Source organism: Barbus barbus (genome assembly GCF_936440315.1).
Source record: "Barbus barbus genome assembly, chromosome: 47".
NCBI lineage: Eukaryota > Metazoa > Chordata > Actinopteri > Cypriniformes > Cyprinidae > Barbus > Barbus barbus.
The window spans coordinates 2,338,660-2,626,804 of NC_136725.1; the positions used below are offsets into that span (position 1 = coordinate 2,338,660).

The 288,145-nt window shown below is 38.4% G+C and overlaps 6 protein-coding genes across 20 annotated transcripts; 1 reads left to right on the forward strand and 5 right to left on the reverse strand.

Moving 5' to 3' along the window:
- Positions 1–6,027: 6,027 nt before the first annotated feature.
- Positions 6,028–20,204, forward strand: LOC306865549 (carbonic anhydrase 14-like). The gene is made up of 11 exons (XM_079410236.1): positions 6,028–6,228; positions 9,396–9,428; positions 10,508–10,678; positions 11,663–11,805; positions 11,958–12,050; positions 12,172–12,238; positions 12,914–13,071; positions 13,152–13,278; positions 17,280–17,336; positions 17,678–17,771; positions 17,911–20,204. Exons 1-11 carry the CDS (start codon positions 6,120–6,122, stop codon positions 17,996–17,998), a joined length of 1,140 nt encoding a protein of 379 aa, XP_079266362.1. The 5' UTR covers positions 6,028–6,119; the 3' UTR covers positions 17,999–20,204.
- A 1,022-nt stretch (positions 20,205–21,226) lies between these two features.
- LOC306865550 (gamma-secretase subunit Aph-1b-like) lies at positions 21,227–30,700 on the reverse strand. Its single transcript, XM_079410237.1, has 7 exons — positions 30,256–30,700; positions 29,314–29,484; positions 28,413–28,486; positions 28,188–28,310; positions 26,575–26,702; positions 24,893–25,016; positions 21,227–23,040 (listed from the first exon to the last, which is right to left on the reverse strand). The coding sequence occupies exons 1-7, from the start codon at positions 30,366–30,368 to the stop codon at positions 23,012–23,014; spliced, it is 762 nt and encodes a 253-aa protein (XP_079266363.1). The 5' UTR covers positions 30,369–30,700; the 3' UTR covers positions 21,227–23,011.
- A 2,197-nt stretch (positions 30,701–32,897) lies between these two features.
- On the reverse strand, positions 32,898–58,992 carry LOC306866028 (tropomyosin alpha-4 chain-like). Of its 8 annotated transcripts, none has more exons than XM_079410979.1 (9): positions 58,694–58,965; positions 56,794–56,919; positions 47,474–47,607; positions 47,034–47,151; positions 46,322–46,392; positions 45,010–45,085; positions 44,487–44,549; positions 43,070–43,139; positions 32,898–33,297 (listed from the first exon to the last, which is right to left on the reverse strand). In XM_079410979.1, the coding sequence occupies exons 1-9, from the start codon at positions 58,805–58,807 to the stop codon at positions 33,215–33,217; spliced, it is 855 nt and encodes a 284-aa protein (XP_079267105.1). In that variant the 5' UTR covers positions 58,808–58,965; the 3' UTR covers positions 32,898–33,214. The 8 variants fall into 8 exon arrangements, with proteins under 8 accessions (XP_079267105.1, XP_079267102.1, XP_079267106.1 ...); XM_079410976.1 differs by lacking the exon at positions 45,010–45,085 and adding an exon at positions 45,669–45,744; XM_079410978.1 differs by lacking the exon at positions 32,898–33,297 and adding an exon at positions 41,756–42,495 and having other exon boundaries at positions 58,694–58,992.
- A 5,793-nt stretch (positions 58,993–64,785) lies between these two features.
- Positions 64,786–149,046, reverse strand: LOC306866156 (talin-1). The gene is made up of 56 exons (XM_079411217.1): positions 148,860–149,046; positions 122,843–123,005; positions 115,015–115,112; positions 114,382–114,511; positions 113,807–113,959; positions 113,311–113,453; positions 112,742–112,869; positions 111,976–112,036; positions 111,779–111,883; positions 111,535–111,690; positions 109,900–110,001; positions 108,389–108,465; positions 108,055–108,235; positions 107,781–107,894; positions 106,618–106,726; positions 106,285–106,493; positions 105,457–105,555; positions 102,354–102,521; positions 101,974–102,268; positions 100,964–101,130; positions 100,752–100,880; positions 99,048–99,161; positions 98,137–98,250; positions 97,916–98,050; positions 97,130–97,258; positions 95,753–95,855; positions 95,307–95,515; positions 94,944–95,063; positions 93,416–93,613; positions 93,025–93,164; positions 91,324–91,417; positions 90,136–90,225; positions 89,922–90,044; positions 87,961–88,104; positions 86,958–87,119; positions 86,724–86,864; positions 85,697–85,878; positions 84,704–84,836; positions 84,500–84,601; positions 84,253–84,423; positions 83,166–83,414; positions 82,033–82,152; positions 81,145–81,291; positions 80,886–81,052; positions 79,656–79,839; positions 78,744–78,869; positions 77,544–77,660; positions 77,203–77,388; positions 76,788–76,895; positions 72,802–72,907; positions 70,349–70,473; positions 69,852–69,977; positions 69,687–69,749; positions 69,074–69,256; positions 66,040–66,165; positions 64,786–65,882 (listed from the first exon to the last, which is right to left on the reverse strand). Exons 2-56 carry the CDS (start codon positions 122,970–122,972, stop codon positions 65,748–65,750), a joined length of 7,626 nt encoding a protein of 2,541 aa, XP_079267343.1. The 5' UTR covers positions 122,973–123,005; positions 148,860–149,046; the 3' UTR covers positions 64,786–65,747.
- Positions 149,047–152,917: 3,871 nt separating this feature from the next.
- Positions 152,918–163,769, reverse strand: LOC306865829 (hydroxymethylglutaryl-CoA synthase, cytoplasmic-like). 6 transcript variants are annotated; one of them, XR_013783900.1, is made up of 11 exons: positions 163,640–163,678; positions 160,442–160,899; positions 159,263–159,388; positions 158,893–159,057; positions 157,806–157,974; positions 157,435–157,605; positions 157,208–157,314; positions 155,869–155,994; positions 155,613–155,770; positions 154,689–155,122; positions 152,934–154,515 (listed from the first exon to the last, which is right to left on the reverse strand). XR_013783900.1 is itself a non-coding variant. In XM_079410657.1 (10 exons), exons 2-10 carry the CDS (start codon positions 160,887–160,889, stop codon positions 155,036–155,038), a joined length of 1,557 nt encoding a protein of 518 aa, XP_079266783.1. In that variant the 5' UTR covers positions 160,890–160,899; positions 163,640–163,769; the 3' UTR covers positions 152,918–155,035. The 6 variants fall into 6 exon arrangements, 2 of the variants coding, with proteins under 2 accessions (XP_079266783.1, XP_079266782.1); XR_013783901.1 differs by lacking the exon at positions 163,640–163,678 and adding an exon at positions 162,555–162,695 and having other exon boundaries at positions 152,934–153,684; positions 154,923–155,122; XR_013783902.1 differs by lacking the exon at positions 163,640–163,678 and adding an exon at positions 162,555–162,695.
- Positions 163,770–166,173: 2,404 nt separating this feature from the next.
- LOC306865772 (mitogen-activated protein kinase kinase kinase 1-like) lies at positions 166,174–225,755 on the reverse strand. Of its 3 annotated transcripts, none has more exons than XM_079410570.1 (20): positions 225,536–225,755; positions 196,247–196,397; positions 195,492–195,683; positions 195,015–195,209; positions 193,956–194,072; positions 193,720–193,868; positions 192,205–192,326; positions 190,889–190,970; positions 188,929–189,121; positions 187,563–187,817; positions 182,830–182,951; positions 182,139–182,230; positions 181,489–181,681; positions 178,826–180,083; positions 177,518–177,670; positions 175,899–176,061; positions 175,397–175,528; positions 174,808–174,950; positions 173,227–173,358; positions 166,174–168,042 (listed from the first exon to the last, which is right to left on the reverse strand). In XM_079410570.1, the coding sequence occupies exons 1-20, from the start codon at positions 225,601–225,603 to the stop codon at positions 167,893–167,895; spliced, it is 4,062 nt and encodes a 1,353-aa protein (XP_079266696.1). In that variant the 5' UTR covers positions 225,604–225,755; the 3' UTR covers positions 166,174–167,892. The 3 variants fall into 3 exon arrangements, with proteins under 3 accessions (XP_079266696.1, XP_079266697.1, XP_079266695.1); XM_079410571.1 differs by lacking the exon at positions 225,536–225,755 and adding an exon at positions 197,504–197,626 and having other exon boundaries at positions 178,832–180,083; XM_079410569.1 differs by lacking the exon at positions 225,536–225,755 and adding an exon at positions 197,504–197,626.
- Between the last annotated feature and the right edge of the window lie 62,390 nt (positions 225,756–288,145).

A 288,145-nucleotide genomic window follows, 5' to 3' on the forward strand; every position in this document is an offset into this window, starting at 1 on the left:
CAGAAGAAACAGCAAACTTATGACCAGCAGATATCATCTGGAGAAAAGGTCTAAATGAAAAGTGTGCAAGATAAAGTCCATTCAGAAGTGCTATTGTCTTGCAATATTCTATCCCTTGGCAGAAGCCTATTTGAAATTGAAAGCCTATTTGCCTATACAGGAATTTTATTTTCCAACAGGAACACTAGATGCATGAGACCATCTCCAAATCTACATTTTTCAGCAGATGTGGGACACGAATCTCACCAGCATTATTGTAAGCACGCGTAATGTCTTTCTCTGTCCAGTGAAGTAAGGTCTTCCATAACATCTCTTTTGCCTTAAAAAAAGCCTAGGATTCTGCTGCCTTTGCTATTGCATCACTGACTATGCACGAGACTCTGACTATGCACTGTATCATGAAAACGTGGGGTACTGTAGATTTGCGAACGGTTTGTGAACAGTCTATGAGTTTCTTTTGGAGAATGAATGAATGGACAGCATCTGTGACAGATTAATGATGAATCATTAACATTTCAAATTGTCCTAGGAGTTGTTTTACTGTACTGTAATTTTAGTGTGCCACATCAGAAAATACTCTTTCATAAGTGTGTGATCATTGGATCATGTGGTGTTGAACACTACTGGAGAACTGCAGCTCTGCTAATAAATATGAGGACTCCATGAAAAGATGGAATCGTGGAATAATCCTGCAGTCAGTTCCTGTTTTGTTTATTCACAGCTGAACTTTATCTGGGAATGTTCCGATATAATGCTATTGACAAGATAAGAATTGAGTGTTTGACACGATCTGTATTGTTAAAAGCGCTATATAAATAAAGGTGACCCGACTTGACTTGACATTCCAGCTCATTGGACAGAACTGTTTTCTCAGCTGGATTCCTGCACAATTTAATTTGTAATTGACATGACAGAAGTTACTCATTAAAATTTCTCTCAGAAGAGCTTTTATATAATGAGGATTACAAGGCAGGCCGTGCTTTGTATTAGTTTCAAATTCACTTGAAAGAATATTATTTTGCTTCATATGTTGCACTTAATGGCAAGTAAATGGGTCACGCTGTAAAGACAGAAAGCTTTTCAGCCCAAATACTTTAACAACAGTTCTTTTCAGTATTATGTAATGTATTTCTGCTGAACATGAGCATTATGGGCTGAAGTGTGGTAATTGAGTTCTCAGAAATATCCATGCAGGATTCATCCACTCAGGGGTTCCCAAACATGTTCCTGGAGCGCCCCCCAACACTGCACATGTTCATCTCTCCTTTGACACCCATTTCAGGTCTTGGAGTCTGTAAGAATGAGCTGATGAGCTGAATCAGATGTGTTTGGGATACAGGAACACTGCACATTTTCCAGTTTAAGAAACCTTTTGAGTCTCAAATACTAAAACAAGCTATTTTCTTGAAACTACATAAAAACCCTTGTCAGACCAACAAAAATACCCCAATAATGTTGTCCCTGAATCCTATAACAGTAACTGCATGAATAAATTCTACAGTTACTGTTATAGGATTATTGTTTTGCTGTTTGCTGAGTTCCGTTAAACTTTTTTGTTGTAGCTTTATCATTATTGTTAGTTATTTGTTGTGTTGGAAAGAGCTCATCTTTTTAACATTTGTTGATTGCCACCGTTCTTGAGGTTTGTGTGTCTAGTTTTTAGGCCTAGAGCATGTTCATCTGTGTATATCTGCTTTCTGGATATCTTAATATTATAAGTTATTTTACAAACAAAGACAATATCGTCTATGTATTAGACTAAGGTATCCATTAAGGTTTGTCATTTGTAAACAAACATGAATTTTACACATACATTTTTTTCTTCCAGGAAACAGAATAAAATAAATGACGTCAATGACAGTACTTGTTGCTTCAGGTGCTGTCACAAGAATGTTTCTACTGTCAAACTAAGACAAACAGCATTGCATGAACAAACACATTTACACTGGCTAAGAACTAAAAAACTATTGTTGAGAGAACTCAGAAATCTTACTGCATCAAGATACCTTTTTTTAACGTTTTCTCAACTATTTGTTTTTTACGGTGAATGTGGTTGGAAACCCCTGCTCTAGGTGCTTGTCCGGTGTATGGTCGCAGGGATAATGGAGCTGATCCCAGCATTTACCTGATATAAGGCAGTGTTGACGATAGTGCAGGGGTGTCTGCTCCTGCTTCTGGAGGGCCAGAGTCCTGCAGAGCTCGGCCTGGAAGTGATCCTAAATGCCTTGATTAGCTGGTTCAGGTGTGTTTAACTGGGGTTGGAGCTCAACTCTGCAAGACAGTGGACCTCCAGGACCAGGAGTAGACACCCCAGCAGCAACAGTGTGATTCTGGACCGGAGTAGCCCATCCCTGATCTGGATTGACTTCCACTTTTAGTGGACCCTGATTAAAATCCTGTCATGACCCCAGTGCTGTTTCTTCTGACTCTTATTCCTATAAGTTGATCGTAGCTGCATTGGTTTCAGTGGGTCTTCAGTGTACTTGAGCTTACGATGCTTTTGGGAAACGCAGCCCTGGCTGATGGGGTTCCTCTCTCAGGAGTATTATTAGCCTGATTACACTTCATCTGTGGCACCTGTTCTCTGTTGCTTTGAATTTGATTCTTGCCTATTTTTTACGCTTCTGTTTGCTGTCTTGTGTGGAGTGATATATCTCAACTTTGTCTTTCTTTTGTCCTGTCTGTGTTCTGCTCGGTCCAGAGTTTGTGCCAAGGCTCTGAAGATGTGTTCAACCTTTTGGACTCTGGTTTGTTCACAATTCAGCCTGACGCCTGAGGTTACGACATTTACTGTAGGAACATCCCATGATGGACTTGACTGTTAATCCCAGTAAAAGCTGGGAGTGAGTTCTCTGTAAGACTGATGCTATTTGTCTTTGCCACAGTCTGAAAAGACACAGAACCCTGACTCACAAGCCTAACATCTTCAAGACAACACACCCAACTGAGAAAGACAAAAGTTTCACACCTTATGTATGAGTCTCCACATCCTCTTCCTTTACTCGCTCTCCCTCTCTCTCCTCTCATTTCCATCTAAACACAGGACACTGCGGAGATCACACTTTTCTTAATCAGAGTTCATAACAATGCAACTGTTCTTGTTTGAGAGGTCTCTGTGTGTCTGGTAGAAAATTGCTGTAGAGGGTGTCATTTCCCAGTGTCTTTCATGCAAATGACCTTCTGTCCCAAAAGGTCTCAACCCTACTTGATCAATGCAAATTCTAATGGTTGGTTCCTGTCTCCATTTCTGGGGGTGCTTGTCTTTGTCTGAGCACTTAAGGAAATCTTGCAAGAAGATCAGGGCAATCTGCAGCCAGAATGAGTCCATATATGAAATGTGTTCACATACTTCATACTATTTTTCTGAAGTCAGGTATTCATCTTACTCTTAGATTCATCTTTGAGAATGTCTTGTATTGAGTTGATATATTTGAATTGGCTATGTAATTGGCATAATACATATTTACCTGACTGCTAATAAATTGTTACATTTCATATTATTCTGACTTATTCTGAAATTATTTTCTCAAGTCTGCGTCCAGGGTTAAGTACATACTAGATCTCAGGTTAGATGAAGCATGGGGCACATCAGATGAGAATTTAGATTTCTGGATCAAACTGCTTGAATTTAGTTAAGTTGTTATGCAGTTGCACTATGGGGGGCTACTACAGTACTAGCACGGTTTGGGCATGCTTCATAGTACTAGCATAACGGCTGATTATTGTCTCAGTTAAATTGCATGTAGTTATATAACCATATGCAAATATGCTAGATAAATAGTACTAGCATAACCTCTGTTTATTGTTTGAGCTTTAACTAAGTTGTTGCATGGGTGACTGCAGGGGGCTAAACAGAGCCACTGTTTAAAGAATGACAAGCATGAGGTGGTCTATTAAATAGTTAATCATAACCTCTGACTAACGATCAGACTGGCGAGTTTGTGATCGTGGGGTACACATACATCGGCCGGCGTGATACACCCTGAGGTCATAATAAAATGGAGTCAGATTAGAATTAAACAAATTAAATAACTGTGTGCACTGAAAAGACTCAACATGCAAGACACCATTGGATACCTCCAAGTTAGGGAAGCTTTTACCCTTAGTTCACGAGCACTTCAAGCATTCTCTGCTTATAATGTGTATGTGAATACCACAAATGATCTCAGATGAGGACGTGAACTGTACTCAGACCACCTCAGAACGTTTCCCATGTACAGTTTCTTCGTGGCTCCTTTTGTGGTTTGATTGATCAGTATAACGTGAAGGTGAAAACATGTGGTATGGCAGATGCACCTTGAGGCTTACCATTGAGCTTCCAGCTTCTGTCACTAATAAAAACAAAACTTTTCGCATGCCTCACTCTGATCCTGCACCTATTGATATCTGGAGAGAGAATTGCATTAAATATCCTCAACAAGTTTTTCCTTTCTCAAAAATTGAAGGGTAGGGAGAATTGAAGTCCCCCTTTCAGTCCACTTATAACATTGGTCACATATATGTAGTTCTCTTTCTGGTTCACTTCAACCGTGGGTTTGGTTCATTGAAAGTGTATGTGGTACCCCAGTAGAGCTTGAGTAAGGGATGCTGATGCATTACATTGACTGTCTGGAGTCATGACAAATTTGGACTCCTTTATTTGCTTTTGGATTGCAGTGTTTCCCAGTCTTAGTCCTAATCAAACACACCTGATTCAACTCATCAGCTCGGGTGTGTGAGGATGACGGGGCATTTTAAAGTCACTCATCTCTGTTCACCAAATAGATGAACGTTACTCACGCTTTTGAAGACACTAGATCTTTTAACAGGGTGAAAATCATTGAAGTGATGACTGATAAGAACCTCTCTGTGAATGACAGAGTAGCCCTCTGGTCCAGTTTACTTGGTACAGATACTGCTAAAGAAATGCCAGTCTTTACTAAAACATTTCATTTTAGACATCCATATATTGTACTTACAGCCAAACCCACTCAACGTTTACAATTACAACACAAACTTATTAGTATTTTTAATTTTCAACAAGATCTGTCTATGATATACTCTTAACACTGGTGGATAATTCTAAATGCTTTCTATAATTTCTTTCATTTTCTTACTTTACAAACTCAGTAAATAATATTAACGTGTATTAAAATAAGAGGTCCATTGAAGTGACAAGAAAAAGGTTTTAAAGCACTCCTTTGGGCAAGTTCTCTTCCTTTTTCTTCTTTCGTCTCCCATTAGAGGTCGCCACAACAGATCATGTTTATTTGACACTGGTTTACACCGGATGAACACCAGTGAAATACTTGGATAAGGATTCAGATATTGTTTATTAAATCTGGTTATTGTAAAAATGCAATGTTTCATTTTTTTCTTTTGTATGTTGGGCTTTATGCAAAAAAGAATGAATGAAAAAGAAGGAGTTCTAGTTTCTTTGACAAACAAACAAATAAAAGAAAAACTTGGTACTATCTGCATGTTGTAAGACATCTGTGTAAACAGTTTGAAAAAATAGTATTGAGAAAAGCACATTACTAACTTTAGAAAAAACAATACATTTGGATGTTACTTTTTTCTAATTTAAACATTCATTAATGACACTCAGACTAATTTTAGACTATTAAATATGGAAAAAGAGTCACTTCTTCACTGTAATAACTCCAAAGTTGAGAAAACTTCAAAGTAATCAGCCTCAGGAGATTTTTGAGTTTTTTCAACTTCTTGTTTTTAGTTAATGCAACCAAAAGTTGAGAAAACTCAAATATCTCCTGAAGCTGGTTGCCTTAAACTTTTAAGTTTCTCAACTTTTGATTTTTTACAGTGTTTGCTTTAACAGAATTAGTTTGTAGCTTATTCCCACTGAACTTTGATCAAGGAAGGAGGGAGGCGTGTAGTTTATGAGAGAGAGAGAGATTTGGTTACACTCTAACTCTAAGAAATGGAGAGAGAGAGAGAGAGAGAGAGAGAGAGAGAGGGATGTCCTGGAACCTTGAGCAGCTTGAGCATTGTGATTGGTTTATTCTGTGAAGCCCGGCCCCCCGAGTCACTAAGAGGCTGAGATGCTGTGAGGGAATGAGAAACAAGAGCCTAACAGCACCAAGTTACCTGTGGAAAACTCTAGCGCTGCAGAGGTCAGCATGCTGCTGGATATACTCCTCGTCCTTCATCTCCAGGTGCTAGTCATAGCATCTTCATCCTCCGCTGAGGAAGATGAGAGCAGTGAGAGGGATGCCCAACACAGTAAAGGTGAGCAGATCTGTCAAATCAGAGCATCCTTCAGTGTAACTGTGTGTAAAACTCTGCTGATTCAAATGGAAGTGCTAAACATGCATTTTATATTTAAATAATGAAAAGGTTAGTCAAATTCATAGACAGATTAAACACAGACAAGATCATACAAATGAATACTTGTTTAGTTAAAAAAAACAAATCTGTAAATTATGAAAGTGCGATTAAAGATTGCTTTCTCCTGACTGTTTCAGCAGAGTTATGACTGTTGACTTTAGGTGCTTACTGGCTTTTATCCATATGTGCTGCTCTTGATTTTAACACAACAGGTGCATTCCATTTATATGATGATATCCATATAATCTGCACGAGTAATTATCGCCTCAACAACAGCATGAGCATATAATCTCTTACATGCTGTAAAATATCTTCTTTACAAGATTTGATGTGATTTGTATCTGGAGATCTTTAAACCTGCCGATGATCAAGGCATGCATTTACTATGGTATGTTGCAGTAGTTAATGTTTGATTGGCTTATTTTGAAATAGCTCATAAAACAAGATATTACTGATGAGTGAATGGAAATAAAAGGAAATATCAAAGCGGAAAGTCCTTCTTTCAGGATCACTTAAATAGTGCAAAAAAAACAAACAAATATGAAATTCCTCCATAAAAACAGAGAGAGAATGGAGAGATGACCTCCAGGAGAGTAACGTCTCTGCTGTGAGTCAATGTGACACGTTGATCAAATATTCCTGGCCGGCGGTACCCATGTGGTTTTCTGAGATTGGAGAGCGTTTAGTCTACGTGCCGCTCAGAGTGTACCAGCATCTCCAGCTCACATGATTCACTGGTTCCCATACACACACACACACACACACATCCTGATTCTGAAGAAAACCTCATCAATTACAGAAATCAAAAATAAGCTGGATATTTTTGTGTTTTACCCTACGTAATACTGCAAGAGGTGTCAAATGAGGCTAATACGGTGTGGCTCGCTGTTCTGAACTGCTGGATGATCTCTATGTGTAATTATGCGTAAATATGAGCATGAGAAAGAGTGCCCAGTCACATGAATGAAATCTCCTCCGTCTTACCTCTGCATCAGGAATGAAGTCATTAGTAGGAATAATGGATAAAACAGAAAATACAAATCAAACAGAAATGCCACATGGAAGTAATTAACTTTTAATGTAATGTAATAAATGAACAATCACAAATACAACTTGCCACAACAACTAGCTATAGAGGAAAACTAGTCAGTGTCTGACTAAATGACAGCAGATTGCAGATATGGGAAATTAAGAGGTTTCATGCGATGTGAGAGTGCTGTAGTTCTGAATATCAGCAATGATGCATGAGCATGGAGTCAGAGTTATTTTCCTTGGCGTTGTCCATTTAAATCATTTAAATCATGGATTAGTTCTTACTTAATGCTCACTGTTGTCTTCAGGAGTTCTACATGTTGCGATAAAAGTCTGATGAACTATCTTTCATATTGATTCATATTATGACCTCAAGCAGTTAAATGTGGACAGGAGTGACTCCAGAACTGAAAAAAGAACGTTTTCACTCAGAAATACAAAGAAACAGCAACACATTGAATTAAACATGAAATTCTGAAGTAGAAAGACTGAAATCGTTTTTTCTTGTAAAATGTACTTCATTAATCATTGCTTTTCTTGCAACTTTGAAAAAAATGTTTTTACAGTGCTGACACCTCTGTATTTGCTCTGATTTGGAAATCTCAGCCGTATGGTCTTTTCTTGCAGTGGCCTGAGCTTTGGATTCTTCTGTTTGAAGCGTAGCAGCTCGAGTTTAGTCTGCACTGCACATAATGCTCACATTCACAGAGCTCGATGAAGGAGGGATTGTGTGAGTGTGCTGATGTGTGTGAATAAGGAAAAGATACTGTTCTTACTGTCTCACAATGACCAAACCTGTTCTCACTGTTCCTTCATCTACCTGTGCCTGGTGTGCTTTTGTGTTTGTCCCTTAACTGTAACAGATCATTATAGCAGCATATTACAGTAATATCTGATATTATATTTATGGTATTATACTAAAAAGTTTGTTGAAGTTCACCTCACTAGATATCCAAGCAGCAAAAGTTTCTTAGTAAGATCCTGCCTTGACTCATGATTAATAACTGACCATAAAGTCTTTAAACATATTTATGGGTATTCCGATGATCTCTAATTAAAACAAGTTCTAACCACTTTAACTCTAACACTACCATTTGATCAAGGAAGTCGAAATTGAGCATTTATGTATGTTTTACATGTTTGATAAACACATGCAGGGTGTCTAGTATGCTGTCTACAAGCTGTATAATGACTGACTTTAGGTGTTTTGTACGTAGACTCTGCTGTGGTTTGGACTATTTTATTAATATGTTGTGTGGTTGTGCTGCCTGTATATGATTTCTTCCCTCAGATTTACTGCTTCTGCTGGTATTGTTTTCATTCGAAAGACGCTTTGGATATAAACATCTGCTAAATGAATAAATGTATATGTACTAGGCTATAATATTAGCACTGTTAGTGTTATTTGAAATGTTTTATAATTACACGTTTATATTGCTTGTGTAGTCATGTTGGGTTGACCCTAAAGGTCCTTGCACACTGACTCCGAATTTTCATCCTTTCCTATCAAAATGCTTGCTACGGATGCAAAAACACAGAAAATCGAACCTGATCTGAATTTTTTATGACGCACGAAAGTTTTGAAGGCAGTGTGTAAACATGATTGACACAAGATGAGGTCGTATTTATTTAATAACGTGCGAACATTTCGGACTCAGTGTGCAATGGCCTTACCACCATAACTCCTCCATGAACTATTTTCAACAATGACAAATAGGAGATTTGAAGATATTTTATGCATTTCCTACCATAAATATATTAAAACTTAATTTTTGATTAGTAATATGCATTGCTCAGAACTTCATTTGGACAACTTTAAAGGCAAATATGTTGATTTTTTTGCACCCTCAGATTCCAGATTATCAAATAGTTGTATCTAGACAAATATTGTCCTATCATAACAAACCATACACCAATGGAAATATTAATTATTCATAAATCTCAATTTCAAAAACTCTTATGACTGGTTTTGTATAACCCAAAGTCGAGTTTTGATTCCTTTCTTCCCTGACACAATGTCTTTCCATTTCTTATAGGTTCTTCTCATCAGCACCACTGGGGTTACCATGGTAATACATATACTGTAACGACCCTCAATGACTCAGAGTTTTACATACGGTTTTGTATCTAACTCACACTTATTACTGGATCATAGCAGACATTTCCAGCACAGTCTAAGTTACTTTCATCACCTAGTAATACTGCAATATAATACTGTGAGTGAAGGGAAACATAATGTATATGATTTGTAGCACTTATTTCATTAGATAAGAAAGTAGAGTAAATTCTTTGTATATTTAATAATAATAATGCAATCAGATTCACAGATTAAGGTATTAATGCTACTAATAAGTGACATTAACATGTGCTTAATGAAACAGTGTTACAACATACTGATCTAGAAAGTGAAACATGGTACAATAAACAAGATTAAAACCGTTTATTGCATTATTGCGTCAGTATCTTGAAACACGATAAGCCTTGTGTCCTTTGACAGTCTGTGTTTCCATCATGAACACCTCAAAGACTCAATCACTTATTTGTATCGTGAGTATTTAACCGAGGTGTGGAACTTGCAAGTTCTTTGCAATAGTAATATTTTACTGTTTGCTGCTTGCTATAAACAGATGACCATTTGCTCAAAAAAGTTGCCAATAGTCTTAGCAATTCATGCAATGAAACAATGTCCTGAAGCTTTATCGGAAACACTTTATAATAATGGCAAATTAACAATATTAATACCTAAATTAAACATTGGTTTAATAATAACTAACGATGAGTTAAGGCAGGTACTAATCATCAACTAACCTTAACTACAAGTCATGTGTGAAAAACAACAACTTTAGCTACATGTTTGTTAGTTAATGCATTAATTAACACTTTGAGGTACATTGACATGAATTAACATGCATTAGTAAATGATTATTCATGTACTGTTCTTGTAAAGTGTTTCTACTTTATCTATTACTATATAGTGCTTTTTTATGTTATTATAATGCTTTGTTATCAGGCTCTGAAAAATGGCCTTGGATTTTAGAAAGGCACTATACAAATAAAACCTGTTGCGTAAAAATGTCATCAGTTAACTTTGAACTAAAATGATATTGTTGAGGCTGTTGCATGTTAATGATTTCTTTGTCTCGTTCAGATCAGGACGCGTGGTTATCTGCGTTTGAACACTGTAGTGGAAAATCTCAGTCTCCAGTCAACATAGACACTCATAGGGTTTTCTATGAGCCCAAACTGCCTCCCATTAAACTGGAGGGATATGATCTCACCGGCTCTCCCGCTCTTACCCTCATCAACAACGGTCACACACGTGAGTCGAGACCCTTTCACACCAAACACGAGATCTTACACACAATCAAAGGACTTCACATCAGCACATCAAATTACTCCAGTTCGACTGTCAGTATATCAGTGACATGTTATATATTTGTGAAATAAAAACCCAAGGACGATTCCAGGTTTGTGTATTCTGACGTTTAAAGGGGAGACTAGGTCTTCTTTTTTGTTAAATATCTTCTGTGTAACAAATATTAAGATAATGAAACTATAATTAATACTTTAAGTAACACTTTAATTTAAGGATCAGTTCTCACTATTAACTAGTTGCTGATTAGCATGCATATTACTAGCAGATTGGCAGTTTATAGTACTTATGAAGCACATTAATGCCATATTTTAGGATCCCTTATTTCAACCCATACCTACTTAACAACTAACTATTAATAAACAGCAAATTAGGAGTTTTTTGAGACAAAGGTTAATATGAGAATTGGTCCCCAAACTAAAGTATGACCTTCTTTCATGCTGTTGCTTTTCAACAAACAAGACGGTAAAATTGAGTAATTAAAATTTTAAACACAATATTGCCAGCTATTTTGTGTATTTTTGCTTCACCAAAAATAATTGTTAAAAATGAAGTCAAAACAGAATCAATCATTGTATCTTTGAGCAATAGCAGTGTTTTATTTCTTAATGAATGTGGTTTTTGAACGAATCAGTTGAGTCAGTGATTCAATGTTTCATTCTTGTGGGAATGAGTGTATTTCATCAAGTTTATTGAGTAAATGTATATATATATGAATGCATGCAGAAAGCCAGTTTTATACTTTAACTAATAAAATGACCAAAAATTTACCGTTTTAAAGAGTGGCTTTAAACAATGCTTAAAATACAGTTTATGGACTTTATTTACCATTTTGTTTTTGTTGCTGGCTTAAATGACATAATTACATTACTTTACTCTAATTTAAGGTCATTCGGAAATGAAAAGATGTTGTTTCTGTTGTTGTGTCAGTGCAGCTGAGTCTGCCGAGCAGCATGCGTATCATGAGGGGATTCGATCATGTTTATATCGCAGCCCAGCTTCACTTCCACTGGGGAACTACAGAGGTCCCTGGTTCAGAGCACACCATCGATCATGTTCATTTCCCTGCTGAGGTAACACACGGCTTAATGGTCTCTCTGAATACAGCCAAGCGTTTAGAGATCATGTTGTTGGCCCAGTCTTTCTGGAACATTAGTGATTATAAAAATTGCATAATGTGTGACATTGCATAAACACATGCTACCGCAATTTCCTCATTCCTCAGATCCACGTGGTTCATTATAACTCCAAATATGAAAATCTCACTGAGGCTGCTAGTAAAGCGGATGGATTGGCAGTGTTAGGAGGATTCTTAGGTGTAAGTTTTTCAACTACAAACTTTTATGACTGCAGTAAAGTTTTCCAAGTAAAAGAATGCGGTTTGATCACTTCCAATAAAGTCATTTGTTAGTATTTCCTTTTGACTTTTTCCTCAACAGATTGGCCTTCATGACAATGACAACTATGAGAAGATCCTGTCTGCGTTAACAGACATCAGCATAGAGAGTAAGCAACTAATAATGGTCAACAAAGAAAACATAAAGAAAATGTAAAGCATCATGTACCTGGACCACAAAACCAGTCATAAGGGTCCATTTTTTAAAACTGAGATTTATGCATCATCTGAAAGCTGAACAAATGAGCTTTCCATTTTGTTAGGATCGGACAATATTTGGCTGAGATACAACTATTTGAAAATCTGGAATCAGAGGATGCAAAAAAATCTAAATATTGAGAAAATCTCCTTTAAAGTTGTCCAAATGAAGTTCTTATAAATGCATATTACTAATCAAAAATGAAGTTTTGATATATTTACAGTAGGACATTTACTAAATATCTTCATGGAACATGATCTTTACTTAATATCCTGATGATTTTTGGCATAAAAGAAACATGGATCATTTTGCCCCATACAGTGTATTGTTGGCTATTGCTACAAATATAACTGGTTTTGTGGTCCAGGGTCATGTTTATGAAAATGTCTGAATATCTTTTTACTAGAAACACAAAAAAAGTTACATTGCTGTTTTTTATTTTATTTTGATTGCTTCCGGTGTCCTCCATTGTAAGTGGCTTTGGATAAATGCGTCTGCTAAATGACTGAATGTAAATGTAATGTAAACGTCAAGCATAAAGCACTGATGATTATCATCCAGCTTGATCCGATGGTGTTTTTTTCAGAGTCAAACACTGAGATTCCTGGTTTTAATGTGCGCCATCTTCTGCCGGACAGCCTGGACAGGTTTTATAGGTACAACGGGTCCCTCACAACCCCTCCGTGCTTTCAGACGGTCAGCTGGACTTTGTTCAACCACTCAATCAGAGTCTCGAGGAGACAGGTTAGACTATTCTCACAAGAGAGCATCATGTCATTTATAGCACTTGCTGATCTAAATCAGTCTTGTTTTTCTTTTATTAGCTAGCAGCCTTGGAGGACACATTGAAAACTGAACACAACAAGCTTTTGTCCAAAAACTTCAGAGCTCCACAACTTCTGCATGGGAGAAAAGTGCTGGCATCTTTCCACACAGGATCCACTACAAGAAGTATGTACAGTCTATATTCAGTCTTTTATACCTGATTGTGTTGCAGTTTACAGTGGTTGAAAATGTCTGAATATCTTTTTACAAGAAACACAAAAAAGCTACATTATAAAATTAGGCATATGTGATGTACATACACATTGATCTACAACAATCTTGGCGGATGTGTACACTGTACAAGGGAGATTTTTTTGTTTCTAAACTCTGATTCAAAGTTCATTTTGTACATAATTGACACACACTCTATAATTATGCATTGGTTTGTATAACTCAGGGTTATTTTCCTGTATCTTTATCCTTTTATTATTATAAAGGCTCAATATTTTAACCTTTATTTAACCAGGCAAGTCAATTAAGAACAGGTTATTATTTTTAATAACAGCCGGGCAGGAGAATTAATATCCCCTGAGACACATACAAACATTTTACAATACATAAACAGATTAAGCAAGGCGGATTGGGGTTTTAAGTTTGGCGAGTTGTGTGATTATTTTGAAATGGCATGCAAGTACTTTAAAAATCATCAGTGCAATGTAACGTAGGCTATACAATCAGTATGTAAGTAGTTAAAGGCATTTGATATAAAGTGGCTTCATATCTACTGCTTGATTTTTTTGAATCCAACAAACATCTAAATGTCACTTGGTTTAATATTTTGCATTTAAAACAATGCCAATTACTTCAAGTTAATATTCAGTCATCAGTTTAACTGCACTGACACACTCAGATTTAAACTGAATAGAAGCAGATAATGATACAAACTTTGAAACACAGAGACTGAATGAAATCAACACTGAATGAACTTGAGCTGAGTAAAGACACCATTGTCTTCTGCAGGGCTGGACTGGGACAAAAAATCGGCCCGGGCATTTTGACTAGAGACCGGCCCACTAGGTATTATTGGCAAAGCCATAAAGCCTTTGAATGAAAACAAACACTGTTCTGACAGTGATGTACACGGTCCTGTTGGTATATATGTATCAACCTAATAAACTTAAACCTACACCATCCTCCCTATTCTGGTATTCTAAACAGTACTTAGTGGAAAACAAAAGACTGCTTGGTCGAGTTAACCTCCTGAACTATCTACAACACATGGTGGAAACCTGAAATTAAGACAGAGAAGACTAGAGGTGAGACATGATCATTAATGAGTATTAAAATTAATAAATTACAGATTTAGTGATATTTTCATAAACTATTTATTTACCACATCAACAAACAGCATGGCAGCACAAAATATTTTGTTAAACATGGCAACCTTTAAAAAGTGAAAGGAGACAGAGAAAGAAAGTTGAGAAAGAATAACACTTAATTGAATTTTTGATGCCATTTTACACACAGTACTGGTACAGTATCTAGAAAATGTTGGAAAATACTGACATCATATACAGTACTTACTTCTTCAGAAATTATGATGGGACCCTGAAAAACAGGACACAAGTGAAAGGACAGAGAAGGGTGAGAAAGAATGGCATTTGTTGGACTTGCTCATATGATCACAGTACTTGTATCTTTATTCCACAAAAATAGCTGAATCATATACAGTAGTACTTACGTAGGAACTTAAACAGTTGCATGGTCTAGAGAACCCCTTAAAGGATGATTAGACCCTGAAAAACAGGACAGAAAGGAACAACGATTAGATAAATAAGAAAATCTATTAAGGATAGATTGTGATTGAATTGTATCACCAAAGACTATTTACTCACTGCATCAATAAAAAGTCACCCACAACACTTCCACAGCAGCAACACTGAACATATCTTAACATATGGTAACCTTTAAGAAGTGAAAGGACAGACAGCGAAGGGTGAGAAAGACTTGCACTTAATGGATTTTTTCAGACGATGACAGTACTGGTATGTTTACTCTAGAGAAATGGTTGAATCATATTCTATATAGTACTTACTTAAAATGAACCCACTTCAGGCTTCCAAAATTGACTGACAGTCTGAAATGAAACAAAGACAGATTAAGGCTGTAAGAAAACATGTTTATAAATGCCTAATACCCCAATCTCATATTTATTCTATCTACTGTCTTATGCATTAAAACCTATTAAGATGGACACATTCTAAGCATTTTCTGAGCATGTGACATGTTTGAAGTGAAGATAGATACTAAACCTATTCATTTACTTTTAGGCAATAACAATAAAGTTGAATTTAATCTTAACTGATACATAATTAGGAATGTTTTGATAATTTTATTTCACCTAACCAGGTTACAAAAGCAGCTTTCTCAGCAGGTCACTCTTCTCAGCTACCCTGTCAATGACCATGTCGGAGTCCAATGACATGAGAATGTCCTTTTCAGTGGCCATCAGCATAAACATCTCCAGCCTGTTTCCAGACAGGCTGCTTCAGAGTCTGCTTTTAATGAACTTGAGTGTAGAGAATGTTCTCTCACAGGCAACCTGAGTGAGAGAGAGGGTCAGCAGGTACTTGTATGCCAGCCGAAGGAGATGGTAGGCATCAGACAGCATGTTGAACCGCCTGAGAATTTGATAGCAGCACAGTGGGCAATTTTTGCAAGAATCACAGATTTTGGTCACAATTTCACTTCCTTCGTCCCATTCTTCAGTTCTGTCCTCTGCTGTTCTGGTCCTGTAGTCATCTACATGTGATGTCTTAAGCCTTTCCCACTGTCCAGCAAAACTTTTCAGTTCTGACTGAAGGTTATTTACTGTAGCCATGCTGTCAAATTTGAGGAGACATGTGCTTAGGTTTTGAAGTGCATTACTAGGAAGAGAAACTGTTCTGACTTGGCTAAACTTCCTGGGGTCCAACCATGCCAAATCTGCAACAAGAGGGCCATTTGTGACAAATCGTCTGTGGATTGTCACCTAAAACATAAACCTGTTTCTCCATCACCTGTTCAACTCTGATGATTCAATAAGGACATCTCCTGGTTTCACCTTTATGTTTCTCTCTCACATATCCAAACCAATCATGACTAGCAGCTTTTATGGCTGTGGCTCCAGCAAACAGCTGATAAACCGATCAGCTGATCAACAGGAGAAGGAGGGGGAGAGAATGAGAGAAGCCGAGGCAGCTGCGCAGCGTAAAGACACAGGATAACTCCAGCTTTGTGTTTTTTTTTTTTTTTTTCATTCTAGCTGAAATACAGGACAAATCGCGTTCCTTTTCACCTCAATACGTAACGCGTAATATTTTCTCTGAATACGGGACGATTACGTTTTTTACGTTTGGCAACCCATACTAACTAACCTTATCAATAATTCACTCTCAGTAACATCATAGCATCAGCATAGAAACTCTGTCATCATGCTAACTAGTACACAGTAGGAGTTATTGTAACTGACTGTAAAAAGTTAGCAAGCACAACGAAAATAAGCTACACCTACTTGGTTTATAAGTTTTTTTATGGTTTTACTTACCTCAAGTTCAGTTCTGCCACTTGGACCGGCGGCCGCCTCGGGTCTCTCCTCCTCCTGCCTCCCCTTTCCCTCTTCAACCTGCGGCTGCTGGCCTCTATCACTTGCTAATTTTACTGAAGTGGAAGCTCCACTATAGCCACCAAACAACTGTGATATTTTAGCACATTTGGCAGCATCTGCCTGAAGGGCTAGTTTCTTTTTGGCCCTAATTTTTTCGGCTCCTGCTCCTGCGTTTTTTGTTCTCCATTTTTGTTCAGCAATGATATATGATTGCTGAGCCGTTGCAAGGGGGAGGGTGCATCTGACCTCCTCGGCTGTAATTGGTCCAGCCCAGAGTCGATCATGACCAATTGGCCAATCTGCCACCTTTAATAGTTTATAACGTTACAAAAAAAAAAAAAAAAACATCGCCGGCCGGCCGGCCCGCAAAAGACGAAAATCACCATCGGCCCACCGGGCAAATGCCCGGTATGCCCTATGGCCAGTCCAGCCATGGTCTTCTGTAGAGCTGTTTTACAGCAGAAAGTTCATTTGTTGTTTCTTATTTATTTCCTGTTGAAACAGGAATTAGTGTATGTGTATTTTGTGTTGTGTTTTACAGTAGCCAGTGAAGCTCTACCATCTGAAACACAAGACACCAATATAATGGAATCTAACGGTAAGAATGTGTCATTGCTGTATTTCTACAGCAGGATATAAAAGCAGTTTATTTCAGAGGACTTGGTCTTGTGTTGATGGTATCTGTTTCATAGTGCTAACATGGTTTCATTTTCAGGAGAAAAAGTAAACGTTACAATAAAAATAATATTGCTGAATTACTATTTAAGCCTAAAATGGTCACATACAATATATAAAAAACTTTCAGGATACATTTAGCAATCAATCCTTACATTTAGCGTGACATTATATGGACTTCTGAAATGTTCTGAATGAAGCTCTCTGTGTGTGACAGTAATATGAACACAATATAAACACGTTTAAAGGTTGTTATTTCCACAGGACACGTTCTGGCGATTATCTTCGGGGTTCTGTTTGCTGTCACGTTGCTGGTCTTCTCCATCTACACATATCAACAGAGGAAAAAGTACTCAAAGTACGTTCATATCCATTTCTGATTCATCACTTCATTTGACTGAAGCCAGTATTTGTTTGCAAACTTTTAATACTCTCTGCTTTTTTTTAAAAGTACAACAGACTAAACATGTTTCTCTTTTGTCTCTTTTTCTCTACAGGTTTAAAAAAGACTGCAAGCAAAATGTTATTTATAAACCAGCTGCCGTTGAAAAAGACATAGATCAAACCTCTGTTACTGTATCATAAACCACATATTTATTCAGAAACTTTTGTCTTGTTTGTCTTCAGAGTGAGACTTTGGAATAAACTGTTTGCAAATGACTAGAAATTGCTGCATACAGTAATGTAATATGTCATTACATACCTGGGGAAAAAAGACCAAGCCCAAAATGACTAAACACTAAGCTTTTAATTGTCTTAACCACAAATTATTGGTCAGGAAATAAGCACAATTTAAGCAAATAAATGCACTGCTTAAAAACCGACTGCCATCTCAGAAAAACATCAAAGACAGAAATACGTTTTTGTCCGAATATGGGACGTTTGATTCAGAGCGGAGCAGAGTAGTGTGGAGTGATGGATCACCATAAAACATGAGTTGTGTTGTGAAATATAATGATGAAATATAATGCATCTCTAGCACAGTGAAGCATGGAGGAAGCTGATCTCTGAGAAAACTCAATTAATGTTTGGAGTATCAGAGAATATTGCAGAATGGCTTGCTTTCCACAATTAAAAAAAAGTTATTATATATAAACTTATTGTATTCATATCTAAATTCTAGACTATTTTCTGTATAAAATGTAAAAAAAAATGTTTAATTAATGCAGTATTTAAGTTAAAATAGAGCAAAAGTATTTTAAATCCATTGAACTGAGGCAGATTGGGTCCACCTTGTGGAAAAAATAAAGAAAATCATCTGTAATACCATAGTATAGCCATTAGATGCCAGTGTAGCCATATATATTCAGTGCTGTGCATTCCTTAGTTACTGAGCAGTGTTTTCAGGCATAATTGTTTAAAGTGCCCCTATTATGGGTGAAGAAAGGTTCATATTTTGGTTTTGGGAGTCTCCAACAACAGGTTGACATCCATGCAAGATCAAAAAACACTTTCTTTTTCTTATAATATGCATTTATTTTTACTTTATTTTCTCAATGACTCCCAAACGATTCGCTCTTGGTTGATTTCATTTAAAGCAGTGTTTGTGAGCTTTTACTGCTCCAGAAGTGGCATCTAATGGCAAAGAATGAATTTGCATTTTCATTCAGACCAATGTGAAAAGACCAATATGCTAACGTTTCATGTTGACGTCAGCATGCTCGGGATTCGTTTTAAAAACGACTCATTTCAATGATTCAGAGTCCACTCTTTCTTTTGAGAGACAATAACTTTATACACGGTGCACTTTCAGATTTAAAACTTTGCAGGATGTTTTCGTTCGCTGTGTTACACACTGCATGAAAGCTCATCTTCAAAAATCCATTATAGGGGCACTTTAAGTTTTGTCACCCCTTTGCATTGTGGCTGATTTGTAGATTGTACACATCAAAACATCTCTGTATTTGCGTATTTTTGTCTATTTCCCATTCATTTCAGACGGTGGTCATTTTTGACTGCAAACAACACAAGTGTGAGTATTTTTTTTACGACCATTTAGCTTTTTCCAATCATGTCCACAGTTTTGTTTTGTTTTTTCACATAGGGACTGGCATAAAGGTCACCAAGGTTTGTACCATTCTGATAAAGTAGCGATTTTTTTAAAATTTCCCCCCAAATATTTTTCGGTCTAAAATGACCGAAAACACATCAGGTTTAAAGAAACCAAAAGTGGAAGGTGATTCTGTCCTAAGTTACTTTATCTACAGTATGTGTGCAGTTCTTGCAAATTTTCTGACCAGTGATTTGTGATTAAAATGGTAAAAAATCCACTAAAATTGAGTAATGTTTGGTTTGGCCCACTTTTTCTTTTTTGCCCTGGAGTATGTGTCTGGAGTTTTATGTACATAAATGTGTCAACAAATTCTTTTTTTTCTTCATTTTGCTGTTTCTTATGTTTCTTTGCTGTTTCCATTGTATTTAGGAAATTAATCATAACATATTATTCATCCACCTATAAAATGTACAATGGTACTCTTAACAGTATCTGAGTGAGCAGAACCTAGTTTACATATAGATAAACCGTCAAACCACAGCCATTCATTTATATATTACCCAGATACTGACCACTGCCTCTGTCTCTCCAGTCATCTTACACTAGACTTCAAAAAACTATATTTTAGTCTTGACATACAATTTCAAGATTGTAAGTGTATAAGGACTTTGTGAAGCCGTGTTGTGTCTCTCAGAACGGACTGTTCTCTGCTGCATTTATGTATCAAACACGGTCCAGGACACTAAACATTCACACGAGGATGTGTGAATGTTTAAGACGATTAAACTTTGATTCTGGAAAATCCATGAGTTAACTTGTGTTATATATATAAGATGTCATGACAGGTCATGTAGAGGAGTGCATTTCAACACAATTCTGTCGAAGACTGACTGTGAAGCATGCAATCCAATGCATTTGGCAGGTCAGGGGGTCAGTTCTCACATTTCAGTAAGATATTTACAAAGGGCAGAGGTCACATGACTCCAAGAGCCTAAAAGCCACAAATACTTTATACATTAATATGAGTTAATACAATAGCTAACTGCTGAAACAGTCATTTTACAGCATTTATTTGGTTAATGTCAATTACCAATTTTTTTATGAACATTAAAGGGATAGTTCTCCTACAAATGCAGTTCTGTCATCCCTCATGTTGTTCTAAACCTCTATGAGTTTCTGGTAACGCTTTAGGAACCAATTCTCAATATTAACGAGTTGCTTATTAGCCTATTGCCTATTATTAACATGTTGGCTGTTTATTAGTGCATATAAAGCACATATTCTGCATGACCTTATTCTACATCCATAATCCTACCCAATACCTCAACTTACCAACTACCTTACTATTAATAAGCAGCAAATTAGGAGTTTATTAAGGTAAAAGCCGTAGTTAATGGCGAGAATTGAACCTTAAAAGTTTAATTCTTCTGCTGTACACAGTAGTAGATATTTTGGAGAATGTTGGTAACCAAATTGTTTTTTTCCCACACTATGAATGTCAGTCGAACCAGCAACTTTGCTTACCCACATGCTTCAAAATATTTATTACGTTCAACATAACAGGTTTGGAACAACTTGATGGTAAATGACAGAATTGTCATTTTTGGGTGAACTATCCCTTTAATCTGCTGTCCATATGATGATACCCAAGGCATTTACTAATGTTATTGGACAGTATTGTGCAATGCTACCCAAATATCCTAACCATATGAAAAAAATCTACTTATGCATTCAAATCTAGATTTATGATTCACATGTGTACCATATCTTCTAAACATTTGTAAATATTTTGCTTCTCCCCCAATAACTCCACGAAAAGTCCATGAACTGATTAACAGGGTATTTTTAATCTTTTTGTCAAATCAATTTTTTTTGCATATGAACAGCAATCTGATTCCCTGTTTGGCATGTCATATTCTTAGAAACTTTATAAAGCAGCATTAAAACGTTACATAATTACAAGAAGTCCTTTTGTAATTGAAATTCAGTAAAGCACCGAGTTATTGTGTCCAATTACAGACCATGACGAGAGCTCCATCTGCACAGGTTTAACACTGGATGACAAACAGACCAGAAACAACTCGCATACAGACAGAGGATGAGTACAGAATGTAATACAGCAACACAGAACGCTAGCGGTTACTGAGGAGCTGCCAACATCCAGAGAAGCAAACCTGAACGTTGCATCAACACAGAACCGCTGTGACTTGCCTGTGGTCTGAGATGTACCGTAACGAGCATGTGCTGGATGCGTTTTAAGGCTAACAGACTGGAAAACAGGTAATGTGTAAGTAAATGCAGTGATGTTAGTGTGCTGGGTTAGGAATTAAAGCTGTTAGTGTAACTCAGTGAGAAGATAAGTGTGGATCTACATACAGCAGCATAGAGCAAGTGTCAGATAACTACAGCTGTGATGACCACACGGCCGACAGGCCCAGCACCAGGTCTGAAGCACATGTGTGACCCTGGACCACAAAACCAGTCACAAAGATCCATTTTTTTGAAATTGAGATTTATACATCACCTGAAAGCTGAATAAATAATCTTTCCATTGATGTATGGTTTGTTATGATAGGACAATATTTGTCTGAGATACAACTATTTGAAAATCTGGAATCTGAGGGTGCAAAAAAATCTAAATATTGAGAAAATCTCCTTTAAAGTTGTTCAAATGAAGTTCTTAGCAAAGCATATTACTAATCAAAAATGAAGTTTTGATATATTTACGGTAGGAAATTTACTAAATATCTTCATGGAACATGATCTTTACTTAATAAAAGACATAAAAGGCAAAATCTATCATTTTGGCCCATATGATATATTGTTGGCTATTGCACCCGTGCTACTTTTGACTGCTTTTGTGCTCCAGGGTCACATATTAACAGGAACAGAAGATTCTGTTAGATATGTAAAGGTTGCATTCAATTGTCAGAAATATATTGAAAATGGAGTTTTTCAGTTGCTTTGTGATTCCTGTTCTCTACTGATCAAATGAGCTGCAAACAAATGACTGTGTTAATGAATAATGATCACCAAGCATCAATCCGTCCTGCATAATTACACAGAAACGGTTAAGACATATGTTCTGTTTGAGAAAGTGAAATGTTTTCCTTGTCACAACACAAATAATGTGTTTCAAAATGTAAATGATGAAAACTCTTCAGGGTTATAATGGCAGTAAATGGAAATGCTCTGGACTCTGCACATGTATGCGTGTAATAATAATGATAACATGAGTAAAAGAGGGAGAAACTGGTGCTCTGTTTGATCGCTCGTCCCCTTAAAGCGGCTTCATTCAGAACGTACAGCACATCAGCAAATAAAAATCAAAACCACAAACATTCACAAGAAGAGCTGGACAATGATGCTTTTAAAACCAAATAATATTAGAGATCTGTCTTGTTGATTTGCATTCAGATCAAGCTATTTACAGTGTTTCTGTGACAGTCTCATGGCCGTTGACCCCACTGAGATGGCTGATGCTGGAGGGATCCCCAGGGTTTGAGCTGGTGAATGTGCTCTTTCACAAAGCGCTGTCATTCATTCGAGCAGCAGACTCAGCCCATCTGTTGTCCCAGATCTCGCTAGGTATGACAAAACCCATCTTATGAAGATTCCCCCTCAGCTTTCCTGCCTGCAGAAACAACCAAGAGCAGACAATCAGACAGACAAAAGCTTTTCAAGGGCCTGGGACTGTGTGGTACAGCACTGTACTGATCTGTGGGATCACTAGACTCAGACACCTTCCAAAGACAGTCTTTAAAAAAAGGACAAGGGCTGGATTCATGAAACATTCTTGAGAATTAAATTCTTCAGAACACTTTAGTAAAAGGGACCCATTCTCAGTATAAACTAGTTGATTATTAGCATGCCCATTAATAACATATTGGCTGTTTATTAGTGCTTATAAAGCACATATTCTGCATCCGTAGTCCTACCCAATACCTAAACTTAACAACTACCTTACTAACTATTAATAAGCAGCAAATTAGGAGTTTATTGAAATAAATAAAGGTTTGATATTAGCGAGAATTGGACCTTAAAATTAAGATTTTATTTGTTAACATTAGTTAACTACATTAGTAAACATGAACAAACAATACATATACATCATTTATTAATATTAGTCAATGTTAACTTCATAATTTACTAATGCATTTTTTTTTTGTCAATGTTATTATATTTTTACTGACAAAAAAATGCTTTAAAATGCATTGCTCATTGCTAGTTTATGTTAGCTAATGCATTAACAAAATAGGGCCTTAATGTAAAGTGATGCCAACATTTCACAAGAACTTTATTTTAAGGTCCAATTCTTGCTATTAATAAACCATTAATACGACTTGATTAATAACAATATACTCCCAATTAGCTGCTTATTAACAGTTAGTGTGGTAGTTGTTAAGTTTAGGTACTGAGTAGGATTAGGATGTAGAATATGTGCTTTATAAACACTAATATATTAATAACAGGCTTGCTAATAAGCAAGTTAATAGTGAGATTTGGTTGAAGTGTTACCGAAAATTATCTTTTTGATAATGATCATTATCATTATCTTCAAAAGAAACTTGAATTTCTCAAAATAATTTTCTTACAAATCAGTGTAAATAAGCTTCTAAAGACTTTTTACAAGTTCTAAAAACTCAACTCTGGAGCATATTTTTAATTTTACAATTAAAAAAATTTTTAGCTGGAAAGATAAAACTCAGACGGATACAGGACACATTCAAAATTGAGGAAGCGCAATAAAGACTGTGCAAATCAATGCAACAGATCGCATTGTTTACTAACTAATAACTATTTAAACTAAACGGCGTATTAAAAATGCAAGAGTGTGTCCTATGAAAATAGTGTGCATGCTTATTATGATTATTACAGAATTATTATTTCTGCAGCTGATCTGAGCCTATGGCAAGAACTGCAGTATAATCAGATAACACCATAACCTGTCACTTTATTTCTAAGACAAAATAATTATGTTCTTAGAGTTCTTAAATAATTTAAGAAGCTTGTAAGAATGTTCCTATGTACAGTTCTTGGAAAACAAAAACAAAAATCTTAAGACATTTCTTAACTTGAGAACATTTCTGTGAATCCAGCTTCAGAGGAAACAAATATAATGGATGAAGTTAAAGTGTTGTTTTACGTCTAAATGACGAGAACCATTTCTTCCCCCAGAATGTACAATATTATACTTTGGGATGCAGTGGAATAAGCGTTTGAGATACTTGACAAATACTTTGTTACTATCCACAACTGTGGAAATATGGGGGCCTGCTGAAGTGAGATTCAAGTGGACTATAATGAGAGCGATGATGAACATCTGGAAGCACATGACTGTAAAGCAGTGTCCTCCAAACCTGGTGCTCGAACCCAGGGCTCAGAAACACTGCTACAGAGCTCACACTTCAGATTGGATTACTGTTTAGACACTCTCAGGCATCACTGAAATAAAGCATGTAAAGCGTGTGAGTGTCATGTCTTACGTGTGCAGAATGCATTGAGGCTGTGTAGTGATCCTCCAGATGAGAAGAACGCCCAGACGCCCATCAGCAGCGTAATGACGTACACAGGAGGCAGACTGCCCTCATACAGCGGATTCAGCAGCGACTGACACATGGGGAGAGAGAACATCTCTTTTAGACTAGCAGCAGAGTAAGGGATGTATACCTTAATAAAACTGCAGACCCAACTGGATCTAGACTGGGCACATTTAATATTTCATTTGCATGGTGATATAAGAGAAAAACAGGGCCAAAGTCTGCTGAGCTATTAAAAAAAAAGCAATCTCTGAGCAATAACATTTCCTGGGGAAAGTTTATAGACACAAATAACCCAAGCTGTGCGTATGAAACCGAAACACAGTCCTGTAACATCATGCTCTGGTAATGTGAAGCTCTCCTGCTGCATCCAGAGGAAACATTAGACACCTGAGCAAGCCTGTCTAAAACAGCGTTACCATGTAATAACAGAGTACGTATCCAATGTCTGGTGTAACTTTACACCATCACAAGCTATATATCAAGCTATGAGAATCTCTAAGGACAGAATTAATTTACCAAGCCTACGCACAATAGTTCAAAAGTGTGGGATCTAGAAGATTTTCGTAACGTTTTTGAAGGAATCTCTTCTGCTCACAAAGGCTGCATTTGTTTGATCAAACTTACTGTAAAAACAGTAATATTCTAAACATTACAATTTAAAATAGCTGTATTCTATGTGATTATATAGTAACATTTATTGCTGATCAAAGCTGAATTTTTTGCAACATTACTCCCCTTTTCTGATTAATATTATTATTAATGTTGAAAATAGTTGTTAACAAAAAGTAAAAAAAACAGCATTTATTTGAAATATTTTTTTGCAAAAATTTAAAATTCTTTACTGCCACTTTTGATCAATTTAATGCATCCTTGCTGATTATAAGTATTCATTTATTAAAAAAATAAATAAATCTCACTAATCTCAAACTTCAAAAAGTAGTTTTATGTGTAGTGACGAAAGAGATCTGAGATTCTCGTATCTCTCGCCATCAGTGAGCTGGTAAATGAGTTAGTTGAGCCACAGTTAAATTGCAAATAAAGTGACTTGACAGACTCAAAGAATTTTACCTCGAGTTTCAATTAGAGACACGATTAATTAAAATCTAAAGGTCTACAAGAAATATTGTGTCACCACTGATATAAAATAATCTTTAGTGCAAGCCATTGTTTTGTTTTTTTTGATGTGCAAGATCATACAGGCATTTGCTACTGTATTGCACAGCAGTTCAGAATCATGGAAGTTCAGCAGGAGGAAAAATAAATCTTTGCTAAAACGGTTACCAATGCATTTACTATGGTGACAATCAAGAGGCAACAAAAAAGCATGCCTAGAAGTTTTTCAATGTTCTTTTTTTATAGGTGAACGGATAAAGTAATCATTTGAAAGCATATGATATTAAAGCAAAAAAAGTCAAGTAAAATCTCATACTTTCTTTGCTATAAGTATAACCCCCATGCATAATGAAAAACACACATAAAATCAACTGTACTGTGAGTGGATTTATAAAACGAACCTGGACCTGAAATGAAGGTCCAAGTCTTTCAATGTCAGTTCACATCAGAGACTCGTTGACATGTGCAGGATGTATGTGGACAGTGAAAGTGTGTGTTTGTGCAAAGCTCACCAGGCCAGCGACTAACAAGTGTAGAGAGACGACTGCAGCGATGACCCACCAGTGGCTCTTCTCACAGCCCTCGAAGAACACCACCCCCCAAAACGTGTGCAGCAGCGTCAGTGCCAGCGTCATCAGCGCTGCAGACATCAAACACACAACCCTCAACATCTTCATCACTCCACAACAACATTCCCACAAGACCCCAGACCCCACCTATCATCTCAGGAATTCATATACAGAAAATTGTACATTCATTATGAATATGTCCATGGAGTTATAAGATTCCACCCCTCCAGAAATCACACTTTAAAATAAAAAAAATTGAAGTTATCCCAGTTGAGAACACTGCCTTGAAAAAAGATGCGTTTCCAATACTGTAAGCATTTCTTGTATCTTTTTTTGTGGAAATTCCATCCAGGTTTGGAATAACATGTAAATGATGACCATTTTTAATGATAATTTGTATCCCTTTAATAAATAGAAGGTTTTAAACCTTCTGGAATAATGAATTTTTCATGACTTTCCCAGTCTCACTAAAGGACTTTTACATTATTATTATATAATTTATTAATTTATTTTTCCCCAAAAGGATTGCACTCTCAAAGAGCCATTTCTAGTCAGTATTTCAGCAATGAGCATATCTAGAACAATTCCTATGACTTTTCCAGGCCTGGAAACCACAACTTTAAAATTTCCTGATATTTCCAGGCTTTTCATAACTGTGGTTACCCTGTTATTATTTGTGACCCTGGAGCACTAAACCAGTCTTAAGTCTCTGGGGTATATGTGTAGCAATAGCCAAAAATACACTGTATGGGTCAAAATTATTGATTTTTCTTTTATGCCAAAAATCATTAGGATATTAAGTAAAGATCATGTTCCATGAAGATATTTTGTACATTTCCTACCGTAAATATATCAAAACGTAATTTCTGATTAGTAATATGCATTGCTAAGAACTTCATTTGAACAACTTTAAAGGAGATTTTATCAATAATTAGATTTTTTTGCACCCTCAGATTCCAGATTTTCAGATAGTTGTATCTCAGTTGTATCCAATCCTAACAAACCATACACCAAAATGGAAAGATTATTTATTCAGCTCTCAGATGATGTATAAAAACAATTGACCCTTATGACTTGTTTTGTGGTACAAAAAAATAATTATGTTCTTTTGTATCATTGAGAAATTTTAAATCAGGTTCTTACATGAGCATTATAAACATAATATTTAAAAATGGAACCAATCAAGAACAAAGCATAATAAGAGACTGATCATGTAATATGCAGGTGTCTCCTGTAAAAGTACAATCTAACAACATGACCTTTACTCTGTCTTACAAAAAAACAGATGTCATGTGTTTGCCAGCTTCCATATTTCATGCCAAATCCAGATTAAAATATAAAAGTAGTGTGTTTTTCACAAAAAATAGTTTTTGAATGACCTATGTGACACTTGGTCCCAGTGATTATTATATAAAATATACATCTTTCCCCAACAGCAGGACTGGTTTGTGTCATTTGCCAAGTGCTTTGTCATATGTTGACATATAAACAGCACATCTGAAAGCTGTTGGAAACAGTTGATTACTCATGACCCATGAGGCTTTGCAGGAGCTCACCTGCTGTAATGAAGTAGTACTGTGAGTCTCCAAAGATGCCCACCGTCCCGGGACCCACAGAGTCAGAGAGGATGTTGATCATTGAGAACGCACCACTCATGATCCCAAAGCCCAGTCCAGCCACTGCACACACACACACACACACACACACACACACACACACGCTGATAAAATCTGACAAACAAAGTGCAACATGAAACACAATAACAGCTGAGCACAGTTTACCGTAAGCCATCTGCCGGACCGAAATAGTTGAACTGTCATCATCAGTAATGGCTGCCAGACCCTCGTTGGCCTTCCTGATGAATCAACACAAGAGTTAAAAATGAATCACCGTTTCAAAGAACCAAGTTCATTAGAATCAGCTGACAGCAGCTCGAGTTTGCAATTCACAACTGAAAACCTTGCACAACAAACACAGCATAAACTGGAAGAAGCCATTATTATTCCTGATAACCGAATTAACTCCAACATCATGGCATCTATTCTGTTAATAATTTAAGGCAAGAAAGTACCGGAAATATAATTTTTAATGCAATGGTCAATTTTGAGTTTTTTTTTTAGTCTACTTTGCTTCCATAACATGACTAGTGAAAAGAAAACATACAAAATACACATTTAATTAAGTCATTTGCATCTGTAGATTTCAATTACAATACATGTTTTTAAAGCCGGTTTTCTCAAAATTAGTTTTTTTATTTCTTTTACAGAGGCTGAAATCTCCACTTCACAGCTCTTACATACATCAAACATTACTGTTTTATTCCCATTAATATTCTGCAGGTTTTTACAGCGGGGTTTGTTAACATATCATTCATCGGTTACACCATTTCATTCCTAAAAACATGGTGAAAATGTATTGACAGCATTTTCTGACTGTTTCTCAGTATTTTTAACTTTAATATGTCAAAAAAAACAAGAATTTTGAACTTGATTGTATCCAATCGTCATATTTCTGTTCTGGAAAAGTATGAAAATAAGTGCACATTTAATTAGAAATGTGCATATATAAACATTACTGCCTCATTTGCATATATAATCTGTGCAGAAAACTTTCTAATAGAAACTAAACTGAAGATCTGTGGACCTGGGTTTCTTATGTATGGCACACAATGAGGAGTCTCACCTGAGCAGTCTGTAGTAGGCAAAGCGAAAGACCTCCTGGAGCAGGACTGAGAAGAAGACCCCAAAAATCAGCAAACCCCTCTGAAGACTGAGATCCTGCGAGTTACTGGCCTTTATAGCGATGAACCACACCAGAGAGGACAGGAGCAGAGACAGCAGCCAAAAAAACGCCCTGAAACAAACACGGGCTGTGTTTGAAATGCCACACTATCATACTACTCTTACTATTTCTGCAGTATGTTTTCTTTATGCATGGAATACCCAGATGAGTACACTGAAATTAGTACAGAAACTGTGTTAGGAATGGCATGCTACCATACAACTCCTACTATATTGCAGTACGCTATACTGTGAATAGTATGTGAATTTTCTGCATGCATAATTTTCTAATAAAATGTATGTTAATTTGCACTCACTGCATACTGTTTTATAATGTACTATAATGTCACCTAACTATATTTACACACCGGTTGCTAAAAAAAATTCTGCTACTTTTGTATAAACAGAATTTATCATTATGTGCACTTAATATATCGCCTTTTCCACTGCAAAAAATATCCTTGTTCAGTTAAAGACAGCTGAAACGTGTTGCTTACTGTATACTGTTTCACACACTACTCTTTAAAGCCAATAGTAGGCAGTATGCACATGACATTTGGAACACAGCCATGCACTTCCAAGGGCCTGTTAAATGCCATGAACACTTTACAACTTCATTAATGAACACTCAAACAGAAAGGTCATGGAAATCAGGCTTATTTTAAAATATTTGAATGCTCTAATCATTATAAAGAAAGATAACGTGTCCAGTATCTGGCCGTCTCTTACAAAACAGTCTAGTGGAGCCAGCATGGTAATACTATAGTACTGAGGTATGTTCCACTGTTAAGGGTTTGCTAACAGCATTATGAGGACGTGAGAGAGACTGGGTCACATGACTCACCCTGCGATCAGAATGATGACTCTTAATGGGTCTTTGGCGATGGTGAAGACAAACAAGGCGAAAGAAGGACCAAACGCTATGAAAGCACAGCCAAAAAACACTGCCAGAGTCATCCTGATGAACAGCTTTCTCTGATCAGATGATGGAAAACGCGAACAATGCTAGCAGCTTCTCTTAATTCTCCATAAAATAGAGTTTAAACCTGATTTCTCATCTGCAGCCGCACATCACAGTATTCTCATCAACAGACAGATAAAGAACAGCTAATAAATACGATTATATTCGCGCGGTTTATATCGTTCTTCAGTGAGCGCTTTGTTCAGTAACATTTTCAAACTTAATCTTCAGCTTCTCTTCATCCGAGGGCTTTTGTTTGGTGTAAAGATCGGCTTGCGTTTCCGGGTTTACGTCCGTGTCTGAACAGCGCACTTCCGCCGCCGTGATCGCAGCAGTGTTGCCAGGTCCGCGGGTTTCCGGCTGTATTGTGCTACTTTAACACTGTTACCGCGGGTTGTTTTTCATGTCCGCGGGACGCGAGTTGAAGTAACCCCAATAACGTGATATTTATTTTACCGGAGGAACCCCGCCGAAAAACGCGTATTTTACTCCCCCGGGAACCCCCTCGAAACGCGAGATTGGGGATAGTTTCGAGTAGCAGTAGGGAGGGTTTTGTTGCGAGAACCTGGCAACCCTCACAGCAGACTGTCGCTAGTGAACAGGAAGCGGCTAATGCAGTTGCAGCTGTACATAAAGCAGCATGCTTTTATTCCTGTCTGATCATGTAAACAAACGATGCCTGTTGTAATTATTGACTAATTATCGAGGTGGTTAGTAACACTGTTGTAATACAAGCTGATGCACTGATGATGGGGCAGTCTGCCACCACTGATAAGAGCATAAAGTAAAGCTTCTAAACTGTTACATATGCAAACATAAAAATATGAGAAAGTAAACAGAATAAAAATGGTAAATGTAGACCTAATATCTTGTTTAGTACAATACAAATGAATGTGTCGACCACACCAGGCATGAGGGCAGCTCCTTTCGCCATTAATTGTGAAAAATAATGAAATATTAAGGGTTATTCATTAGCTTGATAGACAGATAAAGTCTATTAGCCCAATCTACCCTAAATCTAGAGCAGTGAGTGGAATTATAATTTGAATTGCAGTGCAGGCCAAATATAAGACCTGGAGAGTTGGATGTTGGTGCTATTGCTTGCTAATTAGACACAAAGACTCACCTTAAATGGCCAATAGGAGGTGCTACAATAAAGGTAAACACATTTAGGGTCTCAACCATACATTATGTGGTGAATCCTACTTTGGCAAACTAGTCCAAAGCTGCTCTGCTGGTCAGAACAAAATAGTTCAGAAAGATTCTCTGGAGTCTGTTATCAATAATACAACAGCAGAGCATGGCCTTGATTGACAGGGAATGCACGAACTGATCAAATCTAGACTCTGAATGCAATACAAGTCACCTTGGATAATTAGAAAGTGCATTCAGAAAGTACTGAGACCAAATTATTTTTTGTTTCATGTATTTTATGTTGCAGTCTTATGCTAATTTTCCATACCCCATTATCACAGAAACACACATTGTCCTAAGTTTAATTTATTAAAAAGGAAAAACTGAAATGAATGGCATTTTAAAGGGGTTTCTTACACCAAAATGACTAATAAATAAAGCAGCAGAAGCACAACGGACTTTTTCTCACTAAAGCATAAACCTTTACTCTGGCAAGAGACAAATACACATTCACAGCGTAAAGTCACTTGATATACTGTTAAAATTCAGTCTTTTAATCTGACGCCACTCTTAACAGTTATTGTCAAACTTCTTAAGAAGATGATTTTTCAATAAAAAGGCAAAATTCTGTTTTCAATATTTTAATAATTTTAATGAAATAGCTCAAACAACTGCATAGGATACATAAACAGGTGATGCATAAAAATTGCAGGAATTATTTAAAATTTTGTGCAAGAATGATCTAAATGTTATCCCTTTTATATACCAAGTTTGTTTCTAGGATTTACTAGTGATTTGCATTAGAGGGAGTTAGACAGTTTTAAACAATGTAAAAAATATTTTCCCTAATTAATCAAATCCACTGCATTCCTTCACATATATAACACAGAAATAATAACAGATTCAGCAATCTCATCCAACCCCATAATTAGTATCATTATTATTATCATCATCACCTTGAGTACGTTATTCTTCACAGATTTGGTCAGATCTGTCAAATAGACAGAAGAAATGATTGCAAGCATTTGCAGGAGTTATCAAAAGCATAAGCCATGTCTTACAGGTCCAATTTTATATAATTATCACAGATGTTTTAGTGTTGCCTACTGTTTCCATTTCACAACATTTTAATCAGCACAAATTCATTTGGACCCTCTTGCTTGTGAGCAGGACATGAGATCCGCATGTTGCATTCGGAGCAGCGAATTTCATGGAAAGGCCACAAGTTTGCAGCACTGCATACGGAAACATTCATATTACAATTTTGCAGGTGATATTAGTTACAATCACAGCTGTGCATTTTGGTACAAGTCAATGAAAATACTTTAAAACAATAGTAACCTCAAAAGTGATTTCATTGTACAAAATCTTGCCTTTAAATTGTTAGTATATGGATTAAATCCAAAATTGAGAATTACAGGATTTTTTATTTTTTTTCAGTTGAGGTCAAAAAACTACATTTGTAGTAAACATGACATTTAGAATAAATCAAATTAGAAGGTCACAATGGATTTCTTACAAATACTACAAATCCAGGTTGATCATTTGTTTAACATTCTGCTGGCTTCCCTATTATTGCAAGACAATGTTTGCATCGGGCTGTTTGGAAAGAAAATGGCAAGTGTGTGACTCTAAGACATTCACTTATCAAAGCAAAGAGCAGCGTCAGGCCCTGCAGGAAAGCTTAGTGTGTTGTGAGACTCCGTCTTTATAAATTGTTGAGCTCCAGAAGGGTCTGGTCAAGCACTTGGTGCATGTTCAGATTCTCCTCTTTGGCTTGGGCCAGTTTCTCTGGTGATGTGAGAACAAGAAGAGATTTGGTGAGACAGCCATACTTTACAACTTTTAAAAAAATCAAGCAGCACATAAAAAGAGCAGGCAAACATATCTTGACAATCATAATATTAAAAACTATGAAAATGATGGGAATGATTGTTATCAGATTCTTTCAAATATTGTATGTAGAAAATAAATTAGCATAAGAACAACAGATTGTTTTTCTATTGATGCAGTCTTGGTAGATTTGTATTTATGCTTCTTTTTGACAGCATTTTTAGGAGATTTTGGTACAGTGCCGAGTCTGCCAGTGGGAAAAGTGCAAGCCTTGTTTTGGGAAGGCCACTCGTGTCAGGTTTGATTACACAGAGTGTTGGGGAAAGTTACTTTTAAAAGAAAAGTAATGCATTACAATATTGCGTTACTCCATGAAAAACTAACTAATTGCATTACTTAGTTACTTTTTATGGAAAGTAATGCATTATGCTACTTTTGCATTGTTTTTGTCACCTGGGCTGAGCTTGCTTGTTTGTTTATTAATAACAAAAACCCAAAAGTTATATTTTTGTCAGCTGTGAGGGCCCTTTTAAACCTAAAGTGAAATGAATAAACCTCAGGCTGAAGGAAGTGCACTCGATTTCGCTCAACACAGGGACAGGAGAGTCAATAAATGGGAAAACAAAGTAACTGGCGTTACTTCTATGAAAAAGGTAACTCAGGCAATTCATTCTAAATTTAAAAGTAATGCATTACACTTTAGTAGTTACTTAAAAAAAGTTCTGATTATACAACTTGCGTTACTTGTAATGTGTTACTCCTTCAATGTCAATGTTTCCATATTCCATTTATCAGCACCTTTTATGAGTTTATCAAGGTTTTGTTCTTCTGTCAAACCAGCTATCAACAAGAAGCTATGTTTTTTAACCATCTGCAGTTTGTGGAAGCATTCAATATTTAATAAAGCCAGAGCATATTAAAGAAGCTGTCAACAACACAAGCAACTCAAAGTTACAAATTTATGTGACAGGAGAAAAAAAAAACAAAACAGGAATCTTGCAACAGTACAACAAAATAGTTTCTGCTGGGGTAATGATGCAAAATAGAAACAGCAGTCGTTTCAGACCAAGAACACGACTGTGAGCTCGTCTATGAACTTATTCTGTAAATATATATATATTTCAGAATTTATGAATATTCAGCAACAACAAAATAAAAACCTCAAGCAAGTTTTTTTATGCACATTTTGAAAATGTTGTTCACATCTTGATGCTTTCATCCAGCATTTGTATGCAATATTTGGATAAAAATACAGAAGTTGAAGCAATGAATGAGTTGAAGCTGAATAAATAATCTTTCCATTGATGTATGGTTTGTTATGATAGGACGATATTTGGCTGAGATACAACTATTTGAAAATCTGGAATTTGAGGGTGCAAAAAAATCTAAATATTGAGAAAATCTCCTTTAAAGTTGTTCAAATGAAGTTCTTAGCAATGCTTATTACTAACCAACATTTAAGTTTAGATATATTTACGGTAGGAAATTTACAAAATATCTTTATGGAACATGATCCTTACTTAATAGCCTAATGATTTTTGACATAAAAGAAAAATTTATAATTTTAACCCATACAATGTATTGTTGGCTATTGCTACAAATATACCTGTGCTACTCATGACTGCTTTTGTGCTGCAGGGACACAAATATAGAATAGAGATTCCAAGAACAGCCAATTACTAAATCTGGGGTTTTGATGCAGGGGTCACTCCTGATTAGGATTATGATGACAGTACAACAAAATAGTTTCTGTAAAATAATAAATAATAACTATAGCATCATTTAGAAGTTGTAGCCAAGAAACATGAATGCTAAAATTTTCATAACAGGAGACGTAAAAACATTTATCAATTTGCAGCTACTTTAATGTAGCAACTGCGGCTGAAAAAAAAACATCTGATACTTTTTCAACAAGAATTATAAACCAGTCCTGTGCTCACAAAGATTTTTAGTTTAATCATTTTGCTTTTTATTTTCTGATAAGGTGAGCAGAGTTTATTTTTTTGTTATAGGACACGTTATAACTGTGCACATTATAGTTATAAAACACATTATAGTTGCATTTTTTAGTATAATAATTTCATATTATATAGGATTGCTGCATGTCACAATGTTAATATCATACGTAATCTGTGCTGTCACATACAAATACTTCTGATGCGGAGACGTTTACCTGAAATAAACAAACCCTCTGGAACAGGTTAGGTTTCACAGAGTAAGTTGCTATAATTACTAACATACAGTACCCACAAAATGACCTTGGTTTTTGGAACCAGCAGTTAACAGCTTACTCAGAGTTAACTTACTCGGGTTAGTTAAACCTGCTTTCTGGAACACCTCCAGTTGTGTATATTTTTACAGTTTGTTTTTACTTCAATTCAGTCTTAATCTCTAAACTGTGAGCAATTGTCAAAGCGGTTTGCTGAAACATGAGAGCCCTATCGCATGTCTACAAAAGGTAGAAACTCACCCAAAACATTTTATTCATGCTTCAAAACCTAGTTATTGTGTCAGTGACTTGGTCAATGCCACCACAATAAAAAGTGTTTTTGTCATCATGTGAACCACACTGGTCAAAATGTTTAGATGTTTTTTTTTTCAGCATGGAAATATTATATGCAATTTCATTTCATATTTGTTATATGCATTTTTTTCTACTCTTTTGACAGACCTTTTTGTTGACAGATTTCTATAATATACAAGAATGTCAGTTTTGTATTTGTATTGGGAAAAATCAACACTGTAGTACACAAAAAGAAAAAGAAAATTTTTATTTATACAGCACATTTACTTTTGTAGAAATGTGTTACATGTAAACTGAAATTTGACTATTGCTTATTCATTTTTGTACACTGCTGTCTTCCCCTTACACCACACATTCTTACGCATCCTCCTATTGCTCTTCCACATCAAGCAACTGTGAATGTTCAGTTTACACGCAGCATTTCTACAGATAAATGAACAAACTATATATATATATATATATATATATATATATATATATATATATATATATACACACACTGTATATGCTTCCAAACTTGGTTGAATGGCAAGATTCCCCATTCAACTCCCACTCCCAAACAAGATAGTTTAGGATTACATACAAAATAACATAAAACTGATTATGTAAACACTCAAATCTTAAATAACAATATTGATACATTTCCAAATTATATTTGTATATAGGTTATATATACACAGTATATATTTCTTATAGTATGAGATTCAGCACATTGTGAGTTCCACAAATCTGAACGCATTATTTGTAAATTGACTGTTAAGATAAACATTTTGCACAATTTATTATCTGTAATACCATTATAGCCACTGGATAGCTATATGTAACAATCCCTAGTTGCTAAGAAATTGTCATCACACAAATTAATTATTACATTTGGATTTGTTTAGATATTATCATTGGCTACTTTTTGTCTTTATCTGTTTTTTGTCCAGTTGTTTTGTTGTTGTTATTTCAGTTATTGCATTATTATTTCAGTAAAATAATAAACCTATAAAACCCCGTTACCCCAAACTACATATAAAAGCCTGATCAGTGGCATAAAAGTAATCAGAATGCCTCTACTTGTTCCTTTATTACTCATTGAACTATCCCTTTAAATAACGTGATGCCCTCTGCCCTCTTATGTGTATGACGCTGCTCCCAATAAACTCTGTTGGAAGCAAATGAATTGATTCAGCATTTCGACACTTCCGTAAGGATGCATTAAATTCGACAAAGCGGTTGTATAAAGGATGTATTGATCTTGTGAATTAGCAAATTTTACAACAATATTTTTTAATTGCCTGTTAAAGTTTTATATGGGAATATTATGCAACACACTGATCCTTTAACAATGCATTGGTGCAAAAACACACCTTTTGGACCAATTTCACAACATGATTTCTCGACTGCCACAAATACTGATTTCGTACACTTTTTACTGTACCAATATTTTAAACTGGACTTTGAACTTAGCTTGATTGCATGGCAAAAAAAAAAAAAAAAAAGAAGAGCCTTACCTTGCCAAATCACTGACAGAACCCATTGATCTAATGGCATTGTTGAGCGCTCCAAATGCAAATTTTGCATGAAACAATCAGAGGCAGCAACTGACAGTGCTCTGGTCCAATGGCATACAGGCATAGTCAGAATGACAGCACTCTAGCCCAATGATGTTGGGGAACCAGTGAGGGCGGCAATCATATTTCAGGGTGGACATGCCTCTCTTTATCACAACCCTGCTAAAATGTAGCACCAGTATGTGCTCTCACTGGCACCCCCTTCAGCTGGTGGCGCCCTAGGCAACCGCCTAGCTTGCACACTATAGAGACTGTGTCTGTTCTCCGAACTAGAAAATACAGAAAACGTCCAAACCAAATTAAGAGTAACAATTTAATTGATGTTCAACAAATAAACAATGTTTACAATACAGAGAAACAATTGATAAAACTTGGCTTACTGAATATCAGGTCCCTTTCTACAAAAGCACTTTTTGTAAATGATTTGATCAATGATCATAACCTAGATTTGCTCTGTTTGACAGAAACATGGCTAAAACCAGATGAATACATTACTTTAAATGAGTCCACCCCCCAAGATTACTGCTATAAAAATGAGCCACGTCCAAAAGGTAAAGGGGGAGGTGTTGCTACAATTTATAGCAATATTCTCAGTATTTCCCGGAGGGCAGGCTTTAAGTATAACTCGTTTGAAGTTATGGTGCTGCGTATAACATTATCTAGAGAAACACGTGTTAGTGATAAATCCCCTGTGATGTTTGAACTGGCTACTGTATACAGGCCACCAGGGCACCACACAGACTTTATTAAAGAATTTGCTGATTTTCTATCTGAGTTAGTACTGGCTGCAGATAAAGTCTTAATTGTTGGCAATTTTAATATCCATGTCGATAATGAAAAAGATGCATTAGGATCAGCATTCATAGACATTCTGAACCCTATTAGGGTTAGACAACACGTTTCCGGACCTACTCATTGTCGAAATCATACTCTAGATGTAATACTGTCACATGGAATTGATGTTAGTGGTGTTGAAATTCTGCAGCAAAGCGATGATATCTCAGATCATTATCTAGTCTTGTGTAAACTCCATATAGCTAAAACTGTAAATTCTACTCCTTGTTACAAGTATGGTAGAACCATCACTTCTACCACAAAAGACTGCTTTGTAAGTAATCTTCCTGATTTCTCAATTCCTCAGAATATCCAACAGCGCAGAAAAACATGATGATGTAACAGAAACTATGGACTCTCTCTTTTCTAGCACTTTGGATACAGTTGCTCCTTTACGCTTAAAGAAGATCAAAGAAAACAGTCTGACCGGTTCTGTTAACACTGCATTGGCTCCCTATCAAACATCGTATAGATCTTTAAATCTTGTTAATTACTTATAAAGCCCTGAATGGCTTAGGTCCTCAGTACTTGAGCGAGCTCTTATCACATTATAGTCCTCCACGTCAGCTGCGTTCTCAAAACTCTGGCCGTTTGATAATACCTAGAATATCAAAATCGACTGCGGGCGGCAGATCCTTTTCCTATTTAGCACCCAAACTCTGGAACAATCTACCTAACACTGTTCGGGAGGCAGACACACTCTGTCAGTTTAAATCTAGATTAAAGACACATTTCTTTAACCTGGTTTACACATAACACACTAATACACTTCTATTATTCAAATCCGTTAAAGGATTGTTTGGCTGCATTAATTAGATCAACCGGAACCGGGAACACTCCCCATAACACATGATGTACTCGTTACATCGTAAGAAGAATGGCATCTACGCTAATATTTGTCTGTTTCTATTCTGTTTCTCAGTCCGTGTCCGGATCAGATGGTGGATCAGTGCCGGGAGATGATGTATGTGTCCCTGATCGTCGGCGGAGGACACCTGGATGAGCCCCGGAGACAGATCCCCAGTGAAGACCTCGACTTAAATACAATAAAACTAAAAATAAAACAAAATATAATAAAATACCTAACTACATAATACTATTTTTGTTAGAAATTGCAACAATATAAAAAATTATTAAAACAATAATTAAACAATAATATCCTGGCCAGAGGAGAACTGCCCCCCGACTGAGTCTGGTTTCTCCCAAGGTTTTTTTCTCCATTCTGTCACCGATGGAGTTTTGGTTCCTTGCTGCTGTCGCCTCTGGCTTGCTCAGGTGGGGACACTTCATTTCTAGTGATTATCATCAATTTGATTTCGCAGATACCATTTAAACTAAACTGAGCTAGACAATGACATCTCTGAATTCAATAATTAATTATTATTTCTATAATAATTATAATTAATTCCTTTAACTGAAAATTGAGTGTTTAATCTTATTATACATTACTGACACTATCAAGTCAAGTCACCTTTATTTATATAGCGCTTTTTACAATGTAAATTGTGTCAAAGCAACTGCACAATATCAAAAGAGGAAAATAGTGTGTCAATAATGTAAATGAAAAGATTAAAAAAAAGATTTACAGTTAAAGGCATTTCATTATTGAATTCAGTGATGTCATCATCCAGCTCAGTTCAGTTTAAATAGTGTCTTTGCAATCAGGTCGACGATATCGCTGGAAATGAAGTGTCCTCCAATTTGATACTGTTAAGCAGTGTTGGGGGTAACGCATTACAAGTAACGCGAGTTACGTAATAATATTTATTTATATAATAATAATAATATTTATATTTATAATATTTTTTCAAGTAACTAGCAAAGGAACGCATAACTTTTTCATTTACAAGAAAATATCTGAGTTACGTTTTCAAAAAAGTTACGCCAGTTACTTTTTTTCCCATTTATTGACTGACAGTGTGCTGTGTGAACATGTTACTGTAGATCTAGACTAAATGTGAATGTGCATTAATTCATCCCACTCGCAGAAAACAGATTTATTATTCATCAAAATTAATTAAATGAATGCAAACTCAGAATATGACGCAAACCTGCAATAATTAGATATGTTAAACAACACAGATGTATCTAATCCCATTTTACTAACCAATGTCTTTGCTGCTGACCTTTGATGATCCAGTTCAACCATACTAATAAGCAAAAATGACTTTAACAATTGTGCTTCATTGTTTTTTTATTGCCGAAGAGTGTTGAACCTTCTTCTCCTGCGCTCTACTGTACAGACGTGAATTTACTCTTCCTTCAGCCTGAGGTTTATTCATGACACTTTTTGGTGTGAAAGGGCTTTTACATTTGCTATAATTAGAACTTTTTGTATTAAAAACAATCAAGCCCTGCTCATATTTAAAAAGTAACGCAAAAGTAACGTAACGCATTACTTTCCATAAAAAGTAGCTAAGTAACGTAATTAGTTACTTTTTCAGGGAGTAACGCAATATTGTAATGCATTACTTTTAAAAGTAACTTTCCCAACACTACTGTTAAGTGCTTTGACACAATCTGTATTGTTAAAAGCGCTATATAAATAAAGGTGACTTGACTTGACCTATGTCTAGAAACGGTACTGATGGCAAGTAGGGTTGAAACGGGGCAGAAATCTTCCAGGGAATTTCTGGAAACTTTTTTTTTCCCGAAAAGTTTACAAAAAAAGTGAACAAAATTTTCCATTTCAGGAAACTTTGTGCCCCTTTGCAAACTTAGCAGACATTACAACCATCCCATGTCTGATATTTATGGAATTTACACACTTTTATAGATAGATTTGATAGGTCTGATAGATTTTGATAAATGAATGGATCATTTTGGCTCACATGATGGAAGAATGCTTAAAAGTCGTGAAGAGTTTGACAATTTCACTGAGAATCAACTCATCAGTTTTCATCAACAAGCCATTTGCATTTAGTTACTACTGTGCAAATTTTACACAATTGCACTTACTTATTTGCACATGTGCCAAAACACATGCAATTTGCTTAAATCAATAGGAAATTCAAATCTGATGTGAATAAAAAAAAAAACTAATTGTCCAGACATCTGAACTTATGAAAAAAATTATTGTTTGAAAAATCATTTCAATATTCTAGGTTTGAAACTGAAGTTGAAATCACAGAAAGCTACTTTGGTCCACAAAATCTCACCGAGCAAGTCAGTTTAAGTTTAATGGCACCCATATTTGACAGTAACTCTATTGCTGCATTAAAGTATTGAGGTTTGTCACCATCAGAGCAATGCTAGAGAATGAACGTAAGTATGTTGAAGGAGATCCGTTGATCAAGCTTTCACATCTGAATTGACAAAGTATTTTCTGACTTTAGCATTCATTGTAATTAATATGAAAAACTGGCTTTGATCAATCGCTGCACTGCCTGATATAGGAGTGCACAACACAGTGGAGAATTCAGAAACACTTGTTCATAGTCTGTTGGAAAAAATATTGTGAGAGAGATTTTCCTAATAACAAACAACCCTTGAAATGTAACAATTTAAAAATGCTCTTTTACTGATATTATTATATAAGTACGGTTTAAAAAAAAAAAAACTACTTTTTTTCCCAATAGGGGTGTGGAATAGATTGTCAATCTCTAGTCTCATGTGAGTGATATATTTCTTTGATTACATGCAACCTCCCTGAAACAATGGTAGCTCTGCCTGCTGTTCACAGGGTCTGTTCTTGTGCGCTTATGCATTAGTTTGCACAAAGATTGGATTCAGACTGATTCACTCAACATCTATTCTTCACAACCTGAATGATTCACAGCATAAAATGGATGACAAATCTGTGATAATGCAAAATAAATACAGAAATCAAGAAACAGAAGGAAGACATTTTTACATTTATTACAGCAGCAGGATAAAGTAAAGTAGCGGCGAGCACGTATGACACAGATGCTGCAGTGGAAGCGTCAACATTATGGAAGTCACTCAGCTAAACATCGGCTTATCAAGAACCTCAGAATGGACAGAACAACACACAATGCTGACCGTTCCATTACAGATCACAAAGACACGACACAAAACTGGAGCCGCAGCCATCAAATCAGACTGAACAACAATGCCTGATGTCCGATTCACAGTCACATGGAGAAAAACAGACAGAACACGGAAGAGAAGGATGAGGAGGAGACTGAGAGAGCGTTTACAGGGTTGTCATGTCGTTTAGAGCCAGATCCAGCTCCTCGCTGAGGGCTTTACCCTTCAGTTTCTGAGCGTACACCTCATCTGTACGTCGTCCCAGAGGAGAACACAGACACACACGAGATGGACAGAACGAAACAAGCAGCAGAAAGAGACAAAATAATACCATGAGATGGAGGACCAATTTCAACTATCACAGTTGTTTCACTGCAATGTCTGAACAACAAGCAATCTTGGTTAGAAAACCGTAGCTCAAGCATATTTTTCAAGCTCACTCAAAGATCAGTCTCTCTGAAATGAAACCCATGATACATGCTCTCACGTGTCGTCTACTTATTCCCTCAACATCTAAGGTGTCAGAGTCACCTCACCAAAAACAGATGACATGCAGTTTCAGTCCATCAAAACACACAAGATCCATCTGTAGGAAACGCACACAGCACCTACGACGCTTCAAGCAACATTAGTATATGACATCCGCCTCTATCTGATCATGCAAAACGCTTTTCTATGAATCATTTTGGTTTACAAAACATGGGAGAGGTTATAATTAGAACGAGTGAGGCAGCAGAACTGGTAACACACAAGTAGATTCCTGTTATTTTGTCATTAGTGCAGTCACTCTTTACAGGCAACAGAACAAATCCTGAAGATGTACCTTCTAAATCATCAATGGTCTTCTCAAGCTTCGCCACTGACCTCTCAGCAAACTCAGCACGTGTTTCAGCCTGGAGAAAAGAAAAACAACATTTTCTCAAAATGAATACTTCAGAAATATTACATGAACAACTGCGCTATTATACTTAGTCACATGCGTAATGACGATCAATGAGCTGATCAAATGGTTGGCAAAATGGCCTGAATTGTTTTGTTAATCAGTCTGAATTATTTATTTTTACACACTGAATTGTTTGAAGGGGTTTCTCACTCAATGAAACAAAGGGAAACTTTAGAAGACAGAGAACATAAAGAGCGCTGGATGAAGTGACTGAACCTACAATCAAGTGAAACTAAACATGCAAATGCATCCTATCTTTGGCCAGAGATAAAGATCTTTTTTTTTTTATCACTGAGATAAAGTTCAACATTTCACGGATATATATATATATATATATATATATAATAAATAAAGTGTATATATATAATAATAAAAAAAATAAATAAATAAATATATATATATATAAAAAAAAAAATTATATATATATATATATATATATATATATATATATATAATAAATAAAGTGTGTAATATATATATATATATATATATATATATATATATATAATAAAAAAATATATATATATAAAATAAATAAAGTATATATATATATATATATATAATAAATAAAGTGTATATATATAATAAAACAAAATATATATATATATATAAAATAAATAAAGTATATATATATATATATATATATATATATATATATATATATAGTGAAATAAATATATATATAAAAAAATATATATATAAAAATAAATTAAATATATTAGATAAATATATATACACACACACACCCATACATATACATACATCCATATATGGTTTTTTAGTATTTAATTAAACATAATCTGTGACAATATTATCAAAACTGAACTGTCGTGTTCACTCAACAACCAGACTAACAACCCCAGTCATAAAACTGTATCCATATATAAAACCTCTAGCAATCAATAACCTACCAAATCAGTTCTGGTTACACAAATGATAAGACTTCAGTCTGTAACTGAACATGTGCCATTGAAACCCATGATAAGAAAACAGTGTTTGCCCGTGTTCGATAACAAAAAATAAAACTCTTAGTTATTAGCATTATTTCTGTAAGGGTAGCGCTGTGTGGACTGAAAAGCTTGTAGGCTATTTATGCACGATCATCTTTTACAGTTTACCACATTACTTCAGTTTCTATGGTCAAAGCTGTTTAATCTGGATTCTGTTAGCTTTAACATGGAGCTATTAAGGCTCCCATAACAGTGTATAATAATGCAGTTTCAATTTTAATGAGTCAAATGGCTTGAGTTTATAGCTGACAGAGAGAAGCAGTTGTGCTGCATTTTCATAAACTCACCTCTTTGAGCTTGTCAGTGAGTACTCGGATTTCCTCTTCATATTTGTCTTCCTTTGTGGAGTACTGGGGAATAAATCAAAAATGAATCATTGATGCCACAGCTATCATTGTGTGAAGACAAACTGAAATTGAAACTGAATCTGTGCAATAATTATGCCTTTGAACATAAAAGAAAGGTTTTATTTACATACCATTTAGTATTTAAGAACTCTTTACAGGCTAAAAAGACTCACTGAAGAATACTAAAATGTACTGAAATACTGAAAATGTATTTTAAAATGCATATGAAGAAGACGATTGCATAGTACTGGCAGAAGAGAGATGGCAGTGAAGTCTATGGAGACTGGGAGTATGAGAAAGCTATTTTACTCAACCAAGGGAATAATTGACTTGATTGGCTAATCTCCCCCTATATACAACACTGCTTTAAGGGGAATCGCATTTTTAAGTTTCAGTCTGACTTGAAAATGAATAGCAGGGCATTTGGACTTTTCACTGCAACAAACACCAGGGCTCTGCCTACCTTCTCAGCCTGTGCCTCAAGGGACTTCAAATTGTTGGTGACATTTTTCAATTCTTCCTCTAGGTCACCAGATTTGCTGTACCACAGCAAGCGATGCAGGAAAAGAAAGGGCAAAGGAGAGGAGAGAGACAGCACTTTGAGAAGATAGGAAAGGCAGCGGTTTAAGCTAAAGAGACCCCAACCTAAATGAAACAATGAGGTCATTCCCCTTAATTTTGGCTGAATGTTAGAGCCATTCAAAGTTTCAAGCACATCAGGCACTTTAAATACCTTTACATGTTATTCACGAAACAATTTCTTAAGAAAAGCAATGCAAAATATAACGGCACCTGAGGACTGGCTACTTTAATAATAAACTAATAATTAATAATAAAAAAATAATAATACAAATAAACTGAATAATAATAGTATTAAAAAATAATAATAAATAAAATAACTAAAACCAAATATTTTCCAAGGTGCTTGTTAAGTAACAGCAGTATTAAAGTGTGGTATTCCCCAAGGTTCTAGTTGAGGTCTCTTTTTCTTTTGCAAAAGATGCGTTTATCTGCACAGGGAGAGAGCCGAGAAGAGCAGCACAGGAGGACACAGATCTCCGAAAGAGAGGACAGGTCAAGAGACGCCGGAGTTAACGTGCGACATCAGTCTCTCGGCAGTACCTTTTCCTCTCCGGCCATCATGGATTTCAAATTCTGGTCCATGAGTTTAAGTTCCTCCTCCAGCTGCCTGACTCGACTGGGTTAGTCCAAAACGGGCCAGTGGGGGAAGGGGGAGGTAATGGGGGAGTCACAGGATAAGGAGCAAAGGATCATGCATTTTGAACACAAGGAGAATGGACAATCAGAAACCTTGCTGTTGTTAAATAATCCTGAGAACTCTACTGTTATTTTACTAAAATAAAAAGCATTTGCAGCAGAAAGAATCCTGGAAATAAGTTTGCTGAATGTAGCTTTGTAATTTGTTTTAGGTAACACAGACATGCATATTAAACACAGTTATTCATGCAAACATAACGCACTTTTTTTACCATCGCGTATACATATTCCACCCATCGTTTCTGAGTCAATTAATACAATCAACACATTTGTGGCAAGGAATTGGGATTAAGCTCGTTCATGTTTACATGATGTTAGTGCTAGCCTACACTTTTAGCATCCAGGAATATGCTCCGTTATTACTGAAATTAAAGTATGAGTATCAAATATCAATGACTACAGAATCCCCCGTTAACACACAAGGTTACTGATGTTATTATTCATTTATGAGTTCAGTCTCAACTAAACAGTTTTTAATGTGCATTATATGTACTTACGCCTCAGCCACTTCAGCTCGCTCCTCAGAGCGCTCGAGCTCACTCTCAAGAATCACCAGTTTACGCGCCACCTGCAGTCAGTCACACACAAATAGACCCAATTACAGTCAAATAACAAATATCACAGATCTGTAAAGCCAAATTATGAAGGAGGAAGTTAATCCCCAATAAACAATAATGCAGGAAAATTCAGGATTAGGTATGGTGACATCTTCCACACAAAAAAACAACAAACAAAAAAAATATAATAACTCTGTGACCATTTGATCAAGGAAGCAGCATGTTTGTTCTTCAGTAGAAGTGCTTGCATATCCTCTGATTTCAATCAGACAGATTGACAGAAATTGCAGCTGGATATGAAACTTGGAATATACATGCAGGGTGTCTATGATACTATCTATCAAACTGCAAGAAATGGCTACAAGTCAATGCTATGTATAAACATATCTTTTAAATGAATAAATATGAAATATAAGAAATGATTTCTTCGTTATTCTCAGCAAGTTTATGGGCTTACTTGGCTTTTTCTTTTGTCTGAATCCTGAGTCTTTCTGAATCTAGAAATAATAATGTTTTCCATGTCTTCCATTCTACCATTGTGAACGTTTCTGGAACTTTTATGCATGGCCATAACTCCATCTACTTATAAGAAGCCTGATTCAAATTAATTCCAGTCATTTAATAATGTGAGGCTGGCTGCTGACATGCACACCTCCTCATATTTGCGGTCAGCCTCCTCAGCGATGTGTTTGGCCTCCTTCAGCTGCATCTCCTGGATCTCCATCTTCTCCTCATCTTTTGTTGCTCTGTTCTCTATCACCTTCATTCCTCTGTTTGGAGAGACCACACGGTCAGGATTACATTCAGAAATGCCATGAACAGACAAACTCAGCAAGTCTTAACACAACAGGTTTAAGGTATTTACTCATGAAACTCTGGACGGATGGCTGATCCTTTACAGTGTGGAAAGTTTGTCTTTTGAATGACAAAAAACTATTTGAAACTACCTAAAACAGGTATGAAAAAATACATTTCATGGTTTTTTTTCTGATTACAAAAAACTAAAGGGATGTGTGTCAAATAAATAAAAAAACCGCCCCGTGAACAAAGCCCAGGTGTGTAGTTTAAGTGTTAAAGATGCTGTGGTCACACCTCTCGCTCTCATCCGCAGCTTTCTCTGCCTCCTCCAGCTTCTGTAGCGCGGTGGCGAGCCTCTCCTGGGCACGATCCAACTCCTCCTCTACCAGCTGGATACGTCTGTTCAGGGACGCCACCTCAGCCTCGGCCTGCCATCACAGGAGAATCAGTCAATGCACACCATGCCATGGAGGACAAATGTGATTAGGACCTTGAACATGTTGGATAATGTGATGGCAACATGCAATGTGAAAATCTTGAGATTAATGTCCAATTAAAGGTCACTGCACACTGAGTCCGAAATTTTCGCACGTTAAAAAATAAATACGACCTCACGTTGTGTCAATCACGTTAGCACACTGTCTCCGAAACCTTCGTCTGTCAAAAAAAATTCAGATCAGGTGCGATTTTCTGCATTTTTGCATCAGTAGCATGCATTTAGATAGGAATACGATAGGAAAGGATGAGGAATACGAAAAAACGGAGAAACGCATGCAAAAATGTCAGAATCAGTGTGCAATGGCCTTTAGTGCAAAATTACATGTAGAACATCCAGATAAAGAACTTTTGACTCCAACCACAAATATTGTCATGCTTCCTCAAAAGTAGGTATTTTGAAAAAAAAAAAAAAAAGGTAGACTTTTGTTGCAATCAGTACAACTCAAATAATTTTTATTTTCTGTATTTTATTGACAAAAGTTGTTCTCATATCCTACCCAGTGTTCTCCTCAGAACAATGTGCAAATTGAAGGCTATAAAATTAATATGAAATGCATGCTATGCAGAAAATGTAACATTAGTATTTTTAAGCTAATATTATATAACACTGGTAATAATGCCATTTATTTTCTAATATTATACAGAAGCCTATATTACGATATAACCAGCAGAAATACAATGATTTTCAATTAAATGGAAACATTCAACAATTGTTCCCACTCACTCTAGTATCTAGTAATAGACAACTCTCTTCTGTTAATTTAAGTGTGTTTTAAGACTTTAACAATGTATTTAAAGATGTTAAATCTTTTTTAATATCCATTGTACGGCAAAAATATCCATCATGCAGACAGAACACTGTACTAAAACACTCTACAAGAACTATTGATGGAACAGTTAAGCAACCACAATTGTTACATTTATCCAAAGCAACTTGATTTCCATTTAAGCTATACATTTTATTAGTTCATGCATTCACTAGCAATTATAAAGCAGAAGTTCCCATCGGACACATTCTCTCTGAATGCATTGCTGGCTTTAAAGTTAAACTTTAAAAATGCAAAGTTCACTAGGGTTGAGCTCACTATCAACTGTTTGTCCAATGCTTTAATAGTTAACTACACGCTAGCAATGCTATCACTACGTTAACCCTTTAAATGTGGGAGCATTTAATCATGTCACCAAACAGCACACAATGAACATGAATAAACATCTGTTTATCATTTTAAAGAATTGCCCCAAAACAACATGTCTGTAGCTATTAGACAATATTCAAAAATCAGCCATTCTAATATCGTTATGTTAACAGAACAGAAGTTCTTCGTGATAATAGAGTAAAACGACACTGCTCAGTACAAAGGTGGCCTAATTTGTTTGTGGGTTAAAGCTATGCCAGCTTCTAGAGCTATTTTCATTGCAAGGTTAAAATATGAAAATAGCCTGAACAACTGAAAACCTCATATAAGGTCATTTATTATAAATCTAAAACCAAATCTGGATTCAGAATTAAAGTCTTCACTAGAAATATAACATTTAAATAAAGTGTTGGCCAGAGAGAGAGCTCTGGCATAAAGCATATAGAGGGGTTTCTTTGCCTGGTGGCAAACAAATAAATGACTTCATACATAGAAATAAAATGTAAAAAAGTCATCTGAACAAGTAACATATCTGCCACTTTTGTTCTGACCTACTGTATATGTTTTAAAGTAAACCACATTAATTACCTTTTTGTGATTGCTCAGATAAAGTCACATGCTGAAAACTATAATTAAACTTGGGTTCAGAAATCATAAATGGTTCAGCAATCTCCGACTACTTTCAGATTACTCATCACTCAAGAAAAATGTTATTAATGAAAGAGTGCAGGAAAAAAATCATGTTCCAAACCATGTCTACTTTCACTTTGATAAAGCTAGAAAAATTATTTATATTGTAGAGCTATCAGAACAGATTTTGCAGGAAATTGCATACAGAAGTCATTTGCACATTCGTGTCGCATGCATGGTTTTTAATTTTCACAACTTTCAAAACTGTTTTGGTCTAATGAAAGGTTTTTTTTTTTTTTAGAAAGATGTTTTGTCAGCTGAACAATGCTATGTTGTTGTCAATCAACAGTACAATTCATGATGTAAAACTGACATTTCCCATGAAATCTGACCTGACAGCTTAAATTATTGATCATTATTATAAGCTTACTATTGTGAACTGGGGTACAGCAAGGAAACTGCTTTGAACATTTATGAATGTTCTTGTTCAATTATTGATTTTTGTTCATTTTACTCAAAAATCTCCTAGTGCAGTGCTAATGTGTACTATGGGAGTTCAAATAAGACTGTTTAAATGAACTTGAGGGGATGGACAACACATTAAACTTTTCTCCAATCCTATGTTTATCTTCATGTAAACTACCAACACATCTACAGGAGGACAAGGACACAAAACGATTAACTCAGTCTGGGCCCGTGGGCTGATGGACTCAAGTGTCTGCATTCAGGTGGACTACAACCGCATGATCACCTGTTTATTTAACCACTCGCATCACATATTCACAGGTCCATGTCACAGAAAGAGCTTGATTTTAAAGTGAGAGATGCTTTAAGCCGTCAACATCACCCGTCCTCAATATAAACCCTAATCCTCGTCTCACGTCCAGCGCATTAGCTCAAGTTCATCTGACAGGACAGGAGCTCTCGCTCGCTGCTGTGCTCCAGACCATACCTCAATAATGTCTAATTCTGCACTGTTTCACCTTAAACTGATACTGATATTTGGATAATGTGTTTTTGAAGTGAACTTAATGTTTGATTTAATGAAAACAGACCATCTCAAAGTCAGAGCGCTCACTACAACACTTTTACAGATGCCTACCATGAGGAACATTAGTTTTACATGTGTGACCCCGGACCACAAAACCAGTCAAAGGGTCATTTTAATAAGTAAGCTTTCCATTGATGTATGGTTTGTTAGGATCGCACAATATTTGGAAAAAAAAATCTAATTATTTAGAAAATCACCTTTTAAATTGTCTAAATGAAGTTCTTAGCAATGCATATTACTAATCAAAAATTAAGTTTTGATATATTTACAGTAGGACATTTATTAAATATCTTTATGGAACATGATCTTTACTTAATATCCTAATGATTTTTGGCATCAATAATTTTGACCCATACAGTGTTGGCTATTGCTAAAAAATATACCTGTGCTACTTATGACTGGTTTTGTGCTCCAGGGACACATTTGCCTTCCCATCTAATAGATATATGACCCATTAAAAAAGATACTGTAGTCATCCAGGACATTACATACGGCCTACAATAGGCCCCTTTTCTACAAACAACTGACTGCCTGGTTTGTGTGGAATAAAGGGACACTGATATTGCAGGGAATAGGATGTCTTTAAGGTTAACAAGAAGTGAACAGCGTAAATAAAGAGATAAAACATCACTGTAGCAGTTGCTGAGGCCAGAATCCGCGTCCAGGCTGAATACGAGCCTCAAATCCACTTTATGAATGTTTGTGTGGTCACTCACTCTCTCCCTGGCCTGCCGCTCCAGGTCCACCTCCCTCTGTAGCACTTCTGCTCGGTCCTCCGCGTCGTCCGCCTGCTGCTGCAGGCTCTGGATCTTCCTCTTCACCGCTTCTATGGACGTTACCGAGGCCATTGCCTCTAAATCCCGAGTCCGGTATTAATAGTGATAAACGCCACACGGCAGGGCAGCAGCGATATCGCTATATCCCAGTGATCTTGCCTTTATCAGACACCGTTCAGGTCAAACACCTTAGTTTCTTCGTCTAAAGTAGGATTCTCCCGGGAAAGTGTAGCGTGGACGGCCGGCGAACGCTCTGTTCGCACCGCGAGGGAAGCACGCATCCGTGGGGCTGAGCTGGAGCTACAGACGGCGCACGCGCAGCGCACCTGTCAGGTGATACCGGTATGGAGCGAATTTTGTGCCAATATTCATCAAACAAATGCAGTGTTTTGCAAATAAACTAAATCTATTTTGCAAAGAAAAACTCGACTTTCAAACAAACGCAAAGTGATTTGCAAATACAAAACTCTATTTGAGAGAAGATGCAGAGGTATGGACAAATATATGTATTGTGTGTTACAACTGTGAGACTCATTTGCCTTTTTATGAGGAAACTTGGCTTGATTTTCTCACAAATGCGTGCAGGCTGATTTTCTTACAAATGCGTGCGGGCTGATTTTCTCACAAATGCGTGCGGACTGATTTTCTCACAAATGCGTGCGGACTGATTTTCTCACAAATGCGTGCGGACTGATTTTCTCACAAATGCGTGCAGGCTGATTTTCTCACAAATGCGTGCAGGCTGATTTTCTCACAAATGCGTGCAGGCTGATTTTCTCACAAATGCGTGCGGACTGATTCTCTCACAAATGCGTGCGGACTGATTTTCTCACAAATGCGTGCGGACTGATTTTCTCACAAATGCGTGCGGACTGATTTTCTCACAAATGCGTGCGGACCGATTTTCTCACAAATGCGTGCGGACTGATTTTCTCACACGTGCAATTGAGCAACTTTCTTTTCCAAAAACAGCAGATGGGGCTGTCGGTCAATTTACGCTAGTCTCCCGAGACATTTGCAAAGCAAATGTATAATGGATAGCAACAATATTGTGTACCAAAAATGAAAGCTTAGACTATTTAATTTAGTATCAGATATAGTAAAATCACCCAAGAGGTCATTAATTATTAATAAAAAAATGAAAACAAATCACATTATTTAGTGCAATATCTAAAACTTTATTTTTTTTTAATTATGTAACTGTGCAATCATTTGTCTAAAATAATTACGTATTTTTTAGCTAAGCAAAATGATGAATATTTATCTTCTGGTGTCACTCTTTTCATGTCAATTGGGGAGAAGGATCAAGTTCACGCTGATATAATACTAAATTCATCATTTTAATAAGCAGTGGTTTAATAAACAGCGTGCTACACGGGTGAAGACACACTCTGGACAGCGAGGACTCTTCTAGGAGTGACTCAGATGACCAACGTTTGCATTTTAAAGAGCCACTAATATAATTCCTGACGGTAGCCTTTTATTCTTAACTTCACGAGTTAAAATGTTGCTCAGCCATATTTCAAAATCTACATAATTTTAGTTGGATTTTTCCAAACAGGCTATTGTCAGACTAAAATCTGCTGGTATATTGCTTGAAATAGGAAATATCTCCTTACAGGCCACTTTCAGTTTTAAATGTTGTACAAGGCATGTATATTACTATACTATATATAAACATAAATATGATAATAAACTATGATATCCCTCATGAAAATTAAAGTTGGTTTTACTATAGTAAATGTGTGGTAACCATGTTTTTTTGCAGGTTACCATTTCAATATGCCATTTCAAGGCAGCTTTACTACAAATACCATGGTATTTATTTAGTAAAACCACGCATACATTCAAAGTTTTAGTTGCCTTTTTGATACAGGAGGTAGATAAAGATTTAATATAGATTTTCATATCTTCTCGAAAGTAAGAAAAGTGGAGGTAACTTTCATAACCTTGCATTTGCACTTTCTTTTGTTTCTGTGCAATTTGCACAGTCTTTGCACTTGACCACTTGACTACTAATATGACATATTTCCTGTATTTGGCCCAAGTGTCCAAGTGAGTGTGAAGACCACAAGTGTGTGTCGAACGCTTCATTACCTGATGGGACACACTTATACCCCCCGGTTTCACAGACAAGGCTTAAGCCTAGTCCTAGACTAAAATGTAACTGTTTCAGCTGAAAGAAACTTGCACTGACTGATCTTAAAACATGTCAGTGCCTTTGTAATTTTTTAATTTTGTAATTTGTATTTTTTCTAAAGCATGTTTATGAAAATTACTTAAATGTCCTAATTGAACTATGGCCTAATCCTGTCTTAGGCTAAGCCCTGTCTATGAAAATAAATGTTGTAAAGAATTCAAGTGTTTACATAGCTTGATTTTTATTTTAAAGACTTTGCATTTTAAAATCACCTTCTAAATGTCTGTTCAGTAGTCCCTGTAACATGACACGATTTAATTTGTGCTTCTAATTAAGTGATAAAAAGCAATTGCAAATGTTGTACAAAATATTGTACAAATAACCACTACTCATCTTAATACGTTGCACCAATAAACCGTGCAACACAATTATATGTAATATCTAACTATTATATTAATATTTAACTTACAAGGGAAAGGTTTCCATGACCTCTCACGAGATCTCTGCAAAAAGTCTCACAATTTATTTCCAGAACGTGATGCATGATGGGATACCCTAAGACTGGAATAGTGCTCCAGAGCAGTTTTGGAGAGAGTGTGGATTTAGTGTGCATTAAGGGCACTGTGCTTTGGTGTTTTTAAGATCTGGGACAGTCTTGCGCACTTACTTCCTGTCGTGTATGCTCTCTCAAGTGGCCAAGACCGCAAGTGTGGGTGTTTGGACAAGGCAAAAGTCCACCACCCAGGTTAAAAACAGCACACTTCCATAATGTATTTAAAGTGCTCTATTATCACACACTAATTTTGTACTTAACACACTAAAATTTATTTGTTAGTACTTCTTAAGATAAACTTAAGCACATCTAAGTGTACTCTGTGCTATTTTGGGACACCATGATTATGAAGTAAAATGCACTTTTAACATACTATCTCTGTATTTAAAAACATGTATTTAGTCACCATGAAAGATGGGTTCAAGTGGTAAATAAATATCGATAACCAAGTAAACCTAAGTTGTTTCAGTCTAGTAAGTGTTCATCTTGAAATATTAATAATAATACAAAAATAATTTTTTACGTTTACTTTATAAAAATCAGTAAAAAAAACAAGCTGAAGGTGGATGTTTGTGCAATTATACTGAAAGACCTTTTCCTTGTTAAAAAAGTCTAAACCAGCCCTAGGCAAAGGTTTTTAAGAGGTTTTGTTAGAAAATAGTAAAATGATGACATACAGCAACATGGCTTATAAATATACAGATTTAAATTTCCTTGCAGCCCATTGAATTCTTGGTCACCTATCTGTCAAGATCATTTGTACCCAAATTGTGCATTTGATCTCAATGAATTTCAAACAAATTGCAATCATAAAACAGGATGTTTCAAACGTTTGCTCAGGCCCGTCTGAGTTTACTGTCCTTAGCCCAATCCATTCGATCAAACTCTGAGCAGAAGCTCTGGAAATCCTGACATCACCTCACTGTAAACAAATGACTGCATTCCTCTGATGTTTTTCCTTTTTTGGCCACGTATTAATGGTGCAAATACAGAACACACGCAGCGAGTGAAGCACGCAGTCAAGAGCCTCGTCTCTCAGAGTAAGAACTGGAAGCAAAGCAACTACAGAAGTTTCCTGATTAAACATTTCTACTGTGGCGGAATTGTTTTTCACTTGTAACTAGTTGATATTAGCATATGTACATTTATTGTAACGCCAGAGGAGGACGGGCTAAAGGTTTCTCCTCCACGTCCCAAACACATGATCTTATGGAGATTTTGTATTGCCAGTCACATCATTGGGTTGGACTGATCTTCTGTAAAGCTGATTGGGGAAAAGTGCTGTACAGATGCAAATTAAACAGCAGTCCTTTCAAAATCAAACACACTAATCTACACTTTTAAACAACCTAGAAAGAAATACCTCTATAATAATTAATAGTGTGCATTTTTTATTAATTATAATATTATTGAATATATATTTTTTAATGAATATGTTTTTGATAAATATGTAACTGGTGTATTTTCAAGAGTCGTCTAATGTTTGAACCATCCATAGACTAGATCTCAATTGCACAATTATTAATATTTAACCCTGCAGACCTTACAGTACTGCTCTCAATACATTTATGAAAAGGTATTAGATAATATGTGGTAAAGTATACCGTGGTACTACCATGGTATAAAAAATAATATTAAGACCATGGAAGTACCATTTTTTGTATCTTTTGTACTTATATTGTATTGTAGATAAAGTATATCATGCTTGTATTTTGGTCATCGGGGAAGAGTACTGGATATTGAGATTTATATGAATTGACAGTGTGAGTGTGGAAAGGTCAAAGGTCATGTTAAACCCTGGAAACATGGCAGATACTGTAAGAAACAGACAGAATCAAGTAGAAAATGCAGGGTTTTTGATGAAGTGGTGGGACGCTGTGAGGTGCTGACAGTGTTTATGAAGTGTTTACAGAACCTGATACTGTGGGTGGGTTTGGCACCCGAGCAACAGAGCAGCTGTCGACAGGACAGGCCCAGTCAGCGATTAACGGCCTGATCTCTCCACCGCTTCACATCTCATACTGACCGCGGCCACAGGAGGACGCATGCTCACTGTGCAGATCGTTCCTGCTCCTGAACATGTCTGACTTCTGCCTGTCATTTCTAGATGTTATGTTTGAACACATTCCTCACTCCCAATTCTCAGTTCTAATGTGAAACATTGTGTGTGTGTATGCATGTATGTGTTATTATTATTAACATGGATATCAGATCTGGTAGTGATGGTCCTAAAATAGGCCTCATTTTCAAATAAATATATTTTTTCTTTTAATTACGGTGTGAAAGATGACTCAAATATGACTTTTTGAGATTCATGCAAAATATTTAAACTTCAAATGAGGCGCCGGTGGTTTTATATTGTGTTGTATTCATATTTTTTTGGGGTGAATCATATTTGAGTTGGGTGAATCAAATATTTTTACAATTTAAAGTAACTGTTTTCTATGTGAATATTGTAAAATGTTATTTATTTCTGTGATCAAAGCTGTATTTTCAGCATCATTACTCCAGTCTTCAGTGTCACATGATCCTTCAGAAATCATTTTTATATGCTGATTTGCTGCTCAAGAAACAATTCTGATTATTATCAATGTTGAAAAGAGTTGTGCTGCAGAAAAAAAAGTTCAAAAGGACAGCATTTATTTGAAATAGAAATCTTTTATAATGTCTTTACTATCACTTTTGATGAATTAATGCATCCTTGCTGAAGTATTCGTCTTTCAACTGACCCCAGAATTTTGTACTGTAGTGTATAATTGTGCATACATAAGATATCAAACAAGGTGTGACTGAGAGATGTGTTGAATGTTTAATGATCTGTGTCACTCACGTCTGTGGCCTTCTTCTCGGCCTGCTCGAGTTTCTCCTGAGCATCCTTCAGTGATTCAGAGTATTTGTCCAGCTCGTCCTCCACACCCTTCAGCTTCTTCTGCAGGCCCAAGAGCTCCTCTTCCAGCTACACACACAAACACACACATTAAGCACTGAAAATACAGTCAAATGATGCCATAAAGGAAACAGTTTTGACTAGTTTTATTCAAAAGGATTTATTTGAGCAGGTTCTCCATGCTTGATTTGAATGCTACTACAGAAGACCGACTGAAGGACAACGTCAGGGTAGAAATTCTTTTAGAAACTTTAGTTTCTCCATATTTTGGAAGATCATTACTTGTCAAGTAATGTGTCCATCATTCCTATGCTGATGATAAATGATGATGTGTAAATCCTGGCTCATAACTGACTGTCTCATTTAGGTGGGCTGTTTGGGGAGGGCATTGGGAGACGGCAAAGTTGTGTTAAAGCATAGAGTTGCAGCAGCTGCTGGTTACCCCCCACCCATACGTGTAACACACGACAAATAAACCACCACCCATTAACCACACATAGCTTAGTGTCATAAACCAGCCTCTATTTATTGTGAGCCAGCGGGACAGTCGGCTGCTGCATATGGAAATGAGATAATGCCGGCTGCAAAAATAGAGCCCACTTTGGTCAGCTCATAAATTGAGAAGTGTAAAATAACGACAGTGAATGACGGAACAAGTGAACAGTTTCAAAGCAATGCACACATGACAGATGCCTTCCCTTTATTCTGTTTGACGGACCGGGACAGTTATGAGAAGCATCGCAGCTTTGGCGTCAAACGCAGCCCGGTGGCTCCAGATGGTACAAAGCCTTGATCCTATTATATTGAACAATTCCATGAAGGTGGAGCGGGACAAAAAAAGATCAAGGACAGCATGTGTGGTGACCAACAGGGGTGCAGTAACAAAGGCCTCGGGACAAGAATAGATGGAGTTGGGCCATCAGAACAGGCTTTCAAGAAATAACGTGATTTAATCTTTGTTAAAAACCAAAAGTGCATTAAATCAGTTCCAGAAGCATATAAACTTGGAGAAAGGAACCAGTGCAATTCTAATACATGAGATTTACAGAGATTCAAAATTAAATGGAATTAATGTCTACAAACTATATTCCACACGCTCTGACAAAATTGTTTCCCAAAGGAAAGCCAGCTGCACTTCCATTATGAAGTGTCCTCAATGAAGAAGCCTTTGTTAAGATGGCTTTTAGTGAAACGGAGAACTGTTAGAACTGACATTGCCTATTAATGTTTGAGGACGACAAGAGTGACAAAGAAAGATCAACAGGAATAATTCATTCATCACGGTCAACAAATAAATCTAAAGTGATTTTGTGCTGTTATTTGTGTCACATTTAATCAAACGGTGGAAAATGTTGTTCCTGTCAGCCTGGACCTCTTAATCAAATGGCTGTAATTGAGTATACCTACTTAAATATACTAATATATTTACACCACTATATTTGGCATTGGACACTTCAGTTAGTCCTGACTGACGGGTCTTAAGGAACAAGACTAAAAATAGTTCAACCCATCAGAGATGCTGGACCATAAACTGGGATTAATCATCAGTTTTTGGAGTTGATGACACTTACCAGATGATTACTGATGATTCATACACACTACATATGCAGGAAAGGTCAAATGATACAATTTCTGTACTTAGTACTCAGGGGAAAAAAACACCAAAAAGGTTTACTTATATTTATATCACAAGTTTCCTCATATTTTTTTATAGTCGGTTTTTCCCAGTTTAACAGAGAGTTCAATTAGACACAGTTGCAAAACAACAGAAACATGGATGGACCTACAGAAAAAGGTCTAGTCTGATAACCTGTTTTCACTTCACCAAATTCAATCCATTTACCTGTTTGCATTTGTCCTCAGCACCTTTCTTGTCTATCTCTGCCTGTTCTGCGCGATCTATGGCATTCTCCTTGTCTAGCTTCAGCATCTGCATTTTCTTCTTGATGGCCTCCATTGTTGAATTGTGGGGTTTTCTGCTAGCAGCCGAGGAGAAAGAGGAGAACTTGTTCAGAGAGTGGAGGCAGAGACGGACAAAGCTGAGTGCACAGCAGAGAGGCGACTGGAATCCTCTCCAGAGAAACGCTGGTCTTTTTTGGAAACTTCTCTAAAGTCTCTGGGAGAGAGACGTCCCCCTGCTCTGATTCGTTCTGCTGAACGGGCTCAGCATTTGACCCTGTGATTTTGCCCATGTTTGGGAGGCTCTGAATCCTCATTCTCCAGTTATACTTAAAAAGATCTGAGGTCAGGATTATTCAAGCACCCTGGAAAAAAAACAACTACTGGTGTAATCGTACATTAAACACTCTGTCTATAGAGTATCTTTAACTTAAATTTCATCATGATTTTTATGAGCAGCATCTCTACGATATGCTATATGACTTATGACTTAAAAGTAATGTTCTCAAAAACCAGTTTCACTGCCTGGACAATGATTTCCTCTTCCCAGTGATTTCAGTCATATAATTTGCCTACTGTGTTCAATCGTGAGTTATATTGACATTGTGATGGATTTGGAATGCTACTGTAGTACCTTCTTTAGAAACACATGGCATAAAATGCTCAATTTGTATTTGCAGTTTTTGAAAGAACAAAAAATGTCAAGGCAGATGAGAAATACTGTATGCTATGGGCATGTTCCAAGGACTTTCAAGCTTGCAGTTATTAAACGGCTTATAAAGAATGCACAACTTTGAGTCATCTCAAAACTTTATGTCAAAAACACAATTGTCAAATTGTCAAACATAACATATAGTATATGTATAACATAAGTATATGGGGTACCACAAGGCTCAGTTTTAGGTCCTCTTGTATTGATTGTTTATGCTCCCTTTACGCAATGTTATCATGAAACAAGGCTTTCATTTTTATGCTGATGACAGTTAGCTTGAATTTTTTTTGTTTGTTTATTTGTGTATAAGTGCTTTCCAATAAAAACAACATTTAGATAAACAAGATGACAAAAAAACAACAACAACATTTAACATGAAAATATTTAAAACTCAAGACAACCAAAATATTCAACAACAAGCTCAACCAAATGCTTGGGCAAGTAGTTGCCCTTTTAAACAAGATTTAAAATGAACCAGTGTCATACAGCATCTGATCTCTAGGGGCAGGTTATTCTAAAGATGGCGTGCCGCAACAGAAAAAGCACAGTTAGACTTTAGACCCTTTAGACTTTAGCAAGATTTAGGGACCTTTAACAGTAATTTTTATGAAGACCTTAATGGCTGAGTCGTAGAGTGAAATTGAATCCTATCTGAAATGTATTCAGGTCCTAGGCCATGCAAAGCTTTAAAAACATACAATAAAACCTTTAACTGGACTCTAAAGTTGACTGTTAGCCACTGCAGTGAGGCCGGCATAGGGCCTACATAAACACTGACCTGATTCTTAGTCTCTTAGATATCCAATAATATATTTTTGACAGATGGAACCAAACGGAAGCATGTATAAAGAAAATAGGATGGGCCCCAAAATGGATCCCTGGGGAACCCCACAAAAACAAACAGCAGAATCAGAGAATTAATTTCCCAACTGAATTACAGAACTTCTGTCCTTTAAATAAGAACAGAACCATTTAAGAACATTTCCCTGAATGTCTGCCCATTGTCTTAATCATGTTAAAAGTATATAGTGATCAATTGTGTCAAATGCTGCCGTAAGATCAAGAAGACTCAAAATGGCACCAAGCAGCAAGCATCAAGTCATTCTTTACTTTTAAAAGGGTAGTCTCAGTATTGTATTTTGACCTAAATCCAGACTGGAATTGATCAATAAACTAATTTTTATTTAAAAAAAAGATCAGCTGATTATAAACAGCCTTCTCTAATATTTTTGATAAAAAAAGGAAGCTTAGAAATCAGACGATATTTAGGTTCACCGAGAAGAGTGTGTATTACAGCAAGCATTAGGCAGGATGGAACTATACCATTGGCTAGACTACTATTTATAATTCATACAATCGTTGGGCCAACGACATCTAGAACTTGTAAAAGAGGATGAGATGGAATGACATCTAAGGGAGAGTTTGTAAGTTTTAAATCATGAACTTTACTCAGTTTGAAAGTGAGAGAAGATACTACATGCAGCATCCTCAAGATAAAATATAATTGTTCAAATTTGTTGCAAAAAAAGAGGAATAATTAATGGCGCAAAAAATATAAACATAAGATGTAATCTATGATAAAATGATTGCCGTTACCTTCTCTACCATGTCATACCTGGCAGCAAATTGTTTTTTTAAAACCACTTTTCCAATTTGGTAGAAAGCATTCCATTACTGAAATATTTCTATGTTACTGTTTCTATGTCCCTCATAGAGAAAGCTAGTTCATAGTTCATATGTTATCACTGGAAGACTGGATTTTTGTAATGTACAGTGCAGGCTGGATGTCCCACAGTCTTCATAAACAAGCTGCATGTGGTTCAAATGCAGCAGTTCTTATTCTTATTTAAAATGAAAATGAAAAGACTTTCAAATCACATGAGCCAATATTTTATTCACAATAGAACATAGAGAACATAATAATTGTTTAAATGGAGAATTTTTACAATTTTATCCACTAAATGAGCTCATTTCAAATTTGATGCCTGTTACAGGTCTCAAAAAAGTTGGGTCTGGGGCAACAAAGGGCTGAAAAAGCAAGACATTTTTAAAACATTCAGCTGGGAGAACATCTAGCAACTAATTAAGTTAATTGACATCAGGTCTGTAACATGATTAGCTATAAAAAGCATGTCTTAGAGAGGCAGAGTCTCTCCAATCTGTGAAAGAGTGCGTAAAAAGACTGTGGAATACTTTAAAAACAACGTTCCTCAGCGTCAAATTGCAAAAGCTTTGCAAATCTCATCATCTACAGTGCATAACATCATCAAAAGTTTCAGAGAAACTGGAGATATCTCTGTGCGTAAGGGACAAGGCCAAAGACCTTTGTTGGATGCCCGTGGTCTTCAGGCCCTCAGACGATACCGCATCACTCATCGGCATGACATTGACATTACTAAATGGGCCCAGGAATACTTCCAGAAACCACTGTCGGTAAACACAATCCACTGTGCCATCTACAGATGCCAACTAAAGCTCTATCATGCAAAAAGTAAGACATATGTGAACATGGTCCAGAAGCGCCGTCGTGTCCTGTGGGCCAAGGCTCATTTAAAATGGACTGTTTCAAAGTGTTCTATGGTCAGATGAGTCCAAATTTGGCCCAGTGAAACACACCAAATTGAGAAACTAACGGAATGCATAGTCGATATAAAAAACTGGATGACGAGTAACTTCTTACTGCTAAATTCTGAAAAAACAGAGGTGTTAATTATCAGACCTAAAAACCCCACATGTAATAACCTAGAACACTATCTAACACTTGACGGCTGCTCTGTCAATTCTTCTTCATCAGTTAGGAACCTAGGTGTGCTGTTTGATAGCATTTATTTGAAAGCCATGTTTCTAGCATCTGTAAAACTGCGTTTTTCCATCTCAAAAACATATCTAAATTAGGACCTATGATCTCAACGTCAAATGCAGAAATACTAATTCATGCGTCTATGACCTCAAGGTTAGACTATTGTAATGCTTTATTGGGTGGTTGTTCTGCACGCTTGATCAACAAACTACAGTTGGTCCAAAATGCAGCAGCTAGAGTCTTTACTAGAACCAGGAAGTATGACCATATTAGCCCGGTTCTGTCAACACTGCATTGGCTCCCCATCAAACATCATATAGATTTTAAAATCTTGTTAATTACTTATAAAGCCCTGAATGGCTTAGCTCCTCAGTACTTGAGCGAGCTCTTATCACATAATAGTCCTCCACGTCTGCTGTGTTCTCAAAACTCTGGCCATTTAATAATACCTAGAATATCAAAATCGACTGCGGGCGGCAGATCCTTTTCCTATTTAGCACCCAAACTCTGGAACAATCTACCTAACGCTGTTCAGGAGGCAGACACACTCTGTCAGTTTAAATCTAGATTAAAGACACATTTCTTTAACCTGGTTTACACATAACACACTAATACACTTCTATTATTCAAATCCGTTAAAGGATTGTTAGGCTGCATTAATTAGATCAACCGGAACCGAGGACACTCCCCATACCACACGATGTACTCATTACATCATAAGAAGAATGGCATCTACGCTAATATTTGTCTGTTTCTATTCTGTTTCTCAGTCCGTGTCCGGATCAGATGGTGGATCGGCGCCGGGAGATGATGTATGTGTCCCTGATCGTCAGTGGAGGCCGGACACCTGGATGAGCCCCGGGGACATATCCCCAGTCACCGTATGCACTCGATCCGGTCCGTATCCAGCCCAGATGGTCACTGCAGTCACCAGATCCAGTCCGTATCCAGATCAGATGGTCACTGCAGTCACCAGATCCAGTCTGTATCCAGATCAGATGGTGGATCAGCACCCAGAGATTACCTCTACAGCCCTGAACGTCAGCGGAGACCAGGACACAGAGATGAGCGCCAGAGACAGATCCCCAGGCAGGACCCCGCCACTTAGACAGCCATCGGGAAAGACCACTGGAACCAGTTCAGCCCTTACAAGCTGACTTTGCTGCAGTTGGAATTGAACTGCTGGTTCGTCTGGCCCCCCGACTGAGTCTGGTTTCTCCCAAGGTTTTTTTCTCCATTCTGTCACCGATGGAGTTTTGGTTCCTTGCCGCTGTCGTAACTGGTTTGCTTAGTTGGGGACACTTCATTTCCAGCGATATCGTCGACCTGATTGCAAAGACACTATTTAAACTGAACTGAGCTGGATGATGACATCACTGAATTCAATAATGAAATGCCTTTAACTGAAAATCTTTTTTTAATCTTTTCATTTTACATTATTGACACACTATTTTCCTTTTTTGATATTGTGCAGTTGCTTTGACACAATTTACTTTGTTAAAAGCGCTATATAAATAAAGGTGACTTGACCTTCCAGCGTGTTATCAGCGTTCAGTTCAAAAGCCAGCATCTCTGAAGATATGGGGTGCATAAGTGCATACGGTATGGGCAGCTTGCATGTTTCGGTAGGCACTATGAATGCTGAAAGGTATATAAAGGTTTTAGAGCAACATATGCTCCCCTCCAGATGACGTCTATTTCAGGGAAGGCCTTGTGTATTTCAGCAGGACAATATAAATCCACATACTGCAGCTATTACAACAGCATGGCTTCGTAGTAGAAGAGCCCAGGTGCTGAATTGGCCTGCCTGCTGTCCAGATCTTTCATCTATAGAGAACATTTGGAGAAAATACGTCAAAGATGACCACAAAGTCTTCAGCAGCTGGAAACCTATATCAGGCAAGAATGGGACCAAATTCCAACACTAAAACTCCAGAAACTCTTGAAATGAAGAGAAGATGCTGCACCATGGTAAACATGCCCCCGTCCCAACTATTTTGAGACCTGTAGCAGGCATCAAATATGAAATGAGCTCATTTTCTGCATAAAATTGTAAAATTTCTCAGTTTAAACATTTGTTACATTATCTATGTTATATTGTGAATAAAATATTGGCTTGTGATTTGAAATTCTTTTGGTTTTCATTTTCAAAATTAAAAAAAAAAATGTCCCAACATTTCCAGAATTCGGGTTGTAGAAATTCTGATCATATCAGTTGAATTTTAGAACAGCACCACAGAAGGCCATAGAGACATTCATATATGGCTCCTAAACTTTGGAATAGCTTTCCTGGCAATGTTTGGAACTCAGATACACACTCAGTTTATGTCTAGATTAAATACAAATCTCTGTAGCTAAACAATTAATTATTCACCTTGATATTTGAATGCACATGAAGTACAGATATTGTATGACAAAATATTCCTAAATTAATCATGTCATTAGTGTTACCGGCCTATGCAATTAAGCGCTAAGCCCTCCAACACCTGCATCTTTATAAAAAAAAACCACACAAAAGCAATAGGAGATATTTGTAAAACAGTGAATTTATGAGTTTTTAGTTAAACACATTGACTAAGTGCGTTTGCTTATTTTAGGTGAGAAACTGTTAACAGATAAATACACAATTATAAAATATAAAAGGCAGGCAAGATTCAGAATATACTGAATGTAACAGGAAAGGCAATAATGGTGAAAACTTAAACTGTTTATGTATTTGATAATTTCATCATATTAATAACAGTCTTTCTTAAAAACAGTTCTTTATAATAACTCTGATTACTATTTGATAAACAACCATTGTAATTAACCAATTCTTGTTACACATCTTTTTAATCTAATATGGTCTTGTCTACATCTGTATGGGCATTACATCAGTAAATTACAACAGTAAATAGCAAGAAAAGAACAACAACAACAAAAAACATTATAAAAGCAAAAATGGAAATATGGCTTTTATGCTTTATAAAATATATAATTTTGATAGAAATGCTAGTTGTCACAAAAGCAAACATTGACACTGCAAAAACATTAACAGGAGATACTATTTGTAACATTTCAAAGCTTTATTATTCTTTTATTTAGAAAATGATATGTTTTCTCTCTGAATTGTTTCAACGCAGTTAATCATTGCACCACTGGTCCAAATTGCCACAAAACAAAACAGAAAAAAGGAAGCTTACAAACACTGTTTGGCCCCTGCCATGATCACGAGCTTTCAAAACACTCACTGCTCATCTAATCCATCTAGTACTGAAAAAAAAATATTATAGATCTATTAGAAGAAATTAAAAAGGATTTGTATATGCTGCACATTATCCAAATACAACAAAACAATAAAGCTGGCATGGCAATTCTCAAAGTGACAGAAATAAACAAAACACTTTTAAAATAGACATCCTGATACATAGTTCACTTTTTACTCATTGCATATCATTAATTACTTTTCTCAAACTCTCAATGTCATTGATTAGTCTCTGATGCGGCTCACTGATCCTGTCCATCCTCTCTGAGCTCTGATGGCAGGAACTTGTACTGTTGCTGTCGGATCATGGCCAGCTTCCTCCTGGCTTCCTCCAGCTCTCTCTCCTTCCTGAGCATCTCCTCCTGAGCAGCGATGATCTGAGGGCACACACACACACCGATGAAAATACACAATGCATGCAAGATCTAGATGTAAAAGCTCTACAGCTACACTTCTGCTGGACATGCTCTAACAAAACAGTTAATATGCATCTAAATGTGCTAGTGTTTGACTTGTAACAGATATTCTCTTTACCTGAGCGATACCGCCCACCATCTTGCTCTTCACCATCACAGCCTGATCATCTTGAGCTTCAAACGCAGCCTTCTGTGCCGCCTTCACCAGGTTATCTGATGCCCTCTTGACGGCATTACCTGCGGCCTAAAAAAAAAAAAAAAAAAAAAAAACACATGTCAGAGTACTTTAGCATGTCAACAAAACTTAATCAAACACACATTCTGCTCACAAGTACAAATTCTCTGTTTTAAGAAGGTTGAGACTGAATCTGAGACTAGCAGATAGAAGTACAACTACAACTACTTTATTTTGTGGCTACAAGTACATTTACAAGTCAATGGAAACATTGGATCATCCTTGATTACAACTGGCAATATATTATGAATGAGTCTTATTAAAACATAGATGTAAACACTTATAAAGAACATGGACATTGTCAAAAGATGAATCATGACAGCTATGTGTGAACCCAGTGAAGTAAACTTTAACAAGCAGAGGTTTGAAGTCAGACTCCACATCTGCCTGATCTGATGTTTGTAGGAAGATTCTGCATGTGTCTGGACTCTAGGCATGGCTTTATAAGGAAATGCAGCTGTGGAGAGAGCAGCCAGAACCAAACACATCTCCGGCGATCCTTTGGCAAACGTTCCAGGAATATGTTTTTTCTTTTTTATGCCTTTTGAGGCATTGTGCACGGCTGAAGGTGTGATTTAGGGTTGAGTGTGTTCAGCTGTCAAGAGTCTGATTTATTTCTGCAAGAGGAAGGACTGGCCTGCAATTTATACACAAACTAGCATAGCCAAGAGATTCTGCACTGCTGCCACAGAAGGCATTTTACATTACCGTGCACAGCTCTACTGAAACAATTCGGTTCACATCTTGTAACCAAATACTGCTGGTGCTACACGTTAAATTGTTATTATCAGAAGACTTTTCTCATGGACAGGCTGATAACAGCAGACGTGGGATGATGCAGAAGGGGAAGTATATCACAGGTAAAAACAGACGTGCTATATCTGGAAAAACTGACCAACTATGAATTTATTTTACAGAGAAAGGCAGACAGTTTGATCATATAACTCATATCAAAAGATCAGTCAAAATACTGTCATCTGCTGCTCTGATTGTAAAACAAAATGTGATTGGTTTGAAGTCAGCACTACGTTATAACTGGAGTAATGTAGGCGGTAGCAAAGGAATACATACTAATGATTTTAAAATAACTATGACACAATCTGTATTGGTTAATGACAGCATTCTATATCTTACAAATTTCTCGATCCATTCATCACTAGTTATAATCTATAATTATTCATTTGCATTCATATTTAAAGGAGTGTGTTCAACAGTAAATTAGTGTTTCTAACAGAACGTGACAAATTATCCAACTATGTTCAATATCTTGCTTTGTTTTTAATGTCCCAAAGCTTAATAAACAGAAACGTACATTGTATTTTTTTAGATCTGTAAATTGATATAATAAATCTAATTCATGTACTGCTTTCCTGAGACTGAGGACCATTTCTATAAAATGCAGAAGCCTCTCAGCAGCGCCTCATCAGCACTGCTGTTATCACAAGCACTCATCAGTGCACATTACACATCAGACAGCTGGAGTGTGTAAGACAAGATGATGGAACTGCATCTATTCCTGCTCCAGCATTACATTCATCTCACTGCTGCAAGGCTAAAACACAGCTAAACGAAACATGGAGCTTTACCAGAGATTCCTCTAGGAGAGAGCACAGGAGACTGCAAAATGGAAAACGGCATCACAGACCGTAGATATACATATACTGTCAATGTCAATGCGTGACAAAATAGCATGCAGCATCAGCTAACTAATCATTTTACTGATTTGCTCAGAACTGCTTTGCTTTGGTGATCTGAGGGTTATTAGGTTTTAAATTTAAACCTCAGCCTTCACCCTGTGCAGGGCGACAGCTGTCTGACTGCAGGCAGGAGGGGTGCAGTGGGTTTCACTGTGTCACTGATATTTAAAGGTTTTATTGAGAGGCGGACACACTACAAACTAACTCCTCATTGTTTATTTGTGTCAGACCACTGCAGGAGGAAAATACGGGTTTTTAAAAACACTCATGTTAGGATGCAGGTCAATTTGACCCATTTCTAGTTGTCTGAAATACTGGGTAAGCTATGATATTCTCCTTAAATAATTATAAAAATATATGAATTTAGTGCCTTTTTCATTTAGGACATTTCTATTATGATGTTTGGGAGTCAACCGTTTATGCATTTGGCAGATATTTTTTATCTTATATATATATATTAGTGGTGTCAAACAATTAATCACGATTGATCGCATTCAAAACTATTTGTTTTGTACATAATACATGCATGTGTACTGTGTATATTTATTATGTATATATAAATACACACACACACACACATGTATATATTTCAGAAAAATATGTTATGCTTATATTAAATATGTTTATGTATAATATAAATTATATTAATATAAATACAGACATTTAAATACATGTAAATATTTTCAAAATATATACTGTATGTGTGTGTATTTAATATTCATGATAAATGTACATAGAACACAAACATATTTAAAAGGAGCAATTCTAATAGGGTCCTCACACCATCGGTGCTCAGGCCCTAATTATGCAAACAAAAACTTTTATTTTGTATGCGATTAATCGTTTGACAGCTGTAATATATCGCCATGTGAAAACAGAAAAAACAAATGCTTTTCCACACTTCTTATGTTTAAAATGTTTTCTGTGTTAACCAAAAATGGTTTTAAAATATGTGTTTTCATGTTTAATTTTTTATGTGTTTAATTTTAATATGTGTTTTCATGTTTAATATTTGACATGCGAGTATTAATATTAAAAGACTACTGTTTTTATCTGATTCTTTTTTCACAGACAAATTTTTGGTGAATTGTATTGAATCCAATTAGGATCAATATGACTTCCACTATTATACAGATGTTTGTAACCTAATACAAGGGTCTTTCAAAACATGCAACTGAAAAACTACTTCATGTAAGTCACACACACACACACTCGCTGACCTGCAGTCTCTTCATGGTCTGGGAGTCCTGGTCAGCCTTGACCTTACAGGCCACCAGCAGCTGAGCGGTGGATGCTGCCACCTGTTTGGCTGAAGAAATGAGTTTCTCCTCGCTGGCGTGACCCTGAACGGCAGAGTTAGCCGCTTCACACAGGTTGTTAGTAGCTGCCGCCACCATACGGGCCTAGAGTCGATGAATTCATGGACAAAATATGTTAAACATCCACCTCATCAAAAACTACTTCATGTAGGTATAGGCATCTCTGCATCTAAATATATTTTAGAAGAAACTGAGAAAGTTAATGTGCTAGTTCACATTCTGTCATCATCTACTCTCCTCACATGGTTACAAACCTGTAGGAGTGACTTTTTTTGTGCAGAACATGAAAAAATATTCTAAAAAAACACCTCAGAGCTTTCATGTCCACATATGAAAGTCCATGGAGACCAAAGATGTTTTGGACTTCACTGACTTTGGACAAAAATTATTTAAACATTCTTCAAAATACCTTCATTTGTGTTTGATATGAGGGTATGATATGAGTTTTTACATTTGAGTGAACTACCCATTAAGCTCAAAAGCTCTCCTAGCTCTACTTGTGACAGTGACGTACAGCTGAAATGAGACCCTGTGACCACTGTCCATCATCCACTGCGTTCGCTGGGATCGCCCCGACCTGACAGAGAGAGAGAAACGCATTACTGACTGAGCAAAGCTGAACAAAGCACATGATTTCCAGGTATTCTGGATGAGGTTTCCTTCAACAGCACGTTCATACCTTCCCTTGAGCCACCAGCTCTCTCTGAGCGGCAGACGCAGCTTTGACCAGAGCGCTGGTGGCCGCAGCGATGGATTTGGCTGCTTCCAGAATCTGTTCCTCGAAGTTTAGACTCTCATCAGCTTCCTGTTGATCAGAACAGAGCAAACATTCATTTTCATCACTGTCTGAACATTGTGACTGATCTTAAAGGTTTTTCACATGGGTATAAACGCATCATCACAATGATTTTTCATTCCAGTATAGATGATGATGATGATGATGACGGGGGTCAATTCATGCTGCATTCATAATTTATATGATTTGTGTTACCTTAAATCCAAATCCAAACTGGGCAATGCAAACAGAAACAGTTACACAAATGTGACACACTAATCAGGAACTTTAGCTTCAGAATAGCACTGAGTGGGATTTTCCAAGCTGAATGTAAAATGTCAAGCAGTATATAGCGTGTCAGTTAAGCTGCTCCTGAGGGATGTGGGCAAACGTTTCCTCACCTTGGGTTTGGCTCGGGGTTTGAGCTGCTCTAGTTTCTTGGCGGCAGCTTCAATGGCAGCTGCAGCTCCCAGCAGCTCATTTTCGGCGATGACAGTCGGGTCCTCAGGATCCACCCACTCTGTACCTAAAGAAAGTACCACAACCAATCAAACTTGTGTAAGATTGTGCTGTGTACCTGTAATAAAAACTACTGCTATATCTTAGCCTTCCTTCATTCTTCTCCTCTGATTTAAACACTTTCTACAATTTTTGGATTTTCGATCATCTGTGGTTCTTTTTATAAATCCTGAGGTTCTGATTGGTGTGTGAATAATTTTACAACAGATTCTAAAATATTTTGTAAAAAAGTTTTTATTTCCTTTTTGAAATCAAAAATAGGGTTGATTTAATTATTGAAGTATCAGAATGCAAAATGCCCTCTTTGCTTATTTAAGGAAAATACTCAACAACAACAAAAAAGTTATTGAGAATTATTAATAATTATTAGAAAGAATATACTGTACACTACAGTTCAAGAGTTTGGGGTCAGTAAGATTATTTTAGTGTTTTTGAAAGAAGTCTCTTATGCTCACAAGACTGTATTTATTTGACCAAAAACAATAATTTTGTGAAATGGTATTACAATTATAGCTGGTGAATTTTATTGAATTTCAAATTAATTTTTAGCATCATTATTCCAGTCTTTAGTGTCACATGAAAAGGAAACCATTTATTTAAAACAGAAATGTTCTGTAACATTTTACATGTTTTACAGTCACTTTTGATCAATTTCATGCATCCTTGCCGAATAAAAAAAAAAAAAAAAAAAAAAAAATAATATATATATATATCAATCACACTGACTCCAAACTTTTGAATGGTAGTATAAATTCATAAAGGAACATATTTTCCTTCATGTGCAATAAAACTGAAGGACAAAGACAACAGAAGAAAGTGTATCTCATTATATTAAAGGGGTCATATGATGCGATTTCAAGTTTTTCTTTCTCTTTGAGTGTTACAAGCTGTTTGTGCATAGATAAGATCCCTGAAGTTGCAAAGACTAAAGTCTCAAAACCAAAGAGATATTCTTTATAAAAGTTAAGACTCGACCACGCCCTCCTAAAACGGCTCATTTAAACACGCCCCCACATGTCTACATCAACTGTGTGGGGAGATTTGCAAAACACCACCCAAATGTTTACGCAAAGAAAGGAGGAGGAACTATTATTCTCGCTGTAGTATCATGTCCTGGAGACGCTGTGAAAGATTTCATTGTGAAAGAGAAACTACTTCTAAAAGAGGACAGAGCTAGAAATCAGTGGTTCAGTTGTATTTACAACACTGTTCCAGAACAGTTCAACCCAAATATTAGAGTGTGTGCAGCGTATTTTACGGAGGACTATTTCCTGAACCTGGGAGTAGCCTGTCAGCTGTGCTCAAAGACTGTTTCTATAAAGTGGGGCAATTCCAACTTTGCAAGGACAGTCTGGTGCTTCTGACTCACAGCCTGTAAGTATGATTCTGCTACTGACGATTCAAACGCAAGTTTTGAGCAGTGTAGAGTAGTGCTTGTTGTTTGGCGTTTCTCCGATCACAACGTGACGCGTAAAAACACAGTACAAGTCATTATAATCAGTAATTATGTCACCACTGGATGCAACACATGCCTCGTTTATAAATGGGTTTTATTGTTTTTGTGCCATCACGCCGGGACATGACATCACAATACGATAAAGGGCATAACATTTCCATCTCACGCTTGAGGTATTCAGCCAATCACAAGGCACTGGATAGCTGGCCAATCAGAGCATGCCTCAGAACGATGAGCTTTGTAAAAATCGATGCGTTTCAGAAAGGCGGGGCATAGAGGAGCAACAATAATGTACAGTATGTGGAAAATGTGTTTTTTGAAGCTTAAACCACATAAACGCATTGCATTACACCAAATACACAAAATAATGTTCTTTTTAACCATAGCAACGTATGACCGTATGAGCATATGACCCCTTTAAATATATTTTTGTACTCATATAAACACTAGAAAGACCTTTATTTTATATTATTTTAATTTTTACACAAATTGGCACCTACAGTATGAATCATCTATTTTCTTTAACTCCTCTCTCTCTTTCACACACACACACACACACACACACACACTCTCTGAGATTCTCCTTGTCTCTCATCATGTGTTAAATGAGGGTCTGGGTATTATCCCCTCGAGCTCTCAGATCACTTTCAGTGATGGGTTGCAGGGATTATCATGATAAATCCTGCTTGGATTCCCTGCTCATGATGCAGAACTAGAAGCGGATACTTGACCTGAGCTGATGGAGAGGACAAGAGGGCAAGAAGTACAAGAGAAGCCCTAGATCTAGAGCCCTGCAGCCAGAAGATAATCCACTGAGTGCTGGATGATGAGAGCAGAGTGTGTACTGAGAAACATGACACACACAGAGCGCTGTCGTACCTTTCATGGCCTCCGCAGCCTGTATGAGCTCCGTCACTGAACCAGCCACACGTTTGGAGTAGTTTGCCAGCTGCTGTTTAAGGTCATGACTTGGTTTCTGAATGATCTGTGGGTAGAGATCACTTGACTTCAATCAGATGAATGCATTAAATCATCCTAAATAAGGGATTGTTAAATCAATCTGATGACATATTCAACTCCTCACAAACCGTTCATTGCTGTTAGACACTCATGCGGTCAACTAGAAGACACCAATCTAGTGATTTCTGAGGAGTGTGTGTGTGTGTGTGTGTGTGTGTGTGTGTCCTCGGCGTGTCCTCCAGGGTGGTGCTGGTGACAGTGGAACAGGTGTGTGGCATTAGCAGAGCTGTTCGTTTGGAACAGACAGCTAAGAAAAGACTTGGCCATGAGCAGGAATGCTGGGAATGACACAGACAATACCAGAAACGCACACACCCACAGACAAACATATGCTGTAGGTCTATACAAACCCTACAAAAGCACGAAAGCCAGTCTGTCTCTCTGTTCAGAGTTTGCATGTTTTAACCAATGGATTTCACCAACTGTTCCAGTCGTTCATGATTTGCGTTTTGAGATTTTGCATTCCTCTTTAAATGTCAGGTGACTAGCCTATATTTGGAATCAATGGAATACTAATGTGACCAATATGACACTCAACCAACAGACTAGTGTTTCATAGGGGTGTTATTCCACTCAAACGTTCAAAAAAAATTAAAATTAAGTGGCGAGTAAAGCTAGAAAAAAAAAAAAAAAATTACTAGGGAAGTTTATAGATCTTGCCCAAGCCTGGAAAATCATACAGTACAAAATTCCCAGATTATGTTCAGGCTCAACTATGAAGAATCAACACAACTGTGTTGTTCGTTATCTTCTTTATGTTATTCATTTATGATCATTTAATCGTATTCATCTAATTAGTTATTTACATAATTGTTTCATTTTATTTTATATACTTTTTAAACTTTTTTCCCTTGCTCTTGTAGTGCTTCTTATTGTAGTTTACTCTTATGATTTTGTGGTTTGAAGGGATATTTGTTTTCACAAGTAAAGAAAAGAAAAGAGAAAGTGTCCATTTCAATGATTTTGACATTTTTAATTAACATTTTTGCCGCACTTGGCAGGATGTTGGCAGTTTAACAACGTGACTATGTGAGCCCTGTCTCTTTCTGAATATTACAAAAAAACTGACTGACACACACACAGCCCTCCATAAGTATGGGAACAGTAAAGACAAAATTGCTCTGTTGGCTGTGGAGTCAAGACATTTACAAATATGATTAAAAGATGAATATGAGACAAAACTACAGAATGTCATGTTTTATTTTTGGGTGATTCAACACAGAGATGTTTTACCAGCTAAGAAGTTCAGCACTTTTATAGTTTCATCCCTCTATCTGAAGAGCATAAGTATTGGAGCAGTTGCCTCACAGGTCTTTCTAAGTGATCAGCTGTGTCCTGTTGCATTAATTCTTCAGATATTAAAAGCAGGGAATGTGTCGTATCAGTTATATCCATTACTTCTGTATTCTGATGACACACACAAACCAGGATGAAGATGAGGGAGCTGACTTTGAGAGAAAAGCAAGCAATTTGGATGCTAAAAGAAAAGAGGAAGTCAGTTAGAGCTCTAGCAAAAACAAAGGGCATGGAGAAATCAAGAGTTTGGAAACCACCAGCGACACCAGCAACCAACAACTACCTGATCAGCTGAGAAAACAACAGTAGTTGATGACAGACAAATCATAAAAGCTGTGAAAATGAACCCTAAAAGACGTGTCTGTAAAATCGCCAACAACTTCCAGAAAGCTGGGGTGATGCTCTGACAATCTACTGTCCTCAGGAGACTTTGACACAGAATTACAGATGCTACACAGCAAGATGCAAACCTCTATCCAGCACCAAACATAGAAAGACAAGATTAGAGTTTGCAAAAAAGCACAAAGGTGAGCCAGAAGAGTTTTGGAACTGTGTTTATGGACCGATGAGACAAAGATGAACCTTTATCTAAGTGATGGGAAAGCACTAATGTGGAGAAAAAAGGGAACTGCAATGATCCCAAGCATACATCCTCATCTGTAAAGCATGGTGGAGGTGGTGTCATGGCATGGGCATGCATGGCTGTCTCTGGAACAGGCCCTCTCAACTTTACTGATGACTTAATGTATGATGACAGTAGCAGAATGAATTTGGAAGGGTACAAAACCATCTTGCCTACAATATTCAAGAAAATGCCACCAGATTCATTGGGAAGTGCTTCATATTGCATCAGAACAATGACCCAAAACACCCTGCCAGTTCAGTCAAGGAGTTTATAAGAGCAAAGAAATGGGAAGTGTTAGATTGCCCAAGTCAATCTCCAGATTTAAATCTGATTGAACATGAATTTCAGCAGCTGAAGAGGAGAGTAAAGGCAGAAACTCCCCAAAACAAGCAACAATTGGGATTGGCTGCATTAAAGGCTGGGAAAAGTATTTCAAAGGATGAGAGCAAGAGTCTGGTGATGTCTATGGGTCACAGACTCACTGCTGTGATTGTGTGCAAGGGATCTGCAACTAAATAATAGCTTTTAATCTTTTATATCTGCCTTATGTTCAACTGTCCCAATACTTATGCTCACATCAATGAGTGGGATGAACTCTAAAAGTGCTGTTCTTTTTATTTGGTAAAACATGGATGTGTTGAAACGGCTAATAATAAAATGTGACATTCTGTAGTTTTGTCTCATATTCATCTTTTAATCATATTTGCAAATGTCTTGACTCCACAGCCAACAGAGCAATTTTGTCTTTACTGCTCCAATACTTATGGAGGGCACTGTATATACACACACACTCAGCACAATCCAAAGGAAAATACTCATACGTGATCACAATGAAGTCTAAAATGTGGCAAATGGCAAAATGTTAAATGCTTCTGCAAACCATTCAATGACATTTCATTCAGTATATCTGAAAACTTTAACAAATTAACCTGTAAACAAAGCATTTAGACTAATCAAGATGCTATTAATATAGGTCTCAGAATGCATCCAAATGTCATTTTCACGAAAACGAGCATGATAATCAAATCACACCAGTTACTACATTAATAGATTTTACCAGTGGTTTTACTTCAAGACAACAAACTAATGATTTTCAAAAATAACAATTTATCAGGATTCATGTCAAATTTCCTTTTCCTCAATCAAATGGTTGCAGAGTTAGTTTTTTTGTAATGCTTTTTCTTCTTATTTTGTACCAAGCTTTGTTGGCTGGTGGATTTTTAGAAGATTTGACAATTAGATAAACTGGCTAATATCTGTAAAATGATCTGAAAAATATGAACTCTTTGAAACATTTTTTTTTGTTATGAGAGTCTACAGATTATACATGACAAAATTTATATGAAACATTCAAAACAGAAGTTTAAAAACCATAGGTCAAATTGGTGGAGAAAAAATAAAATCATAAAAAGATGGAAATGGAAATAAATATAGATCTGCAACCCACCGGTTGAGAAGCAGTGCAGCACACATTATTTTATGTAATTTTTGATGTTAAGAGGTTGTGCAGTTGAGCACACACATGCACAATCAGTCACCTTTAACTCACCGGCTATCACAGCGAACCCACACATACACATCAGAGAAAACAGAAAACACATGAAGGTAAACTATAAAATTAATTTCTCAGACAACTTTACCTCATTACAATCTCAACATCCCACATTCAACAACTCAAATGTACTTTACAAATAAAAAATATACAACTACCTCTATTTCATCTTATTTTAACAACCCTTTAATAAATATTTCAGTCACAGACCCACTGACTGACAAACATACTATGAATTTGTGAAATATGTGACATTTTAGCGTGCCCCTAAAATAACAGGCCAAAGGCTGCGGAGGTTATTTCCCACAGCTTTAACCCTAATGACCCCCTAAAGGAGCTGTAAAGGAGAGTGTGTGTGTGTGTGTAACTCACCACTAGCACATGCTCCAGCAGGCCCAGGTATCCTACGGCGCACTCCGAGCCAAAGCGCAGCGCTCGAGCCTGGACGTCTCGCTTCACCTCCGGGTGGAACGCCGCTTGCTGAACAGCAGAAAAATCATTTACACTTTAGCTTAACAGAAACTCATATACACTAGAAGTCAAAGTTTGAGCACACTTTCCAATCTTTTAAATACATTTAGCCATTTAGCAGACGATAATAATAATAATAAATAAATATGAATATATATTAAATATAAATAATTAATAATAAATAAATAATATTAAACTGACTAAATAAATGATATGGAAATTATTTTTAGATGCTTTTCTAAAATTGTAAAGGATTAAGGAAAATTAGTTTTCATATGAAGTGCATCTGCAGTCATTAATATCTCCGTGGTCTCACCTTGCAGGAGTGCAGCATGTCAGCGATGGCTCGTCTGCTCAGGTTAGCGGTGGCGATCACATCCTCTTGACGGCAGGAGTTCCCAGCAGCCACTGCTTTCGCCGTGGCCAGCGTGATGCCTTTGGTCGTGCGGATGAACTCCTCTGGAGTGGCGGTCTTTGGAGGAGGATCTGGATTGCTGAACACCTGCAAAACATATAATGTTTTTTGTCAAGGTTTCACTTGCTCTTCTTCAACTCAGTGGACTTTATATCTAATAATATACTTTTTTCCAGTGTAATGTATTGATTTAAATGGCTGTGCATATTTTCAACAGAGTTCAGTGGGAGCATGTCTCTTACAGTCAGCTCTTGTTTGATGTGCTCTATGGTGGCCTCTAGTGCCCGTGTGCCTTTAGTGGCCTCGTCCTCCACGGCCTTCACCGTCTTCAGTAGAGACGTCACATTTGTCACCATCACCTGATCCCACAGAAACATCGCACATCAGTACTCTTGACACACTTACAGTATGCATTATGACTTTATTATGTTATGTCATTGAAGACAGTGCTTAAAATACTCAATCCAAGGAGAAAAACATATGAATGCAACAATACAGAAATGCTGATAATATTTAAGGTTAGCCAGTATTATAAATTGATATAGCTTGGCACAGAAAAATTGTTTCCTGGTAAGCCAAATCAGACTAATTAATTAAAAAGAAACAAGTAATTATTCAAATAATGAGCAAAACTGGTCATGAGCATACTGTGCATCATTATTAGGAATATGGGATATATAAATGATAAGCAATAAAATAATACATCATAATAACCTAGAAACTTTTAAAAACACATAACCTTACTGACAGTCTCTTTAGGAAACATACTAGCAAAATAAAAAGCACAATGGAATCTCAATGGAAAATTACCAGAAAAATAACCATGAATTTATTGTGAAAATATATCCCATATGCTTCAAATATAATTATAAAAATATCATTTAACTTGTGGTAATGAATATCCTATATGAAATGCACTATTTCTCTAGTTTGTGTGTTAAGTATTTTAAGTAAGCATTATTTTAGTTTTTTTTAATACTATTATAGTATTTATTAATATTTTGAGTTAATTAATATTTCAGTTAGTTTAAGTTTTAGTAATTCTGTTATATGATTTTATCATTTTTATTAGTACTTAAAATGAGAAATGTTGCCTTAGCATCCAAGTGAAAGTTTTTAAGTTTAAGTTTTTAATCTAATATTAAATTTTTTTTTCTATTTTATTTCTATTACTGAAAACATTTAAAATATTTATTTTAAATATTTTTTGTGCGGTTTTAGCTTTAGTTTTAGTTAACAATAACACCACCAATCTGAGTGTAAATCATTCTCAGTTCTTCACTTTGTAGGTCATACAAAGTGATTTCAGGTCACCTAATATTATCTGGCAGCCCATAATAATCAGGACTGTCATTTTGATTGAGATCAGTTATTAAAGGCCTCAGGCAGAAACGGACTGGATGTGTGGATGAATGAGATGATCCTGCTCTGTGTGTCTTTACCTTAGCAGAGCTCTTGAGCTGTAACATGGCGGGATCGTCGTGAGGTTTGCCGGCCGCAGCCTTCGTGGCACTGATCAGGTCACCCAGAGCTTTAGCCACATCCTTCACCGCATTGATCAGAACCACCTGCGACACGACAACAAACACATGATCTCAGACGGCAGCGGCAACATATGCATCAGCATCATGACCGCCTACATAGACAGATGCATCACTGAACCACATAACATACAAGAACTGCACTATAAAAGTAAATGAAGAAGTCTCACAGCAAATATAAAGTTATATAACACAACTGAAAGCTGTTATGGAAATATTAACGCTGGATAATAAAGTATCAGTCACATAACAGCATATTATCCTGACTAGCAATAAGTACAAAAATGACTAGAAAAACTGCAGTATGGAAACAAAGACCTCACTAAAATCCACTCAAAAACAGCTGCTGCATGTGGAAAGTGAAAATACAGATCTTACATATACAGCAGGTTTGAAGATAACGCTTTTATTATGTTCATGAACTTGAAAGGAGATAGAAGTGTAATTAAACCTGGCCTTGATGGCTGAATTTCCTTGAACAATACAGCTATAACAAGCTTTGAGAATATGCCATGAATTATTAAGTGTTGCCATAGGAACAGCAGAAACCCAAGAATTGTTGCCAAGCACACTCTCACACACACACACACACACACACACACTCTCACACACACACACACTCTCTCACACACACACACTCTCTCACACACACACACACACACACACACACACACACTCACACACTGCCGCACTCACACACACAAACACACTACTGCACAAACACATGTTCTGACAGCAGGTCAGCTGTGTTTGGTGTGAAGAGTTGCTGTTTCCTGTTTGAAAGTGAGCAGGACAGGAAGCGAGTGTCAGTACCTGTGTCTCAGGGTCTTCAGCGCCCAGACTGGCTGCTCCCAGTTTGACAACATCAGCCAGTTTAGTGATGGTGTTAACAGACGACTGCGCAGCCTGAGCCAGTTTCTCCTGACTCGCTCCTGCTCCAGACACCAGCAGCTTCGTGTCCTCCACCAGAACTTTAGCCGTCTTCAGGATGTGCTCTCTGACAAACCACAGGAAACACAAAACTATTAATATCACAGTACGCTAATGATGAAACATTAACACTAACACATACAGGGGGCGACAAAGGTTATCCTAAAGCAGGAGTGTCAAACTCAGTTCCTGGAGGGCCACAACCCTGCAGAGTTTAGTTCCAACCCTGCTCCAACTCACATACCATGTAGTTTTCAAATAAGCCTTAATGACTCGATTAGCTGGATCAGGTGTGTTTAATTAGGGTTGCATCTAAACTGTGCAGAGCTGTGGCCCTCCAGGAACTGAGTTTGACACCCCTGTCCTAAAGGAAAGACACTTTTCTGTTACTAAAATTGTTTGTAATTTGTTAAGTGCATCATGTTGTTAGATTACTTCTAAATAATGAGTGAAGTCTTTTTTTTAAACTTAAACTGACAATGTGGTAAAACATGTTAGCAAAGGGCTAAAACATACTAGAAACATGCTAGATTTTTTGCTAAAACTATCTAGCAATGCCTAGATGAGTGGTCTGATTTAGTCTTTGTGGTCTTTTGAGGTTTAATTGGGTCTGAAAAGGTTTACTGGGGACTGAAGGGGTTTGAAGTGGTCTAATATGGTCTATTTGACATTATTTTAGTTTTCCGGTCTTCATCTGACTGTCTATCAATCTGAAAATCTTCAAACCTCAAGCTTTTAAAACAGTTTAACACTTTCAGGCCAAGCTTTTTCAAGTTAACTTCAACGTTTGTCTTCAAACTTTATCTGTCTACTTCAACTTGACGTTATAAGAGTTTCATTCTGTGATTTCTAAAATGTGATCAGATCTGCTGAAGCTGACAGCGTAAATGTCACATATAGGGACTGGAATCATTAGGAACTGAATGATTCTGGTTCTTTAATGGTTTCATTAACAAAACGTCCCTGGCATCTGGGCTGATCTGCAAACAGTTGTGTTCCTGTAGCTTAATAAACAGCAGAGCAAGGTGTTTGGTGTGAGCAAGCGGTGATACAGTAGGTCACTCAGATGTCCACTGGGCAGTTTGGGCACTCTAGTTTTGGCGGAGGGAGTACCTGTGGTCTGCAAACGTCTCTGCGTTCTCTCGGTTGAGAGTGCCTGCGGTGGCAAACATGATGGTGGTGTCCAGATCAGCGATGATGCCAGAAACAGCACTGGCAGCAGTAATGCAGGCCTGAGTGCCACGATTGCCCGCCTGAAGAGCCGCCAACACGTGAGACACCTGAGAGACAGAGAGTAAAGACATCAGGAGTCTGATGAAGACTGAAATGACACCCATACAGTATATCCAATAAGAGAACAACTACTGTGAACCTTCTCGGAGACTTTGCGAGCGCTGTCGATGAGCTCTTTCTTGGTGTAGGAGTCGTTTGGACTGCACTGCAGCGCTCCTGCTTTACTGACCAGACCAGTGCAGCTGTTGCCCAGCTCTGTCACCTGCTTCCTGATGTGAGAGCCGATCTGAAGAACAAAACACTTAACTGTTAACTTAATCTAGTTTGGATTTCAATCAAAGAAACAGCTTAACTATGCAAAGTATTTCAGTTTACTTCAGTAATGTGACATATTTCAAAGTGCAACAGAATATTCAACAAGAAATGTAGAGTGGGATTTGACTATATTTATTGGGAATTGACTGGATGATCAAAAGTGGTCTCTATTTGACAGCTGATTGGGGGAGGAGTTAAAAAATAAAGAGGGCTTGGTGAGTTGAAAAGTAAAAGAAAATGCAATACTGTTCAAAATTTTGGGGTCATTGAAATTTTGGTTTAATAGTGCGAATTGGTCCCTATACTAAAGTGTTAATGATTTTTTTTATTCAGCAAGGATTAATTTAATGTAAATATATATCACATTACAAAACATTTTCAACTTTCTATTCATCAAATAAATATGAAAATAAAAAAGTTTCCATAAAAATATGAAGCAGCACATTTTCAACATTGATAACAATCAGAAATGTTTCTTGAACAGCAAATTAGCATATTAGAATGATTTCTGAAGGATCAATATTTCCCAATATTATTGGTAAAAAAAAAAAACTTTTTATGGTTAATGTTTCTTTACTAAGAATACAAAGATTCAGAATAAGTTCTCAATAAGACATGCAGAAACAGTAAACGGAGTCACTTTCATATAAATTATAATATTATGTGGAAAGCCCATAAATTCTACAGAAAAGGAAAGCATATGTCACAATACCTCGTCATTCTCGGCTGTCATGGCTGCACATCTGGCCTCAGACGCCAGGTCCCCGAACTCTGTGGTCAGCTGATTGGCCAAGCCGCCCAGCTCATCAGGGTTGGTGTTGGATTTGGTAACCTGGCAACACAGCATTTTAAAAACACACCGTCAGACTCTACTTCTCTATAAATACTGCAGAAATCTCCCTTCTGGAACTATTTTAAACCATAACATCGAAAACAAAAAGAAATTAAAAATATATTCAAGGCAAGCATTTGTAAGTGAAAATGCCTAGGTGTGACTGTGGAAACATTTATATTCATTTATATGATACCACCAGAATAAAAATGCACTCTCTGGTGCAGATGTTTTATTATGCAATTGGCTGCTTGTCCTTCTCTTCTACTGACATCAATAGAAAAATGTATATATAAAATCTATTATAGTTTCTACAATTGATTCTGCTTTTCCTTTTTATCTCTGTGAAGCTGCTTTGACCCAATCTGTGACCCAAAGGTAACTTGACAAAACTTGACACAGGGTCTGAAATGAACTTTTCCTACAGGGTATCTGCTCTTCTACTGACTACTCGACAGAAAAAAACATGAATAAGTTTGCTGCTGTGTAACAGAATGAAGGCATGACTATTAATTGTCTGCTAATTTTTGGCAGTGTCCAATCAGGAGCCAAGCTGGTTACAACCCACCTCTGTCTTTCAGCAAATTCATGAGCCAAACATAATGAACAATTCATGAGAACATTACTGGCTTTAATTAACTGGCTTTTCATGAATATCATTAAAGATTGATTGATATATTTTCATGTTTGTTCATATCTGAACACTCAAAAAATAGTTGATTGTTAAACACTGCATAATGTTTGTTAATAAGTTTTGATAATATTTGTTACAATATAGTTCACCAGATGTCCTTATTCAGGGATGCTTGTCAGGTTAACTATAACGCATTATTTACACACTTTTTAGTTCCTTCGTCACAAGTCAAGTGTATTTCTGAATTCTGTACTAAACCCAAATTTTGTTTTCATTGCATGTTTGTGCATATGTATATTGTATTTTACCCATCAGCCACAGTGGCTTTTTCAATTTTTCCCACAGTTCTTAATTCTACTGTTCCAGCTCTAGTTTTTACCATCTCCTGAACGGTGACAGCGATAGCTTTGGCCGTCTTCACCATCGTGGTCTGATAATCCACAAACGTTCCTTCAGGTTCGATTCCAGGCCCGTCTTCCATCTTATTGATGGCTTGAGAGATGGAGTTGACCATGCCGCCCACTGCTCCTGCAGCGCTGGCCGCCTCTGCTAGAGTTGCAGCCAGATCATCCACCGCCTCCTTCATCATCTGAACCGACTCCTCCAGAGCCTCCTGTGTGTGAGCCGCCTGAGGACACACACACGCACGCACATGCACACGCACACACAGAGAGAGTACTGTGAGACTGAGCACTACAGCAGATCTCCAACAGATACACAACCGTTCAAAAGTTTGGGATCAGTAAAATTTTTAATGGAGTCTCTTATGCTCATCAAGGCTACATTTATTTGAACAAAAATACAGAAAAAACAGTAATATTATTGCAATTTATAATATTGGTCTCCTATTTTAATATATTTTAAAATATAATTTATTTCTGTGACGCAGCGCTGAATTTTCAGCATCATTACTCTGGTCTTCAGCGTCACATGATCCTTCAGAAATCACTCTAATATACTGATTTATTATCAGTGTTGAAACTTGTGCTGCTGAATATTATTTTGGAACATGTGATACTTTTTTCTTTGATTCTTTGATGAATAAAAAGTTAAAAAGTACAGCATTTATTCAAAATAGAAATCTTTTCTAACAATACACAAGTTTTTACTATCACTTTTAATCCATTTAACACATCCTTGCTGAATAAAACTATTAATATCTTTTTTTTTTTTTTTTGTTTTTTTAAAGGAAAGAAAAACTGTACTGACCCCCAAAACATTTGAATAGTAGTATATGTTATGACACAAAATTTCTATTTTAAATAAACACTGTTCTTTTTAACTTTTTATTTATCAGTGAATCTTGAAAAAATATCACAGGTCCCAAAAAATATTCAACAGCACATCTGTGTCCAACATTGATTATAAATCACATATTAGGATGATTTCTGAACGATCATGTGACACTGAAGACTGGAGTAATGCTGTGATGCTGATGCTGCTGTGTTTGACTGGTGGCGTCTTACCTTGTGGTTTCCTCCAGCTTCTTTGGCCGTGTAGAGCATCTGTAGAGCAGACTCAGCTAGAGTCTTGGTTTGATCCAGCACGCTCATCTGCTGCTGGCTGTTCAGGATCTTAGACGCTGTACCGATGGCAGCCATGATGAGCGGCTCAAAGTAACTGACCATCTGAGACACCTGTGAGATGACGGCACACATTTAGCTTCCAGTAAACACTGAGACTCGCGTAACCACGTTTAGAAATGATTCAGACCTTGTGACCCAGCTGAGAGGCGTCAGAGTGGGCTGCGATGGCCACCGGCTCAATCAGGTTACTGATCTCATGCACAGACGCCGCCATCTGCTCGTGAAGGGCCTGCAACACAATATTACAATAGCATTAATGATGAACATGACAGCTGCACCCTCAGCTCTGAGGATACTGCCGTAGTTTATCATGACGGCTGTAAAGCCTCACCTCATGGGAGATGTCGTCTCTAGGCGTGAGCTGCTGGCTGATGGCTGCCAGAGACGCCTTGTCCACCTCACGGATGCAGTTATTAAGAGCCTCAATGGCGTCGTCACACTCCCTCTGACCTGGAGCCTTTTCCCTGAAACCATTTACAAGTATGATATCATTCACAACTGATTCACATCTTGTAATACTGACACTGAATCAACACTGAACTGACTCAAGTTGCAGAACCAACATTGCTGACTGATTTTAGCTGGATTAAACTTGTTTCAGATTGATAAAACTTCACACTGTTATTGATCTAAACTACACCAACCCTGAACTGGCTAATGACACTACTGTCTTTTAGAGCCGCTTTACAGCTGAGTTTCCATAACTGTTTCTGCTTTTCCTTTTTATCTCTGTGAAGCTGCTTTGACACAATTTGCTTTGTATAAAACACTATAGAAATAAAGGTGACTTGACATAACGTGACAACAGGGTCTGAAATGAACTTTTCTATTAATTAATTTCTATTTACCATTTTTGGAGGATTGTTTTCTAAAGTAAAATATTTGAACGTAATCAATTAATTCAATAAAACTATAGTCTGTTGTCAACAAAATTTTATCAACAAAAGTCGCCTTTCATGACTTCTCACATGGCATACATGTATTTCTACAACTACTGCATAATGATATGAGATTAAGGTCATTTTAAATAGCCTACGTAAAGTGAATATAAATTATATATTCCACTATAAATTATAATTCATTCATAATTCAAGGTAGGGCTGCAATATAAAAATATCATTCTTGTCAATTATTGCCCTTGATATTGTAATGAGTAATAATGATGATTAACGGAATACATTACAAACGTGTTTGTGTGTGGAGAAAAGGCACATCATATTCTTGTAGGCTACACAGACGAAACATGCTGAGAACCACTTAGGGACATGGTTTCACAGATATTTTTAGTTGATTGTTGAATAAAGGCTATAGGTTCTGTGAATACCTCATGTTGGTGATGAGTTTCTTGATGGAGTCGGACACTGTTCTGGAGTGTCCGGCCAGCACAGACCATTTGGGCGGGTCTTTGGGGTTGACGGCTAGCGAGCGGGCCATCTGGATCAGGCCTGTAGAGCTGTCTAGCATGGTCTTAGCGGCCGCTATGATAGGCTCCATCGCTGCCAGACCCTGCAATCAGACACAACAGAACTTGTAACTTCCAGCATGGTCTAAACAGGGTTTTCTATTTCTGCCTGGAGTCTGGTCCCCACTCCTGAGCCATGCACAACCCTGTCAATTCTGAACTAATCTATTCAATTTGTATATAGACAGAAAAAATGGAAGCATGACCTTTTGGCTTCTAAAGTCTGAAAGAAATTAACATGCTCTAATATGTATCCACAACAAATATAACAAGGCAGAAAACTGTTTGTCATAAATGGTCTTTTGTTTTTGCAACATATAATGACACTCTTTGTGTTTGGTTTGTTATGGGGAGTAATCTTATCATTTTTTCAAATTTGTTAATTTAAATACAAAGTTTTTTTTTAAGTTACAAGATTATTATACATACCTACTTGGACATGTAAAATATAAAATATTTGGAAGTTGAATTTCCAGCAAAAATGACTATTGTGTGATATACACTACAGTTCACAAATATGGGATAGGCAAGACTGAAATGTTTTCGAAAGAAGCCTCTTCTGTTCTCCTAGCTGCAATTATTTGATCAAAAAATTCAGTAAAAACACTAATATTGGGAAATATTATTACAATTTAAAATAGCTGTTTTCTATGTGCATACAAGGTAAAATGTAATTTATTCCTGTGATCAAAGCTGAATTTTCAGCATCATTACTCCAGTCTTCAGCGTCACATGATCCTTCAGAAATCATTCTAATATACTGATTATAAATGCCTTTCCTGTCACTTTTGATCACTTTAATGCATCCCTTCTGAATAAAAGCATCAATTTCTTTAAAAACTGGCCCAAACAACTGAATGTTAGTATATTCTGTGATATAATGTGGTACCTCAGGGCTGATCTGTGCAGGTACGCTAGCAAACTCTGGGTTTGAAGCGAAGGCAGTCAGGTTATCCACAGCCTCGATGAGCGGCCCAGTGGCTTCCTTACACTTCTGTCTGTTCTCCTGGTTAAAGGCCCCATCAAGAGCCTGACGTTACAGCACAAACACAGAGTTACATTCACCATAATAATACCAACACTGCTGATCAGAAACAGCCTGATCTGTGAGTCTCAAACTCACTTTGATGGACTTGACGAGGTTGGCGGTGCTGTTGGCCACCTCTTTGGCGCTCTGGACAAACTGTCTCTTAGCAACTGGGTTGGAAGTTTTGGAGGAGGCAAGTCGGCAGGCATTGCACAAGGCCGAAGTATGTTTGGCAACAATTGTGGCAGCAGAGAGGACCTTGGGAAAAGACGGTGCATAAAACACGGGAGTTATTTTGTCAGGTACTTAAAAACTAGGTCAATGCGTTCCTTTAAGAATTAACTTCCTATTTTGAGCTGTGAGTTCAAAGGAAATATCTAGATGTGAAATATAATAATTTGTGAAAGTTGTAAGCAAAAAAGGTCCTATCTATCGTTGGTCTATCGGACCAACAGTCACTTTCAAACAGGGCAGCTTTCTATTGGTCAACACAAGCAAAATCTGTGTAAGGGAATTGCCCTGACACAAAACTCACAAAAAGTGTAGATTGAAATAACTGGATTTTGCCAGCAAAAAACCATCAAACAACTATAGTAGTTAATAACACAGATTTGAATGCCATGTTAGCATCTGAGGCTATCTTCGTGGCAAAAACCGAGTTACAAATGACAAGAGTTACAGAAATACAATAACAACGAAAACCCAACAAAAAGAAAGAGAGAACATTTAAAGTAATACAAGATGTTTAACATTTACGTATGATAAAAAGTCTACATTTTCTGCTAAAATCTAACAAGTCCTTAAGCGAGCTTACTATTTAAAAGAGTTGTCAACTTGCATTAAAGGTGGGAAAGTCTTTCAAAATCATCAAACAACTGTAAATGCGATCACAACTTTAGTTCTCCCTCGTGTTCCAACATCTCCAAGCAGTCACACATTTTTTTAAATATTCCGTAAAAAGTTGATACCTTATCAGTAATCTACTACTAACAATGCACTCTCAATGCTAATATCTAATATCTTGGCCAAAGTAAACCAGACCTTAGGTATGCGTTTGCTCCTATCAGACCATTTCTATCTAGGAGAGTCATGCTGTTACCTGGGACTGGGTGCAGGCCGGATCCACTAGGTTCTGACAGGCCATCTGGATCGACTGTTTGGCTCTGGCGAACTGTGAGGGGTCCACAAGCCCCTTCTGCCCCGCGTGACTGTTCGGGTCAGACACACCCACCAGATACGCCCCCTGTGAGGACACACAGAACACCCGTCACTGCTGTTCTACACTAAACAATTCAGACACTCATCATTCAGCTCAGCAACAACAACAACAACAACCCTCCACACACACACGCACGCTCACACATGCACGCACACACGCACGCACGCACACGCACACGCACACGCACACACACACACACACACACACACACACACACACACGTTGGTTTTTGTGGTTTATGGGGACTCTCCATAGGCGTAATGGTTTTTATACTGAACAAACTGTGTGCCCTACACCAACCCTACACCTAAACTTAGCCCTCACAGGAGACTTTGTGCATTTTTAGATTTTCAAAAAAACACCATTAAGTATGTTTTTTAAGCCTTTTGAATTACGGGGACATAGGCAGTGTCCTCATAAACCACCTTCATATTGTAATACCTCTGTCATACCCATGTCATTATACAAATTTGTGTCCTCATAAACCACATAAACATGCACACACACACACACACACACACACACACACACACACACACACACACACACAAGCAGTTAATTTAGATAATGAGGACATTCCATAGATTCTAATGTTTTTATATAAAACTAATTACAATTACATTTAGTTGTTTAGCAGACTCTTTTATCCAAAGCCCCAAATGAGGACAATAGAAGCAATCAAAACCAACAAAAGAGCAATAATAGTGAGTGCTGTGACAAGTCAGCCTAACACAGCACATGTAGCAAGGGTTTTTATATAATAACTAAAAAGAATAGAAGTCAAAAGAATAGAAAAAGCACAGAGAATGCTAGTGTTAGGCTGTTAGAGGATCATTTTTACAATAATTAAAAAGAAAACAAGTAGAAAAAGTATAAGGGATGCTTGTGTTAGTGTTTTTGTTTGATATGATTTTTAATTATAATATTTAATTTTTTTAAATGAAATATTAGGGCAATTGGGTGCAAAAAACAAGATTAAAATGACAGAAAATAGCAATATTTACAGTATTATAGACAAATAGCTTCTGTAGAGGTTCTTTACAGCTAAATGAATTTTGATTCATTGACAGTTATTGAATTAAACCTAACAGAGCTGAATAATGACACTATTGTCTTGTTAGAGCTGCAGAATTTGGATTTGCCTCATTTCTGAACTTTGCATCATTGCTTCTGTTATTTGTGTTCATTACTGTTAAGCTGCTTTGAAACAATCTGTATTGTATAAAGCGCTACACAAATAAAGGTGTCTTGACTTGACAATATAAGGAACAGTTTTCAGCTTGTATTGTTGATGTACACATCAACAAGTCCTACATAAACAATGTGGTATACCCCACACAATATAAATATTTTCATCTAAATTCGACTAGCCTATTAAAAATGAAAAATTCTGATTACATCTTTAAGGGAACAATCGACAGTTATGATTTTTATCAAACTCGAGCAGCCTTAGTAGAGAAAAACTGAGTCAAGCACACACACAAATGAAATGAAGCACTTCTGAATCAAATGGCAGCTGATTGTTCATGAAACCGCTTTTAGGACGACACACAGGAAGCAGTTAAATAACTCACTGCCCATCAAACCTATACTGAATTCTATTTGCACAAGTGTGTAAGAGTGTGTTCTTGTGTCTGTAAATAATAAAAGCGTGACGGTGTGTGTGACAGCACATGCAGCAAAGGAGAGACCAGGAAGGCAAATGTGTTTGTTCATTTAATGCGCTCCTGTAACTCCAGATGTTTGATGCATCATAGCCCTGGATAGCCCTGGTACATTTTATCACGCACCGCCTCTTTAGGTTGACTAATTTAGCGTGCACACACACACACAGTTCTTACCTGAGCAGCTGCCTCGGTGAGACCACACAGCGCTTTAGATGCTGAACTGACCGAGTCTCCAAATTCTGGCAAGTTACTGTTCTTGGCATTATGGGAAATGCCAGCCATGGCCTCACCCAAAATCTGCACACAACATCAACGTTTACATCAACGGCGACTGGGTGAATATATGGCTATATATGGCTTTTCATTGTGAAGCTGATCTGTGTGGCACCTTTGAGTTCTCCATCACACTGTCAATGCAGTCAAAGTAGCCCAAATCATTGACCGCTTCTGTGGGATTCTCCAGCATTCCTCCGACCGTCTGCAGACACACACACACAACACAACAACAGGTTTTAGGATTTAGTTCTACATAAAATCACATTCTAGAGAAAACAAATGCTTTCTTGTGCAAATGTTTTGCTATTAAACATTCAGTGCTGTTTAGGTTTATTGTAAGATGTGAACAAATAAAATGAACAACGTATGGCCACACTAGAACAAAGATCTTTAATGTTCAGATTATATTTCTTAAAAAAAGTTAATTACAAAAAAAAAATCGGAGTCAGTAAGATTAAAAAATAATAATCCCTTATTTAGCAAGGATGCATTAAACTGATCAAAAGTGACAAAAAACATTTATGTTACAAAATATTTAATTTTCAAATAAATGCTATTGATTTGAACTTTCTATTAATAAAAGAATACTGAAAAAAGTACCACAATTTCCACAAAAATATGAAACAGCACAACTGTTTTCAACATTGATAATAATCAGAAATGTTTCTTGAGCAGTAATGATGCAGAAAATTCAGCTTTGATCACAGGAATAAATTACACTTTACAAAATACTCACAGAGAAAACAGTTCTTTTAAATTGCATTTTACAATATTACTTTTACTGTACTTTTGATCAAATAAATGCAGCTGTTGTGAGCAGAAGAGACTTCTTTAAAAACATTAAAGCATCTTACTGACTCCAGACTTTTGAACATCTAACTTGAATGGATTCTGTATGTTTTAGCTGAGAAGAAAAATCTAAACAACGCTGCCTTGAAAATGTGTTCTGTTGCTTTGCTGACATTTCCAATATCATCCAAAAACAGCACAACAAATAACTGCAGCTCAATATCAAACAGGATTTTAAGTCATGCAACATGTGTGTACGGAAGAACATGTATATACAAAACAAATACATGTTTTTGAAGCATTTTATTACATTATTCTAATAAATAATGTAATAAAACAAAAGGGACAACTCGTGGCACAAAAGGTGTCATCTCTCCTCATAAAACACTGTAGCGTTCAGACTGAGATCAAATCTGAATATGAGAGAATTCGATCGCTGCATGAGAGTGAGCCACTCACACAAACTGATGAACATACAGAAGATGAGAAGTAAACGAGAGAGTAGAAGCACCTCAAGCTCACGGAGAGCGTTGTCACACTCCTTCTGTCCCGGAGCCTGCTGGGTACACATGCTGATCAGCTGATTAATGCTGTCTGTCACCGCGCTATCGAGAGAGACAGAGAGAGAGACATTAGAGTTTGCAAGGAAGGGAAGGAATAGTGTGAGAGATCTGTGAGGAACAATCCACCCACATGCGTTACCACACACAGACTCTCTCTCTGATGCTCTGTGAGGGAGTGATGGGAGTTTTTGGATTGCGAGCGCTGTAAAGCCATTAGCTGCTGTTGTTTCATCCTGTCTTCCTCTTCCCCTCACACACACATCAGAGAGCAGCAGCGATACAAACAGGTTTGCTTTTGCAGATGCCCATCACATAATTGTGCTCATTCCAACTCAAATGTGTAGAAAAGCGAGCATGCCACTTATATAATGTATGTCAATAGAGGAGCTGTGTGTATGTGTGTGTGTGTTTCTTACTATCACAGGCACTGTTTGGCTAGCATGCCATCACACAGCACAACATCTTACTCGATCCTCTAAAGAAAGAGAGCAGGGCTCTGTTCTGAATCACAGCGAGCTGCATTTGAGATGCTTTCAAATAGTAATTGGATAACTATAACGACCTACTTTTGGCCAAATTCTAAAGATGCTCACATTTACCACTGCTTTGTGAAATTATGTGTGTGATTCCAATAGGCCACATGGATTCCTGTGTGTAACCAAACAAAAACAGCTTGGTTTGAAAGTGTGAGCTTTGCCGTTATACATCTCTATGCTACAGATGATGGAGATTTTTTTTGTTTGCTAAATTTTGCTGCAGTTTTGCTAATGTGACTGCACTTTAAAACAGCATCACATTCCCAATCCCAAAATACTTTGCTACATGCTAGGGGTGTCGCAATAATAACCACAATATTAAAAAAATTAAATACTCTTATTATGTAAATACTGCACATGATAATATTGTAAATAATCCAGCACCAATAACCTGGTAAATGAAATGATCTCGCTGGAAATCGCAGGTCATCCAGGGACTTTTAGCCAACTGTTTTACATTACATACTGCTTTACAATATAGTAGAGAAGTATGTGATTGCGGATGCAGTCAGTGTGTAGATACTACTGCTGCATAAAATTATGTTGTCAGAGATAACAGGCAAAAGCGAGACACTAATAACTGCACCTGAGACAATTTAGTTTGGGAGTTTTTTTGGACTGGGTAAAAAAGATGGGAGGTTAGACACCCAGGAAGTGCTGATCAACAATAAGTTTGTTTTTACACTCTCTCCATTACCCTACATTTGTGTTTTGTGTGATTCATCTGCCAAAAAAGAGAAAAGATAAACTAGATTTTCACTGATTATTATTATATAGCATTACATTTTCCAAAAATCTCTAAGATATTGCAATAATAGCTTTATTGTGAATATTAAGGCCACAATAATCATGTAGTTAAAATCTGATATCATGACAGCCCTAAAACTTTGCTAACAGCCTTTGCTCACTTTTGTACAAATTTACATTCCTATTCATGCAATGCCATTCTAGGGTGCAAAAACCCTTCTTCTAATTTTATGTTTTAAACAGAACGTTAGCCAGACCTTAAAATCACAGTTTTTTTGCTTAATGTTATATTTTTGCTTATAACCTTCTACGCTGATACTTGATGACAAAGAATGAATTGAACAGCAGAAGACAGCTGATTCTAACCGAGCGGCAGCAGCGAGCTGGTTTTTCAGGTTGGGTGAGTTGGGGTCTGTGGACAGAGCTTTAGCAGCCAGCAGGAGTTTGCTGGAGGACATGGAGATGGTCTTCAGGTTGGTGACCACTTGAGTCTGGTCCTCTTTAGACTACAGGAAAAGACCAGAGGAGAAAACATCGTTCAGCTATCCACTCATTCATTCATCTATCAATCAAGTGTCAAATGACTCTCTCAGGATCTTGTGCTAATGAAAAACTAGCATATTTTTTAAAATTTGTCACTTGTATCAGTAACATATAATATCACACATCAAATGATTCTATAGCTAGAATAATTCAGAAGTAGGCTATGAGTGTAAGTGCTTCAGCGTCTTGATAAAATGAATTTGACTCTCAACACCTGGGATTGTCCAGCCATGTCCACTCCAGCCTGCAGGAAGTGATTGAAGTCTTGTCCGAACTTCCCGGAGGCTTTGGACAGGTCCTGGGTGGTGCCGCGTGACGCCTGCACCAGCTCATTGGCTGACTGGTTCAGTCCGGCCGCTGCCTCGTTCAGATTCACCTGAGCCTCCTGGAAACTCTTCCCGTTCACTGGGAACTGAAGATCAGATAGGAACAGTAACTGTGACACAGCTCAGTGTAGTATTTAACAGAAACAGGAAACACAAAGTAAACAATACAAGTAAAACTACACAAAAAACAAAACATTTCTAGACAGACTTGGTTGTTGGCTTGAGAAACCTTGGCTAGAAAGTTTGAAGTATTTCAAGTTTAAAGTTTTGAATGTTTAAAGGCCATGGATAGAAGGATGGACGTTTGGTTAATGATGGATGGAATAATTTTAAAGCCAGATAGATGGATAGATGGATGGAACAACTGAAAGATGCATCACAAGAATGAAGTTGCGTAGCATCTCATGTAATGAGCGTCAAGTGATTTAAGATTTTTAACCAAAAGTTATTTTTTGCAATTAATCACACTAAATTAAAACATCAAATTGACAATCCTAATCAAAACACACTTGAACTGTTTGTGAGTTTTTAGTTTCTCTTAGTTGACGGACACTGGATTTGACTAAGACTTTTAAATTTGGGCCACATATTTTCAGATTTTCAACATGATTTTTCTGCCAATTCTTCTTTGGCAGTCTGAACAGAGATTCAATTTCAATTTACTTTGGTGTTTGTCTAAACACAGTATGTAATTTTACTGGAAAGTGGCAAAAAAAACCCCCATATTTGGAATAAAAATGCAAATCCATTCTCTGAAAGTAGGTGGTGCTTATGGAACAACAGAAATGCAGAGGTTGACAAGGTTTAAAGGTTGTAATTGATGTAATTGATATAAGCTGTGCAACTTTACATTTCTGACACCAACAAAGAAAGTCGAATAGTAGTAGCCTATTTTTTAAAACAGCTGTTTTGATTTTTGCATTTGCTATTGTGTTTATCAACCGGATTGTTCTTTTGCTTTTTACTTTTCTTTAGCAAAACAGTCGGTTTGTGAGCACCACCGAGCCTATCAAGCAACAATTAGCGTTTCCCTATAAGCTTGAGTCTCGTTGGTTGGCTAGTTTTCTTCAAAGAACGATGCAAAAAGAGATTAGGACGGCTCTCCATAAATAATTATGTCACACTGACAGCATGCAAATGTTTTTTCGGTCTGAACAGACACATTTACAGCTGTCCATTCAAATTAAGATGTTTGTCGCACCACGTTTTGGCAACAAACATGTGTCTTGATGTGAACAGGTCTTTAACGCTAGACAGTTTTTGTGTAACCAGCAAAGTGTGTATGACCAGCCAACATCAATTACATTATATAAGGCACTTTAGATAAAAGTCACAGGACCATCCAGGTGACAACAATATTGCAAATTGCATTCTGGGAAATACTTTGTGTAATGTCTTTATGGCCAGGGGGCTCACTTTATCAGACAGGAGTTTCTTGCTGGCTTCTCCTACAGTTCTGATGGCATTATCCACATCTCTCTGCCCCGGCAGACAGTTCACAGAGCGGTTCAGAGCCTGAGACACAGCCTTAGCTACCTGCAAACACACATACACACACACACACACACACTCCAGTTGATGACAGAACATTTAAGATGATTCTTCAGTTATGCTAATCATAGACACACACCAGGCAATTTTCTTCTCAAAATAATGGGCACTTCACCCTACAGCAGACCAAATCTCCCATCAGCAATTAAAAGGGAGGTTTCGTTACTGAATTTAAACCCACTCTATTGAGCTATTCTCATAAGTATTCAAGCTGAGGTCGGGTTTAACCTGGGCCAGTCTCTGCTGGCTGTCAGGGTCTCCCGGTTTGGCAATGGCTCTCTTGGTCTCCTCGATCAGGCTGGCGGATTTGTCCATAACAGCCGCGGAGCAGTCCAGCATGGCGTTACGAGCATGAGGGTCCTCGGTGTTGGCGGCCACTCCACGTGCAGCCGAAGCCAGCGAACGCAGAGCCTGAGCCACGTCACGAGCAGCCATACCTGCAAAACACAGGTAAACAATCCAGAAACAGACATTAAGAGAGATTGAGGGTGCCCATGATGAACACATAACTAACCCTTGTGGGTTTCAAAACTGCAAGATATGGGTTGAGTTACGAGAAGGAGCTTTAACCACTGTGTCTGTGTTTGCTACAGCAGCGACAGATTAATAATATATTACACAGACTGCATAACATTGGAAAAATAGCTAGTGGTATGTGAGGTTGATGGGGTTACCTGTGTAGTTCTCATTGCCTTGAGTGGCTTCACTGAGGAGCTGAGCAATAGCAGAGCTCACGGCTTTAGTGATGGAGCCCAGATCCTGAGAACACTTCTCCAGCTACACACACACACACACACACAACACATACATCACAAAAACTGTGTTAAAGGAATCATATTTTTATATTTCAGAAAGCATGCTCAAACTATAGATATGAATGATACAAACTCAAGGTACACTGTGATTTTCATTCACAAAGCACATTTTTAGACTTTTTAAAAATAAAACCGTATTCAGTAAAATTTCATTGGGTGTAAAACTATAGTAAACAAAATGAGGACGGCAGATTTCAGTTTTTCATCAGTGGTTCTCAACACTTTTGACTGCAAGGCATTTTGTATACCACAATATCATTTCTACAATATTCTATAATACTGAACCTATAGAAATCCCAACAATCTTTTAAATTCAATTGCAGTATTTTTAAGAGCTGAATGTTCTTCTGGATTCCCACTCTTGTTAACCATTAATTTGCATGTCTTTTCCAGTTGTTCATGATTTACTGGATTAAGGATAATGATTTTAAGAATATTTTACATAACTGTTTTACATAACCACAAAAATGTATACATTACGAAAATGGAGTTTTAAAATTATTATTTATTATTTTACATGACTATTTCAGATCTAGAAATAGGTAGTGCTGTGATTATTATTCAGATTTTTCTAGATTATTTTAATTACTGCTTTGTCTTATTTAAAATTATCTTAAGGCCCACTGGTTGAAATCTACCTCCTAAAAAGATCAAAAGAACAACACATATCTATAAGATCTATGCTGCTGCTCTAAACTTGTTACTGATGCCTTGAAAAGGAAAAATACAAAATAGTTCTGTCAACAGCTTATACAAGAAACAGAATGTTTCTTAGCTAAAATGTGCTTGAAAGGACAAATAAATACCAGTGTAGTGGCTTCTAGCTGTGACATGAAGCCTATGACTTGTGGGTATATGTGTGAAAACTGACACAGATGAAATCACGCTTGCACAAACATACACTAGCAGTCAAACGTTGACACACAAATACTCATTCTTCATTATATAAAATTTTTTCACATTTAGAATAATGATAAAGTCGATGCGAAAACAATTAAGCAACACAAAGGGAAGTTTTGAAATTACATAGTGATGAAAACACTAGTTTCCAGCTATGCTCACTCTGGGCATTTTCTCAACTAACTTTTTCAGGTGTGTCCTGGCATGCTTTTTGAACAGTACTGAATGAGTCTGCATGCATGCTGGACACTTACTGGCTGCAGGGATGTTCAGTGTTGGACTGGTAGTGTACAAACAAATGCATGTAGAGCACATTCTGTGCACTGATACACTCACCGTTTCTCCAGGCAGGGGTCTGAGTTTGCCTTCAGCAGCTGAAGCTTTGGCCTCCTGCATGTCCCTCTCCAGCCCCCGTACCATTGTGAGCGCGTTATCAATCTCCAGAGGACCACACGCCTCCTGAGCCTGAGACAGACAGACAACCGTATGAAATTCACTGCAAAAGAGCTACATATGTTCACCAGGCCTGTGTCATGTTCATTTATTTTATATACATGCACATATCACAGTTCTAGCAGTACTGTTGCAGAAACGGACCCTACTGACTTTCTAAATAACAAGTCCTCAATCATCCTGTGGATGATTCATCTGCGGATATAACAGGCTTCATTATCTTTCATCAAAATGTAATAACTTGCCCTGCCTCTGAAATGACTTTCCTAGTCAGTGGATGACACCAAGCTCTTATATTTCACAACATCTCCCTTCCAACCACATGTCAAATATAGATCATTCAAAAAAAGGTTTCCTATATTTTTTTAGCTGAATATTCTGGTGCTTCACAGAAGTAAAGTTGAGTTGCAAATGCAAGTGTGTCATTATCAGGGCACTGGTTGAGAATATGTACCTAGAAAATAATCATTAATAATAATAATTTTACAGAACAACAGTAAAATTACAATACACAACCGTCTTAATTTCTTTCTTTTTAAACATTCAACCATAAAGCTTTTTTTTTTCGGTGGAAAACCAAAACTTCATTTCTTGCATGAAAACAAAACCTAACACTTCTCCCCAACCTAAATGATCTGTCAGACTGAATGTAAATCTCTGCTGTGGTACCTTCTGGGCAGCGGTGCGCAGCTCAGCGAGAGCGCTGGCCAGGTTTTTGGAGCACTGACTGAGCTGCATGGCAGACGCCTGGTCACTGATGGTGGGAACTGTAGCTTTGGCTGCCGTCACCATTTTCGCTCCGGGCTGATGAAGAGAGCAGATATCATGAGCTCAAATAATGCAGATGTGCACGTTATAACAGGAAGTGAATGTCAGAGGAGTGAAAGGACCTGCATGAAGTTCTGACTGGCTCCGATCAGGGCGAGCTGGGCGCTGGGGCTGTCGGGCTGCGCCTGACTCCCTCTCACACCCTGAACCAGCTGAGGGATCTGCTCCGCCACCAACTGCAAACAAACCAGCACGGTGGTCATGTTCAGTTACTCCTTTAGCTCGTTAGCAAAGGGCTTATGTGATTATCTAGGCCTTGCAGTCAAACCAAAAATTATTCAGACACCAGATATAATTTTTTTATATTTTTTTAGTAGTGAGTGCAGGGCACTATAGTTCATAAATGTAAGCGATGAAAGCAAAATAAATTAAACTGTGACATATTATACCCAAAAATTCTTCATACAATGGACTACCAGTAAAATTTATAAAAATTTGGGAGCAAAAATTATTCAGACACTTTGACCTGACCATGTTTTGCTTAAGTGTTTTTTAATTGATTGCTAATGCGTCTTTTTTACACCACAGACTGAACAAAATTAAGCATTGCTTGGTAATTGTTTGAGCTAAATTGGTATTATCTGATTGTGTAAAATTTCACAGCTGAATCGTTTTTGGTTGATTGTAATCCATAACATACCTTTTCATCAAAGTTTTCTGACATTATCAAGATGAATTTGTTCTGACAGTTTAACTCTGAGTTCTTGTCATATTTTATTACCATTTTCTAAACTATAGCAAATAAACCGATAATGTGAGAAACATTGAAGGTGTCTGAATAAATGTTGGTTTGCCTGTATATCAAACAAACTGCAAGCAGGAAAACTGTAGTGATTTATCAAAAATGAGTGTTAAGCACAGAATTATGCTTTACGTTTCACGTCTGTTCACATCAGCCAGTCACAAACACAGTGCCGATGTGAACTAGTTTTAACCCGAGAGGAACAGGAAGTGGGTGCTGAGAGACACACACCTTGCAGCTCTGCACGAGTTGCTGCTGGGCCGCAGGGTTCTTGTTGGAGGAGGCGGCGTTCTGCGCAGCAGCGATGGTCTGAGTGGCAGCCGCTGCCGCCTGTTTGGCTGCATTCTGACCAACAGATATGACACAAATATATTTATTATAAAACCACACATATAGCTGCCATATAGACCAACTTCTATCTACCTGAATGACAAAATTCTGAAATCTCAAAAACTGCTTGGTAAACTCACATTTAAACTATTTCAAATCAGCAATAAAATCTGACATTAACTAACCCATTAATGTGGTTTCTTACCCTCAAATTGGTGATTGGCTCTTTTATTCAGAAAGCAGGACTTATTCTGCTATATTGTGCATTGCATTTTCTCCCATTCATAGTAAAATGAGTGAACAGTCTCTGTATACATACATTACAGGTCAAAGGTTTGGAATAAATACAACTTTTAATGTTTTTTAAGTCTCTTTTGCTCTCCAAGTCGAAACTACTATGTACTTACATTTAAAATAATTATTTGATACAATGCACTTATTGTGTACATACATGTTTTTACATTGTACTTCTATTTTTAAAAAATACCAGCATGTAATTACATCTGTAATTAATTTCTATAATTGCATTCATAATTACACTGTTGACCCATCCCTTACACCTTAACCCACCCTTAAACCTACCCATACCACCAAACCTGTCCCTAACATCACCCCTATCCCACCTCATTAGCAGCAAATGTGATTTACAATACAATATGAACACAATAAGTACATTGTACTTATTTTTTGATGTAAGTACAAAGTAGTAAGTACAAAGGCCATTTAATATAAAGAGGGACCGAAACTTATTACTTTTTAAAATAATGGTTTTCTTTCAATATTTTTTACATTTTAAAAGGATCACATGACACTGAAGACTGGAGAAATGGCTACTGAAAATTTATAACAGCAATAAATTACATTTTAAAATAAATTCAAACATTCTTTTTTAATGAAATAAACATCCTTGGTGAGCACAAGAGACAGACAGACAGGTCTAGTTGCTTTTTAGGGTATTTTGCCTGCTTACTAGGTGTTGCTATGTAGTTCTGATATTTTGGTTGGTTAATAGACGTGATTAAGTTTCTATTTAGTAGTTGCTAGGCATTGTTAGAGCTAGGCTGTTCTAGCTGGCTGCTAGGGCTACTTGGGTCATCTGGCAAGTTACTGGAGTCTTTTGGCTGGCTGCTGGAGAGCTCTGGCAGGAGGTTGATAGGACAGGCAGCCAGTTAGATAGAGACAAACGGACAGATATCACAAAGAATTAAGCCACACACTCTGTTCATTTCACTGCAGATAATAAGCAACAGTATAAAACAGAGAAACAGGTCTGTGGAGTTTGCGAAACCTAATAGTTCTTCTTTCTCACAAGTTGCAACAAGTTACTTGTGAAACTGCACCAGTGAGCTATACATACTGCAGTCTTTTAAAAACACAATAAATCTTTTTCACTGTAGCCTTTGGCAAGATTTGACTCCATGAGCTATAAAAGATCATATAACTTTATCCAAATAGGGCAGCAAAGAGATGTTATAATTGGCAATGCTTCTAGAATTCATCTCGGTACAGGCTATTATTTTCAAAAGAGAATGTGACCTCAAAAAAAAAAATGTCATCACATCTTTGAGTTCTTGGAGGTTTGGATTTGTGCGCTTCAGTCCTCACCTCCAGTTTGTTGACCAGCCTCTTTTTAATGGCATTCTGTGCCGCAGCGTTGGTGGCCATGCGCAGACCCTCCGCAGCTTCACGCAGCTTCTGCTGCTGCTCCTCGCTGTCCGGGTTAGCAGCCGCACCCTGCCGGCACACACAACAACACTCAGCTCCGAATGCACAGCTATCCAGTCTAAAAGCACACACTGAGGCGTCTTCTGTCCCACCTTCGCAGCTTCCACCATCTTGGCCGTGGCATCAGCCAGGAGTTTGGCAGCAGACAGGAGTTTGCGGGAGTTCTCCAGGTCAGTCTCGCCCTCCGCGTCGGCCTTGATAGCATTGACTAAATCTGAGGTGGCCTGAGCAAGGATCCGAGCCTGTCTCACCATCTCCCCTGAACACACAGAGGAACGCGCCTGTGCGTGAGCTCCATTCATGATATGCATATCAACAAGTCTCTGCACATCAGTCCAAACTATATTAAATACAGACTACTACATGTTCCTGTTTTGATTTGTTTTTGTTTTTTTTAGGACCCGGGATAACGTGCTAGTAACTGCTGACATCATACAAAAGATGCGTCATTCTTAAGAATGTGGCGTTCCAAAACAGTGAATCTAATCACCATTCACACAAATGTTTGCCTTAATAATGACCACACTGGTGACATGATCTTATCGTTAGCAGCAGATTCTGAGCACACGCGAGTTACTCGTCTTCCGCAAAGCATTTCAGCATCATTTTTCATATCTTGCCGATGCCGATGTTTACATTTTAAGCCATTATTGGCCGATTCTGACATCTTTCTGATAATATCCTGCATCCGTATTTAATAGTTTAAATCATTTTATTAAAATTAATTATTAAGTATATAACTATAATTTATAGTTATATTGTTGTATAATTAATTATGTTTATTTGTAAGTTTAAATGCATAATGCTTAGGTAATCAATGTGCTTCTACTTTTGAAGTGAATTTTATTTATCAGTCTCGTCATCTTTATTTTAATTTAGTCAAATGTGGAATCCTCTTATTTTTATAATAATGTTTTTTTTGTATGGTAAATACAATAGTCTAAGAGTATAAATATATGACTATGTGTATATGTGTACGCAACTGGAAATTTTTGGAATGGATTTTTTTTTTTTTTTTTACCAGCATATAATCTATTCATACCTTACAATACATTGCCACTTCAAATATAGTCAAGATAAGGTTTAAACATGTCCCTAGTACCTGCGTCTCCCATGGAGCTGAAGATGTTATCCGTCACATCCAGGATGCGGTCAGTGGCCTCTCCGTGCCGCCCGATTGGCTGCCCTCCGCTGGCGTACTGTCTGATATGCTGCAGCAGCTCGTTAAGAGCCTGAGTGACACCTGTGGCAGCCACGCCCACCTGTTTGAGCAGTTGCTCGTCATTGGTCGCCCCCTGTGATGACTCTACACAGCCCTCCACAGACTTAGCCACCAGCTTCCCGGCCTCGATGAGCTGCTCCTGACACACGGGTGAGCTGATGGTGGGAGCCACCACCTGAAACACAGATAAAACACACACACATGAGCATCAGCTGAGGTCAGCGAGTCCGTCTGTGGATGAGTCAGGTGTGAACGCTCACTCGTGTGCAGGCCACTAGCTGGGACGTGGACAGGGCGCACTGGGTGGCGGCAGTAATCACTCTGTTCTGTTGAGCTGAATCTTCTGATTTCTGAGCCACATTCTTGGCCTTTAACACCAGAGCCGCTGCTGCATTAGCCACAGCCTTCGCCAAATGCATCAACATGTCCTGCACACACACAAACACACACACACACACACACACAAATAAATAAGATATTTGACGTAATCAGACAGACATAGTAGCATAAATCATGGACATTTTTGCATTTTTCTAATTAAACAAATCTGTATTGCAAATGATACAAATGATCCATTTTATCAATAAAAAAGATTAAAAAGTTGAATTGGACAATGAATATCAGAATTTCTTTCCATTTAGTATGTGCCCTTGTAATGGCAGCTTGCACTCGAGCCAGCATAGGTCAAATCAGGTTCATGTTATGGGGGTTAAGAGCACAGTGATTTCTGCTGGACAGCTGTTCAAAAGAGTAATCATTTTATTATGCTACTTGTTGTGAAAAGGCAATTTCATATGAATTTTATAATGATTTCCAAAACATTCTAATCTAATGTCACATGAAGGTTTGCTCTAATTTTCCAATGTTAAAGAAATCGCAAACACTTCACAATTTCAAGTCCACAGTTTGCTCCATTCATAATATAGCTCACATAATGTGAGACTGCACTAAACATCTGGCTTGCAAAGCCCACTTTCTATGATCTAATCAATTCCCAGAGGACAAAATCATATTTCTTCTTATCCGAGAAGCTATTTCACCTCACTTTGTTGGAAAATTTGTTTGCAATTTCTATTTCACACTGACTTTTGACATTTTACGTTTGTGAATATTTTAAAATGCATTCTTGTGTATACTGAATTTAGCTGATTTTGAAATTCAAAAGTATTTGTACTGTTTTTACGTCTCAGAAGTGTAACCAGAAGAGTCACTAGTGTAATACGGCAACGACAGAAATACATCTACTAACCCACACTATATTAACATGCTCTAGATCATTTACATGCAGGATAAGGGTCATTCTCAAAATATTGTTACAGACGTCCCTTGAGTTTATGAAAATGATTTGAAATAAAAAGACATGATTCATCATGTAATTTTTGGGTTAATTGAAGAGAAGTTTATAATGCACTGATTTGAGTCTGATCAGTGTTTTGAGACAAAACTAAAGCAAAGAAGTTGTCAATACTTTTAATTTACTGTTTACCACATCAGCAGAGAAACATTTGAGAATGACCCAGATACAAGCACTACAACACACTATACAGAGAGCTGTAAAGCTGTCAGATACAGCACTGGAATCACTATAAACGCTTGTTCAAAGAGCAGGAATAAAGAACAAGCAGCGTTGTACAAAAACAGAGGGCAGGGCAGCACTAGAAATGTCCTGTTCAGTATGATTTCCGTTAAACTTCATGTTACCAAATGTATTAAACATGTTCTGATAAGCGTACTGTCCAAATAAGGACATTCACGACTGTAGCACACAACTTCCCCTTCAGTTCGGCTGTGTGAGGAGTGATAAGACATTTTCAACCACGCACAGGGGGTTTCTTTCGAATATTATCACATTAGAGCTGACAAAAGACTTCAGGACATTCAGAACCATTTCAGCTGTTACAACTTTAAGATCCATGAGCCCAAACCACACATATGGAATACAAACATCATGAAAACGAAATCATGTCATTCTAAACATTGACAAAATCAGCTTATAGAAGATGCATTTAAAATGAAAAAGGTGTCTCTTTCTAGGAATACAGACCCGGAAACTCCAAATGCTCAGGAGAAATGCTTTCTAGAACAAGAAGGTTCCCCTAATTCACCTGCCTCTGAATAAATATGCATCCCGCCAGTGTGAATTAAAGCGCACACCACTGTTATAGGATGCTGCAGAGCACATCATTTGCACAAACAGGCTTGCCTTGATATCACATCACACAACACAACATGTATCTGACCTATTTCAATGCTACACAGGATATTCTGTTTTAAAGCGCTATGGAGGAGATCAAACATCTCAAACGGCTGGACAGCCTTGACATTATAACAACACTGACACACCAGTTCCATGGACCAACATAAATGACACACATAAATTACACGTCAGAACTTTTGCAGCATATATCAAACTAAAAACGATATAGTGATATGGCTTAGTGCTATTATCAAATTCCAAAGGTTTATTAAATCTAGGGGAACAGCCAAATGTGTCTCAAATCACTCAACCCTTAAAAGAATGCTTTTATTCTGGTCTATGCAGACGCACTCAACCCAAAAATCCCCCCAATACTTCTAGAATGATTGATTATTTCCAAATATAGCTAGTACTCTATGATCTATTAGTAATCTAAAATTCCTGTATTTTTTCATATTGCAATATATAGCAGAAAAACAAAGTATTATAATGTCAGTTTTTTCCAATATAGTGCAGCCCTAATGATTACTAAAACAATTATTAAAAATGATCACTGTTTTACTGTAGTTAGAGTAACTGGTAATTATTAGAAAAATGTTACAGCTCTAAAATCAGGCTTTACTAACTAAATGCTTTTAGATATTAAAAAAGGTATGAGCTCTTTGATATGTTTTAAGTTACACAGAAACTCCACCAGTTCATTACTGATAGTTACAGGTCTGTATACACAAAAAGTTCAGAATTTGGAGAATTATGATATAATTAAATAATGAAATCTATCATGCAGAGAAACAGCGTGGATAATGAAATGATTGATTTCCTGTGGATGTGGATGAGAATACAGAGTCCCGTCACCACACCGTGATCTTAGGTACTACTATTATGACAGAATGGCACAAATGACAGGCTCAGTGTGACTATATGATTTCCATTACAATCCTGATCAACCTGTGATCATTGAATGACTGATTTAATAATGATCACTGTTTCATTAGTATGATTGGCTGGTGAATATGAATTGTTCTTTCTATGTGTTGTTACCAGCATTTGACTATAGCATGTCCGTCTGGAGTGTGTGAACGCTGCTGTACCTACAGACTGATGAGAACACAGGTTAATGCATTACAGTCACAGTGTGTGTGTGTGTGTGTGTGTGTCAGTCACACCTGGAAGTGCTGATCGGCATCGGACTCTCCGATCTGCTGCAGGAGTTCACCGCTGGCCTGACCCACATTACCCGCTGCTTGCAGGAGGTTCTGTCGTGGCTGAAGACACACACAGTTATATTAACATATCATAACAGCAAAGTCAACATTAAAGCAGTATTTGCTCATAACATCTAGATTTACAGAGCTATTAGCATCTTCTAAAGGACACAGCAGTGCTTGCAAGGCAGCAAAAAAAATAGTGTTAAAGTTTTAGCTACACTACTGTTCAAAAGTTTGGGTTCTGCAAGATTTTATTGCAAGCAATTTATTAATTTATTCGGCAAGGATTCATTAAAGTGATCAAAAGAGAGAGTGACATTTATGTTACAAAATATTAATATTTTTAAATAAATGCTTTTCTTTTAAACTTTTTATTCATCAAAAAATCCTGAAATAAAATGAATCGTGGTTTCAACAAAAACATTAAGCAGCAAAAATGTTTTCAACTGATAATAATGATTCTTGAGCAGCAAATCAGTATATTAGAATGATTTCTGAAGGATCATGTGACGCTGAAGACTGGAGTAATGATGCTGAATGCATTACAGGAATAAATTACACTTCAAAATATACTCAAATAGAAAACAGTTATTTTCAATTGTAATGATATTTCACAATATTACTGCTTTTACCTTGTTTCAGATTAAATAAATGCGGGCTTGTTGAGCCTAAGACATGTCTTTCAAAAACATACAAAAATAAAATCTTATCATATTGACCCCAAACATTTGAATGGAAGCGTTTGTTTAGGTTTTAAGCTTTACGTTGAAGTTTTTAAGGTAATACCTCAGTACTGGTGGGCTGAGCGGTCTTGAGCATGTCAGACACAGCACACGCCAGGTTCTTGGCAGCACCCAGAAGCTGTTGGCCATTCCCTCCCTCGTCCTCCATCAGCGCCGCCAGCAGTTTGACACCTTTAGACATCTCGGTCAGGTTGGAGGAGATGGTGGTGACAGCACAGCCCACAGCGGTGTAATCCGTCTCTGCTGGGTCACCTGACACACACGTTCAGTGAGAAACTTTTACCACATGACCAAACTATGTGGGAAGGATGACTTTTCATATATCTGGCATCCCACATGTTTTAGTATGTTTTTAGTTTTGATAAAGCGTCGTCACCTGCAGTCAGATTGACCATGGAGGCAGTTCCCGCAGTGATGGCGTCCACCTGAGAGTGAATCTCGTGTTTGGACTCATCCATTTTGTTCTTCCTCCATGCTTGAGAGGCCTAAACATCAGAGAGAGAGGACGTTCAATACTGTACTGAGCACATGATACACATTCCTCACTACAGCAGATTACAGCAATGCCAGAAATGCTTCTTTCCACACATTATGTGCAGTATATTGTCTTCTAGACTGGATTGGCTAAATCAGTCCCACACCATATAATCAGAATCACTTTTAAATATCATTTCTGAACCCTATCAAATCCTTTTAAGCTGAAATGTCAATATCACTGGCACATATTTCCGTAACACTTTAGATTAGGGAACACATATTCACTATTAACTAAGAGTTTTCCCTCAATAAACTCCTAATTTGCTGCTTAATGATAGTAAGGTAGTTGTTACGTTAGGTATTGGGTAGGTTTAAGAGATCTATAATATGGACATGCAGAATAAGACATTATCGTGTACTAATAAACAGCCAATATGCTAGTAATATGCATGCTAATAAGCAACTAGTTAATAGTGAATAGTGTGCCTGATCTAAAATGTTACTGCTGTGTCAGTCCCATATAAAAAAATACAAAATATTTTTACCTCCAGGCAAAGAAAGAAATAAAACAAGAGAAAACTTTAAAGATGACATTTTAACTGATTAAAAAAATGCACCTGTATGCTTCGTTCAAAAAAGACTAGACTTCAATTAAAATAAATAAATAAATACAGCACTATCCTATTAATTTTGTACATGAAATTTAGTATATGCTAATTTAGATATTCTCAATCCTATGGTTTGAGAAATGGTCAAAATGATACAAATGCCAATTGAAAAACAATTGCTGGGAGAAGCAAGTAGTGAGTGTTTGAAAAATATGCTGCTTGTGTTTCTGCTGGATCGTTTTTATAATTCCATAAATATACACAAAATTATATAATATATATATTTTTGGAACAATGTTGCAGGGAAACCAAAGGCATTTTGGAAAAAAAATATTTTATTTTTCACCCGTGTCAAAAATGACCCAAACAGAACACTGGGGTAAATAAAATACTTCATATTTGAAAAGTGACTGAGACAATTAAAATATATATTTATATGAATAATGCATCTCACCGCATCAGTGCCTAGTGGAGGCAGGGCGTCGAACTCATCGAGAGAGGCCTGAACTGCCTGTACCGCCTGCATACTGGAGTTAATGGTGCCGGTCAAAGCCTGCTGAGCTGATGTCTGCAAGATACAGAGACCACCGACAGCTCACTGTACAGCCCAAACAAACAGCGCTGACAGCTGGAGTGACAGTCACATAGACATCTCATATTCATATCAAGACCAGAACCCATCCTGTAGTTTCAGAGGTATATTTGCACGTGTGTATACAGTATCTGACCAGAGGGGGCATGTGTCCTCTGTGCATCTGCCCGCTGGTGATGTGCTGTTTGGCCTGTGGCATAGAGCCCATCTGGAAGTTCTCCGGACCTCCGGCACCAGAGCGGATGATGGCCGGCAGAGCGACGGAGCCCGTCTCCACCTTCCCAACCTTATTAAACTGCTGCTGGAGAACTGTTGACCTGGAGCATAATACGTCACAGGTTCCCATTAGATCCAATGCCATAACTCAGATTTATAACAGGAAACGATGTGTGACATATGGAAGCACTTGGAGTAACACCATACTACATTCAAACACACTAGTACACAATGAACTATGAAAAGACGCTCACTTTTTGGGAGATACCGAGTCCTCCAACATGGTTGATTCCTCATCGCCTTCCAGGCCGAAGTGATCTTTGCTCTTTTTCTGCAGATAAAGAGGTTTTCAGACACAAAGATACTTGAGAGCAGGACCTGAATGAAGCACTTTGTTGCCAGAGCAGACTGTCTTACTCTAGACTGGTCAAACATGAAGGTTTGTTGAGGAATTCCTAACACCGCAGAGAACCTGCAGCAGCAATTTCACAAAGACCCATTACACAACCATTAAAAATTAGACTGATATGATAAGAAAAAGATCTGCTTAATAACTGAACTCCATCAATCCTTCAACAAAGTTGCAACTCTGACCTCTCTAGGTCATGGGGTTATTGTGAAACTAGGAGCGTGGTGGTTGTGAAGTGTGCTCATGTCAGGGAGTGCTGGGCATTGCAAAATCCCTGTGTTTTCAAAAGAGCCATTGAATGCCTGCAGTAGCAGATTATGTGTGATCAGCATATGACTTGCAGAGCCAAACCTTTGTAACGGCATAAAGTCTGGTCCACATTACAATTCATTCTGTCTAGGAAATGCCCACTTAGACAGGTAGAGACATGTAATACACACACTCACATTAAGTAGTATGTATTAGCAAATGTCAGCTGCTTGATTGCTACATCACTGAAAAATGTAAACTGTATCATCACCCAGCAGAACGGGACTTCATAATGCGTTTCACGAATAATTTTATCCCCACCGGGTCTGGGGTGTGGGGGGTGTGATCAAATCACACCCTGTATATATATGTTTTTTATACATATATATATATATATATATATATATCCCGTAGGCCAATATATATACTGTTATCTCTATATAAACTAATAATTTCTAAACATTGATTGCCTCTATGATCGCATTTATCTACATTACATAACCCTAATCTGCTAAGATGCTATAAATATTAACGTCATGAATAAGGTATTGTGAAAAGCACTAGACAAATACATTTGACTTGAATAAACCCTTAGAAGTAATTAAAAGATTTATTAAAGAGTTTGTTGCATAACTAAAATAGTTAATTGCACAATAATAGTCCATCATGGAAAAAAAAAATATTAAAATGATGCATCAGTCTCCGCAAATGGTTGTATAAAAACACACAAATAAAAATTGAGGAAAATGTGTAGACTTTCTGCATACACAAAATGAACAGTCTGAACATATTTCAAAGATTTAATGCACCAAACATGGATAACTTTATCAAATCCAGTTAATATTTTTTTCCTTAAAAGCACTCTTTGTATTAATCTGATATTGTGTCAACTAGTGCAAAAACCTATGTACCCATATTCCTAAAATCTGCCTAATGACAGCTAGTTTCCAGTTTTATATGTAAATATATGATCTGTAACCTGAGTGCATGCCTTTCTGAGGGTGAGGCTAGTCTTGTGAGTCCAAAAATATGGGAAATTAAAAATAAGTCGTCAGGCTTCACATGATTTATAAAATTTTAACAATGAGATTGGTCATGACATGTTACCTTTTTGAGAATGATGTCGATGTAACCAGCTATGAGTTGCGCAATCTGCTCTCCTTCAGTGGTCTGAACTGAGTAGTATCCATCCTGATAGTCTCCAAAGTCCTGAAGAAGAAAGATTAAACATAAGACATGACACTTATAGGGCAACAAAAATAACAACTGTGTAAATAATACAGCAAACTATAAAAAACTAGATAGTAAAACAATAGTTTGGATGATTAATTGTTATTGAACAGTGAATTGTGCATTCATACAATCATGCATTCATACATGAGCAAATATTGTCTTAGGTTTAGAAAAAAAAATTACATTTTTAATATTCACGGTGAAATTACAAAGCAGGCATGGAACAGGTCCACCCTAATTCACAATGTTTGAGAATTCTGTGCAGCAAGAAAAAAAGCTAAATGTATTGAGTGTGTAGTAACAGAGCTGGAGGACGGAAATAATTAATTTAATGTGATCAATAAGTCTGCAGTCAGAGTCTAAATACTGAATTACTGCTGTGCTTTGTGATGCATAAACATGTGATGCTCTTCCTGGACTCAAGTGTTCAGCAGTGATCACTGTTTCAGTCTATTACAAGAAACAGGAACTGATTAAAGGTCTGTCGCAGCTTTAACATCCCTGCATATGTCTGAAAACATTATCGGGCATTATTAGTTCCCAAACTGGGATTTGTGAGGGAACTGAAAGTGGTTTGTCAGTTAATGAAAAGCTAATACTGAATTAAATCATAAAAATGTACAATTAAAATAAATACATTTAAAATAAAAATACTTCACTTAGTAAAAACACAAAATATTGTGTTTACCTCTATATATATATATCTTGTGCCCATTAACGCAGAGAACCATAAACATGTAAATGTGGTGTTAGATTATTGAAATATTAACTGTAAATCTCAAAAGATATTTAAAAGTAAATATTTTAGTTCAGAGAGGCTCAGCTGAAAAAAGATTGGGAATATGTTGTTACAAGGAGGAGATAAAAAATTAAATTATTACTGTTAGAAACAGCCAGTTTAACCTACGTCAGGCGAACCTCATGAATCACATAATATATAGTGATTGTGTATAATTGTGCGCTTGATGTCAGAACTAAAAATATTATGTGAATCAAACTTCCTGTGGACACTAATCTGAATCATAAGGTAAAAATGAAGTAACAAAGTCATCGTAATAGTAATAAACTCACTGCCAAAGGAACATCATAAAACTATTAGAGGACAGCACGCTCTGCACAAAGGCTGGCTTGAAAAACAAACATGTGTACTGCAGTCATTCCAAAGACTTTAGCTCATCTTCACAACAGTTTTTATGACTTCTTTTTGTACTTTTTTGATACATTAAACATTTTGGTTGTGTGGATTTTCAAAGGATGGACATAAATGATAAAATTTTATGAAAAATATGACAGAATGTTAATTTTAGGGTGAACCGTTTAAATATTTAGTGATTATATTATTAACCTAAACAATCCTAATTTTCCCCCAAATTTACCAAATCAAACCGAAACGGTGACCACAGAGCTGACCACACACCCTTCCACCCTTAGTCCACATCATATCCACAGTGTTGAAGTGTGAGTTATTATCAGAACACAGTGTGTGTATTTAGAGGAGTGTGTTGGTACCAGGGTGAAGCTCTTGGGAGAAGCCGCCCAGCGTTTGATGTTGGTCAGACTCCATTCCTGTATCACCTCTTTGGTCTTCTCATCCACTCTCATCACACACTCTTTAGTGATGCCCAACAAACGTGGAACAAGCTTATTCTTTCCTTTCATTTTTTCCTGTAAAGAGAATAAACATTACCATTAACACAAGAAAGCAGGAGCCATTTATTAATATTAGAGCTCAGATAAGGCGCGAGATCTTTACCTTGACTAAGAAGAAGGACACTCCATAGGTTTTCAGAGATCTGGCCAGTTTGACGTAGCTGACTTTGGCCTCAATCTCTGTCATGTTTTGGCAGTTTTTGTGTGCCTTAAAGAGACAAGTTTATCATTAAATTTACATTCATATAGTGCATATTTTGTCAACGTGGATATGAAACATAATTCCACGCATAACCTCACCTGGAAGATTTTCTTCTCGCCCTTGTTCTTGATGTACTCTTTGGGCAAGAATTCTTTCAAACTGGGCGAGACAGACAGGAAGCAAGAATTAATGGTCATATTTTAATGAATATTTTGAGAATGAATGCAATCTGGACTGGTGAATTTAGCAGTAGCTTGTGCAGGGATCTGATTTTACAACTCGGGCCATTAAAAGTGATGGCTGATTATCAGTAGTGCTGGAAGTTTAACAATGTTTTCTGTTCGGACTATGTAATTTAATCAAAAACCCGACGTGAAATATCATGCACACATGAAACATGGTTATTATTCATAGAAACAGAGGTAATCTCATCAACTCTGTTCCTGATGAAACTGTTAACAAAGACAAGACATAACTATTATTACTACTGTTTATGAAAATATAATTGGGAAAAGTAAAAAAATAGAAAGATTTTATGCAAATAAATCAATATTTTGAGAGTTGATCGATCGAGCCGAAAGAGTAAACTACCTGTACTTTTCACTTACTTGAACCTAACAATAAATTTAACAATGAATGTAAATGCAAACAAATGTTATTATTATAAGTTTGACTTCAGTGTTCATTTCTGTTTTCATGCAGATTGAGAAATGAAGAATCAGTTGGTTTTGAAGGCTCTGATGGCATTAACTACCACATACTTATGTGATTAAACATTTTAATACCTTAATAACCCAAATAAAAAAAGCAGTACTCTCACAGATACAGGTAAGGTAAGGATAAATAGAAATGTGTTGAGCTCACTCAAGGAATCCAGGTTTGTGTTTCAACTCATTGTGGTCTCCGAACTGGATCTGGCACTGGTATCCGGCAAACTCACAGGCCTTATCAAAGGAGACAGGGTGGGAGCCGTTCAGGATGTCATCACGGGCCTGGAATACAACATACAATACATTAATGCAATTGAATATGAACAAAATTAGCAACAACCAGATATAACTAAGCAGACACTGCATGATACATTTCTAGTAATAACATGTCTACACTAAAAGTGAAACGATGCACAAAGCTTCACAATTACAGCCAATCAGACCATTATTGATGTTTAACATACAGTTATGTAGACTGTGATTTTAGACCGATGAGATTTCGAAGTGAGTGTATAGTAGCTTTCCCCATATAAATGCCACAGAAGTACCCAACAGAATGCTTTGTCACTAAGGACAAAAACTCAAATTTACATGAAAAAGACTTTGATCCAAAGAGAAACAAGCTCTCTAATTTTCCTCTAATGTTGTGCAGAGATATCATTCAGATTAAAAATGACATTAGGACATGATTATGATGTAAAGGTGATGTTCTGTGGTGTTTACCTGCACATAGAGCAGGTTGAGCTGTACTGGGTCCCTGGAATCCACATTCTGGTCCGAGTAGAAGAACTTTCTTCTGAGAAGCAGCATCTCAGAATCCTCGACACCCTGCTCTCGCAGCGTTCGCCCATGATCCAACCAATTCACTGTTGAAATACAGCTCTGACATCAGTAAATTCAACTAGATTACAAAATATCATCCACATGTAAATGCTTGGATACACTTGACTGAATTTTCGTTTCTCATTACCTTAAAAACCTTTGAATTTCTTTTCAAATGCAAAAATGTAATTTTTAATGGATTAGCCAGAGCACAGAGTAAAGAAATTCAGTCAACAAGAATCTAGAATACATGAGAATGTGCATTTTGTCACTATGAAATTCTCTTACAGTGAACAGGTTGAGAATATACTGTATGCATTGTTTTGAAATCCTGCTAAAATAGCAAACAACATGCATCCATATTTATTTTATTCATTGTAAGCAGGAAGCGACATACACTCATCATCTGTGTGAAGTTTCTGTTTGAGTTTCTCCATTTTTTTGTCATCCCTCAGGAGGGTCTTGTCTCTTTTCAGTGTCCCCATGGTCTCTTCCTTCTTTTCCTCTCCCACGTCTCGCACCAGCGAGTACTCGTCATAGTTTGTGATGCCTGAGAAACCAGAAGTGTTTTACTCTCTCTTTGCAAACTGCTCCTCAAGGGACATAATAGTTCAATTAAACCTCTAAATATGATTTTTACAAACCTCCATTAAGTATTGTTGCAGACCTCCATTCATAATCTTAAGTGCTACTGACTACATCCAAATGTAGCTTTAGTAATCTGATCACAAAATGTTTTAGACCCTGTTTCCAGCTATATTTAGCACTAACCACTTCTTAGATAGAGAAAAACAGCGGTCCCATCACTGAACCCTGTGGTACCCCAATTCTGAGAGCACTCAGTGAGCTAATCCAACTGACTTGGTAAGACCTGTTATCCATGTATAATATAAAACAAGAGAGATCTGGCCTAGAAATTACTAAAAAGCAGGCAAAATGGAGTTCTCGCTCCTCATATGGACACTAACTTACCTATTCTGGCACAGATGGTCATTAGCATGTCAGTGACGATTTTTGAGTCATCCACCATGACCGTTTTAACAGTTCCATCCAACATGCGGATCTTCAGGGGTCTCTGTTTCTTTTTGTACTCCAGAGTGTCCTAAAAAGTGCATGTTCTTGTGAAAACTCCTATATAAATCCCAGCAAATTATGTTCACTAGTGTTATCTGCTGTATCTTAAATAAGTATCAGTTTTTAAGGACTGAGTCTGACTATCACGTTTATATAATTTTAATATAACACTGATTTTACAAATAATGTTGGCATTTATATTTTTTCAGTCAGTACACTGGCAATCAACACTTGAACCTGGGTTTTCTAGATCCTTGCTTTACCAGTAACAGATGCTTAAAAGTGCATGGATTGATTTCAAATACTTCAAACACATTTAAAATGTATTTTTCCTCAAGACAATCCCAGTGAAAATATAGAAACAATGGGCATGAACTCCACACCTTTGAATTTTTATGATTTTCCACTCATTTGTGATTACTAGAGAAGTAAACATTTTATAGAGATTGCACTCACAATGAACATTATTCTATTTAATATTTTAATTGAATTACTTCACTTGATGTTTTATTTGAAATATTCTAGACTCACCCCATTTCTCAGCATGTAGTAGTCCAGGGCTTTGCCTGCTTCCAGCCAAATACCTTTCTTTGGGTCCTCATCTGATAGGAAGAGGCCATAGTCACTGGCTGCAAGAAGACAGAAGTGTTAGTGGGTGGTCAGATTGCATTTTACAACCTGATAAGACTGTCAAAATCAGAAGGTGCATTGACTGAACATTTCCCATCATATCCTGAATTTTAAAAATACATGATTCCAGAATGCTTATCATTTTGATAGAAGAAAATAATGCAAGATACACACCAGAAATAATGTAGTTTATGTGCATCTTATTGTTTTAGGGGCCATTCACATGGAGCACATTTTTGCATTTAAATCAGTGTAATGAAAAAAAAAATCCCGCTGTGTCTAGAGATGTTTTTTTAAAGAGATGAATTACTTTTAATTTGGAGCGACACATTTTTGTGACACATCATTGTGTCAAGCGCTGCTAAACAACCAAGATGCAAGTGCAATGGACGAAAATTTCTGTCTAGTGCATGTTTAGATAGAAAATGGAAAAGCAGCACATTCTGTATGAATGTCCGCTTATGTTTTTTTCTTTTTTGCCCTTTGTGGAAGTTGGCAATATAAGTTACCATCCACTTCTATTGTGAATGAGTAGATTTTAAATTTTCCTTGTTTTTAAAAAAGAAATTAAAACAGCCTTGGAATTACGTGAGGGTGACAAACAAAATTGTTAGCTTTAACTTAGAACTCAATTTAGTATTCGCCCGCTGTCTGATAGGCAGTTTTTCACCCCAAATCTTTATTTTATTTGCATCTTTGTTTTACTGTATTAATTTTAGCTACTTACTTACTTTTTAGAGTTACTTTCATGAAACTATTATTTGTTCATATTACTGTTTACTTATCATTAATAATGTTTGAACCAGTAGTTATTGCTGTGGTATGTAAAATGTAAAATTTCCCAGGTATCTAAAGTTTTAGTCATAACAACGTACCAGGTTACGTATGTAACCCAGGTTCCCAGAAGGGAACGAGAGCTACGTCCGAAGACGCTATGGGAACGCCATCAGCGTAACCGGCGCTCTGAATATTTTATACAACAGTCTAATGGATGGGCGAGGCGTCACGGGCGGGGTGACGTCACGACCAGGAAGTTATATAAGCACGTGCGGCGGAGCCGGCATCAGCTTCAAGTCATGAAGCAAGCGCTGGCAGGGACGCCGGAAGTGTGGCTCGGGACGTAGCTCTCGTTCCCTTCAGGGAACCTGGGTTACATACGTAACCTGGTACGTTCCCTTCCAGGAACTTCGAGCTACGTCCGAAGACGCTATGGGAACGCAATACCAACGCCGCCAGACTGACAAGTCCCTGCCTGGTGTCAGGCTGAAAGGGCGGAAGAGCCTGGAGTGGCTCTGATGTCGAGGTTATAGAACCTGGCGAATGTCAGGGCGTGGACCACCCAGCAGCGTTGCAGATGTCTTGCATGGAGACACCTGCCCAGAAGGCCTTGGAGGCCGCCACACCTCGCGTTGAGTGCGCTCTGACTCCCGACAGCGGGGGACGCTCAGAGGCCTCGTACGCCAGTTTGATGGCATCCACCATCCACCTACTAAGAGTGGGCTTCGTAACAGGAAGACCCCCCTTAGGCAGACCAAAGCACTCGAGCAGCTGGTCCGTCTTTCTCCACAGCCATTCTGTGGATGTATGCGTCCAGTGCTCGCAGTTGTGCCTTTCCTGGTCGGGCTCCCTGAAGGGAGGAGGACAGAAGGCCTGGAGTACGACCGGCTGTGGTACGACCGTCAGAACCTTCGGTATGTACCCCGCACGGGGGTAGAGGAAGACTTTCGCCGAACCGGGCGCAAAGTCGATGTGCGAAGGGCCACAGATAGGGCCTGAAGGTCACTCACCCTCCTCAGAGAGGTGATAGCCAGTAGAGAGACGGTCTTGATCGTGAGGAGTCTATCAGTTATCTCCCCGAGAGGCTCGAAGGGTGCTCTGCCCAGAGCCTCTAGTACCACAGCCAGGTCCCACGTGGGGACACGGGGTCGTACAGGCGGCCTCAGCCTCAGCGCACCGCGGAGGAAACGTGTAACCAGGGGGTGTCTGCCCACTGACTGGCCACCGATAAGGGCGTGGTACGACGAGATAGCTGCCACGTAGACCTTAATAGTGGAGTGGGTTAACCCTGCGGAGAAGCGGGCCTGCAGGAACTCCAGAACTGCGCGGATCGGGCAGTTGACTGGGTCGAGCTGGCGGTCCCCGCACCATGAAGTGAAGAGTTTCCACTTCAAGGCGTACAGTTTCCTCGTAGAGGGAGCTCTGGATTGGAGGATAGTCTCGACAACCTCGGTTGACAGACCGGAAGCTATAAGTTGTGCCCCCTCAGGGACCACACCCACAGCCTCCAGCACTCCGGGCGGGGGTGCACAAGGGTGCCCCCGGCCTGTGAGAGGAGATCGCTCCTGATCGGCACCGGCCACGGGGCGCCGTCGAGGAACGAAATCAGGTCCGAGACCCATACTCGGCCCGGCCAGAACGGCGCTACTAACAGTAGGCTTACCGCGTCCCGGCGCACTCTCGCCAAAACTCCCGGGAGCAGGGCGATCGGGGGGAAGGCGTACAGATGGAGCCTCGGCCACGTCTGTACCATAGCGTCCAGTCCCGGAGGAGCTGGATGAACCAGAGGGGACATTGCGCTGACTCTCGAGTGGCGAAGAGGTCCACCTGTGCCTGGCCAAAAACCTTCCACATCTGCTTCACCCCTCGGGGTGAAGCATCCATTCCCCGGGCCTCGGCCCCTGTCTCGACAGGACGCCTGCTCCCATATAAAGATGCCCAGGAATGTGCACAGCTCTCAGTGACAGGAGCTTGCCCTGGGACCACACAAGGATCTGGTGTGCCAGCTTCTACAAGGGGCGCGACCGCAGACCTCCTTGGTGGTTGATGTAAGAGACCACTGCCGTGCTGTCGGTGCGGACCAGCACGTGGTGATCTCCCAGGTCCGGGAGGAAGTGCTTGAGCGCATGGAACACAGCTAGGATCGCTAGCTGGTTGATATGCCACATCAGGTGGCGACCACTCCACAGACCGCGGGCAGGGTGGCCACTCATGACCGCACCCCAACCGGTGAGGGAAGCGTCTGTCGCTAGCGAGACACGGCGACAAGGAGCTCCCAGCACCGGGCCCTGAGACAAGAACCAAGGTTTCCTCCACATGTCTAAGGCACGGACAACGGCGTGACACTTTGACAGCGTGGAGCGAGTTTTCCCTCAAGAAAACCCCCTTGGTCTTGAGCCACCACTGTAGGGGCCTCATGTACAGCAGGCCAGAAGGTATCACGCTGGACGCAGCTGCCATGAGCCCGAGCAGTCTCTGAAACTGCTTGACAGTGAATGGCTGGCCCTCTCGCACTCTCTGACTGTCGTGGGGATCGACTCGTCGAAACCCACACCACGCCTAGATAAGTGGTTCTCTGAGCCGGAGAAAGCACACTTTTCCTGGCGTTTAGTCTTAACCCCAAGTCTTTCATGTGGGCGAGAGCGACATCTCAATGCCGAATCGCCAAGCGCTCCGATCGAGCGAGCGGGGTGAGGGTGCTAGGCCGAAGGGAAGAACCCGATACTGGTACGCTTTGCCCCCGAAAGCGAACCTCAGGAACTTCCTGTGAGCAGAAAGGATGGACACATGGAAATAGGCGTCCTTGAGGTCTATCGTGACAAACCAGTCCTCGGACCTGATTTGAGACGCGATCTGATTGACCGTCAACACCTTGAACTTCAGCGAACTGACTGAGCGGTTCAGGAGACGCGAATCCAGTATGGGCCTCAGCCCACCATCCTTCTTTGGAACAATGAAGTACCGGCTGTAGAAGCCGGTGTGGACTTCGTGAGGTGGAACCAACTCGATGGCTTCCTTTCTCAGCAAAGTACCGACTTCCTGTTCCAAGACCAGAGCCTGCTCGGGGCGGACCATAGTCACGCAAACCCCGTTGAACAGCGGAGGTGGCCCATCGAACTGGATGGAATAGCCAGCCTCTACCGTCCGCAGGACCCAAAGAGACACATTCGGCAGCCGCTGCCAAGCTGCCAAAACGATCTACTAAGGGAATCAGTCTCTCGAGACTGACCTCTGGTGTCAGAGAAGCGGCCAGACCGCTGCCTCGCTGCGGCGCACCGGCAGGAGACGCATGATCTGGCGGCTGAGGCGAGTTCCTCAGGCCCGCTGAAATCACAGGCGGAAGAACCTGAGAGTACCATTCGCTGGGACCTGCTGTGCCCTGGAACTGCAGGGTTGACAGACAAATCCCCGGAGGGCACCGAGGGGAGACGGTCACCGTGTGCCGCGGTGTAAGCCGCTCCACCCCAGTAGGGGCCGCCCTCCGAAGTCCTGGGGCTCGCCCATCAGGACTTCTTCGTCGAGGACCTCTTGGCCGACAAGACATCCCTCAGGTCTGCCTTCGGCCTCTGGGGCGAAGGAGGCGGCGAAACCTCGTGAACGCTTGTCACATCAACCTCCTAGGAGGAAGAAAGACGCAGCGTCAAGCCCTCGTCTCGAGGGAAGAGACCGCTTCCAAACCGAGAGACAGGGCGCCAGATCTGGCGGATATGGGAGGAGATGTCCGTCTCGCTCTCACCAGCCAGATCAGCCTGCGAGCCCCACGAGCGCAGCCGCCGCTCTGCCTCGGCAGGTTTTTCTTCTCGCGGCAGCCGCTCGTAATGCGGGCAGCCGGCTCCCTCGAGAGCCGATTTCGCATGCTCCGCCCCCAGCGAAGCCTCGTTAACGCTCGTCACATCAACCTCCTCGGAGGAAGAGACGAAGCGTTGAGATCTGCGAGCCCCACGAGTGCAGCCGCCGCTCTGCCTCGGCAGAAGCGGGACCGAAACCGCGCGGAGAGCTCGAGAGCGAACGAGGCGGCGAAACCTCGCCAACGCTCGTCACGTCAACCTCCTCGGAGGAAGAGAGACGAAGCGTTGAGCCCTCGTCTCAGGGGGGAAGAGTACCGCTTCCAAACCGAGAGACGGGGCGTCAGATCTGGCGGATACGGGAGGAGATAGGGACGTGCCCGTCTGACTCTCGCCAGCCAGATCAGCCTTTTCTTTTTTTCTTTTTTTTTTGCGAGCCCCGCGAGCGCAGCCGCCGCTCTGCCTCAGCAGAGCGGGACCGGCTTTATTTGTGCTTGTGCAAACACTGGAGCTTACAAAGCTCATGGACATCTTTCACATCCACCTCGGAGGAGGAAGACAAGCGGGGCGTCGAGCCCTCTCTCTGGGGAAGAGAACCGCTTCCGAGCACAGAGAGCGGGCGCTGGATCTGATGATCCATATGCGAGCCCCACGAGCGCAGCCACCGCTCTGCCTCGGCAAAAACGGGACCGACACCGCGTGGAGAGCTCGCTTTCTTTACTGGGGCGACAGAGGCGGCGAAACCTCCTAAACGCTCGTCACATCAACCTCCTCGGAGGAAGAGAGACGAAGCGTCGAGCCCTCGTCTCCGGGGGAAGAGACCGCTTCCGCACCGAGAGACGGGGCGCCAGATCTGGCGGATGCGGGAGGAGATAGGGACATGCCCGTCTCGCTCTCGCCAGCCAGATCAGCCTGCGAGCCCCAAGAGTGCAGCCGCCGCTCTGCCTCGGCAAAAACGGGACCAGCACCCAGGCAGACCACGCAGCGATTGTGTGTGTGTCCCCACTCGTAATGTAGGGACTAACACACAACCTGAGACGCGATCTGAAATCGCCCACTGTCTCAGCCTTAGATTTAGGCATCTCCTTATTTTTTTGGACAGACAACACTAAATAAGACTCACAAGACAGAAATCAGACTGACAACACACAGAGCGCTTGCTGAATGACAGAAAGCTGATGCCGGCTCCGCCGCACGTGCTTATATAACTTCCTGGTCGTGACGTCACCCCGCCCGTGACGCCTCGCCCATCCATTAGACTGTTGTATAAAATATTCAGAGCGCCGGTTACGCTGATGGCGTTCCCATAGCGTCTTCGGACGTAGCTCGAAGTTCCTGGAAGGGAACCTTATTTATTAGAAAACAAGGTTACAAAACAATGAAAACAATTGCTTATTTTTATTCTGTGGCAGAGTCACTGTTCCAACTGGACTCGTAGAAAAAAAAAAATCCTTATTGCTGAGCCCTACATAAATGACATGTTTTGGATTAAAAAAACAGCTACTGTCGCCAGTTTTCAAGCACTGGAGACACTATTTGGTTTCCAAAAACTTTGATTTTCTTCCTTAAGTGATCAGGTCAAGTTAGAAAATACGAATTGTTTTACTTAAAATTGGGCCCAGATTACTGCTCAGTTTATGTAAAGACTTTGACTATAATTTTCATTGGTGATGCCAGGAAAGAATTTGAGCTTTTTCGTCGGAGGGATTAGATAGTGTCCTCCAAATGTAATAGGGCAACACTGACAGAAGAGCTATTTAAAGACCACTACACATTCTACACATAAGCTGTTGAGTTTGGACGAAAGCAGCCTGTCAAACAGATGAATGACTCACAGGTTAAGACAAGTATGTAGAGCGGTACTGAGGGCTATTACATAACAGCTGGGACCCAGCCGCACCCTGATACAGGCCCATTATAGCGCCGCAGCACAAACTAGATTTACACTTGATTTCTGTGGTATGTTTTGGCTTCTCTGGTATTTTCTTCTCTTTTCACTCTTTGGAAGGAAGAGAATTTGGGTGGAGCAAATGCTAAAAAGGGAAACCAAAATCAGAGATATTATGCTGGGATTTTAGCCAAATATGGATCATTTGACTAGGGTTGCTGCCCATGACATGTATTAAGTTTTTATGAAATGTGGGAGTTATTAAATGTGGGATAGAGGAAGACTAACAGTGACTGACAAACTGATTTTTTACTGATCTGATTTAAAGTCGGTTAAAAAAAAGATGTACAATTTAACTAAAACCAAAAAACTTCTATGGATCTCAGATGTGACGTGAGTCCACACCACAACTATAACGATAAAGGCACAAAGAAACAATATCGTTGGAATCATTTCCAGAACAATTTTTTTTCAGCTGATGAACGATAAAAACACTGACAGCCAATCAGAATCCATCCTGCTATAATGTGCCCGAGCATTTAAAGCGGCAGACGCACGTGCGTTTAGAATAAACAGCCGATATCGTTCGCTGGTGTGGACGCTAATATCGTTATCTTTATAGTTATCGTTTTTGGTGTGAACGGGGCTTAATAGCCATGATGAAAGAGACAATGGACAATTTATATGGTTGTGGATAATTTATTTTTAAGTGCTAGGATTTTAGCCCAATATGGATAATTTGACTAGGGTTGGTGCCCATGACAGCTGCTGGCTTTGTATTGAGAAGTTTTTATGAAATGTGGGAGAAGTTATTAAATGTGGGATAGTGGAAGATTAACAGTGAATGACAAATTGATTTCTTACGGATCTGATTTGAAGCCCAGATTTACGTGCAATAAAACTAACAAAATTCTACGAGTATCACATTATCTAGTGTAACATCAGATGTGACGTGATGGCACAGCATGTGATGAAAATCATCTTTTCCCAGTTAATCAGTTTTTGTCCTAACGTGCCACGATGGTGATATGTGACGAGCGACGGTGGATTCAGACCAAATACTTCCTCAGGTACTCGTGTGCTCTGTACAATAATAATATTGTTAAATTTGAGATTGAATATCATTTTTGATATTCGTTACACTTTAAATTTTACAGTTGATCAATCTGACATGAGCTGTGAATATTTCAGCCATCAAATGCTTAAAAACACTTTCATTCACATGAGAACTTCCAATGCTTTTTGTCTGAATTTGGCACTTTTCAGGTGTCGGACTCACGCTGGCCGAGCTGTGCCTCTGGAACTCTCTCCCTGATGATGCGACAGGCGTCGTACACCACAGTGGAGGGCTCGAACTGCATGGTCTTCACCACATTCCCCACCCCGATCTTCAGCGACAGCGCCACCATGACTGACACTACGGGACTGTGCCACTGCTACTCCTGAAAAACAAACACCACACAAACTCTCAACACTCTTTTCAGGATAACATTATTGATGATTTAGACTATCTAACGTTCGCTTCTTGACTAAAGCATCACAGAAAACTGAAATATGAAACAGTTTAGTTTATTAGTTATAGTTTATTCTGCTTTTTTATAGTTATTTTATGGGTTTTTCTATGCCTTTTTATTGAGACAGGACAGTAGAGAGACGACAGGAAATTACTGGGAGGAGAGAGGTGAGCGGGATCGGCAAAGGACCTCGAACTCGGGTCACCGTGAGCACAGTTGCGCTTAATCATGACCACGAGGCTATTGGTGCCGTCTATCCTGCTGTGTTTAGTAACTAAATACTTAAATACTTTTTTTTTACAAGTTTAATACATTGCTATGTAAAATATATATTTTCTCACACTTTTCTGCTGTTGATGCAATTATGCGTGAGAAAACGACACAGAGAGGCTGAACTTCCCTGTAAGAGGGGGATTCAGGCTGAGATTTTACCAGAAACAAGGAACAAAGTAAGTCCTTTTTCACTTTTATTTAAAGATCTATTTTAAATGCCAGTCAAGTAAGGCAAAAGCACACCTTCACACGATAACTCCTACATGAAAGTCCACTAATAGTACTTTAAATTACTCTGCTCTGTTTGCAAGAAAACAAGTCTGTACGTCAAGAGCAAAACAAGATGCAATCACATAAATGAGAATCCAAATCAGAAAGAACATCAGAGAGAGAAAACAAGAGTGAAGTCAATGTCAAGTATAAGACAAACACTATATATTAAAGAAATAAGAAAAATATTCAAAAAGCCAAACTGTTCACTCAGAAGTTGTTGGTGTGTTTATCTTTTCCATATCCTTTCTTGTACATCCCCAAGAAAAAATCCCCAGCTTTGGGAAAACACCTCAGTGAAGCAGAGGAATGCTGGCAAAGACTAAACAACAGCAATATGGGATAGGAGCTATAATGCATCACATTCGATGGAAAATGTGAACTATGACGAGATGAAGATGAAAATATAAAGGAGTAGATGCAAGAAGAAACAGAAACTACTGTTATAGCAAAGAAGGAACGAGACAAATATAGTACTCCTGCACATCCACATCTCACAGAATCTATAAAAAACACGAACCAATCACTGGTCAGAGACAAAAATAAAGAATTCTAGGAGCAAAAGATGAAATTATACCTATATTCATCATTCATAACTGAATTTTTCATGACCATGATTTAGTATTTGTATTAGCAAGACTGCGTGTTAAATATCTTCAGCAAAATTAAAAAACGTTGACAAATGTGAAATTTAAACATTTATATAAAGATTAGTTTTAATTAGAATTTTGAGTGGATTCTTAAAGGGGTCCTATTATGCTCTTTTACAAAGTCTTGATTTTGTTTTGGGGGTGTACTAGAACATGCTCTCATGCTTGGTGGTTAAAAAAATGCATTATTTTTCACATAATTTATATTATTACAATACCTTTCTTCCCAGCCTGGCACAAACGGCTCGATTAGTTCCGGGTTTGATGAAGGCCCGCCCTCCGAAAAACTAAATGCGTTGTGATTGGCGAGCAGCTTAGACGGTGTTTCAGTATTGCCCCGCCCCTTGCCAAAACAGCAAGTTCATCAATATTGCCATATCAATTCAGACCTCGAGAATATTGAACCAGAGGATCAGATTTTTTTTTGGCTAAATCACGTTTTAGATAGCATGTCAACAACAGCTTAAAAATAACTGCATTTACTATGTACAGATAAGTGCAACGGTAATATGTATTATTTTTATTGTTCTTTAATTTAATGACTGTTGCTTTATTTGTATTTATTTACAGAAATTATGTTTTGACTATGGTTTTGATTATTGAGCTGCAGGTTTAGGTTCACTTTAAGTGACTGCATTGTTTTTTTTTCATTTATAAAGGATTTTTTTTTTTTTTTTACAGAAAATAATTTATTTATTTTCTGATTATTGTTGAGCTGCAGGTTTAGGCTCACGTAAGTGACTACACTTAATTTAATTAAGAAGAATTCAATTATTATTTTTTTTTAATTATTTAGCTTGACATGTTTACTGTTCCAAAATGTTGTATATGTTTCTTAAAAAAATTTATATACTGTTCAGTGGGAAAAAGTTATATTTTACCAAGACATTTAAAAATAACATATTTCAGAGCTGTAATCGCGATACTGCGAAACCGTGATATTTTTATCTAAGGTCATCATACCGTGAGAATCTCATACCGACCCATGACTAGTCTCGACTCCACAGGCAACAGAGCAATTTTGTCTTTACTGTTCCAATACTTTTGGAGGCCACTGTATATGCAAATTAATTCTCTGCCAACAGGAGGCGCTGTTGGAGCGGGAGAGCTCAAGGTTTCCCAGGTAACGCTGTACACAAAGCAGAGCTCCACTCACAAATGCTGTTTTATCAGGCATTATATTCAAGATGAAATGAAAATGACATCCAAAATTTCCTGAAAACAGTCGGTTTCCATCAGAAATACAGTGATATAAAAACACCCGCACCGGGTTTTGATTTTGAAACGTGCAGTGCTCAACCAAGCGTTCTCCCCACCCCCCAACCATTCTAATTTCCGTAGGCGGGATTTATTTTAATGATATTCTAATGGACCGCTTTGTGACATCACAAATACAGGAAAACAACTTTGTAGTCCAAACGAGCCGTCCGTTGTAGTTCTTGAATATCTCCCTTTGGAGTGGACTTTGAGATTTGTAACTTTGTAGATCTTTTTATGCGCAAACATACACACTACAAACTAACTAAAATTCAAAAATTGAAAAAGCATAATAGGACCCCTTTACATAAATTTGATTGACTGATTCATTATTAAATAAAGGTTTTTTTCTTTTTCAGTTTTTGGATAAATGAAAAATATAAATTTAGGTTTCTATTAAAAAAAAAATAAAGTGCATCACCTATAAATTATATTTGTAGATTTTTATATTTTGTTGACTATTTGTGGATTTTCACTGCAAAGATGACACAAATGTATTTATTTTTTATTAATTATTTAAAGCTACTGTAAATGTTGTCATTTTGAGCCTTAATAATGAGAAGTCCAATTAATTCTGATTGTGAATGCCACAGTACATCACATAATACAAACTGTTTTATTTATTGATTGATTGATTCACTTTTATATTGCTTGATATGAGCCCTTTAAATCTTTATCAGATGCTCATTTTCTATAAGGTTAACCTAAGAACACGGTCACACATCTAGTGTGAATGGCAGTGTTGAGGTCAGCTGTGTAGAGAATGGACACACATTCCTGAGGAGTGTGTGTGTGTGTGTGTGTGTGTGTGCGCTCTCATTGGGAGATCAGTAGTCTTCTCTATGGGGAAGCATTCCAGCTGCCCGATCCGAACCGTGTGTCAGTGTTTTGGGGGAGGAGCTGTTCTCCACATACTTCCAGCATTCCCTTCATAGTCCAGTGTAACACTCCCACCAAACCAAAACAAGTGAAGGAAGAAAACAATGCAATTCTGATAGAACAACATACTCCTAGCATAAAGACACTACGGGCGAGTAAAACACAGCTACTTGACTAGTCTGTGTTAAAGCTGATGTGCATAATTTCCATGCCACTAGAGTCACTTAAAGGAATTGCAAAATTGAACATTTTTCAAAAAGTTTCTCAAACACTCCTCCATATGCTATTCATGGGACAACCACATTATTCCTGTCCAAAACTCACTCGACTGAGTTGCTTTTTTGTTGAGAAAGTTGGAATACTCAAATGAACACAGCAATGATTTGAAAGTGTGTCAAAGTCACAGTTATTACACTTTTGGTGAACAATTTTAGTTATATAAAACAGTTTGTTCAAATTTGATTGGTATATGCTAAACCTCATTTAAATGAGGTTTAATGAGAGTTAAGTTTTTGTCACGATTTCTGAACAAGCTTATGATTAGCCGTTACTCAAGAATGTTATGTTATATTGCAAGGTTTTATTTTGGCTGAAAACATGTGTACAACAAAACAACAACAAAATATACATTAAAAAAAGCATTCAAGATCAAGCAGAGCAAACGCAAAAATCAAGCACACTGTTCCAATTACTGTACAGAATGTAGGCTACATATACTCGAGTCAGCCTATATTGATTGTGTTTAAATTGTTTCACGTATTAATTCTGAGAGAAACAATAATATTCACATGCTAGGGTGAAAGTTTGTTCCTCAGTCTGATAACAATAAGAACGCGCTGACAAAGATAACGTGTGCCAACAGTTTCTTAGCGCTTTAAAACCACTCTCCCTCGAGAAAACTTTATATATGTCTGAAGATAATTTCACTATCAGATAAACACTCTTCTCGGCTCAATCAGAGAACAGCCGCGCTCACCGGCAGTCATGGGCAGCTGTCTTTGTTTCACTAATTCTGTGATCAAATACTATCCACTTAACACGCTCCACAGCTCCACCAAGTGCATGTAGTTATAACTGCTTAGGATTTATCATGGATTCCCTGCATCAACGGCCAGCAAATTAACATAGTAAAATTCGAATATTGTTTTTATTGTTCGAATAATAATTACAGACTGAATGTTCGACTATTCGTGCACACTTCTAGTAGTAGGCAGCACAGACAAAGAAAAGGGAAGTAGCCGGTCATACAGCACGTGTTGAAAAGTTGTCTTTCTGCATGCGCATATAAACCAACAATTAAAAAGATAGCACAAAAGGAATGCAAAACAGTGTCCTTTGGATGGTCCTGGTCTGCTTCAGTTAAACTGGTGAGCTTGATTGATGTTTGACTGATTGCTGATTCATGTTCATGATATGGAAACAAATCAAATTATATATTGATCACTCTTTAGAATATAAATCATGTGCTTTTATCTCCCACAGTAATGTCTTCCAATTATCTTTATTTAGAGGCTTTTTTCAACAAATGTGAATACGAGTTGAAATTAAATGAATTCATTTGAATAATCTGCATATCATGTAGGCCTAATGAATTATATAATTATAAAAAAGTATGGTCACAGTTTATGGTGCAATTATGCTATTAACAAACCATTAACTATGACTTTTGTTTCAATACATTTGCTGCTTATTAATAGTTAGTAAGGTAGTTGTTAAGTTTAGGTATTGGGTAGGATTATGGATGCAGAATATGCGCTTTAAGCACAAATAAACAGCCAATATGTTAATAATAGGCATGCTAATAAGCAACTAGTTCATAGAGAGAATTGGTCCCTGTACTGAAGTCTTACCAAAAGTATCTATTGACAAATACTAAAACAAGTCTGACAGTTTTCCTAATAATATCAGCATCTTCACATGAGTTTTGACAGATTGGTTTAATTATACAGTTCAAAAACATTTTTTGTGAGGTTACAGCTCAATTTCAGGAACAACGTGCGTGTCTGGACCGAAGGAAACGAAACAGCTGAACAAGGAAATCTATTAATGAAGAGCCCTCTGGGTGTGTTAGTGATGGCTGAGCAATAGACCTGCTATTTACGTTCGGTTATATTGATTCTATTTGTGTCCCTGGAGCACAAAAGCAGTCATCAGTAGCACATGTATATTTGTAGCAATAGCCAACAATACATTGTATGGATCAAAATTATACATTTTTCTTTTATGCCAAAAATCAGGATATTAAGTAAGGATCATGTTCTATGAAGATATTTTGTGAATTTCCTACCGTAAATATATCAAAACTTCATTTTTGATTAGTAATATGCTTTGCAAAAAACTTAATTTGGACAACTTTTCTCAATATTTAGATTTTTTTCACCCTCAGATTCCAGATTTTCAAATAGTTTTTTTGTCCTAACAAACCATGCATCAATTAAGAAAGAGCAGTAACTTCCTCTGTAAGCAATTTTAAAATCTAAGTCAGTACCCAGATTTGAAGACAACATTAAGATTTCACTTCTACTGTTAATACAATTTTGGTAGGCTACTATGAGATGGATACCCTAAATGTTACATAATTCAGATGGGCTATACCTGTTATTTTTATGGTATATCAAAAAGTATATATTTTTAAATGTGATTGTTGGTACATTTTTACCAGTATTTACCATACTTTCAAAACAAAAATGAAAATAGGAAAAATATGCAATATGAAAATAATTTAAGAAAAAAGTACTTTTTTTTCTCCATAAAACACAGGATTTGGTTTTCAAAAAGCCTTTTTCCAAAAGGTACATCTGTAAAAATGGGGGTCGTCTTATATTCGGGTCAATACAGTAATAAGCTAATAATGCAGTGTATTTAAATCCGCTATCACTAGAGGGAGAAAAAAGCAAGTGGACAAAAACCCTGGCCCAAAATCAACATAAGTCTATTTTACTGCCACAGAGAGAATCCTGTACTTAAGGCAGTGACCTTGTCCCCACTGAAGAACGCAAGAGTCCCACACACTCAGCACCCGCTGAGCTAAAGTTACACACGTCTACATCAGTCATTATACTGATGTTTCCACACACGTGAAAGTGCAACGACCTCTGCGGCGACAGATGTGTGAAACACCAGCGCACAACTACATATGCTGCAAGAGTCAGAGCAGAAACAAGGCATGAGAAATATGCAATGCAACAGGAAACAAACTGAAAAAAGTGTTATGCGTATACACTATACTTACTGCATTAGAGAAAAGATTCACTTACATAAGCCAGCTTCAACGCTGCATAAAGTCAAAGGCAATGCAAAGTACATCAGCAGCAAGAAGACAAACTCTGGTTGTGAAGTTTTTTTTATTGCTTCATATACAAACTCTGTCTAAGCCTCTTTTAATAGCATCACATGTATGAAGCTGGCACGATTATGATATTTTAACTTTTTTGATGAACACCAGACTTGAAACAGCATTTATTTGAAAGAAACATTTTGTGGCATAACTGCCATTCTTGATCAAGCCTTGCTGAATAAAAGTATAAATTGCTTTATATTCAATATTATGCAATAGGAGTATTTCTGTCATATATTACACAGTATCTTAAAGCTATCAGAGCTATAAACCTTTATTTCGCATAAAGACCTACAAGTTTCTGTGTCTTTTTATAATTTATTCTTCATTCTGTCATCTCCATAGAAACAGCCTAAGCGGGTCTTCACCTCCCCTTAAATTAAAGTGAAGCAGAAGCACTTAGCACTCACTACACACATTTATCCTTTTATTAAAAGAAGCACTCAATGCAATAAAGCAGAAATCACTGTATGTTGTGTACGGAGCTGCACAGTGTGAGCCTGTCGCTCCGCTCACACAGACAATGTAAGACACACAGCAAGCATACAGTACATTCTAGTAGGCAACTAACAATGCTGTATTAAATGGCCCAAAATTATTCCTACTGCAGAGTCCTCTGGCAATCAACATACCAATTTAAAGCCAGTGATGTCATAAAACAGCAAGGATTATGAATATTAATTATGCACATACAATATTGAAATCCTTGAACAAAGGATCGTCCTGCAATTTTGTTTAGTCTTTTACTGTTCTACTAAATGAATAAATAGTCTCAGAGATGTGTTTATCCGGAGGTCAGTAGTGAAGTATTTGCTCATGTCAAACAGAAACAGCTGTGGAAAAGCGATAGATTGATGTGTGCGAGGAACATATTACCGCAGTCACTCTCTCTGCAACTGATAACAGCCACAACGAGCTCTCAGAATAACACATTCCAACACTGGACTGCTACACATTTAACAATTACAGCTAATTTACCAGCCACTATTTACATGATCTAAAATAACTCAAGCCTGTGGTGGATTGAACAACTGTCCCGGATGTTTCCCCGCCTATGGCCTGAGATGCCGGGATAGACTCCAGCACCCGTGACCCTACACGGGATGGATGGATAAATAACTCATTATGTATATGAAATTAAACAAATAGACCTTAGTGAGTGAAATATACACAGATTAGAATGATGCTGTGAAGGGCAGATTTAATCTGCCGCTCATACAAAAATTATAACTAAGTACATTAGGGGTGTAACGATATTCAAACCAAACCGAGAAACCGCGATACACCACCCATACTGTAAATGTCAGACGTCTGTTGTGTGTGTCTTGTGTTTCCACGTGCTCCCTGTGTTTCCATGCCCATATTTGGTTTGTTTATTCTGTTCCAGGTGTGTGTTTCGTTAATTATCCTGGTATTTAAGTCCTGTCTGTGTTGTGAGATGTCGTCTGGTCTACTCGTTACCCCTGGTGTTTGATGTCTGTGAGTTTGCCTTGTCCTGCCCTGCCTCCAGTAAAGTTGGTTATTTTGAGTTACATCCTCGTCTGCGTGTTCCTTGTTCCTCCCTGCTGTGTGCACCGTGACAGTAAAATGGGTAAAATGTAAATTTTACAAGAACTTACCGTTAACCATTTAACAGGTTTTTACTGTAGCATTTTCACAGTTTTTGTTACCTTTAAAGTCACTGTAGTTTTTTACAGTGCACGATGCGTAACCGCGCTGCGCTTGGCCTACCCCGCCCCCAGCTGAGACTAGGGCTGTATACCTTGGAGAACCTGGCGATACGATACATACCTCGATACACAGGTCACGATTCGATACGTACCTCGATACAGAGCTGTCTCGATACGATTTGATACAATGTGACACGATTCGATACGATTCAATAAAAATACATGGGCCAGAGCCAATTAGTTAATGCTGAACACATTTACTCAACAAACAGAACTCTGCATTTTTCTTCAATTTATTGAAGACAAAAGTGCATTATAACAAAGTGCATTTTGCTTAAATATTTGCAACTTTAAGTGCTCTGATTAATTGTACACAAATTGTATTAATCTGGAAATTACCACAAGTCAACATTTAACTTTCCAAGCGTACAGTCTGAGCTCACACAAGCACAAAATCTTCTTCTTATTATTCTTAACTTCTTATTAAATCTTCTTATAATTCTTTTTTGTGACACCATGTACTGCCATAACATATTTCACTATGAATTTAATATTAAATGCTACATCTTGTTTTAACATTTTCCATGAGTTTTTTTTAAACTCGCGGGCGCCGCTGCGCCCCCTAATGGCTGGGCGGAGTATCGATACTAAGGGCTAGAATATCGATACTGTATCTTTTTTTATTATATCGGTATGTATCTAAGAATCGATATTTTGAGCACACCCCTAGCTGAGACACTTCAAAAACACGTACGACCATAACGACGATGGTCAAATTGCTTGAATTCCTGCAAACATTAATGCTTTAGCATGTAGGTTGAATCCAAATTATCAGAGCAGATCAGTCATTTTAAAACCTTCTGTGAGGCGGAATTTCACAAACAGTGTGAGCGATTGGGATTGAGTGAGTTTGCAACGAAACTCTGAACTTGAACTCTGCAAGCAAACTGCATGCTGCAGACAAGCACACGTTTCAGAAAGTTGACGGGATTGTCACTTTAATTCATGCCAATTTAAACATTCAAGCTATTAACCCATAAAGTACTGGTGCACTCTGAGAGACGGTCTCAGCCAAAGTGCGCACAGCTGCCTCTCAAACAGATTGACATTACATATTTGATTAAAATCATTTTCTATATTATCTGGCTATTCCATTTTATTTATGGCAATTGCATTTTAAGTAATGTCCAATGACATGTTTGCATTATTTAGGCATTGTTTCATTTTATTTTAATTTAAGGCAAGATCTTTTGGTAACACTTTACAAAGCAACAATTTTAAAGTCTCACTTGTTAATGCATTATTTAAAATAAACTAAAGGAACAATTATTATTATTATTAAGTTAAAAGTGAATCTAGTGTTAGCATTGCTGGTGCCATGCCATGAACCCCTACACCCCCACAGCAAACCAAACCAAACCAAACCATTGGTGTATCGTTACACCCCTAAAGTACATAAAACAATAATTACATTAACATCTACAGCAACTGCTGAGCAGGTTCTGTTTATTCGAAATGCACACTGCATTTGCCGTCTGCTGCTTTATATGCTCAAGCTCTTCAAAGTCACATGGATTCTGATTGGCTGTCAATTATTTTAATCGATTATCAGCAGGAAAAAACTTGCATAAAATATTTGTGTTGTTTACGTTACAGCTGTCGTGTGGACTTTCCTATTATTATTAGAGTTAGAGCAAATGTTTAAAATGCTTACTGTACTTGTTGTGAATGGACTTTTACAGCTCCTAGCTCACATAAAATATACATTTAAAAACTGTTTCATAGAGTTTCTACCAAAAGTGTTTTTGGAAAAATGTTTTGTCAGCTGAACAACTGGGTTGTTGTTAAAAAAAAACAAAAAAAAACTGTAAAACTGTAAAAAATAAATAAAGAAATAACTGTGCTACCCTGAATAACATCCAAACCAAGCTTTTAAGATCTTTTCAAACTTTAGTTCTCTTTTTTTATATATATAAAAAAACAACTCAGACATATTCAAGTTCACTTTGACACTTTGATGTCTTTCTTTTTTTGAAGAAGAAGAAAAAGAAGAGGGGACGACAAAATTCTGAACATTGAGATATACATATACCAAACCACTCAAAGACACCAGAAACAAAATGTGAAAACGCCTCGCATGCACATGCCCTATAATAATAGTTTTGTGGGTGTACATTTAGCAGAACGTTACTGAACAGATGCATGCTTTAGAAACTTTTCTTTAGTCTGTTCTTCAAGCTGCTGTGTCCATGCTACGAAAGCGCCATTGCAAATATTTGGTGCATTTGGTTGGTGCTGGGTGTTAACTTCCCATTTCTCATGCAGAAAAAAATAATTCTGATCTGATGCATACAGACTCAAAAACACTGTTTGACAAAACAAGCAGTTTAACCCAAGTCTTGTGAAGAGATACAATCAGTTTATAAAAATCTAAACAATGATCAACACACGTAGATCACATCAAATATGGTTAATACAGAAGCTCAAATGTGTGCGTGTCACACACTATAACAAACCTCATTGGCTCTCTCCCATTATCAGCTTTTTGATTCTTCTACGTTTTAAATGTGCCGTCGACTTTCAATGGAGGGGCAGAAATCTCTCAGGTTTCATTAAAACATTTCCTTATTTGTCTTTTGAAGATCAACCAAAGTCTTATGGGTTTGGAATGATGCGAGGGTGAGTAAACTATGACAAAAGGGTCATTTTTTGGGCAGCTCTTGTCTGGAGAAGGACCCAATAATCCTAAATGTGTCTATGCTAGACTTGATCATACACTAGAAGTGCTTTTCTACAAGAATGTGTGATGACGAAAAAGAGGGTCTCTTTCAGACACACAAAAGCTAGGAAGGCATGTTATCTACCCCTCAGGACACCTAACACGAATAATACACTGTGTGTCTTGAGGGGACGAGACGAGTTCTCACCTGTCTGAAGTGACACGCCGAGGCCTTGAGGCTCACTTCAGTGCCTGACGAGATAATCGAGTGCTGACAGATCGAGCCACATTCACACCAGCTCACATGAACCAATAAGTGGGCCAACTGCCCATTGGCTATTTAGAGAAAGTAATGCTGACTCAAACCAATCGTAAAGTCACAGACAGAGGAACAGTAGCGGTGTCATTAGTCACCAGCTCAGATCTTCAACCATTACAGCACAGCATACTGGTGCAATGCAACTGATAACTTCAGAAAATTAGACTAAAATAGAAAAAGCAATAACATTTAGGGCACAATGTGGAAACACTGGCAGAATTGCAGAATCCTGTAAAACAAATAGCATTTACTGAATAACACGAATGTCACAAAATTTGGCAAACGGCTGTATGTTCAATCAAACTGTGATATGGACTAGTGTATGTAATATTAAAATGCACAATGACTGCTATTAAAATTTTTTCTGGGTGTAAATAAGCAGCAGTTTTATCTACTACACATACTCTAGCATCAACACACATAGAAACTCAAAGGTCTTCACTACAATCAGCAAAATTAAAGTGCCCCTATTGTGGCCTATTTGATATTATATATAAGCTGCAAAAATATGAAAAAAGAAACACACAAAAAACATCATGATACTTACTGTAGACCTATGAGGAAACATACTACAGAGATTGTTGTTCATTACATGAACAGCTGTGTGTATTTAATCATTACTGACCATATGTTTATCAGTCAATATTTGATTTATTATCTTTCGTAATTTTATTGTTCCTTAACTTAACAGATTCCAACAACTTGAATTACGTACTGTGGTTAGAAGTGCAACTCTGCATTGTTTTTTAATTTTTTTATTTAACATCCTGTTCCCCTCGAAAATTAGTCACATTACAGAAGTAGTGGAGGTTTTGTCATGCTGACTTTATCACCCCTTTCATTGAATGTTTAACACAATTAGTGGCACTGGAGAACTAGAGTCATGCTGCGATGTTTCTGTGGTGATGAATACTATCAACAGCTCATTTCCTAAATGCACCCAACACTCATGAGCGGCTGTGAATCTGACCGTCTGTCTGTTGACTCGTGTGAGTAACGGCCCCCAGACATCAGCAGAGCCGTGTGTCCCTCAGACAAAACACACACAAATGCTCCTGAAGAACGACAAACTCGTCCCACGCTCGATCTGACCACAGCGCGGCTCATTCTTCACCAGTTTCCATTCCAAGCACAGATCTCACTGGAATCGATCCCCATCTGCTCTGGAGCCCAGCGTGTGGCGTCTCTTGGTATAGAATGCAGTGCAGTAGTAGCAGCTCCCGCTCTAGCCCAGCATGCAGTGATGTCATTTCCTGTTTGAAAGGCTCTTCACTGCCATAAAAGGGAATTTCGGCTATCTGCAGGCGCAGAGGAGCATGTGCTCACACACACACATCCTGTGCAATTACAGCTGAGCTCAGGAAGGGAGGGACTGTTTAGCTCATGGAAAAGCAGCGAATACAAATCACAAGTAAACGTGGATGAGTCCAGCTCAGATACTTACGTAAAGAAAACAAATGTATGGACTTATCAATCTATACATATCTTCATAACTCAGAGGTAACAGAGTAAAGGACATTTACAAGATGTCTATTTCTATAGTTCAACCAAATTCAGACAACTTATATAGTTCTAGCGCAGGTCAGAGAACCCTCCCAGTTTAGACAGGCCCAGATGAGGAAGTTCCTGACCTTAGCTGCAATTACAACTTCACTTCCGCTACTGAGAAGCAAAGCCGGCAACAGTTTAAATAAACACTCATATCTGATATTAAGAGCCATAACTAATCTCCTAATCAACATCTAGTTCTACCATTCATTTTAATTACACAAACTCACGTCAAGTTCTCACAAAATCCCTTCAGTAACGCAGCACACACTGATCGCGGAGAGTCTAATTTAAAAATCTTATAATAGGGCTACACGTTATGGAGAAAAAAAACAAATTGCAATTTATTTATTTTTTTTGGGATAAACACTGTGATTGAAATTTGTGATTGTAAATATCACTACACAATAAGAAAAAATAAATTAATAATAATAATAATAATATTATTTATGAAATTATTATGCTCAATCCATTTTTTATATTACAGTGAAATATTACAAAAGTAATTATTATTATTATTAATACTATATTTTATTATATTTTAATAAATTATTTTTAAATTGTATACGTTTTGACTTAAATTAATTAGACATGTTTTATGATTACTAAAATTAAATTTACCCATTAAATGGAGGCCAGAAAAATTACTACAGAAAAAAATTGGAATCCAGAAAAAGTTAAACAGAAAATAACAAAAATTAATTAATTAATTAATTAATTAATAATAAAAAACTGAATTTGGGAAAAACAAACAGATTTCATAGATTTCCCAGATGGTTGTTCCAACATTAATGCAGACATGGAGTTTGCGTGAAGCAACATTTACTGCAAATCGAGCTGTTCTGAGACACTGCAAACACCGGAGTAAAAACACAGTAAATGAACACAGTGAATAATTATGCTATTGTCACAGAGGATGCATATCACACTCCTCTATCTGACAAAATGAAGCACATCAAAATATACAGAACACGCTAACAGGAAAACATCAAAACAGAAAGTCTGGGCCATACAACAACTGATGATTTTTATGTTATCAAGGGCAACTGAATATTATAACATATACTGTACAGTAGAAAAGGACTGGTATTGAAAGAGAGTTTACCGTCTGCTTCCAATATCAGGCTGATGCCAAATATAATGGTGACCAGCATAATGTGCATCATCATTGGGGTTACATTTCTGATCACACTAGTGATGTGCAGCACTAGTGTAAAACACATTCATACAGCCGTTGTGATGTGATATTTCTCACGCTCCAGAATGCATAAGTGGGTTTTGTGGTATGTTACTACTGAGACATACTTTTGGTTTCGCTAAACTACTCCAAGTTACTGCTGATGCGGCAATGTGGTTCAACAAACTAAATCCCAGACCTCACAAACACATCAGAAATCTCAGTCCTTTGATGTCACAGCAGACAATGCAGGCACCAGATCATGATCAGAGTCAGAGCTCCCGTAATTCAATCTGTCTGACTGCCTTAGTGAACAAGACCTCTCAGCCAGCCATACACACACACACACATGCTTCCCGCAGGTCCAGAACTGTAATTGAGCAAGTGCAGAGAACGGAAAGAGCTTGAGGAAGGTCAGAGATTGTTCTCACTGTGGTCTGCTCATGGACATATGTGTTGATGACACAGACACACATATGAATATATATGCAATTTATTCTGCAGCAGACACAATTGTGTGGCTATCAGCGGACAAGACCGCTTTACATTATATCAAGTCAATTTCAATTCACAATGCACATTGCTTCAAAGCAACTTCTCAGAAATTTATAATATTAATGTTCAGAATATAGTAATGCCTCATAGTCCACATTTAGCAGTTTAGTTTAGAAAGTTTACATTTGAAGACAGAATAATCAATTTGAGATTTGTTATTAGCATTTTATGTGATTATAAGTATGTGCATATAGCACCAGCTAATTGAAGTTAGTAATTTATTTTTAAGAATTATAAAGACAATTACATAGTCATGACTTGCTGTGAAGTAGGGCTGTGTATTGGCAAGAATCTGGCGATACATTACGTATAACGATACAGGGGTTGTGATACAATCTTCAAGCAACAACTGAAAACTCATCTCTTTCGGTAGTACATGACTTTGATTGATTTTGCAGGCTATTGTCCTTGCAGTTAGGCCTAAACTGTGGAATCGCCCTGCTGTACAAATAAAATTGACTTGACTGGATTTCTTCATGTAACTGGAATGTTCTCTCAATGTGTGCTTCACAAAACACATGCGAGGTGCGATCTGTCAGCAATGCTCTGTGAAAACAGCTCTATGTGAGCGCTGTTAACATGCACGGCCGACTCAATTCCTGCATCCAAAGACTTTAAAACAACGCTTTAACCATGTAGAGTTCAGTGTGTCCATGACACCCTTTCTATCTTTGCTGGCAGGCTGCAGCGTCTCGGATCTGAGTGACATGTCGGTTTACTACAGGATGGAGTCAGCTGTCATGATAACTTTGTATGTATTACCAGCATGTATGTGGGGCAGAGTCTGATGGGCTGTTAGGCATGAAGTATGCTGTGTGAGCGTCACACAGCGGTCACACACACACACCCAGTCAAGTCATGTGGAAAATCAGCATGCATTTACACAGCACACAAGCCCTGTGTTGCAGATTTGATTTATTCTACATTTGAAACAATACATCCTTGAAGTCTTCTGAATTATTCAAAAAAGTTGAGTTCCAAACAATTGACAGCAGCCACTGACTTCCATGGTATTGATTTCCGTACTAGTTTCCATGAAATAACTGTAAAGCACACCATGCATGCAGCTCAGTATTTACATTACACTTACATTTAGCAGACGCTTTTATCCAAAGCGACTTACAAATGAGGACAATAGAAGCAATCAAAACCAACAAAAGATCAATGATATGTAAGTGCTATGACAAGTCTCATTTAAATGCAATTCTTTTTTTTTTTACTTAAAAAATTATAAATTATCAGTGGAGGGCACTGTGCCACACCAAACTGACATCAAAACCTAGGGGCAAAGAAACTGATGCATCTGAGCCAAAAGGATGCATTTAAATATACCACAGAGACTACAGCCAATAGCCAACTAGCACGTCCTTTCTGCTTCTGCGTGAGAGGAAATAACTCTCCATACCAGCAGATGCCAACAGTCTGTGTTTGTCATTCAAAAAACGGAAGAGCTGGGACTGCGGATATACAGGCCGACAACTAGGTCAACAGGCTCTCGACGATGGCCTGATATTGGCCGATGGTCAGTGTGACGGCCTTAAGCCACCGCAGTGCCATCAAACTGTGAATTCCCACAGCAGTGTGTGAGGTCTGAACATCTGATGACTTCTGCAGGAATGCTGAACATCTGCTGGCATGTAATCTGCAGGACAAATCCAGCCGCTTTAATCTTACTGCACACATTAGCAGAGAATAGCTTCCTCTAAAGCCAGATCAGCACCACACAGCCATATCAGCACCATGATAAAAGCCAGTCAGACTTCAAAAAGCCTCAACACGTGGCCCTGTCTGAAAACCCAGCGAAAGTCTTTTTTTTTGGTGATTTACTGTTTTCTATATAAAATCATCCTTCATAAGGTAAAGAACATTCTGTGAAAATGTATCAACTGATATCTTTATTACGGAGTAAAGCCATGTCTCAAACCAGATTGAAATCATAGTGAATTTAATTAAACTCTGATGCTTGTTATCTCATAATTAGATTGAGACTTTAGCCTGGATTTGACAAATGTGAGCGCAAATACTGAGGATTTCTGTTCCTCTTCCTCTTACACTTTAAAAGTAAGCATACACTGAAACACTGGCCACCGAAAATAGGCCCAAAATGTGAACACACAAAATAACCTAAGTAGACGTGTGTGTGTGTGTGTGTGTAAACTGATCCTGGTATAATCATATTTAGTGTAAACACCATCTGATGATGATATCTTGCATAAAAGATCTGGCATTTACAAATGATGAGAGGCGTATCCGCTCTGATGTGTGACTAATGTGTGTTCAAATGTTACTGCTAAGGTATAGTGTACGTTTAGTGCTACAATAACCTGGACTTGGGAAAACAGACAGCAGATTACAAAATGTGTTTTAATTGTTATCTTAGTTTCATAGGCAGAAGGTGAGCCATTTCCAGGGGAAACTGGTCTTTTTAGGCAAGTAACAGATATGGGTGTCATGTTATAAAATATTTTAAACTGGATAATGATGTTGTTTTATCGATTACTATAATAGGAATAAGACTGGTCAAAACAAAGATTAATAATAATTAAGATTTTTAAATGTTATAAATGTTATCATAACAAGGACAAAGCACCGACAGCGAGAGACCGCTTAGCGCTGCATCTCATGTCTCCGATGAGAAAAGGACAGGGTGGTTGTTGCTGGTTACTTTATGATGATTGAAATCACGAAATGGCCTGAAACGATTAGTAAATAAACTGCAGAACATTATGTTTTCTAATACACACACTTATTCAAACAGCGCTGCTCGAGCTCGCGGCGCCAGGGTTCAAAGTCCAAATTGTGAGGAAAATCTGCGCTAAAACACTGTTACTCATCAGTTGCTCAGTCACATTTTTATGAATTGTTTTTAAAGGCATGTGATAATGCGATATGTGCAACAAACATCAATAAATCTGCTATTGTCGACAAAAAAAAGGCACTGAGGTCTTCCTGTGGGTTTCTGCCAAAATAAAAGCTGAGAAAAAGCAATAACTCTATCAACATTCATAAATGATAGTATTGTAATTTTACTGTTGTTCTATAAAATAAAATAAGACAATAATAATGAAAATAATATTTACATCTGAATCGATACCCAGCCCTAATTCTAATGTTTTAAAAGAAGTCTCTTCTGCTCAGCGAGGCTGCATTTATTTGTACAGTAACAATACATGCCTGATTCAAGAAGGGGGTCTCAAAAATGGACAAAAAATATTATTTTACTTATTATTATTAATAATATTTAACATGCATTTTAAGTTAAATTGTGATTTGTTGGTATAATATCTGCTAGAAATGTTAAAAAATGTTCAGTGTTGTTAAGTACATATTTTTAAATTGTTGTTTTGTAATTGATTTTTTTTTGGAAAGCTAACCGCATAAAGCACATTTTAGCTATTTAATTTATGCAATGGTAAACAAAAATTGGCAAAATACACGGGGGAAAAAAACGTGTTCGGTATTCGGCCTTCAGCCAAGTTTCGGCCAAGAATTTTCATTTCGGTGCATCCCAACAGGCAGGTGTGTGTTTGGTCAGCTTGTCACCTTGCAGGGCTCGCAAACTCGCTAGCCCGACGTCCTGGGGCTATTGTGTTTTCCAGTCGGGCTACCAAAATGTATCACTGTCCTGCCTGACGGGCTACCTTAAATACAGGGCTCCCACACAATGTTCCCTCTAAGCTGAGTGCGCGCGCTAGGGCTGGGCGATATGGCTGAAAACTGTATCACGATATCAGTGTTTCATATCGGTCGATATCGATAATTATTGATATTGCTTTTAAGGTGGTACATCAAGTTCGTGGTATTACCAGTCTTGGCGGGGACGACGGTCTTGCATAATTTGCAGACGACATTTGGTCTGACTACGGTCAGACTTATAATATCCAAAAAACTTCCATACTGGCGAGCTGACTTTCTCTTTTATTTATAATTTCCTCGCTCGCTGCGGCACTCATTTTCTGCTTATGAAGAGGAATCCAGCAGACCAGCCAATAGGGTGAGGGTCTGGCTGCAGACGTGCACTCTCAGCCGCGCGTGCGCACTTAGACACGAGACAACGATATGGCGCAACCAAACTTGATACTGTTACATGATTGGCTGTTAGCGTGTCACTCCCTACGTTGCTAAGGTTACCAGAGAGCAAGTGCCTTTGTTAATGCAACCAAACTTGCTTCGCAACCTTTGTTTTCTTCCGACGAAGAATAAAAAATATCGAACGTTTTATCGAACACATTTTTTATTGATATCGTTCACGTGTCTATCGCGATACATATCGTTATCGTTTTATCGCCCAGCCCTAGCGCGCGCGACCACGCTCTTCTTCCGCCGCGGCCTCGCAGAAGAAATAATGTGCCATGCACACACAAAAAATAGAGAGTAAAAGAGAAAGAATAGCAATGCTCGGGCAAACCTCTATAGAGCTGATGTCATGACAGAGTTAGAACCGGTGAATGCGGTTTATAGGTTTCATAGAAAGAGAACGATGTGCACCAAATGAGTCGCTGTAGAAACTGAATACTTCAATGGTTGCGGTGCGCTCAACACGAGAGACATGTGAAATAAAACGTCCTCATGTATTAAAGAAGAGTGGCTTGATTAAGTGCTGGAAATAGCGGAGGATGGGCAAAGAACGGTAACAAAACTCTGAAACCTGTACAGTCACACACAAGTGTATTGTACAAACTGTACTTCATAACCATGTTTAGACAGATATAGAAGAATTCATATGTTCACGTTTTTTTATATTTAACTTACAGATCTCAGCTCAAGTTTTGCTTCAGTTTGTATTCTATTCTATTCTATCAATTTAAATAGTTTGTTTTGATAATATATTATGTTACGGCTATATATCTTTGATTAATAAAAAGTTTAAAAGAACAGCATTTATTCAAAATAGAAATATTTTCTAACAAGTCTTTACTATCAATTGTATCTATTTAACATATCCTTGCTGAATAAAGTTGAACTTCCTTTTAAGTATTCCTTTAAGTATCTTTAAAAATGAAAGAAAGCACTAAACACTGTTCTTTTTAACTTTTTATTTTTTTTAAATACCACTGGTCCCCAAAAATACAGCATATAAAAAATAAAATAAACTAAAAAAGCAGTACAACTGTTTCCAACATTGATTAAAAATCAGCATATTAGAATGACTTCTAAAGGATCATGTGACACTGAAAATACTGCTTTGCTTCACAGGAATTAATTACATTTTAAAGTATATTAAAATAGAAAACATTTATTTAAAATTGCAATAATATTTCACAATATTATTTAGTGAAATAATATTCAGTATTTTTTATCAAATAGATACAGCCTTGATGAGCATAAGAAACTTTATTGATCCAAACTGTTGAACTGCAGTGTATTGTTCAGTAAACATGTTTTCTCAGGTAACCTAAAATCTGCATCATTTAGTTACATCAAGGGTCAAATCAAATATAAATAGCACATTAATGTTAAAAGTTACACACTTTCTTGTGTGCATGCTGTACAGGTCTGGTATAAAGAATGCTTTTGCTCAGGTGACCGAAATGTCCGCCCAATAGAGAAAAGTTTTGCTCAGCAAGAAAAAAAATTAGAGGGAACATTGCTCCCACGGGTCCTTAAATTTTTAAGGCCTTAGACAGCATTAAATACGTTAAATGATATAAGAAATAATTTTTCAAATTGCCTTAGATTTTTAAGAATTCTGCAGATACCTTGTAAATAGTAAAATAAAACTCTTTCCTTGATATTCGTTGATATTTGTGTATTGAAAATGTTTTTGATTGACATTTATGGTCTTTATTTTATCTGGGCTAGTTAAATTAATTTTCGGGCTACCAAAATCTGAAGAGTACCTGCCCGAAGGGCTACCAGGTATTTTGAAATTTTGCGAGCCCTGCCTTGATATAAGCTTAATATGCTTAATGTGAACAAACTTTAGAACTGTAAATAGAATAGCACAGGAAATACGATCTCTTGTGGATAAAACATTTGAACGCCGTCCGTCTTTTGTTTGGAGGAAACATTTGGCCATCATCCCAATAACGGTGGCTTACACATTATATCAGAACAATATAGTGCTACTTTCACTTTAAAAATACACAAACCAATGACCAAAGTGAAGAAACTGCCTTTAAAAAAATAAACAATACACAAAACATACTGCAATTTGCCTTTCAATCAAAAACAATGCAAGTCAGGAATATCATGGAGTTTAGAACTGGACTCCAAATCTCTACTGAAACTAGAGCTTGTACTGATCTGTATCCTCAGATGTGTCTGTAGTGAGGTGACATCTCATGGATCATGGTAAGATATGCCCAGTGATATGAAACCACATTCCTCTGGTCACTTTCCCACACAAACAGGAAGTCTTCAGTCACTCTTCCGACTTCTATGCGGCTATCTAAGAAACGCAGCTGTTGACTCTCCCTAACACACAAAAACCATCTGCTACAGCACAGAGCTCCTCTCCTAACACTGAGAGCCAAACGTTATGTCACAGCTTCTAGCTAATATTACCGGAGCAGATATGAAAGTCTCTATATCACACATTTACATGTGCGCATAAAGGCTCCATTTCAAAAGCTTAGTAAGATGTCTACATAGGTGGTTTATGAGGACATGCCTTTTAAGATGCATTGCATTTCATACCAAACGAATACCAGAAAACTATTCAACAAGATTAGTGAAAATACAATGCTCTACTTATAATTCAATAACAAAATGTATTGATAAAAAGTAATGCGCAATATATGTTGTATTGGTGCAAGCACTTTTTGAACAGAACATTTTCCCCTCCAAACTTAACAGTTTCTCCACTCACACTTTAATAATCCTGTGCTCACACTGCAATCGTGACATGTTTGGTCATCCCAAATATCTCACACCTCTCCTGATCCAGACACTCAACGCTGCTCTGTACACTGTTAATGCCACTTTGTGGAAAGCAGTCTACCAACACATGAGAACATCTCCAGCAGCCACTGCAGCATCATCAACATCCATCCATGCAGTGTGTCACGAACTCCAGATATAGCAGGTCGTGGATCTTTTGAGTCGTTTCTTCAAGCATGACTGCAATGAACAATTACGTATTTTGAGAGTCGACTGATCTAATCATTATTACAATGACAAATTGACAATTAATTCAGCCTTTTTCCTCAGTTAAAAAGAGGTTGTATTAGGCTATTAGGTTGGACATACTGTTTGTTTAGGACTGAAACTAATTATTATTTTGATAATTGATTAATCTAATGGTTATTTTATTAAAAATAATAAGTTTAGTTTCAAAATAAATAAATTTTAATCCATAATTCACTAAACTGTTATTCCACATCTTTCCCAAACAATGTGCAATTTGAAGGCAACGAAAACAAATAGTGACTATAACTATGTAGGCTATGATAATAACAAATGATAATAAAGAAAAACAACAGCACAGACAAAATGTTAGCTGATAAAGAGGAGGAACAAACATTCACTAATCTAAATGTACACTATAAACATTTTACATTTATTCAACAACAAAAAAACACTTCAGCATCAATAATGTTGATGAATAATTATTCAGATCCAGTTGTGATGTTATGAGGTAAGTTGCCTATTAAAACTCTACGCACGAGTAGATTAGATAGTATGTGTGTTCCAGCCGATTGTTCACGGTCCTGTCAAATGGGGTTAATTGATATTATAAGACATCATAGTTTCCTGTAATGGACTGAATACACTGTCACTATTTTAGAGGCTGAGGCAATAGAATTGGCCTCCAAAGATTTCCCTTGCCACTGGAATAACAGACCAAGTTACTCTGACCAAATATGGCTGCTTCCAAATATTGGCAAGAGAAACAAACCAGCAGTGCAGATCTCCTAAACGGGAGCGAGTGTAGGCCACCACGCGCACGCCGAGACATAAATCTAACACCTGTCCCCTATTCAAACCGACATACTGCGGGAATCATAAACGAGTGCTATGGATTTCATTGACGATTAGCAGACATTAAACATCTGACTGACAGATCAAATCTGTTAAAAGCACTTGAATATAAATCTATAAACACATGCTCCACATTTAATGCAGAATTGTCATTTTGTCCCAGCAGTAAAAGCTCCTATTGTGTGTGTTGATCTGAGCGTTATAGCGCAGCTCTTCCCCCGGGAAGTGACAGAGCACATCCTGTTCCTTCTTCCTTCAGAAGAATTCAGCACCACCACCAAGACATTTATACAATTCAACTCTTTCACTTCTTAAGCCACATTAATTACTACAGGGTTTATCTTTGATTTTCTTAAGGACAAAGCAGCACAAACCAAACCGACTATCCTTTAACCATGAACTATCCTGGTTAAAGGATACTTCATCCAAATATGAAAATCATGTCATCCATTACTCACACTGCTGTCCCAAACTGGCACCACTTTTTTTTGTTCCATGAAATACAAAAGGAGAAATTTTAAAGAATGTATTGACGACTCATTTGTATATACTGGAAGTGAAACAACGCTTCAAAATGACAAAAAAAATGATTGTTAAAGAAGTATAATAAAAATACTCTGAAAGTCTTTGCTTGCTGAACAGACTGAAATGTGCTTTTCTCTCATTGCATTCATTTCCTTCCAAATATGGTGCATTTAAACGCTTGACATCAAGACATCAATGCAATGACACAACACGGCAAGTCTGAGTGTGCAACAGTGATGGTGGCAGGAAAGACCATAAGTTCAACTAAAAAGACTTTTGTTCATCTTTAAAACACAAATGAAGATATTTTAATGAAACCTTGTGATTTCTGTCCCTCCAATGAAAGATCAATTCCACCAAAACTTCGACACCACAAACATTTCCTAATGATCCAAGTAATCCAAATGCTTCTTCTGAAGAGTCATGATCATTTTATGTAATGAACAGATTTCATTAAGGCTTTTATTCACATATAAACATTGACTGATCCACATATATGGTGAAGAGAAGATCAGATGTGCTTGCTTGACATGAAGGACTGAGTTAGCTGGATGAACAGGTCATCATCCGCTCCGTCTCTACACCCTCTCAGACCCCTGAACACAAAGGGGCCCTTCATGTCTCTGAAGCCCACCACAATTCTGCCCAGTGTCCCTTCAATGGCAGGCTTGTTACGCACTGGAGTGTGAGCAGAGAAACACGCTGCTGGCCGCATTGAGCCTATCTGCAGCATCATTCACACTGCACTGGACTCGTGTGTGTGTGTGTGTGTGTGTGTGTGTGTGTCCTCGCTTTTAATAAAGAAGAACACTACAGACATGTCTTGGGATTTCTTGAGGACAACACCAGGAAACATATGGGCAGACATCTTCTCCAGAAAACCATGAGAAACACCATGACATTTTTGATGTGTCATAACATGATATTGTTAACCATAAAAAACATACTGTATCGTATTTGATATATTTATTTCTAAGGTGTCTAACTTAACAACATGATAAAAAAATGTTTTTAATTTCTTCAGCAAATTACTGTTGAATAAAAAAGTAACCTTATAATTTTTGAGCAAATAAGAAGTACAATATTTGGTATAATTTATGCCTTTAGGTCTCGTAACGTCTTTTTTGTGAAATCTTTAATGATTTTTAAAGTAAATGTAAGGACAACTTTTATATTGTTATTAATATTTCAAGATGCACATTTATGTTAAACATGAATGATCATCAGACATTTTGAGGAATGTTCATTTGTTGATCTCTCAAACATCACCGCATTGCACTGCATCATATGTTTAAGCCCTGACAAATAAAACTGCAGAGCATTGATCATAAAACTAAGCATTAAAATATATATATTTTTTATTAATAATACTCTAATATTATTGGGAGAGTGGCTGGCAACTGATACTCCTATGTATTTTATGTAAGCAATCATAAAGATCTTATTGATTCACATTACAAGCTATCAGAACTTCTTATACTTTTTGCTCTGAATTAAAATTATGTGCTTTTTAAGCTTCATATTTTCTCTACATCAACCTACATGGAAGCCTGATGTATCAAATATGACATAAAACACATTCACACTTTTTGTATATTTTGTCTAAAGGTTCAGTAAACTTTTATATGACATATTTTCTCACTATTATTACATATGCGATGCATTACAGTGTTAAAACAGTGTTTAGCATGGTGTGGGATCCTTTAACCCGTTTACTACTTCAGAAATGAATGGGATGTCCAGATAAGAGCCTCTTGAACTGAATGCTTTTTCAAGCAGCAACACACTGCTGCTCAGAGCAGAAGCCACAACAGCTCACAGAAACCAGTGCAACATCTCTGAATAGAGGAGGACAGTTAGGTTCAACCCTGGATTAAATGAATAACAGCTTCAATAATGTCATGCAACGGTTTCTTCCTGCAAGTTTCACGTCTCTCACCACACCCGATCTGAGCTCAGTTATGTCAGCCCTGAGGGCGCATATTCCTCTGTCAAAGCACTCTGTACTTCAAACACATTGCAAAAGAAAAGCCAAATGATTCAAACCAACACAGACACATTCTTTGCCAACATATTTCTACAAGCCACACTTGTGAACTGTCTCAACTTCGCAGTGAATATATAAACATATGGAATAATCTGACATCCGTTTCGACATATTAGGACCGTCTGTGTGTTTCTGCATGATTCACAGCAAAACCATGACAGGAATAACATCCATCTGCATTAATACCAGTCGCTTTAGGCCTCAGGTTTTTACAGTTACAGTATCTCAAGACTTCATTGCTTCCGTAACGTGTGACTGCTACACTTCAGAGTTTACAAAGCTGTAGGCCATCATAATAAACCACTTTATGATGAGAACAACTGACAAACATGTTTTTAAAATGTACTACTTTAAAAGCGCGTTTAACCGTTAAACGCCGTTTCTTCCGTTATAAACTGTGCGGCATATTTGCCTGAGGAGGAAAAAAAGTGAACTTTTATGAGCTCAAATCTCCTCTAAAGCCTTATTCACAGCTTAATCGCCAAACCAGGGCGTTTTCTTGAAATCCCAAACCTCCTATTAACACAGATTCAATGTCGTTTTGTTGAGTTTTTAAGATAAGAAAAACTTCCCACCCTTGAAAAAGTTTAGCAGCTTTAGCTCAAGTGTGTCGAATTAGTTTTTAGTTCTTACCTCAGCTTTCTTTGATCACTAGTTGTCCACCCTCGGACAATAACCAGTATATTATCAATCCCTGTCCCCCAGCAGAAAGTTTGAGTAAATGCTGGTATGTAATGTCAGAACAGAAGTGATTTCTGCACCGTTGCTTTGAGGCGCTGTGTTAAACTCCACCCTGCAGGGAGCGCGCACGCACGCACGCACGCGCACGCACCGCTGAGACTCGCTCAAATTATTTACTCGCATTTAGTAATTAGTAATTACCTTGTAATTACTTTACTACGGTCGGAAAACTACACTATATAAGAATGTAGGAAACGGTTTACACTTTTTAGTTTATGTTAGGACATTAAAATATACTTTTCGACAGGTTTGAATTATTTAGAGGCTTAAAGAGTTAGAGACTCCGCATTATTTTATGTTTTACTTTATTAATTTAGCTTTAAATGTTGGGAGCGGAACATGCATCATGATTATAGCACCATCTTGTGTTGAATATATAACTTCTCAGTACTGTTCTTGTTAGACCAGATCTCTTAAATAACACTAACAGCAGTGTTGGAGAGTAACAGATACATATAACAGAATTACGTGATTTAATTACAAAATAAATGTAACTGTAATCTGTTACAGTTAATGTGAAAAATGTGCAATTAAATTACAGTTATTTATGAACAAGTTAACAATTAAAAAGGGTGTTGCATCTGAATATTTTCACACACATGGAGATTATATGGATTTCCTTCCCAAATTGCATTGACTGCTCTGAAATATGAGACACCAATGTTTTAGGAATATGAATATGGTTTAAGATTAACTGTTGTTTTCCAAGGCATTGTTAGATGCCATAACTATGCAAACATTTGATTTCAACCTACCTATTAACTATATCTTGTTAAATCTGTATTTAACCTCACAACATCTCAAAGTAAAAAAAAGCTGCTAAAGTCTGATTTTGTGGTGATTGTGCTATAAAATTAAAATGTTCTAATCTTAATTCAAGTGATGGAGGATTTTGACAGTAATCAGCATTTCAAAATGATTAACCGTTGAAAACATACACTAGAAATTACGAAAAGTAATGAAAATCAAAATCAAATGTAATCAGTTACATTACTTTAAAAAAGTAACTGAAATAGTTACACTACTTATTACATTTTAAACAGGGTAACTAACTTGTAATCAGTGACTTATTACATTTCCAAAGTAACTTTCCCAACACTGACAAACAGATACAACTTTTTATTAAAAAAAATGTGTTGAAATTAACATTTAATTCAGATGAACTAAGATGATAAATGCTTTAGTATTTTTCATTATTAATAACACTAATGTATTGTTAAACAGAATCTTGTTTTATAGTGTACTGTTTTCAATGCTTGCTGAACTGTGAACTGGCCTTTTGGTCTCACACCTTTAAGCTTGTGTTGTTTAAAGATGCTGGGAACTTCTTCTTTGTGAAAGGAATGTCCCTTTCTATGCCAAACATCATCCTTTCTCGATATCAAAGACTCCTCATTCTGGACTTCACCTGCTTCAGCGGCTGTGCAAACTGGTAGGGTATTTTCACCAGCTGGGAACACAAGGTGAACTTATTTTCTTTGAAAAATCTCCAGCACTACTTTGGCACTTGTCACTGAGCATTTATAGGCAGACAGAAGCACTCGGAGTAACTCCACCACTCTTGATGTTGCAGCTCCCACATCCAAGTCTTCCTTTTAAAGGGCTCCTTTCACTTTCCTTTCAAGGATGACATGAGTCATTTCCAAATAAAGCGGTAATTCAAATTTATTGAATGCAGAAGTATGGAACCCCCACCAATTCCATGATGACTTGAAAAGCATCATGTTTTCAATTACTTCTGCTATTTACAACCTCAATTCCCAAAAGTTGGGACATTCTGTAAAATGCAGTGAAGTCAAGAATGTGTAATTTGTTCATTCTCTTTAACCTTTATTTAACTGACAAAAGTACAAAGAAAAGATTTCCAATGTTTTCACTGACCGGCTTAATTGTGTTTTGCACATTTTGATGCTGATGGCTGCGACACACTCAGAAAAAGTTGGAGCAGAGGAAACATAAAAGTGAAAAGGTTATAGAATAACTGTTTTGCATCAGTCCACTGTAAGCAGGTGAATTGGTAATAGATGAGGGAATCGTGTTTGGGTATAAAAGAGCATCTCAGTCTTTGCCAGCAACGCCAAATTTCATGAAAGAAGTGTCAAAGAAATCAAAAATCACATTTCTCAATGCTAAATAGCAAAGAATGGTCTTTCACCAAGTACCATACATAGTATTGTGAACAGATTCAGGGAATCTAGAGAAAGAGCAAGGCAGGAAACCTGATGTGAATGTTGCATAAGAAACCGTCATGCTGCGGTGTGAAAGATAACCACATGTGCTCAGGAATACTTCAGAAAACCTGTCATTGAGCTCATCTCAGATGACTCCATGGTTCAGCTTGTTTCTGGGAAAAATGGACGTCGAGTTCTCAGTTCCACAGACCAGGGACTTTTATCAGCGACACTGGAATACGTGTGAGGGCTCCATTGACATGGAGGCATATATTGGGATTGTTCAGAGACATCTACATCAAGATGACATCTTTCATGGGAAGTCCACTTGCCAGGTCTCGTTCTTTAATAATAGGTATCCTCAATTCCCAAACAATTAAACATTGTACTTAAAAGGACAATTGATAAACATGCCTATATGTTTTTGCAACATTTTTAGAGCGTGTTGCAGCCATCAAAATCAAGATTTGTTACAATGTATGTACAAAAGACAATTAAGTTGGTCAGTGAAAACATTGGAAATCTTTTCTTTATACTTTTGTCAATTAAATACAGGTTAAAGAGAGTGAACAAATCACAGATTCCTGATTTGTATTGCATTTTACAAAATGTCCCAACTTTTTGGAATTGCATGGGGACGTATGGCGGAAATATGCTGTTGGAATAGCAAAATGCTACAATGTGACTATTATAATGCAACAGTCAATCACTGGTTATGGATAAATAAATGAGAAGTGCCATAAACTAACAGTTACAGTTGCAAAATTATAATAAAAGAGTAATATTTTCAATGTAAACTCTAAATAAAGCTCACTCCAACCTAAATATTTAATGGAAAGCCTGAGGATGTGTTCAAATGAACTACATGGAATAAAAGCTAAATGTATTACTCAACACATTGGGAAACTGAACTTTGACCTCGACGGCTTTTGTATTTTCAAAAACATAGAGACAAAAAGCAAAACAAGTATTTATAACATAGCATAGTTAGATTTTTTTTTGTTTACCCCAGAAAACAAAATGATTAAAAAATAATTATAATAATAAACGAAGGGGATAAGGGTTTTTCAGCCACTTGACTTGTTTAAAAAAAAAAAAAGGAATATAATATACAGTCAAAAAAGTGTATTAATATAAATTAATAAACTTATGTTATAAACGTATGACTTTTACATAGAGCTTCTTGACTCTTTTAATTATTCCAGTCATTGGACAGGTTTGTCACCATATTTTGAGAGTGAGCATGACATTTAGCTCCCTGGATTCTGGCTTGCCACAGCATATGCAGAAATGGAAAATGACCTTGTGTCCTGGAGCACTGAGTGATTCAGAGAACACAGAGTGGGTGTCGTTCATGAACGGGCAGACAGGAAGTCAAAACTGTGAATGGTGCAATCCTGGAGTGTCCTAAAGCCTTTCTGTGGGGTAAAGAGATAATGCTTGTGTACATAACCCGCCAGCTGTCTGGCAGCCCATTTCCAACTCGCTGATGGAAAAATTATTCAATCACAAAGAATTTTTTTGTTCTTTAAAATATATTTTTTTTATTTAAAACTAGATTTATTCACAATTTGATCAAACGTAATAGATATTCTAGGGGCATTTATTAATTGATATCACCCAGCTTTGTATACAAGCCACACTCGCCGTCTGAAACCGCTGACAAAGGCAAGTGCTCATCTCTATGTTAAATATGTAAATATTTGTGATAAAAGTTACTGTAGCTCTGCAGTAATTCAGTGGATACAAAGCAATAAAATCCAAACCTCCAGAGACAAAGAATAAACAGAGACTTCAGCAAATCAACATTTAATCCTCAGTTCATATATTATCAGATTTCCACATACACATGTCTATACAGCTTGTTTTCTGCAAGTTACACCTGATCGCAAACCAGTTTTTGTCCATCTACAAATATAAGTTAGTGCTGTACATTACTTTCCAATTATTGGTATGAACTGATCTGAGGGAGACGTCTTGTAAACATTGGCTGCTTCAAGTTATAACTCTATACAGTCAACATGTCCTGGCAGCAGAATGAAAAAGAAAAATATCTCTATAGAGTTTCCAGAATATATCTGTGAGTTCTGTACATGCTCAGAATAAGGCTTCTCAAAGTTAATGGATAAGCAGTCGGAGCAGAAGAGCTCGTTTTTCAGATGTTAACATGGACCCATGGATTGATGAATGTCCCGAAAGGAAATACCATCAGTGTTTATGCAATCACGCACAATCTCTTTTTTTGCTTTTAGCTTAGTATATCTGCCATAAACCACTACGCATCAAGGTGTTAAGGTGCTCAGATTTACAATACCGTAGTATTAATAATATTGCTTCTCTCCTACTATAAATCTGAAATCAATCTCTAAATAAGTGCTCTGTAGTTTGGAACAATCACAGGTCAAACATTTGATCACAGAAGCTCTTCAGATCGCAATTTCTCAACAGATCGAGGAATATTAGAGTTAGTTGTGATCTACAAATAGTTGATAAAGAGTGAGTTGAAGGCACAGTTCACCCAAAAATGAAAAGTCTGTCATCATTCACTCACTCTCATGTTCTTCCAAACCTGAAGAACTGATTTTCTTCTGTGCATCTTGAAAGATATTATGAAGAATAACCAAACAGTTTCAGTTTTATTTATTGTCCATACATTGAAAGTCAATGGGAAGCTGGACTGTTTAGTTGCCAACATTTCTCAAAATATTGTCTTTTATTGTTGCACAGAAGATAGTCAGTCCAAAAACCACAAAAGCTTTCACTTGGGTGGAAACTTTCCAAAAAAAAAAAAAGGTACTTTTTAGGTATATGTACACTTTGGGTACTTATATGTACCTTTATGGTACCAATATGGACTCTTAAGGTACTCTTGAAGTAGTATGGTCCCTTTTTTTCTCTGAGAGTGTATGGGTTTGTAGCGAAACGAGGGTGAGCGAATGATGACAGTTTTTATTTTTAAGTGGACAGCTGACGATCAGATTGTGCTCTTTCTTACTTTCATCATCAAAATGTCCCAAATTGTTTTTACCAGTTTAACTGATTATTATATTATTTAACACATTGCCACTAAGTTATCATCACGTTTTCATCTTCTATACAATTGTCATGACTTTATTTCCTCGTCTGAGTTCATATAAATGAACACCATCTACTTTGGCTAGAATGAAAATCAAATAAACGATTCTCGTTTCCAAGCACATAAATGCTAACAGAAGTTTAGCAGCGACTAAACTATTATTACTGTACAGGGTGAATGTAATTAAAACTTGTAAAGTTTATGGCTCATTAATATGTGATCCAAGCACATTTCCCTGACATGGCCATGGTGATAAGACTGACTAGAAAGGAGTTTTATAAAAGCAAAAACAAGACCAACCCTGTTCCTGGCAATCGACTGTCCTGCAAAGTTTAGCTCCAACTCTAATCAAACACACCTGAAACAACTAATTAAGGTCTTCAGGATCGTGTGAAAGTTAAAGGCAGGTGTGTTTGATTAGAGCTGGAGCTAAACTTTGCAGGACAGTCGATTGCTAGGAACAGGGTTGGGCACCCCTGCTTTAGATCAATTAAAAACAACAAGGGACGCTCTTCAAGACATCCATGTTTTCCCCTAAACGTCTGTTTTAAATGACGGGGGTTAGTTTAATGCTTAAAAAAACCCAGCATGGAGCTTGTGAAATGCCAACAGGTAGATATTTGGACTTAAAAGAATGAAACAACTGAGGATTTCTGCATAGAGCCGAGTCTGTTCTGGAACATTAAAAAGCTTTGAATTTCATTTCACTCATTGATACGTGATCTGGCTGCAGAAGTCCTTGGGCCCTTTTTAGCATGTTGTTTTTTCAGATCAGTGTCCTCAGTGTGATCTGCCATTGTGTGCACCTCACAGAGGTAAACTTAATGGTCCCCGTTACTAATGAGCACCTCGGGGCCAGCTGTGGCAGTTGGGATGCGGGGCATCTTCTTGAGCGGACTGGGAATATGCTGAGAAAGACAGAAAAACACAATCAGAAAGTGCTATAGGTACTTTCATCCCCATTTCAGAATCTTCAAAATGTTAATTATTTTATATTTTAGGACTCATGAACAACTATCACTAAACAAACAAAACACAGCTTTGAATCGTTCAGGTAACAGCACAGTATTAAGAATCAAGGGGATGTAAACTTTTGAACGGGGTCATTTTTATTAATTCAACTATTATTTTCTCTTGTGGACTGCATGTAAACATCTTTTATGTGAAATATCTTATTCAGCTCAGTACTAAATAAACAATAACATGCATTTTGTACAATCCCTCATATTTTGTTAAAATAATTAACATTCTGCAGATTCTGAAAGGGGGATGTAAACTTTTGACCTCAACTGTAACTAGAACAACAACAAAATGTAATAAATTATAAAACGATTTGCTTTTATTATTATGACACTACATTAAAATCATATAAAACAAATACCAGTCTGAAAAACATACCTCAGCTGCAATGTTGGAACTGACCAGTCCAGCCTCCAGCGGTCTGTCATCGTTCATCGAGCGCATGGCGTACTGCCTGCGATGCTTCTCGTCCACATGAGTGAGGTACCATGTTCCTGGGAAGAGTTCGTCTACCGAGCCCTGAGGGATGTAGTTTGCTGTGGAAATGTGAGGAACATCACAACGTCAAGCGGATCCAAGATTTGAATGGAGACAAAATGATTGAGAGAAGGACAGAATGCAAACGCTCGATTACCTAAATGGTGGGTTTCTTCTCTGAGCTTCATGTTCTGAGCAAAAACATCCGGTGAAACCTTCTTTCTAGAGTCCAGTCTGGCCTGCAAGTCACACAGGCTGGAGACCAACTTATCCAGAGCAGATCCTTATAATAATAATAATAGAGATGAGTTATTAATGACTGTAATTCTGGACGGGCAGGATGACTAGCTTATATAACTGTAGGCAGCTTTGTTGATTATCATGGGAGAGATTAATTTTGCTAGCTGTTTTTGTGATGTCGTTTGTTGGTAAATATTAATTCTATATTAAGATGAAGTACCTTTCATTTACCAAAACACATCAAAATGTACACTGCCGTTCAAACGTTTGTCATCAGTAAGATGTTTAATGCAGTATCTTATGCTCATGAAGGCTGTATTTATTTGATAAAGAATACAGAAAAAAACAGTAATATTGTAAAATATTATTGCAATTTCTAATATTGATTTCCTATTTTAATACACTTTAAACTGTAATTTATTTCTGTGATCTGCAGCTGTATTTTCAGCATCATTACTCCAGTCTTCAGTGTCACATGATCTTCAGAAATCATTTTAATATGCTGATTTATTATGAGTGTTGAAACTGTTGTGCTGCTTCATATTGTTTTTTGGAACATGTGATACTTTTTTCTTTGATTCTTTGAATAAAAAGTTAAAAAGAACAGCATTTATTTCAAATAGACATCTTTTCTAACAATCTTTACTATCACTTTTTATCCATTTAACACATCCTTGCTGAATAAAAGCATCAATTTCTAAAAAAAGAAAAGAAAACATTTACTGACCCTAAACTTTTGAATAGTAGTGCATATTTTAACACAATTTCTATTTTGAATAAACGCTGTTGTTTTTACATTTTTATTTAGCGAGTCCTGAATAAAGTATCACAGGTCCCAAAAATATGAAGCAGCACAACAGTTTCAACACTCATAATAAATCAGCATATTAAAGTGATTTCTGAAGGATCATGTGACACTGAAGTATTGATGCTGAAAATACAGCTTTGATCACAGGAATAAATTATATTATATAAAGTATATTAAAATAGAGAAAATAGATGGACCAAATAGATCCAGCCTTGACGAGCATAAGAAACTTCTTTAAAAAACATTAAAACTTTTGAATGACAGTGTATTTTATAATGTTAACTTACAATACATCTAAAACATTTTGGGGTTGACTTAACAGAAAAAAAAAACTGTGTAAAATTTCTTACACCATAACTGCGAGATTGGTCACACTGCTCACGCTAGTTTAGAGTAATGACACTCTAATAAAGTCAGCTTCTGTGTGTGTGTGTGTGTGTCTATGTACCAGGTGTAGCATCTTGTGTGACTTTGATGGAGTAGAGCGTAGCAGCAAAGCCTGAGCCGTATGAAAACACACCGATTCTCTGTCCTGCCAACTGCTGCAGTGTATGTCTGTAGAGATTTAAAAAAAGAAAGAAATCACTAGTGCATCACATTTATAGAGGCTCTGAAGAAGCACAAAGGCTGTAATCTACACTCATGAATGTAAGATGAGACACGAGGAGCACTTACTGTGCGAGAACCGAAGCCAAGCAGCCGTACACTGATGGTGTGTACATGTTACCATTCTGGTTTGATATAAGGAGAGACGCCTTTGTCTTATTCTCAAACACTTCTGAACTGGCCTTCATAAAGGCCTTCTCCACATCTCTGTCGAAATAAGTGTCCTCAATCTTCACATCTCTGCAAAAAAAAAAAGACATTTAAAATGTTTGGTTTCTACAAGATGAGCTGCTGTTGAATGGAAAACAGCTGTGAGAAGAATCTACAAATCCAAATTTAAATAATTATTCAATAAATGTGGCCGCTGTGTAAGCTGTTATGTCACTGTCTGTTGGGTGACACTCATTTGGTGGGACCTTTCTTAAAGACGAATCACCAACCTGAACGCTTCCAGTCCACTGAAGGGCCCGCTCTCTGTGTTTGGACTGGGATGACAGAGGAAATCGTTGAGCATTAGTCGAGCCAAAGACTTCTGCACCAGTTTACAGTAAGGAGAGTGGAACACCATGAAGCCGAAGTCTTCAAGACTGCAACGCTTGTCAAGACCCTCTGAAACACAAGCAACAGAAGGCCTTAAACAACACAAACTGATTCTATCAGACACTATGACAGAGTTTACACACAGAGTTCACTGCTGGAATGTGTATTCATGGACCCTGAAGAAATGAAAGGTGGAACCTAAACTTCAGTTTGTTCCTCATTTACTGTAGCTTCAGAAGATTTAGAATATAGTGCATGAAGCATGTTTATTGGAGATGCATCGATTGTTTGGCCACTGAAAATTGAAAGAGAACATTTTGGCCGATACTGTGAACACAAACCATTGTACTACTAACATTCAGTAACATGTGCATGATGAATGATCATGGTTTAGTTGGGTATAACACAGCATGTAATGCATTAAAGGAGAATTGCTTCTTATGAGAAAAGCCTCCTTTATACCAACTAGTTGACTAATGTTTGATCAAAATCGAAAAATATAGCATTGACAATTTTTGTTAACACTTTATTTAAAGCCTTTATGTATAATGCATTATAAAGGGTTATTAAAGAGTAAAATGCATTATAATTATTCATAATGTGTGTTGTAATACATTATATCTTGTTGTAAATAATTATAACCAAATTTAAAATGCATAGTGTAACAATACATTTATAAGTGTTATAATGTATTAACTGTGGTTACAATTATTCATGAGATCATATAATGTGTTATACGGTGCATGAAGCATAATTTATGAATTATAACTACTTTTATAATGCATTATACATAAAGGTGTTATCAATTATTTTATTTTTTCATCCCAATGTGTTTTTTTTATTTTTAATGATGCCTTTTGACCTTTTTTCTGTTTGGCAAAATATTTGTCAATACTGACAATTTTCATATTCAATAAACAAATAAACGCTAGACAATCTGAATTATGGGATTTTATAGTTTGAGAATATGTAGATGTATTTGCTCACCTCTCTGCCACTGGGCATGGATCTTGTTCCTGTAGACGGAGTAGCAGCGATCTAAAGCGCTGAGGTAACACTGGATGGAAAGCTTGCCGTCCACCACTGGATATTCAGACACCATATCTGGCTTATAAAAATCATACGCATGTTGCATGTGTGTCCCACGAAGCCCTGTTAAAATAAGTGATTACATTTGAATTACTTTGTAAAATAAAAAATATAAAATGTGGTAAATAAAGTTATGTAAATATACTGGGAAATAAAAGTGTTGACTTGAACCTTGTTATCACAAAGATAACAAAACCTGTTTTGTTGTGTCTCTCTAGGTTATTGTGACATAGGTCATGAATGCTGCTGGTTACTGCAGGCCTCATACCTCTCTCGAAGGCCAGAGGGGCGTTGGGTCCGACCAGCATGGCCACGGCTCCGGCTCCCCCTGTCGGCCTGGCGCTGCCCGTGGCATAAACAGCAATGTCACCCGCAACCACCAGAGCATAACGGCCTGTCACATCAGATCGTATTAGCTCCACAGGCAAACACTTCAACATCAAGCAGCAATATTCGACACAGAGTCTTTTTAGTGCATGAATTCCATGTTCACAATTCACCAAATAATAAGAGCTTCAATAAAAACCAAAGCCAAATAATATTTTGCATATAAGATAATGAAGCTTGCTTTGGGACCATTATGATTTTTTGCATTGTAATATTACTGACACAATAATTAAAGATATTTTCCACCCAAGTTCTTAAAAAAAAAAAACAACAACATTGTAATAATAAAAAAAAAATTATATTATATTATATATATATATATAGTTATTATAAGTGCTGTCAACTGATTAATCGCATGCAAAATAAAAGTGTTTGTTTACATAATATGTGTACTGTGTATATTTATTGTGTAAATATAAATACACACATATACAGTATATATTTTGAAAATATTTACATGTTTATACATTTATATATTAATTTTCTTATATTTTATATTATATATAATATATAAACATACATATTTTTCTTAAATATATACATGAATGTGTGTGTATTTATATATACATAATAAATATACACAGTACACACTCATATATTATGTAAACAAAAACTTTTATTTTGGATGCAATTAATCGTGATTAATCGTTTGACAGCACTAATATATATATGCATGTATGTATGTATATGTATATATAAATTCAGATGCAAAAGCCTCGAAATGCCATCTGAATTTTTTTTCTAAAATGAGCATTTTAAATGAAAACTTCAGATGGCACTTAGAGGCTTTTGCATCTCAACTCTTCATATACTCTTCATATTTTTTACTGTAAATAAAAAATGAATTAATAACTGTATTCCAAAAACTTTAACAGCTTACTTGATTTGATAATAAGCTGTTAACGTTAAAGGATTACAGTCATTTTTGTGGGAAAAAAAATTAAAAGAGACTTCACAATCCTTAAGCAAAATGATTTTTCTTTTGATTTTGTGGTGAAATGTGAGCTGTTTTGTTTTAATGAATGATGATTTGTGGGTAAAGTGTGAGTGAGAAGCGCACCGTCCCAGGAGCTGGACTCCACCCAGTTGACGGCGTTGAAGAGCGCGGCGGTTCCTCCGTAGCAGGCGTTAGTGGTGTCCACTCCCTCCACGTCAGTGTTGCCCGACTCCTCGAACAGCTGCATCAGGACGGTCTTGGTGGACTTGGACTTGTCGATGATGGTTTCGGTGCCCACCTCCAGCCGGCCCACGCTCTGGTAGGACAGACCGCTGCGCTCCATCAGCCGCTGCACCACCGTCAGGCACAGAGAGCTGATGTCCTCGCGGTCCGAGCAGAAGCCCATGCGCGCCTGGCCCAGCCCCACGGTGTACTTCCCCGCTCCGACCCCATCGAACTCTTCCAGCTCCGCTTGCTCCACGTACTGAGACGGCACATACACCTCCATGGCCATGATTCCCACATCCTTGGGCCACGCGGCCTCACAAACAGCAGGGAGTGATCCAGGCATCCTGAACGGACTGAGACAAGAACATGCAAGCTTTAAAACAGACGTCTGATCATTTAGCCCACACAGGTTTATCACTGTTTCAGCCCTATATGGTTGACCCATATGCTTTTTTCAACAGACAAGACTGATATTAAAAAAACAGGTTCCCTGCTTACAGATTTAATGCAGATATTATTCACAAGTGTGGAAGAAATATGATTTATGTTTTTGAAAGATGTCTCTGTATCATTGTGAAATATTATTACAATTGAAAATAATACTTTAAAATTGTATTTATTTATTTGTTTTTAAATATATATATTTTGTGATGCGCAGCTGTATTTTCAACATCATTACTCCAGTCTTCAGTGTCACATGATCCTTCAGAAATCATTTTAATATACTGATTGCTGCTCAATATCATCATGATTTGATGAAAAGACAGTTCAGACAACAGCATTTATTCAAAATAGAAAACTCAAATACCATTACAAATGTCTCTTTACCCTTCCATTTGATCAATTTAATATGCCCTTGCTGAATAAAACTATTTTTTACCCCATACTTTTGAATAGTAGTAGTATATCATTACTTCTACAAAAATATTAAGCACAATTATTTTCAACATTGATAATAATCAGAAATGTTTGTTGAGCAGTAAATCAGTGTATTAGAATGATTTCTGAAGATCATGTGACGCTGAAGACTGGAGTAATGATGCTGAAAATACAGCTAAAAATATATTATTTTTAAAAAATATTTTCAAATAGAAAACAATTATATATCTCAAATAAATGCAGCCTTGGTGAGCATAGAAAAACATAAAATCAGAAACAAAAAATCTTAATTAGTGCAAACTTGTGACTGGTGGTGTATAATAAACACCACAGCAAATGAGACACAAAACTATTTTATCTGTTAATCGAGCAAGCAGATATTCAACACAAACCTATCTGTGCAACATCATAAAGACCAAATATGAGGAAGAGTGCAGTCACAGCCATTATGAAGTGATAGAGGCACATGGCAAAGCTCTGCTCTCCTCTAATAAGATTAACCCTTCAGCTGGAGAAGGACATGACCTTTAACCCACATAGATATGGCTCCACAGAGCAGTAAACATACTTGACCACTCGATGTGGAACAAAACAAGTAAACACTACTGGTAGGCGCTTATTTACACACAGAACATGCAGAAAAAAGAAACAAACGCATTTTTCGGCATCATGTGATCTTTAAAGAGGCTTACAGACATAGCATGCAGGCTAACAGCTAATCTCATGTTCCTGCTCGACTTCAGTCAATATGAATCACACTAATAGAAACGGCTGTTCTTGTTTGACAAGGATGATCTAATTATTCCTCTGTAATAATATTTGCCTCTTAATCATCCCATAATAGCATAATTACACTGATTATATGCGTTTACGAATATAACGTGCTATAAATGAATCGTTCTGGTTAGTCGTGTTGCTAACAGCTGATGGAAACAGCTTTCGTTGCTCTCTAATGGCTCGCTTGATAATAATAATGCCTTTTTAGTTCATTAATAACTAACAAACGGAAAAATTTGTAATTATGTGATAGGTTGTAGTGATTGTGGAGAGGAGCTGAGTGACTGAAGACCACATGTGTCTCTATCAGACCGCTAGCACCGACATATACAGCAGTCCCTCTCCTTCTTACCTTACAATCATATATGAGTTCCTGTAACAGGGCTGTCAGAATCGGAGAGCTGTGCTGTCCGGAGATCTCATAAGGTCAGATGTTTAGTAAGTGTGCAGTCGAGCAGTGAACGTCAACGGACCTTCCGCCTTACGCACGAGCGCGTCACAACTCACGCACGCCTACTGCGTACTTCATACTCCGTGCATCTAAGTATGTAGTAAGCACGAACTTTTTAATGCAGAGTGCACTATTTCTAATCCTAATATTCGGGACGCGTTAATACTAATCTGAATAATGTATGACTAAAGCGTTTTAACCAATTTTGTGTTACCTTGGTTTAACTTTTGTGACCCTGGAGCACTAAACCAGTCTTAAATCGCTGGGGTATATTTATAGCAATAAACCAACAATACACTGTATGGGTCAAAATTATTGATTTTTCTTTTATGCCAAAAATCATTAGGATATTAAGTAAAGATCATGTTCCATGAAGATATTTAGTAAATATCCTACTGTAAATATATCAAAACTTAATTTTTGGTTAGTAATATGCATTGCTAAGAACTTAATTTGAACAATTTTAAAGGAGATTTTCTTTGCTTCCTCAGATTAATTTTTTTTGCTTCCTCAGATTAAATGCGAATATTTTTTTTAGATGATGTGGAGAAATGAATAATAACATGATATGTATGTTTACCATATAAATGTACAAATCGGTGCTCAGTTTTATGTCAAATATATTCAAGTAACGTGTTTTTACCACTTTATTAGGCTGTTTAACAGTCTGACAGTAGAATAATGAGACTGGAGGATCAGTCTGCTGCAGGGACAGATATTAGCTGCACAATCAAATTATTTATTTTATTTTTTTCTGACAATTTAATCCTAATATTTAATATTTCATATTAAATTGAAGGTGATTTTATTACTGTTGCACGAATATTTTAACTAAAATAATACTAATAATTATTATTATTAATAATAAATATACATGAGATGAAGTCTACTGAGATCAATCATTCAAGCATTAAACATATTGAAAGAGGAAACTTTTCTTATAGTAGTAATTTAGATTTAATAAACTCGTGTTAGACTGGGCTTACCTGTACAGCTGAGTTCAGGTCTTTAGGTGACAGTCGCTTGTTGAACGCGGTATTAAAGACACTATTTATACCCGATAAGCGGACCATACCTGTGCAGTGCGCGCTTCTGATTCCTGAGCCCTTTCCACGCAGCCAATCAAAACACAGATGCTGTTCTGAAGGTCTTGTATTCCCGCCCCTTTAAGTCCTCAGCCAATAAGCGGCCGAGAAAGGAGGGAGGCGCGCATAGTGGTTCAATGGTGTGAGTGAGTGACGGTGTATGGTGAGAGAGCGGCAGCCAATCACAGTGCGCGTCTGATTTACTCGCCATTTCTGCGCGAATCACCAGGGAAGCATAACATCGTTTCCATGACTACAGAGACTGACCGATGAAGAACATCACATCGGAGCATCAGCACAATAGCAGACTATCTATCTATCTATCTATCTATCTATCTATCTATCTATCTATCTATCTATCTATCTATCTATCTATCTATCTATCTATCTATCTATCTATCTATTGTATATCTATCTGTCTGTCGTTTCAAATAAATAGCAGTGTTAATGAAAGTGAATAATGCAAATACTTTTAATAGCTTTTATTTTCATATTTCTAGTGTAATCACCACACATTCAATCATAACCATTCTTATTGATAACTACTGTGTATCTGCGTTGCATGGAGTCAACCAACTTCTGGCACCTAGAAACAGGATGAACTACAGTTCCTGGGAATTTTTGGGTTTTGCTTCAGAAAGTGCATTTTTAAGAAGTGTCCAACTGCTTTTATTTCTAGCAAACTGTAACATAAAAACATAAAAAGTTCAATATGCTCACTGAGACAAACTGAGCAGGTTTCTGAGCTCTGTTTCCCTGAACAAAGGTGAATAATGTCAAAAGAGGCAGCGAGTGTGTTGTGTGTCCAGCAGCTGCTGTAAGTATAAAGTGCATCTCATCCTTACAGAACACCACCCACTTTTCAGCAGCATTTCCCCTTCATTTTCTCCAAAAAAAAGAAAGAAAAGTGAAGTTTCTTTTTGTAGCACAGAAAAGCACCTCACATATAATAAACTAATAAACTTGTGAATGCTTTACATGTGTTTTATGATGCAATGAACTACACAGCATTAAGGCTGATGTTATAACCCCCCCCCCCCCCCCCCCGACTGATTTATGTTGATTGATTATGAGTATAAAAAAAAATATTTTGCATTCAGATAAATACAAATATATAAAAAGCTTGAGCTTGTAAGAAGACTCGCCCGATGTCTAGATGTCTTCTGATTAAATTTTTAACATTCAGTCAATCTGATTGCAATCAAAACAATGGTGCAAACAGATTTGAGGAGCGCAACTAAACCAATACAAACTCAACTGCACTCTTATATACGAATTAAATAATCCTCATTTTTGGGATGTACTTTTTTAAATTTCTAAAATAGTAGGACATTAAGAATGCATTCAGAGTTTTACAGCACGGTCAGTTAGTTTAAACCTGGTAAGAACTGCACTGATGTCCATCTTTATAGTAACAGACACTTGACAGATAACCTACTCAAGGTCATGTTCTGTTCTGATATCAGATATCACAGCACAACCAGCTCAACGAAGGCACCATCTTATACACACACTGATAAAAATGATTTTGTGTTGAAGGAAATACTACAGAAAAACAAATGTCATTTCTACATTAAATAATTTAGTTCAGGCAAGAATTAAAAGAGTAAATTCTATAGTAGAACTCAATTTCAGCTTGTAGAATTGAAAGTTTGAACATAAGTATATTTTACGTGAATTGTTTGTTATCTTTACTGTTTGAGTAATTACCAACGTCATGATCCTGTTGTTCCCATCATGCACTTGGGCATGAGTGATTAAGGCTGTTGTATGGTTGCTTTTGTTGTTAGGTTAACTTGCCATTTTGTGACATCTGGAGTTAATTTTTACTCAAAAGGACCCATTCATACTCACACTATTCATTGATCGTCATTGTGTATCATGTGCCAAGTATTCAGGTCTCGGTGTTCATCCAGTTAATAACTATAATGAGTCAACATATTACCTTAAAAAGACTAACGAGCTGTTTGCTTGCTTCCATACATGATTGTAATTTAACCTCATGCTTTATAGGCTTTTTTTCTCAGTGCTATGTTGTTTGAGTAAAGTTTATAAACCGAGTGAAATGTACTTGAGTATTGCAGGGTAAACTTAAAATAATTAAGTAGAAATTACTCATCAAGCTCTATTTACTTATTTGCTTTGCTAATTTTAGACAACTTAGTTAAGTAGATTTTACTTAGTTCCGCATTTACATTTTACTTAAAAATATGCGTGCAAAATAAAAGTCAAATGTTTCAGTGCAATAAATCTGAGTGAAGTTACATCAATAGGCATGCTACGCTGTCATTACAAAGTTACACTGATCTGACCAGATGTAATCAGCACATCTTTTACCTGTTGTCAAAAAAAAGATCAACATGTGAAACAAAGAGGCAGAGAGAAAGAGATTTTCCTATACGTTTTATTTGCTATAAAGACCAAAATAGGTAGATTTCATTATAAAATGTTTCAATTGGGGTAAAAACCTAATAATTAAAACATTTTTGACAAAAGCTACACAAGATTAAAAGATACAGCTTCAGCCAATTCAATTTTCTTTCGCTGAACCCAGAGATGTATTTGCACAATAAAAGGAGCTAATATAAGTTAGCCCTTAAGCCCTGGAGATCTTTGAGGAAAAAAAGAGAGAGAGATATAAAATTATAATAAAAGAATATATATTTATATATATATATATATATATTGAGAAAGTGAACTTTGGTAGAAGAAAACTCTAGAGGCCACCTGAGGTAGAAAAGACTGGAATAAAACAGCAATAGACAATCTTCACATAAAAAGTACCACCAAGTGACAAGAAACAGCATCCTTTCATACAGGTCAGCTCAGCCCCGATCAAAAAAAACCCATGAAATAACAGAACAATAACATACAGTGAGCAACAAGCTGCTTGAGATGATCGAACTGCAAAGAAATGACAGAAGATGTGGAAAAACTCAAGTAATACTGATTCGATTTTATGAAGCTGACTGAAACGGACACCTTTCCAGTATATAAACAGACAAGAGTGCATAACTTTAAAGCTTTTATGAACGCACCGAAAAAGAAAAAACACCCAAATGCAGGAACAAAATAAGTATTTACGATGAAAAGTGTGGTTTCCAAAAAAAATAAAAATATCAGGAGTCAAGTAAAATACATTTAGCTACCAAAATTCATATTTACATCTGAACTCTTCAAGCTTGATCAGCCTTTAGCATTAAATAACTTTACTTTTAAAAATAGTTTTGAAATGGTCACGTTTAAAACTCTGAGATTTGCGTGAAGGGAGTCCAAATACGGTCATCGATAGTCTTTGAAAACAACAACACTTGAAGAGCTACAGTTCATACACCTGACATGTCTTCAGAACATGCATTATGGCAACTGTTTTTGGGAAAACAATGTTTATGATCATGAGCTAAATATGATCCCTCCACCGAAATGTTCAACCGCATGAAACGAAGTAAATGACACGTCAGGTACAGGTGCCGAATACTCCTTGAGGAAGCTTAAGTCGGATTTTCGTGAACACAACAGCACCAAAAACTGAAATTACAACTGAATCGGGAGTCAAATCACAACATTAAAACCGAAATGGAGTTGGAGATCAGAAATGATGTTCCAGTGAGACTTTCCAACAAGTCAAATCAGTTACAGACACACATCACAGTCTAAAATTGGGTGATAGCTTTGAAAAGGTTCCCGATTACACCCAAACAAGTAAAAGCAGACATTTATACATAAGATCTCCACTTAGAAGTGAAAAGCCAACCATACCGGCATCATAAGCATTCACATTCAGCGGTGTGCTAGCTCAACTAGCAAAGATTTGTCTTTCACCAAAACATATTCGTGGTGTAAAACAAATCATGAGGCGCAACACAAACACACTAAAACCAGAAGTGTTCAAATGTGAGGAGGTTTAAAAGATGAACTGATCTCGGCCTCTCTGCTACTAAAGACGACCAGACTTCTCAGAAGGTAAGCAGAGATCTGAACTTAAAAACAGACATGGCACTTTCATACAGACACTCAACATGTGCTAGCGGGTTTTTGCATCAGGTACCAAGGCTACAGCATTTAGGGCCCTCTTCAGTGACTGCGGCTAGAGAAAGACAGAAGAGCATGACAGCAGGATGAGCTTCAGTAGTCTGAGGTCCCGCGGCGCGGCTCTACCAGCTGTGGCGGAAGACGGGGTGCTTCAGCAGCTCTCTGGAGGGCGGGCGGTCGGAGGGCTGGAGCTCCAGGCAGCGCAGGGTGACGTCCCGCAGGCCTGGAGTCACGTGGGGCGGGATCGTGGGCGCTGTGGTAGCGCTGGCGATCTGGGACAGGAGAGAGGTGGGTCAGTAGAGTGGATTAGTTAGCTGCCAGTAAGACAGGAGTTCAAATACACACACACAAATCTATACATGTCAGAGCTGGGAAAAATGCGGTAACACTTTATTTTAAGCTACACGTTATATGTACTATTATAATAGCAATTAATTATGCATAATTACATGCAAGTAACCCTAAGTCAAATCCTAATGCTACACTCTAAAAAATGCTGGGTTCAGCTTGTTGGGTTGTTTTTAATATTTTTTTTTCTACCCAACTGCTGGATTAAGGCCGTCTCTGACGAAACAACCCTGTTGTTGAGTTACAGTCAGAGCACGGGCTTTTTGAGTCCTCTAAAGGAGAGAGTGGTTCTCAGCGCCGCTGATTTGGTGCACTTCTTCAGCGAAATAAAGGTTTGTATACATTTTATTTCATTTATAAAGTTTTACTGTGCTGTAAATTATAATATTTTACACAACGCAACATAAGGACGATAAATGCATCAGCAGCGGTCATTTCACATGATGAAAACACCTTTTGCCTTGCATTACAAACTGATTTTATTTCTTATATATTGAATTGAATTTGATGTTCTCTAATCTCAGTTCTGTTTGTTTGTGGGCAGGTTATGGAGTCAGTCACAGCATCTTTCAGCTACGAGTGAAACGCGAGGCGGTGGTCTAAAGTCCGCAGTTCCCCCGGCGAACAGCAGCCCATCACCGGCTCAGATTTTGGCGACACACCGGCACGAGAATTAGCACTATTTTGGTGAAAAGTGATTACAGAGTTAATCAAATTAAAATGCTACTTTTAAATGTTACATGTCTAAAACGCTTGTTAAACGAGTTTAAAAGCATTTTAATATTGTAAACTGTTGTATTTACCCAAATAAATTCAATTTGTCCATGGGTGTTCTTGCTTAACATTTATCTTTTAATTATTGCTGTTGCCTCTAGTTCATTATCTGTGTGTGATTTTTCATTTCAAGCCCATTTTAAGCCAGCAATTTAATAATTTTTAAACAATAGTTGTCTTAAATAAAATAAGCCAGCGTGTGTTCTGTCCAATATTTCTCAGCGCTGGGTTGCCAAATAACCCGAGTTGGGTCATATTTAACCCAGAATTGTTTAGTGTAACCCTAATCATATAGTAAGTACAAGTACATAACTACACTGTAACAAGGACACCTTAAAATAAAGTGCAACCAAAAATGCTTTCCTTTCTGATAAATAGCATGTTTTAAAAACAAATTAATACAGCATTCATTTCATGTGAGGATAGGAGTATTGATACCAAATGTTTTTAATTAGTGAATTCATTATTTAAATTGATATAAATTAAAACATTTTGGAAAATGCAAATAATTAATTTTAAAATATATATATATATTTTTTTACATTTTATTAATTAAAATGCATCTTATTTAGCATGAAAATTAATGTGCAAAACACAATTTGAAGTTCCAAAAAAACTAAACTAAACACCTGAAGACAGATGCTTATTCATAGTAATGTATTACACGGGGTTAGGGCTGGGTACCGATACCGATACCGGTTCCTGAACGATACTTTTCTTCGATACCAATCTTATGAAATCAGTTTGAACAAGATTACATTATCTCAAAAAACATTTTTCAGCTTGTTGACATGTATACAGACTCAAAGCCTCATTTCCTGAGCCACTGCACAAAGGAACAAAATATATCCAACACAATAAATCAGTGCAATAAATAGTTTTCAGTTTACACTAGTGCGTGCTCGTTTTAAAACGCATAGCTTAGATTCATAATTTCTATTCATTTATTCTAGGTTGTTAAAGACTAGAAATTTAAAATCTTTATCCACTTTCATAAGTGGATGTTTTATTTTCTTTCACCATATGTTTTATTGTTATTAAATTCTATGATGTAATATGTCTAATTATTTGAATGCATAAAAACAACTTAGTTTATTCAGATTTATTCTTAAAATAGCCTTATGAAATGTTTTCTTTTTCCTCAGAAATTCTGTGTTCTGTATCTGGTTTTCAAATGAAGGCATAAAACATTAATTTCATTTATCTTTAAATTATAGAAAATCAAAATGTATTTATTTATTTTGGCAAAAAAGGGGGTTTACTATTAAAATTAAAACATGGAAGAAATGTTGTGTGATCATTACTAAAAAAAATAAGTTTTAATAATTTAATAGTAGCCTAGTAGTAGCAGTATGTACATTCTGCTGAACAATATTAATTTATTTCTGCCGCAGTGTCTTCCAAATTAAACCAAACTTTTATTTTGACGGGTTGTTGTGAATAACTTTACAGTTCTGTGTGTATATGATATGATGCTAGTTTTACTCAAATCAAACAGTAAAATGCTCATGAAGTGACTCTCAGAGCAGTTCTGGAGATGTTGTTCATGTGTTTATGTCCTCATTTAGTGAGACGGCAGACGCTGAAATGACCGCGAGCGTCACGTGAGCTTCAGTCTGTGTGTGTAGCAAACGAAACCGCGGGATATAGAGAGCAGACTGCTCCGTACGCTTTCGAATCGCTCTCGCGGATGTCAAACACTGTTTTTGCAATCAATCTGCGCCGCGTCGCTTCTAGTCGAACACACCTAGTGCTGCAGGCTTATTGGCTCACTGACAGTGATGAGATTAACCCCTTAGGTATCGAAATTTGGTACCGAACGACAAGACGTTTTTCGATACTCGGTGGTATCGAGGCAATTCGGTCGGTGCCTAAAAAGTATCGAACTTGATACCCAGCCCTACACAGGGTATCTGCGGAGAGATCTCAAAATAATTCATTTCAGATTATTTTACTTAATTAAATACATATTTAACTAAAAAATGGTTTTGCAAGTTTAAAATACTCAAGATTGTTTTATTCAATATATACATATGTACTGAAGTTTGCTCATGTACTAATACCAGTACATACAAATTAGAGGTTAATACTGGATTTTGCTGACACAGTAATACTGTGTTTAAAGAAAAGCAATAAACTGATTATTGTGGCAATACTTGTAAAATCTACAAACTGAATGTATTACTTACAAACAGCCCAGAGAGAAACTTCAAGAGTTCAAAATGAATTAAATTCCAGATACGGTATACTGTGTAACTAAAACACCAATAACCACCATAAAAAAAAATAAAAGATTATGCATATTTCAGAACTTTTAACAGAACAAGCAGAAATACATGGGGACTCTTATTGTGAAATGCATATGCTTAACTACTTCAGCTGCTCATTTGAAAAGATGGAGATAAAATATGCAATTTTACAAGAATTTGTAACATATTACAATAAAAAAAGCATAAAGTAAATGTACTAATTCATCAATACTAGTATATCAACAATCGCTTGGCATAAATGGATGGTATGCATGGATTCTGAAACCGCAAGCATGTAGAACACGCAAAGGAAACCGCATTTTGACTTTTAACACACAGTGCTCTCATTTATTTAATTGAATCAGTCTTCTGAATTGTAATAATTACATCAGGTAGTAAGTTGATTCCTGTTTTTCAGTCCCTAAATTAAGATCTCTTAATTAAGACTTTATACTTTATAAGATATTTAAGACTTTTTATGGCCTTAGAGGGATAGCTCACACAAAAATGAAAATTTTCTGTCAACTTGCCTCAGCCTCAGGCCATCCAAGACTTGAAAAAAAGGACTTTTTTCTTCAGTAGAACAGTTGACTGAGTAACTTGTAGATCTGTGCTGCTCGAGCCGTGAACCGTTTCAGATGGTTCAGTCTGATTTGGTGAACTGGTTCAACTAGTTCACTAAAAAGAACCGGTTCAAAAGAATGATTCATTCATCACTCCAGACCGTTTGCCTGAGGCTCTGGATTACAGGTAATAATGCTGTAAATAATATTCAGTTTCTTGCACAGACCGATCATTTCACTTCAAAAGACCTCAATATATCACCAGGCCACTGGTATATCATTTTGTGTTCCTTGATATAGTTTTTTTGACTCTCAAAAATGATGGAAGCTAAAAATCTTCTTTACTGTTCTACTGAAGAAAAAAACTCAGTTTTTGGGTGAATTATCCCTTTCAATTTGATCAAGCAAATTTAAGACTTAAGTAGCTGCAGTGACCCTGGTTATATGGGCTGAATTTTTAGCAAACATAACTGAGGGTTCCTACACATTTTCCATTTCAAACTTCCATACTTTTCCAGACTCAAATTTCCAAACCTCTCAATAGATTTTCAGACCATATTTAACATAAATGGTTCTTAGAGCATTATTTTCACCTTTATATTTAGTATCTGTAAATATTTTTTATTTTCATTGATTTTCTCAAAGTGACATGTTGGCAAAGCCCCTAAAATAAAATAAATAGTAAAAAATACAGACTTTTACATGCACACAAGAAACTTTTTTGTGCCCTAGAGAAATTATTCAAATGTGCATGGGAATTTTGTGCATGCTTACACATTACAATTTCTAGTTTTATATAACCTATTTCCTTTGTGCATCACTGCCACTGCATAGTGCTTACTATGAATAAAAGGAAGCATTTTGGCTTTTCGTATTGTAGTAGTAGCTCTAATATCAAGACCTAATGTCCAATTTAGCACATCCTCTCAGCAGATAAACCCATGAAATGGGCTGATGGCATAAAATTAGCCAAGGGTCTATTAAAAAAGACTGGTACTGTAAAAAAAAAAAAAAAGTGTTTAAAATGTGGCTTTAGTTAGGGCAGTATGCCAAATTCCATGGCCTTAGATCTATTTTAATGCATACTTTGTAGAAATGGGCTGATGACACAATAGGAGGCTCAGTGAGGCTCATGGTTTCTCATGTGCACATAAAAGTCTGTATATTTCTTATTTTTGCAAAGGTCCTTGAGGGTAGTAATACGGTGCTAAGAATATCATGAGAAGAAACCCAAAAGCCTGCATTTTGCATAATGAAAAAGTGCACCTTGAATTCATTCAGACGTGTTTGACAATCACTAAAGAATCACTAAACAGCTGCCATGAACACACTTCTTGTACGATAAATGTATTTTCATTAAATTCTTAATTTATTATAAAAAACTAAATGGGGGCAAGAGTCTGGAAACACATATTTTCCATACTCTGCTTTCTTTTTTCCATAATTTTCCAAAACCCGTAGGAGCCCTGATAACTAAACAGTTTTTTGATCTTAAGACATGTGCAGACAGTTCCATTCTCACCTTGAAAATGAGTGCCAGGTGGTTGGAGTGTTTCTCCGCATTCCAGGGCGGCTTCGCACAGGACATCTCGATAATAGCACAGCCCACACTCCAGACGTCACAGCTGCGACCGTACTGCTGCCCTCTCAGCACCTGCAGGCACAGAAATGACAATCACAATCCCTCATATGACACTTGAGACGCACAGACCATTTAATATAGCTGCAAGAAAAACACATAAGAAAATGAAATATAAAAATCTAACACAACTGCCATTAACTGACAAGCAGCAGGTGCATGCACATGCACACCCCTGATCTGTCCTCTTCACAGAACTTGGAGAACGGGGGGAGATTCTGTCATCTCTCATCAATAAGCGACTGATTTACTCCTCGCAGCACGAGTCACAGACGAGAAAGGGCTTGACAGCCCAACACTCGCTCAGTCCTCTGCTCTAAGAATATCCAAAATAAAAGCCCCTCAGAATCACTGCAACTCGCCACAGTATCTCGTTTCAAATGAGCCCCAGTACACTTGCCGATAATTCTCTGACATTTCAGAGTTATTAGTTACGGATGGCCAAACAGGACAAAACTGTGTTACAAAGTTTTAATCAGAAATCCTGTACAAAAAAGCATCAAGAGGTCCACTTCTACATTGTCAGTTTGAATGATACTGCATGAATTAAAAGTTCTCTGCTTCATTTTTAAAAAACGTTGGCAGATTTTTATAAGTGCAGGCATGTAGTAGAGAACTACACATTGTATTCTATAATGTTGTTTCTGTTGCTTTAATTGATTTTGTGAGTTAACCAGCTAAAAGAATTGACTTACTGACTAACAGTACATTTAAATTAATAGGCTCAAACAAAAATTAAAAGATGACATCAGCCAGCCATTCAAGTGTTTTATTTCTCCACACCATGCATTGTGAAGTGAGGGCACAATGGTGCACAACTTTCCTTGCCCTCTAAACTCTGGACATAAAAACCGTGGTCAAATCTGGTGACCTCTCTGTGTGGTGTTCATGGTTACGTGGCCAGTCAGGAAAAAAGGACAAAGAGGATTTAGATCTCAGAGTAACTTGAAATGAAAGTAAATTGCAGTTCTTGTGAGGCAGCAACAATTTGGCTGACCGCTTAATTCCTTCTTGTTATTGTGTGCCCAAACTCTGATTAATTAGGAAGCAGTTCAGCTGGCCCTGCCTCCACCGGCAGCGTATTCATTACTGAAACCTCTTCAAACTGAACAAGCTTTCTTTTATCTGGGAAGGTCTCTCTTTCTCTCAGTCTCTTATTTTCCAACCAAACCACCAGAGCTGAGCAGGATAACTTCTTTAAGTAGTTGAATTAAATAGACCCAAGCAAAGTGACTATTGTGCGCCTCAGTTTATACCAGATGGATGTCTCAGCTGCACTGACATATCAATAAATATTGCAAACAAAAGAAACATTGCCACTGAAACATACTGTCCAATTTGAATGCAAGTAGATTTAATATTGTGTGTGAGATTTGCTATAACACTAAACCACACATGCAACATGTTTAAACCCTTTACTGTAGTGAAGAGACAGGCATTGCATTTTTAGATTCACATGTTTACCTCGGGAGCCATGAAGGCAATGGTTCCCAGGAGCTGACCCTGAAACTCCCCCGCACCGGTGCCTTTTGAAGCCAGACGTGCCGCTGCCCCAAAATCAGCTATCCGTAACCTCTGGCCTGTGCTGTCTATTAGTAGATTGGCACCTGCAATGATCATAAGACTGTGAGTATAGAGACATGCAATAAAGCTCTGCTCTGCTACTGCCTATGTAGAGAGCTGCTCTCAAATGTAGCAGAATTTTCTTGACTTGTTCATCTTAGAATAACTGAGCTTGTTTGAAATGCATTGGGATTGCCCCATACTGTGAAAGACACAATGCCACCTTACAATTTGGCCAAAAACCTGCAAAGGTAGAGTATTTTTGCTGACAAGCTTTTGGAGTAGCTTTTGAGTAGGGAGTGCATCTACTGTATGATGCTGTCCCAGTAGGCAATAAAGGTACCTGATTTGGTTGGGAACAGAGCTTAAAACACACCCAAAAAAGTGTCTGCTTTCTAAATCTATCAACACAAGAGGACACAAAGTAGGAAGGAAACCATTCCTCCTAGTACAGAGACAGTAGTGCTGTAGCCAAGCTTCGGTAGCTTACCTTTGATGTCGCGGTGGATGATCTGGTTCTCGTGGAGGTAAGAGAGACCTCGTAGGAGCTGCTCGGTGTAGTTGATGATCACACCCTCCTTAAAGGCACCGTACTTATTTAAGAGATGAGACACAGAGCCACCTAAGAAAACAGAGGAGTCAAAGTATTACATTTATGGAATAGGGCAAAATCGGGCAAAACTGCAACTCTGAAAAGTGTTGCTTATAAAGAGGAAAGTAGGCAAAAGGATCTCAACACGGTACGGTCACATTTGCCATTGTTCTGTCATTTTTGTGGGGGAAATCCATCAAATTCAATAAGAAAGAATCCACGCAATTGGGAATTTGTGTGAGGATAGATTTCGGAATAGCTTTAAGTTAGTCATGCGGATGCACCACCATGACCAAGAAAAAACTACTTGGTTTGAAACTGATAAATGGAGCAGTTTTGCCCACAAAATTTCGCTTGTGTGACCGCACCTTTACTCTCTGCGTGATTGTGGACAACCAACCTGCCATCCACTCCACAAACAGGTTGTAGTTGTTCTTCTCACAGGTTGCCCCAAGCATCCGGATGATGTTGGGGTGGTTGAGGAGACCCATCATGCGGATCTCCTCTCGTAGCGTCTCCACCACCTCTTCCTGCTCAGAGGACGTGTTCCTCACATACGTCACCTGAGGAATAAAAATCACAGGTAAGTCTAAATATGGTATGTTCTGTCATTGCTTCCAAAAACAACACACACTCAGCCCTGTTTGTGTCCATATTTAGTGCCTTTGTATGTCAGGGGTCTGCAGCTCCTAAAGGACTACGGCCGTTTCTCAATATGCGTACTTGTCTGTACTTGTGTTCTTGTGGACTTGTGAAACGTCATCAGTCGCTGCCCAAGTACTGTTCCAATTCAAAGTTCACATCTAGCCAAGTCCAGTTCAAATCCCTGGATGTGTTCTTGATCCGCCCCTTTTACAGAGGATGCATCGAGAGGTGACTTGTGCGGACTTGATACGGTAACCCAGAATTCAGTTCGTCCTCCCGTCCTCGAGAGTTCGTTCTTCTGAGTCGAACTTGGCAAGTCCAAACTCGAAAGGACGGAAGTCCAGACTCTGCGAACTTGGTATTGAGAAACGGCCTACCACTCTGCAGAGCCCAGCTCCAACCCTAATCATACACACCTGGAGCGGCTAATCAAGGTGTTTAGGATTACTGGAGCAGGGTTGGAAGTGAAGACTGCAGGAAGGTAATCGTCCACCTTTTTCCTAATGAGCCTACTGCGTTTTAAATTATGGGAGGCACTTCCGGTTTGGGGAAGTTCTGCTTAAAAAGACTGCAACAAATCATTTCAGATCATAAGATAGCACTACAAATAACCCTTATCTGTCATTTTGATTGAATATGGGCTGTACATTTTCACTAATTTTCTACTTTCAGAAGACAGGAGAATAAATGTTAAGTTTGGTATATATATATATATATATATATAATATAACGATATCTATAGCTCTTTTCAGCCCGTTGCATTATTTTCCTTCTGATTATTTTCATGTTTGCTTTGTATTCCGCTGTAAGTAAATGAAAAAGACAACATATAGCCTACTGTGCATTTATGTTTGCTCTCCCGATTTAATTTACGATATAAACCATGATTAATTCCCTGGAATGCACTAAGAATCGTTCATTTTTCTCTCCAAATCCTCACATCTCTTTCCAGGTTTGTTTTCACAAGGATGCTGTAAAATGTAATTGTTATGAAATATAGACATATATTACTATAATGATATTTAACACATCCGTAATACTGCTGCGGACAGAAGGAGGATCTTTAGGAGTTATTCATGTTGTGTTGAAAGTAACTTGTTAATGCTTTTACACTTTTAAATTTCCTTTTAATGATCGATAGTTAAAGGGAGAGTAAAATAACGTCACCTCATTGCACACAGTTTTTGCACAGATCCTCCATAAACGTGTTAGAAAAGAGCAAAGGCTTGTCTGAGAACATGGTAGACATCAAAATTTGCTAAGGTAGGACTGATCGGTAACGTTTTCAAAGGTGAGGCTTGCAACCTGAAGATCACAAATTCATGGTGATAATCTCATATGAAGTGCTGTGTGGTGTGAGACAGATATTCTCACCTGTTTGACAGCCATCAGAGTGCCAGTGCCCACATCCTGAGCCTGGTAACATGACGAGAAGGCACCCAGGCCAATCTGCTGACCTTTTAGCCATTCCATGCCCTCCCGGTATGGCTGCTTTGCTTTGGTATGACCAGGCAGAGTCTCTGGCGTCTGACCATGAAAAGCAAAATGGGGGAAAAATGAAGCCAAATACACCGTTTGATCGTAAAATTATACACAATATGATATATTGCAGTGAAATATCTCTAACTTTAAGGGGTACAACAGCTTGTCACTGGGACAGTACCCTGAAAGGAACATCTTTGTACCTTATTTACTGCTAAAAGGTTCATTGTAGCACCTTATGAGGGTATATTATTACTTTTAATCGCGAATAGTTAAATGAAGTTATACAAAGGCCATGTTTAGTAAACCATACTCGTAATTTGTCCTCTGCACTTCACCCATCCAAGCACTGTTCATTAACTTCCCCTACTGGTACTGACACTTGAACCTGCGACCTTCACAGTTCACAAGTTTATAAGTCTGAGTCTTTAACCATTAGGCCACAACTGTCCCTATAATAGTAGATAAGGTACAAAGTTGTCCTTTTAAGGGTACTGCTCCAGTGACATGTTCTTGTAGCCTTAAAGGTACAGTGGCCAAAATCATTAGAACGATAGTATTTTCAGCAGCTAAAAATGGTTTTAAGTCAGTTATTTCTATCTTTTGTTGTATTGTGTCAGTAGGAAATATCAGTTTACATTTCCAAACATTCATTTTGCCATTAATTGTAATAATCCAGTGAGATTTTTGTTTTCTCCACACAGAGATCTGATCATCATCCAGTCTGTCTGGATTGACATGAAGAAACAGAACTGAGACAGACTAAATCCAGAAGAACTGTGTCTCCAAGACGCTTCAAGAAACCTCCTGCAAAGCTCCTGAGAAACTCTGCTCAAGTGCACCGAGGACAAAAGCTGCTTTAAACACAAAGGATGTGCACACCAAATGTTGATTTAATTTAGTTAATAGAAGTTAATTGATAAAGAAAATCTATTTATGCCATTATTTTTGACAGCATCCTCATTTTACAACAGTTTTTCAAGTGCCTAAAACTTTTAACAGCACTGTAGCTTTGCAGGAGGTTTCTTGAAGCGTCTTGGAGACACAGTTCTTCTGGATTTAGTCTGTCTCAGTTTGTTCTGTTTCTTCGTGTCATTCCAGACAGACTGGATGATGATCAGATCAGATCTCTGTGTGATCACAGTGTACAAACAATTCACCCTCATTTTTGGGCAAAGTTTACTAAGATCATGCTCTTACATTCACCTGAATAATGATCACGTCCTCTCCTTTCTCCACTTGTAACTGTGGGATAACAGGCAAGGCGTCTTGCGACTCAGACATGGCCATGACCACCGCCAGCGCCTCCTCTTCCTCAGCTTCCATCTTCTCCTTGCACTTCTGGTTCTGGGTCACGTCTTCGCTGTACGTGTCGTCGCTCATGTTCGTCTGCTCCGGTGACAGCACCGCCACTTCGGACTGGAAGGTGACCGTGCTGTCTGCCGCGGGGATGGAGGGCTCCAACAGGTCCTCCATGCTGGAGCTGAGATCGGCCGAGGCGTCCAGACCGTGGAACTTCTCCTCCACTGGAGTGAAGACCGAGTTCTCACTGGGGATTAGAGCGGATCCACCGCTGCAAACCACGTCGTCTCTGGACCTGGCCTCCTGAAGGTCCAGCTTCATGCTGCTCTTCGTTCCTGGGATTAAAGCTTTAGCTCCTTCGGATGAGGCAGAGGGACAGGGGCGAGAGGGTTTGGGCCAGTGGATCTGACTCAGTGGTCGAGCTTGGGTAAACACGGGCGAAGGCAGCTTCTCCGGCTCCTTACAGACGCCTCCGTTGAGTCCCTTCTGCAGAGGCAACTTGCGCTGGGTATTGAGTGAGGACTGGGTGAGTTTGTTGGGCACAAAACTCTGCGGCAGGGCTTTGGGGTTTTCTGGAGGGAAGGCAGAGGCGTTGGCCATGGACAGAGAAGGAAGGTTTGGAGGTTGACCGGATGATGGGGAGTTCAAACACTGACTCACAGATCTGTTTCGGGCTTGAACGGGGGGCTTTGGAAACTCAGCAGGGCTTGTGACGACGTTTGAGAGTCTCTCTGTTATATCGTCCACAGGAGCTGAACTGGCTTGACCTGAAAGCGCCACCTTGGTGTTGGGCTGCTGTAGATCAGGGGTGGGAGAGTTTCTTTCGGTGGCGCATGGGGAGTTATGGGGGGCTGAGGGTTCGAGGAAAGCGCTGGTGTGTGAACTGTGCCCGGTCTGTAGGTCGTCTAGTCCCAGATGGATGGCGTCTAGGATCTCCATCTCCTCTGCGATGGCCAGGAGACGCCGGCGCATGCGGGCGTAGTGAGTGGAGCTGGTGACGTTGAGCATGTCCAGGAGCTTAACGAAGACATGAGGCACACGCGCTACCATACGGGCGGCGCTCAGGAAGACGCGGCGAGAGAGTTTACCCACCATGGAGTGAGAGTTATCGATGGACTGCAGCGCGAAACTCAGAAGAGGCAGCAGCTTATGATACCTACAAAGACAAAATAAATGCAATAAAATAATACAGTAAAGCAAATTGCATAAAGAGGGTGCAAACCAGTTTCCCTTTACTTTTTAATTCAAAAACTGAATCTTAATTTATGACTGTCATATATTCAGAGTTAAGTAATCAGATTACTTATTTCAAGTAACTAGTAAAGTAATGCATTACTTTTAAATTTACAACAAAATGTGTTACTTTTTCAAGTTTTTTCAAACCTTTTCGTTTTCCAATTTATTCACTGACATGACTGTATTGAGAGAAATTGGGAGTAAGAGCAGAAGCAGGCACACTTCCTTCAGTCGGAGGCTTATTAATCTCACTTTTGGTGTGAAAGGGTAAAATATATAGAAAAACATTTTTTGTTATTAAAAAACAAATAAGCAATCACAGCCCAGGTGACAAAAAGTAACGTAATGCATTACTTTCCATAAAAAGTAACTAAGTAACATTATATAAAGTAATATTATTTCTGGAATAATATAATAGTAAAATATTGTAATGCGTTACTTTTAAAAGTAACTTTCCCCAGCACTGCCTACATTTTGTTTACAACCCTGTTAAAGCATGATGATTATTAACACTAAATACAAAAGAAAACGCAAACAGACACCAATCTAGCAAGTCCTAATGAGTGATGGGTATCACAACATATTTCCTAATTTGATCTGATTGCGATTCATAAGCTCTCGATTCATTTTGACTCGACTGAGATACAATGTTCATTTTGCTTACATAAAGAAATTATCTTGGGATAAATTAGTCCCAGTCTCAGACGTCACGCTTATAGACCGTTGGCTGATTGTCTGAATGCTATAGGTTTTTCGGTAGACGTGTGTGTCACTCTCTTTCACACATCTGGAAACAAATCTGTCATGAAGCCAAACCGCCTCATGGAAGACGAAAGCCACCATTTTTTAAAACTATGACAATGATTCTTTACTAGGATAAACTAAACACTGGATTTCCAAACTATGTGAAGTTTACAGCATAGACCGAAGACGATGTTCTTCAATGAATGATCTATTGGTTGCATGCCAGTCTGTTATTATATGAACATCGACTTTGATTGGCTGCTTTACATGTCGGTCAGACGGCCTTAGCCAATCAAAGCTGCTATGGAGTCCAGACCTCCTGTTGTCTGAAGGTCTGGCTATGTGAGACTAAGGTTAAATCTACAATCCTGGTACTTGTTCTGGAACACATTTTTTAAAAACTGTATACATTTTATTTCCCTTTTATGCTTATTTAAATTTTATCAGTTGAAAATAATGAAATCACACAAACACTTCCCAAAAAAAGTGTTAACAGGGTTGCAAAAATGATTAACCTTTATAATAGTTTATATGTAATAAATTAAGAACAGAAGCACAGTAAGATTTGGATGCATCTGTACCTCTCCACAATGTTTTGGGCCTGGCTGCAGTCTCCACCAGACACAATATGAGGGTAGAATTCAGCAGGAAACTCCAGTAAGAGCCTGTCGATCAGACACAGCCGACCCAGCAGTGCTTGCCAGTTATTAGACTCTGTTTTAGAGCCCAAGATACAGTTCAGGACATAGTCAACTCCACCAATACCAATAGAGCCTGGTGGACAATCAGAGATGAAAACATCTTTATTAAAAATCAAACAAATATTACAGAGAGAAAGAGAAGAAAAGAATGTCTGCAAAAAGGAACAGTTCATCAAAAACTCAAGTTCTGTCATTACTCATTCCAAACCTGTGCTTTAAAGTATACAAGGCATTTATAATCGCTTTATGAGAGGTATACTTGTTATTCACTAAAACTCTTCCCTTCCACCATGTCTCATGTCTGTGACAGGTCTTGGCATGCAAACTTTGAATATGCACATACACAAGTAAGATTTTGAGAGCTGGACTGTTAGTTTATCAGTCAATAATAAATGTAAGTTTCCAGTTTCTCACACAAAGCTAATGTATATGTGCATCACAATTTGCATACTTATGCACTATTCAAAATTGCTAAAATAAAAAGTGTGGCATGTGGGACACTCATACACTATTACAGCTATGATTTGTACCTGCTTTGAGGATTTCCCTTCCCACAGCGAGCTCCCCCATCTGCCCTTTGCACAGCTCCAGCAGAGTGGAGACGGACAGCTGACTGGTGCGACTACAAGCACAAAAAAAATAAAAATAAACACTCAGCTAACTCACTACAAGAGCATTTAAAGTCAACAACAATGTGAGGCATTTTTCTGAACTGATATAGGGTGAATGCATTTTCTGAACAAAAATAATATTCCAAAAAAGGGTGATACTTGCTCATGCATCAAGTACTAATTGGATAATAAAAAAGGCAGAATTGAAAAATATTAGGGTGTGGTGATTCCCACAACAAAGAAAGATTATAAAGACGGCCATTATTAACTTTAGAATAACATGCACCCCTAAATAATTTACAATAAGAGCAGGAGGGTGTGGTGGAGCAAACAGGGTCATTTTGATTTCATACTGAACATAACATTTTTTATCAGCACTTCAGCAAACACTAAAATGCATAATTCATCTGTTTGTTACAGCGCCTGACCACTGGGTGGTGATAGCTTCTTAACTTCAGACCAGAGCCTACAGGACAGCCTGAGATATGATTTGATGTACAGCAGATCTTCTGATTGTTCACCTCAGGGCAAATCACCATTAATGAACTCCTTTCTCCACTGTGTATTAAAAACAGGCCCCAGTCAGAGACGTTCTCAAGCGAGTGAGTACCTGTTAGCGTCTGCACACTTGACCAGGATGGTCTCCACCACGGGCCACAGCAGCTGCTGTAATCGCGTCCGCTCTGACACAGAGTGACAGGGGGTGTAGACCAGCATCGCTCGCAGGGTTTTCTGAAACAAACATCAACTCTTAACACAGATCCACACAAGCACAAACAAACAGTGTTGCCACATTCAGGACTGTGGCTTGTGTTGTGGATTCTCTAGTCTACAAGAAGTTTTCAGTTGCTTTTTAGCCTCATGACCCAAAGAGAGCTGCGCAATTAGCTGAAATATTGAAAGTGCATATAAATTAGCTGCTGTTCTAAACAAAAAGGAGCTTTAAGGGTTTTCTGCCAAAATAAAAGCTTAATCATTTAACACTTAAAAACGAAGAATTGGTCACAACTCCTAATTAGCTGCTTATTAATAGTTAGTAAGGTAGTTGTTAAGTTTAGGTATTGGGTAGGATTAGGGATGTAGAATATGGTCATGCAGAATATATAAATGCTTTATAACCACTAATAAACCGCTGATATGTTAATAATAGGCATGCTAGTTTATGGTGAGAATTGGTTCTTATACTGTTACCGAAGAAATTAAGTTGTACAGTTGTACTGCAATTTTGTAAATATTAATTTTTTTTCAATGAAATTTTTATTTTGCTTAAATTTAGTAGTAAAATAATTATTTTTAATATTATAGTCATTTTACATTTAACATTAAATTACAACATTTTTGGCCAAATTGCAGAGCCCTAACAAGTACAGCAAACTTTTATTAATAAAAACAATGACAACAATATTAAATAAATCACAATAATCCGAAAAATCTCAGTAAGTTTTTTTCCCCCAAATCATGCAGCCTTACACTGAGCATCCTTTTAGTTTGTTTTTCAGTTTTGAGTGCTAAGTTTCTAAATGTTTCTTCAATTTTGATGGTTTCAAAGTCTCACAAACTCTGACATCAGCAATAAAAGAAACGGTAGACAAGCGTTTTAAAAGTTGATAAGCCTCTTTACATTGCTAGCCTACACACACACACACACAGACAGACAGACAGACAGACAGACACACACACACACACAGAGAGACAGACAGACAGACAGACACACACACAAGTATACATTCAGTTGTATTTTATTATTTGCATTAACCCTGCGGTCAGAAGAAGGCTGTGATGCTCCGGTCTAGAAGCACTGGACTCTACTCTAACAGTGCTGTACAGTGAGTGTGTGAGAAAGAGTTCACCCTGACCCTGACTCCCAGAGAGAGCTGGGAGTGGTGACTGATAGCACATCGCACTGGAGCGCTGCCCGGCATTGATTAACCCACCATACACTCCTCTCCTGAAAACAAACACACATTCTACCGCCTACACACAAGCTAAAATCCTGCCTCAAATAATGCTCTTCTCCCTGCAAAAAAAAATAAAAATCACTCCAAGTTAAGAATAAATAGAGAAATGTGACATTTTAACTTGTTACATTTAGTACACAAGCAGACTTCAGATAAACAGCTACTTCACTACGCTGCAGTGTTTACAGAGCAGTCTAACGCAAGGTAACATCCCAAAAGCTTTTGTCTGTAGTATTTTTAGTTCATAGAGACGACCCTCTTTCTGGTGCGTGTTCGAAGAACTGCTGGAAAGCCCCGAAAGGACAAACCGCTTGTTGTTTTCATAAAGGCGGCTCACTGGAGCACAGAGCCCGAGGGAAAGACACCATCCCAGAAGTCCAAGCAGCAAGAGCTATTGTTTTTTGGGTTTTTTTTTTTTTTAAAGGAAGAGAAATAGGTTAAGAGACAAAGAAAAAAAGAAACCTTTCCTTTCCAGCTTCAGTCTGAGGATCCCCGCTGTTTCCAGACTTCCTGGTTTGAAGTGAACTTTAAAACTAGCCAGCGTGGTTTGTTGCACTTTAGAACTCAGTACGGTTCTGATAACCTCTGATCAAAGTTGACCAAAGCAAAAAACTTATCTAGACTGCTTTTATATCTAGCAGAAATAAGTGCAGGATTAAAAATGAACTTTTTGGCACAAGTGAAAAACATTAGAGGCCTGATTTCCGTTTTATTTCTTGGGAATTTTGTCATTTTTATTGGCTGAACAGAACAAGTGTAGTTTAGCTCTAATACTGTAAGCCCTTTTTGATCTCATGCGTATCACAGCATTAAAGTGATTGAGTATCTGTGTGCGGTGCACTAAATGAACAGCATCAGTGGTTTCTATTTACATGTTTTTGAAGCGTTGAGCATTGTAGCCAATCTCAGACATGTCTATTGATCTCTTGATCACAATGTGCAATCAGAGGCATTTAAGTTTTATAATTTACTCAATACTGCTCAAAATACTATTTAAAATGCCAGTGCTTTTATTCACCGCATGGCTGCAAGCTCAAGTTCTGCATGCTTGCGAATCCTGTCATTACAACCAACAAAAACTGTAAACACAATGTAAATGAGATTCATTGTGCCGTGTAAACAGATTTTTGTATTTTAAATGGGAGTTTTTGCAAAATTGCAGTCAGTGAGCTTGACCGATTCAGTCATTAAAAAAGGGGGGCAATCTTGGCTTGGTTTTGTTTAATAATTCATTTACTATAGGAATAAGTTATATTGTTCATGCTGGAAAGTTTCTGATTGACAACCGTATTTACAATTCAGGACTGAATACAAATTCAAAATTCAGAAAGTCATTTGTTTAAAGTCGTAAGATTGTACTTTTTGTATTATTTTTTTATACTGGTACCTTTAAATAAATACTTTAAATGTTTATTTTGTGTTTATTTGCTAGAAAGTGGTTGCTATGTCTAGATATTTTTTAATTAGATTAAAATTTAATTTTTTTAAAATTAGGTTTAATTATTATTATTATTTTTTTTTTTTAAATAAACACTTTAATGTACTTCGTAACAACAATCATGTCTTTCGTGGGTGACAAACAAAAGCGAAAATATTGAAATATATTTCCAATATAGTAAAAATGTGGAGAAAGAGAGACTTTTAGCTATATCACCCAGCCCAATTTGGATGTGTCCTTGGCATGATGGAGAACAGCTGGACTGTACTCTATAGGGCAGGACTTTTCTGAATGTGCCTCAGTTAGGGAGTGTGAACATCACGTGAACAACCACATTAGAGCTGAAAATCTGAATTTGATGTAGACAAAAGGGTACCAAGACAATGTTTTGACCCAAAACTCATCTACTTTAACTTGTGCTCTTGGTGAAGAGTTGGTGCAGTATTGTGCAATTTCCTTCCCAGCACTGTGCAATCTCTCATATCTGATCATAACAGAAGCATCACGCTGTAAGAATCTCATGTGACTGAAGTGTTCACATGCTCACAGCAGCGGTCAGGCATGTGAAACACTGGTCAAGGAAGTCCACATGTGACAGCACTTCACTATTCAGCATGCATGACACTTGGAGACAATAAAAGTCTGGAGAATTTAAATAATAAAGACTTATGCTTCACATAAGTGCTTAAACAATCCAGAAAGCATGTAGGCTATTGCATGTAACCTGAGATGTAGCGCATGAAACCAGTGCAGCCTGAGTAATGCACACACTGATCCATTGTCATGTTTAACAGGCAATGCGCTATTGTACTACTGACAGCAGTATTGATGTGATGGTTTTTGTGCTTTAATACTGTTTATATGCATCCTAATCAGGGATACTTGCAGCCTTTAGATCAGGGATACTTGCAGGTTTGATGAAGGTAAGACTTTTTAAAGAGATTTTTAAGAGCAAGTAAAGAAACTATTTACACAATACATCAACATATTCTCAATGTGAATGTCTAGGGAGCAGAAAATGTTTGTTTTAAGCATAAACAATTAATTTTGTTCATTAAGACGTTTTACATTTGCATCTCAAGTAAATATCTAGATTTAAAGATGTTTAGATATTTGAACTGGAAATCAACAATACAGAGGAAGATATACATTTTTCAGTTCATGCGACATTAAAGGGATAGTTCACCCAAAAAAACGAAAATTCTGTCATTAATTACTCACCCTTGTGTCGTTCTAAACCTGTAAGACCTCCGTTCATCTTCGAATCACAAATTAAGATATTTTTAATGCATCCCGTGAGCTCTCTGACCCTAGATAGACAGCAAGGATATTATCACGATCAAGGTCCAGTAGCAAGGACATCGTTAAAATAATCCATGTGCCACCAGGGGTTCAACCGTAATTACGAGATTACTTTTTGTGCGCAAAGCTGTGTCAGCTGCGCCACGCGGATACATTGTTTACGTTCAGATCAAAGCATGCACATACGTCGTGATACTCTACAAAATTGTTAAAGTCGTTATTTTTTGTTTTCTCTGCGCACAAAAAGTATTCTCGTAGCTTTGTAACTTTACGGTTGAACCCCCGATGTCACACTGATTATTTTAACGATGTCCTACATTTCTAGACGTTGATCGTGTTAGGATCCTTGCTGTCTATGAAGGGTCAGAGAGCTCTTGGATTTCATCAAAAATATTTTTATTTGTGTTCCGAAGATGAACGAAGGTCTTACGGGGTTTGGAACGACACGAGGGTAATTAATGACAGAATTTTCATTTTTGGGTGAACTGTCCCTTTAAATGCAATGACTTCATGAATTGAAGTTCTGATTTAAGTCTTTTTAAGGCCTTAATTTGCAGAAGGGTGAATTAAGACGTGCAGAAACCCTGTCAGATACTGTAGCAGAGGCAAGGGTGGTGTCAGGTATATAGAGGTGTAGCATCTCACCAGTGCTGCCACATAGACTTTGTAGACGGGGTCAGCGCAGACCATGGAGAGCACGCTACAGCAGGACTCCACCACCACATCTCCGGACACCTCCCCTGCAGCTGTCCCAAGCCCCGCACCTGCCCCGACCAATGAATGCTCGCCGTTGGCCAACAGGAGGGCGCCGCTCACATCATGTGACAGCCGCCGAAGAGCCATCTCTCTGATGTTCCAGTTTCGGGAAAAGAGACAGCCGACCAACTCCAAACCAAACACCTGAGAGAGAGCATGAACAAACAAAACCACACAGAGAAAGTCAGCCGAACAGTTCCCGTCAGTTAATAAACGTCATTAAGAAACTGTAATAACAAAATAAAAAATGTATCTCGCAGCGTAATATTTTCATGACCATTAAGCACAAAAATGAAGGAAAGACGCCATCATAATGTATACTTATAACTGCACTTTTTACTCACAATTTTTTTTTTTGCATTACAGTAATGAGAATTAGATGAAAACACGAGTCAAAAGAGATACTGTGAAGAATGTTGTGAACCAAACCGTTTCGGTTCTCACTGACATTATTTTTTATGCTCATACAATGGAAGTCAATGGGAACTGAAACTGGTTACCCACATCCTTCAAAATATCTTCTTTTATGTTCCACAGAAGAAAGAAAGGCATACATGTTTACATACAAACAACATGAGGTTGAGTAACTGACAGAATTATCATTTTTGGCCCGACTATCCTTTTAGGCTACAGTGTATCATGACAAAAAGGAAGGAAAAGAAGGTCATGTGATGGCTTTGTAATAAAAAAATTAAGACTTATCAGTCTGGAGAAGGCTACAAAGACATCTCTAAGGGCTCTTTGGCTCCAACAAACCACAATCAGAGAACATTTATCCAAATGAAGAGAGTTTGAAATAGTTGCTATAATCATCCAAGGAGTACCCAAGGATGCAAAATTATCCAGAGATCACAAAGAACCCAAGAGTAAAGACCTTCAGGTGCATCTAGTTGTGATGGGTTTGCTGATGCAAGTAGTAAATTCTGCTCTGAATCAGTGAATTCTCCAGGAGAATGTGAAGAGATCAATCCTGATACTATTGGGTCATGCAACATTACAATGATCAAAACATACAAGCAAGTAAATGTTTCAAAGCTACAGCATTTTTTCCCCATCACAATTCTTTCACAATGGTGTGTAACGTTTGCTGCAGTAACTGACTTTAAGGCGGCCATCACCTTCACAAAAGTGTTATATAATGCTCTTATACATTAAAAGTGTCTTTTTTTTGCTTATGAATGGTCATGTTAATGCATTTTTGTCTGAAGCCCGGAAGCATGATCTTATTTGAGTATAGTTTGCAGGTTGAGCGCACCTTGATCCAGGGTTCGGCGAGCTCTGTGTATGTCTGTGGGATGTGCTGCACTCCATACTGTGGGAGAGAGAAGTCGCCCTCCTGGCCCGCTCTCGAGCTCTCAGTATGAACCGATGAAGACGTTGAAGAAGCAGCAGCTGTTTGACTCTGGGAGCGGTTTGTTGTGCTTTCCACTGTAGATGGTGCTTCATAACTACACACATAAATACACAGAAAAACATCTTATCAGATTACATTTAAAAATTCTATTTCAAATAAATGCTTTTCTATTGAACTTTCTATTCATTACAGTATCACAAAATATGCATCTATAAAAAAGCATCACGTGACACTGAAGACTGCATTCATAATTCAGCTTTACCATCATAGGAATAAATTATATTTGAAAATATATTTAAATAGAAAACTGTTATTGTGTATTGTAACAATACATTGTAATTTCATAATATTATTGTCCTTGTATTTTCGATCAAATGAACTCAGCCTTGGATAGACTTCTTAAAAAAAAAAAAACTTCTGAACAGTAGTGTACGGCATAAATCCCATCTTGCGGTGCCAACTGAAGTATCATGACACCACGTTTGGTTATCATGTTTCTTATTAAGCAGAGAATTCATTTGTCTTCAGGCAAACCATTCAAAACAGTCCTTGATTATGATTTTGTTCTTTTTTTGTAAGCCACTTTAGATAAAAGCATCTGCTAAATGCATGAATGTAAATTTTGTAATTAAACAACTTTTATTCTAGTAAATTATTTGGCAGAACAATTATCAGACAGTGTTAGTTACAGAGCTTTAATCATTGCGGTATTTACATTTCGAAAAAACTGCTGCGCACTCAGCATTTTGAGTCTTGGGTATTGAAATACTGGTCAAAGTATTACAAGCGAACAGCTCCATGGCACATAATTAACATATTTTTGCACTGAAATGGTAACTGACTGTAGAAGACAGGTTACACTAATGGCCTCTGTAGTGTCTCATAACAACAAAACAATGCACGTGTAAGGTCTAATACCGCAGGAACTTCACAAAAGGCAACAAACCAAACCCGTGGTTTGTGTTTTGTAACCTGAGATGGTAAGACCATGACAAATGAAGGGGATTTACTTCATGAAATTAGAATAATTGCTGTTTCCTAAAGAAGAAACATCAGGATTTGGTTTCGGGCGTCACTGTGTGTGGGGCGAATCTCTGGACGGTTTGCGGGAAGTTGGAAAACACCATAAACTGACTAGCCGCTAGCATGTCAGTCCTGGGCAGACACACAAACATGGCTGGTGCCGGCCTGTCTCGCTTACCTAACCACCAGAGAGGAGTCGACACCAGACTCTGTGATGCTGCCTATCCTGACCTGGACACGACCTCCTCTCAGTCCCACATCTCAGAGTAAATACAAACAGGACCAATCTGAAAGAAGCATCAGCACTGGTGATGCCAGCTTCATTAGTGAGCGCTGTCTGCCGCTCTGACAGCTTGGGCTTGATGACAGCTTTCTTAAACTCCATCTGTGTTTGGGCTTGTTGCGTCCAATTAGCTTCTTGCCTACTTGGGTTTACATGGGACTCTTTTCTCATGGGTCTGCTAGTCCACTGCAGACCTCCTTAAATACGAAAATATTCATGAGGTACTCTGTCCTAATGCTCATAAAACGTCTGTAACTGTCGCTTTCAGCTTCAGAAAGTACTGTTGAATGTTCTTCCTACATTCTCTAGCACTTTCTAATCTAATTCTATTTTATCTACTCGTTACAAAAAAACAACAACACTTGACCCTCTAACAATTGCATTCTCTATTCTATCAACTTGTTTTCTTTTTATTTATTATAAAAAACCTTGCTACGTGTATTGTGTTAGGCTGACTTGTCACAGCACTCACATATCATTGCTCTTTTGTTGGTTTTGATTGCTTCTATTGTCCTCATTTGTGGCTTTGGATAAAAGAGTTAAATGTAAATGTACCTGTAAAAATCATGAGACTTCCACTTGGCTCTACACAGAGGGCAGATCAACACGTCATGATTTCTCCGGCACTCCTCGGCCCCTGAAAAACGAACAGGACACGAGAGATGCTCACACAACTCACCACATGAAGGGCTGTCAGGGGATATAGGGCTAGAAATGGGTCAGATCATTCAACAAACAACTAGTCACTTCAAATCATCTTTTGTGAGTAGTGTTCCTGTTATTACATGTAATCAGTCTTTTGCGAGGATTATGAGAGTTTTCTGCAATATTTAGGTGGGACTAGTTTTCTCAGAGGTTAGTAAAATGTGTTTCACAGACATACTTTGTGTTTTTAATCCTGTCTGATTCAGCAAAGTCTGTTTATTTTCCCCCCTCACACACCTTTTGTTAAAAATTCCAGAGCAAATGACCTAGTTTTTCCAATAGTCCTTTAAGAAATCTAATCCTGTCTTGAGTGTGAACGTCTGTGATTGCTGATATTGTATTATCCCAACACTTCTCCTTGTGTTTTTTGACTAACCTGATCTACTATTTGCACACTAATCTTCCACTGTACCTTTTAATATCCGACTGGCATCCGAGAGAATTGTAATTCAAACATCACTCAGGTTTGAATACAGCTTTTGTTGAATAGCTGAATATTACTGGTTACAATTTTTGTATTCTTTCTGTAGCATTTTCTTTTATTTGTTGGTCTGTATAAACATGCAACTTTGTGTTGTGCTGTTTTTCAGTGTTTTTAAACTGGCTTGAGGGGAGAACATATGAAGAGATCTGTCATATGTCAGATCTGTCAATGAATGAGCATTTCTAAAACTTGAAAATATCTTCAAAAGCCTATATCTTTGACTTTATACTTATACTGCTGGATGGACATCGATTGAAGGGCCTCTCTTCAAATAAATGTAAATTCTTAGAAATATCAATTCAAATGGAAAGTGTCACAGTTTTTTTAATCAGACTATTTGGTTCTGAAAGTGTGTGTTTTGCATTTCCTTTATGTGGGCTGTATATGTAAAATTGTCTGGACCTATAAATAGGCTCTGCTTCCTGTGATGTGGACAGTCAATGCTAGTTCCTGTGATCATTCGAAATATAACACCAGGGGCCTGTTTCATAAAACAAGTTTACCAAATAAGCCAGGTTTATTTCAATTAGTCGGACTTATTGTTGTCAGCTGATTTGGTTCAAAATAAGTCAGACTAACTGAAATAAGCCCAGTTTTTTTGGTAAACTTGTTTTATGAAACAGGCCCCAGGTGATGTGGGATAATCTGGAATATGAGCGCTGATATTTTTCCTGCTACTTACATATAGACATGCAATGGTGGTGGAGTTTGTTTCTGCAGCCCTCTTCACACACCGTCAGACTTTCTTCATCTAGCATGTCCAACAGACAGATCGGGCACATCTGTTCCTCCTCATCCTTCATGCTGCTCACAGGAGTAGATACACATGCACAGCTTTAAAAAAAATTACTAAGACACAAGGCCTTTGACAAATAGGATAAATATAATTTGCTTCAAAGGGGTCATATCATGAGAAATCCATTTTTTTCTTGGACTTTTGACATATTAACTGAACTCAAAAATGACTTGTTTTGCCAACTTACTAGCATCGCACAGATACATCAGTACAATAACTACACCTTTTTTGGGGTTCAGAAACTTAAACTGCTTTAATTTACTTTTAATGTTAAAAACCTATTATTTTCTTTGTCATTATGGTGTATGGAGTGTAGATTGATGTGTGAAAAGAAAAAAAAAAAAAAAGGTTATTTAAAGCAGTTTAACATAAGGCTGCAACATAAAACATGAAAAAATGAAGGGGTTTGAATACTTTCACAAGGCACTGTATATTTATTTATTTAGTCATTTAGCAGACGCATTTATCCAAAGCGACTTACAAATGAGGACATAAGAAGCAATCAAAACCAAGAAAAGAGCAACAACATGCAAGTGCTATTACAAGTCCTGGTTAGCCTAACGCAGTACAGATAATTATTATTATTATTAATTTTTAAATAAAAAGAAATATAGATGAAATAAAATTATAATAGAGAGTGCTAGAGTTAGAGGGTCAAGTAAAGATGGAACAGATGAGTTTTTAGCCGTTTCTTGAAGATGGGTAAGGATTCAGTAGCTCGGATTGAGTTGGGCAGGTCATTCCACCAGATGGGAACAGTTAATGAAAAAGTCTGTGAAAGTGATATTGTGCCTCTTTGGGATGAACAATAATGCTTCGTTCACTTGCAGAACGCAAGCTTCTAGAGGGCATATAAGTCTGAAGTAATGAATTTAGGTAAAGGGGTTTAGAGCCAGTGGTGGTTCTGTAGGCAAACATTAATGCCTTGAATTTAATGCGAGCAGCTATTGGTAGCCAGTGCAAATTGATGAACAGAGGCGTGACTTCGTTCTTTTCGGCTCATTAAAGATTAATCTTGCAGCGGCATTTTGGATTAATTGTAGAGGTTTAATAGAATTGGCTGGAAGACCTGCCAAGAGAGCATTGCAATAGTCAAGTCTGGACAGAACAAGAGCCTGAACAAGGAGTTGTGTTGCATGTCCGAGAGAAAGGGCCTGATCTTCTTAATATTATATAATGCAAATCTGCAGGACCGGGCAGTTTTAGCAATGTGGTCTGAGAAATTCAGCTTATCATCAATCACAACTCCAAGGTTTCTGGCTGTTTTTGAAGGAATAAAAATATATATTGGTATATGTTGTCATAATTGCCACAAACTATGAATTCAGAGTGAATTATTTTGCTCAAGAATGCAAATCGCATAGTTCAACCAAATAAGAGGGTCTCTGGAGCTTTACAAACCTGCTTTCGTTGCTGGATGGGGAGGTGCTGGAGGTACATGTCGTGTGAGAGTTGGACATGCGAGACACAAACTTCTGGATGGTGCTGCGTGAGGGAGCTTTGATGCGCGAGCTGCGGCGATTGTGGTATTTCTGAAACAAGCTCTCCACCTGAATGAGATCACAGCATCAGTGTGTGCTGAGCTTGAGTAAATGCACAGAGCTCGTTGTGTTCTGGTTATAATACAGACTCCTCACCTCAAAGTTCTTCAGGGTCTTCCTCCACAGCAGAGGGTCTGACGGCTCCAGCTGGAAAACTCGGAGCATGACGAAGAGCACGTGGATGCAGAACGTCCCTCGGCCGCAGCTACACGTCTGCTCAACATAACGGACACCATATGAATACGAATTATAGTAGTGACAATTATGTCAAAGAATACATACTGTAATATATTAGGCATGGAAACAGGAAACAGAACAGTTTTCTTCACAACAGTAGCAACAGTACCATTTTTCTTTACAAATACTGTTTGTTTTATAGAAATCAGGATGTTTATTTATAAAATCAGTTGATAATATATTCTGCATATTCTGTCCAATGAAGCTGCCGCGATTCTCTCTAGCACACACATGCGCAACTATAAGTATAAGTCCAAAAAATGCGCCCAGGTCTCAAATTTAAAAATAGTGGGTGCAATACTGGCGAAGCGCGAATGATGTCAGTAGGCTATAATCGATCCACGTCCGCATCGTGATGCATCGATTCATTTCAACACCCCTAGGTGGTCTCTCAATGTAAAAGTGTTATTTAAGCAATGCTTCAAAGTTTGAAAAAACAACTTCCAATAGATCTCCTTCACTTTTTAATTAATTTTACATTTACATTTTATTAATAGCAGAATGACGTAAGAAATCTTGTTTTCTGAGAAATTTAAGCATGTAGCACTTTTGTTTAGTTTCTCAGAAAACAAGACTTCATATCTTCATTTTGCTTCTCAAGTATATGCATCTTGATTTAATGTTTGTTGTTTAGGTATTTGAAAAAAAAATTCTAAGGAAGATAATCATATTTATAAATTTAAGACTTTTTGCTCTGATTTCAGATCCTTTTCAGCCTTAATTGGTGAAAGGACAAATTAAGACATTTCTAAGACCGGCAGAAACCCTGTAGATAATTGGCCACTATCCCAGGAAACCAACCGATTTCCCAGCTGTTTTAGTTTCATGCCTAGTTATATACACGAGTATCTTCTCACTTAATAAAGTCATTTCAGCTTTATTTGCCAAATGGCATGTCAGAGGCCTGTATTAGCATACCTGTGGACCAATGAACACCCGGAATTTGTTGTCAGGACTGTCTCCGCCAATCAAGAACGAGTTAGGTCCTATCTGCTGCAGCAGGTAGAGGCGGGCTCTCATGACCTTGTTGACCCTGCGGTTGGTCTCCTCTGGACTATATGGGGAAAAGCCATCAGGCGAGGGAGCTCTCCGAGGGGGCGTCACCCTCCCGCTCTGTAACCACACATTCAAAACAGATTTTGAGACTTTTAAGACCACATAAAAATGCTAACTTGGAAAAACTGAACTTGAAACTTGAACTGAATCGAGCTGGTTGAGTCAATTGTCTTTTGTAGAGATGCATTATGATACTATTGTCTTGATGACATTTTCTTTGGCTGAACTAGACCTGTGGAATCCCTGTCACATCATATTTTCAAAACATGCATCCATCCAAAAACATCAATCCAAATTCAAACTAGATTAAATTTGAATTGAAAACGTCTCAAAACTCACAGGCACCGGGGAGGCTCTCCGTCTGCGCAGACCAGGAGAATCAGGCTTCCCAGCGGTCTTAGTGGAGGACGATGAGGAGGAGGACGGTCCAGGTGAAGGGCTGCGATGACCTCTGCTTTGAGAGGAAGATGAGCTGTGATTGTCGCTTCCGGCTTCAGTGCCGTCTGCTCTCAGAGGAATGGGCTTCACTACCTAGTTGTGTCATAACGGGCAATATTTAGACACTGATCGATAACTGCTCTGTTAACAGGCAGATGGCAGTTTAAAAGCCTTCTCGTTAATGTTTTGTATTACTGTAAATGATTATTTCCAGTGAGAAAACATTACAGTCTAATTGCAGTGACAGAGCAGTGGAGCGTTAAGGCAGACAGTGTGAAAGTCCGTTAACAGGGTCGTTTGTTCTGATGGTTATGTAAGGAAGGCACGCTGAACTCAGGAGGAGCCGTTCCACTTCAGAACTTCTCACTTCCTGTTTCTTAGTCCAAACATTTTTCTACTATTTTTGGTAACGGGGCATGTGATTAAATGGTTTAACATACACAGACGTATAAGACGTACACAGACCCAACTTTCAATTGAATAACTATTAGTAAATGTTGAAATAAATGCTGCAGAGGTACTGTTCAAGTTAATGTAGCTAGTAATACTCTTACTATTATAACTTTAGTAACTGTTTGACACACAGTTGCAGAAAAACAAAAGCTAGTGATGAACAGAAAATGAGTCATGACAATCAATGTTTAATTGTCCCGTACCATCGGCCCTCTCCTGCTCCGCCTCTCCAGCCACTCGCTCTTCCAGGTGGGCATACAGGTGGCCTTGAGCTTCTCTCGGATCAAGCGCTCTTCTGGTCGGTCCTCCATCTTCTGCAGCCCACGCAGAGTCTCCTTGCTCTCCATGTCTCGACTGCAAAGAGAAGAAAGTTAATAAGCATGTGTGTGTGAACTTACTTTTGCCATATTTGCACAGATATTTTTCTACAATCAGCACAGATAGTGGGCGACTGATTTGGACTGATTTTTTGATGGCTAATCAGGTTTAACCATTGGCATATAAAGCCAATATCAACTATTTAACTCAGAGATAGTAAAAAAAAAACATATGCAATGAAATTTGATTTATTTCGAAAATCATCAGACTCAACACACACAAAAAAAATAATTAATAAAAAAGAGCATTTGAGTTGGGAGCATTTCTGCTGGAGTTGAGCAGAAATTAGATAAACATTCTCTCTGGTTTTAAAGCAATCTGGTACGGTTTGGCAGCATTCACATCACCCAAACAAATCAAACTCAGACGTCAAACAAACCCGGTGTGCACCAAAAGTGCTAGTGTGAAAGCACTAGGGCTGTCAAAATGGCTGAAAAAAACTAAATTCGAATTTTTTACTTAAATGTTATCAATATTCGAATTATATTCAAAAGGCATAATTTCAGTCTTTTGGCTTCTCTCCTATGGCCACAAGCAAAATCAAGCAAAATATTTCTAATGCATGTTTATTAAAAGCAATAAAATAACACGACTATCTTTGAAAAAAGTGCATAATATATATTTAGAATGAACAACGTAGCAGCGCCACATCTAGTGGGTTCAAATGGATAAGCTATGAAAAGCATTAAAATGCAACGACACTTGCATCGTCATCGCATCTCGTGTGCCACTGATAAAAGGCTCCCTAACGCACGACATGCGAATGCAACGTTTTTGTATAAATGACTAAAATAAATAAATGACTCTTAGGAGACTGAATTATTCTGTCACTATTTTTCTGTAGTGAACAGAGGAAACGCTGCACAGTAAGAACTACGTTATCTTTCTGAAAGAACTTACCAGTCATGTACCATTTCACACAAGATCAAAATCACAACTGAGGGTCTCATTAAGCATCATTAAAGTGAATGGTGGAAAAGCCCCTGAACCTCCCAACAGAGACAGAGAGAGACAGAAAATGAAAACAGGACTGAGAAAGACAGGCAGTGAGCGAGTGAGAGACAGAGAGAGAGACTAAGCACCCATTTGGAGCTGTGTATCCACATGTGGCGGCAGGATGAGGAGCGAGAGGTGGGCCGCTGTGGGTCTCCATCTTTACCGAGCAGCAGGATCACTGGTGTCCCATCGGCTCTTTCAGCTTCCTCAATGAGCAGCAGTGAGCGCTGCATAACAATAACAACCCTAAGACAGGAAAGCCAGACTTCCTGTGCTCCCCCAGTCAAATCAAATGAGGAAGTGCAGTGACGTCTCAGCAACTGCAAAAACAGCAACTATTTTACAGAAGCATTATCTGCTGACCAACCGACTGCTAATACTTCACCAAAAAATGTGGGGCTAACCCAATGAACTGATATTAACCTAAAACAATGTTCAAGCATGATACTAAAATTACAAAAGAAAAAAATAACCGTAACAATACCATGTTTTCTACACAGTTTGACGGTACTCGATCATGAAACTACAGTAAGCTCCAGGAAAAGAAGAGAGATGACACCACCTGCTTGTGTGTTTATGGACTGGGCTGCAGGTCTTGTAGGAAGAGGGACGGGCCGTTTTAATTTGACATGCCGTATTAAAAATACAGCCAACTGTGGTTTCAAAACGGAAGCTCAAGCCAACGGGACAATAACAGCGGTGTGTTAAAGATAATTATGGTACTCTGCTGGAAGAGGGTAGAGATGCTCTTCTTAATGTTTTTATTTTCATTGAGTCAGTAAGAGTTCACACAACGACAAAAAACATGCTGCCTTATATTTTGAGGGGCTTTGTAACAGGAAACAACAAAAAGAAATGTATATACACATACGTGTATATAAATATATATATATATATATATATATATATATATATATATATATATATATATATATATATATATATATATATATATATAAAATTATTTGATCCCCTGCTGATTTTGTACGTTTGCCCACTGACAAAGAAATGATCAGTCTATAATTTTAATAGTAGGTTTATTTGAACAGTGAGAGACAGAACAACTAAAAAATCCTGAAAAACAGATTTTAAAAAAAGTTAACTGATTTGCATTTTAATGAGTGAAATAAGTATTTGACCCCTTAGCAAAACATGACTTAATACCTGGTGGCAAATCCCTTGTTGGCAATCACAGAGGTCAGACGTTTCTTGTAGTTGGCCAGCAGGTTTGCACACATCTCAGGAGGGATTTTGTCCCACTCCTCTTTGCAGATCCTCTCCAAGTCATTAAGGTTTCGAGGCTGACGTTTGGCTGCTCGAACCTTCAGCTCCCTCCACAGATTTTCTATGGGATTAAGGTCTGGAAACTGGTTAGGCCACTCCAGGACCTTAAAGTGCTTCTTCTTGAGCCACTCCTTTGTTGCCTTGGACATGTGTTTTGGGTCATTGTCATGCTGGACTACCCATCCACGACCCATTTTCAATGCCCTGGCTCTGACAGTACATGGCCCTGTCCATCGTCCCTTTGATGCGGTGCAGTTGTCCTGTCCCCTTAGCAGAAAAAAATATTTGACGGTGGGGATGGTGTTCTTGGGGTCTTATGGCGCTTTTCCACTGCATGGTACGGCACGGTACGGTTCAGTACGGCTCACTTTTGGGGGGTTTTCCACTGGGTACAGTACCTGGTACTTTTTTCAGTACCACCTCGGCCGAGGTTCCAAGCGAACCATACAGTTACCAAAACGTGACGTGTAAACTCTGCTGATCACTGATTGGCCGGAGAAAAAACACCACTGCCTGCGTCACTGAACTTATGGCACAAGACACAACAGACCCGCTAGATTTAAATCAGCACAGCCAGCGAAGGATCGAACGCAACTATTTTGAATGAGCGCACCTTTCTTTTAACAACCAAAAAATGGTTGTTTCGTTGTCTGCCGAGGAAGTACAGACTGTCCTCTCATTGATAGCCGAAGAGCGGATCCAGCGAGAATGTGATGGAGCGACGCGGAATTGATAAGTTTTTCAGGAGTCACGGCAGTAGAGGCGGCGCAACTATAACGACACGTGAATAATCCCGCCCACGCTAAACGCAAACCGAGCCGTGCCGAGCAGAGTCGTACCATGCAGTGGAAAAACCCCAATAGGCAGCTTTCCTCCTCCTCCAAACACGGTGAGTTGAGTTGATGCCAAAGAGCTGTATTTTGGTCTCATCTGACCCCAGTTCTCCTCTGAATCATTGGCAAACTTCAGACGGGCCTGTACATGTGCTTTCTGGAGCAGGGGGACCTTGCGGGCGCTGCAGGATTTCAGTTCTTCACGGCGTAGTGTTACCAATTGTTTTCTTGGTGACTATGGTCCCAGCTGCCTTGAGATCATTGACAAGATCCTCCCATGTAGTTCTGGGCTGATTCTTCACCGTCTCATGATCACTGAAACTCCACGAGGTGAGATCTTGCATGGAGCCCCAGTCTGAGGGAGATTGACAGTTATTTTGTGTTTCTTCCATTTGTGAATAAAATCGCACCAACTGTTGTCACCTTCTCACCAAGCTGCTTGGAGATGGTCTTGTAGCCCATTCCAGCCTTGAGTAGGTCTACAATCTTGTCCCAGACATCCTTGGACAGCTCTTTGCTCTTGGCCGTGGTGGAGAGTTGGGAATCTGACTGATTGATTGCTTCTGTGGACAGGTTTCTTTTATACAGGTAACAAACCGAGACTCCCTTTAAGAGAGTGCTCCTAATCTCAGCTCCTTACCTGTATAAAAGACACATGGGAGCCAGAAATCTTGCTGATTGATAGGGGGATCAAATACTTATTTCATTCATTAAAATGCTAATCAATTTATAACTTTTTGGAAATTAAACTTTTTCTGGATTTCATTTAAAGCAGTGTTTGTGAGTGTAGTGCTGCTTATTGTACAGCCGTTAGTGGGCATTTTCATTCAGACCAATGCAAAAATCAAGTTTTCCCCGGTCTGCACGCGGGACAAGTGGGCGGGCAATATGCTAATGTTTCATGTTGACGTCATGAAACGGCTTGGCATTTGTTTTAAAAACGGCTTGTTTCAATGATTCAGAGTCGACTCTTTCTTTTGAGAGATGATATTTGTATACACAGTTCACTTTCAGATTTAAAACTTTGCAGGATGTTTTCATTCACTTAGAGCTGTGTTACACACTGCATGAAAAGTAATTTTCAAAAATCCATAAGAGGGGCACTTTAACATAAGTATGCGTGTTCATTAGCAGGTGGTAACAGCACTGGTATTATCAGTAGCATGGAATTGATCTCGTTGTGCAAGAACAGTTTGATCAATTTTACATCAAACTGCAGGCAGTGTCAGGTTTTCCTGTGTACAGACGATTGTTTGCACTGACAAATACTCTCACACTCAGTGCTCTGGACGAGAACAGCATGGCTTCAACAAGAATCAAACTGCAACACTGTAAGCATGCAAGTAAACAACAGAACAGCTCACTCCCACACTAGGAGAAAGCAGCTCTCACGAGCCCGAGCCAGCCACAACGAAACTGGATAGTAGGAATTCACCATCTTTACTTTGAATGAGAAAGTCGGTGGTGGCCAACCCTTGCCTCTCGGATAACAGCTATCCCACAGTACCATGAGGCAGGAACAAAGAGGCATTGTGGGACATGCAGGTGGGATGTGGAAGAGCCAGCGGCTGGGAATCCATTTCAGCCCTGCACGTAAGCCTAGACTGCAGGCCTGTAGCTGTGCACACCCTTTCTCATGGGCTGCCGCGCTCTCAGCGCTCGGGTTACCCTGAACACAATGAGCACATCTCTGCTGGAGGGGCCGGACACTCAGACGCTAAAGAACGACTCCAAATACTCACTCAACTAACCAGCGCTCGGCACAGGAACTAAACCAGAAATTAGAAACAAAGAACCAGCCACAAACTAACCTTTCCAGTAAACACACAATGCAGAAATAACTGGTAAACAATGAGAGCAGGAGTGTTGTGAAATGCTGAAAGCTTTTCTCATCACACAACATACAGCAAACCCTTCGTTCAGATTCCAGCTCTGCACAGTCTGGACATTCAACATCATCAGGTGCATCTAAGGATGCTTTATTTAAACAGCATTCAATGGTTTCTCAACATGCGTTCTTAAGAGATCTTGCGTCTATAGAGATATGAAAATCACGATTATAGTGACCCAAGTTATCACGTATTATCACGGTATTGTTAAAATGTGATGGAAATGCTCAAAAAGTACTGACACATAAATTGTTTAAAATCAACAAACAGTAAATAAAATTACTTTTTGTTTGCATAAACACGAAAACAATAACATTACCAATGCTGTCCGGATTTTAAATGACAACATGACTGACAACAGTTTATCTAATAGCATATGGGTCAGTGACAAAAAGAAAAATCTTTTAAAAACTTGTTTTAAAAGCATGCATCAGGTATTTTAAAATGTACACAGCGTGTTAATATTGATTTTATGTAGTTAAAAATTAAATTTTTTACAAAAGTTAAGACAATGTACATGAAAATGTCAAATGGTGTAACTGCCAAAGAATGAGAAATATTAAATATTTTATCCGCCTAGATGGCATGTAAGCTTTCTCATAGAAATAAATACTTAATTTTAAAATATCACACGAAAATAGATTTCATTAGAGTTATCTCTAAATGTAAATTTTAATGCGTGTTTTCAATATTTGGCAGGACATATGATGAAAACAAATTATTTTCTAAATAATCTGACAAATGATGTAAAAAATGTTATGTAAAAAAACATATTATTGTACTAAACTAGATGATTACATTGTATTCCACATTAATTTTCCTGTATATAATTATATTTTTATGAAAAATACTGGTTACGCCAATTGACACAAACCAGTTACACCACCTGACCATGTTGCTTCTACAGCCAAAGGCCATTGTTTGTTGAAGAAGTTGACACTGAAAATCAAGCATGACTGTCAACAAGTTCAGCTGAAGTGTTTTTTTGAAGTGTGTTCAGTGCTAAAAAAAATCTGGCAACATGAAATTATCATAGTGATGAACAGTGAACTCATGTCTCATATTGTAATTTTTAATTTTCATATTGTAATTTCATATTGTATTGTGGCATCTATTGGGGGAAAAGGGGCTCTTATATCATATTAATTATAAAAAATGTCAGAAATATAATGAATTTTATTTTACAGATGTAAATTGTAATCTTTGGTTAACATTTTTAAAAATCACAGAATTTGTTCAAATGTACTCACCCACTTCCTTCTGCTACATTATTAAATCATTTATGTATATTACATTATACTATAGATTGCTTAAAGGGATAGTTCACCCAAAAATTTAAATTTCCCCATGACCCACTTTTAAGCCACCCTAGGTGTACAGTATATGACTTTCTTCTTTCAAATGAATACAATTGGAGTGAAATTAAAAGTAAATGGGTGATATTCAGTAGTCCAATAAACTGCATCCATCCATCATAAAAAAGTGCTCCAGACAGCTCCAGGGTGTTAATAAAGGCCTCCTGAAGCGAATCAATGCGCTTTTGAAGAAAAATATCCATATTTAAAACTTTATAAACTGTAATAGCTTCTGCTATCTATCACACTTGCGTTCACGAGAGATGATGTAGGACGTAGAGTAAGCATTAGTGAAAATATGCTAGTCTCACCAGAACCAAGTTTTGTTTACAGCAAAGGAAAACCAATCTCCTCTTGACTTATATTGAAATCCTTTGATATTTTTCTTTACAAACCCTCATTTTGTACTTCTAATTCGTGACCAGTGCTTTGTTTTGCTCTCTCTATGATTCCATGTTCGTCACTTCTCACCAGAGCTTATGCTACGTCTACGTTCTACGTCATCCGCTGGAACGCCACTCTCGTGAACGCGTGTACGGCAGTTAGTAGAAGCCAGAAATTATGGTTTATAAAGTCTTAAATATGGAGATTTTTCTTCAAAAGCGCATTGATTCGCTTCATGAGGCCTTTATTAACCCCTGGAGCCGTCTGGAGCACTTTTTTTATGATGGATAAATGCAGTTTATTGGACTTCTATTGGACTATTGAATATCACCCATTCACTGCTATTATAATTCTTGGAAGAGCCAGGACATTTTTTTTGTATAATGCTGATTGGATTCATCGGAAAGATGAAAGTCATATGCACCTTGGATGGCTTGAAGGTGAGTAAATTTTAAAATGTTAAGTGAATGGAATAGAAATATGCATTAAAGCTAGCCCAAACATTTCAAAAACACCAATGTTGTGCAACAATTATTTTATCCTAGACTTACAGAGCTTTAATAATAAAGTTGCAACTAAAGAACCACATAAAAAATAAATAACATTTAACACTTGAAAATAGTTTAAAATAGTAGGTTAGTTTATATTACATCTTTAATCAGCATCATAAACTAGTGATATTTGACTAAATTGGCCCCTAACAGAAAGGCTTGTATTAGGAGTCAAATGGTGTAACCGGTTACACCACTTGACATTTCAATTTAAAATCTAATTTGACAGGCATTATCATGGACACCGATGTACGTAAATGGCCTTGGTGGGAATATTTCAAATGTTACAAATTTTCATAATAATGAAGAATTATCAATGTATTTCTGAGGTCATACCATATGACATGTATACCTAACAATACCTGACCATACCCTAAATATGTCAAATTAATCTCACATTTTAAAGAGAGTTACTAACCTTTGCATGCAGCAGTTAGCATCACCAGAGGACCTTCTCTGTGATATAATTTCCTGTCACATGATCTTCTTGCAAAATATTAACAAAATGGCTCCTTGAATGGTGGTTACACCACCTTGACAAGGAATTTGTCTTGACTCCCCTAATTCCCCAAATTAATTATATTCAGAACAATGGTGCTGCATTTACTTTTATTTAATATTAAATAGTACTAATGTATGGTTATGCCAAACTAGCTGATCTGGTGTTTTATTGAGAATTTCACCTTTTTTTAAACAAGGTTTTTATGGTTACACCACATTGACATTTTTGCAATAATCCCCCAAATATTCTCAAAATTAATTAATACCAGAAATGTTAGACTTGGTCCACAAAAAAAAAAAAAATGTATGCAATTAAGTTGCATAATTATTTTGAAATTTTAACCCTTTTAAATTTAATTAAACCATATGGACACAAATATGAAATGTACGAAACATAAGAAATGTTCAAATAAAGCTTTAAAAAAAGTTTCATAAAATGGCAAAGCTCACATTTCAGCCTTTAAATAAACAAAAGGGTTAAATCAAAATCATAATTGATTAATAAATGATTATATGTAGGGTACAACAGGGCTAAAGGCACCCCGGGGGTAAAAGGCACCTTTGATATTATTTTCATCTACACCACTAGACGGCACAAAAACATGGCTTAGCACTTTACAAAAACATTCGCTTTTCAAGATACATGTGTATATTTATCTGATCTTTGACGCGATCTCGCGCAGCAGTGCAAAGTTGATTCTGTGCTTACTTGATCTAATATATTATTCTTTATGATTTTCAGTTGTGTTTAATATAATTAAAGCAACAGGTTTTAAATAACGAAACAATATGTAAAAGTATGGTATTTGGGGTAAAAAGCGCCCCTGCTGTCGGGGCTAAAGGCGCACAGTAATTAACATGATAATTAATACATCGCTGACTTTTCCATTTGTTGACACGGTTAGATTCAGAAGGTAAATATCATATATTATGTCGGGTGTCCATATCAGAGATAATCACCATGTTTAGAATGAAACCATCATATTTAAAAACATGATATTAATCATATCATATAATAAAATATTATTTGTTGTTACTACTGTAAACATATATTCAATTATTATTGGATCTCCTTCAATACTTTCAGAGCCTTTACTTATTAAAATAATTTTGTTTCTGTATTTTTATATTAACATTTTTTCAAAATAAGCAGAAAATACTACAAACTTTGCTAAAGTGATTGTTTTGAACAAGTATTAACTTAGACATTATTTTAGTTAGAATGCTCTTAATTCAAATAATAAAAGAAAAAATATATTTTTTTTAAATCACACAAGCAAGAGTGTTTTCCTGAATATCAGAAGCAATCGCAAATGCGCTGTTCATTTTATACAACAGTGCAGAGCAACACTGCGGTGTTTCGATCGTGAATTAATCTATTTTTTTGGAATAAATCAAGTGAGCCAATGATTCAATGATTCATTCATAAAGATCTTGCTTCATTTATAATTGAATCAGCCGTTTTAAACGAATCCTTTGATCTGAATGATTCAATTAGTCAGTAATTAAAACAGATTTGCTGCCACCTACTGGTGGTTTTATTGTCATATTTATCCTAAACAGCTAAGGTACCGGGGTATTGACAAAATTCCCCCCATTTCAGGCCCCATAAGAAAACTCATAATTCATTTAATACATCTCAATTTTATGGTAAATAAAATGTGTGTAAATTTTTGTAATTTTATGTAAAGTTAGCTATGGGACCCTCGGCCTCACCAATAAACTACTTGACCACACCATCTGCCCTAAAAAATTTTTTTTACAGTTCGACCGCTGGTCACACCACTCCAAACATAGACAGGCAGCGAGAGGGAATACAAACGGGCATTTTTGGTCACATGGTCTGCCATTGCTCGCTGGCGCCACACGCTGGGCCGGCTGCAGGAAGCCTTGGAAAATACATGTTTGTTCGTTGGCCATTTCTGAAACCACACACCACTGTCCTGCCAACAGCTACAAAAAACAACTTTAAGGAACTGGGACAGGCATGAAGTATTCGTGTCTACTGCTTCAGTGAAGTAAATCAGGTTTCCTTGCCTTTATGCATGACGGGGGCGTGACAGAGAGCAAACTTTGTCACGCTCGTCCACCAGGTTCCGGCTGTAATGTGAACAAGCACGTGAAACAAGCTGCTAGCTGCCGCTGACATGAGCCTTACCACAATATCACCACACTCAGTTACAGTCGAACTAGGTCACACTGTAAAACTAGGGCTTACTGTACACCTGAGAGTCTTTCAGGAGAGAAAAGCCCCACGGGGTGGGGGGTCACAATATTAATGATCGTCCATCATGTTATTTTTTCACACACACACCATCTAGGAAACGTATCATACTTATCTGATTTGGTCATTTTGCACCAAAATGAAAATTCTTGTCTAAAGACAACTACTTAGTTTTGTTATTATACATTATAAATAGCTAAATTAAAATGCAGTGTCATCAGTTAGCCTTAGAGAACAGAAACTAAAGTAACATTTTACGAAAACAATTGTTCTTGTGTTTCATGAATGAGACCCAATGATCTCGAGATAAATCTCAAACTGACTTCTGGCTAATGCAAGCAGATCTGTACTGTACAACAACACAGTGCTTAAGAATACACAAAGGACAAAAGGCTCATTATCCACTTAGAAAGGAATGCTGGTTATTTAGTTACAGAAGCTTCTCTGCTTCTACCAGACAGGTCATACACAGCTGTACACACAAGTCTCTCAAGAAACTCATTTCACATGCACAGTTTTCCCCCATATGAAAAACACTCACTCAATGTTAAAATAATTTGTTCACATTTTCAGCAAAATTTACGATATTTCTGTCAGCTGAAGAATATCTGTATATTAGACTTGTGTAGTATTTTTCTACTAATCAATTATGTATTAGAATAATAATGCTATTACTAATGATACTAATCAATTGAATATTTTCCTACTGTGCATTATTCACATTTCTGCATGTGAAAGACGCTTTTATCCAATGCAACTTCAATATTTCTTCCAACTTATGAGAAAGGAGCCCATTTTTTTGGCATTGCTAATGCCATGCTGTTGTCCGGCTGAAGTTAATGCTGCATGACCCACGCTGTTCGAAGCATGAGTGCACTTCATTAGTATGTATTTTCACACGAACGGGTTTCTGTGTCAAGTGTTTTTCACAAAGTGCTTATGCTGTTCAGTGCCATTCAGAGATTTTTTACAGATGCAACATTTACTACTCAAATTGTACTATGATACTGTATGTAAAATTGAACATTTTAGATAATAGCCTGACCTGATATTATATAAATGTTTGAGATATGCAAATATTTTTATATAATAAATAATGCTATTTATAGGATTGATGAATCAAGTGCTCCCTTAAAGTCAGAGTTGACATTTCACCAGAAAAAAATACAAAAATTCACCTAATGGGTATGATTTTCTTTACTACAGACTATGATTTTCAATCCATTTGAAAGTTATCCAACATATTTTGAGCTGATTTTAGAACACGCATCATAGCATTTAACTTGCCTAAAAACACAACTCACCTCGCGCTGCAATCTGTAAAAGCCGTACCGGGCGCTTCAACCCACCCAAGACCGCATCCAAACGCTCTTGCCTCATTATTTTGCAGCTCAGCACACAGAGTGGCAACAACTACTGCCGTCAGTTCCTGTACATCCATGTTTGTTTCCATCGGTCATGCATCTCCTAGCAACATTGTGCATTTTTCTTTGTGAGTTTGTTGCATTTGTGAGTCACTTGGATTTTCTGGCCTTATAAGTGGAACCGTCCAAAATGATAATAAACCCAAAACATGAAAACACGGCCAAGTCAAAGCCCAGATCTAGTATTTCAATCCAAATGAAACATTGGGAAACTATGCAAGAAACCCCTCTAAAATCACAAAATTTAAACGAATTAAGCAGTCAACATTTTTCTTAGACAAAGTAAGAAACAATAAGAAGCACCTGCAAAAAAACCCCAGCTGCAACTGTACTTTAGTTTTGTGTAAATGCATGTGTTGTCAAAGCAGGCATGCATTGGAACTCTGTATCCCAGAATGAACCTCATTAAGTTGGTTGAAAGATTGTCCAGAGCTATAAGATCTAGAATGTAATGTTTATTTTTAGGTTAACATTTGTCTTCTTTTGATTTGTGCATCTTCAGTGATATGGCAACAAAAACAGTAGGGCTGCATGACTAATTAATAAGTATTCATAATGAAAACAGCAGCCAACGATTAGTCGGGTCCATGAACTGAGCCATCAGTTACATCAGTGTCGATTACATTTCACTCTCAGAAAAAAGAAAGAAAAAAAGGGTACAAACGCCATCACTGGGGTGGTACCTTTTCAAACAGCATGGACTTTAGGTACTAATATGTACATTTAAGGTATGCACCCTTTAGGGGTAAATAAAGGTGCACCTTTTGAATGGGTATCATCCAGCTATTGTGCTTTTTTCTGAGAGTGTACCATTCAAAAGTATGAGGTCAGTATATTTTTTTTATGTTTTTGAAAAAGGAAGTCTCTCATGCTCACCATTTTTAATCAAAAATACAGTAAGACACAGTGTAATACAGTAATTTTACAGTAAATTTTGTCTTTTAATATAATGCAAAATGTAATTTATTCCTGTGATACAAAGCTTCTGCACTGCCACAAGTTGACAATTAATGTGCTGTGCATAATATCTTTTGTGGAAACAGTGATTTTTTTCCTCCAGATTTTTTGATGGATAGAAAGTTCAATATAATGTTAAAAAAGATTATTAATATCTTTGTCACTTTTGCTCAGTTTGATGAATTTTTCTGAATAAAAGTATTAATTTAAAATCTGAACTGACCCCAAACATTTGAAATGGCAGTCAGATAATATTTTGAAGAAAATAAAAAGGTGAAATGAAATAAAATGACAAATACTCTTGTTATCATCAATAAAATCGCATAATTAACTTTTTAAAGAATTGAAAAAACTTAGGGAAAAAAAAAAACAAAGATGCAATGAATACATGTATAAAAACAATAGTGAGTGAATATAGGAGTAGGTTTATGCACTATAAGGGTGAAAGAGACAGAAACCATCTTTGTGTGTGTGTGTTAAATACGGGCTGGAACAAACAAACCCTGTCCGACTTGGCAAGGGAACACAAGGAAAAAACTAGGACACACATCGCCATACGTGCATGTCACGGTATCACAATATCATAACTGTACTGCGAGCGAAACTGCAGAAGAGTGTCCCAGCATATCCACAATAGACAGGGCTTAGGGTTTCAGCTCTAGGTACAGTGAGTTTGTGCTTACTGTAGGATCACAGGCGTCAATAATCAAGCAATATGAACACACGTGTTGGAGATGACCTTCATTAGGACTAGTCTTTACAGGAATGTGAATGTGTGTGTTCCTTATAGAGAATTTTACCAGCTGGTCTGGTCAGCGCTCTAGCAGCACTAGTCCATGTCAAAATGATCGAGATGACCACTCAAATCAAAGAACTTCTGAAAAACTACAACTGCTTAAGTTTTAATTAAATTTTAATAATCAAAAAGCATGGCAATTTAAGTAAACCATTCAAAAGTAATCCAGAAAAATGAAAACATGGAATTTAGGGGGAAAAAAACTAGAATTTTTGTTTTTTTCAAAGTGCTGTTAAACTGTATAGGTTTCATGATTTCAATTGATTAGATATGCTTTTGAATGCTAACATGTAATTTAAAATTTAATCAAGAAAAATCTAAAAGAAAAAAAAAATAAACCAAAAAAAAAAAAAAAAAAATGGAAAAACTGAATTTGGAAGAATATAAATCGGATTTTTGAAGAATGAAAACTGATTTCACATGGCTCTATACTTAGTTTGTGGTTTTGTTTTTCCTGATTATTTAGTCAAGTCAATACAGTCCTGTTACTTTAATTTAATTTAATGTTTTATATAATGCACAGCATAGCCTATACATTCACTTATTTGCATGTGTTTTTGTAGCCTTCAATTTGCACACTGCTTTGGCATGAAACTGGAATGCAGAGAAATTCCTCCCAGAGGACCGCTTCACTCTACCCTACCGGAGCAGCAGGACTCCCACCGTCTCTCAGCAGGACTGGCCGACTAACCTCGCTCCCACACACTGCTGAAGCTACAACAACACACCACAACATCCGCGCTTTCGCTGTGTTCCTGACAGCTCTCTGAGGGTGCAAAAAAATCTAAATTGAGAAAATCGCCTTTAAAGTTGTCCGAACTAAGTCCTTAGCAATGCATATTACTAATCAAAAATGAAGTTTTGATATATTTACGGTAGGAAATTTACTAAATATCTTCATGGAACATGATCTTTACTTAATATTCTAATGATTTTTGGCATAAAAGAAAAATGGATAATTTTGACCCATACAGTTGGCTATTGCTACAAATATACCCCAGCGACTTAAGACTGGTTTTGTTAGGGTTGGGTACCGAAACCTGGTACCAATATGGCACCAGTATCTATGTAACCGGTATGTACTAGAACTGAATCAGAACGCAGATTTCGGTGCGATGCCGGAGCGATCGATCGAAACAAATACCCTTGCTTCTCCGAAACGAACGTAAGCCGCATCATCACTGGCACCGCACATGAAAAATTATTTTCCAACTGAGAAAATGTGAACTCAAGTCGGAAAGCTCTAATAATACACGTCCAACAAATCTTTGCAGTAACGCGAGTGTGCTGTTTTCACATTCCGACTAACTCTGGAAATGAGAGCATCTGAGGAGCGCGTGAATGCAGAAATCACACTTGCTCTGACGGCAGCAGGTGGCCTTCCATTAACTAGCTAAGCTAAAAATGCTTAAATTAAAATGCATAAAGCTAAAATTCTCTTGTATTCACATTTTTTTAAACCTGTTGTCCAACAAGAGAGAACATTATAACCTTTCTATTCCACAACACTAGTCAAATGCGTTTTGCGATCTGATGTAGCTTGTCGTCACAGAATGAGGCAGAAAATATGTTCCATAGGCTACCAATACATCGATTAGCAATGGATTATAAATATACTTAATTATGAAAATACCAGAGATAGCTTGAATAGCACAGATAAACTATACATTGTCGTAGTCGAGTGTTTATTGTATTGGTTTTATCATTCAAAACGTTTATTTCTTCTGTTTATTCAGTAACAGCGATAGCGATGCCTTCGTCCATATTGGGGATTTCCTGGAGCTTCATGATTTCTGCTACATCTGTGACTGGATATGTGGATTTTCAGTATGAAAGAACCAGACATCATGTGTTTAGTGCTAATGGCCAATGCAATCATTAATTGGTCATTTTTATTTCTTTTTTATTATTAATTATAAGTATCGATTTCGCACCGGTATCGAAAAAAACCAAACGATACCCAACCCTAGATTTTGTGCTCCAGGGTAGCAAATATTAAAAGTTGTCATGGGACATTTGAACATTTCACGGGACATTTGACCATTTGAGTAGAGATTCATAACATTTGAGAGCAGTGGCACCAGATTTGGTAGAATTATTAATAACATTAATGAATAATATTACACGTCTCTTGAAATATATTTGACAGTAGCTTGAATTGACAGTAGCAGCTGGGATGCAGATATACATTTATTCTCATTAACATTTGTTAAACACTTTTAATAAGGTAAAATGTAAACATTCTGACTGAGTTTCAACTTTTATTAAAATTAACCATTGGTCTTCCATAATATCATACATTTGTAGATCATAACCGCAGGTAAAACCACACTACCAAGGTAAAAATTAACTATATGGTTTCTAGTTCAGTTAACTATGATTTTTTGAAGAAAAATAGTAACGTTAACACATTAATCATAAACACAAATGCACAAAACGTGCTGTTGCCAAAAAAAAAAAGGTAATTAAATTCCATTAATCCTTTACTACATTAATAATATAATAAAATTTTAAATGAATATCCCCACATTTCTGCCACAATACCATGGAAACAATCTAGAGTTAGCCGAGTAAATACATGGTCAATTCTCCTGTGTTCGGTCTTAGTTTGTTGAGAATATCAGCATTGCTTCGTCTGACATTAAAATAATTTAAAATCACCAAAACAGTGGTGGTGTGTGTTGGAGAACTCAAACGCTCGTTACTGGATCACAGTTAGGGATGTAACGATTACCGGTTTGACGATAAATCATGATAAAATTCCCCGCGGTTAGTATTACCGTTTCATATTTTAATTATCATTAAAACCGTATTCGATTACCGTGATTTGAAGAACTCGCGATAAATAAATACTGCCCGGCATAAAGCAGAGTTTTCGGTAACAGTGTCACGTGCACACGGCAGCACAGTAGTTTCGTTCAGAGTGAAAATAGGGCGGAAAAGCTGGGAGGTTTTAAAAGAGTGCTAAGGGAATTATACAAATGAATATATCAATGAATTAATCATATAAATGTACCTCTGAAGGATCTGACTGTCTTCGGAAACAATTCGATGGCATTTTGTTTTCATCTTAGCTCCATGTAATACCTAAAGGAAGTGTTCGCGGAGTTCACAGGAATCAGCTGTAATTCAGCTTTTCCGTATAAAGCGCCACCTGCTGCCAGAGAGTGGATTTACAGACACTTATTTACATTCAGTCTGTGTGCAGTTTCTGTCTGGCCAAAAAATTGACCAAATTTGCATGACCTGCTGTAAATTTTAACCGGTTGATGAAAAACAAACTTATGTACATTTAAACAATTCAGATATGCTATATAGAATTATTTATGGAGCAGATAAAATACATATAATCATTTATTAATTATCATTTTAATTTAACCCTTTTCTTTAAAGGCTGAAATGTGTGGTCTACCTTTATGTTAAACTTTTTCAAAGCTTTATTTGAACATTTACATTATTTATTTGAACATGCTATTAAACTGGTGTCAGTCAAATTGTCATTTAAAATCCAGACCTCACTGGTAATGTTATTGTTTTAGTGATTATGCAAACAAAAAGTCATTTTATTTGCTGTTTGTTGATTTTTAAGTATGAAACTTGGTGAAGTGATTTATGTATCGGTACTTTTTGAACATCTCCAGCACATTTTAACAATACCGTGATAATACTGATAACCGTGATAATTTTGGTCACTATAATCGTGATTAGAAATTTTCATACCGTTACATCCCTAATCACAGTGCTGTTTAATAATGGGCACGTGATCGAGAGCCACTGCAGTTCAAATGAGCAACGCGGTTTTTGTTCCACTTTTGGCCTGTTTGTAATTTAATGTTTCTCATAAGCAAATGGCAGCACTTATCACTTAAGTCCAATTGGTAGCAGCACCAGCGCGACCTCTAACAAAATGTAGTCACAGCCTAGAGCCCCGATACTGCTGACAAAAACATACAGACTGACTGCTCAAGCCCCACGAGACATTCAACTCACAAATAGCATCAGCTTCATTTGAAACAGATATTTTAAGAAATATCCAGACATGTTTGCTCACAGAGAGAAATTCTGGCTTGAATTGTTTTTTTTTGTCATATCAGCTAATGGTATTGCTCAAATCAATGAATCAAAATAAATCAAATCACATATTTAGACTAAATCCCATTCACTGATCACATGATGACCTACATCCTCACATGAACACCAGCTCGAACACAAAACATGTTAAACATTTACTCCATCCTCAGAATGAACTCTCTGGGTCAGTTTTAACTCAGATAAAAAGTAACTTTACAGTCAACATCTTTGTTAATATATGATGTCAATGGTGCTGACAAAGCACAGGTTTCTTGAAAAGATATTAATGGCATATGAATAAAGTCTATATTTACCTCCCCTGCATACTCCAGAGCTCTTTCACACTGCTGGAGTGATTAAACGCTTTCTAGGTCACACAGAGTCAAAACATTATTTCATGTCTCATGACATTCTGTTCATTTTTAGGATTGCAGGGAAAAGCGTCTAAAAAAAAAAAAAAGTCTAAAGTTTGTGTAATTTCTAAATTTCTTTTAGGATAGACTAGACCAATAACAAAGTAAACAGTAAACAAATGACTTGTTTGTGTAATAAACCAAAATTTAAAAAATAAAAAAACGACAATTAAAAAGGAATATCTACTTGGGTGTTTTCAAAAGGATGTTACATCAGAAAAATAGACTGATATTTTTGTACAAAGAAAGAAAGGAAAATTGTTATCGATAATTAGGATGTTATCTTCTGCAAACTGATGTTCATTCACTGTCACCTAATACATATGCTTTATTGTTATGGCAAATACAAATCTTTTACTTGCTGAAGGATATTACTGTGAGAAACTATTTTGAGCAGAAAATAATGAGTTTAAGTGAGACACAATGGCAAAATCTCTCAGCCACCAGCGTGGCATAGCTGCTATCCATGTTACATCCAGTTTGTCTTTGTTTTCCTCAGTGGGAGAAACCAATGACCCACAGTTCAATTTCTGATTTGAAATAAAGTTAAGTTCATCTAAATCCATGCTACCACAACAACAGACTGGTCACTGGTTCAATAACAGCACAGCAGTCAGGTTATAGAGACCAGTAGCAGTTGTTCTTCCAACAAAACAAAAAGTGTAATCTGGGAAATTGCATGCAACATTTGGGAATGTATTTTTACCTTCTTTTTTAACCCTGAATTAAAAAATCGTTTTGCAATCATTTTTGAAATTATTGCTGAACACGCGCTCTGCTTTAAAGCACCACTGTAACTGCCTTCAAAGAAGATGAATGCAGAGAAGAGTCAGTGACAAATCTAATGACCAGTTCTCGTTTAAGCGCTTATTTCTAGCACTGACTGAACCCTGCTCACCCTGACTCTCAGAAAGCAGCCGAGGGACAGGAACAGACAGCTCTCCTAGTATTTTCAGCTGACGGTGAGATGGCTACGGGGCATGAAAGTACAGCGCAGACACTGGTGATGAAGGAGTGACATGTAGTATCCTCAGCTCTGAAGTGAGCTGACCATGACACAATGTTACAATATTAATATGTCTTGTTTTTAATTTAGTAATTCTAACTTCACTGAAAAAAAAAAAAAAAAAGTGTAATTTTAAATGTAAAATACTGTAAAACCGCTACAGAAAAAAAAAAAAAAAAAAAAAAAAACTGTATAGAGTTCCCATACTATATACAGGGACAAAAAAAAAACAGTAAAAGTTTAAAAATTTACTTTTTTTCTATGAATGTGTTGACAGTTTTTCTGTATTTCTTTTTTTTTTTTACTAAATTATTCTGGCACCCACAGCTGACCAAATCTTTCCCCTCCAAACTGTGCAGCCCGAACAACAATGCAGATACATTGCGGGAAATAGCTAAATATGATGTTTTTTGTAATTATTTATAACATTTCATTTATGTTGCAACAATGAATTTCATATTAATTCATCATATACGACCCAATTTTTATAAATGTTGAATAGTAGACTTAGCAGTAAACTTTTCTTGCAAGGTTCATTTGAAGTTAAATCAGCTTAACTAACATCTTAATAATTCTCACTAAAAACATATCCAAGCACATTTGAGCTTTTGAATATCTGTATCGTTTTTTGGTCCAATTATGAAACTTTTGTACTATTTACAGGTTAAACCATCTGGGTTTTATTATATTCAAGTCATGCATGTCTATTTATATAGAAGACACATAAAGGGCTATATTTCCCGGAGTAACCTCACATGCACTTCCAGTGAGGGAGTGTGGGGAGTGTCCAAATGTAACAGGCCAAATCACGAGTAACTTTTTGACCCCGGTTGTGGGGGTGGAGGTCAGGTTACATTGGCAGTCCATGTAGGAGTAACGAGGTTACTAGCTCACGGTGCTGGAAAGGATAGCAAAGACCAACTACCAGCACAGTCCATCTCCATTAAAAGAGTTAATGACAGCATCCAGAGAAACCAACAAATACTGAAGTAGGAGGAAAAAATAAAAGGGTAGACAAACAAGGGTAGAGACTCAGGAAAAAGGCTGATGGAGATTAAACCCAACCTCAAAAGAACAGAGTAAAACAAAAGACAACGGCAGAACAATATCCCAGGACAGCTGCCCAGATGGACGCTGGGAGGAGGCCATGCTAACGTCCAACAGACTGAACTTTACTTTAGCTAAAGGGAGGCACGAGAGGCCAGAGGGATTGCGAGGTGGTCAAGGGACACTTGGCCATTTTCTATTTTGGCCCCAGAGCTGGGATCCTCCTCATTATGACAACAGCGCTGGCGTTTCACAATGCTTCTCTTTGTGTCGCCTCCTAAGCCCATGGATTCCGTGCCTGTCCGCAGCGCCAATCAACTGACAGTCACTCCCAATTTTCAGGCCAAATCAAGTTTCCCGCTGACGGTCCCCGGAGGCCAACGAGACGCTGGGAAAATCGATGGCCCTTTCCCATGCCGTTACAACACACAGTATGTCAACAGCCCTCATTGGACGTGGTGGAGAGGACCGTGTACAATCAACACGCTCCAAACGAGGAAGCCAGAGACTGTTGCATTCAGACCTGGCATATGATGGCCTAAAATTGTCATGTTGCGGTTAATTGTTCATGCTTTTATCACTGTATGTGGTATTATCACAATATTGAAATTTAGTTCCAAAAAAAAACAACTGTTGTCACAGTATGACAGCTTTTTCTTATAACAAAGATAACTGAACGTTTAAATGCAACAGAGCAATACACAAAAAACGAATAAAGTAAAACATTTCCCACAGATTAAAGTGCAAAAGAATTATAAAGATCAATAGGTAACACTTTACAATAAGATCTCATTAGTTAACATTAGTTAATGCATTAACATGAACAATGAGCAATATCTACATTTGCTACAAAAGTTATTAATATTTGTTTAAAAAACAACAACTGTTAGTTCATGTTAGCTTGAGATCATTACAGAACACCATTGCAATTTTTCATTTTAATGTGTTATTAAATATTGAAATTACCCAAGATTAATGAATGTTTAGACGAATTTTTCATGTTATCTAATGAATTAACTATTGGAGACTTGAAGTAAAGTTTCTCAGAACAAAAAAAAAAAAAAAAAAGAGTTTGAAAATAAATAGCCTATTAAGTCTAAATATTTAAGTACATTGAACACCATAGCGAATACACAAATCTGAATGGCTATTTAAGTCATTTGAATAAATTTGAGAAACAGAAAGTTGCACAGCTGTTTTGTTTACAGGGGTTTCCAGGGGAAAAGGCTGCATTTTTGCTGCTGTTCAGCGCCATCTGCTGTCAGAGAGTGAATGTGCATTTTCATTCAGTGAGTCTCCTTCACATGTTCTGCCATGCGCTTTCTCACATCAGAGTGCACACGCGCCTTTGACTCAGCATACAGCGGTTGTGCATTGTAACCTATCAATGCGAAAAGTATTCTAAAAATGCATTGAATAATTTGTAATAAATCATTCACGGCAATTTGAAGTTCCCACAATAACAATATTGTGCATATTCATTACCGTGATATAATCACATTACTGACTCGGACAAATGTCCAAAACCTCTGAATATGAACAGAGAGTGACTGAACATGGTTTAAGACATTTCCTTTGTTTACAGAGCGCGTTTGCTCATACCGTGGGTGAGTTTGAGGGCATCTCGGTCGAGGCCTGCCACATGACCTGTTGTTTTAACCAGTAATCTGGGCCTTATTAGTCATGCTCCCATGTGTTTACTTTTCACATGTAATCTCCAGCTTGCCTCGTCCTGCTGTTAACTAAACAAAACCTGAGAGGAGGGGGACCCCGTGCCTGTGGACAGGGCCTAATGGGTATGGAAATATCCGGGCCTTTGTGTCCGGCGTCCAGGCGTGATCATTCAGCTAACCCTGGGCTTTAAACACGCAGTTCCTGGTGGCTATGGAGAGGCCTCCGCTCATTAGACAAAACATGCTAAAACACTCCACAGAGACAATACAAGCCACAAAGACACAGCACTACATTACTGTGTTGGAAATGGCATAATGTCAAAATTTGTCTTTGGAATGCAGAGGAAAAAGTTTGAACTTCTGAAGTAATGACACTATGTCATCAACAGTATTTACACTTCATGCGTCTTTTGCAATCAAACTGCTATTAGACTTATTTTGCACATTTCATTCACACAAAACGGATTTAAAACCAATCTTCAATTTCTGCGCTGTAATAATACAGGGCACTTGGATTATGAGTCATTTTATATGATAACAATAAGTCACGATATAGTTATTTTTGCATTGATGTTTTTATGATAAAGTTTTAGATACCATCAAATTTTCATAATTCTTGTCACCACTGTTAATTTCACAGAAAAACTTAAGCTCACTGAAGATAAGTAACTAATTAAAGGCAACTGGACAAAAAAAATAAAACAAATACAATAAATAAATGCTACATAGGTTACATTGCATAAATTAATCAAATACACTGCATAGTTTTCACTCTGTAAATAAAATTTCTCATCTTTCTCCTCTGTATGATTTAAAGTCCCCATGAAATATGAATATGTTAGCCTCAAGTTTATCTATAAGCTAGTGTACTCCAAAACAATGACAAAGATATAAGCATTCAAAACTTACAGTCTCTAACTACCGCTAAAATGGATCAACAATTTTGATGACATCACCCTGCACCTCAGCTTCTCGTCAAACTTTCTGTCCAATCAAATGCTCTCTAGAATCCGAAGCGTCCCGCCTCCTGCACTATAAATAGACGCTGAGGCTCAAATCGGTCACTAGATCACAGAATTATTTTCTGTACGGCGAATGGCACGTAGTGCACTAGGGACATGATTCAGACAGTGAAAATATTAGGGGTGTCGAAATTAATCGTTTCTACAGTGCATCAAGATGTATTCGGTATCGGTTCAGTAATAGACCGTAACCGATTATAACGTATCGACGCTTCTCTAACCTCATTTGTCACATACATGCTTTGTTGTGGTAGCATACAACGGCGGAGGGAGGTGAGACGTGAGTGCGAGTAATTAAAAATGCTCCTCAAAAGCCGACATCTGGGCACATTTCGGCTTTTATGAACAACCTGGTAAGCACCACCTGGAGAAGACGCACAAATAAAATATGCATGCGGTATTACCACTAACTTGAGAAACCACGTCAGCCGTTTTCACCCTGAGCTGTTAACACCTGTCAGTGCCAAGTATTTAGTATTTACTTTTGTGTATTTGTTCTAAATGCTCCTGTTGTCTTCTGAGTCCAGACTTAGTTTTGTTTGATACATTCAAGCAGCGTGTTTTCTTTGAGCAGGTAAAATTAAAGGCTCAGTTCATATAGCTGACTGCTTGTATTTACTGACAAAATTGTGTCATTGCTGTTTCACACAGTCTGGTCCGGTCCATAGACCCGATAGCACAGAGCGGATCGTATGCGTGAATCAGCATAGACCACAAAATGTATTTATGTATGTATGACCCGTTTGAATTCTACACTGAATGGGCGATACGGCAAAAAATTTCAATCTCGATTTTTTCAGAACGTTTGACCAATTCTCAGTTTTTACGATTTTTAACTAATCAACTTGAAAATGTAACTACATCATGATTTTTTTATTAACCCTCTAGTTAAAGAAAATTCTATTCCAAGTGCAGCACACATGGATGTCAACAAAATATAAATGTTAAACATTTTAAAGGGATAGTACACCCAAAAGCGAAAATTCTGTCATTAATTACTCAACCCTCATGTCGTTCCAAACCAGTAAGACTGCCGTTCATCTTCAGAACACAAATTAAGATATTTTTGATGAAATCTGAGAGCTTTCTGACCCTCCATAGACAGCAAGGATATTACCACGATCAAGGTCCTCAAGTTAAAAGAAGCTCAATCCCATCTTCTTGCATGTTTTTCCTATTCCACTGCCACATCACATCTTTGCCAACACAAAAGCACATTGTTTATGAACGGTGCCAAGCGATATGAGCGCGTCACTCGTGAGCGGTTAGTCACGTGCGCAGACATGCGGTTGGATCGGTCTTTTCTCTTTACTGTTATCATTGGCATATTGTCAAAGTGTCTAATTCTAACGTTTGGTAATATTTCTATTCAAAATCGCGATTCCTCGATTTCTAAAAAATAAAAATTATGGCAAAACATTTCATTCATCGATAAAATCGCCCAGCCCTAACTGAATGCTATATTTTAAATTTACATTTACATTTAGCAGATGCTTTTATCCAAAGGGCCTTACAAATGAGAACATTATTTTATTTATTTATTTTAAAAAATAAATCAGACCAAAACGAATAGAAAACATTTTATAGCGATATGGATGAGATTGCGGCTGTCACACAATGTCAAATGTGGCTTTACCAAGCTCAACGGCTCTGGGCCAAACTGTGATATAAAAGAAACGCTATTCCCATATTTAAAAAGGGGGCGGGACTCCTTGATATGTCCAGCCATGTCTTCCTGTTTCAGTTGAAATTATGTCAATGCATTGAATAACGCTGGTGTGTTTCAAAGCACTTCGGTGGACCTTTAAAAACACCGCTGCAGGTTCTGTGTATTGTAATTAATTGTGAGGAATAATCTTTTTTTTTTTTGTGCAAAACGTTGCAGAAACGTACCTCTGTTCTGTACCTTTTATATTGATATATAAAAAGTTTCCTCAAACAGAGCAACAAGTGTCACATTTCACACTCAGACACCCCTCACTCCCTCAGCGAGCGTTTAGGACGCCACATACACCGTAGATCTTTATTTTAGGCTGCCGCGGACTCCCACGAGAGGCTATATTTGTCACAATAAAGCTCCAGAGGACCTCACGAGTCTTTGGGAGTCTTCTTACAAGCATGAGCTCGTCGAGAGGACACTTCCAACAGGAAGAATGCCAGGCAAGAGCGCGTTTGAGAGCAAACGTTTGAGGAGCGCCAGCTCAGCACTGAAGTCATTCTGGCCCCAGATGTTGGTCTGTAGCTAATTTGAGGGCGGCCCTGGAAAGGTCAGTTTTAGAGATCTGACAGACCACCATTAACAGAGACAGGCCAATGAATCACATGCTCTTTATAGGACACGAACGAAACATTAGATACTTCACAAAACCAAAACGCGCTGCATAATCACACAATGTATTTTACCTGCTAAGAAAACTACTTGGCGTGAACATTCAACGTTTCTCAAAATCAACCATTTGTTCATAATAAAGGGTTTTAATTTATCTCAAGAGCTGATAAATATTCAAGATGCAATAGCTTCAATCTATTTTTGAAACAAACTGGGGACCAGCAACTGTTTGGTTACCCACATTCTTCAAAATATCTTCTTTTGTGTTCAGCACAAGAATAAAAATGAATACATTCTTCAAAATAATTTTTATGTTTAACAGAAGAAAGAAACTTCAGGTTTAACACAACTTGACAGTGAGTAGATGATAACAATTTCCATTTATGGGTGAACTATTCCTTCAAATGTTAATAAGATAAAACACAAAGAGAAAAATAACTCCCAGCTCCTGACTGAAGAACTTTAATACAGTTGCTAAAGTTCACCAAATGCTATCAATAACAGTATCGATAAGTACCGGTATCGATATCGGTATCAATAAACTATAAACGATACCCATCCCTAGGTGGTTTATTTTCCAATGTATTTTTTTTTTTAAATACAGCCGTTAGATTCAGTTGCCAAATCAAGCCCAAAACACACGGCACAATTTTATCAATCTTATAAGATCATTGCCTGCCACACTGTGTGACATGGATCTAATAAACTACGGCATGTGTGCAGACTGTATGACGATGACACCTATTCACTCGTATGCTACGACGCACGTTACTATAAAAGTAAAAAACGTCATCAGCATTCGCTAGTGCTAAACAAAAAGAGCATGAGAAATCACTTTAGCAGTTGTATTTTTTGTGTGTGCTGAAAACAAGTGGAAGCGGCAAAAGAGCTTGAGGTAAGCAGCTTTATGTTTTAGCGCCATGTCGCGCTGATTTCATGTCGCATTTTTATTGGTTGGTCAGTAAACGTGGATCGTACCAGCAAACACACTGTGCGATGATGATCATGTTGTCTCGTAGGCTATCTTTGGTCGCCTTTTTAACCTCTCTCATCGTACAACACAGAAAACTTTTTGTTTGTTGAACTTGTGTATAAATACAATATCACACAATTGTCCAGCATTCTTTTCACTGCAATTTCTCAAAAACAGCCCAAGCCATTGCTAGTTCTAACATGCCTTTTTTTGAATTAGTAATGGAGGACTGGACACATCTTAAATAGCAAGAGTAGATCTTGGATCCAAGGTGTAAGAAAGTAGTTCCACACACAAGAGGATCTTTGGGATGCACCTTATCTTTCCTTGCTGATTTACAACTCTGTTAAAGTGTCAAGACATTTCACCATATACTAGCCAACAAACAAACATACACACTACTGAGCAAAAGTTTGAGGTCAGTAAAATTTGCTCATTTTTTAAAAGTTTCTAATTTTCAACATTTATTTGATCCAAAATACACTAAAACAGTGAAATATTTAAAATTAACCAAGAAATATTTATCACAGTTTAGATCTGTTTCCTACTGTAATGTATGTAATTTATTCCTGGGATGTAAATCTGAATTTTAGACATCATTACTCAAGTTTTCAGTGTCACATGATTCTTCAGAAACTTCACCAGCTGATTTGGTGCTCAAGAAAAATCAAAGTTGAAACACTGTTTTTTAGGATTCTTTGAATAGAAAGAAGAAAAAAAAACGCCTTTATTTGAAACGGTCACTTTTAATCAATTTAATGTGTCCTTGTGGAATAAAAGTATTCATTTCTTTTACAAAACACAGCCTTTATGTAAAGAAACTTCCTTGATCTTGACCCACAAGTTCAACAAACCATTAAATCTGACACTCTTGTTTGACTAAATCAATGGCCGGTTACATTTTCTTTTCTAGAGGTAGTATCTTCTCCAGCACTGGACCAGCCATCTATGCTTAATGAGAGTGTTCAAAGCCCTGCCACATCCGCTGGAAACGCAAACAAATTAATTACGATTCTGTGGGCTGGGAACACCCAATGCAAGCACACCAACTGTGTCAAGCAGACCCCAGCACGGACACACCGGACAGCGCTGGAAAACCAGATCTGCAGAGAAATATTAAGCCATTCAGCCCGCATTCACAAATCCAATATTTCTGCCTAAAAAAAACAAGGTTTTTGGAAATCACCTAGACTTGGAAGAAAGTTGGCTGTAACAGATGTAAACAAAAATCACAAGGGCCTATTTACAGTTTTCACTTCATGCATTTCCTCTGATCCAACTTGTTAAAACCCTTCCATTTACACTTCACCACATAAACGTGTTTCTGCAAAACAAATATAAATCCGATCTTCAATTCCCACGCTATTTGCAAATTCAACAGAGTGGAAATCCAGATGCATTTGCATGCATGCATCTCAAACTATCTCCTGAAGTCGTTTGTACGATCAGACTGCACTCTCTCTCAAACGTGTTTTGAAATGCCATCCAGTCAAAGAAAATGCATGAAGTGGCCAAGCATAAAATAGACCCAAAGTTCAACAGCTGTCAAGCTATTATTAAACTTTGTATAATATGGACCCCAATGTCACTTTTTTCCATGTTTCAACACATTCACCTGCCTCACTGAGACTACATGTCAGCTCATCAGGACTGTTTCACCTGTAACAGTGACTCCAGCACACATGAACACACAATGACTGATGCTCCTGTTCTCACCTGAGGGGTTGAATAAGCTCAGTGACGTAAAACATGGTTTGGAGTCACTGTGAATCCCTATATGGTTCAGAAACACCCAAGAGAGAGACAATAAAACTGGAAAAACAAGCAGGCTAATTAAAGGTAACATCATGTGACCATACTGTTTAACACTTTTGCTATATACACACACACATTTCAATATCAATATCTCAAATTTGAAAATGTCATGCACTAGTTATTTATATAGTAAACAATGAAACAGGAAATTACAAGTATTAAACCAGTGCTGTCAAATGATTAATCGTGATTAACTGCATCCAAAATAAAAGTTTTTGTTTACATTATGTGTGTGTGATGGGTATATTTATTATGTATATCAATACACACACATACATATATATTTTGAAAATATTTACATGGATAAATATTTATATATATCCAGCGGTATTCAATGCGATATATATAGTAAATATATAAATGTAACATCTCTTAAATGTATACATGCATGTGTACGCATTATTTATAGATACATAATGAATATACGCAGTACACACACATATATATTATGTAAACAAAAACATTTATTTTGGATGTAATCATTTGACAGCACAATCTCTCGTAAGAATTGTGTGCTCAGAGGATACTCTCAAGGATTATCCTGGAAAACAGAGCTCACAAAGGCATGCAGTTTTTTCTCCAGCAGTTTCTTTAGGTTTCTGCTTCCATTCATCTCTCATTATCTTTACAGTCTCAAAGCCTGCAGCTCATATTGCAGCAAATCCTGCTGAAAACAGCTGCCATTCAACCCGCAGACGCTCAGCTTTCTCACATGATGATATTCACACATCCTCCTCATAACTGAACATGAGACTCGGGCTCCAACAACACAGTCCAATATGAACTGAACATATGCAACATTAGAAACACACACGTGACCCTGCACCACAAAACCAGTCATAATTAATATATAATAAATCATCTTTCCATTGATGCATGGTTTGGACAATATTTGGCTGAGATACAACTATTTGAAAAGCTGGAATCTGAGGGTGCACAAAAAAAATTAATAATAATATATATATATATATATATATATAAATATTGAGAAAATCGCCTTTAAAGTTGTCTAGAAGTGCATATTACTAATCAAAAATTAAGTTTTGATATATTTACATTTAAAATATCTTCATGGAACATGATATTTACTTAATATCCTGATGATTTTTGGCATAAATGAAAAATGTATAATTTTGACCCATACAGTGTATTGTTGTTATTGCTATAAATATATCAGTGCTGCTTCAGACTGGTTCAGTGCTGCAGGGACACACGTCACAGATCACAGGAGAACGACCAACAACAGCCATAGAAAAATATGTAAAAATACAAGTGGAAAAATATACTATCACATGTTCGTTTGTCAGTTAACGTACTATTTTAAACCAAGTTGTGAGCGTTAAATTAAAAAAATTATAATTGTAAACTTTTAAAGCTTGCGCTTTTAAACAGTTCTTTCCGAAGAAACCGTTTTGCATCATAACTGTCTCTTCCAGTAACATTATATTACATTTCCTCACACTAATCTTTCACACATATAAGTTACAAATCAAGTTTAGTTATATCTCTAATGTGCAAATGCATCTTACGACAGAAACACGCTTGAAGAAGAGTTTGGGGGTTATTTGTACCTGTTGTGTGAAGCGGTCATGTCCACAGCTCCATGTTCAGCGCTGGGACTCTTTAAAGAGCTTCTCATCCATTCCTGAGCACTATTACACGGATGATCGCTGGTTTCTGTGCGAGCGGCGGCTCTGCTGCAGTAAGGCGGTCTGGATCGAGCCGGTGTTACGGTTTAACTGGTTTCCTTGTTATCTGGTGACCAGCTTCCTGCTTCAGGTCCTTCGCTCCAGATGTGATGGGACGACCGCAGCAGATTCGCCGATTCTGAGAGCACAAACTGACGTGATATTAAGCTGTCTAATAACACTTGCTCATTACACGATTTTGGTATTCTTGTAATGATTACAAATTAATGATATGATCGCCCGTAGCGGCTGAATTACGGAACAAAAAATAAATGTCTGTTTGGCATGGGTTTCGAACACATCCCAAAAACAGCTGCACTGGGAGACAACAGTAATGAACGCCTGAGAAATATATATATATATATATATATGTACTGTCTATTTACACTACGTGCAAATAGCCCATCTTATTTACACTAACTCCGCCCACTAACGTATGATTGGGTTAGTCAACAATAAAGAAATAAGTTAATTCTACATCAGTTTCAGTGGCGTTTTTTCTCCCTTTTCAAATCTCATATCGCATCAGAAAGGCATTTATTTTCAATAAAAATGAAGGAAATAATCAAAAAGTTGAAAATAAAGTATCGGGTAGGGTTAGGGTAGGTGTAGGGAGGGCTTTATTGTACCAATAAGGTGGCATCCATTTAATTAATTTGAATTAAAATTATAATTTACACTCAGTACGTTATTATTGCGTACCGTTTTATAATGTACTACAATACTGAGGTGCAAATAATTGCCACTATTTGCAATAAGTAGTATAAATAGCAGAAAATCTTGCTATTTTAACATACAAATAGAATCCATCGCTATTTGCACTTGGTGTAAATAGCATCTGTCACTAAATAAATATGCTATAGCCGCTGCCATATATATATATATATATATAGGATTTTACTCTCGAATCAAGGAAATGTGTCTGTGTTAACTTGTGACCTGTTTGCTAGCCAAAATCTAGTTTTACTGTCACAATAATGTCATTCTCCAGCCAAAGCACTTCTAATGCTGCTGAATGATTATGATTTGATCATACGATCAGTCACAACGAATCCCATTAATGTAAACACTGTTATTGCATGACAACACCCCGAAGTTTAAGTCTAGTTCCATGTTGATCCAGTGGATCATTAAACACATTCTTACACTGGCAGGCTGCCCACACACACTTCTTGTTTTACAATGTTAAAAACACCTTATAACATCTGCTAACTATCCAAGACAACCTTTAAAGTCTAACTACTAGTACTAGTAAAACACTACTAGTAATAATCAGGATTTTGATATGGACAAATATCTCTTAGCCACAATGTTTAAATAGGGAAAGGACAAATTTCCAAACTCTTTCAATCAAGTTCTTTCACAATCCCTTTTATTGCCAGATACAATGGGTTTACATGTACAAGGAATTTGTCTGCCCACTGCTCCGGGTGTGTGTTCACTACTGTGTGTACACTTGGATGGGTTAAATGCAGAGCACAAATTCAGAGTATGGGTCACCATACTTGGCCACACACCACTTTCCTTTCCTTTCCCTTTCCAAAGACGGTAAGCTTTAAAAAGGGCTCATTCTAAAATCAAACAGAAACTCAAATTCATTATCACAACTGCCTACAATTACACATCAGGAAAAATGGCCCGTCTAATTACAACGAGCAGTGAGAAGTTAGGTTACTTTAAAACCAGAAGTAGAAGATGATATTGTTTCCAGCTGACATAAACAAAGAGGAAAGATGCTTTGTGTAGCACCTAAGGCTCTGCACAAACTTCTGAAGCTCCTAAGGCTATGTGTAAATTTGTTAAATTTGTCATTTATATTGACACTTGATGTCTGGCTTCAACATTCAGAGTGCAATAAACCATTTCAAAGAAGTGTGTACTTGCAAAAACTATGCCAGGCACTTAAATCTGCTCTCCCGTCACTGCTAAAATTAATTGTACACTCTAAAAAAATCCAGAAAAATAGGCCACAGAAAATTGATTCATACGAATACAGTACATTTACTGTTTACGTACAAATCAGTTTTCTGTGTTATTTATTTGATTTTGAATTTTGCACTGAATTGCGCTGTGCTTTAGAGTTCATGGAAATGTCCACAGAATAAATAGATAATGTACCTGGAAGAAAATTACCATTCTATTTTTTTATTTAAAAAAGCATGGGATTTACACACAAATGCATTATTTTTCAGGGTAGATCTGACCTTTTAGAGGGTTTCCATCTCTTTTTTTCTAGCAATTTGGCATATAGTCTTAATTGTTCTGGCCCAGGGCAGAAGCTACGCAAGCAGTTAACGTTGCAAACACTACATCACTTTGATGGGCTGAGATGTTAAATTGCTTTGCTGTACAGTAGGTTCTTGGCTTTTCTTTCTTTTATAGTTCTGTGTTCAAGCGATTTAATCAACAACATCTGAACATTTATTTAATTATTTGACTGGATTACACTTAAAATGTTATTTCTCTCATTTCTCTCCTCAAAGAGAGTGCTTTAACTAAAGAAACGTATCTTACCTTTGTTTCATTTTTAATTCATCAACAAAACCTCTGGAAAATCAATGAAAATCAAAACTGATTCAGGCAGCATGTACTCATATTATAATTGCTTCCAATCGTAGTATATATAGAGGGATAACAAGAGAATTTATTATAAACAGGTTAATTTAATCAGTAAGGAGAATAAGGACTAACGAAGGAGTCTAATAAAGACTAAACTGAAAGAGTAAGCATGAACCCAAGACATATGAACAAAAACACAAGACATTATCCTGAGACCAACCAAAAGTGTACTTTAAATCATGACAAGAGATTATCAAAAGATCATTTTTTTAAAACATACTTCAAAGTAAAACTTTTAAATAAATAATATTACAAAAGACTGTACTTAAGTGTGTTAAGAAGGAGTCATGAAAGTCTAAGTGACCTTATATCATGTATATTATATTATCTGCAGTTTTTTAAAAATATCCTTTTTTTATTTAAAGAACATAAATAAATGAAAAAAAAAAACTTCTTTTTCTCAAGAGTATGCTTAATGTAGCGTTATTTTTTAAAGAAAACACATAGTAACTTATGGAATAGACTTCATCATTGCAGACTTCATCATTGCATCACTACCAGACACACTGGATCCACTACAGTTTGCATACAGGCATAACCGCTCCACGGAGGATGCCATCTCACACCTCCTCCACACCACAACAAGTCACCTGGACTGCAGAAAAGGGAATTATGTAAAAATGCTGTTTGTGGACTACAGTTCAGCGTTTAACACCATAATTCCCTCCACACTCACCTCCAAGTTGGAGGTCCTTGGTCTCAGCACATCCTTGTGCCAATGGATCTCCAGCTTCCTGAAGGACAGACAGCAAGCCGTACGGATGGGTAAACACACCTCATCCTCCATCACCCTAAGCACTGGAGCCCCTCAAGGTTGTGTTCTGAGCCCCCTGCTGTACTCACTGTACACTTATGACTGCGTGGCCACTTCCAACTCAACCACCATCATCAAGTTTGCTGACGACACTGTTGTGTTGGGCCTGATCTCAGACAACGACGAGACGGCCTACATACAGGAGATTAAGAACCTGGAGAGTTGGTGCCAGGTGAATAGTCTACACCTGAACATCAGCAAAACTAAGGAGCTGATAGTGGACTTCAGTACGAAGCAGGAGCGGTCATACCAGCCGATCACGATCAACGGGACTCCAGTGGAGAGAGTGGACAGCTTCAGATACCTGGGTGTTCACATCACGCAGGACTTGACTTGGTCCTGTCATACCAGCACCCTGGTGAAGAAGGCCAGGCAGCGTCTGTACCATCTGAGACGCTTAAGGGACTTTAGACTTCCCTCTCGGGTGCTTAAGACTTTTTACACCTGCACCATCGAGAGCGTCCTGACGGGCAGCATCACTTCCTGGTTCGGGAACTGCACTATGCAGGACAGACGAGCCCTCCAGAGGGTGGTGCGTTCAGCGGAACGTACCATCCACACCGAGCTCCCTGACCTGCAGGAGATCTACAGCTAGCGGTGCCTGACCAGGGCCAGGAAGATAGTGAAGGACCTCAGCCATCCCAACAATGGACTCTTTTCTCTGCTACGTTCAGGGAGGCGCTTCCGCTCCATGAAGGCGAACACAGAGAGAATGAGGAGGAGCTTCTTCCCGCAGGCCATTCGGAGTCTTAACCTCTCTCCACTCTAATCACATCACCCCACACTTCCACTTTGCACATTTTCAAATACAATCTGCACTAATTTGTAGAAGGTTACGTAAGGATAAATGAGTGGGACTTACATACCATTTGTCTTTAGTATTCCTTTTACTCACTTATACACTTTACTGCACTGCACAGCACACGGACACTTTATCACTGACATACACTTTACTTTTTATAGAATCTATATAGAATCATATTCTATTTTTATTCTTCATATCTATTTTTATTCTCATATCTATTTGTTATTTTATTTTATTGCTAGTTTATTTCTGTATATATGTTTACTGTACTTTTTCTATTTGTATTTTTGTAAACTTGAGGTTTTTCTTAATTTTGTTGGACAATTTGTTGGACAGTCGTACAATACATTTCACTACATGTCGTACTATGTATGTATATGTATGTGACAAATAAAATTTGAATTTGAATTTGAATTTGAATAGACCACATGCATTTGGAAGATAAATGCATTTTTTTCTGGGTTTAAAAACCATGGTGCATTGATTGTACATGTATGTTTTATCTGAATTGCAAGCAGTGGAAAATCCCTGAATCAGCAAAAATGGGTTTTTGAAAGCAGAAGTCCTGTTGGTTGAGAACTGGTTTAGGGTGAGGGCTGCTGCATGGAGGAAGTAATTTCCTGTTCAAGTAGATTCCCTCCATCAGCAAGCTCTATCCTTAGCCAGTCAGGCTTCCTGCAGCATTTCCTGCTCACGTTGACCACAACACAAAGTATTTCTGCCTCGACGTGTGCAATGTCAGCACTACTGATCCCAAGTGCCGGTTAAACAAAATGAGAAAGACAAATATGGCGAGTAATGAATAAAACAACGGTGCAAGAAAAAAGCATAGGCCTAAAAGTCCTTTTAGAGATTTCAGTTCAGGAGTATTTTTTGCACTGATTTACAGAGAAACCTGGCAGGATTTATTAGGCCCGGTTCTTAAAGGGATAATTCACCCAAAAATGAAAATTCTGTCATCATTTACTCATCCTCAAGTAGTTCCAAACCTGTATGAATGTGTTTGTTCTGCTGAACACAAAGGAAGATATTCTGAAGAATGTGGGAAACAGAGCAGTTCTGGGGCACCATTGACTTCCATAGTATTTTTTTCCTACTATGGAAGTCAATGGTGCCCCAAAACAGCCTGATTACAAACTTTCTTCAAAATATCTTCCCTTGTGTTCAGTAGAACAAAGACATTCATACAGGAACTACTTGAGGATGAGTAAATGATGACACAATTTTCATTTTTGGGTGAACTATCCCTTTAAAGGTTACATTCAACATACTTTTACCTAGTTGTGTCCTATTTAATGCCCAGTGAGAGATTAAAGAAAATCATGCCTAAATTATACAAGTAAAATAAAATGCTATTGCAGCAAAAGTAAACAAGTAGAAAGATGTCCAGGACTTCTCACAGAAACAAACGACTCGTATGCAAACAAAGAGCTGTCTTGACTGCCATGCTTAACTCTCTTAATTCCAGGAGCACAAAATTGTGTTACATTTTCCTATTTACAATTACATATTCAAATGCAAACTCATATATGGGTAAAATACCATCACAACATTTGCATATTCACATGTTATTTACATTATTCACGTGGTATTTACATCATTTAAATTGTATTTAATATGGGATTGCCATTTTAATCCAGTCATCACAAATCCATTTATTATAAAAAAAACCTTTCTAGAGTTAAACACTATGGCAGCTAAGGGTCAAGGAAACTTAAACGGGAAGTGTATGATTTCTGCACCACATGCATCATCAAATGAAACTAGAAAAATACAGTAAGTGCAAGCAAATTCCCCAACAACAGGTATATGAGCCCAAAGACATTGCTCGATGATGCACACAAACACACATATACTGTAGCTCTCAAACCTCATTTGCATTTAGGCTACTCGCATATGCAGGCAAGTCAAGTTTGAATATGCAGAAGTGCACATGCCATTTGAAAGCTACTGCAGAGGGGAAAATACACTAGGCACTAATTTACTTGCTTACTGGTGTCAATTCATATTGATAAATTCTGCATTCAATAAAAATTGACACATTAATGCATGAAAAGTTTCTTAATGCACGATAATCCTATTGTGAATGATTCATCTGTTAATGCATATTTTATTGTTTATTATTATTATTATTATTATTATTATTGTATTTTTTAATGGTATAATCTGCAATTAAAATATCATAACTTTGACTTACTCCTCTGATGTATCTGAGGACATGCTGCAGTTTAGCCAAACACATTCACATCTGCTTCAAATCAAGTCAGGACTGCAACTATTCATTTTATTATAATTATTACGCAGCAGTTTTTCTAATTGGATTGATCAGCACTCCAACAGTGCTGCCACAGAGTATCTATCTGTTATTTGATGCAAAAAATATGAAAAAAACATGAAATGGAAATCTTCCTGTGGAATATCAGAGCACCAATGGACAAAGCAGTGCCTTTCCAGAGAAATAGGGAGCCAGTTTGGTCAAAGGCAGGAAACAGCTTTGTGGATAGACATTATTGTTCCCAGCTAATGAAAGGAAAATTGTGACGCAAAGAGCTGTGATGTGAATCGGGGTGGGTGGGTGTACTTCCATGAAGGATTGTGCTATAGTTGGATAAACTGGAAGGTTAAACTGGACCCCTGATGGGTGGATTGTATCTGTGATATCATTGTATCTGTTTGTAATAACTCCTGCATAACTAAGGGGTTCAAAAAGAGAAATATAAAAAGCGCTCATGTAAACTATTTCATTTGTAAAATATTACATGGTTAAATGTGCTGTCAAATAAATGAGCTAATATGACTTTGACTAAATAACACCTTCATTATCTTGACTCTAATATGATTCATCCTATTATGAGAAAGCATTTTTATATTACTGGTTTTAATCATTTGAACATGGTCATGGATCAAAGCCTGGAGGCAACATACACCCGGAGAAGTGGGCAGCCAACGATGGGGCCCAGGGAGCAGTTGGGGGTTCAGTGCCTTGCTCAAGGGTCTCACCTCAGTCGTGGTATTGAGGGAGAGAGTGTTGGTTATTCACTCCCCCACCTACAATCCCTGCTGGACTTGAGAATCAAACCCACGACTTTCGGGTTACAAGTCCAACTCTCTATCCATTAGACCACGACTGCCCTTAGCTAATGCAACTGCATATTTTCAACTGCATGTTTTTGTTATGTTCTGAGGATTACCATAGTAAAGAAGAGTTTGTATTTAGATTAAAGCAATTATTTGGTCCAATTTGGTGACTTGTGTCTTCTTCCGTTACACTTTCTGTCAAAACCATACAGTACATATTGTTAAAAATGTGACATTGATCATGCTCGCATGCACTGTTGTTCCTATTTATTGTTTTACTTATTTAATTGGTTTTCAGATGTAAGTTGAGTTCAATTTTATTTTAATGTTAAGAAACCCCATTTGGGCTTTTATGAAAACTATTGTCAGAAAGCTTTCTGAAGACAGACTCTGGTATTTTATATAAGAACAGCAGTTGCTGTTTCGCTGTTCATAGAAATAAGGCCATGATGACAGATGAGGGAATAGTATATGGAGAGAACTGACCTCCCTCAGGATCAACACTCTCCCATGTCTCTGTGTATGTGTGTGTGTGTGTGTGTTTATCTCTTGCTTTCATTCTGATTAGTGAGTTCAGCAGTCCTTGATTCTTGTTGTATTTGTGTATAATTCCAGTGCTTGATTGTTTAATGCATCACAGTGAATTAATTGAAACAATTAAGAATGCTGAAAGCATATTGTGAATGAGCCCATATGGCATACAGCATAATGTTTTTGGCATTTTTTATATATTTTGAAATTCTGTATCTGAAAATGTATTCTTTGTCGTATGGGAATGCAGGGAAGGTTAATATCAAAGAGCTGGTTTTCATCTACTCCCATCTGTTTTTTTCTGAAGCACAGTGCCTGGTACAGAGCCTCATCTCCCTCCTCCTCCAGGAGAGTCCTGTTACCAAAACAACCAGTGAGAGCATGTGAGGCTTTACAGCATATACAGTGGCCACACATCACAGCTCTATAGCTCTTGTTTTACAGCTTTTGACAATTGCTAAGACGCGATTTCTGGAACTGTGGCTCTTTTTCTTAGAACTCTACACATAAAACCCCAAAACACACACTATCATGCATTACATTTATTCACTGTCCCACGCACACACACAACATGCAAAATGTCACATTCAAAACTATTTTAACTCTTTTCAAAATGGTGACCCCCCCCCAATCATAGATGCCATAAAATCACATCTCAGAACATTTAATGAATGGCTATGCTCTTCTTTATTTTGCCATTTCCTCTTTTCATCTGAATTTTAACATTTGTGAGATTAAGTCAGTTAGAGATTAATTTATTAATCTAATTTTGTATCTCTGGAAAATAGTGACATTGCAATTGACTGAGTAATAATTTCTTTCTTGAGTTTAGATTGGAGTTTGATTTATGAGACAAATTAGCTGTAAGTGTTTTAGAGTTTTGAAAAAGTTTGTTTTACAGTATTGCAAACTGAGTGTAACTTCATGTCATGTCACAAAGGGACCCAGAGGCAAAGGCAAGTCAAAACAGAATTTATTGTCCAAAAACGAACTCAGGCAGTCTGTTGTAGAGCCCTGCACGGGCCTCAAATTTAGGCCCTAGCCCGGCCCGTGTCCGACAGCTTATCAGAATGACCTGCCCTAGTCCGACCCGAGACCCCCCCCCACCCCTCTCCTAAAACTGTTTATACTACTGTTTCGGCTATTAAAATAGTTCAATATTGTGTGTAATGGCAAAATTATTATATTTCGTTTAGATTTGTTATTAAGTTAATTTAGAAAGAACGTTTGGAGCATTTTTGTTCGTTAAATAACGTATAAGTTTTAGTTTTTTCAAAGTAACGACCAAACGGCCAGCTGCATGAGCTGATCATAGCCTATGTTTGATCAATTTAGCCTTCTCATATCATCACGACTTGCCTAAAATAAAATCTATAGTAATCGATAGATGTGTACAATATAAAAATAAGGAGAAACCCAAAACAGGCCCGAGGCCCGGCCCGCGTCTGAACTATGACGTGGAAATTGGCCCGAAGCCCGGCCCTAGAGGTGTAAAAAAGTCGGGGCCCGTCGGGCCCGGGCCGAAATGCAGGGCTCTAGTCTGTTGTTCGCTAGCCGGATCAGGCATTCGTGGAACAGGGAAATAACTCGGGAAACAAACTGGAACAGACTTGATTTGAATGAGAGGGTGAACGATCCCGGCCAGAAAGGCGAGCAGCGACTTCAACAGGAGACTGTATTGGCTGAAGGGCAGCGCCCGGAGGTAAACGATCCACTGGCCGCAAGCAACTGGGAGATTGGGCAGAGATCAGGTCAGACACTCGGCATGACTCAACTTGACTTAGACTGGACAGGATAGTACTTGACAAACACTTATACGGTAGTCTGGAGAAAGATCTGACAGAACGGCTGCGAAGCACAATAATCTGACAAAGAAGTCTAGAAACACACAGAGAGAAATAGAGGAACAAATCAGCTCAAAAGGAAACAGGTACCGCGAGCGTTGATTGTGGCAGAGCAGAAAATAGAAAGGAAAAGTAAGCTGGAATCAAACCCGGCTCATGACATTTCAGGCTTGCTATCCTCATACATTTGGACCTCACTATGTACACTGCCATTCAAAAGTTTGGGATCAGTGGGATTTTTAATGTTTTTTAACAGAGTCTCTTATGCTCAACAAGGCTGTATTTATTTGATAAAAAATACAGAAAAAAAAGGAATATTGTGAAATATTATTGCAATTTCTAATACTGGTTTCCTATTTTAATATACTTTAAAATGTAATTTATTCCTGTGTTCAAAGCTGAATTTTCAGCATCATTACTCCAGTCTTCAGTGTCACGTGCTCCTTCAGAAATCACTCTAATATGCTGATTTATTATCAGTGTTGAAACTGTTGTGCTGCTTCATATTTTTTGGAACCTGTGATATATTTTTATTTGATTCTATAAAAAAATAAAAACTAAAAAAGAACAGCATGTATTCAAAATAGAAATCTTTTCTAACAATATTAATAATATAAGTCTTCATCACTTTTTATCCATCCTTGCTGATAAAAGTATAAAAAAAAGTGCTGTCAAATGATTAATCGCATCCAAAATAAAAGATTTTGTTTACATAATATCTGTATGTGCGCTGTGTAAATTTATTATGGATACATAAATGCACACACATGCATGTATATATTTCACAAAAATATGTTATGTTTATATATTAAATGTCTTTATAATATAAAGTATATGAATATAAATATAGACATGTATATACATGTAAATATTTTCTATATATATTCTATATGTGTGTGTATTTATACAGTATATACATAATAAATATACACAGAACACAAACATATATTATGCAAACAAAAACTTTTTTGTATGTGATTAATCGCGATTAATCATTTCACAGCACTAGTATAAAAGTATTAAAAGCATTTAAAAAAAAGAAAGAAAGAAAAAATGTACTGACTCCAAACTTTTGAATAGTACTGTATGTTGTAACACAATTTCTATTTTGAAAAAACAGTTAAACTTTTAAACTATTTATCAAAAAATCTTGAAAAAAGTATCACATGTCCCCAAAAAAGTAGCAGCACAACTGTCTCCAACACTGATAATAAATCAGCATATTAGGATGATTTCTGAAGGATCGTGTGACGCTGAAGACTGGAGTAATGATGCTGAAAATACAGTGCTTCATCACAGAAATAAATTATATTTTAAAGTATGTTAAAATAGAAAACTGCTATTTTAAATGACAATATTTAACAAAATCACTTTTTTTCTGTATTTTTGATCAAATAGATACAGCCTTCATGAGCATGAGAAGCTTCTTCAGAAACATTAAACACACACACACACACACAATGGTACAATAGTACAAAAACAATGCTACTGTTACGGAGTGAACAGAGGAAACGTGTGGATCCATATGCAAGGCTTTTATTGGTAAAAAACAGGCAAGGGTCGGACAACAACCCAGGTATAGCACAGGCAAGACAAAAGAGTAATCCAGAGACAGGCGTGAGTCAAACGATGGTGAACATAATCCAGAGGGCGAAGCAAACTGGTAATCCAACAGACAGGCTATATTCCAGGCAAGGTGCAAACATAGACCAAAACAGCAAGACAAAGGGATAATCAAAGACATGAATGAATCAGGATAATAAACAGGATTAAACTAGACTTCGACTCAGGAAACTCGGAATGGCTCTGTAATGTAGCTATCACTTGGAGAGCGATAAACGTTAAACAATAATCGGCGATCAGAAAGAGGAAGTCCATGGCTTATAAAGTGTGTTTGATTGGTTGCAGCTGTGTGTGTCATCAGTGCAATGGATGATGGGAAATGTAGTCCGGGGTGACATGCAACAGTTTGTGTGAGAGTCAATGTAACTGGAAGGCAACATCTGATGGCGAGCAGATGGAAAACCTCGGACAGGATTCGTGACAAGTACAGTTTTAAGTTTGAAAAATCATTGTGTGTGAACAGGACGATTTTCATTGCTATTTCACAATAATGAGATATTTTTCACATAATGATAATTTTGGAAGAAATGTCACAAAGATAATTAAATAAATGATCTAATTCTGATCTGAAGCTGACTGTCTCCTCAATTGCTCATTATAAGTAAAAGAAAAGTCATAATTCCTCCGTTTTCTGAGAAACCTGAAGCAGTTTTATTGCGTCACTAAATGATGAGTAAATGGAAAGGGGATCAGTAAAGAGCTCAAGTGCTGGCTGTGTTTGGGTGGGAACTTCAATTAATCGGCTTTAATCACAGCAGTGGGGAGACTCAAACACATACCCCACAGACAGTGTGTTCTTTTGGCTTGGCCAATTAGTCTACCAACTAATCTTATCCAACTGGCCCAAACAGATTTGATCCCAAAACAAGGGCCATGTATGTCAGGAGGCTTTAATTCCACAGCAGTCTTCAATGACATCATTGTTGAATGCAACAAAAGGAGTATTTTTTGTGGAGTTGAGCGCTGCTGATGAAGTAATTCTGCTGATACATGTATGAACAGGCTGAAATGGTGGGCAGTCTCAACTAACATTACGATCAGAAGATACAGCAAATGAGACGCATATTACTGCAAGTTTTGTCCATTCCTATGGAAGTTGATTTCCTCATATGGACATCAGCAATGTTTTCTGAGCTAACTATAATGGAGCTATTACTCTGATGTTATCTTGGTGTTTGGGATTTACTTGTCTTTCTTATCTCAGTTCTTCTAACTACTTGCCTAGTGCACAGTACCAGCGAGCGGACGCTGAACAGGAGGCAATACTTTCTGTTCAGAGGATATAATGCTGATAGCAAGCTGGATCTCATGACCATACAGTTTATTAGATCAATGGTGATTTTTTTAGAAGCATGCACTCAGCTTTGTCTCCAGCCAGACTGCTTTAGTTCAAATATATAAAACACTTGTATTTGCAGATAATACTGTATAATATTAATAATATGCCACTTAAGTGGACTTAAGAGAGTAAACTTTCATGACATTTCTTAATTTGAAGGTTTCCAAGTAAATTTTAAATTGTTTTATAATATTTTGTTTTGCTGTAAAGTACATTTATTTTGATACGTTGTCTAGCATTAAAGCACATGTAAAGTTCTTCATCAAAATTTTAACAGTAGTGTTTTGCAATTTTACATTTTAAGTTAACATATAATAAATGTACTAAATATGAACTTTATCAGTACAAATGTGTATGTTTTAGTTTACCATAAATGTTTGTCAGTACATTCTTCAGTCCTACTTGAGTGAGTCCAAGCAAATAAATAAAAATAAAAATAAAACCTGTTGTACAAGTTTTCCTATGATATTTTTCTGAATACTAAAGAAATAAAGAATATGAAAATCTATGAGATAATGGGAATACAGCACACAAAACCCTTGTCTCCATTCAAGCAGATGAAACAATTACTGAAAAAGAATTCTCTTATATCTTACTATGTTTCTGGCACAGCTTGAAAGGCCATATCTGGCAACGAGTTTTAACAGCATTTTGGATGATAGCAATACAGATAAAGTCAGAACGTTATGGCATGTGTGAATATGCAACAACAATTTTATGAAAAGAAAATGATTGGTTTTGTGAAGTATAAATAAAATTCACAAAACTGACATAAAAACATCCAGTCAGATTTGTTGTTTAACAAGAAGAAAAACTGTATCCACCGCACATAATGTATGATAAAGTCATAGTTGTATATTAAGGAAGTCATATGACTAATTTGCTCAGGATAAGAAAACAGGCATGTTTGCCATCAATTCAATGTGGAGTAACATCTTTTGTTACAATTTCAGTGTAGTGCATGCACATTTATTGTGTGGTAATCTGTGAACTTTAACTATATTTATTCAGTTACGTTTACTGTACATATGTATATTTATTTGGCAGACACTGAAAAGTGACTCACAGTGAAAGGTATGCTTTGTTTACAAGCTGTGATGATTGATGTCACCGTTTTTCTCTGAAGTACAACCTTAAAACCTACTATGAAAAGAAATTTTGTACGCTGATGTAAAACGTGCCATTCAAAACATGCCGTCAGATTCTGGTGGTAACGGCGGTTACAGATGTTGGCTGGCGCTCCAGCTGTGCCTCCAGTGAGGGAGCTGTACACTGAAAGCATCTGCTTGATTGATTTGATGAATACAAAAATAGCAGCTGCTTCATTGTTTTGAAACCGTTGTCCTGGGAGGTTAAGTTACAACATGCATCAGTCTGCAGTCTAAAGTTTGAGGTTTTGAATTTAAAGACCTTTTTTCATCTTAGCAAAGACATCAAAACTTTGGAATGCCACAAATTGGAAAAACTCACGTAAACGAAACCTGACAAAGAAAGTCTGCTTCTTAGCAATTACCTGTTGACACCTTAATTTGATTATCGTGTCATTTGATGTCATGATCTGAAATCCTTCAGTGAAACAGTTAACAGATACAGTGACAGATAAAAATGATGTGTCATGTTAATAACTTTAATATATCCCAGCTTAAAGGAATATTTCACCCAAAAATGAAATTTAGCTGAAAATATACTCAAGCCATCCAAGATGTACAAGTTTGTTTTTTGTTTCTTTATCAGAAGAAATGTTGAGAAATTTAGCACTCGTTCACCAATGGATGCTCTGCAGTGAAAGGGTGCCATCAGAATGAGAGTCCAAATAGCTCATAAAAACAAGTGATTCACACCACTCCAGTCCATCAGTTAACATCTTGAGAGGACAAAATCTGTTTGTGTTTGTAAGAAACAAATTAATCATTAAGACGTTTTTAACTACAAACCGCTGCTTCCAGTTAAAATACAAGTTCATAATCCATATTGCTTTCTCCAGTGAAAACGTCATGAATCAGGAGAGAAACCTGCACAGATCAAGCACTGTTTACAAACCAAAACAGTCCAAAACAGCTCTAAACAAATATGTGGGTGGATTTTTATGCGAGAGGCAACAGGAGATGAACTTTTTTACTGGATGAGGCATTATTATGGATTATGGACTCATATGTTGGCCAGACTTGATTTTTTAAAAATGTATTTTGATTGCTGAAGCGATTGTTGTCCTAATGCATGAACACTATATTGAAAATATGTATGCGAACACTTGCTTCATGAAATAAAACTTGATGTAATGTAAATGAATGAGCATGCTGATAGTTATCAAATATAATTCTTGACAGTTTGGTCTTGATTAATTTCTATACAGATGTAATTTATGCAAAAGGGTACTATAGGGACTTTACAAAATATAAGGTGCTTCTCATTAAATGTACATATTCATTTCAACAGGAAGTTTTATAGTTTATCTAAGCCTTGTTCGTGTACAGTAGCTTGCTAACTCAGAAAATAAGAAAAGGTACAGGATTGTTATAGGATCTGACCTAATTTAGTATAACTCTTTCAAATCCATGCCACATATTTTAAGTTTTGCAAAAAAGAAAAAGAAAAAAAGAAACATAATAGAGAAAAAATTAAATGCAAATTAATGCTTTTACTATCAAAATTATTTTGATAAAAGTAATATAATTAGTGCATAATCCAATAAATACAATTTTGTATAAGGTGTATGGGGATGTAGACATAGTGAAAGTAATATTTTTGGATTAATTAGCTGCTTTAAAATGTTTAAACTGCAGAGGGTGTTAGAGCATTCACAAAACAAGCATCAGTCATCCCAGGTGGACAATATTTCATGTAATTAGTCAATTGCTCTAATTGGACTGGCAAAGGCCTATAAAATACATGTACCACTGGCTGCATTGGTAGATTATGTGTAGGGGTTTTTAGAACGTGAATATTGGAGTTTGCAGCACTTGTAGATTTGTTTGTCATGGATCAAGGGTGGAAAAGGTGAGTTTATTCTTTCAATTAATCTGTGTTTATGAATGACTGCAAACATTTATTAATGTTTTTTTTCTTCAAATTTGTAGGTTACCCTTGCTAGTAGTTTTCCTGCTATTTTGGAAGAACGCTGATGGATTTAAAGGTGCAGCTTTTTCTTTATTTTCCAAAGATGCTTGTTTAGTGGGACTTGTGTACAAAGGTGTTTTGTTTAATTCTATAGGTGGAGCTTATTCCAATACCCGTCATTGGGGGGGTCAGCCTTCTGACACTTTCTCACCTTGTGCTGCCCAGTCTTCTATGTGTGAAAAAGTCCTTGTGACTGGGACTTTGCCTGTTGAAGAAGTGGACTCCAGTTTGTTCTCTAACAAACCCCTGAAGAGCAAGTCGAAGTTTAATCCGCTTCAGTTTGTCAAAGGTGGTTCCAGCAGCTCTCAGTCAACGTCCCATGCCCAAACTGCTCCAGGCAGCTCTGTCTCTGCTTCCTTGCCTCTGCCCCTAGATGAACAGCCTTTAAGCAGCTTGACATCTGCTGGATCAACTATTTCAGGTGCTGCTAGTGGATCAAGTTTTCAAACCCAGTATGCTGCAAGTGGTTCTGGACACCTCGTTTCTACCCAGGGAGGGAGTAGTAGCTACCCTGCCAAGTTTGGCGTTTCTGGCCAGTCCATCAGTGATAGTTTGCATTTGTCCACTTCCCAGGAAACCTCTGTTCATCAATCAGCAGAAGCCTCTTTGCCGGTGTTCTCTTACAGCAGTTCATCTGTTCCAGGTGCCGCTTCCACTTCTCAAAGTAGCTCTTTGTTACTTTCAGAAAGTTCTGGTAATCCTGTATCTTCTCCGGGGGAAGGTAGCTACAGTGGTTTGTCTCAAGGTGCCTCTAGTCTGTATACACTAGACTCCAATGCTAAACTCAGTTCAACCATTTCTAGCCAGTCCACTGGTCACCAGAGTTCCCCCAGTCGGTTTAGTTCCAGCTCTCAGGGTAGTTCTGGCATGTTGTTAGTTTCTGGTTCTTCCTTGGCAGGGCTTCGTCCTCTTGTTGGCTTGTCTTCCAACTCTCGAGAGACATCCAGTCAGCTACTGCCCTTGGTGTTATCTAGCCAGTCCACAAGTGCTCAAAGTTCACCTAGTGGTTCTCCAAACACCCAGAGCAGGTCTGGCATTCAGTTAGCAACTTCTAATCGTTATGTCTCTGTACAGGGAGGTAGTAGCTCTACTAGTTTTTCTCACAAGCCTCAGGGCACTCTGGGTCAGTATGCTCCCTTGTCCCCTACTAAATATGTAAGCGCTCCCATGTCCTCGCCCCAAGCTATTTATAGCCAGGCCACAAGTAGCGGGTCTTCCAATAGAGCTGTTTCAAAGGTTGGTTCTCTGTCTCAAGCGGGAGCTTCTGGTTCGTTTGCATCTCCGGGAGGCAACTATTACAGTGTATTGCTTCCACAGTCTCCAGCTACCACTAGTCAATATGCTCCTGGCTACTCCAAGCCCATTTCTTCACCCCAAAGCACTTCCAGTCAGTCTGCCGGTGTCTTGAGTCCCCATAAGCAATATGCCTCTGCTTCCCAGGGCAGTTCTAGAGCTCAGTTTGGGGCCTCTACAGGTTTTGCCTCACAGGGACTGAGCAGCTCTTACAGTGGTTCTGGCCAGTCTCAAGGTGCCGCAAGTCAGTTTGCCCCTGGGCCTTCCCCATATGCAAGTGTGTCACTGTCCTCCCCCCAAGCTGGTCCATCTACTGTTCAGGGTACACGGAAGCAGTTTACATCTACCTTCACAGGGGGCTCTGGCACCCAGGCAGGATCCTCCACTCCCTTCACCCTGCACGGAAGCACTGCTTATGGTGGTTCACCTCAAGGTGCCGCAAGTCAGTTTGCCCCTGGGCCTTCCCCATATGCAAGTGTGTCACTGTCCTCCCCCCAAGCTGTTGCTGGTCCTAGTACTGTTCAGGGTTCACGGAAGCAGCTTACATCTACCTTCACAGGGGGCTCTGGCACCCGGGCAGGATCCTCCACTCCCTTCACCCTGCAGGGAAGCAATGCTTATGGAGGATCATCTCAACCTCAAGGTGCCGCAAGTCAGTTTGCCTCTGGGCCTTCCCCATATGCAAGTGTGTCACTGTCCTCCCCCCAAGCTGCTCCATCTACTGTTCAGGGTACACGGAAGCAGTTTACATCTACCTTCACGGGGGGCTCTGGCACCCAGGCAGGATCCTCCACTCCCTTCACCCTGCACGGAAGCACTGCTTATGGTGGTTCACCTCAAGGTGCCGCAAGTCAGTTTGCCCCTGGGCCTTCCCCATATGCAAGTGTGTCACTGTCCTCCCCCCAAGCTGTTGCTGGTCCTAGTACTGTTCAGGGTTCACGGAAGCAGTTTACATCTACCTTCACGGGGGGCTCTGGCACCCAGGCAGGATCCTCCACTCCCTTCACCCTGCACGGAAGCACTGCTTATGGTGGATCACCTCAGACTCAAAATACTGCTGGTAGCTTTGCCCCTGGGTATCAGACATCCTGTACGGGTGTGTCACTGTCCTCCCCCCAAGCTGGTCCATCTACTGTTCAGGGTACACAGAAGCAGTTTACATCTACCTTCACGGGGGGCTCTGGCACCCAGGCAGGATCCTCCACTCCCTTCACCCTGCACGGAAGCACTGCTTATGGTGGTTCACCTCAAGGTGCCGCAAGTCAGTTTGCCCCTGGGCCTTCCCCATATGCAAGTGTGTCACTGTCCTCCCCCCAAGCTGTTGCTGGTCCTAGTACTGTTCAGGGTTCACGGAAGCAGTTTACATCTACCTTCACAGGGGGCTCTGGCACCCGGGCAGGATCCTCCACTCCCTTCACCCTGCAGGGAAGCAATGCTTATGGAGGATCATCTCAACCTCAAGGTGCCGCAAGTCAGTTTGCCTCTGGGCCTTCCCCATATGCAAGTGTGTCACTGTCCTCCCCCCAAGCTGGTCCATCTACTGTTCAGGGTACACGGAAGCAGTTTACATCTACCTTCACAGGGGGCTCTGGCACCCAGGCAGGATCCTCCACTCCCTTCACCCTGCACGGAAGCACTGCTTATGGTGGATCACCTCAGACTCAAAATACTGCTGGTACCTTTGCCCCTGGGTATCAGACATCCTATGCGAGTGTGTCACTGTCCTCCCCCCAAGCTGGTCCATCTACTGTTCAGGGTACACGGAAGCAGTTTACATCTACCTTCACAGGGGGCTCTGGCACCCAGGCAGGATCCTCCACTCCCTTCACCCTGCACGGAAGCACTGCTTATGGTGGTTCACCTCAAGGTGCCGCAAGTCAGTTTGCCCCTGGGCCTTCCCCATATGCAAGTGTGCCATTGTCCTCAACCCAAGGTGCTGCTAGTCAGTCCAGCCAACCATATCAAGGCTATTCTGTGTCCCAAAGGTGGGAGTCTCAAAAATGGCAGCCTTCAGCCACTCGCTGGACACCAGTTATTCGGACCTCCGATGCTACCGTCTCACAGGGTAGCTCTTCCTCTCAAAGCTCTCCAATGCAGTTCTCTTCCCTGTCATCTGCAGGAGGTTCATCGAGAGTTTCTGGTCAATTGGTTTCTGCACATGGTGGTAGCGCCCGTTACGGTGGCCCTTTCCAATCTCAAAGCCTTTCTACCAAGTATACCCCTGGGTTCCAGCACTTGCCCTATGATACAAGTGTTGCTGGTCAAGGTACATCCAGTGCTTCTGAGGTCTTGAGTAGCTACAGTTCAATGAACAATCAGAATGCTCCTGCTCAACCATCCCGCAGATCTTCCTCAAGCCGCTTCTACGCTGTCAAGGGCTAAAAGTCTCTGGTAAACGGATGCAAGTGTCTTCCTGAATTGCAACCCCAATAAATGTAAGCAAAGCAGTTTTCTTGGTGTTTCTTTTGCCCCATCAAACACCATTAAAGGATGGTGGAATACTTGCTGGTTTAGTTACTGTAACTGTTAAAGGGTGTCATGTACAGTTTAAAGTGCTCTCCTATGAACTTTTAGTTTAATGTCAAGGGGTTTAAACTGGCACTTGCGGGGTTTTTGTTTTTTTTGGGGGGGGGGGGGGTAGACATCCGACACCCAAGGTATCCATGACGATGGCTTTTTGGGGGCCATGAAAGCAAGCTCTTGATGATGGGCCTCAATTTTTTTTCAAAAACTTATTTAAAATATAATTTAACTTGTGGAAAATGTGACATTCGCATTTCGGGCTATATGTGTGCAAGTGCATAGCACTTTATAAAGTGACCACCTATCTGCTACTGATAGTAACAACAGAATTATTCTTCACTAACTTGTTAGTACTTCACTAAATTTTAAATTTATGTGTGGCTAGAGCTACTTTAAAAATAATGACATGGGTATAGGTCCAGTTGTGGCGTTAAAATCCGTATCACCCCCTGTTGTGTAGCCTGAGAAAAAATGGGGGCTGGGTGGTCCGGTGTTAAATTAAACTTTTGCTACACCAATCAAATCCATTGTTAATTTGTATATTCATTAAAATTCATTGAAAAAGTAGTCTAAGCCTACAGTGACATAAGCAAGAGTTGATGAATCAAATTGACTGTGAAAGTTTTCTACTTATTTGTTGCCTTGACTTTTCCTTTTGCCTTGACTGATCGTGTTATTACCTGTAAAATCTTTTCCGTACCCATAAGAATTAACGACCATTTCTACAACCATTGAGAAGAGACAAAGAGCAACAGCGTCTTCAGCAGCAAGCTTATGGTTGATTCATTATTCTTAATGAAAACAAATCCCCCACTCAACATCAGCAATAGCCTACTACAATGAGAAAGTTGCTTATGTTAAACACAAAACATTAGGCTGTTATTAATGGAAAAAAAATAATGAAAAAACATAGGCAATACAGAAAATAATAGCTACAATGACATATATTGACTTATATTAAACTTTTAACTTTTATTAGCCAAACAAAAGCCCGACACTTGTCCGACAGCTTACCAGAATTCTCGGCTCAACTCCGACTGGAGCCTGTGTCTTTTCTCTCTCTCTCTCTCTCTGGTGTCAACCAGTTTTCCCTTTCACGTTTGCAACTGGTTCAAAATGCTACAGCTCGCTTTTTAATGGGGAAGAAAAGGAGTGAGCATATCACCCCTACTTTAGCACATTTACATTGGCTACCAGTTAAATTCATAATTGATTACAAGGTTTTAACTTTTGTATTTAAAAGCCTTGCACGGTCTGGCTCCAGTTTACATCGCAGACCTTATTTGTCCATACTCTGACAAACTATTAACCGTCCCATAGTCCTGCTTGAAATCTAAAGGTGACAGAGCCTTTTCTGTATTAGCCCCTAAGCTGTCGAATTCGCTACCTCAGTCTGTTGGGTTATCCTCCTCTTCATCTGCAAATCATCTTTGAAATCGTATCTCTTTTCTCAGGCCTAGTCATAATTTTAGATATGTTAGTCTTAGTGAGTTGAATTCTTAGTCTTGATTTTCATTCGGTTTTATGGTTTAAGTTGTTGATTGAATTTTTTTTAACTCTGTATTTTTGTATGACTGTCATCGTTTTATTTAAGAAGCACCTTGGTCAGCATTTATGTTGTGTTAAGGTGCTATATAAATAAAAATGACCTTGACCTTGCAATGAAAGTCCATCCAAAACTAAAAATTCTTTCACCCTCATGTGGTTACAAGTATGAGTTTATTTCTACTGTGGACACAAACTGAGATTAAATTGTTGCTGAATAGTAAAGCATATATTGTATGCATAATGTTGCTACACTGTAGTGTGAATTTTTTTGTATGTGTGTAGCTCAGTGTGTCAGACTGTATTCTGAACAAGTGGCATACAATATGGCCAATTTTTCTCTTTGTTCTAAGATTTTAGAACATCAAAAAGCAGCCTGTATCTGTACTTCAGAAGTTAATTTATAATGGCTTAATGTATTCTATGAATTTTTCATCGTTATAATGAATACACTATATGTGACCCTGGACCACAAAACCAGTCTTATATTTGTATATTTGTAGGACTAGCCAAAAATACATTGTATGGGTCAAAATTATAAATTTTTCTTTTATGCCAAAAATCATTAGGATATTATGTAAAGATCATGCTACATGAAGATATTTAGTAAATTTCTTACCGTAAATATATCAAAACTTAATTTTTGATTAGTAATACGCATTGCTAAGAACTTCATTTGAACAACTTTAAAGGCGATTTTCTCAATATTTAGATTTTTTTGCACCCTCAGATTCCAGATTTTCAAATAGTCGCATCTCAGCCAAATATTGTCCGATCCCAACAAACATCAATGGAAAGATTATTTATTCAGCCTTCAGAAGATATATAAATCTCAATTTCGAAAAATTGACACTTAAGACTAGTTTTGTGGTCTACGGTCACATATATAAAAGTACATATTTTTCATGAAGTGTGAAAAGAAGCCATATGTTCATAGATTGCATTACAAAGGAATTGAAAAGCATAGTGGCCCTATATCAAATCAAAGTAGGAAAACCAAACACTGAGCAATAGATTTGTCTTTTGTCATGTACTCTTAGTTATTTTACATTTTGTGTAAAAATGTGTGACATATGTTTGTGTAAGCAATATGTTTATTATAATTTATTTAAGTGCCATGAATATATGTACTGTGGTGAAGTGTGTGATATCAAGTATATTTATAATTAAGTAATTGTTGTCCTAATGCATGAACACTTGCTTCATGAAATAAAACTTGATGTAAATGAATGAGCATGCTGATAGTTATCAAATATAATTCTTGACAGTTTGGTCTTGATTAATTTCTATACAGATGTAATTTATGCAAAAGGGTACTATAGGGACTTTACAAAATATAAGGTGCTTCTCATTAAATGTACATATTCATTTCAACAGGAAGTTTTATAGTTTATCTAAGCCTTGTTCGTGTACAGTAGCTTGCTAACTCAGAAAATAAGAAAAGGTACAGGATTGTTATAGGATCTGACCTAATTTAGTATAACTCTTTCAAATCCATGCCACATATTTCCAAAAGAAAATACTGAGCAAAAAAGAAAAAAACAAAGTTTTGCAAAAAAAAAGAAGAAAAAACAGACATATAATAGAAAAAAAAATTGCAAATGAATGCTTTTACTATCAAAATTATTTTGATAAAAGTAATATAATTAGCACATAATCCAATAAATACAATTTTGTATAAGGTGTATGGGGATGTAGACATAGTGAAAGTAATATTTTTGGATTAATTAGCTGCTTTAAAATGTTTAAACTGCAGAGGGTGTTAGAGCATTCACAAAACAAGCATCAGTCATCCCAGGTGGACAATATTTCATGTAATTAGTCAATTGCTCTAATTTGACTGGCAAAGGCCTATAAAATACATGTACCACTGGCTGCATTGGTAGATTATGTGTAGGGGTTTTTAGAACGTGAATATTGGAGTTTGCAGCACTTGTAGATTTGTTTGTCATGGATCAAGGGTGGAAAAGGTGAGTTTATTCTTTCAATTAATCTGTTCTTATGAATGACTGCAAACATTTATTAATGTTTTTTTTCTTCAAATTTGTAGGTTACCCTTGCTAGTAGTTTTCCTGCTATTTTGGAAGAATGCTGATGGATTTAAAGGTGCAGCTTTTTCTTTATTTTTCCAAAGATGCTTGTTTAGTGGGACTTGTGTACAAAGGTGTTTTGTTTAATTCTATAGGTGGAGCTTATTCCAATACCCGTCACTGGGGGGGTCAGCCTTCTGACACTTTCTCACCTTGTGCTGCCCAGTCTTCTATGTGTGAAAAAGTCCTTGTGACTGGGACTTTGCCTGTTGAAGAAGTGGACTCCAGTTTGTTCTCTAACAAACCCCTGAAGAGCAAGTCGAAGTTTAATCCGCTTCAGTTTGTCAAAGGTGGTTCCAGCAGCTCTCAGTCAACGTCCCATGCCCAAACTGCTCCAGGCAGCTCTGTCTCTGCTTCCTTGCCTCTGCCCCTAGATGAACAGCCTTTAAGCAGCTTGACATCTGCTGGATCAACTATTTCAGGTGCTGCTAGTGGATCAAGTTTTCAAACCCAGTATGCTGCAAGTGGTTCTGGACACCTCGTTTCTACCCAGGGAGGGAGTAGTAGCTACCCTGCCAAGATTGGCGTTTCTGGCCAGTCCATCAGTGATAGTTTGCATTTGTCCACTTCCCAGGAAACCTCTGTTCATCAATCAGCAGAAGCCTCTTTGCCGGTGTTCTCTTACAGCAGTTCATCTGTTCCAGGTGCCGCTTCCACTTCTCAAAGTAGCTCTTTGTTACTTTCAGAAAGTTCTGGTAATCCTGTATCTTCTCCGGGGGAAGGTAGCTACAGTGGTTTGTCTCAAGGTGCCTCTAGTCTGTATACACTAGACTCCAATGCTAAACTCAGTTCAACCATTTCTAGCCAGTCCACTGGTCACCAGAGTTCCCCCAGTCGGTTTAGTTCCAGCTCTCAGGGTAGTTCTGGCATGTTGTTAGTTTCTGGTTCTTCCTTGGCAGGGCTTCGTCCTCTTGTTGGCTTGTCTTCCAACTCTCGAGAGACATCCAGTCAGCTACTGCCCTTGGTGTTATCTAGCCAGTCCACAAGTGCTCAAAGTTCACCTAGTGGTTCTCCAAACACCCAGAGCAGGTCTGGCATTCAGTTAGCAACTTCTAATCGTTATGTCTCTGTACAGGGAGGTAGTAGCTCTACTAGTTTTTCTCACAAGCCTCAGGGCACTCTGGGTCAGTATGCTCCCTTGTCCCCTACTAAATATGTAAGCGCTCCCATGTCCTCGCCCCAAGCTATTTATAGCCAGGCCACAAGTAGCGGGTCTTCCAATAGAGCTGTTTCAAAGGTTGGTTCTCTGTCTCAAGCGGGAGCTTCTGGTTCGTTTGCATCTCCGGGAGGCAACTATTACAGTGTATTGCTTCCACAGTCTCCAGCTACCTCTAGTCAATATGCTCCTGGCTACTCCAAGCCCATTTCTTCACCCCAAAGCACTTCCAGTCAGTCTGCCGGTGTCTTGAGTCCCCATAAGCAATATGCCTCTGCTTCCCAGGGCAGTTCTAGAGCTCAGTTTGGGGCCTCTACAGGTTTTGCCTCACAGGGACTGAGCAGCTCTTACAGTGGTTCTGGCCAGTCTCAAGGTGCCGCAAGTCAGTTTGCCCCTGGGCCTTCCCCATATGCAAGTGTGTCACTGTCCTCCCCCCAAGCTGTTGCTGGTCCTAGTACTGTTCAGGGTTCACGGAAGCAGTTTACATCTACCTTCACAGGGGGCTCTGGCACCCGGGCAGGATCCTCCACTCCCTTCACCCTGCAGGGAAGCAATGCTTATGGAGGATCATCTCAACCTCAAGGTGCCGCAAGTCAGTTTGCCTCTGGGCCTTCCCCATATGCAAGTGTGTCACTGTCCTCCCCCCAAGCTGCTCCATCTACTGTTCAGGGTACACGGAAGCAGTTTACATCTACCTTCACGGGGGGCTCTGGCACCCAGGCAGGATCCTCCACTCCCTTCACCCTGCACGGAAGCACTGCTTATGGTGGATCACCTCAGACTCAAAATACTGCTGGTACCTTTGCCCCTGGGTATCAGACATCCTGTGCGGGTGTGTCACTGTCCTCCCCCCAAGCTGGTCCATCTACTGTTCAGGGTACACAGAAGCAGTTTACATCTACCTTCACGGGGGGCTCTGGCACCCAGGCAGGATCCTCCACTCCCTTCACCCTGCACGGAAGCACTGCTTATGGTGGTTCACCTCAAGGTGCCGCAAGTCAGTTTGCCCCTGGGCCTTCCCCATATGCAAGTGTGTCACTGTCCTCCCCCCAAGCTGTTGCTGGTCCTAGTACTGTTCAGGGTTCACGGAAGCAGTTTACATCTACCTTCACAGGGGGCTCTGGCACCCGGGCAGGATCCTCCACTCCCTTCACCCTGCAGGGAAGCAATGCTTATGGAGGATCATCTCAACCTCAAGGTGCCGCAAGTCAGTTTGCCTCTGGGCCTTCCCCATATGCAAGTGTGTCACTGTCCTCCCCCCAAGCTGGTCCATCTACTGTTCAGGGTACACGGAAGCAGTTTACATCTACCTTCACAGGGGGCTCTGGCACCCAGGCAGGATCCTCCACTCCCTTCACCCTGCACGGAAGCACTGCTTATGGTGGTTCACCTCAAGGTGCCGCAAGTCAGTTTGCCCCTGGGCCTTCCCCATATGCAAGTGTGTCACTGTCCTCCCCCCAAGCTGTTGCTGGTCCTAGTACTGTTCAGGGTTCACGGAAGCAGTTTACATCTACCTTCACAGGGGGCTCTGGCACCCGGGCAGGATCCTCCACTCCCTTCACCCTGCAGGGAAGCAATGCTTATGGAGGATCATCTCAACCTCAAGGTGCCGCAAGTCAGTTTGCCTCTGGGCCTTCCCCATATGCAAGTGTGTCACTGTCCTCCCCCCAAGCTGGTCCATCTACTGTTCAGGGTACACGGAAGCAGTTTACATCTACCTTCACAGGGGGCTCTGGCACCCAGGCAGGATCCTCCACTCCCTTCACCCTGCACGGAAGCACTGCTTATGGTGGATCACCTCAGACTCAAAATACTGCTGGTACCTTTGCCCCTGGGTATCAGACATCCTATGCGAGTGTGTCACTGTCCTCCCCCCAAGCTGGTCCATCTACTGTTCAGGGTACACGGAAGCAGTTTACATCTACCTTCACAGGGGGCTCCACTCCCTTCACCCTGCACGGAAGCACTGCTTATGGTGGTTCACCTCAAGGTGCCGCAAGTCAGTTTGCCCCTGGGCCTTCCCCATATGCAAGTGTGTCACTGTCCTCCCCCCAAGCTGGTCCATCTACTGTTCAGGGTACACGGAAGCAGTTTACATCTACCTTCACAGGGGGCTCTGGCACCCAGGCAGGATCCTCCACTCCCTTCACCCTGCACGGAAGCACTGCTTATGGTGGTTCACCTCAAGGTGCCGCAAGTCAGTTTGCCCCTGGGCCTTCCCCATATGCAAGTGTGCCATTGTCCTCAACCCAAGGTGCTGCTAGTCAGTCCAGCCAACCATATCAAGGCTATTCTGTGTCCCAAAGGTGGGAGTCTCAAAAATGGCAGCCTTCAGCCACTCGCTGGACACCAGTTATTCGGACCTCCGATGCTACCGTCTCACAGGGTAGCTCTTCCTCTCAAAGCTCTCCAATGCAGTTCTCTTCCCTGTCATCTGCAGGAGGTTCATCGAGAGTTTCTGGTCAATTGGTTTCTGCACATGGTGGTAGCGCCCGTTACGGTGGCCCTTTCCAATCTCAAAGCCTTTCTACCAAGTATACCCCTGGGTTCCAGCACTTGCCCTATGATACAAGTGTTGCTGGTCAAGGTACATCCAGTGCTTCTGAGGTCTTGAGTAGCTACAGTTCAATGAACAATCAGAATGCTCCTGCTCAACCATCCCGCAGATCTTCCTCAAGCCGCTTCTACGCTGTCAAGGGCTAAAAGTCTCTGGTAAACGGATGCAAGTGTCTTCCTGAATTGCAACCCCAATAAATGTAAGCAAAGCAGTTTTCTTGGTGTTTCTTTTGCCCCATCAAACACCATTAAAGGATGGTGGAATACTTGCTGGTTTAGTTACTGTAACTGTTAAAGGGTGTCATGTACAGTTTAAAGTGCTCTCCTATGAACTTTTAGTTTAATGTCAAGGGGTTTAAACTGGCACTTGCGGGGTTTTTGTTTTTTTTGGGGGGGGGGGGGGGGGTAGACATCCGACACCCAAGGTATCCATGACGATGGCTTTTTGGGGGCCATGAAAGCAAGCTCTTGATGATGGGCCTCAATTTTTTTTCAAAAACTTATTTAAAATATAATTTAACTTGTGGAAAATGTGACATTCGCATTTCGGGCTATATGTGTGCAAGTGCATAGCACTTTATAAAGTGACCACCTATCTGCTACTGATAGTAACAACAGAATTATTCTTCACTAACTTGTTAGTACTTCACTAAATTTTAAATTTATGTGTGGCTAGAGCTACTTTAAAAATAATGACATGGGTATAGGTCCAGTTGTGGCGTTAAAATCCGTATCACCCCCTGTTGTGTAGCCTGAGAAAAAATGGGGGCTGGGTGGTCCGGTGTTAAATTAAACTTTTGCTACACCAATCAAATCCATTGTTAATTTGTATATTCATTAAAATTCATTGAAAAAGTAGTCTAAGCCTACAGTGACATAAGCAAGAGTTGATGAATCAAATTGACTGTGAAAGTTTTCTACTTATTTGTTGCCTTGACTTTTCCTTTTGCCTTGACTGATCGTGTTATTACCTGTAAAATCTTTTCCGTACCCATAAGAATTAACGACCATTTCTACAACCATTGAGAAGAGACAAAGAGCAACAGCGTCTTCAGCAGCAAGCTTATGGTTGATTCATTATTCTTAATGAAAACAAATCCCCCACTCAACATCAGCAATAGCCTACTACAATGAGAAAGTTGCTTATGTTAAACACAAAACATTAGGCTGTTATTAATGGAAAAAAAATAATGAAAAAACATAGGCAATACAGAAAATAATAGCTACAATGACATATATTGACTTATATTAAACTTTTAACTTTTATTAGCCAAACAAAAGCCCGACACTTGTCCGACAGCTTACCAGAATTCTCGGCTCAACTCCGACTGGAGCCTGTGTCTTTTCTCTCTCTCTCTCTCTCTGGTGTCAACCAGTTTTCCCTTTCACGTTTGCAACTGGTTCAAAATGCTACAGCTCGCTTTTTAATGGGGAAGAAAAGGAGTGAGCATATCACCCCTACTTTAGCACATTTACATTGGCTACCAGTTAAATTCATAATTGATTACAAGGTTTTAACTTTTGTATTTAAAAGCCTTGCACGGTCTGGCTCCAGTTTACATCGCAGACCTTATTTGTCCATACTCTGACAAACTATTAACCGTCCCATAGTCCTGCTTGAAATCTAAAGGTGACAGAGCCTTTTCTGTATTAGCCCCTAAGCTGTCGAATTCGCTACCTCAGTCTGTTGGGTTATCCTCCTCTTCATCTGCAAATCATCTTTGAAATCGTATCTCTTTTCTCAGGCCTAGTCATAATTTTAGATATGTTAGTCTTAGTGAGTTGAATTCTTAGTCTTGATTTTCATTCGGTTTTATGGTTTAAGTTGTTGATTGAATTTTTTTTAACTCTGTATTTTTGTATGACTGTCATCGTTTTATTTAAGAAGCACCTTGGTCAGCATTTATGTTGTGTTAAGGTGCTATATAAATAAAAATGACCTTGACCTTGCAATGAAAGTCCATCCAAAACTAAAAATTCTTTCACCCTCATGTGGTTACAAGTATGAGTTTATTTCTACTGTGGACACAAACTGAGATTAAATTGTTGCTGAATAGTAAAGCATATATTGTATGCATAATGTTGCTACACTGTAGTGTGAATTTTTTTGTATGTGTGTAGCTCAGTGTGTCAGACTGTATTCTGAACAAGTGGCATACAATATGGCCAATTTTTCTCTTTGTTCTAAGATTTTAGAACATCAAAAAGCAGCCTGTATCTGTACTTCAGAAGTTAATTTATAATGGCTTAATGTATTCTATGAATTTTTCATCGTTATAATGAATACACTATATGTGACCCTGGACCACAAAACCAGTCTTATATTTGTATATTTGTAGGACTAGCCAAAAATACATTGTATGGGTCAAAATTATAAATTTTTCTTTTATGCCAAAAATCATTAGGATATTATGTAAAGATCATGCTACATGAAGATATTTAGTAAATTTCTTACCGTAAATATATCAAAACTTAATTTTTGATTAGTAATACGCATTGCTAAGAACTTCATTTGAACAACTTTAAAGGCGATTTTCTCAATATTTAGATTTTTTTGCACCCTCAGATTCCAGATTTTCAAATAGTCGCATCTCAGCCAAATATTGTCCGATCCCAACAAACATCAATGGAAAGATTATTTATTCAGCCTTCAGAAGATATATAAATCTCAATTTCGAAAAATTGACACTTAAGACTAGTTTTGTGGTCTACGGTCACATATATAAAAGTACATATTTTTCATGAAGTGTGAAAAGAAGCCATATGTTCATAGATTGCATTACAAAGGAATTGAAAAGCATAGTGGCCCTATATCAAATCAAAGTAGGAAAACCAAACACTGAGCAATAGATTTGTCTTTTGTCATGTACTCTTAGTTATTTTACATTTTGTGTAAAAATGTGTGACATATGTTTGTGTAAGCAATATGTTTATTATAATTTATTTAAGTGCCATGAATATATGTACTGTGGTGAAGTGTGTGATATCAAGTATATTTATAATTAAGTAATTGTTGTCCTAATGCATGAACACTTGCTTCATGAAATAAAACTTGATGTAAATGAATGAGCATGCTGATAGTTATCAAATATAATTCTTGACAGTTTGGTCTTGATTAATTTCTATACAGATGTAATTTATGCAAAAGGGTACTATAGGGACTTTACAAAATATAAGGTGCTTCTCATTAAATGTACATATTCATTTCAACAGGAAGTTTTATAGTTTATCTAAGCCTTGTTCGTGTACAGTAGCTTGCTAACTCAGAAAATAAGAAAAGGTACAGGATTGTTATAGGATCTGACCTAATTTAGTATAACTCTTTCAAATCCATGCCACATATTTCCAAAAGAAAATACTGAGCAAAAAAGAAAAAAACAAAGTTTTGCAAAAAAAAAGAAGAAAAAACAGACATATAATAGAAAAAAAAAATTGCAAATGAATGCTTTTACTATCAAAATTATTTTGATAAAAGTAATATAATTAGCACATAATCCAATAAATACAATTTTGTATAAGGTGTATGGGGATGTAGACATAGTGAAAGTAATATTTTTGGATTAATTAGCTGCTTTAAAATGTTTAAACTGCAGAGGGTGTTAGAGCATTCACAAAACAAGCATCAGTCATCCCAGGTGGACAATATTTCATGTAATTAGTCAATTGCTCTAATTTGACTGGCAAAGGCCTATAAAATACATGTACCACTGGCTGCATTGGTAGATTATGTGTAGGGGTTTTTAGAACGTGAATATTGGAGTTTGCAGCACTTGTAGATTTGTTTGTCATGGATCAAGGGTGGAAAAGGTGAGTTTATTCTTTCAATTAATCTGTTCTTATGAATGACTGCAAACATTTATTAATGTTTTTTTTCTTCAAATTTGTAGGTTACCCTTGCTAGTAGTTTTCCTGCTATTTTGGAAGAATGCTGATGGATTTAAAGGTGCAGCTTTTTCTTTATTTTTCCAAAGATGCTTGTTTAGTGGGACTTGTGTACAAAGGTGTTTTGTTTAATTCTATAGGTGGAGCTTATTCCAATACCCGTCACTGGGGGGGTCAGCCTTCTGACACTTTCTCACCTTGTGCTGCCCAGTCTTCTATGTGTGAAAAAGTCCTTGTGACTGGGACTTTGCCTGTTGAAGAAGTGGACTCCAGTTTGTTCTCTAACAAACCCCTGAAGAGCAAGTCGAAGTTTAATCCGCTTCAGTTTGTCAAAGGTGGTTCCAGCAGCTCTCAGTCAACGTCCCATGCCCAAACTGCTCCAGGCAGCTCTGTCTCTGCTTCCTTGCCTCTGCCCCTAGATGAACAGCCTTTAAGCAGCTTGACATCTGCTGGATCAACTATTTCAGGTGCTGCTAGTGGATCAAGTTTTCAAACCCAGTATGCTGCAAGTGGTTCTGGACACCTCGTTTCTACCCAGGGAGGGAGTAGTAGCTACCCTGCCAAGTTTGGCGTTTCTGGCCAGTCCATCAGTGATAGTTTGCATTTGTCCACTTCCCAGGAAACCTCTGTTCATCAATCAGCAGAAGCCTCTTTGCCGGTGTTCTCTTACAGCAGTTCATCTGTTCCAGGTGCCGCTTCCACTTCTCAAAGTAGCTCTTTGTTACTTTCAGAAAGTTCTGGTAATCCTGTATCTTCTCCGGGGGAAGGTAGCTACAGTGGTTTGTCTCAAGGTGCCTCTAGTCTGTATACACTAGACTCCAATGCTAAACTCAGTTCAACCATTTCTAGCCAGTCCACTGGTCACCAGAGTTCCCCCAGTCGGTTTAGTTCCAGCTCTCAGGGTAGTTCTGGCATGTTGTTAGTTTCTGGTTCTTCCTTGGCAGGGCTTCGTCCTCTTGTTGGCTTGTCTTCCAACTCTCGAGAGACATCCAGTCAGCTACTGCCCTTGGTGTTATCTAGCCAGTCCACAAGTGCTCAAAGTTCACCTAGTGGTTCTCCAAACACCCAGAGCAGGTCTGGCATTCAGTTAGCAACTTCTAATCGTTATGTCTCTGTACAGGGAGGTAGTAGCTCTACTAGTTTTTCTCACAAGCCTCAGGGCACTCTGGGTCAGTATGCTCCCTTGTCCCCTACTAAATATGTAAGCGCTCCCATGTCCTCGCCCCAAGCTATTTATAGCCAGGCCACAAGTAGCGGGTCTTCCAATAGAGCTGTTTCAAAGGTTGGTTCTCTGTCTCAAGCGGGAGCTTCTGGTTCGTTTGCATCTCCGGGAGGCAACTATTACAGTGTATTGCTTCCACAGTCTCCAGCTACCTCTAGTCAATATGCTCCTGGCTACTCCAAGCCAATTTCTTCACCCCAAAGCACTTCCAGTCAGTCTGCCGGTGTCTTGAGTCCCCATAAGCAATATGCCTCTGCTTCCCAGGGCAGTTCTAGAGCTCAGTTTGGGGCCTCTACAGGTTTTGCCTCACAGGGACTGAGCAGCTCTTACAGTGGTTCTGGCCAGTCTCAAGGTGCCGCAAGTCAGTTTGCCCCTGGGCCTTCCCCATATGCAAGTGTGTCACTGTCCTCCCCCCAAGCTGTTGCTGGTCCTAGTACTGTTCAGGGTTCACGGAAGCAGTTTACATCTACCTTCACAGGGGGCTCTGGCACCCGGGCAGGATCCTCCACTCCCTTCACCCTGCAGGGAAGCAATGCTTATGGAGGATCATCTCAACCTCAAGGTGCCGCAAGTCAGTTTGCCTCTGGGCCTTCCCCATATGCAAGTGTGTCACTGTCCTCCCCCCAAGCTGCTCCATCTACTGTTCAGGGTACACGGAAGCAGTTTACATCTACCTTCACGGGGGGCTCTGGCACCCAGGCAGGATCCTCCACTCCCTTCACCCTGCACGGAAGCACTGCTTATGGTGGTTCACCTCAAGGTGCCGCAAGTCAGTTTGCCCCTGGGCCTTCCCCATATGCAAGTGTGTCACTGTCCTCCCCCCAAGCTGTTGCTGGTCCTAGTACTGTTCAGGGTTCACGGAAGCAGTTTACATCTACCTTCACGGGGGGCTCTGGCACCCAGGCAGGATCCTCCACTCCCTTCACCCTGCACGGAAGCACTGCTTATGGTGGATCACCTCAGACTCAAAATACTGCTGGTACCTTTGCCCCTGGGTATCAGACATCCTGTGCGGGTGTGTCACCGTCCTCCCCCCAAGCTGGTCCATCTACTGTTCAGGGTACACAGAAGCAGTTTACATCTACCTTCACGGGGGGCTCTGGCACCCAGGCAGGATCCTCCACTCCCTTCACCCTGCACGGAAGCACTGCTTATGGTGATTCACCTCAAGGTGCCGCAAGTCAGTTTGCCCCTGGGCCTTCCCCATATGCAAGTGTGTCACTGTCCTCCCCCCAAGCTGTTGCTGGTCCTAGTACTGTTCAGGGTTCACGGAAGCAGTTTACATCTACCTTCACAGGGGGCTCTGGCACCCGGGCAGGATCCTCCACTCCCTTCACCCTGCAGGGAAGCAATGCTTATGGAGGATCATCTCAACCTCAAGGTGCCGCAAGTCAGTTTGCCTCTGGGCCTTCCCCATATGCAAGTGTGTCACTGTCCTCCCCCCAAGCTGGTCCATCTACTGTTCAGGGTACACGGAAGCAGTTTACATCTACCTTCACAGGGGGCTCTGGCACCCAGGCAGGATCCTCCACTCCCTTCACCCTGCACGGAAGCACTGCTTATGGTGGTTCACCTCAAGGTGCCGCAAGTCAGTTTGCCCCTGGGCCTTCCCCATATGCAAGTGTGTCACTGTCCTCCCCCCAAGCTGTTGCTGGTCCTAGTACTGTTCAGGGTTCACGGAAGCAGTTTACATCTACCTTCACAGGGGGCTCTGGCACCCGGGCAGGATCCTCCACTCCCTTCACCCTGCAGGGAAGCAATGCTTATGGAGGATCATCTCAACCTCAAGGTGCCGCAAGTCAGTTTGCCTCTGGGCCTTCCCCATATGCAAGTGTGTCACTGTCCTCCCCCCAAGCTGGTCCATCTACTGTTCAGGGTACACGGAAGCAGTTTACATCTACCTTCACAGGAGGCTCTGGCACCCAGGCAGGATCCTCCACTCCCTTCACCCTGCACGGAAGCACTGCTTATGGTGGATCACCTCAGACTCAAAATACTGCTGGTACCTTTGCCCCTGGGTATCAGACATCCTATGCGAGTGTGTCACTGTCCTCCCCCCAAGCTGGTCCATCTACTGTTCAGGGTACACGGAAGCAGTTTACATCTACCTTCACAGGGGGCTCCACTCCCTTCACCCTGCACGGAAGCACTGCTTATGGTGGTTCACCTCAAGGTGCCGCAAGTCAGTTTGCCCCTGGGCCTTCCCCATATGCAAGTGTGTCACTGTCCTCCCCCCAAGCTGGTCCATCTACTGTTCAGGGTACACGGAAGCAGTTTACATCTACCTTCACAGGGGGCTCTGGCACCCAGGCAGGATCCTCCACTCCCTTCACCCTGCACGGAAGCACTGCTTATGGTGGTTCACCTCAAGGTGCCGCAAGTCAGTTTGCCCCTGGGCCTTCCCCATATGCAAGTGTGCCATTGTCCTCAACCCAAGGTGCTGCTAGTCAGTCCAGCCAACCATATCAAGGCTATTCTGTGTCCCAAAGGTGGGAGTCTCAAAAATGGCAGCCTTCAGCCACTCGCTGGACACCAGTTATTCGGACCTCCGATGCTACCGTCTCACAGGGTAGCTCTTCCTCTCAAAGCTCTCCAATGCAGTTCTCTTCCCTGTCATCTGCAGGAGGTTCATCGAGAGTTTCTGGTCAATTGGTTTCTGCACATGGTGGTAGCGCCCGTTACGGTGGCCCTTTCCAATCTCAAAGCCTTTCTACCAAGTATACCCCTGGGTTCCAGCACTTGCCCTATGATACAAGTGTTGCTGGTCAAGGTACATCCAGTGCTTCTGAGGTCTTGAGTAGCTACAGTTCAATGAACAATCAGAATGCTCCTGCTCAACCATCCCGCAGATCTTCCTCAAGCCGCTTCTACGCTGTCAAGGGCTAAAAGTCTCTGGTAAACGGATGCAAGTGTCTTCCTGAATTGCAACCCCAATAAATGTAAGCAAAGCAGTTTTCTTGGTGTTTCTTTTGCCCCATCAAACACCATTAAAGGATGGTGGAATACTTGCTGGTTTAGTTACTGTAACTGTTAAAGGGTGTCATGTACAGTTTAAAGTGCTCTCCTATGAACTTTTAGTTTAATGTCAAGGGGTTTAAACTGGCACTTGCGGGGTTTTTGTTTTTTTTGGGGGGGGGGGGGGTAGACATCCGACACCCAAGGTATCCATGACGATGGCTTTTTGGGGGCCATGAAAGCAAGCTCTTGATGATGGGCCTCAATTTTTTTTCAAAAACTTATTTAAAATATAATTTAACTTGTGGAAAATGTGACATTCGCATTTCGGGCTATATGTGTGCAAGTGCATAGCACTTTATAAAGTGACCACCTATCTGCTACTGATAGTAACAACAGAATTATTCTTCACTAACTTGTTAGTACTTCACTAAATTTTAAATTTATGTGTGGCTAGAGCTACTTTAAAAATAATGACATGGGTATAGGTCCAGTTGTGGCGTTAAAATCCGTATCACCCCCTGTTGTGTAGCCTGAGAAAAAATGGGGGCTGGGTGGTCCGGTGTTAAATTAAACTTTTGCTACACCAATCAAATCCATTGTTAATTTGTATATTCATTAAAATTCATTGAAAAAGTAGTCTAAGCCTACAGTGACATAAGCAAGAGTTGATGAATCAAATTGACTGTGAAAGTTTTCTACTTATTTGTTGCCTTGACTTTTCCTTTTGCCTTGACTGATCGTGTTATTACCTGTAAAATCTTTTCCGTACCCATAAGAATTAACGACCATTTCTACAACCATTGAGAAGAGACAAAGAGCAACAGCGTCTTCAGCAGCAAGCTTATGGTTGATTCATTATTCTTAATGAAAACAAATCCCCCACTCAACATCAGCAATAGCCTACTACAATGAGAAAGTTGCTTATGTTAAACACAAAACATTAGGCTGTTATTAATGGAAAAAAAATAATGAAAAAACATAGGCAATACAGAAAATAATAGCTACAATGACATATATTGACTTATATTAAACTTTTAACTTTTATTAGCCAAACAAAAGCCCGACACTTGTCCGACAGCTTACCAGAATTCTCGGCTCAACTCCGACTGGAGCCTGTGTCTTTTCTCTCTCTCTCTCTCTCTGGTGTCAACCAGTTTTCCCTTTCACGTTTGCAACTGGTTCAAAATGCTACAGCTCGCTTTTTAATGGGGAAGAAAAGGAGTGAGCATATCACCCCTACTTTAGCACATTTACATTGGCTACCAGTTAAATTCATAATTGATTACAAGGTTTTAACTTTTGTATTTAAAAGCCTTGCACGGTCTGGCTCCAGTTTACATCGCAGACCTTATTTGTCCATACTCTGACAAACTATTAACCGTCCCATAGTCCTGCTTGAAATCTAAAGGTGACAGAGCCTTTTCTGTATTAGCCCCTAAGCTGTCGAATTCGCTACCTCAGTCTGTTGGGTTATCCTCCTCTTCATCTGCAAATCATCTTTGAAATCGTATCTCTTTTCTCAGGCCTAGTCATAATTTTAGATATGTTAGTCTTAGTGAGTTGAATTCTTAGTCTTGATTTTCATTCGGTTTTATGGTTTAAGTTGTTGATTGAATTTTTTTTAACTCTGTATTTTTGTATGACTGTCATCGTTTTATTTAAGAAGCACCTTGGTCAGCATTTATGTTGTGTTAAGGTGCTATATAAATAAAAATGACCTTGACCTTGCAATGAAAGTCCATCCAAAACTAAAAATTCTTTCACCCTCATGTGGTTACAAGTATGAGTTTATTTCTACTGTGGACACAAACTGAGATTAAATTGTTGCTGAATAGTAAAGCATATATTGTATGCATAATGTTGCTACACTGTAGTGTGAATTTTTTTGTATGTGTGTAGCTCAGTGTGTCAGACTGTATTCTGAACAAGTGGCATACAATATGGCCAATTTTTCTCTTTGTTCTAAGATTTTAGAACATCAAAAAGCAGCCTGTATCTGTACTTCAGAAGTTAATTTATAATGGCTTAATGTATTCTATGAATTTTTCATCGTTATAATGAATACACTATATGTGACCCTGGACCACAAAACCAGTCTTATATTTGTATATTTGTAGGACTAGCCAAAAATACATTGTATGGGTCAAAATTATAAATTTTTCTTTTATGCCAAAAATCATTAGGATATTAAGTAAAGATCATGCTACATGAAGATATTTAGTAAATTTCTTACCGTAAATATATCAAAACTTAATTTTTGATTAGTAATACGCATTGCTAAGAACTTCATTTGAACAACTTTAAAGGCGATTTTCTCAATATTTAGATTTTTTTGCACCCTCAGATTCCAGATTTTCAAATAGTCGCATCTCAGCCAAATATTGTCCGATCCCAACAAACATCAATGGAAAGATTATTTATTCAGCCTTCAGAAGATATATAAATCTCAATTTCGAAAAATTGACACTTAAGACTAGTTTTGTGGTCTACGGTCACATATATAAAAGTACATATTTTTCATGAAGTGTGAAAAGAAGCCATATGTTCATAGATTGCATTACAAAGGAATTGAAAAGCATAGTGGCCCTATATCAAATCAAAGTAGGAAAACCAAACACTGAGCAATAGATTTGTCTTTTGTCATGTACTCTTAGTTATTTTACATTTTGTGTAAAAATGTGTGACATATGTTTGTGTAAGCAATATGTTTATTATAATTTATTTAAGTGCCATGAATATATGTACTGTGGTGAAGTGTGTGATATCAAGTATATTTATAATTAAGTAATTGTTGTCCTAATGCATGAACACTTGCTTCATGAAATAAAACTTGATGTAAATGAATGAGCATGCTGATAGTTATCAAATATAATTCTTGACAGTTTGGTCTTGATTAATTTCTATACAGATGTAATTTATGCAAAAGGGTACTATAGGGACTTTACAAAATATAAGGTGCTTCTCATTAAATGTACATATTCATTTCAACAGGAAGTTTTATAGTTTATCTAAGCCTTGTTCGTGTACAGTAGCTTGCTAACTCAGAAAATAAGAAAAGGTACAGGATTGTTATAGGATCTGACCTAATTTAGTATAACTCTTTCAAATCCATGCCACATATTTCCAAAAGAAAATACTGAGCAAAAAAGAAAAAAACAAAGTTTTGCAAAAAAAAAGAAGAAAAAACAGACATATAATAGAAAAAAAAAATTGCAAATGAATGCTTTTACTATCAAAATTATTTTGATAAAAGTAATATAATTAGCACATAATCCAATAAATACAATTTTGTATAAGGTGTATGGGGATGTAGACATAGTGAAAGTAATATTTTTGGATTAATTAGCTGCTTTAAAATGTTTAAACTGCAGAGGGTGTTAGAGCATTCACAAAACAAGCATCAGTCATCCCAGGTGGACAATATTTCATGTAATTAGTCAATTGCTCTAATTTGACTGGCAAAGGCCTATAAAATACATGTACCACTGGCTGCATTGGTAGATTATGTGTAGGGGTTTTTAGAACGTGAATATTGGAGTTTGCAGCACTTGTAGATTTGTTTGTCATGGATCAAGGGTGGAAAAGGTGAGTTTATTCTTTCAATTAATCTGTTCTTATGAATGACTGCAAACATTTATTAATGTTTTTTTTCTTCAAATTTGTAGGTTACCCTTGCTAGTAGTTTTCCTGCTATTTTGGAAGAATGCTGATGGATTTAAAGGTGCAGCTTTTTCTTTATTTTTCCAAAGATGCTTGTTTAGTGGGACTTGTGTACAAAGGTGTTTTGTTTAATTCTATAGGTGGAGCTTATTCCAATACCCGTCACTGGGGGGGTCAGCCTTCTGACACTTTCTCACCTTGTGCTGCCCAGTCTTCTATGTGTGAAAAAGTCCTTGTGACTGGGACTTTGCCTGTTGAAGAAGTGGACTCCAGTTTGTTCTCTAACAAACCCCTGAAGAGCAAGTCGAAGTTTAATCCGCTTCAGTTTGTCAAAGGTGGTTCCAGCAGCTCTCAGTCAACGTCCCATGCCCAAACTGCTCCAGGCAGCTCTGTCTCTGCTTCCTTGCCTCTGCCCCTAGATGAACAGCCTTTAAGCAGCTTGACATCTGCTGGATCAACTATTTCAGGTGCTGCTAGTGGATCAAGTTTTCAAACCCAGTATGCTGCAAGTGGTTCTGGACACCTCGTTTCTACCCAGGGAGGGAGTAGTAGCTACCCTGCCAAGTTTGGCGTTTCTGGCCAGTCCATCAGTGATAGTTTGCATTTGTCCACTTCCCAGGAAACCTCTGTTCATCAATCAGCAGAAGCCTCTTTGCCGGTGTTCTCTTACAGCAGTTCATCTGTTCCAGGTGCCGCTTCCACTTCTCAAAGTAGCTCTTTGTTACTTTCAGAAAGTTCTGGTAATCCTGTATCTTCTCCGGGGGAAGGTAGCTACAGTGGTTTGTCTCAAGGTGCCTCTAGTCTGTATACACTAGACTCCAATGCTAAACTCAGTTCAACCATTTCTAGCCAGTCCACTGGTCACCAGAGTTCCCCCAGTCGGTTTAGTTCCAGCTCTCAGGGTAGTTCTGGCATGTTGTTAGTTTCTGGTTCTTCCTTGGCAGGGCTTCGTCCTCTTGTTGGCTTGTCTTCCAACTCTCGAGAGACATCCAGTCAGCTACTGCCCTTGGTGTTATCTAGCCAGTCCACAAGTGCTCAAAGTTCACCTAGTGGTTCTCCAAACACCCAGAGCAGGTCTGGCATTCAGTTAGCAACTTCTAATCGTTATGTCTCTGTACAGGGAGGTAGTAGCTCTACTAGTTTTTCTCACAAGCCTCAGGGCACTCTGGGTCAGTATGCTCCCTTGTCCCCTACTAAATATGTAAGCGCTCCCATGTCCTCGCCCCAAGCTATTTATAGCCAGGCCACAAGTAGCGGGTCTTCCAATAGAGCTGTTTCAAAGGTTGGTTCTCTGTCTCAAGCGGGAGCTTCTGGTTCGTTTGCATCTCCGGGAGGCAACTATTACAGTGTATTGCTTCCACAGTCTCCAGCTACCTCTAGTCAATATGCTCCTGGCTACTCCAAGCCAATTTCTTCACCCCAAAGCACTTCCAGTCAGTCTGCCGGTGTCTTGAGTCCCCATAAGCAATATGCCTCTGCTTCCCAGGGCAGTTCTAGAGCTCAGTTTGGGGCCTCTACAGGTTTTGCCTCACAGGGACTGAGCAGCTCTTACAGTGGTTCTGGCCAGTCTCAAGGTGCCGCAAGTCAGTTTGCCCCTGGGCCTTCCCCATATGCAAGTGTGTCACTGTCCTCCCCCCAAGCTGTTGCTGGTCCTAGTACTGTTCAGGGTTCACGGAAGCAGTTTACATCTACCTTCACAGGGGGCTCTGGCACCCGGGCAGGATCCTCCACTCCCTTCACCCTGCAGGGAAGCAATGCTTATGGAGGATCATCTCAACCTCAAGGTGCCGCAAGTCAGTTTGCCTCTGGGCCTTCCCCATATGCAAGTGTGTCACTGTCCTCCCCCCAAGCTGCTCCATCTACTGTTCAGGGTACACGGAAGCAGTTTACATCTACCTTCACGGGGGGCTCTGGCACCCAGGCAGGATCCTCCACTCCCTTCACCCTGCACGGAAGCACTGCTTATGGTGGTTCACCTCAAGGTGCCGCAAGTCAGTTTGCCCCTGGGCCTTCCCCATATGCAAGTGTGTCACTGTCCTCCCCCCAAGCTGTTGCTGGTCCTAGTACTGTTCAGGGTTCACGGAAGCAGTTTACATCTACCTTCACGGGGGGCTCTGGCACCCAGGCAGGATCCTCCACTCCCTTCACCCTGCACGGAAGCACTGCTTATGGTGGATCACCTCAGACTCAAAATACTGCTGGTACCTTTGCCCCTGGGTATCAGACATCCTGTGCGGGTGTGTCACTGTCCTCCCCCCAAGCTGGTCCATCTACTGTTCAGGGTACACAGAAGCAGTTTACATCTACCTTCACGGGGGGCTCTGGCACCCAGGCAGGATCCTCCACTCCCTTCACCCTGCACGGAAGCACTGCTTATGGTGGTTCACCTCAAGGTGCCGCAAGTCAGTTTGCCCCTGGGCCTTCCCCATATGCAAGTGTGTCACTGTCCTCCCCCCAAGCTGTTGCTGGTCCTAGTACTGTTCAGGGTTCACGGAAGCAGTTTACATCTACCTTCACAGGGGGCTCTGGCACGCGGGCAGGATCCTCCACTCCCTTCACCCTGCAGGGAAGCAATGCTTATGGAGGATCATCTCAACCTCAAGGTGCCGCAAGTCAGTTTGCCTCTGGGCCTTCCCCATATGCAAGTGTGTCACTGTCCTCCCCCCAAGCTGGTCCATCTACTGTTCAGGGTACACGGAAGCAGTTTACATCTACCTTCACAGGGGGCTCTGGCACCCAGGCAGGATCCTCCACTCCCTTCACCCTGCACGGAAGCACTGCTTATGGTGGATCACCTCAGACTCAAAATACTGCTGGTACCTTTGCCCCTGGGTATCAGACATCCTATGCGAGTGTGTCACTGTCCTCCCCCCAAGCTGGTCCATCTACTGTTCAGGGTACACGGAAGCAGTTTACATCTACCTTCACAGGGGGCTCCACTCCCTTCACCCTGCACGGAAGCACTGCTTATGGTGGTTCACCTCAAGGTGCCGCAAGTCAGTTTGCCCCTGGGCCTTCCCCATATGCAAGTGTGTCACTGTCCTCCCCCCAAGCTGGTCCATCTACTGTTCAGGGTACACGGAAGCAGTTTACATCTACCTTCACAGGGGGCTCTGGCACCCAGGCAGGATCCTCCACTCCCTTCACCCTGCACGGAAGCACTGCTTATGGTGGTTCACCTCAAGGTGCCGCAAGTCAGTTTGCCCCTGGGCCTTCCCCATATGCAAGTGTGCCATTGTCCTCAACCCAAGGTGCTGCTAGTCAGTCCAGCCAACCATATCAAGGCTATTCTGTGTCCCAAAGGTGGGAGTCTCAAAAATGGCAGCCTTCAGCCACTCGCTGGACACCAGTTATTCGGACCTCCGATGCTACCGTCTCACAGGGTAGCTCTTCCTCTCAAAGCTCTCCAATGCAGTTCTCTTCCCTGTCATCTGCAGGAGGTTCATCGAGAGTTTCTGGTCAATTGGTTTCTGCACATGGTGGTAGCGCCCGTTACGGTGGCCCTTTCCAATCTCAAAGCCTTTCTACCAAGTATACCCCTGGGTTCCAGCACTTGCCCTATGATACAAGTGTTGCTGGTCAAGGTACATCCAGTGCTTCTGAGGTCTTGAGTAGCTACAGTTCAATGAACAATCAGAATGCTCCTGCTCAACCATCCCGCAGATCTTCCTCAAGCCGCTTCTACGCTGTCAAGGGCTAAAAGTCTCTGGTAAACGGATGCAAGTGTCTTCCTGAATTGCAACCCCAATAAATGTAAGCAAAGCAGTTTTCTTGGTGTTTCTTTTGCCCCATCAAACACCATTAAAGGATGGTGGAATACTTGCTGGTTTAGTTACTGTAACTGTTAAAGGGTGTCATGTACAGTTTAAAGTGCTCTCCTATGAACTTTTAGTTTAATGTCAAGGGGTTTAAACTGGCACTTGCGGGGTTTTTGTTTTTTTTTTTGGGGGGGGGGGGGGGGGGGGGGGTAGACATCCGACACCCAAGGTATCCATGACGATGGCTTTTTGGGGGCCATGAAAGCAAGCTCTTGATGATGGGCCTCAATTTTTTTTCAAAAACTTATTTAAAATATAATTTAACTTGTGGAAAATGTGACATTCGCATTTCGGGCTATATGTGTGCAAGTGCATAGCACTTTATAAAGTGACCACCTATCTGCTACTGATAGTAACAACAGAATTATTCTTCACTAACTTGTTAGTACTTCACTAAATTTTAAATTTATGTGTGGCTAGAGCTACTTTAAAAATAATGACATGGGTATAGGTCCAGTTGTGGCGTTAAAATCCGTATCACCCCCTGTTGTGTAGCCTGAGAAAAAATGGGGGCTGGGTGGTCCGGTGTTAAATTAAACTTTTGCTACACCAATCAAATCCATTGTTAATTTGTATATTCATTGAAAAAGTAGTCTAAGCCTACAGTGACATAAGCAAGAGTTGATGAATCAAATTGACTGTGAAAGTTTTCTACTTATTTGTTGCCTTGACTTTTCCTTTTGCCTTGACTGATCGTGTTATTACCTGTAAAATCTTTTCCGTACCCATAAGAATTAACGACCATTTCTACAACCATTGAGAAGAGACAAAGAGCAACAGCGTCTTCAGCAGCAAGCTTATGGTTGATTCATTATTCTTAATGAAAACAAATCCCCCACTCAACATCAGCAATAGCCTACTACAATGAGAAAGTTGCTTATGTTAAACACAAAACATTAGGCTGTTATTAATGGAAAAAAAATAATGAAAAAACATAGGCAATACAGAAAATAATAGCTACAATGACATATATTGACTTATATTAAACTTTTAACTTTTATTAGCCAAACAAAAGCCCGACACTTGTCCGACAGCTTACCAGAATTCTCGGCTCAACTCCGACTGGAGCCTGTGTCTTTTCTCTCTCTCTCTCTCTCTGGTGTCAACCAGTTTTCCCTTTCACGTTTGCAACTGGTTCAAAATGCTACAGCTCGCTTTTTAATGGGGAAGAAAAGGAGTGAGCATATCACCCCTACTTTAGCACATTTACATTGGCTACCAGTTAAATTCATAATTGATTACAAGGTTTTAACTTTTGTATTTAAAAGCCTTGCACGGTCTGGCTCCAGTTTACATCGCAGACCTTATTTGTCCATACTCTGACAAACTATTAACCGTCCCATAGTCCTGCTTGAAATCTAAAGGTGACAGAGCCTTTTCTGTATTAGCCCCTAAGCTGTCGAATTCGCTACCTCAGTCTGTTGGGTTATCCTCCTCTTCATCTGCAAATCATCTTTGAAATCGTATCTCTTTTCTCAGGCCTAGTCATAATTTTAGATATGTTAGTCTTAGTGAGTTGAATTCTTAGTCTTGATTTTCATTCGGTTTTATGGTTTAAGTTGTTGATTGAATTTTTTTTAACTCTGTATTTTTGTATGACTGTCATCGTTTTATTTAAGAAGCACCTTGGTCAGCATTTATGTTGTGTTAAGGTGCTATATAAATAAAAATGACCTTGACCTTGCAATGAAAGTCCATCCAAAACTAAAAATTCTTTCACCCTCATGTGGTTACAAGTATGAGTTTATTTCTACTGTGGACACAAACTGAGATTAAATTGTTGCTGAATAGTAAAGCATATATTGTATGCATAATGTTGCTACACTGTAGTGTGAATTTTTTTGTATGTGTGTAGCTCAGTGTGTCAGACTGTATTCTGAACAAGTGGCATACAATATGGCCAATTTTTCTCTTTGTTCTAAGATTTTAGAACATCAAAAAGCAGCCTGTATCTGTACTTCAGAAGTTAATTTATAATGGCTTAATGTATTCTATGAATTTTTCATCGTTATAATGAATACACTATATGTGACCCTGGACCACAAAACCAGTCTTATATTTGTATATTTGTAGGACTAGCCAAAAATACATTGTATGGGTCAAAATTATAAATTTTTCTTTTATGCCAAAAATCATTAGGATATTAAGTAAAGATCATGCTACATGAAGATATTTAGTAAATTTCTTACCGTAAATATATCAAAACTTAATTTTTGATTAGTAATACGCATTGCTAAGAACTTCATTTGAACAACTTTAAAGGCGATTTTCTCAATATTTAGATTTTTTTGCACCCTCAGATTCCAGATTTTCAAATAGTCGCATCTCAGCCAAATATTGTCCGATCCCAACAAACATCAATGGAAAGATTATTTATTCAGCCTTCAGAAGATATATAAATCTCAATTTCGAAAAATTGACACTTAAGACTAGTTTTGTGGTCTACGGTCACATATATAAAAGTACATATTTTTCATGAAGTGTGAAAAGAAGCCATATGTTCATAGATTGCATTACAAAGGAATTGAAAAGCATAGTGGCCCTATATCAAATCAAAGTAGGAAAACCAAACACTGAGCAATAGATTTGTCTTTTGTCATGTACTCTTAGTTATTTTACATTTTGTGTAAAAATGTGTGACATATGTTTGTGTAAGCAATATGTTTATTATAATTTATTTAAGTGCCATGAATATATGTACTGTGGTGAAGTGTGTGATATCAAGTATATTTATAATTAAGTAATTGTTGTCCTAATGCATGAACACTTGCTTCATGAAATAAAACTTGATGTAAATGAATGAGCATGCTGATAGTTATCAAATATAATTCTTGACAGTTTGGTCTTGATTAATTTCTATACAGATGTAATTTATGCAAAAGGGTACTATAGGGACTTTACAAAATATAAGGTGCTTCTCATTAAATGTACATATTCATTTCAACAGGAAGTTTTATAGTTTATCTAAGCCTTGTTCGTGTACAGTAGCTTGCTAACTCAGAAAATAAGAAAAGGTACAGGATTGTTATAGGATCTGACCTAATTTAGTATAACTCTTTCAAATCCATGCCACATATTTCCAAAAGAAAATACTGAGCAAAAAAGAAAAAAACAAAGTTTTGCAAAAAAAAAGAAGAAAAAACAGACATATAATAGAAAAAAAAAATTGCAAATGAATGCTTTTACTATCAAAATTATTTTGATAAAAGTAATATAATTAGCACATAATCCAATAAATACAATTTTGTATAAGGTGTATGGGGATGTAGACATAGTGAAAGTAAATTTTTGGATTAATTAGCTGCTTTAAAATGTTTAAACTGCAGAGGGTGTTAGAGCATTCACAAAACAAGCATCAGTCATCCCAGGTGGACAATATTTCATGTAATTAGTCAATTGCTCTAATTTGACTGGCAAAGGCCTATAAAATACATGTACCACTGGCTGCATTGGTAGATTATGTGTAGGGGTTTTTAGAACGTGAATATTGGAGTTTGCAGCACTTGTAGATTTGTTTGTCATGGATCAAGGGTGGAAAAGGTGAGTTTATTCTTTCAATTAATCTGTTCTTATGAATGACTGCAAACATTTATTAATGTTTTTTTTCTTCAAATTTGTAGGTTACCCTTGCTAGTAGTTTTCCTGCTATTTTGGAAGAATGCTGATGGATTTAAAGGTGCAGCTTTTTCTTTATTTTTCCAAAGATGCTTGTTTAGTGGGACTTGTGTACAAAGGTGTTTTGTTTAATTCTATAGGTGGAGCTTATTCCAATACCCGTCACTGGGGGGGTCAGCCTTCTGACACTTTCTCACCTTGTGCTGCCCAGTCTTCTATGTGTGAAAAAGTCCTTGTGACTGGGACTTTGCCTGTTGAAGAAGTGGACTCCAGTTTGTTCTCTAACAAACCCCTGAAGAGCAAGTCGAAGTTTAATCCGCTTCAGTTTGTCAAAGGTGGTTCCAGCAGCTCTCAGTCAACGTCCCATGCCCAAACTGCTCCAGGCAGCTCTGTCTCTGCTTCCTTGCCTCTGCCCCTAGATGAACAGCCTTTAAGCAGCTTGACATCTGCTGGATCAACTATTTCAGGTGCTGCTAGTGGATCAAGTTTTCAAACCCAGTATGCTGCAAGTGGTTCTGGACACCTCGTTTCTACCCAGGGAGGGAGTAGTAGCTACCCTGCCAAGTTTGGCGTTTCTGGCCAGTCCATCAGTGATAGTTTGCATTTGTCCACTTCCCAGGAAACCTCTGTTCATCAATCAGCAGAAGCCTCTTTGCCGGTGTTCTCTTACAGCAGTTCATCTGTTCCAGGTGCCGCTTCCACTTCTCAAAGTAGCTCTTTGTTACTTTCAGAAAGTTCTGGTAATCCTGTATCTTCTCCGGGGGAAGGTAGCTACAGTGGTTTGTCTCAAGGTGCCTCTAGTCTGTATACACTAGACTCCAATGCTAAACTCAGTTCAACCATTTCTAGCCAGTCCACTGGTCACCAGAGTTCCCCCAGTCGGTTTAGTTCCAGCTCTCAGGGTAGTTCTGGCATGTTGTTAGTTTCTGGTTCTTCCTTGGCAGGGCTTCGTCCTCTTGTTGGCTTGTCTTCCAACTCTCGAGAGACATCCAGTCAGCTACTGCCCTTGGTGTTATCTAGCCAGTCCACAAGTGCTCAAAGTTCACCTAGTGGTTCTCCAAACACCCAGAGCAGGTCTGGCATTCAGTTAGCAACTTCTAATCGTTATGTCTCTGTACAGGGAGGTAGTAGCTCTACTAGTTTTTCTCACAAGCCTCAGGGCACTCTGGGTCAGTATGCTCCCTTGTCCCCTACTAAATATGTAAGCGCTCCCATGTCCTCGCCCCAAGCTATTTATAGCCAGGCCACAAGTAGCGGGTCTTCCAATAGAGCTGTTTCAAAGGTTGGTTCTCTGTCTCAAGCGGGAGCTTCTGGTTCGTTTGCATCTCCGGGAGGCAACTATTACAGTGTATTGCTTCCACCGTCTCCAGCTACCTCTAGTCAATATGCTCCTGGCTACTCCAAGCCCATTTCTTCACCCCAAAGCACTTCCAGTCAGTCTGCCGGTGTCTTGAGTCCCCATAAGCAATATGCCTCTGCTTCCCAGGGCAGTTCTAGAGCTCAGTTTGGGGCCTCTACAGGTTTTGCCTCACAGGGACTGAGCAGCTCTTACAGTGGTTCTGGCCAGTCTCAAGGTGCCGCAAGTCAGTTTGCCCCTGGGCCTTCCCCATATGCAAGTGTGTCACTGTCCTCCCCCCAAGCTGTTGCTGGTCCTAGTACTGTTCAGGGTTCACGGAAGCAGTTTACATCTACCTTCACAGGGGGCTCTGGCACCCGGGCAGGATCCTCCACTCCCTTCACCCTGCAGGGAAGCAATGCTTATGGAGGATCATCTCAACCTCAAGGTGCCGCAAGTCAGTTTGCCTCTGGGCCTTCCCCATATGCAAGTGTGTCACTGTCCTCCCCCCAAGCTGCTCCATCTACTGTTCAGGGTACACGGAAGCAGTTTACATCTACCTTCACGGGGGGCTCTGGCACCCAGGCAGGATCCTCCACTCCCTTCACCCTGCACGGAAGCACTGCTTATGGTGGTTCACCTCAAGGTGCCGCAAGTCAGTTTGCCCCTGGGCCTTCCCCATATGCAAGTGTGTCACTGTCCTCCCCCCAAGCTGTTGCTGGTCCTAGTACTGTTCAGGGTTCACGGAAGCAGTTTACATCTACCTTCACGGGGGGCTCTGGCACCCAGGCAGGATCCTCCACTCCCTTCACCCTGCACGGAAGCACTGCTTATGGTGGATCACCTCAGACTCAAAATACTGCTGGTACCTTTGCCCCTGGGTATCAGACATCCTGTGCGGGTGTGTCACCGTCCTCCCCCCAAGCTGGTCCATCTACTGTTCAGGGTACACAGAAGCAGTTTACATCTACCTTCACGGGGGGCTCTGGCACCCAGGCAGGATCCTCCACTCCCTTCACCCTGCACGGAAGCACTGCTTATGGTGATTCACCTCAAGGTGCCGCAAGTCAGTTTGCCCCTGGGCCTTCCCCATATGCAAGTGTGTCACTGTCCTCCCCCCAAGCTGTTGCTGGTCCTAGTACTGTTCAGGGTTCACGGAAGCAGTTTACATCTACCTTCACAGGGGGCTCTGGCACCCGGGCAGGATCCTCCACTCCCTTCACCCTGCAGGGAAGCAATGCTTATGGAGGATCATCTCAACCTCAAGGTGCCGCAAGTCAGTTTGCCTCTGGGCCTTCCCCATATGCAAGTGTGTCACTGTCCTCCCCCCAAGCTGGTCCATCTACTGTTCAGGGTACACGGAAGCAGTTTACATCTACCTTCACAGGGGGCTCTGGCACCCAGGCAGGATCCTCCACTCCCTTCACCCTGCACGGAAGCACTGCTTATGGTGGTTCACCTCAAGGTGCCGCAAGTCAGTTTGCCCCTGGGCCTTCCCCATATGCAAGTGTGTCACTGTCCTCCCCCCAAGCTGTTGCTGGTCCTAGTACTGTTCAGGGTTCACGGAAGCAGTTTACATCTACCTTCACAGGGGGCTCTGGCACCCGGGCAGGATCCTCCACTCCCTTCACCCTGCAGGGAAGCAATGCTTATGGAGGATCATCTCAACCTCAAGGTGCCGCAAGTCAGTTTGCCTCTGGGCCTTCCCCATATGCAAGTGTGTCACTGTCCTCCCCCCAAGCTGGTGCTGGTCCTAGTACTGTTCAGGGTTCACGGAAGCAGTTTACATCTACCTTCACAGGGGGCTCCACTCCCTTCACCCTGCACGGAAGCACTGCTTATGGTGGTTCACCTCAAGGTGCCGCAAGTCAGTTTGCCCCTGGGCCTTCCCCATATGCAAGTGTGTCACTGTCCTCCCCCCAAGCTGGTGCTGGTCCTAGTACTGTTCAGGGTTCACGGAAGCAGTTTACATCTGCCTATGTGGGCAGCTTTGGCACCGAGGCAGGATCCTTCACTCCCTTCACCCAGCAGGGAAGCACTGCTTATGGTGGATCACCTCAAGGTGCCGCAAGTCAGTTTGCCCCTGGGCCTTCCCCATATGCAAGTGTGTCACTGTCCTCCCCCCAAGCTGGTCCATCTACTGTTCAGGGTACACGGAAGCAGTTTACATCTACCTTCACGGGGGGCTCTGGCACCCAGGCAGGATCTTCCACTCCCTTCACCCTGCACGGAAGCACTGCTTATGGTGGATCACCTCAGACTCAAAATACTGCTGGTACCTTTGCTCCTGGGTATCAGACATCCTATGCGGGTGTGTCACTGTCCTCCCCCCAAGCTGTTGCTGGTCCTAGTACTGTTCAGGGTTCACGGAAGCAGTTTACATCTACCTTCACAGGGGGCTCTGGCACCCGGGCAGGATCCTTCACTCCCTTCATCCAGCAGGGAAGCACTGCTTATGGTGGATCACCTCAAGGTGCCGCAAGTCAGTTTGCCCCTGGGCCTTCCCCATATGCAAGTGTGTCACTGTCCTCCCCCCAAGCTGGTCCATCTACTGTTCAGGGTACACGGAAGCAGTTTACATCTACCTTCACGGGGGGCTCTGGCACCCAGGCAGGATCTTCCACTCCCTTCACCCTGCACGGAAGCACTGCTTATGGTGGATCACCTCAAGGTGCCGCAAGTCAGTTTGCCCCTGGGCCTTCCCCATATGCAAGTGTGCCATTGTCCTCAACCCAAGGTGCTGCTAGTCAGTCCAGCCAACCATATCAAGGCTATTCTGTGTCCCAAAGGTGGGAGTCTCAAAAATGGCAGCCTTCAGCCACTCGCTGGACACCAGTTATTCGGACCTCCGATGCTACCGTCTCACAGGGTAGCTCTTCCTCTCAAAACTCTCCAATGCAGTTCTCTTCCCTATCATCTGCAGGAGGTTCATCGAGAGTTTCTGGTCAATTAGTTTCTGCACATGGTGGTAGCGCCCGTTACGGTGGCCCTTTCCAATCTCAAAGCCTTTCTACCAAGTATACCCCTGGGTTCCAGCACTTGCCCTATGATACAAGTGTTGCTGGTCAAGGTACATCCAGTGCTTCAGCTTCTGAGGTCTTGAGTAGCTACAGTTCAATGAACAATCAGAATGCTCCTGCTCAACCATCCCGCAGATCTTCCTCAAGCCGCTTCTACGCTGTCAAGGGCTAAAAGTCTCTGGTAAACTGATGCAAATGTCTTCCAGAATTGCAACCCCAATAAATGTTATAAGCAAAGCAGTTTTCTTGGTGTCTCTTTTGCCCCACCAAACACCATTAAAGGATGGTGGAATACTTGCTGGTTTAGTTACTGTAAGTGTTAAAGGGTGTCATGTACAGTTTAAAGTGCTCTCCTATGAACTTTTAGTTTAATGTCAAGGGGTTTAAACTGGCACTTGCAGGGTTTTTGTTTTTTTTGGGGGGGGTGTAGACATCTGACACCCAAGATATCCATGACGATGGCTTTTTGTGGGCCATGAAAGCAAGCTCTTGATGATGGGCCTCAATTTTTTTTCAAAAACTTATTTAAAATATAATTTAATTTGTGGAAAATGTGACATTCGCATTTTGGGCTTTGTGTGCAAGTGCATAGAACTTCTTTATAAAGTGACCACCTATCTGCTACTGATAGTAACAACAGAATTATTCTTCACTAACTTGTTAGTACTTCACTAAATTTAAATTTATGTGTGGCTAGAGCTACTTTAAAAATACTGACATGGGTATAGGTCCAGTTGTGGCGTTAAAATCCGTATCACCCCCTGTTGTGTAGCCTGAGGAAAAATGGGGGCTGGGTGGTCTGGTGTTAAATTAAACTTTTGCTACACCAATCAAATCCATTGTTAATTTGTATATTCATTAAAATTCATTGAAAAAGTAGCCTAAGCCTACAGTGACATAAGCAAGAGTTGAGTTGTTGAATCAAATTGACTGTGAAAGTTTTCTACTTATTTGTTGCCTTGACTTTTCCTTTTGCCTTGACTGATCGTGTTATTACCTGTAAAATCTTTTCCGTACCCATAAGAATTAACGACCATTTCTACAACCATTGAGAAGAGACAAAGAGCAACAGTGTCTTCAGCAGCAAGCTTATGGTTGATTCATTATTCTTAATGAAAACAAATCCCCCACTCAACATCAGCAATTGACGGCTGCAACACACTCCAAAATACTTGAGACAGAGGCTAAATAAAAGTGAAAAGGTTCTAGAATATCCACATTAAACAGTTTTGAAACAGTTCACAGTAAGCAGGTGAATAGGTCAAGGTATCATGTTTGGGTATAAAAGGAGCATCTCAGTCTTTGCAAGCAAAGCTGGTTCATGGCTCATCACTTTGTGCCAAATTTCATGAGAGAAGTGTCAAATAAATCAAAAATCACATTTCCAAAATCCCAAAGAATTTAGGTCTTTCACCAAGTACCACACGTAATATTGTGAAAAGATTCAGGGAATCCAGAGAAATCACAGTACATGTAGGGCAAGGCAGGAATCCTCAGTTGAATGTGCTTGACCTTTGAGCCCTCAGACGGCATTGAATAAGAAACCGTCATGCTGCTGTTAAATATAGCCACATGGGCTCAGGAGTACTTCAGAAAACCACTATCATTTACCACAGTCTGCTCCTACATGAAGAAATGCATCTTGAATATCTGTTACTCTAGGAGAAAGCTACACATCAATTCTATGCAGCGATGCTGCTGGCTTCTCTGGGCCAGAGCTCAGCTCAGAAAGTCAACAACACAGTGGAAATGTGTGCTGTACTCAGATGAGTCCACATTTCAACTTGTTTCCAGGAAAAATGGATTTCGACTTCTCAGTCCCAAAGACTAAAGGGACCATCCAGACTTTCATTAGTGACAGATGCAAAAGCAAACGTCTCTCATGGTATATGAGTGCATCAGTGCAATCGACATGGGTGACTTGCATGTGTTTGAAGGTACTATTGACATGGAGGCCTATTTTTGAGTTGTACAGAGAAATATACTGCCGTCAAGGTGATGTCTTTCATGGGAAGTCCATGGTTATTAGATCAAGACAATGCCAGCTCTCATTCTGCATGTGTTACATCAGCGTGGTTTCGTAGAGACCAGTGACTGTGTTAGACTGGCCTACCTGCAGTCCAGATCTGACTCCTATTGAAAATGTTTGACCAGTCATAAAAAGGAGAATCAGACAACGACAATCACAGACTCCTGAGCTTCTGAAGCCTTGTTTCAAAAGAGACTGGACAAAAATTTAGCAAAACTTTAATAATATCCTGAATTCCCAAACAATGAAACATTGTAATTAAAAGCAAAGCTGATGTGACCGTGTTAAACATGCCTCTGTCCCAACTTTTTTGGAGAGTGTTGCAGCCATCAAAATCAAAATTTGTTCATATTTACAAAATTAATTTACGTGGTCAGTGAAAACTTTGGAAATGCTTTCTTTGTACTTTTGCCAATTAAATAAAAGTTAAAGAGAATGAACAAATCACAGATTCTTGATTTTATTGCATTTTTACAAAACGTCCCAACTTCTCTGGAATTGAGGTTGTACAATTTTGTATAAGGTGTATAGGGATATCTTATGTAGACATAGTGAAAGTAATGTTCTGGGATTAATCAGCTGCTTTAAAATGTTTAAACCGCAGAGGGTGTCAGAGCCTTCACAAAACAAGCATCAATCATCTTTTAATGATGGATTTGTTTCATACAAACATGCACCTTTTTGCTTAAGATGTTAGCTGATGGTCTGGAGTAGTGTGGATTATTGTGATGTTTTTATCAGCAGTTTGGACTCTCATTCTGACGGCACCCATTCACTACAGAGCATCAATTGCTGAGACACTGATGCAATGCTGCATTTCTCCAAATCTGTTCCCATAAAGAAACAAACTCATCTACAGCTTACTGTAAATGAGTACATGTTCAGCAAATGTAAATTTTTGAGTGAACTATTTCTTTAATATGCAGAGACAACTAGACAAGTAGCACATTCTAAGGAATTTCCTGAGAAGAGTAAAAACTGTGACACTTTCCAAATTTTTCTTCTGGCCAAAGGCAAAAAATGAGTAGAGCTACGAAAACTTCATGAGTTTTTAGTGATACTACTGGTAAAATGGATTCTAAAATTGATTACTACTGGTCAAGGTTCGATGCCTGTTCGATGCCGGGCAGTTATAGACATCCAACCGGCAGTGTGAAAAGGTATATCTACATTTGTGAGCAAGAATCAAGTATGAGTTTTCATGTAGTGTCACCCAATTAGGTTTTTCACAAAATAAAGCAAGCGTTGTGGCTCTTTATGATGGCTCTTTCTTGCTAAACAGCTTTGAGTCACCGAACCTTATCATAATCTTGAGTGACAGGAGAGGTCAGGTGACCTTTAGATGGCTGTTATCACCTATTCATTCAGAGGCCCTACACTTGCTGAATTATTGCTTGAGTCAAGATATGTGCTGAAACTCTGCTCTCTGCTTAAGCAAACTGCTCTGGCCTTCTGTTGCTAAGATAACATCTGTGCTGGTTTTATGGGATGTTGATGAATAACTGGAAAATGCAGTGTTCTCACAGGCACACATAACAGCTTTTATTTGTTCAGCTGTGAAAAAAGCCATTGCTGCAGAAAGGCACTATGAGAATAAAACTTACAAAACTCTGTGTTTGAGAGAGAGGAGGTTCATATTTTCAGATGAGAGAGGCTGTCCTGATTTAATAAACTAAGTAGACTCAGTGGTGCTTCTCAAAGCTGCAGGTCAAGAATGACAAATGAAACAAAAAGTGACAGTTTACTTTAAGATGTAAACACGTTGGTTTGGAACAACATCAGCAACAATCATGGGTTAGTGGATTCAAGGGGCAGGAGCAATGGTGTACATGAACACTTACTGACAGCGGTTTCTTTCATTTTAAATGATATATTTACAATTGCATTTTTAATGTCACTTGGTATCTCACCATGCATGTTTATTTTGGAAAGCTCTACACTGAGAATAGAAGACTACAGTGCAGAAACATCCAACACATACTGCTGTAGGATTACATTTACATTTCCTTATAAAAATTCAGTGCTCTCTACTGAAAGTCCTCTGCTATAATTATGATAAATTTCCTGCAAGCTTATATATTCACATGAGCTTTGTGGGAAAATGTTCCAAGCAACTTTATTGCAAGCAGCGGTAGCAAATCCTTCTGTGAGCACAACTGAAATAAAGGTAAGCCTCTGTGAAAAAGAAGTGTGCTTAATTGTACTGAATGTGCACTTGTAGTGTACTTCAAATCTTCAAAGTACATAAAAAAAATAAAAAAAATTCTACTTGCAGATAATTCAGTATTAATGAAATAAATATAAATATTCATATTTCTTAACACACTTAAGCATTATTTCCAATGCATGTCACAGAGCTCAGTGCAGAATTACAGTGATGGTAGAATTACATAAAATGGCAACTGGCATTTTATTTGATATTGCTGATTTGAAATATGTCATCGGAATGTGAGAAAGCCAAATAGTTTGTGAGATTTCTGCATTTCTCCATTCATTTAGATAGGAGCTGTACTGAAAATAGCTGCCTGAGGGCGCTTTCAAGATGGCCACCGACTGAACTGACCTGCTTTGAAGGAGACTTTGTCTGTAAATTTCCTAAATTTAGCTTTAAGTACTTTATAACTAACCTTTCAGAATAAACACTTAAGCAGCAGCCATTGCCAAACACTGAACCTACAAAATCTGCTTGTAAAGTACTGCCTGTAAGCAAAAATGTCATGTGCACTTCTGCTGCTTTCTATAGTCTCTGTTCTCAGTTTTTCTTTCAGTCTGGCTGCAGGCAATATTTTCATGCTGCTTTCAAACTCTACCAGCGAATATTCGTTATTAATTTCATCATACATTTACAGTATGTGGGCAACGATTAATAGAAAAGCATTCATCCAGACCAGAAACCGGCCTTTCCTGCGCCGATATGACCGCTCTTGAAACCTCTGATGTTCATTGCAGGATTTTGCGCTGCCCTAAGCAGCCTTTGTACTCTGTTGACTGCAAATCATCTAGAGGTTGGCAAAGTTTACTGCAGGGGAAAAGGGCCCTTTTCAAAGCCTCCTTTTGTCTTTTCCTTTCTTTCTCCTCCACGCCCAGCCAACGCTCTCTGCTCCCTCTCCTGCCTTTCTTTCTCTGCCGCACAAATCACAAAAAAGCGGCAGCTTCAGGTCAGGTCATGTAAAACGAGCAGACATCAGTTTCTTCTTTGTCTTGAGGGAGAATACCACAGGTTGAGGGTACGGCCGCATTTGTGAGATAATGACCCTTTCATTGGCCTGAGGGTGCTGCTATTGAACTACAATACAGCAAGCATACAACGTCTGAGGGCTGATCCACCCTGAGGAAACTTCTCTGGCTCAGGAGGCTTATTGGAGACCTCCAATTTCTTAGAGGAAATAGAAATAGACATAAATGAGTCACTTGTTGACATACAGCTCAGTAAAGGGTGTCCAATCCTGCTCCTGGAGAGTTTAGCTCCGACACTCATGCCTGGATGCTCCTTGATAAGCTGCTTCGGATGTGTTTAATTGGTGCTGGCCCTCAGAAAGCAGGATTGGACACTCCTGATAAAGAGTATAGAGCTATACAGTATGACTGATGTGCTTATCAGATCACTTGGTCATGGAAGAATTTGACTTGAAATGTTTGTTCATAAATTATTCCAAAACCTAGAGAACAGTGGTTTTGAATCAGGCAGTCAGGATGCAGGAGGAGGCTCCGACGTGCTTCCAAGAAGGCCACGAAATGGCTTGAAATGATTTAAAATAGGACCAAAATAAACTTTAAAATGAGCTAAAATAACTAAAACAAATACAAATAAAATCATCATTTACTCACCTTCATGTCGTTCCAAAACTATATGAGTTTCTTTCTTATGTTGAACATAAAAGAAAATATTTTGAAGAATTTTGAAGAACTGAACAGTTGTTGGTCCCATTGACTTCCATAGTAGAGAAAGAAATACTTTAGAAGTCAATGGGGACCATGTTTACCAGCATTCTTCAAAATATCTTCTTTCTTACAAAGAAACTTACAAAGAAAGAAACTCATACAGGTTTGGAACGACATGAGGGTGAGTAAATGATGACAAAGTTTTCATATTTCACACACTAAAAAATGGTGCTATATAGCACTAAAAGTGGTTCTTTGGCTCGTAATCATAGGGGAACCACTTTTGGTGCTGAAGACAGGCTTTGGTGTCTGCGGCAGGATGGTCGGGAATTGGTGAGATATATGGAGGAATTCCTTGAGCTTTCCAACGAGGTGAGCTGGATTGATGCCTCCATCGGTGTCTGTTTTCGGCTTGGGTTGGACGATGACGTCATCAGCTGCGATCTCCCCTCGTCCAGTTTTTCCCTGATCGAGCTGATTAATTATGTCCTTTGTGCTAATGGCATTGATCTAGAAGTAGAAGTTTGCAAAGACGATCGTCGTCCAACCCCAGCCGAAAATCACCTGGCCCCACCAGCTCATACCCAACCAAATGTTCCGGCCACCCAACTCTTCCCAGCACCGCCACTGTCCTCAGCCCAGAGTCCTCTGGACCCCACGAATCCACGCTTCCAGGGCGCCCCCGTGAATCTGCGCTGCCCGAGCGTCCCCGCAAATTCTCAACAGTAGAGTGTGAGTGTTGTTTATAAGATTTGAGAAGAATGTCTGTCTAGCTGTGGCTAGTTCCAGATTGAAAGCATGAAGGCTGTCTTTATAGATGCTATAGTGAATTTCGAGTTTCATCTGCCGCCACATCCGCTCAACTTTTATGCATTGTTATTTCATGCTCTGAACTGCTGTTGATTTTCTTTAAGGTGATTTTTGTTTGCCAGTCGTCTTGCTGACCTTTACAGGAGCAATATCATCAATAACATTCTTAACTTTTGAGTTAAATGACTCCAGGAGAAGATAAACAGAGTCTGCAGAAATGCTTGGTGTTGAAGATATAGCCTCCATAAATAGCACACTAGTGTTCTCGTTAATACATCTCTTTCTGACAGAGACAGATCTAGATTCAGTGGTAACAGAGATCAATATATCAAAGAAAATAGTTAAGCTCCTGTATCGTTATTCAGCTGTTCTTCAGTGGTTCTTTGGGGTGATTAAGGTGCTATATAGCACCACTGCCATACAAAGAACCTTTACGAGCCAAAGAACCATTGTTGTTGAAGAAATACAATGCAATATGGCACCTCTTATGGCTCTACATAGCACCATTTGACAAAGCTGCTGTATAGCACCTTTAAAGATATACAGTAGTTCCAAAAGTGGTTCTTCTATGATTACGAACCAAGAACCACTTTTAGTGCTATATAGCACCATTTTTTTTTGAGTGCACTCTTAAAAATAAGCTTCCAAAAGGGGGTTTATTTATATACACAGCAATCCCAGCAGGCACACAACGTCATAAAACGTTGATATTTGGTTTAATTTCGGTCACAACGTTGGGTGACCAAAATTCAATGTAAATTCAACATCTAATGTCAATGTTAAATTGATGTCCAATACCAGCATCAGCTGATGTTGATATTTTGTTGTTTTTAGGTTGTGTAACCAAAATCCAACATACAACATATTAAGTCAATGTCAGATTGACGTCAAATACTGACGTCAACTCGATTTTCATTTTCAACCAAAATGCAACGTCTGTCCGACGTCATGTCCAACGTCAATCTGATGTTATATAGACGTCCAGTGCCTGCTGGGATGCCATAGAAGAAGACAGTGATTCAGAAACACTGCAACAGAAGATCCAAAAACCCAACAATGTGGCACTTTTCATACAGTCAGTTTTTGCATGCGACAACAAACAAATGTCTACAATCTGCTTATTATCAGTCTACTCACACAAGCACATTAGTGGGTCTTCAAGAAAGTGGAGTAAGTATCTAACAAACACACAAAAGAAGCACAGCTTGTCAATGACAAGCTCGGCTCAATCAGCCAGCCATTGAAAAGGGAACAAAGAGTCAGGTGAAGCGAGCTGATGGAGCAGTGAAGGAGTGAAGGAAACACAAAGGAAAACAGGAGCTCTATCTTGATTGGTTCACCAAGATCAGAAGTTGGGTCCAGCCAAATATTCAGTAACTCCATTCATTTCTAAGTAACTTTGCCACTGCATGTCAACTAGCAGTCATTGGTATTTAGCCTGTCTGCTAAATATCTGCTAACACTTGAATTGGCCCCCCGACTGAATTGGCCCCCCGACTGAGCCTGGTTTCTCCGAAGGTTTTTTTCTCTATTCTGTCACCGATGGAGTTTTGGTTCCTTGCCGCTGTCGCCTCTGGCTTGCTTAGTTGGGGACGCTTCATTTCCAGCGATATCGCCGACCTTATTGCAAAGACACTATTCAAACTTATTGACACTTTATTTTCCTTTTTTTGATATTGTGCAGTGCTTTGACACAATTTGCATTGTAAAAAGCGCTATATAAGTAAGGTGACTTAACACTTTATTTTGATGCTCCACTACTGACTACAACTTTGCAAGTCAACCTGTTCTATACTAACCCTAACCTAACAGTCTACTAATACTCTAATGAGAGTTAGCTGATATGTAGTTGCTAATTAATGAGAGCTGGTTGAAATGTAGTTGCAAAGTTACTTACACTTTACTTATTATTTACTTATGGTTAATGCACTGAATTTGCATGACCATTCTTTTAAACATTCTTTTGCTTTTGCACAAAATTGGCTAATGCAATCAGGTTAGATGCCATGCCAACGCTATCTTATGACCAATTCGTACGTATTTTACAAGGTGGCTAATTTGTACAAATTCATACGATCACTATAAAATATGATTTTGTACGATTTGTCTAAACCCCAGTGACGGATAGGTTTAGGGGCTGGGTTAGGTGTAGGTTATTCGTACAAATTCATACGAATTGTGCAAACTGTAAAACACATACGATTTGGCAAAAATCATATGAATTTGTATGAGATTGCCGTGAGATTGGGCTGGCCATGCTTCATTTAACCTGGATGAAAACAGGGCTGTGAGGGTCACACTTGGTCTTTGCAATTTTATGCACTATTTAAAGGTCCTAGATCACGTAACTAACAACTTTTTTTTCAGAACTGTTTTATGGAGCTTTTGTCTATACCAATTTTTTTCCAGAAAGACTTTTTATCACATGAATACTAATTTTTTGGTTAAATAACGGTATAATCCATTGAAAGTACTGTACTTCTGTCACTCACAGCCTAATTTTCATTCCTGCCAAAAATAAAATGTGACGCTATACCCTAACAACGGTCTGTTGAAAGGACTGGATTTTGCCCATGAAAATTCACCAACGTAACAATAAATGTGAGCGCACTTGGACGCTTTTGGATCTCTTGGATGCTCATATTAGACATTACATCTTTATTTACATCATATCTCCGAAGGAACCTATTTACCTGCATATTTAATAAATATTCATTTGTTTAAAGTGATAACCTGTTCTACATCAAGACTTTCTGTTCACATCTGTCATGATGAACGGTGTCAAACAATGTTAGAGAGGAAAGTTCAAAGTCACTCGCGAGATCAAAGCTTATTGTTCATCCTCAAGTTTCAAACCCATACTATGGTAATAGGACTCACGTTTGTAGATGTGCATGTCCTTGTGCAGATAAGAGAGGGGTGTATTAATGAGAAGAGGATGTGTGCTACATCCAGCAGCGGGACGTCCCTCCACACACTTCCTGATCAGGAGCTCAGCCCTCTCCACTTGGCAGACACTTTGGAAGCTTTTTTGTGAAGCGCATCCAAAAACGCCCCAGTGGTGCTGGCACTGCCGTTTCAAAAAATGCTTAGAGAAGGAATATCAAAGTCATTTCTGAAAAACAAGTCTGCTCAGATGAAAAACACTGGACATTCCTTCCCTGCTCAATTGTCATGTTCTGTTTCGCATCTGAGAGACTTTATCAGGTACTGATTAGTGATAACAAAATTTGTATAAAATGTATAGAAAATTAATTAATTTTGAAGTTCTTCTGAGTGGTCTACTCAGAGATACCACTTGTGAAAAAAAGAGTGCCTAATTGTATTAAATGAGCACTTGTAGCAGACTTGAATGTGTATTTAAAAAACTGTATTTACAGAAAACATAATATTAAACATAAAAAACAAAAAACATTTACAGGAATGCACTTTCATGAATGCTTCTTAAAACGCTTAAGCACACTTTTATATGCACTTTTGTAAAGTTTTGCTTTAAAATATATACAATTATTATTATATAACTTATTATGATTTATTAATTGTTTGTCATGCTTTAAAGAAGTACACTTATTTTGATATGCTGACTAACATACTAAATTCACGTAAAATATTGATTATATTATATGATTTCGGGCTACTGTAGTGCGTTTTTCATGTTATATTTAAGCAATGTTATATTTATTTGAAATGTACTAAACTGCAACTTCATCATTACAAATGTGTAAATTCAAGTTTATTTAAACACATTACATGTCTCAATGTAAATGAAAAACATAAAAATAATAATAATAAATAATAATTTACCATAAATGAAGTAATTATGGTATTATATATTAACCAGATGTACTTAAGTGGGTCAAAAACACTCTTATGTTCTTCTTATTGCATTTAATATTAATTTAAACTAGAAAACATTTTAATTTAATACAATCAACATGCAATTTAATTAGATTAAAACATTACATTCAGTTTGCACTTACGTATATTATTTTAAACTATATTATTTCTGTTATAAGTTCCTTTTTTTGAAGTATGTTAAAGTGTACTTTTTAACCTGCCAGTTTATTTTCATTTAATATAATTGTTATTCATTTATTTTGCCAGTTTCACAATCTCATCACATAAATCTTTCAGGCACAGGAGTGAATGTCCAGGAGAATGGAAAATGTTCGGGCTTTCTGAAAGTGCACAGATGCATGTACTGTATACCCACTGTCCGGTCTCTGCCACTCCCATCCCCCTAAAATACGCCCACCCTGCTCCGTCTGGCATCTGGGAGAAGCCAGACATCTCCCACACAACTGACGTTCCCATCTCAAATTCCAAGGAACAAAAGAGGCTGCCCACAGCCGGCACAGACAAACAGCCGGCCTGCAGTGCTCCAGTGGACACAGGGCCCTTGGCAGAAAGCCACTCACTGTTGAGAGGACAAGAAATAGATCCCCCTTTTTTGACTAAATGAAGAGAGCAGGGGTGAGTACCCCCACCTATTTAAAGGAATGTGTAAATAATTCACTTCATAAAGATGAAAAGGCCTTTGATATGATGAGGAGAAAAAAAGCATTAACTTACAGTATCTCAAAAGATTCTTTCCTGTGCACATGCAGGGTATTCTAGATTTCCAGTTACTGTTTGTTCTAAAAATGCTGCAGACGTACACAACAGAGTCACAGTTCACAGTCATGCTTGATCAAAGACCTAGCAGTATGGATTTGTTAAATATTTGCCTTTCGTCGGTGCTGATAGCCTCATGTTTAGTGCGCCGATATGTGACCCTGGAGCACAAAAGCAGTTTTAAGTCGCTGGGGTATATTTGTAGCAATAAGCCAACAATACATTGTATGGGTCAAAATTATAAATTTTTCTTTTATGCCAAAAATCATTAGGATATTAAGTAAAGATCATGTTCCATGAAGATATTTAGTAAATTTACCACCATAAATATATCAAAACATAATTTTTGATTAATAATATGCATTGCTAAGAACTTCATTTGAACAACTTTAAAGGAGATTTTCTCAATATTTAGATTTTTTTGCACCCTCAGATTAAAAAAAAAATATTTCAAATAGTTGTATCTCAGCCAAATATAGTCCTATCCTAACAAACCATACATCAAAGCATATTTATTCAGCTTTCAGATGATGTATAAATCTCAATTTCACTAAATTGACCCTTATGACTGGTTTTGAGGTCCTAGGTTACATATATAGTGCAAATGTGCTCGCGGTGTCCCGAGTTCAATTCCTGTCCTTTCCAGTAAAAAATAAAAGTCTGTAAATGTAACCTTATAAAGAAGTCAGTGTATATCCATAAAAAATAGCAAAA

Coding starts and splice junctions, on each gene's coding strand:
- LOC306865549 (XM_079410236.1), top strand. CDS start 6,120: ATGCTGCTGGATATACTCCTCGTCCTTCATCTCCAGGTGCTAGTCATA. Junction 6,229..9,395: donor GGATGCCCAACACAGTAAAG/GTGAGCAGATCT, acceptor CATTTCTTATAG/GTTCTTCTCATCAGCACCAC. Junction 17,772..17,910: donor CAGAGGAAAAAGTACTCAAA/GTACGTTCATAT, acceptor TTTTCTCTACAG/GTTTAAAAAAGACTGCAAGC.
- LOC306865550 (XM_079410237.1), bottom strand. CDS start 30,368: ATGACTCTGGCAGTGTTTTTTGGCTGTGCTTTCATAGCGTTTGGTCCT. Junction 25,017..26,574: donor ACTTGTTAGTCGCTGGCCTG/GTGAGCTTTGCA, acceptor CCCATGTGTCAG/TCGCTGCTGAATCCGCTGTA. Junction 23,041..24,892: donor CCTCAATGCATTCTGCACAC/GTAAGACATGAC, acceptor TTGTTTCTGCAG/GCAGGAAAGCTGAGGGGGAA.
- LOC306866028 (XM_079410979.1), bottom strand. CDS start 58,807: ATGGAGGCCATCAAGAAGAAAATGCAGATGCTGAAGCTAGACAAGGAG. Junction 47,608..56,793: donor CCGAGAAGAAGGCCACAGAC/GTGAGTGACACA, acceptor CTGTGATGGCAG/GCCGAGGCTGAGGTGGCGTC. Junction 46,393..47,033: donor CTGACCGCAAATATGAGGAG/GTGTGCATGTCA, acceptor GACTGACTGCAG/GTGGCGCGTAAACTGGTGAT.
- LOC306866156 (XM_079411217.1), bottom strand. CDS start 122,972: ATGGTGGCGCTGTCGCTGAAGATCGGGGTGGGGAATGTGGTGAAGACC. Junction 100,881..100,963: donor AGATGGTGGAAGCTGCGAAG/GTGGGACAGAAG, acceptor GTGTGCCGGCAG/GGTGCGGCTGCTAACCCGGA. Junction 86,865..86,957: donor ACCTCGTCAAGTCCATCAAA/GTGAGTTTGAGA, acceptor CTGTAACGTCAG/GCTCTTGATGGGGCCTTTAA.
- LOC306865829 (XM_079410656.1), bottom strand. Junction 155,995..157,207: donor CACACAAGATGCTACACCTG/GTACATAGACAC, acceptor TATTATTATAAG/GATCTGCTCTGGATAAGTTG. Junction 155,771..155,868: donor AGAAGAAACCCACCATTTAG/GTAATCGAGCGT, acceptor ACATTTCCACAG/CAAACTACATCCCTCAGGGC.
- LOC306865772 (XM_079410569.1), bottom strand. CDS start 197,574: ATGGAGACCCACAGCGGCCCACCTCTCGCTCCTCATCCTGCCGCCACA. Junction 192,327..193,719: donor CCATCCAGCAACGAAAGCAG/GTTTGTAAAGCT, acceptor TCCTGTGAGCAG/CATGAAGGATGAGGAGGAAC. Junction 174,951..175,396: donor CATCCACCGCGACATCAAAG/GTAAGCTACCGA, acceptor TGATCATTGCAG/GTGCCAATCTACTAATAGAC.